The sequence below is a fragment of the Schistocerca americana genome, chromosome 4 (assembly GCF_021461395.2).
Source record: "Schistocerca americana isolate TAMUIC-IGC-003095 chromosome 4, iqSchAmer2.1, whole genome shotgun sequence".
NCBI classification, from domain to species: domain Eukaryota; kingdom Metazoa; phylum Arthropoda; class Insecta; order Orthoptera; family Acrididae; genus Schistocerca; species Schistocerca americana.
In genome coordinates this window covers 96,744,014-97,032,371 of record NC_060122.1, presented here as the reverse complement: position 1 = coordinate 97,032,371, position 288,358 = coordinate 96,744,014, and the positions used below count along the sequence as shown (strand labels likewise).

Here is a 288,358-nt window from a genome sequence, read left to right as displayed (position 1 = left end):
AGCCAGCCAGCCTCCTCTCTGCCACTCCGCTGCTCCTTTGTCCCGTAAACACACTGCTGGCTGCTGCTGGACGCGCCGTGTCTGGTTACCGCTTCGTCCCGCGCCGAGCCACGCATATAAAGCGGAGGGGGGACCGCTAGCGGGCCGGCAACAGAGGGTGACAGGCAGGGGAGAGGGGAAGCCCCATTGTCTGCGCGGCAGGTGCGTTGCTGCCGCGAGGACCTGCGGCCACCGGCGCTCTGCCCGCCGAAAACACACTCCCCAGCGAAGTGCACTCACTCGTGCTCCTCATCAGCACACCCCATCTTCAATAACCTCGAAAATACACTGACAGAAAAAAATCGGAACGTAAAAATATCATTATACAGAATACTGAAGTTACGAGAATACGTTTCTCTATGCAACATACCCGCCAGGTTAGCTGAGAGCGCTAATGCGCTGCTTCCCGGACTCAGATAGGCGCACCGGTCCCGGATCGAATCCGCCCGGCGGATTAACGACGTGGGCCGGTGTGTCGGCCAGCCTGGATGTGGTTTTTAGGCGGTTTTCCACATCCCGCTAGGTGAATACCGGGCTGGTCCCCTCAGTTACACGACTCACAGACATTTGTAACACTTCCGCACTGTTTCATGGTTTACACTAGACACAGACAGCTGGGATACCCTGACTCCATCCTGAGGGGTATGGTGTGGCGGCAGGAAGGGCATCCGGCCACCCCTTTAAATTAACCTTGCCAAATCCGTTGTAACCACGCCGAGCCTGCGTACATTGCAGATCGAATGCGCAAGTGAATGAAAGAAAGAATTTCTCTATGCGACATATTTAAGTGATTTAATTTCAGGGTCAATGGTTAATGTTAGGGCGAGGTAAGACATTGCAGTTGCTGGTGAATGCATTGTGTTATACAGGTGCCAGATGTCAGTTTGTTGGCTGGACTTCGTCGGTCAGTATAGGGTCAGTTAACATATTCTGTGGATCATGCTGGAGTTGTCGTCCAGTGACGTCCCATATGTGCTCCATTGGAGACAGATCTGGTGATTGAACAGGCCAAGGCAAAATGTCGACTCTCCGTAGTATACGTTGGGTTACAACAGCGGTGTGTGGGCGAATGTTATCCTGTTGGAAAACACCTCTGGAATGCTGTTCATGTATGTCTTCACGACAGGTGGAATCACTAGACGTAGAAATTCTCAGGCAGGATGTGTGGGATAACCACGAGAATGCTCCTGCTGTCATACAAAATCGCGCCACAGATCGTAATTCCAGGTATAGGTCCAGTGCGTCCAGCATGCGGTGAGGCTTCTTGTAGGCCCTCAAGTAGCCACTTTCTAACCAACACACTGCCATCACTGGCACCGAGACAGAAACAGCTTTCATTAGAAAACACAACAGACCTTCACCCTGCCCTTTAATGAGCTCTCACTTGACGCCGCCGAAGTCGCAGATGGCATTGGTTTGGGGCCAGTGGTATGTACGCTACAGGGCGTCTGGCTCGGAACTACCCTTGAAGTAACCGATTTGTAATAGTTTGTTGTCTCGCTGTGGTGCCAACTGCTGGTCAGATTCCTGCTTCAGATACTGTATGATGGGACACCCATACACCGATCGCGAGGGTCTTCCTTCTCAGTAGAGACACATGGCCATCCGGAGCCCTGTCTTCTTGCAGTCGTACATTCCCCTGACCACCGCTGCCAGCAGTCATGTACAGTGGCTACATACCTGCCAAGTATTTCTGCAGTATCGCAGAAGGAACATCCAGCTTCTCGAAGATCTATTACACGTCCTCTTTCAGATTTGGTGTGGTGCTCCTAAAGGCTTCTTTTTCTGGCGGGCTTCGGTGGTCGAGCGGTTCTAGGCGCTTCAGTTCGGAACCACGCGACTGCTACAGTCGCAGGTTCGAATCCTGCCTCGGGCATGGATGTGTGGGATGTCCTTAGGTTAGTTAGGTTTATGTAGTTCTAAGTCTGGGGGACTGATGACCTCAGATGTTAAGTCCCATAGTGTTCAGAGCTATTTGAACCATGTGAGCTTCTTTCTCGCTTTAAAGGCATTCTTGAATAACATCAACTCAGTATGTCCAGTCTCAAAGGTAACTAACGCTCCCGACCGTTACAGCGTGTATTTAAAGCAAACCTGATTTGCATCCTCGTAGTGGCACTACTAGCGCCATTCTTATGCGACTGGCGCGGAATGTTTCAGATGTGGAAGCACGCCTACCAACTTTCGGGCAGTGTAATTGAGTCAGGCCGTAACTTACACACCAGACTCAAAGAGCACACAATGACTTCTGATACGACACACCTCCAAAATATGCCATGGTCTCCTATATGAAAGATACAGGACATCTATTTAACAGTGTACAAACCACTCTTAAGACACCATGCATACGAACGAAGTACACAAGCTGTCTCTCTATGAATAACTAGAAATGTACATCCACAGAAACATACTTGGGGAAAATCTACCCACCGACAATAAGGAAACAGTCTAAACCAACTTTTTCGAAAGGTTTTACAAACTACTTACAGCATTTCATATTTTGCAATATCAATGCACAGCAGTTTCTGTACACTCTTCCATTCGTTTCCCAACAACTTCAATCTACAATATACAGAAAAGCCTGAAATTGTCTGAAAAGCTTGTAAGTATTTTACAGCACAGGCAGTGCTGAGAAATAACTGTTAAGAAAAAATTTCGATACGTTGCGCCGTTTCCGAGTTGGTTAGCATTGAAGTCAGCCAATCATCCCGTGGCGCGCGCAGATTCAAGTATTCCACGAGACGGTGTCGCCAAACGTCTTCCTCTTTTGGTTTCTTAAAATCGAACGATAGAGTGATTCAGAAATGAGACTTGGGTCGGTAATAAGGACTAAACGTGGGACAAAGGGTGCACTATCATCTACACTGTAAGAGCAACTGACACCAATCATATTTGGCATGCCTCTTGAATTTGCGAACGCAACTGCCTCATGGGCTAACGTCAATCCTAATTAACTCGTAAAAGGTACAACGTGTCTAATTTTTTTCTTAACAATTATTTTTCAGCACAGCGTACTCTACAACAAGCTTTTTAGACTAAGACCAGCCTGTCCACGTTCATGAGGTGTGTGAGAAAAGTAATGAGACCGCGATCTAGCAACACTTTGTCATTCTGCTTGTGTAGACCAGTGTGTCCATCCCTTCAAGCTGCTCCGACCGAGTTTCAGCTCCGAACAGCGATCAAGTGAAGCTGTGTTTTTGTCGTTTGTTACGAAAATGGAACAGTGGAATTTAGAGCAACGTTATGCTATCATCCTTTGTGTTAAACTTTGGGAATCCACGAGTGTGACCTTTGAAAAGTTAAAACAGGCCTATGAGGAACAATATCCAAGATGGCAGCTTTTTCTCTGGCACAAATCGTTTTTGCAAGGCCGAGAAAACGTTGAAGATGAACCTCGATTCGGAAAACCTTCAACTTCAAACACCGACAAAAGTGTCAAACGTGTGTGCTCTTGGAGATCAGCCAATAAGGATGAAGGGTCATCTGTTACCCTTAAACTCTCTCTCTCAACATCAAATTTTACCCGAGATTGTGGACGTGTGAAAGGTTTGTGCCAAAATGGCGCCGAAAACCTCACAGCTGAACTAAAGAACTGTGTGCATACATTATCTTGACAGGATTGCCAATGACCATGAATGCTTCAGTCGTGTGATCACAGGTGATGAATCATGGATTTTTTTAGTATGATCCTGAGACAATGCGGCGAAATGAGGGTGGTACACTGAGACATCTCCTCGACCAGAAAAAAGCTCAAATGAGGAAATCAGAGATGAATACAACGCTGATTTGCTTTTTTGACAGTAGGGGTATCGTGGATAAAGAATTTGTTCCTCCAGCACAAACTTTGAACCAAGGTTTTCACAGAGATGTCCTTGAATGGCTCAGAAGAAGATTGAATCAAGTGAGACCGGACATTGTAGACAAGTGGGTGTTGCAACATGACAACACCTCGTCACACAACCACTTGCATCACGAAATTTTTGACCTCAAAAGACATCTACGTTGTCCCACAGCCCCCCTGTTTACCTGGTCCGAGTCAAATGGTTCAAATGGCTCTGAGCACTATGGGACTTAAAATCTGAGGTCGTCAGTCCCTTAGAACTTAGAACTACTTAAACCTAACTAACCTAAGGACATAACACACATCCATGCCCGAGGCAGGATTCGAACCTGCGACCGTAGCGGTCGCGCGGTTCCAGACTGAAGCGCCTAGAACCTCTCGGCCACACAGACCGGCTCTGGCCCGAGTCCTGATGACTTTTTTCTCTTCTCGAAATTGACAAATGTCTTAAAAGGACGTCATTTTGGGACTCTGCAGAACAATTAAAAGAATGTGACCGACATGTTAAGGGACCTACCAGTTGAAGCGTTTACGACTCTGCCGGTGTATAGCTGTCGAAGGGAACTACTTAGAAGGAATTAGTATTTTTGTTTGAAACAATAGAAACTTTGAAGCTACGATATACACTCAACCATGATACAGGCATGCGTATGTAAATATAGAGACATGTAAATAGGCAGGCGCTGCGTCGGCAGCGCCTATATAAGACAAGTGTTTGGCACAGTTGTTAGATTGGTTACTACTGCTGCAATGGCAGGTTATCGAAATTTAAGTGAGTTTGAAGGCAGTGTTATAGTCGGCGCACCAGCGATGGGACACAGCATCTCCAAGGTAGCGATGAAGTGGGGATTTTCCTGTACGACCATTCCACGAGTGTACATGAGTATCATAAATCCAGGAAATCCAGTAAAACATCAATTCTCGAACATCGCTGCGGCCGGAAAAAGGTCCTGCAAGAACGGGACGAACGACGATTGAAGAGAACCGTTCAACGTGACCGAAGTTCAGCCCTTCCACAAATTGCTGCAGATTTTAATGTTGGGCCATCAACAAGTGTCAGCGTGCGAAGCATTCAACGAAACAACATCGACATGGGCTTTCGGAGACGAAGGCCCACTCGTGTAATCTTGATGACTGCACGACACGAAGCTTTACGCCTCGCCTGGGCCCGTCAACACCGACATTGGACTGTTGATGATTGGAAACACGTTGCCTGCTCGGACGAGTCTCGTTTCAGATTGTATCGAGCGGATGGCCGTGTATGGATATGGAGACAACCTCATGAATCTATGCACCCTGCGTGTCAGTAGGAGACTGTTCAAGCTGGTGGAGGCTCTGTAATGATGTGGGGCGTGTGCAGTTGGTGTGATATGGGACCCCTGATACGCCTATATACGACTCTGACACGTGACACGTACGGAAGCATCCTATCTGATCACCTGCATCCATTCACGTCCATTGTGCATTCCGACGGACTTGGGCAATTGCAGCAGGGTAATGCGACACGCCACACGTCCAGAATTGCTACACAATGGCTCCAGAAACACTCTTATGTGTTAAAACACTTCCGCTGAACACCAAGCTCTGCCGATATGAACATTATTGAGCATATCTGGGATGCCTTGCAACATAGTGTTCAGAAGAGATCTCCACCCTGTCGTACTCTTACGGATTTGTGGACAGCCCTGCAGGATTCATGGTGTCAGTTCCCTCCAGCACCACTTCAGACATTAGTCGAGTCCATGTCACGCCGTGTTGCGGCACTTCTGCGTGCTCGCAGGGACCCTGCACCATATTAGGCCGGTGTACCAGTTTGTTTGGCTCTTCAGTGTATATCATAGCTGTATTGTGCACATCTCCATGTTCTGTTTTTTAAATACAAGTAAAATATATTTATTTATACACAACCGTCTAATATAATAACTTAATTTTGCACATGTCATATTCTGTTGCAGCCCATTCATATTTTTCAAAATAAAAGAAAAACATATTTATGGATATAATCATTTAATATAATAACTGAATGGTGATTTACAATAACGAATAGTCAAGGTCCAGCATGTGTACATTTCAATTATAAATTAAAGTCTTGTAGCATTTGTACATAAAGTAAGCAAGAATATCTTTGACCTGTATAACGTCTCTGAAGAGACAGTGTGAGCGAAATGTTCAGTGGAGAGTACATTCATCAAATAGCAGTATGCAGACTTTTTTTCGACTTTATTTTCGACTCTATTTTACTCTCACGAGTCCATGTTTTCTTTTGAACTGTAACAGTGTCTCTTCTGAATACACCATTTTATCACCAGCAGAAGACGCAAAACAACCGGCCTTGTACTTAACTGCTGCTATGAAAAGGCGTACACCAGTTATGTAATGAAACAAGTCTCCACTTGAAGCTGCTTGTGTAAGCCATTGAAACGCGTACTGGCGATGTAATAAGTGATTGACGTGGAAAACTGTTTTAGTTGTATTTATCAACTGGCGCAGTCCTCATGTCCCTTAGGGACGAAATATTCAACACAATGTTAATTCGGTCAGTTAGGGTTCCCAACTGTCCGGATATTTCCGGAAACGTCCGGCCAGCATTTTTAAAGAGAAGTCGGACCTTTCGGTAACGAAGTTGCATTTCATCATCTAACGAATTTCAGTGTAGCATAATTGGACTGAATTATAAGCTGCACACGCCTGGCAAAAAACTTTCCAGGACATTCGCTACTAACGATGCAACTGGTTGCAGAAACGTTACATTCATAGTCGACATACATTGTATACGATATCTCGATTAGAGATATTGGAGTTTCTCTAGCACTGTCTCGATATTTTCACGTTCTGAAACAAAATTCTGTCATTTAATTCTGTGAAGTTGCAGTTTTCGTGTGTTATCATGTGTAGAGGTGTTGATTCATTAAGAATTTTGGTAAAGCGCTGTCACTGTGTATGACTACATCCCACTAATTAGATCTATATCGTCTTCTCAGGTAGACAGTAGTGGCAGCAAGAATAGGCAGCGCAAATGATTAGACAAATTAACATTAAAATGCCTATTTTCATAAACGTTTTTGGAACAGTGATCAAAAATTTTTAAAAAATTTTCTTTCAAAAATTCAATCTTGATCACACCATGCATGCTTCAAGAACATAGGTGACCGGTTTCTGTCATATCATATGACCATCATCAGACCCATGGCAACCTTCGAAGATGGTAGGTGGAGCACTCTTCTCAGCTGCTGTGATGTCAACTGGTTGCCATGGGTCTGCTGATGGTCTTGTGATATGACCGAAACTGGTAACCTACGTTCTTGAAGCATGCATGGTGTGATCAAGGCTGAATTTTTGAAAGAAAATTTTTTTAAACGCCTATGCTTTGTATGTGCGTGAAACAACAATGAAGCTAAGTGTCCAGTGTGCGTCCGTTTCGTTAATATGGGTTGTATGGGTGCTATGGAATTGGAAAGACATTTTATCACAGAAAAACATAAACACATACAAAAAAAAAGGGAACGAAGGACTTAGGCAAATTGGTCACAAATCGATATTCATACAGGTATCGACGGAAAATGCAAAACTGAAATTGGCGGCCCATGGTGAAAGGTGGCTACACTGAGCCACAGCGCCAGAGATTGCGCCAAAGAGTTTTATTCCGCCGCCTCCACTGGCAGTTCTTGTCGAGACGTCGTGGTGGAGAGTGCTTGTCGAGATGTGGCAGTAGTCAGTGCTTATCGAGATGTGGTAGTAGTGAGTCGGTGTTGAGATGTTGTAGTAGGGAGTGCTTGTTCCATGTTTTATGCAGTTGTTTGATGGGCTAGACAGCAGATGTTGTTCGAATGGAGATATTGTAATGATCAGAGTGCTTTTCGTCAATATACGAGGCCTGTTCAGAAAGTAAGCTCCGATTGATTGCCAAATTGAAACCACAGTGAACATCAGAAATGTTTTACCTGTAACAATTAGCTACACCTTTCAGCTACTTCTCTACATAGTCGCCGTTCTGACTTAGACTTTTGTCATAGCGTTGTACCAACTTTTCAATAGCCTCATCATAGAAGGCAGCCGCCAGTGCTTTCCGCCAATTCTCCACGCTGGCGTACACCTCGTTGTCTGTGTCAAAATGTTGTCTTCAAAGACAGCGGTTCATGTGACCAGAGATGAAACTCAGGGGGAGACAATTGCGGACTGTATTGTGGGTAATCTCACATTTCCATTTGAAAACGATGCAGGAGCATCTTCATTCCCCTGCAGAATGCGGCTGAGAATTGTCTTGAAGAAGAAACAGCACGACAGTTATGTAATGTTAGCTGCATAGCTTCAGGCGAAATTTCTCACCAGGCCCTCGTACTTGGCGGCAGACACTATTTTCTAGACATCTTTACGCACTCACTGCGAGCTCAGAAATGAGAAGAGCGACGTGATGCTAACTGGGTTTATACTAGAGACACTACCCAACACATCTGTGCAAAGCTTTATCGGATTTTCATAGCCGTTTCCATTTCGCGACCGATCGGAGCTTACTTTCTGAACGCCCCTCGTATCTGAAGGTAAAAAAATTCCCTTTTCTTTTTATTATTTCAATGTCTTAAATAATGCGTCATTACAGGTTCAGTCAACAAAGCATCTGGCTTGTGTTCTTGTATTAGAGTGTAATTCTGGTTTCCTTACGCAATTATAGTATTTCTATTTGTTTTAATTACTTCAGTATAAATGGTATTTAAAATTTCTTGTCTTATTGACGAAGAACCGTGCCAGATGTGTACGTTGAATCACACTTCCACACACAGAACAATTACACTTGTTTTTTTGGTTTCGTAGGTTTTATAGTTGCTGGGGACTTAATTAATTAATTGTGTTAACGGAAGTTTTCTTTCATTCTTTGTTGTTATTCTATGCAGTCAGATTGCGTACTAAAACTAGTCAGGGCCAACCGTTTACGAGACAGCGTAACCGAACAGACAGCTACTAAATCAAAAACTTAAAAAGTATTTTCATTATATATAATTAAGCCCCCATGCAATGGATGAATGTGTGACGCTGCAACTCAATTCCACCGCGCAGCCGCGAGGATAATAAGTAGGCGACGTGTTAATACCAGGGCATAAAAGTCTCTAGGAAGTTTGTGTACTCAGTTGTGCAGTAACTATGTCCCGCTGACAGACCTGTGAACAATGTATGCAGACGTCAACAGTTGAGAGAGGACGTGCAGTTGGGCTGAAAGAAGCCGGTTGGAGGAGTCGGCGAATCGCTCGACAACTGAAGAGGAGGGGATGCCACTATTCGATGATGTTAGCAAGAATGGGTGAACCATGGCCGAACACAACGCCAAGAAGGAAACTGTCGGCCAGAAGAGACGGCAGAACGCGAGAACCGTCAGAGGGGCACCAGAGCTCCAGATGCATCACTTTATCATCGATCCGACGCGCAACTGGTGCTGCAGTGAACACAAGGACCATTAATAGGCGCTCACAGAAAGGAGGGTGAGCCTCTACCATTGACCTCCGTACACCAACAAGAGCGTTTGCAGTGGTGTCTGGCACATTCGGCCTGGAATCTCATTCACTCGAGTAGAATTGTCTTCATTGATGAGTCCCATTTCGCACTGAGCCTCGATGGTCAGCGAAGACGTGTCTAGAGACGCCACGGGCAGCAGTGGGGTACCAACCTGATTGTCGACCGCCGTTCTGCCCGACATCCAGGAGTGCAGATCTGGGATGTCATTTCATTTCATAGCAGGGCCCCTTTGTTTATCATTCGGAGCACCCTTACAGCACGGCGATACGTCGATTATATTCTACGCCCTGTTTTGTTGCCCTTCGTGGCAAAATACCCTGGGCTTACATTTCAGCAAGACAATGCCGGACCGCATGCCGCGAGAGTTTCTTCTGCTTGCCTTCGTGCTTGCCAAACCCCACCTTGAAGGTCACCCAAATAGGGAACGTTTGGAGTATTACGGGTAGGGCCCACAACCAGCTCGGCATTTTGACCTTCTAACGTGCCAATTGGGCAGAATTTGGCACGATATCCCTCACGAGGACATCCAGCGACTCTAACAAACAGTGTCAAGCCAGATAACTGCTTGCGTCAGGGCCAGACGTGGACCAACGCACTATTGACTTGCTCAATTTATGAAAGTCTTTCTCTCGAATAAATATCCAATTTTGTGAAAATGTAGTCATTTGTTTCTCTATACATGTACGTCAGACATACCGAGTTCCATCCCATTCGGATAATTCCATCGTGGTGCATCTATAGTGGGTACAAGGATGATGAGGCCTGATAAGCCACAGAAGCCATACTGGTATTCCAGACAGTTATCAACAACCATTCTTACAGATCAGTGGATTGTATCAGCAAATTAAGTAGCAAGAAACGATTTCCAAAATCTGAAGTTGCACAAAATTTATCTTGTGGAGGAAGTAAAACTAAACCGGGAGTAATTATAAAGAACACCATTCTACCTCACTCTACATACCGGGTGATCAAAAAGTTAGTATAAATTTGAAAACTGAATAAATCACGGAATAATGTAGATAGAGAGGTAAAAATTGACACACATGCTTGGAATGACATGGGGTTTTATCAGAACCAAAAAAAAAAAAAGTTCAAAAAATGTCCGACAGATCGTGTTTCATCTGATCAGAATAGCAATAATTAGCAAAACAAAGTAAGACAAAGCAAAGATGATGTTCTTTACAGGAAATGCTCAATGTGTCCACCATCATTCCTCAACAATAGCTGTAGTCGAGGAATAATGTTGTGAACAGCACTGTAAAGCATGTCCGGAGTTATGGTGAGGCATTGGCGTCGGATGTTGTCTTTCTGCACCCCTAGAGATGTCGGTCGATCACGATACACTTGCGACTTCAGGTAACCCCAAAGCCAATAATCGCATGGACTGAGGTCTGGGGACCTGGGACGCCAAGCATGGCGAAAGTGGCGGCTGACCACACGATCATCACCAAACGAAGCGCGCAAGAGATCTTTCACGCGTCTAGCAACATGGGGTGGAGCGCCATCCTGCATAAACATCGTACGTTCCAGCAGGTGTTTATCAGCCAGGCTGGGGATGATGCGATTCTGTAACATATCGGCGTACCTCTCACCCGTCACGGCAGCAGTTACAAAACCAGAATCACTCATTTCCTCGAAGAAAAAAGGCCCGATAACGGTATATGTGGTAAATCCAACCCATACCGTGACTTCCTCGTCGTGCAGTTCTAGGATTTTTGGTAGCCCAAATTCTGCAGTTGTGGGCGTTGACAGACCCTCGGATCGTCAAATGAGCTTCGTCGGTCCACAACACGTTACTCAACCAATCGTCATCTTCCGCCATCTTTTGAAACGCCCACACCGCATATGCCCTCCGCTTCACTAAATCGCCAGGTAACAGTTCATTATGCCGATGGATTTTGTACGGATAGTATTGGAGGGTACGCCTCAGTGCCAACCAAACAGTAGTGTATGGAATGCCGATGCGACGTGCGACTGCACGAGCGCTGACTTCCCTGTGCATAGACGAACCTGCTACAGTCTCCATTTCTTCCTGAACCGTCTCAGCAGCATTACGCCTTGTGCTCGGTCGGCCACTACGGGGTCTATTGTCTAAACAATGTCCTCGAACTTCAAAATCATTCTCGCCACAGCTGCATTTGTCAACGGACCTTTACCCGTTCGAATCCCCTTCCTATGGTGATAGGATCGTAACGCTGAACTAGCACATTCCCCATTCTGATAATACAGCTTCACTAAAAGCGCCTTTTCAGGTAACGTCAACATGCTGCGACTGCTGGCGCATCTGATTCTCTCTCTCATTACAGCTCCTTTTATACACGATTGTCATGCGCACTCACTGTCGTTTTGCCGTCCAGCGCCATCTGTCGGACATCTTCTGAACTTTGTTTTTCTTTTGGTTCTAATAAAACCCCATGTCATTCCAAGCGTGTGTGTCAATTTTTACCTCTCTATCTACATTATTCCGTGGTTTATTAAGTTTTCAACTTTTCGTGATGAACTTCCAATATTGGCTTCGGTACATGCGCAAGTAATCATGGCTCATAAAAAATGTTCCCAACTGTTGATCAATTACTTTTATTACGAAAGCAGTCGTATCCAAACAAAGGTCCGTAACTTAAAAGTTGTCCGAAGGAAACGTCAGAAAGCACTGCCATCCACTAGAGGTGGAAAAAAAATATGGAATCACCAAAAACACAGCATGTTGCAGGTACTATGTATAACACGGTGTAGGAAACACGTTGGCATTCAGAACGGCTTCCAGGGATGGATAAATACAGGTCCTGTATGGGTTTTAAGGGGATCTTACCCCATATACCAGGGGATCTTATACCATTTCGCTCGACGAAAGATCCGTACCCAAAAACTGGAAAGTTGCACAGGTCACACAAATATTCAAGAAAGGTAGTAGGAGTAATCCACTAAATTACTGGCCCATATCGTTAACGTCGATATGTAGCAGGATTTTGGAACATAGCCTATATTGTGTTCGAACATTATGAATTACCTCGAAGAAAACGGTCAATTGACACACAGTCAACATGGGTTTAGAAAAATCGTTCCTGTGTAACACAACTAGCTCTTTATTCACATGAAGTGTTGAGTGCTATTGACAAGGGATTTCAGATCGATTCCGTATTTCTAGATTCCCGGAAGGCTTTTGACACTGTACCACACAAGCGGCTCGTAGTGAAATTGCGTGCTTATGGAATACCGTCTCAGTTATGTGACTGGATTTGTGATTTCCTGTCAGAGAGGTCACAGTTCGTAGTAACTGACGGAAAGTCACCGAGTAAAACAGAAGTGATTTCTGACGTTCCCCAAGGTAGTGTTATAGGTCCTTTGCTGTTCCTTATCTATATAAACGATATGGGAGACAATCTGAGCATCCGTCTTCGGTTGTTTGCAGATGACGCTGTCGTTTATCGACTAATAGTCATCAGAAGATCAAAACAAACTGCAAAACGATTTAGAAAAAAGTATCTGAATGGTGCGAAAAGTGGCAGTTGACTCTAAATAACGAAAAGTGTGAGGTCATCCACATGAGTGCTGAAAGGAACTTGTTAAACTTCTGTTACACGATAAATCAGTCTAATCTAAAAGCCGTAAATTCAACTAAATACCTAGGTATTACAATTACGAACAACTTAAATTGGAAGGAACACACAGAAAATGTTGTGGGAAAGGTTAACCAAAGACTGCGTTTTACTGGCAGGACACTTAGGAAATGTAACATATCTACTAAGGAGACTGCCCACACCACGCTTGTCCGTCCTCTTTTAGAATACGGCTGATCGGTGTGGGATCCTTACCAGATAGGACTGGAAATGGAAATGAGCGTGTGGCGTCATTGGCCGGGAGGCCCCTCGCGGGGCAGGTCCGGCCGCCATATCGCAGGTCTTATTACATTCGGCGCCACATTGGGCGACCTGCACGCCGGATGGGGATGAAATGATGATGAACACAACACAACACCCAGTCCCTGAGCGGAGAAAATCTCCGACCCAGCCGGGAATCGAACCCGGGCCCAGAGGACGGCAATCCGTCACGCTGACCACTCAGCTACTGGGGCGGACACCAGATAGGACTGACGGAGTACATCGAAAGTGTTCAAAGAAAGGCAGCACGTTTTGTACTATCGCGAAATATGGGAGAGAGTGTCACAGAAATGATACAGAATTTGGGCTGGAAATCGGTAAAAGAAAGGCGTTTTTCGTTGCGACGGAATCTTCTCACGAAATTCCAATCACCAACTTTCTCCTCCGAATGCGAAAATATTTTGTTGACACTGACCTACATAGGGCGGAACGATCACCTCGATAAAATAAGGGAAATTAGAGCTTGTGCGGAAAGATATAGGTGTTCATCCTTTCCGCGCGCTATACGAGATTGGAATAATAGAGAATTGTGAAGTGGTTCGATGAACCCTCTGCCAGGCACTTAAATGTGATTTGCAGAGTATGCATGTAGGTGTAGATGTAGATTCTTCCTGCAAAATATCGGCAGACTCTGGAAACGATGATGGAGGTGGATAGCGGCCATGCACATTTCTCTCCCAAGTAGATCACAGATGCTGAATAATATTGCGATTTGATGATTGTGGTGGCGGGGTCATCCTCGTACCCACAGAACCAGTTCTGGACGATGTGAGCTCCGTGAGCACGGTCCGTGCTGTCTTGCAAGACAGCATCACCATTGGGGAACAAACGTTGTACCATGGAGTGGACCTGATCAGTGAAAATGGTCACGTAAACCTTGGTGGTAACGTAACCTTGCAGAGAAGCCGTGGAATCCATGGAATGCCACGACATGGCTGCCCAAATCCTCACCGAACGCCCGCCATGTTTTACTCTGGGGACGCAAACTCGGCCGAAGTCCGAAACATTGTGAAACAAGTCTCCTCCGACAAAACGGAACGCGAAAAATCCCTTGAAAACTGTACTATGGCACGTAGCCTCTGTTATGCACACCAGTCTTTGCAGGTTATTTCTTCCATTGCCCGATAGGCCAGCGTTTATGGTTTCGCCAACACGTTTTCCTGTTAACGGTATTTGCATCAGTGATGAGTGGTTTCGTAATTCCAGCTGTCCCTGCAATTCCCTGCTTATAGAGCGCCGTTCGTGTTGTTTTGGTGCTGATGGGGTTCGCGAGTGCGACATTCAGTTCTACTGTGACTTTTGCATCTCTCTCCCTGTTATTTTTCGTCACAATCCTTTTCAACGACTGTCTGTTACAATCATTCAGTACACACTTTCGTCTGCATTGTGACTTAGTGGATGATGTTTTTCCTCTTTCCCTGTACGTGGTATTGAGAGTTGGCAATACTCTCTTAGGATTTAAAGGTTGGCTATAGCGCGCATACACAAGCTCTGGAATCTAAGATATTGTTGTCGCGCTTCGCAGCGCACGGATTAACTAGTGACAGTTTTGGAGCCAGTGTAGGAGCCCGCCTGCTGTGGTGCGCACGTGTGTTGGGCGAGGGGACGTCGCCGAGCTGCCGTACTGCCGTGTCCGCCAGCAGCAACACAGGATTTAGTATTTAGTTGTTATTTTTTATAATTTGCAGCGCGCTTATTAATTTAAAGAAAAGGGTTTGTGTATGTGCGTATCAGCAGACGGTAATTTTGTTAATGATAGGAGTTGAATTCTTAAGGGAAACCATTGTTAGATTAATTATTGATTTTTTGTCATTGATTTCTTTTGTAATTGTCAGGGAATTGTTTCACTATGTATTTCAGTCTGTCTCAAGAGTTTGATTAATTTGCAATATTGCTTTAATGCCACTGGAGGGAGATTTACATACGAAGTGATTGTTCAAAGAGCTTCTAGCGTTTTGTTAATTGAATGAGAAACAATCGCTTTCAGAATATAGTTTTTTGTTTGGGTTATCATTTATCGAGTTTAGATTTGACCAAACCCTTTCTCTTGAATTATATGTAGTTGTAGTAAGCAGCAGCAGCCGCAGCGACAGCAGGAGCCGCCATACAGAACATGCATTGCACTCAGCATGAATAATAGGTTTTTTATGTTTTGTTAAATAATGGAATGCAGCAGATCAAGCAGTGGCAGCAGAAAGACCAAGTAAGTTATTTGTTGCGCACAGGACCAGTAAAAAAAGTTTAGGCTATCTCTGTAATAGTAAAGTTAACAAGAGTACAAGCGCGAGATTTTCAGTAGAAAACACGAGATAAGAAGATAGAGCTCGCGACTTTCAGTTAAAATTCTCGCTACGGTGCCTCTTGAAACACCGAACACTTCAGCCGCCTTGGTTATGGACGCAGCCCCCATACGAACACCAACAATTTTCCCACGTTCGAATTCATTTAGCTGTGATACAATGCACTCACAACTAACAGAACACTGTTCAGATCACGAATGACATTGAGGAAATTGCACAGGTGCGGTTCGTGGTTACATACAGCAGCAAAACGTGCAGGCTAGGCTAAAACCTGCGCTTGTGCTGAAGCATTCATATCTCGCCGCTGTTCCAAATTATTACATAACCTCTGTACAATACAGATACTTTGAAAAACCATAAACTTACTATTTCTAAATGCATTACTTTGCTTTTACGGGTTACAACGCAGACGTTAATTTCGCTGGTCTTGCCAGCAGGAGAGAAAAATGTGTATTTTGCTCTCAAAGGACAGCTGAACGAAGGCTAACAGAAGTTTAGGATATCCGGCGCAACTATTATACACTACTGGCCATTAAAATTGCTACACCACGAAGATGACGTGCTACAGACGCGAAATTTAACCGACAGGAAGAAGATGCTGTGATATGCAAATGATTAGCTTTTCAGAGCACTCACACAAGGTTGGCGCCGGTGGCGACACCTACAACGAGCTGACATGAGGAAAGTTTCTAGCTGATTTCTCATACACAAACAGCAGTTGACGGGCGTTGCCTGGTGAAACGTTGTTGTGATGCCTTCTGTAAGGAGGAGAAATGCGTATCATCACGTTTCCGACTTTGTTAAAGGTCGGATTGTAGCCTATCGCGATTGCCGTTTATCGTATCGCGACATTGCTGTTCGTGTTGGTCGAGATCCAATGACTGTTCGCAGAATATGGAATCGGTGTGTTCAGGAGGGTAAGACGGAACGCCGCGCTGGATCCCAACGGCCTCGTATCACTAGCAGTCTAGATGACAGGCATCTTATCCGCATGGCTGTAATGGATCGTGCAGCCACGTCTCGATCCCTGAGTCAACAGATGGGAACGTTTGCAAGACAACAACCATCTGCACGAACAGTTTGACGACGTGTGAAGCAGCACGGACTATGAGCTCGGAGACCATGGCTGCGGTTACCCTTGACGCTGCATCACAGACAGGAACGCTTGCGATGGTGTACTCAACGACGAACCTGGGTGCAAGACTGGCAAAACGTCATTTTTTCGAATGAATCCAGGTCCTGTGTACAGCATCTGGACACAGAAAATGTTCAACTGCTGTCCTGGCCAGCACATTCTCCAGATCTCTCACCAATTGAAAACGTCTGGTCAATGGTGGCCGAGCAACTGGCTCGTCACAAAACGCCAGTCACTACTCTTGATGAACTGTGGGATCGTGTTGAAGCTGCATGGTCAGCTGTACCTGTACACGCCATGCAAATTCTGTTTGACTCAATGCCCAGGCGAATGAAGGCCGTTATTACGGTCAGAGGTGGTTGTTCTGCGTACTGATTTCTAAGGATCTATGCACCCAAATTGCGAGAAAATGTAGTCACATGTCAGTTCTAGTATAATATATTTCTCGAATGAATACCCTTTTATCATCTGCATTTCTTCTTGGTGTAGCAATTGTAACGGCCAGCAGTGTACAATCGATACCTTGCAACACGAATGACTCACTCACTTTGGATATGTAATGTTTTGTTACGAAAGCGTTCAACTGTTTTCGCTGTAACGCACAAATGAACTACAAGATTTCTGCGAATCTGTGGACGTAAATTGCAAGCAGCTACTAAAGCATTCCAGGATCAGGTGGCTACCACTGTATTCGCCAGTAGAAATAATTCTGCAGTCGTACTCAGCATTCAAGTCTTGATTTCCTCTCTCAGGAGACTATACGCCGTGCATTGAGCAATTTCTCACAGTCCATTAGGATGGAAACAGAATTGCGATATTTTAGACGGTTCCGGAAATATCTGAAGTTAACAGCTCGGCTGAACTATGCCCTCTAATTAAAAACAAACTTTTCGTTTCCAGCTACAAGTTCCTTATGTCAGAGGCCAGGCTTTTTCATGTGTGTAACTTTCACCGTACAGATTTGGGAAACGCTGGACAAACTTTGATTGATAGCTCCTAAATTTCCCTTCATATGTCGTGTCTGTGTGTGCTAATATCCGTGCTGCTGTTTATTCGATACTTGTTGTGTGACATGTACATTCGCTCCTTGTACCTGAATGATACAAGCTTAACGAGCAATTTCCTTAGTGAAATAAAACTACGCGAATGAGATATCGCTGTGTATGTCGGAAGGAATCGGCCGCCACGCGAAAAGACGTCATTTCGTGGGCAAACGAGAGCAAGGGCCGTAGAACACCGTCGATGATCGCCATCAGAGAACTGATTGACGCCGGCCGGGGTGGCCGAGCGGTTCTAGGCGCTACAGTATGGAACCGCGCGACCGCTACGGTCGCAGGTTCGAATCCTGCCTCGGGCATGGATGTGTGTGATGTCCTTAGGTTAGTTAGGTTTAAGTAGTTCTAACTTCTAGGGGACTGATGACCAAAGAAGTTAAGTCCCATAGTGCTCAGAGCCATTTGAACCATTTGAACTGATTGACACGCGGGCTGAGGCATTAGACTGGCAACCGGGAGGGAAGGAGTTAACACCCCCGTCATGCAGGCACTGACGTTTCCGCGATTTCCATACATTGCTTACAGCGGGTGCTGAAATGGTTGTTCCGAAAAGAACACGGCTGACTGTCTTGTCCTAGATGTCATGCAACCTACAAGTCGTACTGCGGCTAATTCAATTTATTATTGATTTGGTGTATAAGTTTATAGTATTTTTCCGCAAGTTTAATACACACAACAGAAACTTTAGTCATCAATAATATAGTCACCTTCACTATTTACAACGGTCTGCCAACGCTGGGGTAACTTTTCGATTCCGTGACGGCAGAAATCTCGTGATTTTGAGCCGAAGAACCCATCGAGCCTTGTTCGGAGCACTTTTTCATTCCTTGGAGATTGTTCAAAAGAGAGCGGAAAAGGCGAAAACCTGAGTGTGCCAGATCAGTTCAATAAGGTGGATGCGGAATTACTTCTCAAAACAACTTCGTATAAAGTTTTTTTTAGTCAGTCTAGCAGAATGTGCGCGGGCATTATCGTGCAGTAGCACACCTTCAAGCAGTTTTCCTGGTTTTTGATCTTGGATTTCGTCTGCAAGACCTCTCAGTTGTTGACATTAAATGTCAGAGGAGACGGTTACACCTCGGCGAAGCAATTCGTAGTACGCCAAGCCGTCACCCTTCCTGCAGATGCGTAACGTTATCTTTGTGGAGGCGCGCCGGTCTTCGTACGGGGAGTTGCTGCTTTTGTTCAGACTCAACGATACGTTTCTTCTCATTATGTTAGCATAAAGACGCTACTTCTTGTCACCAGTAACGATTCAGTACAGAAATGGTCAGTGTTATTCACGAGCCAGTTGATGACGAGCAAGCAGAGATGCTCATATGGCCGCCCGCTGATTTTTGTGATTTTTGACTGAGAGCCTGCGGTACCCAAACACCCGATTTTTGAACCTTCCCCATTGCACGAAAATGTCGCGCGATGCTGGAAATGGACACAGTCATCACATTTATCCACTTAGCACTCCATTTACTGTCGTGCACAGCTCCACTCACTATCACCAACGACGACATGACAGTATTGTTGTGGTCTTCAGTCCGGAGACTGGTTTGATGCAGCTCTCCATGCTACTCTATCCTGTGCAAGCTTCTTCATCTCCCAATACCTACTGCAACCTACATCCTTCTAAATTTGCTTACTTTATTCATCTCTTGGTCTCCCTCTACAGTTTTTACTCTCTATGCTGCCCACCAATACTAAATTGGTGATACCTTTATGACTCAGAATAAGTCCTACCAACCGATCCCTTCTTGTAGTTAAGTTGTGCCACAAATTTCTCTTCTCCCCAATTCTATTCAATACCTCCTCAGCCGGCCGCGGTGGTCTAGCGGTTCTAGGCGCTCAGTCCGGAGCCGCGCGACTGCTACGGTCGCAGGTTCGAATCCTGCCTCGGGCATGGATGTGTGTGATGTTCTTAGGTTAGTTAGGTTTAAGTAGTTCTAAGTTCTAGGGGACTGATGACCATAGATGTTAAGCCCCATAGTGCTCAGAGCCATTTGAACCAATACCTCCTCATTAGTTATGTGATCTACCCATCTAATCCAGCATTCTTCTGTAGCACCACATTTCGAAAGCTTCTATTCTCTTCTTGTACAAACTATTTATCGTCCATGTTTCACTTCCATACATGGCTACACTCCATACAAATACTTTTAGAAACGACTTCCTGACACTTAAATCTATACTCGATGTTAACAAATTTCTCTTCTACAGAAACGCTTTCCTTCAATTGCCAGTCTACATTTTATATCGCCTCTACTTCGACCATCATCAGTTATTTTGCTCCCTAAATAGCAAAACTCCTTTACTACTTTAAGTGTCTCATTTCCTAATCTAATTCAATCATAACGCCTATTTTAGCATTTATGACGACCTACTAAGATGACAACTGTTGCGTATGGAGATCCAGGCCGAGGGATGAGAGATGGTGCGCGGTGGAGAAGCCGGAAGACGCGTGCAACGCCTGGCGTCGTTGACGGGGCCCTCCTGTGCGGCCCTCTTGCCCGCGGCGATGGACAGCAGACGACTGAGCGGACCGCGGCACAACACCAAAGTGGCGGGAACCACGGAAGCAGACCGTAGAAGAAAACAAGTTCACACCAGCACCATAGATATATAAATCGCCCTATGCCTGTTAGATCGTATAAAAATGATAATTTTACTGTTTTTTAATCCTGACAAGTACAGATTTTAGCTTTGACATCTACATATTTTAATTAAATATTTTTAATATAAAAAAGATCTACTGAATACAGGATGTGCAAATGGAATGTGACAAATGTACCAGACGCCACCTGTCGGTAATAGTGTTATAATTAATATAAATGACGTGCACTCTGCCAACCAATTTTATGTGACGTAGCATGTGAAAGTTGCTGAATTGGACGGGTTACTCCTGTAACTTAAATATCAGGTACGTTCTGGTACATTTGATGTTGATAAGATAGGATGAAAAACATTTGCTTTCGTGAAATAGTAAATTAGTATAATTATTTTTACAGATCTGAAGATGGTTCTGAATGAACCGAAACCGGTCATATGAATAATAAAAAAATTTGCAATCAAGACGGATTTTAAGTAACATTATAAAATCACTGATTGTGGTTATCCCATAAGACATTATGTCTGTTTTTGCATAATCTAATTCCCTCAGCATCGCCAGACTTATTTCGACTACATTCCATTATCCTCGTTTTGCTTTTGTTGATGTTCATCTTATATCCTCCTTTCAAGACACTGTCCATTCCGTTTAACTGCTCCAAGTCCTTTGCTGTCTCTGTCATCGGTGAACCTCAAAGTTTTTATTTCTTCTCCATGGATTTTAATACCTACTCCGAATTGTTCTTATGTGTCCTTTACAGCTTGAATAACATCGAACATCGGGGAGAGGCTGCAACTCTGTCTCACTCCCTTCCCAACCACTGCTTCCCTTTCATGCCTCTCGACTCTTATAACTACCATCTGGTTTCTGTACAAATTGTAAATAGCCTTTCGCTCCCTGTATTTTACCCCTGCCACCTTTATAATTTGAAAGAGAGTATTCCAGTCAACATTGTCAAAAGATTTTTCAAAGTCTAAAAATGCTAAGTACGTAGGTTTGCCTTTCCTTAATCTTTCTTCTAAAGTGGGTCGTAAGGTTAATATTGCCTCACGTGTTCCAATATTTCTACGGAATCCAAACTGGTCTTTCCCGAGGTCGGCTTCTACCAGTCTGTAAAGAATTCGTATTAGTATTTTGCAGCTGTGACTTATTAAATTGATAGTTCGGTAATTTTCACATCTGTCAATACCTGATTTCTTTGGAATTGGAATTATTATATTCTTCTTGAAGTCTGACGGTATTTCGCCGGTCTCATACATCTTGCCCACCTGATGGTAGAGTTTTGTCAGGACTGGCTGTCCTAAGGGTGTCAGTAGTTCTAATGGAATGTTGTCTACTCCCGGGGCCTTGTTTCGACTCAGGTCTTTCAGTGCTCTGCCTTTCCTTAATCTTTCTTCTTAGGTGAGTCGTAAGGTCAGTATGACAATTGTAAACTCAAATAGCAACAGTGAGCTACAGCTAAAATATGACAGTCGATACATCGTAGCCGGAATACCAACATGCAAAACAAAAACGCTACGAACGCTTGCACCAACCTATTATTAGCCTCGCAAAACACAATATAACTTCCTGCCAACCCGGATTCCGTTACCAGGGCTTTCAACCGCGAGCAGTTACGTAACAATGATCCTCCAAAAGAGGATGAAGGTCAGCAGTCGGACAATATAATGAACTGAAAAAAACCTCGTGATTCTGTAACCTCCCTCTCGCAGTCACTATTAATATACAGCCATCGCTGTATCCAGCGGGTAATTGCAGGTTGCCTATAGGCTTACAGGGGCAACAAAAATGTGATTTTCAATATTTCGTGTAATTTTTGACCGAATTTAAAAATTTCAAATGATATCATGATCTCGTTAAGAGGTGAAATATTACGTCAAAAGTTTAACAGTAATAAGACGAGTATTACACTTAGAAACTGTGGGTTTACCTTGAGACAGCGTAACTGATGGCGCGCAAGTATCTGGACTGAATCGTCCAGTGTTTCATAACCAGAGCATTTAGCGACTTCCAACAAACTTTACACACAATTTCAAACCTTGTCTAAACTTTTTCTCGCTTACATGCTTAAAGTAAAATGTTTAACGCATTAACTCACCTGTAAACTCAGGCGATTGAAGTTCGATTCTTTAAAGAATCATGTTTTTACTGGTATTTTACTGAGCCTCAGCTGAAAGTTTTCTTTACGGCGTTCGGACATGGGTAAACGGTGATTAACACAGCGAACACGCTTCGTACAGACCCTGTTACCTAAAACGGAAACTTGTCTCTTTTCTTTACGAATATTAAAGCCAGCAGGAAGTCACCAGTTCTTCAATGTAAGCAAAAGACTAACTGAAGCGATAACTATTCATACCGTTTACCTCATTTATTGACTTCGTAACACACTTCCTAAGGATGGCTAGAACCTACCATGTTCATATCAGCAGTTAAATTCAGTTCCACTTTCATAGTGAGATTTGGATTTGCTTATTGCTTTTCCAAATAAAATTACCACGTTGTAAAAGTTCGTGGCAATCTTAATAATTGTTCAGGTATAGCCCGCCAAAGAATGCTACTGCTTCAGAATGAGGATACTGATTTGTCCAAGTCTCCATGATTAAACCGAATGATCATTTCTAGTCGCCCTAACACTGGGCGGAAAACTTCCAAGCTCTGTACAAGGTGTCTCGAAAGGTACGCTAGAAGTTCAGTGTATTAAAACACCAAAACTAATTAAGATAGCCACACCAAGTTTGGTTTATGTGACAAACTCATGAAGTTTTGTCTGTGTGTGTGATCCAGTTTGTCATGAGTGAAGCATAATAACAGCGGCTCAAGAAAAGGCTGTGTGTAGAATGGTTTATTCAAACCAATTCGGACAGGCAAGTTCAAACGAATTTCCAAAAACGTTGTTGGAAGCACTATCCTTGCGGACGTCGATACGCCGATGGCACAGATATTTTGTGCAGACAGGAAGCGTTGATGTGAAGCATCATGCTGAACGACGTGGAACAAATGAAGCCGACAAAGGACGGATGCGGTGGGGTTTTCATCGTTCACTGCAGATGTCTCTTCGGAAATTCGGAGGGCGTTGCAGGAGCTATATCCGATCGCGCATCGTGTGCTCTGGAAACGTTTGCAGATGTACCCATACCGACTGCAATTGCTGCAGACATTCAAACCAAACTACAAGTCATAACGTACGAAATTCGCGGCGAACGTTCTTCGCCGTTTAGGGGTGGATGAAAAGTTTCTAAACAATCTAGCATTTTTCGACGAAGCAACATTCCACGTGTGTGGCAAGGTAAGGAAACACAATTATCGAATCTGGGTCACAACCAATCAGCATATTATGACGGAAGAGATACGTGACAACTCAAAACTGAATGGGCGGTATTGTTTGATGAAACTTCCTGGCAGATTATAACTTTACAGAAGCTCTCCTGCTAGTTCTGCAAGGTTCGCAGGAGAGCTTCTGTAAAGTTTGGAAGGTAGGAGACGAGGTACTGGCAGAAGTAAAGCTGTGAGTACCGAGCGTGAGTCGTGCTTCGGTAGCTCAGTTGGTAGAGCACTTGCCCCCGAAAGGCAAAGGTCCCGAGTTCGAGTCTCGGTCGGGCACACAGTTTTAATCTGCCAGGAAGTTTCATATCAGCGCACACTCCGCTGCAGAGTGAAAATCTCATTCTGGTATTGTTTGATGGATGATCGCATTAAGGGACCATTTTTCTTTTGGTCAAGCAAAACAATTCTTCATATGCTGAAGTAGTTTGCGTTACCACAGCTGGTTGACCACTGAGACATAGTTCTTCTCCAATAAGACGATGCACCATCACAATGGGCTCAGAATGTACGAGATGTTCTACAGTCTGCTCATCATAAGTATAATTGTGAACGCAAACGCGATGACTGGACAGGAGGCGTATCACAAGTACGCTGGTGTTGTTACGTTCTTGGAAGTATGTCTTAGTTATGTATTAGATATCTTATTACTAAGTTACGTTAAATGAAACTTTAAGGTATTCTTATGTATTGACAGCTATCAACGTTTACCTTAATCATGTTTTAGTTTTGTAGTTTTTGTTTCAAAAAATGGTTCAAATGGCTCTAAGCACTACGGGACTTAACATCTGTCATCAGTCCCCTAGACTTAGAACTACTTAAACCTAACTAACCTACGGACACCGCAACATTCATGCCCGGGGCAGGATTCGAACCTGCGACTGTAGCAGCAGCGCAGTTCTGAAGCGCCTAGAACCGCTCGGCCACAGCAGCCGGCGGATTAGGAAACGAGATGGTGAAAGTAGTGCAGTTTTGCTATTTGTGCAGAAAAATAACTTCTGAGGCCCAACGTAGAGGATATAAAATGTATACTGGCATGTAACATCAAATACAGACTGAAAAATAAGGTAGTCTTCTCTGAAAATATTTGTCTAGAGTGTAACCATCTACGGATCATAAACAGTTTAAACAACAGAAGCTTTTGAAATGTCCAATAATACAGTTATTTAGGCTTTATTTTTAGGCTACCAGTTTCGACAATACATTATCTTCAGGCCTATACAATGAAGGTTATAACAATGAGTTTTCCGCGATTACATGATTAAGAAGTGATATATTCAGATATATGTTGTGTACATCCTTTTACTATGCCAATTTTGGACCCAGTGTGGACTCTCATTAGAGTTAACATTTCGTGGTATGTACTTCTTACCTCCTGGTTTTTGCGTGTTTGACACAGTTGCGATACAAATTCTCACTGAGTATAACGGAGTACGTACCGTAGTAGATTGCTGATCTGGTACAGTTCATTGATCGCTGGTTACAATCTCGCGCTGTAGATCCTTTTTTCTTTCGTTCAGTTTGAAGTAACTATCTCGAAATTGTAAAATTAATAATCATTTTTTTATGAATAACGTACGTCTTCTTGTTTCTAATTTCATATTTCACACGAAATTCGTGTTTTCATTTCAAATATAAATTTTTAATTATCGATATTTTATGAAAGATTGTTAATAATGGTTGCTTAAATTAAGAAAACATAACAATTTAATTTTTAGGACAAAAATGAAGAACCAGACACTTTATTTTGGGTTATGCCCATACTTTTATACCACAGAAGTAGTCTCACACAAAGCAGAGTGGTAAGTGTCGTAGAACCGCGAAAACAAATACTTTCACAGCATCGAGCACACCAAACAAATGCCACATTATTACATTTTCCGCTGTACCACAACAAAATTAACCCAACAGAACTGAGCTGAAGCAGAGTTAACGGATTTGTCGCGAGAAATAACAAGATTGTTAAGCTTGCAGACTTACTGGAACTAACGGACGCAGCTTTTCACATGTCACTGTAGAACGCTGGTGGGATATACAGCAACATGTCGCAAAAGAAGAGGAATAGAACGGCACGTCATAAAAGAAGAGGAGGAAATGCAGCGCCTGGTTGGCTTCGTGGATTCCGTTGTTGGGGGTTGGGTTGGGTTGACTTGTTGGAAGAGACCAAGCAGCGAGATCAGCGGTCTCATCAGATTAGGGAAGCATGGGGTAGGAAGTCGGCCGGGTCCTTTCAAAGGAGCCGTCCCGGCATTTGCCTGAAGCGATTTAGGGAAATCACGGAAAACCTAAGTCAGGATGGCCGGACGCGGGATTGAACGGGCGTCCTCCCGAATGCGAGCCCAGTGTGCTAACCACTGCGCCATTCCGTTGTTGATCGACTCGTTCTCAACGTAGCAGATTACAGTTCGAGAACTGAAATGTATTTCTCGGACTCGGGCAGTGAAGGAGCTAAGAGCTCACCAGACGACTGTACCTTCAGTGGCTTCAGTATTCAATAGTACGGTGAAATCACTGCAGTATGCTCTTGCATCACACATTCGAAGCTCGCTCAGAAAAAAATATGTAATTTATGTTAGGTGAGAACGAGAGCATTTTATGGCTCTGAGCACTATGGGACTTAACTTCTAAGGTCATCAGTCCCCTAGAACTTAGAACTACTTAAACCTAACTAACCTAAGGACATCACACACATCCATGCCCGAGGCAGGATTCGAACCTGCGAACGTAGCGGTCACGCGGTTCCAGACTGAAGCGCCTTTAACCGCTTGGCCACACCGGCCGGCGAGGGCATTTTATGCTGTCTGTCTGGTCACCTAAGAAGCGTGCGGTAGTGCTGGAGTTTCGCCGAATATTATTTCATTCTCTTCAGAAAGTAAATGACATTCGAAGCTATCTCTTCTTATGTCTGAAGTGCAACGTCTCACACCATTGCAGGTTAGTTGGACCAGTTGGCCGGCCAGTGCTGTTCTCGTCGAATGCTACGGGGAAGCTGTTGTCTCGCATTATCGCTCAGTCTATGTGCATGTAACACAGCGTAAAACGTATCCATCCTTATGATCGTACTTGACTGTACTGGGCACAAACTTGGCTTCCGCCCCACGTAAAACGATATCCAGTGAGATTCAAGCGAACGTGGAAGAATGCATGGTGTAATGTTTACATCAGGTTTATTCTTATGATGACCACAGTGTAGATGTGGTGTTTCCATACCGCTGGATTAGCAAGGGTGGTCCAGTTCCATGGTCTGCTAGGTCGCCTGAGGTTACACCAAAAGACTTCTTTCTAAGGAGGGAGGGGGGGGGGGGGGGTATATCAAGAACAGATTTTACCAAACAGCTGTCAACCACATCGATGATTTAAATAACCGAATCGTTGCTGCCATTGGCACAGTTGATGGGGCTATATTGCGCTGAGTATGGATAGATCTTGAAAATGGACTGGATGTCGTGTGTGCCATCAAAGGCGCACAAGTTGAAAATGATTGAATGGCATAAAAGTTTGGTGGGAGACTGTTTTACATAAGCAAAACATGGGTTCAATATATTAATTAGTTTGGATGCTAAAACAGATAAAAGTAGCGCCGCATCTTTTGAGATGCCCTGTATTTTGTCAAGATCGGCAAACTCTCTACTTTTCTTTATGTGCGACTGTACAGCCCACGAGCATTTCACGGGAAACCTGGCCAACTGCCCTTGATTCACATGGCGCGTAAGCAGTAGCGCTCGGGCATTGTTGAACGAAACAGTTTGACAATGCCTCGTATCGAAAAGGGCGCGCTCGGCACCAAGAGTTCTAGAGAACTAGTGATGCGTATGGGGTACGGCTGTATACTACAGCACTCCTAGCCCGCCCGGTAAGCTGTGCGGTCTAAGGCACGGCTTTCAGGAAGGGAAGGAGCGCCTGGTGAACCGGCCAGTCTGTGGATGGTTTGTAGGCGGTTTTTCATCTGCCTCGGCGAATGCGGGCTGCTTCCTCTTATTCCGCCTCAGTTACACTATGTCGGCGATTGCTGCGAAAACAAGTTCTCCACGTACGCGTACACCACCATTACTCTACCACGCAAACATAGGGGTTACACTTGTCTGGTGTGAGACGTTCCGTGGTGGGGTGGGGGTGGGGGGGGGGGGGGTCCACCGGGGGCCGAACCGCACAGTAACACTGAGTTCGGTGTGGGGCGGTGGAGGGGTGAAGTGGACTGCGGTAGTCGTCGTGGGGTTGTGGACCACTGCGGCTGCGGCGGGGTCGGAGCCTCTCCGTCTTTTCTATGTCTCCGGTTAACATACATACATACAGTATTGCTAACGGTGGAATCTCATACTTTTGCGTTAAGAGGATATAACTTTCATTAGTAAGCATCCAATAGAAATATGGACGCGTCTCTGAAGTGTAATCCTTCATTATTATGGGACACACATAAACAAACACGCTCATACACAGTAATGGCAGCTACATAAGCTATCAAATCTTTGAAAGTAGATAGGTTTTCAAATCTATCTTAGCTTTTCGACCTGACGATAGCCGAAACTTTGAAACGTTTCGCAAAGAAAACAAACTCTGCTGTCGTTCGATAAACATTTGGCCAATGGCAAGGGCTTTCTACCTCTCAATTCTGCTCAGTCGAGTAATTTTTTCCTGAGTTCGTAATGTGAACGGTGAGAAATGCAAGCTATCACGCGTAAACAGTACTAATGACGACTGTTCCGTATATATAGCAAGATGCTTTTTCATCCAACAGATGCGGCTCGAGATTGTGTTATCGAGGTTGTCGGTTGTCTGCCTGGTGAGGTGGTTTATCAGCTGCCTTGCCCTCCCCTGGCACGTTATCGCAGGGTTCACTGCGCTGGACATGTGGGTGAATGTCTAAAGATAGCGGCAGCGGCAAGCGGGGCAGGTAAGTCCCCACCGGCTGGCCTTGACACGGATGAGTGGCGGAGCCGCGGAAACCAAACAAAACACGGCGGCAGCACCTCCAGCAGGTAGCAGGCAGGGCGCACAGTGTGTTCCGGCGAGCGGCTGCCGGGATGCTGCGAGGTGCATCGGCGCTCGCAACACAGGCTGTTCCGCGAGTCGGCAGCCCCTACTGTTAAGTGGCCTGTTCAAAAAAAGAGCCAGGCCTCCCTCGTTCTGAGTCGTTAAAATTCGGTTCACTTCGGTTCAATCGTGTTTTAGCGTCCGGCCGCTGCCAACCTCAGTGATGTAATACTGAACTGTGCGTAGCCATTGTAAAGTGACTGGTGAGCTTCGCTACGTTCCTTAGTGAAGTTTTACACTGCATTATGAGTGACGAAGAGGTTCCTGGCCCATCGCGGGCAACGCCAAATACTCCATCCACTCCTCAGAGAAGAGCAAAGGGTAGCACACCACGGAGTAGAGAAAGAAAAATAATTAGTACTATCGCTAAATGCTGCGAAGAAGAGAGCAAAAATAAAAAATTGCTCCACCCTCTTTCGCAGTCAATAACACGAACAGTTGCTTATACAGAGGTGAGCGTCAGTTCCGTGAAAAGAATGCGTAGATTTTTCTAAAGACAACCGAGGAAAATCACCAGAAACTCCCGGCAAAAAAAAGGTAAATTTCAGTTCAAATTTTTCAGTTCGACATTGGTTTGAATCTGCCTTACCGTTTGTCTGAATTACTGTAGTCGTTTTGTTTGTATGGTGTGAAAGAATTTTTTGTCCTCCAGTAGGCATATAAAATTGAGTCTAAAGCTGTAAATTAGTCATATCAACGCAATTCGCTGTGTAGCTGTACCGAAGGTGACAAGCACGAATCCTGTTGCACCGGCCGGCCGAAATGGCCGTGCGGTTCGAGGCGCTGCAGTCTGGAAGCGCGGGAACGCTACGGTCGTAGGTTCGAATCCTGCCTCGGGCATGGATGTGTGTGATGTCCTTAGGTTAGTTAGGTTTAACTAGTTCTAAGTTCTAGGGGACTAATGACCTCAGAAGTTGAGTCCCATAGTGCTCAGAGCCATTATTTGTTGCACCGCAATTTTTTTTTTAATATTAATAGCAAGGACTGTTATAATCATTTTTACTCATTCAGTTAAATATGACTGCATACTATGACACCAGGGACCATAACCTACTACACTATCAGTACTCTATAAGTGTTTTAAAAAAGTAGATTCTTCACCTGGAAACGTCTCCTTGTTACTTCTAACTACACATTCTTACAGTCTGACTATCTAACCCTTTTTTTGATTCTCTTTTATTTAGGCCAAGACCTACTGGAAAAATCCAGTTGGATAATTTCGACAGGACTGTCGTAAAACAAACAATCGAAGATTTTTATATGGTACAGAAGATTGCTCCCAAACTTCGTCCTGTACAATAGACGATATCATTATTAACAGTGCCGAAACGGACAGTAGCGACGAACATGAAGCACACACATAAGAGGAGTACAATGAAAGTGATTCTGAGTGCTGTATTTGAGGGTACAATACAGCGTAACAATTGTCAATAAATTTTCCAAATTTATTCCTTCTCTTTTTATTGCCACAATGTAAGCGTTTTTTACTAGTTCTATATAATGCCAAATTGTCCAAGAGAATTGTTACGAAATTAGTAGCAATAGGCAGTATCATTCAATATGAAACTTTAGATTTCACTTCATAACGGCCAACCGTCGAAATTGCAACATTGGGTTTTACACATAAATAATTTCACGTATCCTGCAATCTTTTACTATGCCGCTGTCCGCTTTTGCGTCAGTATATGCGCAACATTAACAGTTGCTGCTGCGGCTAATAGATGGCATTGTGTATACCGCTTGGAGCATAACTTTTATGTGGACGCCGGAGTGTTGCCAGCACTGCGTGACGTCAGCGCGACTTATTACCCCGCCAGTATGTTGTGTGCCGGTGGGCGGAGCTTACCTCCTCTATACCCTGCGCCTCCCCTCAGAATTAGCTCTTCTCTTTGTAAACAAGCAGTAGGTGGCCTGTTCCAAAATTCCGGTACATTCGTAATTTCTGGCCGTTGGTGTGCTGGAGCGAAAAGCGGTTGGCATCCCTGAACACACCTGAGTTTAATGTGTAACTGCCGGAAGTTTCATTGTTGTATGTCTGTTAGTTATTGTTGAGTGCTGTAGTGAGTAGAACGTTGTGTCGCACAGTTTACGAATTCGAGACGGCAGAGTTAGAGGAGCAACGCGCCTGCATAAGATTTTTACAGATGCACACCAAACGACGTGTTCGGTGATGAGTGCTTAAGTCGAACCCGGTGTTACGAATCGTTCATGAGGTTTAAAAATGGCCGGACGGAAGTTAAAGATGACCCTCGTCCAGGACGCCCTTCGACGTCTACCGACAACGCTCATGTCAGGAACGTCAACGAAATAGTGCGTGCCAATCGAAGACTGACTGTCCGAGAGATTGCCGAGGAATGTAACATTTAAGTTGGATCGTGTTGACACAGCATCTTCGAATAGATCGTGTTGCCGCCAAGTTCGTACCACGACTCACGAGTCAATACCAGAAAGGGCTTCGCCTCACAACCTGTGAGGAATTTTGGATCGTGCAAATGAGAACGAGATGTTCTTTAAGAGGATCGTAACTGATGAGGAGACGTCGGTCTACGGTTACGATTTTGAGACCAAGGTCTTCACAATGGGTCGGAAAAGGTTTTCCAATACCAACGAAAACTGGTCAGTTCAGGTCAAATGCCAAAGCCATGCTCACAGAGTTATTCGACTTTGAAGGATTAGTCCGTCATGAACTCCTGCCACAAGTACAAACTGTTAATCGATGGTACTATCAGGACGTGTTGCGGCGCCTGCGGGAAAATGTGAGAGCCAGATGTCTGAAATGTGGCGAGACAATTTATGGCTCTTGGGTCACGATAACGCACCCGCACATGCATTGTTCGTGCGTGAGTATTGCACAAAAAAAGGAAATCACTGTGCTGCATCTTCCTCCGTACTCTCCAGACCTGGCCCCTGCGAACGGTTTTTTTTATTTACAAAGTTGAAAACCCTGTTGAAAGGACGAAGATTTGCAACGACAGGCGGGAAAAATGAAAATTCGCAGACGGCGCTTCGCAAGATCCAGCGAGAGGCGTACCACGGAGGGAGCGGTGTCTCAATTGTCTAAAAGAGTATTTCGAAAGAGACTATACACAATAAGTATAAGGTAAGCGTAGAAAAATTTTGTGGATAAAGTTTCGGAATTTTCTGAACAGACCTCATACGAGCAGCCACAGGCAAGTACCCATCCCCGCTCTTCTCCAGGTAGACAACTGACCTTCGACTGTTTCCAAACTCGTAAGAAGTTAAAGAAGTAGACCGACTCGCGACTCGCACGTCCCATTGGATATTTTGGGCTTATGAAGCTCCCATAACTGTGATTCTTTATATTCTGAACTATTTCGTCGAGTACTTCCCCTTTACTTCTGCCGGCAACTTGTCTTTGTATATCATTACTTGACTTCTGTTCATTTATATTTCTGTCACTTTTAGTCTTCTGTCGCTTGTGTTTATAGTTGTGTTGTTCAACCCGAAGACTTGTTTGATGGAGCTCTCCTCGCCAATCTCTCCTATCTCCGAATATCTAATGCAACCTACATTCTTCTAAATCTGCTTACTGTATTCGCCTCTTGATCTCTTTTTAAGATTTTTATTCCCCACAATTACCTCCAGTACTAAATTGGTGACTCCGAATGTTTCCTATTATCTGACCCCTCCTTTTAGTCACGTTGTTTCATAAAGTGCTCGTCTCCCGAATTCTCTTGAGTTCCCCCTCATTAGTTACATCTAATCTTTAGCATTCTTCTATAGTACCACATTTCAAAAACTACTATTCTCTTTTTGTCTAGACTGTTGATCATCCACGTTTTACTTCCATACGTGTCTACACTCCAGATAACTTTAGAAAAGACTTACTAACACTTAAATCTACACTGGAGAGTGAAAGAAACTGGTACACCTGCCTAACACCGAGTAGAGCCCCGGCGAACACGCAAAAGTGCCGCAACACGACGTGGCATGAGCTCGACTAATGTCTGAAGTAGTGCTGGAGGGAACTGACACCATGAATCCTACAGGGCTGTCCAAAAATACGTAAGAGTACGAGAGGGTGGAGATCTCTTCTGAACAGAACGTTACAAGACGTTCCAGATATGCTCAATAATGTTCATGTCTGGGGAGTTTGGTGTCCAGCGGAAGTGTTTAAAGGTCAGAATAGTGTTCCTGGAGCCACACTGTAGCATTTCTGGACTTATTAGACTTATGGGGTGTCCCATTGCCCTGCTGGAATTGCCCAAGTCCGTCAGAATGTCCAACGGACATGAATAGACGCAGGTGATCAGTAGGGCCCGGATTTTTAATTACCTAAAAAACAGTGAAATATGCAAGCATTTATGACCTAAAACTTACATAAAGACGACCTTAAAAATTAAAATATGACTTAATAGAAGTTTATTTAAGGCATTCATGTTTGTTTATTTAATTTTTTATTAATAATAAAGTAATACAAAATTCACTTCTCAAAATATTGTAAGTATAGTTCTTTCATTCTGTAGGGTTTGTGGCTAATTTGCACCTATTTTTTGAATGTCTGAATGTTTTATTTTCTAAACACAAAGTACAGTGAAAAGATCATCTATCGAAACAGTAAAACAATGTTTTTATTTCTACATAGTATTTAAAGCGTTTCACATTATTTAATACCGAATGTCAATCTTCAGTATCTCCAAAGTTGCACTGGATCACAAGGTGCATTTTCAGGTTTTCCATTGTCAAAGATCTACGGTTGCCACTGAGGATAGTTTTGTACCTGGAAAATCTTCTCTCCACTTCACAAGACGTCACTGGAGCGTATTTGAAGGCAGCCAGTTCACTGGAGTTCAGCTTTGTTTCAGTATCTTCAAGTGTTGCGGCATTCCCTGAAAGACTGTCACTAATATTGCACAGTGTAGAATAGCCAGGATTCCGTTGGAGAACACTTTGCAATTTGGTTTTCACTTTGTCAGCCACATGACCACGAACACGACCCAACTCACTCTGCACATGTTGCACAATACTCAGGTCCTCACATAGTTAAGTGCCAACAGCTTCCAGTCGTTTTATGGCTTTTGATATCACTGAAAAATTGGCGTTGATGTATGCTAAGTTTCGAGACAATGTATCTGTAAAAACGTCTTTCACAATTTTGATAGCACTTGATTCATCGCTATCAAGCTCACAGAAGATTGTTTTTATTTGTGTGTAGTTAGTGGAGTAATACTCAGCAGCATTAAGCCAAGAACCCCATCGTGTAAGAACAGATTTAGGTGGGAGAGGCGTTGAAGGTGCTTGTTCCTTGAATTCCTGCACCTGTAGCAGAGCCTTCATATAGATTTTCTTGCCACAGGAAATTAATTTGTCCACGTCAGGGTAATTTGATTGAACCTCTTCGGCAACTCTGTGCAACGCAAGTGGCGTACACCATACTGGGGTAGAGAATCTGAAGCCCTTTGGCTGCTTTAGCCATACATGAAGCACCATCTGCCACAAGCAGAAAAACGTCTCTTTTCACACCATCCAGCCACAGTAACTTCAGAGAGTTGTCAAACAAAATAGCAGTCGTCGAAGTCTATCAAGAGCTTCACACGTTAGTAGGAACATATCTCCAGGGCCATCAACTTTTAGAACACCAACAACAACATTTGCAATATATCGCTCACTAGTATCCGTAGTTTCATCTATCGACAGCTAGATCTTTTGCTGAGCAATAGTAATTCGTATTTTGTTGAGCACATCATTGTAGCATACGGATAAATAGTTCTTTCTCTGTGTAGATTCATCTGGAACTGGATGTGTTGTGTACTTCTCCAAGAATCGTCTGAAGCATGGATTCTTCAGCTTTTCCAATGAGATATTGCAGGACACCATCATCTCACACAAATCCTTGCAGAATGATTGCATGGTTGACGATTGACCTGTCTGTTCAAATAACAGCGTTTGCCTGCTGTTATTTTCAACACTTCGTTGCACACAGCTGCTGTGTTTAGCGGTATTACAGTGTTGTTGCACATTAAAGCGCTTTTCTGCACTAACTTTAACTTCACACAGTTTACAGAATAATATTTTCCCATCAGTACTAAAGACCTTCTCTCCAAATTCTCGAATATATCCTCGCGACTTCACGCTGTCGGAGCACTTTGCTTTAGGCATGTTGAACAAGGCAAAGGCTGTATTCAAACTGGTTACTGGGAACACCTGTGCGACTGCGGGGATTTTTACGGCAGAAGCCGCCTTTGTTGGCTCTGAGAGCATATTGTCGACCCTGCACAACAATGTTTTATGTTGGCGAAACGACTGTTGTGGTACGCCGATTTTCTGCTGCAGTCCTGAAATGGTTCAAATGGCTCTGAGCACTATGGGACTTAACATCTGTGGTCATCAGTCCCCTAGAACTTAGAACTACTTAAACCTAACTAACCTAAGGACATCACACACATCCATGCCCGAGGCAGGATTCGAACCTGCGACCGTAGCAGTCGCGCGGTTCCGGACTGAGCGCCTAGAACCGCGAGACCACCGCGGCCGGCGCTACAGTCCTGAGAAATAAAGCTGTGTACTAATTTATCTGTTTACCTTTCATAATAGCATGTTAAATGTTGTCTCGTGAGCAACGTATTCATTTTCTTATTCGTGTGTCCCGTAAGATACGAGAAAAACGGTATATGCATTTTTGGCAAAAGTTGACGGAAATATGACCTGTTATATTAAAACTTAACCGCAATATGACCTATCACTAAAATTTGTTGAAATATGACTTCATATGCAGAATCAAAATACATTTTTCGACACTAAAACGCGTAGATTTGCGTTTAAATTGTTCTAAAATTCACTCTATAGTTCAGAAAAAAATATGACTTGTCATTAAAATCCGGGCCCTAGTGATCAGACAGGATGCTTATGTACGTGTCACCTGTCAGAGTCGTATGTAGACGTATCAGGGGTCCCATATCACACCAACTGCACACGCCCCACACCATTACAGAGCCTCCACCAGCTTGAACAGTCCCCTGCTCACATGTAGGGTCAATGGATTCATGAGGTTGTCTCCATATCCGTACACATCCATCCCCTCGATACAATTTGAAACGAGACTCGACCAGGCAACATTTTTCCGGTCATCAACAGTCCAATGTCGGTGTTGACAGGCCCAGGCGAGGCGTAAAGCTTAGCGTCATGAAGTAATCGAGGGTGCACGAGTGGGCCTTCAGCTCCCAAACCCCTTTTCGATTACGTTTCGTTGAATGGTTCGCACTCTGACACTTGTTAATGGCCCAGCACTGAAATCGGCAGCAATTTGCGGAAGCGTTGCACTTCTGTCGCCTTGAACGATTCTCTTCAGTCGTCTTTGGTTCCGTTCTTGCAGGATCTTTTATCGGCCGCAGCGATGTCGGAGATTTGATGTTTTACCGGATTTCTAATGTTCACGGTACACTCGTGAAATGGTCGTACAGGAAAATACCCACTTCATCGCTGCCTCGGAGACGCTGCTTCCTATAGCTCGTGTGTCGACTGTAACACTATGTTCAAACTCACTTAAATCTTGATAACCTGACGTTGTAGCAGCAGTAAGCGATCTAACAACTGCGCCAGACAGTATATATATTACTAACATTCGCCAAATATAAATTATTAACATTCGGCAAATACGTTGCCATTTAGAGGGCACTGTACCCTGAAAAACTCTACAGACGCTTAAAGCGTAATGTTAGAAGTTTCAGAAATTCCATAGTTTAGATGCAGCAGGAATATTATAACATCAACAATGAGGATGCGATTCAATCATTGACTGAGCTACACTATTCACATAAAATTGGAAAACCCACTATATCTGGGGTAATTCATCAAGAATGCAAAGTTACTCTGGCTATCGCTTTATCTAGCTAGACATTCGCGTTTATGGAAAAAGACAGTAACGCAAGAATTTTCAGATACTCCGTTCTACAAAAAACTCAGTGGAAAATCTGTGGACGTATCGAAACAAAGACCTTTAGCAGAAAATCGCGAGAATCGCTTCCTTACGTGAGTGTAGGTGATGAAGCACTTGGACTGGTGAAAAACTTGATGAGACCCGAGACGGAATGCAGCTGACGTATGAAAAAATTATACTTCCCTAAAGGCTAACTTTAGTACGCAAAAAAGTTCAGAATAACTTATGGTATAGCGTGTAGTAAGTGGACAATACTACATCGCCCATTAAAAGCGATTGCAGTACTTCGCAACTATGTTCGAATGATAGATGTGGCCGGCCGGAGTGCCCGATGGGTTCTAGGCGCTACAGTCTGGAACCGAGCGACCGCTACGGTCGCAGGTTCGACTCCTGCCTCGGGCATGGATGCGTGTGATGTCCTTAGGTTATTTAGGTTTAAGTAGTTTTAAGTTCTAGGGGACTGATGACCTCAGCAGTTAAGTCCCATAGTGCTCAGAGCCATTTGAACCATTTTGAGAGATGTGTTTGAATACGAAAACATCTCACAAGTATAAATGGACGATCTACTTCAACAGCGAATAACGTTCTGGCTAAAGTTAACAACTATTTTGCTTACATAGATCGACCTGAAAATGCAGATCGTAAGACATGAAGCAAAGTGTACTTGTTTACAGAAAAAAGTTTTTCTCATCCGTATTTTTCCATTGTTCTTAGTCATCTCCCTCACAGAAGATCAAAACCAATTCTTCCGAGGCTCACCGTCTCAAAATTTTGTTTTTATGCATTTCCGATCCTGTATTTCAAAATACTTTTTTTTTCACTTTGTCGATTAGTAGTTCAGTGTCAGTATTCTCGGCTTCAGTTCTACTCATTTTTCGCGACGTCCAGTAAAGAAAAATAACACAAATACATAGAAAATTCGTCTGGTCATCACGGAAACACGCTATCAATTGAACAGCCCAAGGGCGCCACCTATCTTACTAATAGCGCGTCAGTAAGCGTGTGTAAGAGTCTTAGACTTTTTTTTCCGCGAATGCTCGTGTCAGAAACAAACATGTACATGAAGATACATTTTACACAGTTACGATTAAATTACTTTTGACCAAAACTTGGCCGCTTCCAGGGCATTTTCTGCTGCTTGTTGAAGATCATCTTTTGTACAGGAGACTGGGCACAATCGACACCGAATCACGTGCCGAATTGTCTGTTCTTCTTCACAGTCACACCGAATATCATGTGGATCAGTGTATCCCCACCTCGCCAAGTTAACGTTTGATCTTCCAACTCCGGATCTCAGTCTCTTCAGGGACTTCCAAGTTGTCCATTCCACGTCCTGGCCTGGAGGTAAGTCTTCAACAACTCTTTTCCAACCAGGACGAAGGTAGGTCGTAGCCCTCCATAGTAGCAACCTAGCTTTTTCAGCAGTGGTTCTAAGTTCCTTTGATGTCCTAAGGAAACTCTGCCTTAACTTCAGTCTTTGCGAATGCGGTTCATGCCCATATAGGGGACGGTAATTTCCCGTTCCATTGCATTTCTTTCCCTGTTCGCAGCTATCTCTCTTCGAACAGGTGGTGGTGCTATTCCTGCGAGGTGTAAAGCCATTCGACTGGAGTGGATTTCAAGCAGCCTGTTATAATTCTGCAGGTTTCGTTGAACGCTACATCCACCTGTTTGGCATGAGTTGAATTACACCAAAGAGGACAGGTAAACTGCCGCAGAATAGCACAGGGCCATTGCAGATGTTAGGATTGTTTCAGGTTGACTACCCCACTGTGATCCGGCCAGTTTCCTGGTAGAAACTTTAGACTTGCATTCCATGTAGTACTTTTTGAAAGTGAGAGATCTATCAAGACCCTCGACCACACCATTTTCAACTTGCGAGTGGTTTCCTTGTTTCTCAAATGAAAAACACACACTTGGGTCTTTGAAGGATTTGGTTTAAGCTGGTTTGTGTTGTAGTATCTGGATAGATCTTCAAGGGCATTCGTGACGTTGTTCTCCACTGATTCAAAATCTGTGCTCTGGGTCGCTAGAGCGAGGTCGTCAGCATATAAGAAGCCCCCGGTGTTTGGAGCTATAGGTTGGCCGTTCGTGTATATATTACACGGAATTGGAGACAAAACACTTCCTTGCGGGAGGCCATTCTTCTGTAGTCTCCATTGACTACGTTGTCCTTGAAAGTCGACGAAGAACTTGCGATTCTGCAGAAGGGAGGCGATGAGTCTGGTTAGACCTAAATCTTTGGTCAGACTGTAGACCTTGACTAGTAGTAGCTGGTGATTGACCGTATGATACGCCGCTGATAAGTCGACAATTGCCACTCCTGTCACCTTCCGAGCTTCAAAGTCATCTTCTATAAACTGTGTGCTGCGTTAACGTGCGCTCATATGAACGCTTGTAAGTAGCACGTTATATTTACGAACGTTCAATTCGAAAACGCGCCTCAGATTTCTGTCATCTTAAATAAGCCTAAGACGCCCGTTACATTGCGTAACTCAGCTGAGACTCATTCTTAGCTTGCTGGAGCGCGAATGTAGGGCTCATTTGATCTCTCTCTCTCTCTCTCTCTCTCTCTCCCCAAAATCGATGACGCGAGTCCATAGCCACGGGGACAAATAGTTAGGAGCGGTCTTTGGTGTTTCAGTCGCCTGAGTTTAAGATCGGCGCGTAACCACATGGCTTGCTATACATAAGCTGCAATGTCAAAAAATAAATAAATAAATAAATAAAAACCGTTTTTGGGACATGGAATAGTACTACCGACGAAACTTCCTGGCAGATTAAAACTGTGTGCCCGACCGAGACTCGAACTCGGGACCTTTGCCTTTCGCAGGCAAGTGCTCTACCAACTGAGCTACCAAAGCACGACTCACGCCCGGTACTCACAGCTTTACTTCTGCCAGTACCTCGTCTCCTACCTTCCAAACTTTGCAGAAGCTCTCCTGCGAACCATGCAGAACTGCCTATCAGCGCACACTCCGCTGCAGAGTGAAAATCTCATTCTGGAAACATCCCCCAGGCTGTGGCTAAGCCATGTCTCCGCAATATCCTTTCTTTCAGGAGTGTTAGTTCTGCATGGTTCGCAGGAGAGCTTCTGTAAAGTTTGGAAGGTAGGACACGAGATACTGGCAGAAGTAAAGCTGTGAGTAGCGGGCGTCAGTCGTGCTTGGGTAGCTCAGTTGGTAGAGCACTTACCCGAGAAAGGCAAAGGTCCCGAGTTCGAGTCTCGGTCGGGCACACAGTTTTAATCTGCCAGGAAGTTTCATATCAGCGCACACTCCGCTGCAGAGTGAAAATCTCATTCTGAGTACTACCGACGTTTTTGTGCCAAAACCACTCACTGTTCCTTTAATGCAGAACTGGTCATTAAAACAAAATGAAGGTGGCCTGCAACAAACGTCAAAGTGGCATGAAATGGACTATATGCCAGCACAAAGCAGGTAAGAGTGACGTCATATACATGTTCTGTATAATGAAAGATTACGCAGATTTCTTTTCCAGAAATCACATTTGGATGCTTGTTTGCGAGGTTTTGTGCTCTGATGATTTTTAATGTTTATTTTTGAATTTAGAGGATTTCTTGCCAATTGTTTTCTGGTCTGTGAGAGTTTCTTAGTAGCCATATTTTCTGTCTTTATCACAGGTATCATTCCATCATCTGTTTTTCTTTTCCTTGGTGGTGTGAATCGTTTTAGGTTGCTTGATATACTTTGTGTTAAAGTTACTCCATTCATATTATATGTGTGAAGATAAATTTGCAAGGAAGTTATCTGAGTTTAGGATCAGTTTTTGGTGTGTGATGTTTTCAGTTTGGGTTTTTGGACGGACATATTTTTACTAGAAAGAGGTGATGATCCGAGTCTACAATTTCGTTTTTGGACTTTAACATTCACGATTTTTCTTTGGTTCTGCTTGGTGGTCGCCACATTATCAGTTTGAAATTCTCCTTGGTGTTGGTTTGAAGATAACCACGTTCTTTTTACTCTCAGACAGCGCCGGTGAGTGAGTTGACATTACTTTTAGATGACATATTTGGCAAGAGTCCCTTAATCTTTCTCCATTTCTATTTGTCTTTTATGTGCTGGATATATTCTACTATTCTCCAAAATTCGTTATTTTTTTAATTTGTGCACTGAGGTTCAAAAATGGCTCTGAGCGCTATGGCACTTAATATCTGAGGTCATCAGTCCCCTAGAACTTAGAACTACTTAAACCTAACTAACCTAAGGACATCACACACATCCATGCCCGAGGCAGGATTCGAACCTGCGACCGTAGCAGTCGCGCGGTTCCGGACTGAGCGCCTAGAACCGCTCGGCTACAACGGCCGGCTGTGCACTGAGGTCACCCAGCAACAGTTGACGCTATTTATTTCCGCTCGGCATTTAAAAAGGCAAATCTGATATTGTTTTACCTACAATATTTTCTTTAAATTTTGTACATGGCTGGAGCAGCAACCGTAGGATAAAATGTTCTTGTAGAAATAGTGAACCGCCAATCAGTTGCAAAGTGGAAGGTTTATTGAAACCCCTTTACCATGGTTTCAAGTTTTATAAAAACGGCTTCTTCAGAAGGAAATGTTGACAGCCTAAAGAAGTTAACAGTAAAAAATATGTGCAATTATGTCTCGTTACTAATACAAAAAATGGCTCTGAGCACTATGGGACTTAACATGTGAGGTCATCAGTCCCCTAGAACTTAGAACTACTTAAACCTAACTAACCTAAGGACAGCACACACATCCATGCCCGAGGCAGGATTCGAACCTGCGACCGTAGCGTTACGAATACAAAAAAAAAATTATTTGTACTTACTGGACTATATGTTGAGGCAGAGGTACTTTAAAATAGAGCCTAAAGCTGTCAGTCAAATATAAAGTGTCACCTCCACAATAATTAAAACATGGATAACATCGCTGTTTTCATTTGGTATTTTCACTCTCTTGCCAGAAGCTTTCCTTAGCCCAAGCGTTGCGTACGTGACGCTAGTGCACTAGCTGTACGTTGGTGTGGGAATGCCAAATGAAAACAATCATGTTTTGCATGTTTTATTATGTAGGTGAAATGTTATATTTGACGCTTATCGGCTGTTCGGCTATATTTTAACGTTCCTCTGTCACAACATGCAATCTAGTAAGCCACAATAATTTTTTGTATTCGTAACGAACACTGTTAGCTTGTCAGTATTTCCTTCTGAAGAAGAAGTTTTTATAAACGTTGAGAGCATGTTAAAGGGGTTTTAATAAATCTTCCATTTTGCAACTGACTGGCTGTTTTTCTACAAGAAGTAATACAATATTGTTATAGGTATGTCCTGAACTACTATATTCTTTACATATATTCTTCTAAAATTATACAATACTACAAACAGTCATGAGCCATTGTATGGCTGAGTCGGAGAGTCTACGTCCTTCAGTTCACCCTCATAGCCATGCTCTTGAAACACAAGTAAATGGTCAATTGATTGGACTCTACCGTGCCCACATTCAGGGCTGTCTGGTAGTCCTCGTCTGTCCATCTGTTACTTACTTTTTCCAACAATCTGACTGACACAGTTCAAAACTGTCCACAATTTCCTGGCGAGGTTGAATCTATCGATCTTCTTGCAGACGTCGTTCACCAAATTTCGGTTCTTATGTCCACTTACAGCCCATACTTCTTTGCAAACTGTTTCAGAGTCCAAGCCTTGCCTCTCTTCGCCGATTTTCCACAAAGGTGACCTAGATGTAAGTCTGTTTGCAGGTACTAGGTCATGGTGTGTAGGGAGTTCTAGATAAACTAGCATTTTTGTGTGTGTTCTTGTGGCTAACTGTGATGGCTTAATTTGAGGTGGGCTCTATGTCTGCTAGGAGGGAGGGCCAGGCACATGTGGTAGCGCAGTCTTCCAGAGACCATCCGCGTTGCCTTCTTCAGTTGGACGTGTGCATTTCTCATCTAGACTGGCGAACAGTGTTCAGCCACGCTGAAGACAAGCGCTACTGTTCGTGTCCTCAATGTGCCCACGTAGTTCCATTGTTCCCGACAAGATGGCATTACTGGATTTTAGTTTCTGTTTTGCATCTTGCAAATGTCAGCTATGCGTTAAAGTGCGATCTAATTTGATTCCCAAGTATTTGGGCTTATTTTCATGTCTGATGCGATAGCAATTCATAGAGAGTTATACACCACTGGCTATTAAAATTGCTACACCACGAAGATAACGTGCAACAGACGCGAAATTTAATCGACAGGAAGAAAATGCTGTGATATGCAGATGATTAGCTTTTCAGAGCATTAACACAAGGTTGGCGCCGGTGGCGACACCAACAACCTGCTGGCAAGAGGAAAGTTTCCAACCGATTTCTCATACACAAACAGCAGTTGACCGGCGTTGCCTGCTGAAACATTGTAATGCTTCGTGTAAGGAGGAGAAATGCGTACCATGACGTTTCCGCATGGCTGTAACGGATCCTGCAGCCACGTCTCGATCCCTGAGTCAACAGATGGGGACGTTTGCAAGACAACAACAATCTGCACGAACAGTTCGACGACGTTTGCAGCAGCATGGACTATCAGCTCGGAGACCATGGCTACGGTTACCCTTGACGCTGCATCACAGACAGGAGCGCCTGCGATGGTGTACTCGACAACGAACCTGAGTGCACGAATGGCAAAACGTCATTCTTTCGGAAGAATCCAAGTTCTGTTTACAACATCACGATCGTCGCATCCGTGTTTGGCCACATCGCGGTGAACGCACATTGAAAGCGTGTATTCGTCATCGCCATACTGGCATATCACCCGGCGGGATGGTATGGGGTGCCATTTGTTATACGTGTCGGTCGCGTCTTCTTCGCATTGACGGCACTTTGAACAGTGGACGTTACATTTCAGATATGTTACGACCCGTGGCTCTACCCTTCATTCGATCCCTGCGAAACCCTACTTTTCAGCAGGATAATGCACGAGCGCATGTTATAGGTCCTGTACGGGTCTTTCTGGATACAGAAAACGTTCGACTGTTGCCCTGCCCAGCACATTCTCCAGATCTCTCACCAACTAAAAAAGTGTGGTCAATGGTGGCCGAGCAACTGGCTCGTCAGAATACGCCATTCACTACTCTTGATGAACTGTGGTATCGTATTGAAGCTGCATGGGCAGCTGTACCTGTAGACGCTATCCGAGCTCTGTTTGACTCAATACCCAGGCCTATTAAGGCCGTTATTAAGGCCAGAGTTGGTTGTTCTGGGTACTGATTTCTCACGCTCTATGCACCCAAATTGCGTAAAAATGTAATCACATGTCAGTTCTAGTATAATATATTTGTCCAATGAATACCCGTTTATCATCTGCATTTCTTTTTGGTCTAGCAATTTTAATGGCCAGTAGTGTAGTGTATTTCTTACTGCTTCGAGAGATTATCTACTTTTTGTTGCCGCAATTGTGCTGTGAGAACATGTGGATTGATTAATGTACATACTTTGTTTGAGCGAAAAGAGTGAAATTTAGCACTGAAATTATTCTTGATCACAGACACTGTATCTCACTGGAGTTGGATGTCATTGGCGCACCTTTATCCATTCAATAATTTCCTAATTTAAAATGGTTTGTGTTTGTAATTGAAGACTTCGAACCGTACATCTGTTTATTTGACTCTGAATGTGGCCCCTATGTGAGGGATGTTGTAACTCCCCTCCTCCAACCCCTTCCGTACTTTCTATTAGTATTATGTAATAGACGGTCCGGTCACATTAATGTGAACACCGCCTATAATCGACGTCATGTGGCAACACGAATAGTAGAGGGTGTATGAAACGTGTTCGGAGGAGACAGAAAACAGAGCATTCGTCGTCATAATGCGGAAACAGAGCGATTTATCTGACGTCCGAAGGGGCACGATCATCGGCTGTCGGGCTAAGGGTGGAAGCATTTTCGAAACGGCTAAGTTTGCAAACTGTTCACGTGCCGCCGTCGTTAAAAGTACACCGAGTTTGGTAAAATGGTGTTATCCGAAACCGGCACCGAGGCAGCTGTGGTGCACCACGGGCCATGGGTGATAGGGGTGGACAATGGCTGTGGAGACGCGTACGGGCGAATAGGTGTGCGTCTGAAACTTCTCGGCAGATTGAGACTGTGTGCCGGACCGAGACTCGAACTCGGGACCTTTGCCTTTCGCGGGCAAGTGCTCTACCAACTGAGCTACCCAAGCACGACTCACGACCCGTCCTCACAGCTTTACTTCCGCCAGTACCTCGTCTCCTACCTTCCAAACTATACAGAAGCTCTCCTGCAAACCTTGCAGGACTAGCACTCCTGAAAGAAAGGATATTGCGGAGACATGGCTTAGCCACAGTCTGGGCGATGTTTCCAGAATGAGATTTTCACTCTGCAGCGGAGATTGCGCTGATATGGAATTTCCTGGCAGATTAAAACTGTGTGCCGGACCGAGAGTCGAACTCGGGACCTTTGCCTTTCGCGCGCAATTGCTCTACCATCTGCAGGGTGAAAATCAAACTCTGGAAACATCCCCCAGGCTGTGGCTATGCCATGTCTCCGCAGTATTCCTTGTTTTGGGATCGCTAGTCCTGCAACATTCGCAGGAGAGCTTCTGTAAAGTTTGGAAGGTAGGAGACGAGGTACTGGCAGAAGTAAAGCTGTGAGGAAGGGGCGTGAGCCATGCCTGGGTACCTCAGATGGTAGAGCACTTGCCCGCGAAAGGCAAAGGTCCCGAGTTCGAGTCTCGGTTAGGCATACAGTTTTAATCAGCGCACACTCCGCTGCAGTGTGAAAATCTCATTCTAGATATGCGTCTGTTGAGTGAGTGACCGCCCCGATGAACCAGGGGTCTCCTCAACGACGGTTCAGCGCACTCGCCTGCGTATGGGCCTTTGCAGCAGGTGTCTGGTTCAGGCACCCATGCTGACTGCTGATAATGGCGACGAAGGTCGGAATTTGCCCGCCAGTACCCCAGCTGGACGTCCACTGAGCGGTGACAGGCGTCCTTCTCTGATGAACCAGGTTGTATGCTCCATCTGATAGATGACCGTTGGATCGTCGTAAAGGTCCTGGCCGAAGGATGGAGCGTTATGATTTGGGGGATGTTTTCTTGGCATTCCCAGGGTGATCTCATGATTCCGGCGCAATGGATGAACGCAAGTATGCATCTGTACTTGGGCACCATGTCCTTTTCTACACTCATGCTCATATATTAAGGATAATGCTGATACATGGTGAAACAACTCTCTGGTGGGCGGTTTGCGGCTTTAAATCATCTCGGGGTATGACAATGGGTATCCGGACATTTGCCACGCCGGACATTTGCCACGATTTTACCTGCTCCGAGGGTTGGGTCCCTCGTCTCCCCCTCCTCCTCTCCCGCCCACCCAGTTTGCTTTCGAAGTTCCTAACGTGACTATGAGTTTGGACGTTATTACAACGAGCAAGGGCAGGCCTCCAGCTCATTAGAAAGGTTATGCGTATCTTAAACAGAGGGAATCTAAAGAAGGTGTTGTTACATGGATGTGCTTACACCGAAAAGCGGATCATTGCAAGGGAAAGCTGCTTTCGAGGAACGTATTAGAACATCTCTGTGGACCACCTGGCGACGCGGCTCTGAAAGTGAGAAAGCAAATGGAAAGGGCGAAGGTCTCGAGAAGAAACTACACAGTTATCGGAGATATACGCGGATGAAATGGGAAATCTACATAATGAAGTTTATGACTTTGTTACAGTGATGCCTAATTCAGAATCTGTGAAGAGATCCACGCGTCGTCGATGGAGTCAAGCGCGGGGGAACCAACAACTGCCTAAGAACTCTTACATCTACATCTACATGATTACTCTGCAATTCACATTTAAGTGCTTGGCAGAGGGTTCATCGAACCACAATCATACTATCTCCCTACCATTCCACTCCCGAGCAGCGCACGGGAAAAACGAACACCTAAACCTTTCTGTTCGAGCTCTGATTTCTCTTATTTTATTTTGATGATCATTCCTACCTATGTAGGTTGGGCTCAACAAAATATTTTCGCATTCGGAAGAGAAAGTTGGTGACTGAAATTTCGTAAACAGATCTCGCCGCGACGAAAAACGTCTTTCCTTTAATGACTTCCATCCCAAATCGCGTATCATATCTGCCACACTCTCTCCCCTATTACGTGATAACACAAAACGAGCTGCCCTTTTTTGCACCCTTTCGATGTCCTCCGTCAATCCCACGTGGTAAGGATCCCACACCGCGCAGCAATATTCTAACAGAGGACGAACGACTGTAGTGTAATCTGTCTCTTTAGTGGACTTCTTGCATCTTCTGAGTGTCCTGCCAATGAAACGCAATCTTTGGCTCACCTTCCCCACAATATTATCTATGTGGTCTCTCCAACTGAAGTTGTTCGTAATTTTTACACCCAAGTACTTAGTTAATTGACAGCCTTGAGAATTGTACTATTTATCGAGTAATCAAATTCCAACGAATTTCTTTTGGAACTCATGTGGATCACCTCACACTTTTCGTTATTTAGCGTCAACCGCCACCTGCCACATAATACAGCAATCTTTTCTAAATCGCTTTGCAACTGATACTGGTCTTCGGATGACTTTTTTTTGTCATCAGTCTACTGACTGGTTTGATGCGGCCCGCCACAAATTCCTTTCCTGTGCTAACCTCTTCATCTCAGAGTAGCACTTGCAACCTACGTCCTCAATTATTTGCTTGATGTATTCCAATTTCTGTCATCCTCAACAGTTTTTGCCCTCTACAGCTCCCTCTAGTACCATGGAAGTCATTCCCTCATGTCTTAGCAGATGTCCTATCATCCTGTCCCTTCTCCTTATCAGTGTTTTCCACATATTCCTTTCCTCTCCGATTCTGCGTAGAACCTCCTCATTCCTTACCTTATCAGTCCACCTAATTTTCAACATTTGTCTATAGCACCACATCTCAAATGCTTCGATTCTCTTCTGTTTCGGTTTTCCCACAGTCTATGTTTCACAACCATACAATGCTGTACTTCAGACGTACATCCTCAGAAATTTCTTCCTCAAATTAAGGCCGGTATTTGATATTAGTAGACTTCTCTTGGCCAGAAATGCCTTTTTCGCCATAGCGAGTCTGCTTTTGATGTCCTCCTTGCTCCGTCCGTCATTAGTTATTTTACTGCCTAGGTAGCAGAATTCCTTAACTTCATTGACTTCGTGACCATCAATCCTGCTGTTAAGTTTCTCGCTGTTCTCATTTCTACTACTTCTCATTACATTCGTCTTTCTCCGATTCACTTTCAAACCATACTGTGTACTCATCAGACTGTTCATTCCGTTCAGCAGATCATTTAATTCTTCTTCACTTTCACTCAGGATAGCAATGTCATCAGCGAATCGTATCATTGATATCCTTTCACCTTGGATTTTAATTCCACTCCTGAACCTTTCTTTTATTTCCATCATTGCTTCCTCGATGTACAGATTGAAGAGTATGGGCGAAAGGCTACAGCCTTGTCTTACACCCTTCTTAATACGAGCACTCCGTTCTTGATCGTCCACTCTTATTATTCCCTCATGGTTGTTGTACATACTGTATATGACCCGTCTCTCCCTGCCGGCCGCGGTGGTCTCGCGGTTCTAGGCGCGCGGTTGCTACGGTTGCAGGTTCGAATCCTGCCTCGGGCATGGATGTGTGTGATGTCCTTAGGTTAGTTAGGTTTAAGTAGTTCTAAGTTCTAGGGGACTGATGACCACAGCAGTTAAGTCCCATAGTGCTCAGAGCCATTTTGAACAGTCTCTCCCTATAGCTTACCCCTACTTTTTTCAGAATCTCGAACAGCTTGCACCATTTTATATTGTCGAACGCTTTTTCCAGGTCGACAAATCCTATGAAAGTGTCTTGATTTTTCTTTAGCCTTGCTTCCATTATTAGCCGTAACGTCAGAATTGCCTCTCTCGTCCCTTTACTTTTCCTAAAGCCAAACTGATCGTCACCTAGCGCATTCTCAGTTTTCTTTTCCATTCTTCTGTATATTATTCTTGTAAGCAGCGTCGATACATGAGCTGTTAAGCTGATTGTGCGATAATTCTCGCACTTGTCAGCTCTTGCCATCTTCGGAATTGTGTGGATGATGCTTTTCCGAAAGTCAGATGGTATATCGCCAGACTCATATATTCTACACACCAACGTGAATAGTCGTTTTGTTGCCACTTCCCCCAATGATTTTAGAAATTCTGATGGAACGTTATCTATCCCTTCTGCCTTATTTGACCGTAAGTCCTCCAAAGCTCTTTTAAATTCCGATTCTAATACTGGATCCCCTATCTCTTCTAAATCGACTCCTGTTTCTTCTTCTATCACATCAGACAAATCTTCACCCTCATAGAGGCTTTCAATGTATTCTTTCCACCTATCTGCTCTCTCCTCTGCATTTAACAGTGGAATTCCCGTTGCACTCTTAATGTTACCACCGTTGCTTTTAGTGTCACCAAAGGTTGTTTTGACTTTCCTGTATGCTGAGTCTGTCTTTCCGACAACCATATCTTTTTCGATGTCTTCACATTTTTCCTGCAGCCATTTCGTCTTAGCTTCCCTGCACTTCCTATTTATTTCATTCCTCAACGACTTGTATTTCTGTATTCCTGATTTTCCCGGAACATGTTTGTACTTCCTCCTTTCATCAATCAACTGAAGTATTTCTTCTGTTACTCATGGTTTATTCGCAGCTACCTTCTTTGTACCTATGTTTTCCTTCCCAACTTCTGTGATGGCCCTTTTTAGAGATGTCCATTCCTCTTCAACTGTACTGCCTACTGCGCTATTCCTTATTGCTGTATCTATAGCGTTAGAGAACTTCAAACATATCTCGTCATTCCTTAGTACTTCCGTATCCCACTTCTTTGCGTATTGATTCTTCCTGACTAATGTCTTGAACTTCAGCCTACTCTTCATCACTACTATATTGTGATCTGAGTCTATATCTGCTCCTGGGTACGCCTTACAATCCAGTATCTGATTTCGGAATCTCTGTCTGACCATGATGTAATCTAATTGAAATCTTCCCGTATCTCCCGGCCTTTTCCAAGTATACCTCCTCCTCTTGTGATTCTTGAACAGGGTATTCGCTATTACTAGCTGAAACTTGTTACAGAACTCAATTAGTCTTTCTCCTCTTTCATTCCTTGTCCCAAGCCCATATTCTCCTGTAACCTTTTCTTCTACTCCTTCCCCTACAACTGCATTCCTGTCGCCCATGACTATTAGATTTTCGTCCCCCTTTACATACTGCATTACCCTTTCAATATCCTCATACACTTTCTCTATCTGTTCATCTTCAGCTTGCGACGTCGGCATGTATACCTGAACTATCGTTGTCGGTGTTGGTCTGCTGTCGATTCTGATTAGAACAACCCAGTCACTGAACTGTTCACAGTAACACACCCTCTGCCCTACCTTCCTATTCATAACGAATCCTACACCTGTTATACCATTTTCTGCTGCTGTTGATATTACCCTATACTCATCTGACCAGAAATCCTTGTCTTCCTTCCATTTCACTTCACTGGCCCCTGCTATATCTAGATTGAGTCTTTGCATTTCCCTTTTCAGATTTTCTAGTTTCCCTACCACGTTCAAGCTTCTGACATTCAACGCCCCGACTCGTAGAACGTTATCCTTTCGCTGATTATTCAATCTTTTTCTCATGGTAACCTCTCCCTTGGCAGTCCCCTCCCGGAGATCCGAATGGGGGACTACTCCGGAATCTTTTGCCAATGGTGAGATCATCATGACACTTCTTCAATTACAGGCCACATGTCCTGTGGATACACGTTACGTGTCTTTAATGCAGTGGTTTCCATTGCCTTCTGCACCCTTATGTCGTTGATCATTGCTGATTCTTCCGCCTTTAGGGGCAATTTCCCACCCCTAGGACAAGAGAGTGCCCTGAACCTCTATCCGCTCCTCGGCCCTCTTTGACAAGGCCGTTGGCAGAATGAGGCTGACTTCTTATGCCGGAAGTCTTCGGCCGCCAATGCTGATTATTTAGGCAGTGGCGGGGATCGAACCCGGGACCGAAGACGTTTTGATTATGAATCGGAGACGCTACCCCTAGACCACGGATGACCTTACTAGACGGAAAATTGCAGGATCATCTGCGAACAAGCGAAGAGAACTGCTCAGATTGTCACCCAGGTCATTTATATAGATCAGGAACAGCAGAGGTACCAGGACGCTTCCCTGGGGAACACCTGATATCACTTCAGTTTTACTCGACGATTTGCCGTCTATTACTACGAACTGCGACCTTCCTGACAGGTAATCACGAATCCAGTCGCACAACTGAGACGATACCCCATAGGCCCGCAGCTTGATTAGAAGTCGCTCGTGAGGAACAGTGTCTAAAGCTTTCCGGAAATATAGAAATACGGAATCAACTTGAGATCCCCTGTCGATAGCGGCCATTACTTCGTGCGAATAAAGAGCTAGCTGCGTTGCACAAGAACGATGTTTTCAGAAACCATGCTGATTACGTATCAATAAATCGTTCTCTTCGAGGTGACTCATAATGTTCGAATACATTATATGCTCCAAAACCCTACTGCAAACCGACGTCAATGATATAGGTCTGTAGTTCGATGGATTACTCCTACTACCCTTCTTAAACACTGGTGCGACCTGCGCAATTTTCCAATCTGTAGGTACAGATCTATCGGTGAGCGAGCGGTTGTATATGATTGATAAGTAGGGAGTTATTGTATCAGCGTAATCTGAAAGGAACCTAATCGGTATACAATCTGGACCTGAAGACTTTCTCGTATCAAGCGATTTGAGTTGCTTCGCAACCCCTGAGGTATCTACTTCTAAGAAACTCATGCTAGAAGCTGTTCGTGTTTCAAATTCTGGAATATTCCATTCGTCTTCCCTGGTGAAGGAATTTCGGAAAATTGCGTTCAATAACTCCGCTTTAGCGGCACAGTCGTCGGTAACAGTACCATCGGCACTGCGCAGCGAATGTATTGACTGCGTCTTGCCGCTTGTGTACTTTACATACGACCAGAATTCCTTCGGATTTTCTACCAAATTTCGAGACAATGTTTCGTTGTGGAGCCTATTAAAGGTATCTCGCATTGAAGTCTGTGCCAAATTTCGCGCGTCTGTAAATTTTAGCCAATCTTCGGGATTTCGCGTTCTTCTGACGTACCATAGGGGATCAGTTCTATCTCTTACCAATTTATGAGGTGTGAATCTCTCAATTGCTGTTGCTACTATATCTCTGAATTTGAGCCACACCTCGTCTACATTTGCATAGTCAGTTCGGAAGGAATGGAAATTGTCTCTTAGGAAGGGTTCTAGTGACACTTTATCCGCTTTTTTATATAAAATTATTTTGCGTTTGTTTCTGGTGGATTTGAAAGAAACGGTATTGAGCCTAGCTACAACGACCTTGTGATCACTAATCCCTGTATCAGTCATGATGCTCTCTATTATCTCTGGATTGTTTGTGGCTAAGAGGTCAAGTGTGTTTTCGCAACCATTTACAATTCGCGTGGGTTCGTGGACTAACTGCTCGAAATAATTTTCGGAGAAAGCATTTACGACAATCTCGGAAGATGTTTTCTGCCTACCACCGGTTTTGAACAAGTATTTTTGCCAACATATCGAGGGAAGGTTGAAGTCCCCACAACTATAACCGTATGAGTAGGGTATTTACTTGTTACGAGACTTAAATTTTCTCTGAACTGTTCAGCAACTCTACCATCGGAGTCTGTTGGTCGGTAGAAGGAGAAAATTACTAACTTAGTTCGGCTGTTAAGTATAACCTCCACCCATACCAATTCGCACGGAGTATCTACTTCGACTTCACTACAAGATAAACCACTACTGACAGATACAAACACTCCACCACCAATTCTGCCTAATCTATCTTTCCTGAACACCGTCTGAGACTTCGCAAAAATTTCTGCAGAACTTATTTCAGGCTTTAGCCAGCCTTCTGCTCCTATAACGATTTCAGCTTCTGTGCTTTCTATTAGCGCTTGAAGCTCAGGGACTTTCCCAGCACAACTACAACAATTTACAACTACAATTCCGACTGTTCCTTGATCCAAGCACGTCCTGTATTTGCCATGCACCCTTTGAGATTGCAGCCCACCCCGTACATTCCCGAGGCCTTCTAACCTAAAAAAACCGCCCAGTCCACGCCACAAATTGATCTTCATGAAGATCTATTAAAAATGGGAGATGGCAGTAGTTTTCTTCTGGAAGACGATAGATTAGGGGAGAGAATAACGATTTTTAGTGGAAGCAAAGGAAAAGAAAGTTTAAAAACATGTTCTCATTTTTTTATGGATGGAACATTTAAGAGCTGCAGCAAGCAGTTTGCACAGAACCACACCATGCACGTAGACTTAGGAGGCCCGATTAAAGAAACAAACATTCTTCCCACTGTATTCGCACTGCTCCCTAATAAGAAGAAAGACACATATGTTCGTCTGTTTCGTTTGATAAAACAGGCAGCCTCTGAGTGGTGTCCTAAACAAGTAATGGTGGACTTTGAGGCAGCTGCAATATCGGCCATTCGTCAAGTTTTCCCCACAAGTGAAATAAATGGATTCTATTTCTATATGAAGAAGAGTTTATGGAGAAGAACTCGAGTTCTCGGTCTAACTGAGGAGTACCGCCAGAGCGAGGATTTGAGACTTCACGTCAGCATGGGTGCAGCGCTGGCATTTGTAAAATCGGAGGAAGTAAGCAATGGATGGATTGAGTGAGATTCATGCAGAAGCTCCTGATAACGGAAGGTTCTCTGAATTTTTTGTCTACTTTGTGGATAACTGGCTAGAGAATGAGGATATCGCATTAGAAATGTGGGACTGTTACGGAAAAAAGCACCGAACGACGAATGCTGTTGAAGGGTGTCACAACAAAATAAGTAGTATTATGGAAACCCTCACCCTAGAATCAACTATTTGGTGGAGTGCTTGAAAAAGAAAGCAGAGCTGACAAACTGCATGTACATGAAATTGGCTCAAAATGGCTCTGAGCACTATGGGACTCAACTGCTGAGGTCATTAGTCCCCTAGAACTTAGAACTAGTTAAACCTAACTAACCTAAGGACATCACAAACATCCATGCCCGAGGCAGGATTCGAACCTGCGACCGTAGCGGTCTTGCGGTTCCAGACTGCAGCGCCTTTAACCGCACGGCCACTTCGGCCGGCCCATGAAATTGGAAATGAATCTTGAAGGTAAGAAGAGGAAGAAGAAGTACTTGAAGCTGGACGACAGGATAGAGGGAATCGTAAAGAATTATGAAGAGACTGGCAACATTAGACCGTGCTTGAAAGCCATTGCCCATATTCAGGAACTGGACTAAAATACGTTAAAAATAATGTATTAAAAACTATGAAGACCACTGAGTCCTCGCAGATTACTGAGTTAAAATTATTAAAACACTGAAGCAGCATTATCGGAGCTAATATTAAGTTGTAATTGTAAATAGAGTGTACATTAGTTCAGCGTGTTTAGGCTGATTTTACACACGCCAGAATGGTAAATGGTCATCTATCATTTTGACGGTCCAAAGCCTGTGCAAAGTGTGATGGGAATCAGCCTTTAATGTAAAAATTAAAAAGTGTTTCAAGCCTCACAAAAGTATCCCTATTGTTGTCACGTTAAGATAATCCTTTTCTACCTTCCAATATTACGGCCATACTATTAAATAATTGTGAGTTCTAAAATAATTTTCTGAAGCTTCAAAGTCGCAATTATCACCTAAAATATCATGGTTTGTTAAACTGATAGTATACGCTTTTGTAAAAGAAAATGGGAACTGAATCTTTGAATTGCACCTAAAATTGACATCCCAAAACTGATCTGATCCTAAGGTTGACAATTTTGGCACCTCAAATTTTTTTTATTTAAGTATAGCTGCAAACATTTATAGAAGATGTCAATCTACTTAAGTACATTTAGACATATTCCTTTAAAAATTAAAATTTCTTACTAAATTGTTGATTATCATAATACAGGCCAGTAAAAGCAAGGAGCTTACTACTGAAAATTAATTGTTAGTAAAGAACATCACAAACAAATGCATTAGACCTACTTTTCATATACATTAGAGACTTTTTGGAAAGATATTTGATCATTTCCTCTGTCACTGACAGTGTAATTTGAGTTGCTTTGCAACACCAGGGATATCTACTTCTAAATTATGTTTGAAGATGTTCTCATTTCGAATTCTGGAATATTTACTTCGTCTTCTTTGGTGAAGGAATTTCGGAAAATGCATTTAGTAACTCCACTTTAGTGGCACTGTCACCAGTAACATTACCGCCGCTGTCGCGCAGTAAAGGTACTTACTGAGCTTTTCCGCTGGTATACTTACCATGGGACCAGAATCTCTCTGGATTTTCCGCCACATTTCCCGCACCAAATTTCGAGCCTCAGAAAAATTTCTCCAATCTTGGAGATTTTGCGTTCGTCTAAATTATACGTGCTTTTTGCGGTGTTCCTGCAGCAGCTTTCTGTCGTGTTTTGTGTACCATGGGGGAATCAGTTCCGTCTCTTATTAATTTATTTGGTATGAATATTTCGAGTGCTATTGATACTATTTCTTTGAACTTAAGCAACATATGGTCTTCATTTACATAGTTTGGAAGGATTGGAGACTATCTCAGCTGCTTTTATAAGTAGATATATATTTCGCGTTTAGTTTTGGTGAATTTCTTGGTTACGGAAGTGAGCCTCGCTACGACTTAGTGTTCACTAATCCTTGTATCCGTCGTGATGCTCAGGATTATTTGTGGCTAAGAGGTCAAGTATGTTTTCGTAACCATTTACAATTTGAATGGCCTCGTCAACTAACTGTTAAAAATAATTTAAAAAAAAGCATTTAGAACAATTACAGAAGTTGTTTTCTATTTACAGTAGGGTATGAAAATTTATTTTTGTAAACATTCGGAAGGTAGATTGAAGTCACTGCCATTATTGCATGAGTAGGGTACCTATTTGTGATGAGACTCAAGTTTTCTTTGAACTTTTCAGCAACTGTTTAATCCGTGACAGGGTGTCGGTAAAAGGAGCCAGTTAATAATTTATTCCGGTTGTCGAATATAACCTCTGCCCATGCTAAGTCACAGGAACTATCTACTTCAATGCCGATTGTGAGCTTGAACACACATTACATTATTTTTCCTTAAGTTGTCCTTCTTGGTTCTGTTGTAGTGCAGATAATTACAATTACGGCTTTTCCCTCCAGAACCTAGGATGCTTTCTCTGTTACCCTGTCAATACCAGAGCTAAACAATGTATAACAACAACGTACGTTACAAGCGTAGCATTCTGTATTACTTCATTTCCTTATTTCTAACATTTTAAAACTGTACGCTGACAGTAGATGACATGTCAATCATAGATGTTCTTATCTATATTTAGTGAACATGTTTTCAGTTATGTTTTGAACATTGTCCTGCTACACTTTATTAACTAATGTTTTTAGAGAGTAAATTAATATGGAGTATGTCGTTCTTCTTTTCAAACATTCATATACCCATTTATTCTTTCCTTATTGTCTTTTGGGTATGCAGTTGTAGTAATTAAAGTAGGCACAAATGCAGTGATCAAAAATAAATAATTATCGTACATTCGCATGCTCGTTACATCATTCCTTTCTTGTTGCTACCACGGCGATGGACTGTTTCTATCGCAGTCAGTAAGCGTGAAAGGAAGCTACCGTACAGACAGTGGGATCTATATTTATACTTGGCAGAACTAATTACATACTGACAAAATCGTCGGTATTGCTTTCGTTTCCCAAAAGTTATAAATATTTCGATTTCGGAAAAGAAGCTCTGTATTTGACCAAGATGTCGAAGAAGGAGGTCTCTTACGTGCTGGTTGTATCGAGTAAGATGTGGAGACGGCGGTTTGAAAGCGGACAGAGGTAGTGCGGGGAAGGGCGTCCCTTACCCGAGGGATCGCTACTCAAGCTACCTGGCGAAGGGGCAAGTGTGGCAAATGTCCGGCATTCATGACAATGCCGTGCATTTGACCTGCGGTCGTTGCACGGTGGCGCTGGCAGCAGTCCACATACACAGAGGCGTGTTGGTGCATGTCACAGTACGGTGCAGCGAGTAAGTGTGCAAACGTTTTCAGACGTGCTAATGGTGACTGTGTGTTGAAAATGGCTCAAAGAACACATATTGATGACGTTATGAGGGGTAGAATAGTAGGGCGAATGGAGGCTGGTCAAACACAGCAGGTCGCAGCACGGGCCCTCCGTGTGCCACAAAGTGTAATCTCAAGATTGTGGCACCGATTCCAGCAGACAGGAAACGTGTTCAAATGTATGTGAAATCTTATGGGACTTAACTGCTAAGGTTATCAGTCCCTAAGCTTACACACTACTTAACCTAAATTATCCTAAGGACAAACATACACACCCATGCCGGGATCAGCCGCACAGTCCATGACTGCAGCGCCCCAGACCGCTCGGCTAGTTCCGCGCGGCCAGGAAACGTGTGCAGGCGCTACAGTACGGGACGTTCACAGTGTATAACACCACAAGAAGACCGATATCTCACCATCAATGCCCGCAGACGGCCACGGAGTACTGCAGGTAGCTTGCTCGGGGCCTGACAGCAGCCACTGGAACAGTTGTCTCCAGACACACAGTCCGCAGACGACTGAACAGACATGGTTTACTCGCCCGGAGACCTGCAAGGTGCATTCCACTGACCCCTGGTCACAGCAGAGCCCCTAAAGCCTGGTGTCAAGAACACAGTACATGGCCATTGAAACAGTGGTCCCAGGTTATGTTCACGGACGAGTCCAGGTATAGTCTGAACAATGATTCTCGCCGGGTTTTCATGTGGCGTGAACCAGGAACCAGATACCAACCCCTTAATGTCCTTGAAATGGATCTGTCTGGAGGTCATGGTTTGATGGTGTGGGGTGGGATTATGATTGGTGCACGTACACCCCTGCATGTCTTTGACACAGGAACTGTAACAGGTCAGGTGTATCGGGACGTCATTTTGCACCAGTATGTCCGCCTTTTCAGGGGTTGCAGCATGACCCACCTTCCTTCTGATAGATGATAATGCACGGTCCCACCGAGCTACCATCGTGGAGGAGTACCTTGAAACAGAAGATATCAGGTGAATGGAGCGGCCTGCCTATTCTCCAGATCTAAACCCCATCAAGTACGTCTGGGATGCTCTTGGTAGACGTATCGCTGCACGTCTTCAAATCCCAACGACACTTCAGGAGCTCCGACAGGCACTGGTGCAAGAATGGGAGGCTATACCCAGTAGCTGCTCGACCACCTGATCCAGAGTTGTGCGGCCTGTGTACGTGTGCATGGTGACCATATCCCATATTGATGTCGGGGTACATGCGCAGGAAACAGTGGCGTTTGGAGCATGTGTGTTTTGGGACGGCTATCTAAACTTATCACCAATACCGTGGACTTACAGATCTGTGTCGTGTGTGTTCCCTATGTGCCTATGATATTAGCGCCAGTTTTGTGTAGTGCAACGTTGTGTGGCACCACATTCGGCAATTACCGTTAATTTATGAGCACGAGTGTACATACAAATGGTTCAAATGGCTCTCAGCACTATGGGACTTTACTTCTAAGGTCATCAGTCCCCTAGAACTTAGAACTACTTAAACCTAACCAACCTAAGGACATCACACATATCCATGTCCGAGGCAGGATTCGAACCTGCGACCGTAGCGGTCGCGCGGTTCCAGACTGTAGCGCCTAGAACCGCTCGGCCACTCCGGCTGGCAGTGTACATACAGTTTGTTTTCCCTCACCGCAATGGCAACTACCAGCAGGACAATGCAACGCGTCACACGGCTCGCAGCGTGCGTGCGTGGTTCGAAGAGCACAGGGTGAGTTTATCGTACTCCCCTGGTCACCAAACTCGCCGGATTTAAGTTCAATAGAGAATCTGTGATACCGCCTCTATCGGGCTGTTGGCGCCTTGGATCCACAACCGGGGAACCTAGCTTACCTGGCCAGTGCACTGGAGTCTGCATGGTTCCACATCTCTGTCGGTACATCCTGGAACTTCACTGACTCTCTTCTTGAACCTCTCGCAGCAAAAGGTGGTTATTTACGATTTTGGGGGTGGTGGCATTAATGAGACTGGACAGTGTAACAGCCTTAATCATGTTAATTGTGATTAAGCAAGAGTTTGGTGGTAATTGCGCTGCCCAGTAGGAAATGAGAGCTGAAACCTAGCTCACGGTCAGGACAAGAAAGCTGCTATCTGGTTGGCAGTTTAGTGGGACATGACGGGACAGGGGAGCGGAGAGAGTACTGGCGCTTAGCGACGGTAGCAGCATCAGTTTTTCGAACGTTGCTACGTGTGAGTACTTTTGAATCACTAGTTTAATAGATCATGACTGTGAAACAATAACACTTAAACAGTTAAACACTGCACCAGTTACGTATTTACACATGCTTACGATAGCGCATTTCGAGAATTTATTTTCACTGTCAAATGCAGATATTTACATTATTATGTGTGATGAGAATGCGAACACGCTGAGCTACCGTGACGGTAGTCTCGCGACCTTTGACTTTCGCGGGCAAGTGCTCTACCATCTGAGCTACCCAAGCACGACTCACGCCCCGTCCTCACAGTTTTACTTCTGCCAGTACCTCGTCTCCTACCTTCCAAACATTACAGAAGCTCTCTTGCGAAACCTTGCAGGACTAGCACTCCCGAAAGAAAGGTTTGGAAGGTAGGAGACGAGGTACTGGCAGAAGTAAAACTGTGAGGACGGGGCGTGAGTCGTGCTTGGGTAGCTCAAATGGTACAGCACTTGCCCGCGAAAGGCAAAGGTCCCGAGTTCGAGTCTCGGTCCGGCACACAGTTTTAATCTGCCAGAAAGTTTCATTATGTGTGATGTTTCGATGTGCGGAAAAACACTCATGCAAACTTCACACGTAATATTTACGTAGATATTTGCACTCGGCATTGAGAATAAATGCTCGAAACACGTTGTGCCAAGCGCGAAAAAATACGAAACTGGAGCAGTGTTTCATTACTTAAATCATCAGAAAAACATGTTGGCTGTGTTGTCTGGAACACACCGTTTGGAATTTTGAAGTTACCAGAAGCAAAACACAGGGAGGGAAAGTTTGTGTACAACTGTTAGAGAAACCACAAAGAACAATTATACGTTGAGACTTCAGAAAGCAAACTGCAGATGTAAGAAGTAAGGAACATGAGCGACTAACGTCCCGTCGGGTTACACAAGTCGCCCTACGCTGAGATCATTGCGCAACAGTAGTAGTGCATTCTCTGAAGAGAGTACGTGTTCGGATTTCCTGCACATGCAGTTCTGCCATAGTGAGGGTAGAAGTTGCAACGCATCGTGTGAGACTGGAAAAAATGCACCAAAGTCGAAATACGCTTGACAGTACACGATACTGTCGGTATGTAGACCAAACGCAGGCTCGCGCCCAGCTGTGGTGGAACGGTGTCAGTAATACGACCAAGGCCACACGTACGTAGTTGGTGGTAATCCACCAACAGTATCCACATCTTACACCATGCGATTCCACTTTCTTAGAGAAGTATCTGGCTTATTCCTTAGGGGCTTATATATAAAAATCCTGAAAGAATACAGAGTAGATAGGAAGACACTAACCATAATTCAACAACGCTAACAAACGCGACATCTGAAGTGTAGTTCTGTGGAGAGCTCTCAGAACAACTGGAAATCAGGAGTCAGGCAGGGCGACGGCCTCTCACCATTGCTGTTCAACATAGTACTGGACAAAATAGTGAAGGAATGGAAAAAGACACAGAAAGCAGTCCTGTTAGGAAAAGTAATAGTGAAGTGCCTAGCGTTCGCAGACGATTTAGCCATCGTTACGGTGCGAGAAACAGACACAATAAGAGCCATAAAGGAACTACACGAAATCGCAGCCAAGACCGGACTACAGATATCGCACGAGAAAACACAGTTCATGAGCACACAACAACACCCATCACTACACACAAAGTATGGGACAATACACAGAACAGAAAATTTCAAGTACCTAGGAGAAATTATACAGATTCCAGGAAGAACTAAGGTATCTAAGGAAGAGAAAAGAGCGAAACTAGACAAGGCCTACAAATTGACTTGGAATCACTACAATAAGAAAGCTATCTCACGAAAGGCCAAGCTGCGACACTACAAGACGGTGGTGCTACCAGAAGCACTATACGTAGCCGAGACCACAGTAGTACAAGGACAGACACGAATCAAACAGGCAGAGAAGACGGGACGAAAAATACTCAGGAAAATATCCGGGACGACGCAAAAAGACAGGGTATGGATAAAGATGCCAGCTGAAGAACTATAAGAAGACACAGAGAAAATAACAGACCAAATCAGGAAACGGAGACTACAGTTTTACGGACACCTCACCTCAGCGGAATGGCACCTCATAGGACAATGAGACAGATCTTGGAATTGGTTAGCACAAGGAAAAACAACAAATCGGTGAATGAAGTAAGAAATGACATGGAACAACTCAACATCACACAGTAAACAATACAAAAAAACACTACTTAGGAACCTGATCAGATGAAACAAACTACAAGAGACACCACACAACAAACTAACACAATGGACCGAACAGAAACGACAAGAACACTGCCAGAGGATGAAGGAACACTGGGCGAACAGGAAAAAGAGAAGCTGAAGAGGACACAGGGCGTAAAGTGGACCGAAGAACGGAAGCAGAAACACAGCACACGAATGAGGGAAGTTTGGGCAAAACGTAAAGAGTAGGGTGACCAGATGCAGTTGTTTAAAAAGGAGGACAAACAACTTCAAACAGGAGGACAAAGGAAGAAAAAAGAGGACATATCAAATGGGTCAACTGCAGGTGAGGAGAACACGCGTCAGCTTTGGACAAGTCACGTGACTGCCGGGAATTACCGGTAAAACTAGTAGTTAATTGTTACTGGTGGTGATTTCCAGATCAATATATTTTTATTTTAAATTAAAAACATTGATTGTGGTGACAGCGTGGCATCAATTTATAGACATAACATACATACATTCCTTAACAATTATTGATACTTCTCGGATTAACCAATTTTTTGCGGAAGTTTAGGCTTACTTAACAGATAATTGGAAAATGATACACATGAAAATTCTTTTAAATCATATCGGACCATCAACAGACCTTTCACTGATTCAAGGTTTAATCTGTTTTTCTCACCAGTCCACTGTGTGCTGATTAGAGAAAATACTCTTTCGGCATAAGCATTATGCCCTGAAATACTGAAAAAATATTCAGCAAGTTTCAGCAACTGACTTACTGTCACAAAAAAACTTTGCCCATTTTTTACTACAAGATAAAGTCCTAAATTCTGGATCATCATTATTCCTTTTTAGAAATTGCCTGAAATTGCAGAACTGATCAAAACATTTCAAAGGCCTTACATTTCTCCTGCAAACACACAAGGCTTTTCTCAACATCACTGTAGCAAAAATCATTTGTAAGTGACATCCATCTAAAACATGAGAAGTCCTCAAACTTTCAGAGCCATCGTTTCAAATACTCATGGCATGATTGATAAAGTAAAATAGCTTCCTCCATTAAAATTTGACTTCTTTCTCGAAGCCTTCCTCTGTTGCAATTTTCAGGATCTGCTTGACCTCAAGACAAATGAATTTTCCAGTTAATCGGTCTTCAAGCACCTTACACACTGACTATAAAATTTCAATGACATCAACCACAGAGTTGTCCTCCTTTCCTAATTTCAGAATACTTGTACTGAACAAAGACATCAATGAATGCAAATACCATAAGCAAGCTTCACTCAACCTGTTCTCAAAAATTGAAACAAAACCTCTGGTGGTTTGCTTTCAGTAATTAACTTCAACAAATTCAAGGAAATATCGCAACTGTTCTGTTCTAAGTGTGTAAATAGAAAAATAATTATGTATTTTTACAATAACACACTCTAAATGAATAGAAAGACAATCAGCTCCATGCTGAATTGTATTGTGTGAAATGTGAGCTGGACATCCCACTCCAATTAAACGCTCATTTTTCAGATATGTCTTTAATCTGCTGTATATATTATTGCCTTCCTTGCGGTTAATACCACCAAAGTTTGTGTTTGCATTATCACCAGTAAATGACACACACTTATTAACAATACCCAAACGCTGTAAAGTTTCTGTAAAGTACTCAGCAACTGTCTCAGATGTTTCATCTGGAGTAGATTTTAGCTCGATTACTTTTGTTTTTAAACGATCCTGTTCGTAGTCAAAATATTGTATAACAATCGGAAACATTTTTATATTGCCATCCATCAGTAGAGACACCAAAACAAGATATACCACTCAAATCTTCCATTGTTACGGTTGTAGTGACCTATTTCTGACAATCGACCCCTACAAGAGTACAGTGCTTCATAAACATTCCGTGAAGTGTTAATTAACGTGCAGTGATATAGTTATTCTTTGACTTAGCTTTAGTTAGTTATTCTGTGCTGTTCATGACTACATGATTCATTCATGTGTGTAGTGTTAAGTTATTGCTAAATGTATGTGGGAATAAAGGAATTGCTTTCTGCAACACCCACATTTGGTGACTCCCGACGAACTACGTTAACATCCGCGTCGGCTTCAGCGTTTAACGAAGTTCCGCAACGCTCACGTGTGTAACTTCAGCGCCAGCCGCGTCGCGCTTGCTTCAGCACGATAACGACCGATTCGCCAGTCTGAATTCAACCTGAAGCCAGCAGTGCAATTAACAGGGTGACGATAAAACCTCCACCATTCTGGCTACATAATCCTCTGTTGTGGTTTGCCCAGTTAGAAAGCCAGTTCGTCCTCGCACAAACATCGGCGAACGAAACTAAGTACAGCTAAGTGGTTGCAGCACTTACAGAAGATCTAGCATCAGAAGTACAAGATATCCTAGCCGCACCACCGGATACCGATCGTTATGCATCCATTAAAAACGCATTAATAGCGCGTTTGTCACAATCAGAGGCAAAACGGCTAGAGAAGCTACTGCGCACTGAAGAACTCGAAGATCGCACTCCATCACAACTCTTATGACGTTTGCGCACACTGGCAAGTAACACTGTAACTGATGATGTGCTGCGAAATATATGGTTGTCTCGGTTGCCGCCAGATACTCAAAAAGTTCTCACGGTGTGTGCAGGCGTTTTAAACTCACTGGCACAAACGGCCGACAGGTTAACTGAAATGTATCCCACATCCAGTGTCTCAACATTAACGCCACAACAAGAAAATTCGCCCACAGTGACGTTAGTCTCCCTACAATCACAACTGGCAGAGTTGACCGCACAGGTAGCTGCATTACAAACAACGCACATCCGCCAACGGCCACGCCGCCGACGGTCACGAAGTCGCAATCGGTCACCATCACTACAGAACTTATGCTGGTACCACAAGACATTTGGCAATGATGCACGAAAGTGCACGCCACCTTGCAAGTGGAAACACGAAGCAGACACCGTACCAGCGATAACTTCCAGTGCAAACACTCGCCGACTTTTTGTGACAGATCGCGAAACAAAACTACAGTTTCTCGTCGATACAGGCGCAGAAGTGTCCGTATATCCAGCAAACCGCCTGTCACGCCGGAGCTGCGACGATTGTTATCTATACGCCGCCAATGACTCCAAAATTAGAATATACGGTCGAGTAACTTTATTCCTTAACTTGGGGCTACGCCGTGTGTTTGAATGGCAATTTACAGTGGCAGATATATCACAGCCTATTATCGGAGCAGATTTTTTGTCCTTCTACGACTTACTGCCAGATCTGCGACGCCAGCGACTGATAGATTTGACTACTAGTCTGCATACAACAGGAAAAGTCCGTTGTATCACGCCACTAGAGGTACGCACAGTCACAGGCGACTCACCATGTATACGATTACTGAAAGGATACCCCGAGATCACACAGCAATCGCCTACTCTCCCACCAGTCAAGCATACAACCGTCCACCACATTTTGACCACGCCAGGGCCGCCAACTCACGCTCGGCCTAGACGCTTAACAGCCGAAAAGCTAAAAGTGGTAAAGCAGGAATTTCGCAGCATGCTGTCACAAGGTATCTGCAGAGTTTCTTGTAGCAGTTGGGCATCCCCAATTCACATCGTGCCTAAAAAGAAGAATGGATGGCGCCCCTGCGGTGACTATCGCCAACTCAATGCAAGGACCATTCCAGACCAGTACCCAGTTCCACATATAGAAGACTTTTCTGCAAATGTTCACGGCAAGACTATATTTTCTACCATTGATCTAGTTCGAGCTTACTATCAGATCCCTATAGCTGCAGAAGACATTCCTAAAACAGCGGTGACAACACCATTCGGTCTATTTGAATTCACCCGAATGCCATTCGGACTATGTAATGCCGCCCAGACCTTCCAACGTTTTATGGATGAGGTTACAAGAGATTTAGATTTTTGATACGTGTATATAGACGATTTATTGGTGATGTCTGCATCGGAAGAGGAGCACTTACAGCATTTGGCACAAGTGTTTGACCGCCTACGAACACATGGACTAGTAATTAATCCTTCCAAGTGTGTTTTTGGTGAGAAAGAGGTCCACTTTCTAGGATATTTGGTGAATGCACAGGGTATTCGACCGCCACATAGTAAAGTAGAGGCCATAAACAAATACCCCCGCCCTGTCACAGTAAGAGAATTACGACGATTCATTGGAGTAGTGAATTTCTACCAACGCTTCATTCGCAATCGTGCACTGATAACTGCACCATTGAATGAACTACTTAAAGGCTCACCTAAACCTAACCACAGTGTGCATTGGACTATCGAGGCAGACACCGCGTTCCACGCTATAAAAAAAGCTATAGCAGAGGCCGCGCAATTAGCACACCCGGTCGCGCATGCTCCACTCGCTCTCATGGCTGATGCTTCGTCCACTGCCATTGGTGCCGTACTTCAGCAACAAATTGATCAGTTATGGCAGCCCATTGCATTTTATAGTCATAAGTTGTCACCATCTCAGCAACGTTGGGCAACATACGACCGTGAGCTGTACGCAGCTTATGCGGCAGTAAAAAAATTCAGACACGCATTAGAAGGACGACAGTTCACGATTTACACAGATCATAAACCGCTTACCTATGCCTTTAGGGTAAAGCCAGAGAAAGCACCGCCCAGGCAGCTGCGACACTTAGATTATATCAGCCAGTTCCCGCTTACCTATGCCTTTAGGGTAAAGCCAGAGAAAGGACCGCCCAGGCAGCTGCGACACTTAGATTATATCAGCCAGTTCACGACCAGCATTGTGTATGTGGAAGGGAAGCTAAATGTTCCAGCTGATGCACTTTGTCGCATAGAAGCAGTGTCCATAGTAGCATATGACATTGCACAGGTGAAAGCAGTGACAAAGGCCATTGATTACGACGCCCTCGCGCATGCGCAACAATGTGATAGTGAGTTGCGTGATCTATTGCAACAAGAGAAAGGATTGAAGCTACAGCTCGTGACATTTCCTGAAGCAAGCATTGAGTTGTACTGTGACGTAGGAAGAGGAAAGATACGTCCATTTGTGCCACAGCAATTCAGAACATAGGCAATTGCATCAATGCACAATCTGTCACACGCAGGAGTAAGAGCCACACTCAGATTGGTCAAACAAAAATTTGTATGGCCATGTATGCACACAGACTGTAAAACATTTGTGAAGCAATGCTTGGCGTGCCAGAGGAATAAAATCACACAGCACGTCACGGCACCATTAGGCACATTTCTTCCACCAAATCAGCGTTTTTGCAATGTGCATGTTGACATCATCGGCCCACTCTCGACATCGGAAGGCTACAGTTGTTGCCTCACGGTGATTGACAGATTTACTAGGTGGCCTGAGGCATTTCCAATGAAGGACATCACTGCAGAAACTATAGCTCAAACATTTTGTCGTGGTTGGATTGCCCGCTTTGGAGTTCCACTGAGAATTACAACTGATCAAGGACGACAATTTGAAGCCTACATTTTCAAAGCATTGGCTACGTTATTAGGTATGAAACGCATACACACCACGACATACCACCCCGCATCAAATGGCATGGTTAAGCGTCTTCATCGACAATTAAAGGCAGCACTGAGATGTCATGCAACACCGAATTGGACAGAGACACTACCTATCGTACTTTTGGGTCTACGAACGTCATTCAAAAGTGATCTGAAAGCAACAGTAGCAGAACTGGTGTATGGACAAATGTTACGCCTACCTGGAGAATTTCTGCACAGCATGGCAGATGATACAATCACAGCCTCAGAATTCGCCACAAGATTAAGAGAGCATATACGCCAATTGAGACCAACAATGCCCAGAAACCACCTTGGAAGACACTCGTTCGTTTTTGCGGAGCTAGACAAGTGCACGCATGTATTCTTACGCAATGATACTGTGCGTAAACCACTGCAGCCACCATATGACGGACCATAACACCCACGCAGTCAAGGCATGCGGAGCAATCACATTATTTACAATACTTTGAGTTTTTGTTCTGGCTGAGAAAATCTTTTTAGCAGCATCCGAGTCAAAATAAATTGCTTCATTTAATTTTGGCGTAGAATCTATTGAGCTGTAGCTGAAATGATGCCTAACATTATGTAAAGCTAATGCTCCTTCTTCAGCAAGAACTCTGTGGCTTATAGCAGTAATAGATTGTTGTTGCTGAAATAATGTCTCTATCCTAGACACCTAGACATTGAACTGGAAGCCTGAAGGTTTTTTTGTGCTTCTAAGTGACAATGTGATGTTCAAGATCTTGGCCACCTGTACAAGAAATTTAACATTTCAGTGACAAAGCAACATGCATTTCGTTTTATAGCGTTCAGGCAGCCAATAAGATTGCGTGTTTCTGCCAGGAATTAAAACTAGTTGTCAATTGTTACTGATGGTCAGTTGGTGGTTAACTGAGCAATATAAAAAAACTAAAAACATTGATTGTGGTGACAGTGTGGCGTCAATTGTTTCGTTATGTCAACAACACGGAATTGTTTACAAAGCGAAAAACGTAAAACCAATCACCTCCCTTCATTCGACGCACAGCTACCAACATCTACAATTCAAGCAGCAGATGACGACATATAAACTGCACTTTAACTTCAGAATACAAATAAATTGAATGACTATGAAACAATGAAATAAAACCATGACAGTTAATCTGTCGAGTTATTTCTTACCTTCATTGGCCACTAAGACGTACGTTCCAGCTCCACATACCTTATATTCCGCTTCAAATTCATTTCTCCCTTTCTTGGAAGCCGGATATTTGCAGGAGAGGACATCAGAAAATGTACACTTTCGTTCAGGCATAGCCAAATATTTTACGTAACTCACTCGGTTAAAAATTACACTCACAAATCACACTGCACTACAGGAAGCCAAAGCAATGCAAAGCGAAGATACGAAACCAAAATTTTAAATAATCAATATTTGCATTCGCTTATAGGTCGATCAGCGATAACATCGACGATCCTCGCGCCACCTACTAACACCACTTTCGTACGTGTTTATCACGAAGGCTGTGCCAATAGTTAAAGTATTTAAGTAAAGAGCAACAGAACGGGACAAATTGTAAATTTAACTGTATTACGCTCAACTTTGCGAAAAAGCCGGACACTGTAAAAATCCGCCCGGACCCCGGACAAAGGGCTAAAAAGGAGGACATGTCCGGATTAATCCGGACGTCTGGTCACTCTAGTAAAGAGAAAACAACAGGGAAATGGACATGAAGTTTAGTCTAAATGCGCTCTTCAAGTGCATAACACATATATAAAACCGACAATCCTTGTTCAACGTCTTAAAAAATCAGGGACTCAACCCAAAAACACTACGATTAATCGGACAGACATTATCTGATATCGAAAGTTAAATTCATGGGTGAACTCTCTGATGCCATCATGGTCAAAGCTGGATTGCGCCAAGGCGACGGATTATCCCTACTATTATTCAACCTAGACCTGGACAAAGTAATGAAGGAATGGGAAAAAGAACTGAAAACTCAGGGATACTGGAAACGAACACTACTGCGAAGATGCCAGGACGAAGTAAAAATATCAAACCCAGCTTTCGCAGACAAAGGAGCGACAGCAACCAAACAAATATAGGTACTAAAAGAATGAGCAGAAAAAGTTAGGCTGCAAATCTCTTTCGATAAGTCTGAATTTTTCTGCTCAAACCAAACATAACAAAATTAGACACAAAATACGGCAAAATAAACAGAGTTGCACACTTCAAGTATTTATGTGAAGTCCTTAAACATACAGGAGGAGAAAAAATCGCACAGAAGACTCGACTACAAAAAATGAAGAGAGCGTTCGACAAGACACAGCACGTAAGTAATAAAAAATGCATGTCCATTCACACAGAAGTCAGACACTACAACACAGTAATCAAGCCTGAAAGACTGTATGCAAGTGAGACGCTAACACTCCATATGAAAAGTGGCATGGAAAGCATACTGAAGGAAGAAAGGAAAATCGTAGGGAAAATTCTCGGCCTAAAGCTGGTAGAGGAGGGATACAGATTACACTCTAGGAACACTACAGAGAAGATGTCAAAAATAGCAGCAGATGTCAGAAAAGGAAGGTTGAAGTTCTATGGTTACACTATCAGGCTATGACCAAAACGACTCACCAAGAGAATTCTAATTTGTGTACAATCATCAGCGTCAAATCAATAATACCATGGATCGCACAAGCCAAACTGGACCTAGAAGTAGCAAAACTCGATCCAACAGAAACTGAAGACAGAAATGTATACAGGGACAAGATACACAAGTGGTATGTGAGGTCAGAGAATTTTCAAATGTGTGTGAAATCTTATGGGATTTAACTGCTGAGGTTATCAGTCCCTAAGCTTACACACTGCTTAACCTAAATTATCCTAAGGACAGACAGACACACCCATGCCCGAGGGAGGACTCGAACGTCCGCCAGGACCAGCCGCACAGTCCATGACTGCAGCGCCTGAGACCGCTCGGCTAATCCTGCGCGGCTAGATCAGAGAATGAAGTCCCAAAGAAACCAGGGAGAAAGTGGACTGAAGATAGAGACTCCATGGAGAAAAAATGAGAGAATCGTGGAAGATCAGAAAGAACGCTCAAATGAGGCAGAATGCTTTGCGTTATCGTACAGGGTCTCGGCCCAGATAATATATATCCAACCCATCGCACAACCACCACCCTGGAGGAAAATAGGATCTAGCGTACCATTAAATACTCTGTTATATGCTGATGAACAGGTAAATCTACAGGGAACAGAAAATAACTTACAGAGAGCAGTATACAGATTGACCCAAAACATAATGAATTACAACTTAACTAAATCTGCAAATAAGGCAAAGAGGATGGCTTTCAAAGGAACGAATCCAGTCAGATCGAAAATAATAAATGAGAAAATTTTAGAGCAAGTATTACACTTAAGTTATCTAGGATGTGATATTAGTTTTAACTACGACAACAACACTGAGAAGAACGTTAATAAATATTAACAGTTGGTAGAACTTTGGGAAGAAAAACACGAAAAGGACCCCAAATGAAATTCTATAAAGTTATGGCTGCTCCTACTCTTGTAATTGGTTCCCAATCATGGACAGTAATTTAAAACAAAAAATCACTGATGCAAGTAGCAGAGATGAAGTTCATGGTTAGAGGCTATAATAAAATGGATAAAATAAGGAATGAAACAATAAGATCAGATTTAAATATCTTTTCTATTAATGACAAGATAGAAGACAACAGAATTAAACGGAAAGATCATGTAGACAGAATGACGGAAAGCAGAGTGCTAAAAAAGATAAAGAATTATCGGCCTAGAATGACCTAGAATGACCTCATAAGAGATGGATGGTTGGATCGATGGATGATAGAGACCGGGACAGATCTAATGATGATGATTGTGATGAAAGAACGCCTGGGAGAGTGCAGGGGGTAGACACTTTCCAACGATGGGGACGTTCGCCCTGTGGTCCTCGAATGAATCCGTGACCAAGAAGCGGATTTCTGTCGTCGACGAACTGAGCTATTGGTAGAACGCTCCAGTCGTTGATCACAGACACTCGCTGACTGTTGAAAAATAGTGTTGTATGTCTGTATTACTTTCATGTGTAGCACAGCACTCAGTAAAAGTCACTTGGCCTGCCGTAATGATGTGTAACTGACTTCATGAAGTCCCCTCGTAACAATCTAGCGGAATTAAAGGAAAACTGTAATTCAAAACAGAAAGAGACCAGGTTGCAGCCTACCGCTGGTGCAAAGACTTTGGCTTGAAAATGGAACTGTAAAATATTGTTTATGGAAAGCATCACATTTACGACGTCAAGCCTATTATGAGGAAATAATTTAGTTAGCAAGATGAAAATCGTGAGTTGTAGCAGCGGGTGTTTCGATGCTGGGAAAAGAACTGTTTAGTGACGTTAGCAGCCCGGAGCCCTGATGACGCTTACGCTGATGCTAGAGGGGCGTTTTTTTAACGCAGCTTTTATGCGATAAATAACGCAAGAAATATGAACCCAGTGTTGTGTATGACGCAGCTACACGGTAGGGAAATTAACGCACACTGTCGAAGGACAGCCACATTCTCAAGGTCGTACAGCAGACGGATGTGACTGGACCCATTTTCTTGCGTCAGAAGTGTCAAGTGGTAGCGGCTATGCATGCGTTGAATAAGGCCTCTTTCACATATACGGTTCTGATGATGATGTTTGGTGGGTTGGGCGCTCAACTGCGTGGTTATCAGCGCCCGTACAATTATCCAATCTTTGCTCAGTCCAATTTCGCCACTTTCCTGGATGATGATGAAATGATGAGGACAACACAAACACCCAGTCATCTCGAGGCAGGTGAAAATCCCTGACCCCGCCGGGAATCGAACCCGGGACCCCGTGCTCGGGAAGCGAGAACGCTACCGCGAGACCACGAGCGGCGGACTATATACGGTTCTGATCGTGCGGCAAAAAACCGTACGAGTTTCAGCCGTGACTGTGTGGTTTTCACATTGCACTGTTTTTTGACCACTTGTGGATATCTATTGAATTTGTTCAATGTGCGTGTGAAGATAACCGTAAAAGAAGTTTTGCTATGCGGTTGCTTCATCGTCGTTGCTGAGAAAGAGTTAAACATTGCCTTTTGTAGGTGGGCCCATTAACCAGAGAAGAGAGGAAGTGGGTTTATTTTATACACACCATGAAGATTTGAGGAACGACGGCAATAAATTCTTTAACTATATCCAAATGTCTATTATCTTCTTTGACCAATTACATAGAGAACTTAAGGATATGTTACAACGACAAAACATAATTCCGCAATTGCATACAACCTGTTCAAATGCTGGCTATCACTTTAAAGGTAGGTTAATACACGAAAATCAATTCCATATATGTGTACTTATTAATTTGTTTTTACATTTCGATTCCACGCAAATCTAGTGGTAGAAAAGTCAGTATCAATATCAACAGTTGAATCTAAAGATTTTGTAGCAGGACTGACTGTATTGTCACCTTGTGGCGATAGGCTCTCAGCGAAAATGTTGTAGAACTGCGTTGTTGATGGTAAGCCTTCATGACTACTAGTGGTGGACGAGGGGTGTGGTGATGGCACTTTATTTCTTTGTTGCTAAGAACAGCGATCTTGAGAAGTTCGTAATTGTTGAGTCGGAAAAAAAGTCGTGTTTGGGGTAACTGAAGGAGGATGAATCAGAAACCCATGGTAAGTGGACATGGAAGCTGCATTTTCCCTAGGTGAATAAGAATAAGCTTGAAACTGATTATGATAGGGCCTGCGATGTGTGTGATGGGTAAATGAAGGAGGCTGAGCTGTTAATTTCTTTTTCCTTTCGTATATATTCTCTGTAACTTTCATAACTCCCATCTACAACAGCAGATAATCCTGTTCATCAAATTTTTCCAGATGAGGCTTGAGACTAAGTAAAAGTGACATTCTACACCCACACTCCGCAAGCCACCTGACGGTGTGTGGCGGAGGGTACCTTGAGTACTTCTATCGGTTCTCCCTTCTATTCCAGTCTCGTATTGTTCGTGGAAACAAAGATTGTCGGTATGTCTCTCTGTGGGCTCTAATCTCTCTGATTTTATCCTCATGGTCTCTTCGCGAGATATACGTAGGAGGAAGCAATATACTGCTTGACTCCTCGGTGAAGGTATGTTCTCGAAACTTCAACAAAAGCTCATACCGAGATACTTAGCGTCTCTCTTGCAGAGTCTTCCACTGGAGTTTATCTATCATCTACGTAACGCTTTGGCGATTAGTAAATGATCCTGTAACGAAGCGCGCTGCTCTCCGTTGGATCTTCTCTACATCTTCTATCAACCCTATCTGGTACGGATCCCACACCGGTGAGTAGTATTCGAGCAGTGGGCGAACAAGTGTACTGTAACCTACTCCCTTTGTTTTCGGACTGCATTTCCTTAGGATTCTTCCAATTAATCTCAGTCTGGCATTTGCTTTACCAACGATTAATTTTATATGGTCATTCCATTTTAAATCACTCCTAATGCCTACTCCCAGGTAATTTATGGAATTAACTGCTTCCAGTTGCTGACCTGCTATATTGTAGCTAAATGATAAAGGATCTTTATGTCTTCGCAGTACATTACCTTGTTTACATTGAGATTCAATTACCATTCCCTGCATCATGCGTCAATTCGTTGCAGATCCTCCTGCATTTCAGTACAATTTTCCATTGTTACAACCTCTCGATAAATTACATCATCCGCAAAAAGCCTCAGTGAACTTCCGATGTTATACACATTTTGCTGCATCGTTTGTCTTGTTCTAGAGCCTTTAATATTTTCATTTCGATTTCATCAGGTTTTCTTTGTTTTGTGTTTGTATGACGGGCGCGTTTGGATGACAGTTGTGTGGCTGATGTATCAAATGGCTCAAAAAACATTCTCAATATTTTCAGCGCAGACCTGAGATTTTATATCTTCTTCCAGCCTGGCAGCGTGTTCCGATTGAAATCTTTTCTCTGTCTCTCGAGCATCATACAGTTTTTTGTAGAAACTGCAGCTGATCAGAATATGCATACTTTTACACTTTCTTTGATACTGAGCCACTTTTTTTGGTAGCTTCAATTTTTATGTTTGACTTGATAAAGGAGTCTCGTAGACTGGCCCACCTCCGTATTACCTCCTTGCCTGTAACAAAAGAAAAAAAATACTCTGAGAAAAAAAATTTAATTTTGTGCGCAAGAAAGCAAAACTGTAACAAAAAATTTCCTCTGTAAACTAAACGTTATAGGTTTCCTTTTCCTTTCCCTTCAGGTATCTGGCAAGCGGTTTTTTCCTTCACTGGCTTATATTTCCAGTACAGAATTCTACAGCAAGTAAAGTAGTTAATGATGTATGTACAGGAATTTGGTCATCACTGAGGGAAGAACTTATACAAAAAGCGACCAAAGAGGTATGGGAATCAATTGCGGCTGCATCTGAACGTAATGCTTATTTCCTCCACTGCTTTGGAGCGGTGGATGGGAAACATACCATACTACCCCATTTAATAGCTGATCGATGAATTTTAAAGAATGCTTTTCTGTAGTTTTAATGGCTGTATTGAATTACAACTACAGATTCATTTATGCCCACATAGGAAGTTATGGCAAAAACTCTGTCTCTTCAGTGTTCAGACAGTCCAGTTTACGGAAGTCTTTTGTACGTGACAGAGATGGATTTGTAGTTGGGCACACCACATCCATCACTGGTTTGGAAGACTTGCCCCCAAGATGCTAACATAAGAGGAGGACTGACAGCCAACGCCCTAAGGAATACGATTTATACATATTTCACGACACATGCTCGAAACGTGTCATGGCAGTTGTCAAAAATATAAATTAATAAGCTTTATACTTTTAGAATTTATAACATTAAGTAAATGCTGTTTAAAACTTATTTATAACGCATGAAGTTTAGTGCTAAATAAATACTTACAAAACGCATTTTTATCTTCGGCTTCCATGACATCGAAATCTTCCTTCAGTGCAATTCAAACTTCCCGCCACGTCGTCTTTGTAGCAATACGATCTTTATACCCGCCCAGAGTTTTGCCCCGCAGACAAGGTCTTAATTCCACGAAGGTTGTCAAAACTTCAGCATCAGTTTCATCCATTCTTGGACTCTTTACTGTAAACAAGGATAAACACAAATAAATAACAAGACACTGCAACGAACTTGTCGGCGCCGTACGACTCAAAACCGTCCTGTGAGAAAGCATGTATTTAGTGATGTAGGCCACTGATGTCGAACTTGCTGTAAGGCGACGGTCGAGTGTAGTAACAAGACACGGCTGCAATAGGACACGGCAGCGACATTTTACTCTCACCGTATAATGTGAAAGATTTCTTCACACTTACAGCTATACGGTTTTTTGTCGGACGGTCAACACCGTGTAAGTGAAAGAGTCCTAAGCCACTGTTGTGCCGAGTGGGCGGTTCCACGATTGTTGAGAGCTCTCCTACATTCACCTTAGTACACGTGGTTGGCCCGATACTCAACAGTGGAGTTGTTGGCAGTGAAATGCTTACAATGGAAGTTAAAAAGAACAAATTGTTATACGATGTTCGCGACGCAGATCATAAAAATCTTATAAGGAACAAGATGCATGGACAAGTGTATATGAAACAGTTATCGGAGATCGAAGGGGAAATATGGAAGCAGAAGGAGGACATGAAATAGGTCAACCTTTGTAGTATTATTTATTTATAGTTCCTGAAATAGTACATAGCAATAACGATTTCATAAGCACATTAATGCTACCTAGATTCGTTAAATACTAAGTGGCTATCATGAAATGCATTTGACATGTAACTAGTTGAATAATGAAAGCAATATAAACTGTTTTAAAATTGTTAGTTACCTTTCATTTTGTCCAGAAACTAATTCAGTACCAGTATCTATATGTAGTCATTCTGCCACGGAAGTGAACCTTGCCATGAAGTATGCCGCAGAAATTTCTAGTACATTGATTCCCATTGGAATTCCCCTAGTTCTGGGAGTCGGTACACTTTATAAAAAAAGACGTTAGTGTGTCTATGAAGTCGATTCCATCCCGTTTTCTGACCAAGTTGTGTAACAAACAACACGTTTTGATTACAGAATTTGTAAACAGCATGAAAGTTAAGAGGACAGTGAAAAATGCAACTCTAGTTGCTTAGTGTTCTAAATGCACATTCGACAAATCTTCGGACTGTGATGAGCCGATAACGGAATTTTTTTTTCGTGTGTTAAAAGTTTTCATCGATAAGGCAACATTACATTTTGACATAGAGCAAAACCTTCTTCAGCTAGAGAGATGGACGGAGTGAGTTTTGATTCATTTTTTTGGAAATTTGTGGTAAGGTCGTATGGGACCAAACTGCTGAGGTCATTGGTCCCTAAGCTTAAGCTATATTTATTTTAACTTAAACTAACTTACGCTAAGGACGGCACACACACACACACACACACACACACACATATATATATATATATATATATATATATATATATTATATATATATATATATATATATACCCGAGGTAGGACTCGAACCTCCGACGGAGGCAGCCGCGCGGACCGTTTTTAAGACGCTCTGGACCGCGCGGCTACCTCGCGCGGCTTTGGATTCATTCTGAAGTTCAGATGGTTCAAATGGCTCTGAGCACTATGGGACTTTACTTCTGAGGTCACCAGTCCCCTAGAACTTAGAACTACTTAAACCTAACTAACCTAAGGACATCACACATATCCATGTCCGAGGCAGGATTCGAAACTGCTACCGTAGCAGTCGCGCGGTTCCTGACTGTGGCGCCTAGAACCGCTGGGCCACACCAGCCGGCCATTCTGAAGTGGTTGTGGTAAATGTAAATTGGGGCTGCCTGAATGGATTATCTCCCCTATGTAACTACCTTATAGTACATTTGAATCACCATATCTTCAACACGCACCGACGTCAATGTATGCGAAACAATAATCAGCATCCAATGTAGGTCTTATTACTATATACAAGTACGTTTTGTTATTAAAAAGTCGCTTCCACTGTGTGACGGCTGAATTTTTATTTTTCAGCCGTTCTGGTATATTTATGCACTTTCCTTTCCGAGGTCGAGATGCAGTTGCTGGACGTATTCACCCCCACTTGTTTTTTTTTCTGTTTCCGTCTTCTGGCAACCAATAACGAAATAATCGCTTTTGATATTATGCTCAGTTTTGTGGCTGAACTTGTCAGTTATCGACACGCGTACTCCAGTCTGCGTACAATGAACCGAGCTACAGTGGAAGCTACGTTAACAATACTAGGGCTGCCATATCGAGGTGGGACCTTGTCGGGACACACTGATATGGGGCTGTAGAAATGAAACAAAAATTTTATTTACTGTAATTACTTTTTATTTAGAAAACAATTACATGGAACTTGTGGCAGTAGTAGTTTTGGTAGCCACATTTTTCGAAAGGTGTCACCTTTTTTCAGCAAGCCTTTTTTCCCTTTTACATATTTATAAAACTCCTTGCAAGTCAGCTTGTAATTAAACTGCCACTGTAAGATTGATTCCACAGCCCCTGGTAGCAGTCGATTTCTTTCGTCAGTCCACTGGGCCGACATCAGCAAAAATACTCCTCCCACAACTGCGTTGTGTGCGCGTAAAGAAAACAAGTACCCGCATCATTTTAGCAATTGGCATTTGCGATCAGGATTTTCCGTTTCCATGAGAAAGTAAATCCCTTATTTTGCCTTGGTGATCATTCCTCCCTATATAGGTCGGTGTCAACAAAATATTTGCACATTCGGAGGAGAAAGTTGGTGATTGGAATTTCGTGAGAAGATTCCGTCGCAACGAAAAACGCCTTTCTTTTAATGATGTGCAGCCCACATCCTGTATCATTTCTGTGACACTCTCTCCCATATTTCGCGATAATACAATACGTGCTGCCCTTCTTTGAAGTTTTTCGATGTACTCCGTCAGTCCTATCTCGTAAGGATCCCACACCGCGCAGCAGTATTCTAAAAGAGGACGGACATTCGTAGTGTAGGCAGTCTCCTTAGTAGGTCTGTTACATTTTCTAAGTGTCCTGCCAATAAAACGCAGCCTTTGGTTAGCCTTCGCCACAACATTTTCTATGTGTTCCGTCCAATTTAAGTTGTTCGTTACTGTAATACCTAGGTATTTAGTTGAATTTACGGCTTTTAGATGAGACTGATTTATCGTGTAACCGACGTTTAACGAGTTCCTTTTAGCTCTCATGTGGATGACCTCACACTTTTCGTTATTTAGGGTCAACTGCCACTTTTCGCACCATTCAGATATCTTTTCTAAATCGTTTTGCTGTTTGTTTTGGTATTCTGCTGATTTTATTAGTCGATAAACGACAGCGTCATCTGCAAACAACCGAAGACAGCTGCTCAGATTGTATCCAAAATCGTTTGTATAGATATATAGATAAGGAACGCCAGAAATCACTTCTGTTTTATTCTATGACTTTCCGTCAATTACTACGAACTGTGACCTCTCTGACAGGAAATCACAAATCCAGTCACATAACTGAGACGGTATTCCATAAGCACGCAATTTCACTACGAGCCGCTTGTGTGGTACAGTGTTAAAAACCTTCCGGAAATCCAGAAACACGGAATCGATCTGAAATCCCTTGTCAATAGCACTCAACACTTCATGTGAATAAAGAGCTAGTTGTGTTTCACTGGAACGGTGTTTTCTAAACCCATGTTGATTGTGTCAATAGACCGTTTTCTTCGAGGTAATTCATAATGTTCGAACACAATATATGCTCTAAAATCCTGCTGCATATCGACGTTAACGATATGGGCCTGTAATTTAGTGGATTACTCCTACTACCTTTCCTGACTATTGGTGTGACCTGTGCAACTTTCCAGTCTTTGGGTACGAATCTTCCGTCGAGCGAACTGTTGTATATGATTGTTAAGTATGGAGCTAATGCATCAGCATACTCCCAAAGGAACCTAATTGGTATACAGTCTGAGCCAGAAGACTTGCTTTCATTAAGTGATTTAAGTTGCTTCACTACTCCGAGGATATTTACTTCTACGTTACTCATGTTGGCAGCTGTTCTCGATTCGTATTCTGGAATATTTACGTCGTCGTCTTTTGTGAAGGCATTTCGGAAGGCTGTGTTTAGTAACTCTGCTTTGGCAGCACTGTCTTCGATAGTATCTCCATTGCTGTCGTGCAGAGAAGGCATTGCTTGGTTCACATACGACCAGAATCTCTTTGGATTTTCTACCAGGTTTCGAGACAAAGTTTTATTCTGGAAACTGTTATAGGCATCTCGCATTGAAGTCCGCACCAAATTTCGAGCTTCTGTAAAAGTTCGCCAATCTTGGCGATTTCATGCCTGTTTAAATTTGGCATGTTTGTTTCGTTGTTTCTGCAACAGTGTTCTAACCGTTTTGTGTACCATGGAGCATCAGCTCCGTCGTTTGTTAGTTTATGTGGTATAAACCTCTCAATTGCTGCAGATACTATTTCTTTGAATTTAAGCCACATCTGGTCTACACTTATGTTATTAATTTGGAATGAGTGGAGATTGTCTCTCAGGAAGGCGTCAAGTGAATTTTTATCTGTTTTGTTATTAATAAATGTATTTTTCGCTTATTTTTCGAGGATTTGGGGATTACAGTATTCAATCTCGCTACGACAACCCTGTCTTTACTAATCCCTAATTGGTTTTGATTTTTTTTTTTTGTCATCAGTCTACCGACTGGTTTGATGTGGCCCGCCACGAATTCCTTTCCTGTGCTAACCTCTTCATCTCAGAGTAGCACTTGCAACCTACGTCCTCAATTATTTGCTTGACGTATTCCAATCTCTGTCTTCCTCTACAGTTTTTGCCCTCTACAGCTCCCTCTAGTACCATGGAAGTCATTCCCTCCTGTCTTAGCAGATGTCCTATCATCCTGTCCCTTCTCCTTATCAGTGTTTTCCACATATTCCTTTCCTCTCCGATTCTGCGTAGAACCTCCTCATTCCTTACCTTATCAGTCCACCTAATTTTCAACATTTGTCTATAACACCACATCTCAAATGCTTCGATTCTCTTCTGTCCACGCCCGGGTTCCCGGGTTCGATTCCCGGCGGGGTCAGGGATTTTCTCTGCCTCGTGATGGCTGGGTGTTGTGTGATGTCCTTAGGTTAGTTAGGTTTAAGTAGTTCTAAGTTCTAGGGGACTGATGACCATAGATGTTAAGTCCCATAGTGCTCAGAGCCATTTTCTCTTCTGTTCCGGTTTTCCCACAGTCCATGTTTCACTACCATACAATGCTGTACTCCAGACGTACATCATCAAAAATTTCTTCCTCAAATTAAGGCCAGTATTTGATATTAGTAGACTTCTCTTGGCCAGAAATGCCTTTTTTGCCATAGCGAGTCTGCTTTTGATGACCTCCTTGCTCCGTCCGTCATTCGTTATTTTACTGCCTAGGTAGCAGAATTCCTTAACTTCATTGACTTCGTGACCATCAATCCTGATGTTAAGTTTCTCGCTGTTCTCATTTCTACTACTTCTCATTACATTCGTCTTTCTCCGATTCACTTTCAAACCATACTGTGTACTCAGCAGACTGTTCATTCCGTTCAGCAGATCATTTAATTCTTCTTCACTTTCACTCAGGATAGCAATGTCATCAGCGAATCGTATCATTGATATCCTTTCACCTTGCATTTTAATTCCACTCCTGAACCTTTCTTTTATTTCCATCATTGCTTCCTCGATGTACAGATTGAAGAGTAGGGGCGAAAGGCTACAGCCTTGTCTTACACCCTTCTTAATACGAGCACTTCGTTCTTGATCGTCCACTCTTATTATTCCCTCATGGCTGTTGTACATATTGTATATGACCCGTCTCTCCCTATAGCTTACCCCTACTTTTTTCAGAATCTCGAACAGCTTGCAACATTTTATATTGTCGAACGCTTTTTCCAGGTCGGCAAATCCTATGAATGTGTCTTGATTTTTCTTTAGCCTTACTTCCATTATTAGCCGTAACGTCAGAATTGCCTCTCTCGTCCCTTTACTTTCCCTAAAGCCAAACTGATCGTCACCTAGCGCACTCTCAATTTTCTTTTCCATTCTTCTGTATAATATTCTTGTAAGCAGCTTCGATGCATGAGCTGTTAAGCTGATTGTGCGATAATTCTCGCACTTGTCAGCTCTTGCCGCCTTCGGAATTGTGTGGATGATGCTTTTCCGAAAGTCTGATGGTATATCGCCAGACTCATATATTCTGCACACCAACGTGAATAGTCGTTTTGTTGCCACTTCCCCCAATGATTTTAAAAATTCTGATGGAATGTTATCTATCCCTTCTGCCTTATTTGACCGTAAGTCCTCAAAAAGCTCTTTTAAATTCCGATTCTAATACTGGATCCCCTATCTCTTCTAAATCGACTCTTGTTTCTTCTTCTATCACATCAGACAAATCTTCACCCTCATAGAGGCTTTCAATGTATTCTTTCCACCTATCTGCTCTCTCCTCTGCATTTAACAGTGGAATTCCCGTTGCACTCTTAATGTTACCACCGTTGCTTTTAGTGTCGCCAAAGGTTGTTTTGACTTTCCTGTATGCTGAGTCTGTCCTTCCGACAATCATATCTTTTTCGATGTCTTCACATTTTTCCTGCAGCCATTTCGTCTTAGCTTCCCTGCACTTCCTGTTTATTTCATTCCTCAGCGACTTGTATTTCTGTATTCCTGATTTTCCCGGAACATGTTTGTACTTCCTCCTTTCATCAATCAACTGAAGTATTTCTTCTGTTACCCATGGTTTCTTCGCAGCTACCTTCTTTGTACCTTTTAAATTCCTTCCCAACTTCTGTGATGGCCGTTTTTAGAGATGTCCATTCCTCTTCAACTGTACTGCCTACTGCGCTATTCCTTATTGCTGTATCTATAGCGTTAGAGAACTTCAAACGTGTCTCGTCATTCCTTAGTACTTCCGTATCCCACTTCTTTGCGTATTGATACTCGTTATTAACTCAGGATTATTTGTTGCTAAAGGATCAAGTGTGTTTTCACAACCGTTTACTATTCGCATGGGCTCATGAACTAACTCGAAACAATTTTCAGAGAATGTGTTCAGCACAAATTCGGATGATATTTTATGCGTACCTCCGGAATTAAACATGTATTTTCGCCAACATATCGAGGACAAATTAAAGTCACCACCAACTATTATCGTATCAGTAAGGCACGTGTTTGATATGAGACTCAAGTTTTCTTTGAACCTTTCAGGAACTGTATCATCTGAATTGGAAGGTCGGTAAAAGGATCCAATTATTATTTTATTCTGGTTGCCAACAATGACCTCTGCCCATACTAACTCACAGGAAGTAGCTACTTCAATTTCGCGACAAGTTAAACTACTTCTGACAGCAACAAGCACGCCACCCCCAACCGTGTTTAGCCTACCCTTTCGGAACACTGTGATGTTCTTCGCAAAAATTTCGTCTGTCTTCCTTTCATTCAGACATCTTTGAGTGTCGATTAATCTTATTTCAACTATCGAGACTTCATTTTTCTCCATGCTTTTTGAATTTTTTGCAAACAGAGGCAAGTTTGACAGAAGAAACATGAAGTAAATTTTACTAATCTGGCAACTGAAAAAATCTGAAATTATCTTAGGTCGCCTGTCATCGGTGTCAAAAACTTGTTTTAATGGAATCCAAAGCTTGAGAATTCTCTCAACTGCGGGCATTAACGACATGCGTCTTGTCTTTGAGTGAGGTAGAAGAGTCTCATGATTGAAATCAACGTATAAGCAGAACTCTTTCAACTTCTCAGACCTTACCGTGTATATTAAAAAGTAATCAGATATTTTCATGACGACTATTTCAATGTCAATAGTTAAAAAAAAAAAGACTCCGGCAGCGTTTTATTTAGGACTGTGGAGAATATGAGCGGGACATCCAATTCCTTCTACATTTTTCCCTAGTTCTTTAATTTGATAAAACACGTTCCGCTGGCCGCGTCGATGAAGTCCTCCGAAGTTGGTACTGATATTGCCTCCACAAAAAATCGATTAATTTGCAGTTGTCTTGAAATGTCTGGACAAAACTTTGCCGTTGTCTCTGATGTTTCGTTGGTCAGCGAATCAAACTTCAACAACTGCTGTTGCATTCCGTTAATTTCAGTAAAGTATTGAAGAACTAAAGAAACATCTATTCAGCCTTGTCGTTCGATGCGTGTGTGCTCATGCCATTAAATGAAACTTCTTGCAGTTGTTTTATGCTGTTTAGACAGAGTATGGTAAATATATTTTTAACAATCGCTGTTGTTTTGCTCCTTCCTGTAGACTCCTTTGCGGGTACACGATACATTGTGGCAATGAGTTCCACAGTACAGTCAAGACAAGTGAAAGATTAATGATGCTTGACAACTTTGTAAGCTGCTGTTAGTTCTGCAGCAGCAACGAGCAGTTCATCGTGGTTACCTTCTTTAATCATGACTGCAGAAACAGGCTTTGGCGTCGATGCTACCGCGAATCTATTTATATGATTCTTCATACAAATGTGATGCCTCACATCTGCCTTACCTCCGTGATTTGCTGAGATGAAATAGCTACAAATCTCACACAATGCTTCCTGATCCGTACAACCTTTCTTGACTCAAGGCCACCCTTTTGTGTAATCATTCGAAAAGTGACAATTTCTCTTTCCATCCTTACGCATTTTCGTAAGCTGTGATAAGAAGAGCCGGCTTCTGTGGCCGAGCGGTTCTAGGCGCTACAGTCCGGAACCCCGCTGCTGCTACGGTCGCAGGTTCGGATCCTGCCTCGGGCATGGATGTGCGTGATGTCCAGAGGTTAGTTAGGTTTAAGTAGTTCTAAGTTTAGGCGACCGATGACCTCAGATGTTAAGTCCCATAGTGCTTAGAGGCATGAGATCCATTTTTTTTTTTTTTTTTTTTTTTGTGGTATGAAGAGTTAATTAGACAGCAAACAGTCGACAATAATACTTTAGTAATCGAAGTAGATGTCACTCTACACTTCACGCCCTCTATACACGCAGTAAATACTTCAAACATTAGTAACTTGCACTCGTTGTTTACAAAGAATCGTCTTATCAGATCGCTACTCAAATGGGAACTTCCTGATTCTTTCGCGTGGCACTGTTGAAATACACTCCTGGAAATTGAAATAAGAACACCGTGAATTCACTGTCCCAGGAAGGGGAAACTTTATTGACACATTCCTGGGGTCAGATACATCACATGATCACACTGACAGAACCACAGGCACATAGACACAGGCAACAGAGCATGCACAATGTCGGCACTAGTACAGTGTATATCCACCTTTCGCAGCAATGCAGGCTGCTATTCTCCCATGGAGACGATGGTAGAGATGCTGGATGTAGTCCTGTGGAACGGCTTGCCATGCCATTTCCACCTGGCGCCTCAGTTGGACCAGCGTTCGTGCTGGACGTGCAGACCGCGTGAGACGACGCTTCATCCAGTCCCAAACATGCTCAATGGGGGACAGATCCGGAGATCTTGCTGGCCAGGGTAGTTGACTTACACCTTCTAGAGCACGTTGGGTGGCACGGGATACATGCGGACGTGCATTGTCCTGTTGGAACAGCAAGTTCCCTTGCCGGTCTAGGAATGGTAGAACGATGGGTTCGATGACGGTTTGGATGTACCGTGCACTATTCAGTGTCCCCTCTACGATCACCAGTGGTGTACGGCCAGTGTAGGAGATTGCTCCCCACACCATGATGCCGGGTGTTGGCCCTGTGTGCCTCAGTCGTATGCAGTCCTGATTGTGGCGCTCACCTGCACGGCGCCAAATACGCATACGACCATCATTGGCACCAAGGCAGAAGCGACTCTCATCGCTGAAGACGACACGTCTCCATTCGTCCCTCCATTCACGCCTGTCGCGACACCACTGGAGGCGGGCTGCACGATGTTGGGGCGTGAGCGGAAGACGGCCTAACGGTGTGCGGGACCGTAGCCCAGCTTCATGGAGACGGTTGCGAATGGTCCTCGCCGATACCCCAGGAGCAACAGTGTCCCTAATTTGCTGGGAAGTGGCGGTGCGGTCCCCTACGGCACTGCGTAGGATCCTACGGTCTTGGCGTGCATCCGTGCGTCGCTGCGGTCCGGTCCCAGGTCGACGGGCACGTGCACCTTCCGCCGACCACTGGCGACAACATCGATGTACTGTGGAGACCTCACGCCCCACGTGTTGAGCAATTCGGCGGTACGTCCACCCGGCCTCCCGCATGCCCACTATACGCCCTCGCTCAAAGTCCGTCAACTGCACATACGGTTCACGTCCACGCTGTCGCGGCATGCTACCAGTGTTAAAGACTGCGATGGAGGTCCGTATGCCACGGCAAACTGGCTGACACTGACGGCGACGGTGCACAAATGCTGCGCAGCTAGCGCCATTCGACGGCCAACACCGCGGTTCCTGGTGTGTCCGCTGTGCCGTGCGTGTGATCATTGCTTGTACAGCCCTCTCGCAGTGTCCGGAGCAAGTATGGTGGGTCTGACACACCGGTGTCAATGTGTTCTTTTTTCCATTTCCAGGAGTGTAGTTCCAGTCCCGTACTGCTGCAGAAGTCTGGTATTTTATCGAGAGATGGCGCCAGATCAAGAAGGTGCCTGCATCGTCAACGTATGACACCCAACATGCAACGCTATCTGTGAGAAGACCTCGTCACCATAAACTTGTTGACATAAGTAAAGTTGAGGCTGCATTTACATGTTGCGCTATTAGATGGAGTTACTTCCGTACTTGAGCAAAAGTCGTGAGTCTACTTTGCAAACTCGGGACAAAATTGGGTCTTGTCGGGATGTCGTTACAAAAAGGTCCATACCAGTGATGGTCCCGATATGTCGGGTTGCATGGCGACCCTAAAAAATACATCGTGCTGCAGGCGTGCTCCCAAACATGCGTCTTTTACCGCATAAAACATCGCGTTATTTAACGCATGGTGAAGCCAGGTGTTTGCGGCAAGTAAACTTTGCTGTGATTTCTGTAAAATTGTTGCGTTGAAAAACATCTGTGAAGCCTTAGTTTCGTCGGCACACGCGATGTGGCTAGTAGCGTTGATGTCCACGCCGACTGAATGTCCCACGTCGCAAGTTACAGCGCCGCCGGCGAACTGTACGAAACGGCTGAAACTTCTTTTTGGTTTGCAAATAATACAGTTTGTTCACAAAAATGGACGCGCATAGAATTCCTGCGTTAGCTCTATCAAAATGAACATTTCCTTTCGTAACCATATGCTAGTCATATTCTTCTGTCAGTGGTATACAAGGGTCACTCCAAAAGAAATGCACACTATTTTTGTAAAAATACAGTTTTCATTCTGCATGTGTGAAAGTTTTCCAGTGTGTAGATACATCCTTCCCGCTTGTTTTCAAACTTAGTTCAACCTGTTCCCGTGACTGGCACCGTCACAGCATGTCTTCAAGATGGCTGCTACACTTGACGTTCGTCAGAAGCAACGTGCTGTCATAGAATTCCTGTGCTGTGAAAACGAGACAGTGGGAAACAACCACAAGAGGTTGAAAAAGGTGTGTGGAGATGCTGCTGTCGATGGCAGTACAGTTAGTCGGTGGGCAAGCAGGTTACGTGACGGAAGTGGGCACGGCAATATAGAGGATTGTCATCGCAGCGGCAGGCCTCGTACTGCACACACTCCAGACAATGTGCAGAGAGTTAACGAATTGGTGACTGCTGACAGACGCATCACAGTGAACGAATTGTCATGCTACGTTGCGATAGGAGAAGGAATTGTTTGCAGAATACTGGAAGTGTTGGCGTTAAAAAAGGTTTGTGCCAGGTGGGTTCCCAGGATGTTGACAGTGGCTCAGAAAGAAACAAGAAAAACGGTATGCAGCGAACTTTTGGAACATTACGAGAATGGTGCAGATGAATGTCTTAGAAGAATTGTGACAGGTAATGAAACCATCATTTTTCAACAGAGACGAGAGGCAATCAATGGGGTGGCATCACGCAAATTCACCAAAGAAAAGAAAAATTCAAAACCACACCTTCTGATGGAAAAGTTATGGCTACGGTTTTTTTTTCGATTCCGAAGGGCTCCTGCTTGTGGACATCATACCAAGTGGAACCACCATAAATTCTGATGCATATGTGACGACACTGAAGAAACTTCAAGCTCGACTGAGTCGTGTTCGACCACATCGACATAAGCAGGATGTTTTGCTGTTGCATGACAATGCACGGCCATATGTCAGTCAAAAAACCACGGAAGCAATCACAAAACTGGGATGGACAACACTGAAACACCCGCCTTACAGTCTTGACCTGGTTCCATGTGACTATCATCTCTTTGGAAACTGAAAGACTCTCTTCGTTGAACAAGGTTTGAAGATGATGACTCCCTTGTTCACTCTGCCAAACAGTTGCTCCAACAGGTTGGCCCAGAATTTTACCGTGCGGGTATACAGGCGCTGGTTCCAAGGTGGCGTAAGGAAGTTGAGAGGGATGGTAATTATGTGGAGAAATGAAAATATTGTTCCTAAAGGATGTATCTACACACTGTAAAACTTCCAAACATGTAGAATAAAAGATGGATTAAAAAAAATAGTGCATTTTTTTGGAGTGACCCTCGTAAATAAAAACACAGAGCATTTTGCAAAAAAAAAAAAAAAAAAAAAAAAAAAAGTGGTTTTATTCATTTGCGGCGCTTTTCGCCTTATTTAAAGGCATCTTCAGACGGTCGAACTCTGGTAAATGATCATGTCATGAAATGAGGAGTCAAACGTATAAAATTACACCCAGGCAAAAATGCGCCAAGTCCATGTATAAGGCTTAAATACGGACAATGCCGACTGTCACAATTTATACCTGGTTACTGCCTGTCTGTACATTAATATCCGTGAACGTGTAATCAGACAAAAATGAACGGTACGTGTCCATCCAGGAAAGGCGTCAGCTTATAGAAGTTCACCAAATCAAACAAGCAGAGAGTGCACTTATATTTCCGTAACATCGAATATTACAAAAATTATTTGTATTAATTTCATACGAAACTGCGAAGGTAGGTGGGGGGGTTACAGTAGGACACGAACTCGCATCCGATCTGTTGTCGGTCTCGTAGCGCGGTGCCTCAAAAAACTACGCTCCGCTAAAATTCAGCTTCAATCGGCCTCGTTATCTGCACTTTAATCACCGAAATGCTACTGACATTTAATTAGATAATAAATCCTTACAAGAGCGACACGTTGTCGTTGATCTTAAATGAGCCGTTGCCTTCAAACAGTTTACTCTCATTACACCCGTCGTTTTATTACAACAAATCGTACCAGTAACGATTCGTTCTCGAGACATTCAACGCGCTGGTGCTTAGAAACAGCATATATTCACTGCGTGGAACGTATAATATAAAACCAGTCGGATACATACGGCAGCTGAACACTACAGAGTATGGCGTCTTGCTTTCCGCCTGTGACGTAGGGAGCATTCTTGCTTGCTATTGGTTCTACTTTACGTGGCACGTTGCCGAAGTTACGCGGATGCGTGGTCTCTGTTCTTTCGGACACGTACGGAAGAACAGGCAGCAAGCATTCATGTAATTTGAGTGGCTTATCTGGGCAAAGAATCCACTGTGTTCAGTGCGGATGCAGAAATACGTGCGACCTCCTGCGGGAATCTCAGGGAGCGAACATGGAGTATAATGGGCAGGGACTGCGTATAGGTGGCGCTCAGGGAGTGTGTGGGTTAGAGAGCCTATAAAACAAATGTCATTCGTCCATGTTTGTATAGGCCTAATAAATATGTGAAGCAGATACCAGGAAAACAGTCACAAAAGCAATACGAAGAGACCGTAAACAACATGAAGACAAAAAAATTGCAAGTCATAGAAAATGATTTACAGAAAAACAATTCCCGAAATTTCGACAGAGTATTCAAACAAAAATTAACAAAGTACTCTCCTCCATCACTCCAGTTCAAAAATGACCATGGGGAAATTGCTCATACCAACACCGAAAACTGTGAAATTCTTGCAAAATACTTTTCTAAATTACTGAATTGTGAAAAGCCTGCAGAAAAATTTGAGTTCCATCGTACACAACGAAACCCAGACTCAAAGCCACCAAGTTTACAAGAGATTAAAGAGATAATTCAGTCACTGAAAAATAACAAAGCATCAGGAGAAGACCAAATCATCGCAGAATTATGGAAAAATGCAGGAGAAAATCTTATTGCAAAACTCAAAGAAATTATACATGAAATCTGGAAAACTGAAAAAATCCCCACAGATTGGAAGACTGCAATCATACATCCTCTGTACAATAAAGGATGTAAAACAGACCCCAACAACTATCGTGGAATCTGTTTATTGTCAATAACATACAAAATTCTGTCTAGAGCCCTACTAAACCGCGCAGAACCTAAGCTGGATTCAAAACTAGGCGAACCAAGGTGGGTTCAGAAAAGGTCGATCTTGCGTAGAACAAATCCTTAACTTGAAAAACTCAATGAAATATTTACATAGTACTTCAAACAAAAGTTATGTCGTCACGTTTGTCGACTTTAAAAAAGCATATGACAGTATAGATCGAGAATCCCTTTTTGAAGTATTAGCAGAATTTGGACTAGATCAAAAGACAACAAACATCATAAAAGAAACACTCACGGAGACCAAATCCAAAGTAAAATTTATGGGAGAATTGAGCACAGAATTTGAAATAGACACAGGAGTACGACAAGGGGATGTACTGTCCCCAGTGCTCTTCAATTGTGCTCTTGAAAAAGTTGTTAGAGAATGGAAAAAAGCAGGTGCACCAGCACACAGACTGGGACCAAGACATAAGGCCATAGAATTACACTGTTTAGCATTTGCTGATGACATGGCACTGATCGCACAAGACATTACTGATGCACAGAAACAGCTAGAATTATTACAAGAACAGGCAGCTAAAATAGGATTACAAATTTCATTTGAAAAAACAAAATTTATGACTGACGTCAAAGATGCACCTTCTGATCTCAAAATTGGTAATAACTACATCTCTCGAGTAAAAGAATTTAAATATTTAGGTGAATGGATTGCAGAAAATTGTAATGAAAAGAAATCTGTCAGATCAAGAGTCCAGAAAATGGAGACGGCGTTTCAGTTACCAAAAAACATCTACAACAAAAAGAGTCTCTCGTGGGACTGCAAAATACGACAATGCACAGCAGTAATTAGACCCGAAGCTCTCTACGCATCTGAGACACTAAACCTTCAACACAGAACACTAGAAGAGGAATTAGAAGTGAAAGAACGTAAGATAATGAGGAAAATCCTAGGACCAAGAACTAAAGATGGGATACATTATCCAAAGCCCAATGCAGAAATATATAAAAATATCTCCAAAATAACAGACACAATGCGCATGAGAAGAATCCAATTCATGGGGCACTTAGAAAGAATGGACTCAAACAGGTTAACGCACAAAATCCATACATTTAAAGAACAAAACTACAAGAGCGAACTGGTACAAACAGACGGAAAAAGACCTGAGAGAATTAGGGTCTCCAAATCTACATGATAGAAATGAAATCAGAAAAATCACAAACACGCGGGGTTTTGAGGAAAAAGAGAGAAAAACTAACCGACATACATGGTCTACGCAACGAAAGCTAGCCCATTCGTTGTTTATGAAGGAATACTGGGCGAAAAGGAAGGCCAACAAATGTTGATTACGCGTGGTCCTAAGTGATCCATCCGCTAAGAAGAAGAAGAATGTGAAGCAGTGTGTATGTCTGCCGAATTTCAACAGCTGTATTTTATGATGCTATAAAAACATTGACAACTGATTAATGAGAAAAAGAAGTTTCATTTAATGTGTCTCAGAGTACATGATGCTATTTCAGATTTTTCCGTGCGGGTATTTATCAAAAATGGCTCAAATGGCTCTGAGCACTATGGGACTCAACTGCTGAGGTCATTAGTCCCCTAGAACTTAGAACTAGTTAAACCTAACTAACCTAAGGACATCACAAACATCCATGCCCGAGGCAGGATTCGAACCTGCGACCGTAGCGGTCTTGCGGTTCCAGACTGCAGCGCCTTTAACCGCACGGCCACTTTTTTTTTTTTTTTTTTTTTTTTTTTGTAATCTCATTTTGTTCGATTTTGTTCGTGGCTACTGCTCGGGGCGGACGCCGTAAGACATCCGTTGAAGTTCGTTTGTTGATCGATTAACTCAGTTTTTTTTTATTACAGAGGGTAGCTAACCCTCTGACCGAACACGCTGAGCTACCGTGCCGGCTGCCACTTCGGCCGGCGGGTATTTATCGCTGAAATTGGTAAAGTCTTGTCTCTTTCCGTCCCCACATAATGCATACCACAGAAAATCGGAAAAATATCAATACGTAGGTACTCTACTGAAACAGCAGAAAGTAATTCGAAGTAGGCAACTGAGTATCCACACGATAAATACAATTTACAGGAATGTGAGTAGCCAAGACTACAGAGACAAGTGCGAGTCGCCAGTCCGAAGTACGTAGACTTAGTGTTCCATATGCATGTTACAACACATCGTGTAGCATGAATTGTCACTCTAAAACCATTAAAAGTCTAGAAAATAATGTTTAAAAATACCTAGATTAAGCAGGATTTGAACTCACGACCTTTGGAGTGCAAATTCAAAACTTTACCCCTGTGCTAGTATATCACACTATCTAATTAAACTGTATAGTTTGTATAGTGTCGTAGAAGGGACGTATCAGTAAAAATGTTATTCTGTAATTTTTTTAAATTTCGTTTTGTAGGCATTATAAGCACATAGTAAGAAATTGATTGTTCGATACACAAAGACACCAACCGAGCTTTCTAACAGTTTCTTCATTTCTTCGGAAAATGAGCATCATATATCCATGTTCACTTCGGTTTTTGCACCCAACAGCGGAGAAACCTGGCAATCCTCTTGACTGTCCTTAATGATTTTGAATTTCAAATTATCAGTGACGCTCAGTAAATCACTTGAAATAAAAATTTTGCCTCTAAAACTGCTGTGAAGTTCTAAAAGTATCGTCATAGATCCGATCAACAGAGTGACTGTAAGGTAATTTGCGTAAATAGAACCGACAGAGAACATGCAAAAGTCCTTCAATATTACCGTATTAACAACCTGTACATAATTGTGCAATGGAATTGGCGTTCGAAGCGTTGAAGAGAACCAATGGTACAGAATCACACACAGTACTTATTTATACTCGTATCAAGTCGGCGTCAGTTTGGTAAAAACATGGCGTCCTCGGCTCTTAGCCAATCAGCGACGTTATCACTATTGGCCACTCTCTCCCTCTACGCAGGCCCTCTAGTGTGGGTAAGCCGTGAGGCTTGCCGAGATAGTGTCGGTGGCGCAGTGGTTAACTGTACCTGCCTAGTAAGCAGGAGATCACGGGGTCGAATCCCAGTCCGGTATACATTTTTACTCGCCGCCGCTGATTCCGCGTAATGTCCCGATGCAGCTGAGAGCAGGTGTTTCCTTTCCTTGTTCCCCTCTCCACCTTCAATATACATATAATGTTGCCGAAATATTGCACAACTTCTTTTGTTTTGCACGTGATGAAATGACCTCTCAGCGAGAAACAGCAGGAAGTGACGTCACAAAACTCGTGGAGCGCCACGTCACCGTTAGCAAAGTCGTTCCTCATGCCGACAGCTTTAGAACGTGGAGCCTGCGGATGTAAACAGACTAGGGCGTATGGCGAGGCGAGGCGCTTCAGTGGCCAGTGGCCACAATGTGTGCGCGGACCCAGCTGGAGAGCGCAGCCGCGGTCAAGGGCAGCTTCGATGGGTCGGGTGGCGGGGGGAGGGGTCAGTTAGCGGCACCAGCAAGGCACAAAGGCAGCCCCACCTGGCTGGCTGGCCACTGGTCCCGCACCCTACATTGCCGCAGTGGCCGCGTTGCCACACCGCGATCTGAGGCTTCCGGCTCCCATTCATCACAGACAATGCACGACCGCGGGGTCCGAGATTGCTGTTACACCGTGTACTAATCCGCTTTTGCTGGGATGCCGTTGCATTTCGTTTCACGTGAAGTATGTAACAGCCACGAGATAAATTTTAGCTACAGTGCGACGAGAGGAAATTATGCCTCTAACAGTTATAAACGTTACCTATCCGACATATAGAAAAACAGTGAAATAAAACAAAATGATGATAAATACAGACGCAACACGCAAATCAAACTGAGGTCTGTTAAGAAATTGTTATTTGTTAATTATTACTTGAGAATAGAGTTCAAATGGTTCAAATGGGTCTGAGCACTATGGGACTTAACATCTATGGTCATCAGTCCCCTAGAACTTAAGAACTACTTAAACCTAACTAACCTAAGGACATCACACAACACCCAGCCATCACGAGGCAGAGAAAATCCCTGACCTTGCCGGGAATCGAACCCGGGAACCCGGGCAGAATAGAGTTCATTATTATTCTTATAAATACAGTGAATAATTATTTGTAAACTTTATTTCCTCTCACAATAAGCATTATCTGTGTTAATTATTTCTTTCCACTGCAAGGAGCGCAGCAATTGATATAACGATCTGTATCGCATTTTTATCTGTATCAAAGGTTTGCTTGATGAAAATTAGTCTAAATAGTGCAAAATATGAAAGTAAAGTTTAATCGGCATTTATTCATGTACTTATCCTGTTAAAAGGAAATTTGCTGTAACAATAGAAAGTCTGTCAATTGTCTGCCGCCATCTTAACAATTATCTCAGCGACAAAGTAAAATTACGCTACGCAACTCCGCAGACATAAATGCCGAAGGTAACAAAAATGTGTAAAAATAAATGTCACCGGTGGTCCCGAACCCATTTTAATGGAAATAATTCGAATCAGTTCATTCTTTAAAAACAGTGCTCATAGCACGATACATATAACAAACTTTTTCTTGCTGATGTATGGAGCCGAAATTAATTACCCACGAGTTGCGAAAAATACTGTTTCAGGTAACATACGTCAGTGTTGTGCGCGGCTGATATTCGGTGGTTTTAATGATCATTTTGCTGTTTCCATAATAATCAATAGTTGTATGTTGTATGAACTGTGATTTAGTGACACACAGCTTACAGACAACACTTTAACACAACGTTAACTTGGATTTCTTTAGCAACTTGACCAAATCTTTAGCCGGGAGAAAAAATTATTTCGTAATTACTCACTGTAATGAAATAACATTATCATTTTCATTTACAAATTAGTTAAATACCAAACCACTGAATAACAGAGCGCACGCCAAAGTACAATCAAGTACTATGATAAAGATACATTGTTAAGGCACATCGACTGACGTGACAACTACTTTACCGGCGCATTTAACTTGGACCACGTGGCTAAACAATAGTGTCCAACTAACCAGCAGTGATCTGAGCAGCTGCAGTTACGATGTAAAAAGAAATGAGCAGAGAAACAATGTAGCTTAGAACTTAATTTAAAATTTTAAAAATAGTAAAATAGTGTTCGTGAAATGGCCAACAACACAGCTCGCTTCTTAGAGGACCAGACGGAAGGCGTAACTTGCTCTTGTTCTGGACTATCATAGTACTGTAATTAGAAACAACGGTGATGGAAAATCTTAACTTACTACAGTGTAGTACTTCTGCGCGAGACGTGTGCGACACTGGCCGAGTGGCTCTAGGCGCTTCAGTCCGGAACCGCGCGACTGCTGCGGTCGCAGGTTCGAATCCTGCCCCGGGCTTGGATGTGTGTCATGTCCTTAGGTTAGTTAGTTTTAAGTAGCTCTAAGTTCTAGGGGACTGATGACCTGAGATGTTAAGTCCCATAGTGCTCAGAGCCATTTTGAACCATGTGTGCGACGCAAAAGTGTTCTGCAGGGATTTTACGGTATAGCTAACTACTGAAGCCACTGAAGGTACTAACTTACAGTCAGTCGTCTGGTAATCTCTCAGTTCCTTCTGAAGTGTTGGGAGAAGAGCCACCACCGTGTATCTAGAGGAGGCCGTAATGCACGCGTTTAAGCTCACGCAAACTGGCGTGAGGTCTGGAACAGGACAATGTAATTAATATAGCCAATAAGGTACGTTGCTGCTGGAATACTTAACTTTAATCCATAATTGGTGTACATCGCTCTTGACGGTACATGTTTTACAATCTCAATATTAACTGGTAATGGCGCCTTGCTAGGTCGTAGCAAATGACGTAGCTGAAGGCTATGCTAACTATCGTCTCGGCAAATGAGAGCGTATTTGTCAGTGAACCATTCCTAGCAACGTCGGCTGTACAACTGGGGCGAGTGCTAGGACGTCTCTTTAGACCTGCCGTGTGGCGGCGCTCGGTCTGCAATCACTGACAGTGGCGACACGCGGGTCCGACGTATACTAGCGGACCGCGGCCGATTTAAAGGCTACCACCTAGCAAGTATGGTGTCTGGCGGTGACACCACATTCCTCCCCCGCAAATCGGCGTACGCTTGTGTTATAAGGCTTCCGCTCGCCCTGGGGAGGACCCCATGTTGACGTATGCGACGAGGTGGGGAGCCTAACAACAGGCGAGGCTGTGCCACCCGCACCCTGCCATTCGGTCCGAGGGGAGCTAGGAAACGCCTGAAAACCTAGTCCAGGGTGCACGCCAATAGGCGGTGTATGCGCCCGTAGAGAGATAGGAGGGGCCGAAGGGTCGACCTCCATCAGAACGGGGCACCCGACGGGCGAAGACGACATCTGGTCCGGAGCGGGCAAGAAGTCCATGGCGGAGGACAGCTGGTCACGGGTAGCGATCGGCGGCGCGTGACCCAGGGAGGCGCCCGGCGTTTGCAGCGAAGCGTCCACTGCGGGCGTCGCCGGCGGGAGAACAGGCGGCGGCGGCGGCGGCGGCCGGCGGCGACCGGACGGCACCGTCGCTGAAAGCAGACGAAGAGCGGCAGATGCCATGCGACGACAGAGGCGCAGCTGATTGAGATGCCGACGCACCTCACCAGAGGCCCCCAAAACCAGATACATAGCGCGGCCGAGGCAGCGAAGAATGCGCCCTGCGAGCCAACGCCGTGAACCTCGATAGTTGCGATAGTATACAACGTCGCCTGGAACAAAAGCAGGCGTCCGCCGCTGCACAGGAACCTGATGCGGCGGATGTAGCAAAGATATCAAGGTTCGATGAGGACGACCGTGCAACAACTCAGCCGGAGAGCGACCATCTCGGGGCTGAGAGCGATACGAAGACAAAAGAAGCAACAACGCGTCCTCCCGAGAATGCGACTCTTTCAACTTCAACATCAGTGACTTGAAAGTCCGGACCAATCGTTCAGTGGCACCGTTTTACTGAGGCGAAAACGGCGCGGATGTCAGATGTTGAATACCATTGGCCTTGCAGAATGACTGAAATTCTGCGGACATAAATTGTGGGCCATTGTCGGAAACAATAGTCTGTGGAAGACCTTCAATGCAAAAGATAGCAGATAACGTGTGGATGGTGGCAGAGGACGTCGTGGAAGACATCCGGACAACAAAAGGAAAAGTACTGAATGAATCTACCACAACCAACCATCGAGCATTCCAGAATGGCCCAGCAAAATCTATGTTTAAGCGTTGCCAAGGGGAAGTGGCTTTTGGCCATGCAAAGAATTTCCGCGGCGGTGCGGATTGTTGTTCGGCACACGCCATGCAAGAAGAGCACATATTCGTAATCGCAGCATCGATTCCGAACCAAGTACAATGCTGACGAGCAAGTTGTTTCGTTCGCACTATACCCCAATGTCTGTGGTGGAGAAGCCGTAAGAGGATTGTAACGAACGTGGGACCACGACCCTGGACTGATCATTATCAGAACGCAACAACAAAACACCACGTCGAACAAAAAGTCTCTCCTTGTGAGCAAAAAATCGGCGAACCAACGGATCCTCGATCCGTGACTTTGACAAGGGCCATTGCGTAGTAACAAAACGCAAAACGGTAGCAAGGACAGGGTCAGCAGCTGTGGCCGTAGCTACACGACGAAAATCAATCGGAAACGATTCGACCACGTCACCGGTTTCCGCATCAATGAACATGCAAGCAAGTTCGGAAGAATCGAATGCTCTATCCTCAGCAACAGGCAAACGGGACAACGCATCGGCGTTTCCGTGCTTAGCAGTGGACCGATACAAGATCTCGTAGCGGTACTGCGAGAGGAAAATTGACCAGCGAATGAATTTCTGCACTGTACGTGGAGGTACAGGCTTGGTCGGATGAAAAAGCGACGTCAAAGGTTTGTGGTCTGTGATGATGGTAAAGTGACGACCATACAAGAAATCATGAAACTTAGTAACACCAAATACGAGAGCCAAAGCTTCTTTCTCGATCTGTGAATAATTTCTTGTGCAGACGAGAGCAATTTGAACGCAAAGGCAATAGGGCGATCATGCGATCCATCTTTGTGCGCAAGCACAGCACCGATCCCGAAATCCGATGCATCTACCATCAACAAAAGGGGTTTCTGGGGATCGAATGGCGTAAGGCAAGTATTTGAAAGCAACGCCGATTTCAACTGGCGAAAGGAACACCTTTACGGCGTAAGCGATGAAGCGGAGCTGAAATGGAAGCGGCGTGGCGCACATATCTGTTATAGTAATTGATGTTTCCCAGCACACTCTGTAACTGCTTCAAATTCTGCGGCGAAGGCAAGTCTTGTACGGCACGGAGGTGCTCTGGACTCGGATGTATGCCTTGGGCATTGAGTACATGGCCCAGGTAGGATAAGTCCCGAGCAAAAAACACACATTTGTCCTTCCGCAAGCGAAGACCATTTTGTCGCAAGACCTGAAATAACGTTCTGAGATTGGCTAAATGTTCTTCTTCCGTCTTTCCGGAGATCACAGTATCGTCCAGATAGTTTGCTGCAGTAGGGACCGAGGCACAAACAGTTTGCAGATATTGCTGAAACAATGCAGGGGCGGATGCACACCCGAATGGCAGTCTTTTGAATCGATACAAACCAAGATGCGTGTTAACCACCAAAACGCGCTGGGATTCTTCATCCACCGGTAGTTGCAAGTATGCATCCGCGAGGTCCAGCTTCGAAAAATATTTACCCGGGCACAGTTTGTCAAAAAGATCTTCCGGGCGGGGTAAAGGAAAAGTTGCAGTCACTAGTTGGGGATTCACTGTTGCCTTGAAGTCCACACAAAGTCTCAATTTTCTGGAAGGTTTTGGCAAAATTACTAAGGGTTATGCCCAGAGAGAAGCCTGCACACATTCAATCACACCTTGCGATTCCAAATCGTGTAATATTCTTGCGACCTCATCACCCAATGTGTGGGGAACATTGCACGCTCTGAAAAATTTCGGTTGTGCGTTTACTTTCAGTTCCAAATGTGCTTTATAGTTCTTAGTGCAACCAAGGCCCGGTGCAAAAATGTCTGCAAACTCTTCACATAGATGAGAAACACTAGCTGAAGGCACAGTCTGGTTCACTGATAGGACCTGATTTACTATAGACAAGTTAAACAACTGAAATAAATCTAAACCAAACAAGTTCACTGCAGAAGAAGAACGAAGTACGTAAAATGACACAAGTTTTGTTTGTCCCTTGTATGTTGCAAGAAGGCTGCACTGTCCTAACACAGGGATAGCTTGTCTGGAATAACTATTTAACGTAACATTTGTGGCACGCAACGGAGGTGTGCCCAGTTGTTTGTACGTGTCTTTATTGATCAATGAAACCGCAGCTCCGGTATCGATTTGGAATGGTATCACGGTGCCATGAATGTCCAAATCTACAAAAAGTGTATTGTCCTGCTGACGACAAGAGCGACTGTCTCGTGCAACATGAACAGACACTGGTACAGACTCACTTGCGACTTGACGCGATTTCCGGCGATGTCGACGCAGACTATTTGTGCGACGAACACAGTCACTGTTAGAAAGATGGGGACTGGGCAGAGTGGAATTAACTACAAGAATTTCCAGGGGCGAAGGTTCACGAGCCTGAGTATTCGTGGTTCGATTCCGATTCCGGCGCGAAGCAAAGGGCCTGGAATGGTTGCGAGTGTCTGATCTGCGCTTTTTCTGGCAAACACTCTGAACATGACCTTTTTTATTACAGGAAAAGCAAATAGCTTGGCGTGACGGGCAATTCTCACGCGAATGTCTAGTAGGACATCGCGGGCATGATTTTAGCACTGCATTTGCTTGCTTGCACGGCACACGTAGCGGAGAGCTTGGCGGCAGCTGCGCGGATGGGCGCGAGGGCTGTTTACTGTTCCGTGCAGCTCGCCTGGCGGGCCACGTGACACACGGCTGGCGAAGTTTCAAATGATTCCTGAGCAAAGTCAAGTGTGTCCTGCCTATCCAAGATGTCCATCACTTGTTGAAGGGAGGGATTGACTAGTTTCAAAATCTGTTCCCTTATACGAACATCAGAAACGTTCTGTGCAATTGCATCATGTACCATAGTATCGGAATAAGGGAGTCCACATCACACTCAAAAGCACAATCCCTAGTAAGGCCTTGCAAAGTTGCAACCCACTCCCGATTAGTTTGACCGGCCGTAAGTTTTGTACGAAAGAACGTATACCTTTTTGCAACTACATTGACTGATTCTTTGAAATATGCATCTAATGCAGACAAAACTTCGTCGTAGGACAGAGTTGCTACGTCGCGTCGGGCAAATAATTTCACTATCACTCGGTACGTCTGGACCCCTACACACGATAATAAGAAAGGCTGCCGCTCGTTACCTTGAATTCTGTAGGCGGCGAGATGGAATCCAAATTGGCGTGACCACTCCGTCCAGCTTTCCAGTGCCGTATCAAAAGGACGAAAAGGTGGCGCAACAGCATGTTGTGGCTGCGGTAGCGGTGGAGCGGCGGCGGCCGCACCGTTTTGCATTGCACGTTGACCCTGGACGAGCTGTCCAAGGGCATCCAATAAGGCCTGCGGCTGCTGATTCTGGAAGCGATAAAATTCGGACAGTACATCTGGAGATTGTGGCGAAGCCATGACACATGTAAATTAGTGCAATGTAAAGGAGAAGACCGTTTTTACACTCGTCGCCATATGAAGTGTTGGCAGAAGAGCCAACACCGTGTAGCTAGAGGAGGCCGAAATGCACGCGTTTTAGCTCACGCAAACTGGCGTGAGGTCTGGAACAGGACAATGTAATTAATATAGCCAATAAGGTACGCTGTTGCTGGAATACTTAACTTTAATCCATAATTGGTGTACATCGCTCTTGACGGTACATGTTTTACAATTTCAATATTAGCCGGTAATGGCGCCTTGCTAGGTCGTAGCAAATGACGTAGCTGAAGGCTATGCTAACTATCGTCTCGGCAAATGAGAGCGTATTTGTCAGTGAACCATTCCTGGCAGCGTCGGCTGTACAACTGGGGCGAGTGCTAGGACGTCTCTCTAGACCTGCCGTGTGGCGGCGCTCGGTCTGCAATCACTGACAGTGGCGACACGCGGGTCCGACGTGTACTAGCGGACCGCGGCCGATTTAAAGGCTACCACCTAGCAAGTGTGGTGTCTGGCGGTGACACCACACCTTCCATATACGAATCAGAGAAAAGCATTTCGGTACTGAAACTGTCATCTGCTACACTGATAACTGATCGATCAACAACAGAATGCACGAATCCAACCAAACGCGACATTTACTCCTTTTATGAGGTGCCGTTATGTATTCCGCCAGCGTTCGACAGTGACGCGAGCCAAAGCTTTGTACTTCAGCTCCAGACCGTCTGGCAGCTTTAATGTGTTGTTACTTCTCGCTACAAATCCCTTAACTTAGCTCCAAGTCAGTACCGTTGGGTTCATGTTGCAGGGGTACGGTGGCAACCGCACAAACGTAGCTTTTTTAATCGTGTGCTCAATGCTGTGAAAATTAATGTTCTCCATGTTTCCACCAGGCTTATCACTCTGGCTCGTGTGAGACCACATCTATACTATGAAACGCTGGACACAGTCCAAATAAAGAGTATTCGGTTTTCATTTTTGTCCTAAAATTTAATTTGTAATGTTTTCTTAATATTAATTGTAGTAAATGCAGTTCCTCAGATAGGTTTAAAAGTGATTTTCTCTGAAAGTGTTGAAAACGCTAAGAACGAACTGTTTCTCGCCACTTTTTGACGGTCTTCCGTGCGCGTGTTTCACTACGGAACAGGAAGCAGCTCAGAAATTATCGCATTAACAACGCGACAATCAGACCACAACAGTATAGAGACTGCGAGTGGACACGATTTTTGAAATAAAAATTGCTTCGCTGCAATATGATTAGGAAAAACGTTGATGGTAGTCGAACATTAGAATATCTTAAAGTTTCAGTTACCTTAAGAAATGCACTCCGTCTTCAGGCCACGAGTGGCGCACCGGGAACATCCAACCGCCGTGTCATCCTCAGAGGAGGATGCGGATAGAAGGGGGGGGTGTGGTCAGCACAACGCTCTCTCGGTCGTTATGATGGTATTCTTGACCGAATCCGCTACTATTCTGTCGAGGAGCTCCTCAACTGGCATCACGAGGCTGAGTGCACCCCGGAAAATGGCAACAGCGCATGGCGGCTGGGTGGTCACCCATCCAAGTGCCGGCCACGCCCAACAGCGCTTAACTTCGGGGATCTCATGGTAACCAGTGTATCCACTGCGGCAAGGCCGTTGCCCCTTACCTTCACAAAGTAATGAGATATTTGAAACATAAGCAGGAGCCACTTCCACCAGTTTACATGTCGTACGGCTGCTGACCAATCATCGCAGTTGTGTTTGTTTATATCAGGTTTATTCTTATGGTGAACAAAGTCTACAGAGGAGGTTCAGTGACGAGGAGCGATAGCAACGCGATACTTCTTTCATTTACATGGCGGGAGTTGCTGCCCAACTAAGGAGTTCTACAATCGAGCCCCTCCTCACACTCAAATATATGCCCGTTACAGTATAAAATATACACTACTGTCATTAAAATGGACACTCGTTGCTCTGAAGAGTTGTGCAGAAGTCACTCCCATCGTGCGCTGATTATGCCGTGTGAGTATTGGCTATGATTACAATACCACATAACATTCAAATGTCATGCATTTTGCCGGCCGGTGTGGCCGTGCGGTTCTAGGCGCTTCAGTCTGGAACCACGTGACCGCTACGGTCGCAGGTTCGAATCCTACCTCCGCCATGGATGTATGTGCTGTCCTTAGGTTAGTTAGGTTTAAGTAGTTCTAAGTTCTAGGGGACTGATGACCACAGATGTTAAGTCCCATAGTGCTCAGAGCCATTTGAACCATTTTTTGTCATGCATTTTGAGCAGCTTCCTCCCCTAGAATCTGACTATCAGAATAAAAAATTACATATAATTCACATCCACAATGTGTTTTATTGATTTCTCGGAAGAAGGGATTGCGTTTAAAGTTCCCATTTCCTGGTGTTCGTCTTACCGGCACTACACAATCTTATCAGTTCTAGCGTGGATCTGCAATTTTTGGTCACATTGCTAAACCATTAACTCAGATGCGGACTTTCGTCTCTTAAATTCTCTGATGTGTCTGGTGTTGTTCACGTCTGTATGACTTATTTCCTACCGTGCAGGGTTAGTTGGTAAACGTATGAGAAGAATGGTTCTTAAACTGATACATTATGCAATTTATTGACTTTAATTTGAAATTAATGGCTTCTGATATACAGTTTAACATTGAATGTTAAAGACTCGAAGTGCACTCTGACTTCAAAGTAAATGAAACACTCACAAAAAAACCATCTGACTATATAGCTACAAGGGCAGCTGTCAGTGTGAAGTCAGTTCCGGCGAGATCGTGCACCAGCACTCTCACCTGAAGATGGCGGCCAGTTGGACCGCGGAAATATTGTGTCATGAAGACGTTATGATCCGGCTGCATACCCGAGAAGAATATTATCAATTATTACGCCGGGAAAGCCTTCGTAGTCACATCATCAAAAGCCTCTACGGAGAGGAGATGGTCGAACTTGTGAAGAAGTTTGATAAACTTCGTAAGAAGAAAGGCAAGTTGCTGAGTGCTCTCGCCTTTTTGCTGAGATGCCGCGATGGAAGAGTAATACCTAAGTTCGCTAGATTTGTACATTGTATTGATACGAAAACGGCCGACGACATCAAGAAGCGTGCCAGTTTCGCCTTAGTCAAGGAGCGCATTCGCTTCACTCTAAGACAACTGGATCTCATATCCAAGGATTTACTTTTCGTGCACTTGGAGTTATCGTCACTGCTGTCGGATGCATCATGGGAATGGTTCGATAGTTCTTCTTGGGCACTATCAGACTGGACGCATAGGAGCGCCGTCAGGAAGCAGTCTTCGAAGTTTCAACGGCTTTGTTCTCAACCCATGATATCTGATGACGACACAAGTCGACGGACAGTGATTAACCTCACGAGTAAAGAACTGGACGACGCCACGCTGTCAGTGTTGGAGAAAGGCCTGAATTTTGCCCCTACACCGAGGAACGTGCCTATCACCGAATTCATCTGCGCAGTCGAACAAGCAGTGTCGAGCTTTTCGCAGGACCAAGCTGAAGATATTAGGCAAGAGGTCGCACATACACTGCGGCGGGCGCCGCCTCCACGGAGTAACGTCTCCTCTCTCGAAAGGGCAGCCGTCCGGTCCATTAGAGAATACGAACATCTGATAGTTCTACCAGCGGACAAAGGCAACGCTACGGTTCTTCTGTCACGTGACGACTATCTGGGAAAGATGGTTCTCTTACTTGAGGATTCAGCATACAGAACATTGCAGGACGACCCAACTGAACGGATAAAACGGAAGACGCTTTCACTGCTGAAGAAGAGTTCTTTACCTGACGACATTATCAAAAAACTTCGTCCTGGTGCTGCTGTGCCACCGAGATTATACGGTCTACCCAAGATTCGTAAGAAAGGAGTCCCGCTTCGTCCGATCGTGAGTAATTTGGGTGCTCCTACCTACAATCTAGCCAAGTATTTAGCATCTGTTCTTGGCCCTCACGTCGGTAAATGCGAACATCACATTCCCAATTCTTGGTGTTTATTCAGAGATTGAAGTCCTTGTCTCTTAGTCCCTGGGATTTGCTTGTGAGCTTTGATGTCGTGTCGCTTTTTACCCGGGTTCCTCTGGAAGAATCCTTGCAACTAATTGGTGAGAAACTGGATGAGGAAACAACCAGGCTTTGTCGCCACGTTCTGACAGACATCGACGTACTTTTTATTCAATGACAAATATTTTGAACAGACTGACGGAGTGGCTATGGGGAGCCCATTGTCCCCAATAGTCGCCAATCTTTTTATAGAAGATTTTGAGGACATGGCGCTGAAGACGGCGTCCTTAAAACCAACCTGTTTCTGGAGGTACGTTGACGATACGTCTATGGTGTGGCCTCATGGGAGAGAAGCTCTTGACCGTCTTTTAGATCATTTTAATTCCCTGCATCCTAGCATCAAGGTTACCATGGAGGTGGAAAGTGATGGAAAGCTTCCGTTTCTGGATGTTCTGGTGTACAGAAAGGATGATGGGACACTGGGACACAGTGTTTATCGAAAGCCTACGCACACGGACCGTTACCTGCATGCTTCTAGCTGTCATCCATCGTTCCAGCGTACAGGGGTCCTGTGTACGTTGGCGAGAAGAGCTTATGCGATTTCACACGGAGAAAGCATGACAAGAATTGGACCATCTTAAGGTTGTGTTCAAGCAGAATGGCTATACAGATAAACAGATCCGTCGTGCTTTCCAGTTTGGACCTTCGCCTGAACCACCAGAAGATACCTGAAAATCGGTGGCTTTTCTGCCTTTTGCTGGGAGCATTTCCTCGAAGATAATTAGAATTCTGAAAAGATATATCAAAAGTATTTTTCGTCCGCCAGCCAAGATTTGAGCGCTTCGTGGCTCTGTTAAGGATGACTTGGGCTTGAGGAAGCCCGGTGTGTACAAGATCCCTTGCCACTGTGGGAAGACTCATATTGGTCAGACAATCCAGACCATTCAGGACCGATGTGTTGAGCGCCGCCGGCACACACACAGCGGCTTCAACATGAGAAATCTGCAGTGGCGGAGCACTCTCTTACCGAGGGACTCAGAATGCTATATGACGAGACACAAATGGTTGCCCCTGCATCTCGCTATTGGGACTGTGTTTTAAAAGAATCCATAGAGATTCGTTTATCTGACAATCTTATTAATAGAGCCAAGGGTTATCTTTTAAGTAAGACTTGGGACCCGGTGTTCTGACATTAAAAAACAACGGTTGTTTCGATCGTCGGAATAAAATTTTTTAAATTTTTTTAAATTTTTGACAGCGGTATCTCGATTTCGCCTGTTCCCACCACTGGCGGCGCGGTATGTATACTGCGCTAGAGGGCAGTTACGGCACCTTCTCGCGCACGCGTTGTGGGTCTTCTGCGGCCTATATAGGGGCTGCCGCTTGCGCTGGGAAGTCAGTTCCGGCGAGATCGTGCACCAGCACTCTCACCTGAAGATGGCGACCAGTTGGACCGCGGAAATATTGTGTCATGAAGACGTTATGATCCGGCTGCATACCCGAGAAGAATATTATCAGTGTGAAAACAGTTGGACACAAATGAAACTAATGCGCTACTCAGAGATGAAAATGCATGTGACGAACTGCAGTTGAATTCAAGTCATTAGCAGATGAAAGTCTGAATCTGGATTGTAAACTAGAATAAGTGACGCTTATTTAGCGCTGCTCGTCCAGTGAAACTGCCTAATTGCTGCTGGTCCGTCTCACCTCGTTATCTGTTGAGAAACAGAAGCGTCAGATGGCTGCAAGTTGTGAAGAGTTAGGCCACCTGATGTGACCGTACTGTATCTCGCAAGGGCTGCGGAGGATGACGAGCTAAGGCAGGTGTTGCGAAGCGGTGCTCCTCGGACGAGGTCAGCAGTAACAGTCCTTCTCGACGGCGACAGTAGTGACCTTTCTAAAGTTCTGAGTTGCAGCTTTTCGGTTCGGTTTACGGCAGGCGAAGTGCTTCGTATGTTTTTTTTTTTTTGGGGGGGGGGGGGGGTGAGGGGTGGGTCGACTTAAGCGAATCAGAATTGCAGAATTGTTACTTCTATAAACTACTTTACTACTTTGTGGTTAATCACGTGTTTCTGTGGCAACGGAAATGTCCTCTCGACCCCCTCTTCGTGGTCTCCAGCCAGGAGCGGAGTTCGTTCCAAGTTCTAACATCTACTTTTCTCCCTACTGCCAGTCTTCTGTCTCCCGTATCTCCATCAATCTACCCCACAGCTTGTTGCTGTTAATGAATGGGAAGTGGAAAAAACTGATTTCGGGTGCTTTTTCAGGTGGCTAAAAGTGTAATAAATCTTATGTTTTGGTGTCAGCCTCCTGTCTCAAGAAGAGTCGACTGTATAAGTGAGAGTTTTCAGGCTTGGGCATTTCCTTACAGTAAATTGGGGAAGCCAGCTTTGCTTTCGATCAAAGCGGTCCCGCTAATCTTTCGGGGTGCACATAGTGTCGGAAGGTACTGGAATGGCCCAGGGGATATTAGCACCCACGGCCGCACAGTCAAGCTATAATTTTCGACATTAATTTTTTAACGTTTGTGGCTTTACAGCCACCATAGCAATTTGAAGCTCTTTGAGAACAGTTGAGAAGGCAAGACGGTGTAAAGTGGTGTGAGGTACCGGTGAGGGATGGTTTATTCGCTAAATTGTGGTCGTTCCCCGCGATTGGCTGCTGCGTTCGGAAGTAGAGCGCCAAAGCGATAAACTTCTGTTAATGTTAGAAAAACTGAACAGAACTTACTTGCATTTAATGTAAAAGCATGCCAGTAGCTATCATTGCATCATTTCTAACGTGTTGATTACGAGCAGAATAATGAACTGCCAACCGATAAGGCAGACGAAGCACTTCGGAAATCTTCGGGTCACGCCGAACTTGGATGGCAGGCGAAGTGTTTCGGCTGTAAGATCGTAACTCGGTCGGCTGTCTGGGGTCAGACGTCTGCGGCAGTCGGCACTGTTTAATAACTTAATTGGCAATTTGTACATGCAATTGGGAACTAGTCTGATAGTAATTACGCAAGCCCGCAGTTCATTTTGTTGTTTATTCTCTGTGAACGTGTTAAGAATGGAAATTATGTGCGATTCATGAAGTGCACTGTAATTGTGCGGTTTTTCGTGTTCTGCTAATAAATAGCAAATGGCATCGCTTAAAGGAAGCAATTCAAAATTTAATTATTTGTAGTATACCAGTTTCTCGCTTACAGTGTATTATAGCCTAAAGGTAATACACGGCATACGTGCTGTTTTCTCCACAGGGGGGGCCAACAACTGTAGAAGAGAGCAAGTTAGAGAACATTATTCAGAACTTATGCATCCAACTCACTACGGTGGAAGCAACAAGCTACCTCGCGTGTACTACAGAGTTGGTACAAGTGAGATCACTGACACGTCCTGTGTGGTAACAGTAGTTACCAAGGAAATTTTCGAGGGAAGGGATTTATCACGTGTAAATCTCTTTCGCTATATTCCTCCCTCTTTCACTTGCCATAAATCCATACTACTACTACTACTACTACTACTACTACTACTACTACTACTACTACTACTACTACTACTACTACTACTAATTACAACTTCAAGTGAAATAAATGATTAATACTGTATACTGTAACAATTCCCATCAAGAGAGATTGCTCGTCACTAGTCTCAATTTCGTTTAGCTTCGTAACACTGAGGCGGAATAATACTGACATTCTGAGTGACATACGTGGAGCTACTATTAGGAAAAATCTCCACAGTATGTATCTGCATTGCGAAATCTAACTTTATGGTTTCCTTGTAATATTACTGTCTAAATCTGTAGTTGCCGTAATTCTAAATGCAACGGAATGTGGTCCCCGTTTACACATAGTTGTGTTGCGTGCGAAGTACGAAGTTAATCCGGAAAGTAAGGTTACAAGAATTTTTTTGAAGTACAAAAAATGAATTTAATGATGTTTATATCCATTGTAGTATAAGCCTATTTTTTCACATAATCAGCATTTACCTCAATCCATTTTCCCATCCGTGGGACAAGCTTTGAGTCCTGTGTCACAGTCATCTCCCGCCGCATTTTTCAGCCAGTTCTTTACTTCGATTTTCACGTCGTCGTCGTCGTCGTCAGGAATGTGTTTTCCATGAAGGCGTTCCTTCATTTTAGTGAACAGACGATGGTCACTAGGTGTGAGATCGGCGATGTGGGAGATCGTTTAAAACATGTTAAAAAGTGAAATTCCTCCAGCTGCATTAAGGTGTTGGTTTTATTGGCGACTAGTTTCGATGTTGTTACATCATCTTCAGGTCCACACTTGTTAACAGCAACTGTATGTGTCCAACACTAGTAGTCAGTGGTGAGATAGGCCGTACGCATGGAACACGCCTATCTCACCACTGACTGCTAATGTTAGACACACGCGGTTGCTGTCAAGTATGGGCCTGATGATGTAACAACATCGAAACTAGTTGCCAATGAAACCAACACCTTAACACAGCTGGAGGAATTTCGTCATTTTTTAACATACACTCCTGGAAATGGAAAAAAGAACACATTGACACCGGTGTGTCAGACCCACCATACTTGCTCCGGACACTGCGAGAGGGCTGTACAAGCAATGATCACACGCACGGCACAGTGGACATACCAGGAACCGCGGTGTTGGCCGTCGAATGGCGCTAGCTGCGCAGCATTTGTGCACCGTCGCCGTCAGTGTCAGCCAGTTTGCCGTGGCATACGGAGCTTCATCGCAGTCTTTAACACTGGTAGCATGCCGCGACAGCGTGGACGTGAACCGTATGTGCAGTTGACGGACTTTGAGCGACGGCATATAGTGGGCATTCGGGAGGCCGGGTGGACGTACCGCCGAATTGCTCAACACGTGGGGCATGAGGTCTCCACAGTACATCGATGTTGTCGCCAGTGGTCGGCGGAAGGTGCACGTGCCCGTCGACCTGGGACCGGACCGCAGCGACGCACGGATGCACGCCAAGACCGTAGGATCCTACGCAGTGCCGTAGGGGACCGCACCGCCACTTCCCAGCAAATTAGGGACACTGTTGCTCCTGGGGTATCGGCGAGGACCATTCGCAACCGTCTCCATGAAGCTGGGCTACGGTCCCGCACACCGTTAGGCCGTCTTCCGCTCACGCCCCAACATCGTGCAGCCCGCCTCCAGTGGTGTCGCGACAGGCGTGAATGGAGGGACGAATGGAGACGTGTCGTCTTCAGCGACGAGAGTCGCTTCTGCCTTGGTGCCAATGATGGTCGTATGCGTGTTTGGCGCCGTGCAGGTGAGCGCCACAATCAGGACTGCATACGACCGAGGCACACAGGGCCAACACCCGGCATCATGGTGTGGGGAGCGATCTCCTACATTGGCGTACACCACTGGTGATCGTTGAGGGGACACTGAATCGTGCACGGTACATCCAAACCGTCATCGAACCCATCGTTCTACCATTCCTAGACCGGCAAGGGAACTTGCTGTTCCAACAGGACAATGCACGTCCGCATGTATCCCGTGCCACCCAACGTGCACTAGAAGGTGTAAGTCAACTACCCTGGCCAGCAAGATCTCCGGATCTGTCCCCCATTGAGCATGTTTGGGACTGGATGAAGCGTCGTCTCACGCAGTCTGCACGTCCAGCACGAACGCTGGTCCAACTGAGGCGCCAGGTGGAAATGGCATGGCAAGCCGTTCCACAGGACTACATCCAGCATCTCTACGATCGTCTCCATGGGAGAATAGCAGCCTGCATTGCTGCGAAAGGTGGATATACACTGTACTAGTGCCGACATTGTGCATGCTCTGTTGCCTGTGTCTATGTGCCTGTGATTCTGTCAGTGTGATCATGTGATGTATCTGACCCCAGGAATGTGTCAATAAAGTTTCCCCTTCCTGGGACAATGAATTCACGGTGTTCGTATTTCAATTTCCAGGAGTGTATGTCATACTAGCTGACGTCCCAAGTCGTCCATTTCAATTATGGATTTACGAAGATCGTTTAAAACGTCCCAACCAAACGAAGTCAAGTCTTAGGTTGCATGATCGGAATGCTGACGCGTTTTGTGATGGACAACTCCGGTTGTCAGCATCCCGCGACGTTTGTTTTGCATTGCTCCCCGAAGTTTCTTCATTGTGTCTCAATATTTTGCAGATTTATTGTTTCAAATCTTTCCAAAAACTCTACGAGCAGAACCATTTTCTGTCCCAAAACACTGACACCAAGGTTTCCGTCGCTGTTTGCCAAGCTTTTAATTTTTTGGCTAGAGAATGAGGATGCGCCATTGCATTGTTTGTCGTTTGCTCTGGAATATGGTTATAAGCCCAACATTTATCTCCTGCCACTATGGAGTTGAGGAAAGCGTTGCCTTCAGTCTCAAAACGGTCAAGAAATTCGCGACGCATTCGGGAGGACGACAGTTCAAACCAGCGTCTGACCATCCCGATTTAGATTTTCCGTGATTTCCCTAAATCGCTTCAGGCAAATGCTGGAACTGTTCCTTTGAAAGGGCACAACCGACTTCCTTCCTCATCCTTTACTAATCCGTTGATACTGATGACCTCACTGTTTGGCAACCAACCAAATTCGCGAGCGGAACTGACTTCATTTTATGTGCTTCGGTAAGTATCTTGGCAACCATCGCGCACACAGTTTGCGATAATTTAATCTATCAGTTACCATTTCATGAACAACAGTTCGTGAAATGTTTGGACGGACTGCATGCAGGTCGTCAATTGTCGAACGGCGATCAGAGAGCAGATGTTCAATTTTTTGCACCACATCAGTTGCAAGAGACGGACTTCGTCATCTGTCTTCATCGTGAATTTCTGTCCTTCCAGAATTTGAATTACATACCCATTTCGTCACATGCTTCCTTGACATTAGGTACATCTCCTCTATAAAGAAACAATTTCGCGATGAATCGCACCGGCGTTCCTGCGCTTAGGACAACAGTGAGTCGTTAACGAACTCAACCACGCGGTATGTGCCCGTCCGCGAGAATACTGTGCCGCTACCCAAGGCACACACGCTGCTGCATCACTAGACGTCACAGTTCCACGTTCCAGTACACAGCGGAGCGTGGAATGAAGAATCTGCCATGTCCGATTTGGAGAGGAACATGGCCAATGAGGTGCGACATCGTTCTACAGTTTGCTCAAACTACGTTTACTCTCAGTGCAGTAATTGATGGGAGCGACCGTTACTGGGAAATGCTTTTATTGTCGCTCCCATCAACCACCCCGCTGAGTGTCAACTTAGTTTGCACGAATACTACATCACAAGCAGAACATAGCAGCCGCCATATTGTGTGGCGTTAAACATGGTAGCTGGTGGGTGTCCTGAGTACATGCTATGAATATAAGCTGTTTCAAAGCATCAGCAAATTACTCACTTGCAAACGCGTCTTTTTAGCTATGGCTTGCTACGAAGTGTCAGGGAAAAACATACCGGTAGGTAACGGCTTTCTGGAGTTGATGTTTTTAGTGTTGAAATGTTTGTGCTACGAAAGTACACCATTTCGATGCTGCAGCACAATCTTTCTAAACCGTGTCCTTTTAATACAACTTACCAAATTAAATATCAAACAATGACATTTGTAGATACTGTCTTTCAGATAGTGTGTAATATCCGGAGACGCAGTTGCTGTGCCGAAGCTGTGGTGCAGAGAGGTAGCAGGTTCGTTTTCTGAAGTATTCTGGATTATTCTTATTCATGTAGAAGTATTTTCATAAACATGTTTATAATAAATGAATTTGCTGCAATTCTTGCTGGAAAAGCCAATGACTGGAATGTTTCCCCAGAAATCTTAACACAACTGCCAGTCAGTCCGAAAATAAACAAGTTACACACTGGAAGGTTTTGCTATTACGAAACTTTCTGTAAAATATATATATATATATATATATATATATATATATATATATATATATATATATACCTTTCTGCGTGGCCAAATAGAGAGTGAGCAAACTGGTAACTGTGGGAACAGATTGAGCTGTGAAGGAGTTAAGACTAAGTTCGAACTGCTGCAGGTTTTTTTGTGGTTTTAGGGCGCACAACTACAATGGTCATTAGCGCCCAGACTAAGTTAGGAATGCACTGCGAGGCACAAGGTTAAAACAGCAACTAAAAGGGACAACACTATAAAAGACGTATTAACAGGCATAGGATTAAAAAAACAGCGTAATCAAATGTCAGACAGGTTTGTCAAATGGATAAAACGAGGAACGCGAGCAGCTGCTCCTGGGTCATCCGCTAAAATTGCATCCAGACTACATGGCAGGCCAACAACAACACGCAGTTTAATAAAATTCGGACAGGACGTTAAAATGTGGCGTACCGTCAGCAATTGCCCACATGGGCAGAACGGCGCCAGTGCAGCCATCAGCGAGTTGCTGCAGGATTTGTCAGGAGACAGCACACCACGAGTAAGTGCCGATTTAATTTCCTGCTGCTTTCTTCGAGCGTCCTGCGCAACCCTGGAAAGAAATTTCGGTACAGCAGTTTTGAGCCAGGTAAGTCCGTTTCGTTGTAATTTTCGAGGCAGACGACTACATAGTCCTTTGTGGGTACAATGCTGGTCGCTACGGCATTCTGACGCCCTTCATCTGTCAATGGTAATTCATGTTCCAGCTATTGTAGGTTGGCACTACGATCATTAGCAGTACTGACAAGACAGTGGAATTAGAAGCGAAATATAAATTTAAATTCGTTAACTTTTGCTGCATATATCTACATTTAACCGTCTTCAGTAGTAATGTCTTCAGTAGTGTCTTTTTGCGAATAAGTTTTTTTAACAGTGTTAGTTCCTTTGAGGAAGTTATGTGCTTGATCAGGTCCAGAGGTACAGTGGTTGAGTTTCACTGCTCACTTAGCACTACGACGACTGTGTTGCTGTGTGTATCTGCCCTTACCTATGTTCTCATAAGCCACTAACTGCTAACACTTAGTGCCAAGCTGTCAATGACGTGCTTCATTTCCTGTTAACATTTTAAGCTCACTGCAAAAATTTTTAGAACTACAAATTAAGAAATAATTTATTCTGTCAACTATAACCAAAAACACTGATTTAACAAGGAGTTTGACCAACGTTTGACGAAACTTCCTGGCAGGAGAGCTTCTGTAAAGTTTGGAAGGTAGGAGACGAGGTACTGGCAGAAGTAAAGCTGTGAGCACGGGGCGTGAGTCGTGCTTGGGTAGCTCAGTTGGTAGAGCACTTGCCTGCGAAAGGCAAAGGTCCCGAGTTCGAGTCTTGGTCCGGCACAGAGATTTAACCTACCAGGAAGTTTCATATCAGCGCACACTCCGCTGCAGTGAGAAAATCTCATTCTGACAACGTTGGATGTTCTCCAATGGTATAAATAATAAAGTCGAAATTTGTCATTTTATTACATCACTGCCTAAAACAACAAAATCTGTAGTACATAATATTTTTGTTTAGTGCATAACAAGTTATTTTGTACTCTGGCGAATGCTATCGAATAAATGTTGTTAAGATGCTCATATGATGTTAAAGGAATAAAATGTGTCATTTAAGAATGGCTATTCATTAAGGCTCCATTCCCTTGTCCTGATCACCCTTTCATTACGACATGTCTGAAGCTATAGCAGTAGAGTCTGCCATTGTCACACTGTTCAGGAAGAACACTTTCAGCTGCTACAGAGTGTATCCAAGCGATTAAGTTGAATATTTCTGAAATGTGATAGAAGGCACTTTCGAAGAAATGCGATTGACACTGTCTGCTGCCAAACAAGATTCGGGGAGTGAAGTAGTGATGCAATGTGGCAGATCAGAAGAACACAGAAGCGATGTTTTATGCTTTTATTTCAACTGGACACATTCTCATGCAGGCTGGCAGTGTTATCTGTGCGACTTGGGTGAATTCAGTCTGGAAGATTCACAGACACACAGTACATCTTTTTAGCAATTTAAAACAATCGACAGAAAGAAACGTTTTTGCAAATTCTTTGTTCCAGCAGAGTTCACCAATGAAACCGCAACTGGGTTTAAAAATTCAATGTCATTCGTTTTGAGCTACTCACAGAATTGCTAGGGATTATCAGCTTTCTTCCTCATAGAAGGATAAATGGTACGTGTAGGGAGGATGGCTAATCACTGGCAGGTGGAGAGGCTGCACTCCAAGAGGCACTTGTCCTTTTTGCTGTCGTACAAAGTCTCGCCCCAAACTCTTCGTTCCCGGGCGTTTCGGACGTGCTGGCACCCACCTTCTGCTCTACGTGTGCCTCCCCTGGCAGTGCAGAGTGGCACAATGCAGCCAGCGGCCTCTACTCCGTGTCTCGGTCCTCCGCCGCCATCGCCGCCGCCGTCGCCGCGTCGGCAGAGTAGCAGCGCACGACGTCGGCCACGGCGGCCGCATTGTAGCGCAGCGCGCACGTCAGCGGCGTCAGGCCCTCCGCGTCCACCGCGTCCGCGCGGGCGCCGCGGCGCAGCAGCTCCAGCACGGCGGGGGCGCCGGCGCGCGTCGCGGCCACGTGCGCCGCGGTGCGCCCGAAGTGGTCGGCGCGCTGGCGGAAGCCGGCCAGGCGCACCAGCGCCGCCGCCGTCTGCTCGTCGTCGGCGAGCAGCGCCCACGTGAGCGCGTCGCGGCCCGCGGCGTCGGCCGCCCACGCGGGGCAGCCCGCCCCCAGCAGCCGCGCCGCCGCCCCCGGCATCCCGGCGCGAGCCGCCCAGTGCAGCGGCGTCAGCCCCGCCGCGTCGGCGGCCGGCTCCAGGCAGCACGGCGCCTCCAGCAGCAGCGCCGCCGTGGACTCGTTGCGCGCCTCCAGCGCCCGCATCAGCGGCGTCATGCCTCTCTCGTCGCGGGGCCACCTAGGTGCAGACGCGGGCGATTAAGGGGACATTGTACGTGGAATTCGTTGAAACTTGACATTTTTCTCTTTTCTACTCCACAATGTACTTTGGACTTTCCTGAACATTTTGGTTGTGAGTGTGTGGGTTTTATTTTTATCAAGTTGCTCAATTGGTTGATCCAACAAGTACCCTTTAGCTCCTGCAAGAAAGTTTCCACCTCACACTACTACAGAAGTCAGACAGACACTCCTAATGTACAAACAAGAACTGCTTGTAAAACATTCAGCAACAAATATCTTCTGGAGTCGTCTGCTGTAAGCGAAAGACACACAAATATTCTATATATTCTTACGTAACTAATGGGATACTTGTGTACAGGAGCATTGCTAGTTAGTGTAAGAAAAACATTAAACGAACGAAAAATAATTATTACAAAAAATTGTAAGAAATCAAGTTATATTTTTTCTTATAAAATAACAAATTTTCCAGCTTCTTTTCGGAACAGTAGATTGTAAATTAATAGCATTCTTATCCATAAGAGGCAAAGTATGTAAAGGTTCTTTTCTCTCTTTTCTTTAAGAATGTTATTTATTCGGCAGAATGGCTGAGAGCCCTGCCTACACAAGTTTAATAACTTTTATAGGTACGGTCAAGGCTGTAGCGTGAGAAATGTAGTGGAGTGTACTGTTATGGACGACAGATGGGGCTCGCTTATGCTGTAGCGCACAATACCGTGAGCTGCGACGACTGCTACCCGCGTCGCTCGCTGCTGACAAATACCACAACTATCTTTTTCTATGTAGATTGACCTTCGCCAGTCAAACTCTCCCTACGCTTTGATGAAGTCAAGGACTCCTATCCGCCCCTAGGCTAACTATTGGCGTGGTACACCAGTCAGATAACCGGTCCACCTCTTTGCCACTCAGTACTCGCTCGTAGGCGTTTAACTAGTACTCTGTCCGTGTTCACACTGTACAATAAGTGTGGCAGCCAACACAGTTAACACCACTTAACCGCAGGCGACTCAATGTAGTGTCCCTCTGAATCGCTAACGACAGAGGTGCTCTCCCAGTCAAGTACTGAGTAGAGTGTTCCTGGCTCTCTGCGTACACATATGAGCACACTCACTCTCGTTACGTGTTCCTGCTCCAAGAGCGACAATGGAACGGACCCTTTTTCTGGAAAAAGTTGCAAGGGTATACCATTCGCTGTCTTCCCTCACTCCTCTGGCTATTTGCGTCAGAAATATTCTGCCAATAAGCGTTGCTCTTTTAAATGGGAGAATGACGTTTCGTTTAAGTCTACCAATGCAGAAATATGTAGCATATCCATTAGGTGTATACTGTCCTGTGAGCTGCATAACTACACAGTCTGTCCATTAAAAATGGATCTTCTGGATGCTCCCACACAATGTCGTGAAATTTGCTTTTAAGTCTAACACGGGGGTAGTTATACCTTTGCTCTGGCAAAAGCTGTCCTCTTGCGATTTGCTTATTAGATTTGCATATGGCTTCCATGGATTCATACAAAATTGACTACCTGATCGAGTTTGGTCTAGAATGAAGCTTCTTTATGTGCAGAATACGATTGTGAGGACGCAATATGTAAGAAATGAAGGTCAAGAAACCACGCAACATTACATGGTATATAACGCATTAAAAATCAGAAAATTGTGAGTCTTCAAATAATATTTTGAATGTTGACCTATGTCAAATTTCGTGGCTACGCATATACTGCCACAGTTGAGCAGTCATATCTTGGGAACTACACAGCCTAGAAGGCTGTGAATTGCTTTGTTTTGTGCCTACTGCTACGTCTCAGAAGCTGGCATTATGAATAAACCTGAAAACCAAGCTAGGTAACGATACTGTGATGGCAAGCCAATAAAATGTGCTGGAAGACTAAGGGCCAAAGTAATTGATGAATTGCAGCAATATTATGGGAAGGCGATTAGATATAACTGACAATTTAGAGAAGAAGAAAAGAACTGTGTGGAGCACTTTGTTTCATCGAATATTAACCGATCAAAGGCCATGTCATGCTTTGTGTCCACCTGCGAACACCTGGTGTAAATATAGGCAAGCTGAATTTTCTAGCACCCTGCATGAATTTACACAAACATTCTCTTCCTTTCCCAGTAATGGAGGCAATCAAACCTATTTACAGAGATTTGGCAAATCCTGAGCTACAAAAGAAGTGTTTACATGGAAAGACCCAGAATGTGAACGAGTCCTTCAATAATGTTGTGTGGTGCTGTGAAAATTTATTTGTTGTCCTTATGACAAGTTAGGCGTGTCTGATGCTGTAATAACTTAATCGTTGGGACTTTGAGAGACTTAAGGTTCTGGAGAAGTTAAGGGTAACATTTGGACAGAACACAGCTGAAGGACTGCGGGAACTGGATGAGCTTCGTGTACTTGGAGAGTTAGCTGCTCAGCAAATGACAAAAGAAGCAAGAAACAAAAGAAGCAAGAAAGAAAAGGAGGCAAGCACTGGGCTGTTGTGCCACTGAAGAAGACAGACTATGGGCCAGGGCAACTCTAGTGCATAAAAGATGCAGAAATGTAAGTCTGTATAAGAATATGAAATAAAGTTTTAAACCTCAATATCTCTGAACGACATGTTTTGCAATAAATGACACTTTTTCTAAAAAAGTACTGATGGTTAGAGACATGAAGTAGAATACTTAAAATCTCTTGAGTTTTGTTTTTATGTACATTTACAAAATTGTCAAAAATTGGGTGTTTTAAAAAGATAACATGTCCCACAACACAATTTTAGTAATAATTCTAGTTCCATGTAACTAGAAACGTGCATTCAACAATTACAGAAAATTTTAAGTTGGTGTGTTAAAATGTTTACAAGATAATAGGTCATAAAATTCGATAATTTAACATTGGCGGCATAGGTCATACAATGCCCCATTAACTGCACTTGGCAACAGTTGCTCTATCAAAATACAGGGACTAGACAAAAATGTCTACACCGCGAAATACGCACGCTTGTATATAAATGCAGATGCTCGTGAAGACTGCACGTTTCCTGTTACTTGATCATAAACAGCACGTCTGCTACGTCGTCAGTACCTTGAAAGTGCCAGTCAGGGTCGGAACAGTGTTCTGACTAGTTGTCGGTTGGTGCTTTAGCGTGCGAAACTGCTAAGTTCAGTACTAAATGAAAACCTGATACGAAAAAGGCAAAAACCCAATCAAGCAACTTTAAAAGAGGAGCAGCTAAGGACCAAACATCCCTAGAGAAAATTTCTCAAAACACCATTGAGACGGCGGAGGTCCGCACGGTGAAGGTTGGGGGGGGGGGGGGGGGGGGGGAGCTGGGCGGGCGGAGAGGACATCAGATTTGCTTCGCCATGACGCTGCAGCCAATAAAACTTGAGACGCGATCGACAGAACGGATGTCATCTGCTAAAACATCTGACAAAGGAGATGGCAAATATAGATGTGAACTCGAACAGTTAAAGAATAGGCACTGTATCATAGTGGTCACCATCAAGAGCTGAGAGCAGTAGGCATGGAGTGGGTCAGCGTCGCCGATTAATGTATGGCGGTGACTAAAACGACATTGTACTACACGCACCTGGGCCGAGAGGACGTCAATCACACTACTGGGAGAGGTTTAATGTCCAGGAGTGTTTCCCTGGAGGGAAGACCATTACGCACTCCAAAGTGATACTACATGCTGACAGCGACACGAAGGTCATCCGAGGGAATAGAATGACTGGCAGGCCGAGGAAGGAGAGCTTCAGCCATTGTAGCAGTATCAGCAGCATCGTTCCCTAGGATACCGATATGACCGAGAGTGCACAGTAACATTGGCTTCCCCCCAGCAAGTAAGTGGGGGCATTTTTTGATCCATTGTACTATAGGGAGACAGTACAGTGCGCAAAGGCTCTGAAGAGCGCAGAGAATCTGAGCAGGTAATTTGGAAGCCTGTGTTGCTGGATGTACTGGCTGGCCTGACAAACTGTGTGGAGTTCCATGGTCAAATTCGAGCACCGGTCAAGAAGCAGACATCGAAAACGATCAAGTACAAAGGCACACCCGAAACCACGGTCTGTCTTGGAACCATCGGTGCGGACGAAAACAGCCTCCAAGATGCGTGTGGAAGGTGATAAACACTGCCATACACCAGACAAGGAGTAGTATCCTTAGGAAGCGAATGAGTCCGAAATGAACACACCTTGGCACGAAGCGAGGGTTGTGAGGAGCTTACACCCATGGGGGAACGTGGCAGCAAATGAAGGCGAACTCTGGGAGGCAACAGAAGACAGGCACAGGCACAGCCCGTACTCACTGTCTATGGAATCTTAAAAAAAAAAGATGGAGCATGCAATGGAAGCCCAGGCACAGAAGATGATCCACCTAACGACTGAGCAGAATTTTCCGCCAGTAGGACAACGTCAAGTCAGAAGCTTCAGCCTAAAACTTCAACAGAACTATTATAAAAGGTACCTGTGGCTAAATGTATGCTGCAATGGTGGATGCTGTTGAGACAACTTAAGATGGATATGTGGATGAATATGCGAGGGCTATCCACAAAGTACATTACGTTTTCGTTTGTGTGTGTTAGGGGCGGGGCTACCGCGGCCATCTTTGTGTCATGGCATTCCGCCGCTCAGTCGGCATCCTGCCGTCCTAGTGAGAGGTTCGTGCTGTACTCCGTTGAGTCACTGTGACAGTTTGAAATGTCAGCGTTAATTGAAAATGCCGCGAAGTGTGAAGTGCGTGCTGTAATAAGGTTTCAGACTGCAAAAAACTGCACACCGATAGAAATCTATCGGCAGCTTTGTGAAGTACATGGGGACAACAATCACTGAAGGTGGAGTGCGTCAATGGGTCATAAAATTTAAAAATGGCCGAACTAACGTTCACGGCGAAGTGGAAGACCCAGCATAGTGACTGCCGAACTCGTCGAAAAAGTCGATGCCGCGGTCCGTGAAAACCGTAATTTCACAATAACGGAACACTGAGTTTCCCACAAATTTCACGAAGTTTGTTGCATGAAATCATTACCGAAAAGCTTCGTTACCACAAGTTTTGTGCAAGATGGATACCAAAAATCTTGACAGAGATTCACAAAAATCAGCGAATGGCTGCAGCGTTAACGTTTTTGGACGCTTACGAGAAAGATGGCGACTCATTACTCGATCGCATCGTTACTGGTGACGAAACATGGGTTAAGCATGTTAACTGCGAGACAAAATTGCAGTCAATGCAGTGGGGGCGCACAAATTGACCCCAAAAACCCAAGAAATGCATGCAGACAGTGTCGGCAAGGAAGGTGATGGCGATTGTCTTTTGGGACAGAAAAGGTGCGATTTTTGTGGATTTCCTGGAAAGAGGCACTACAATAAACTCTCAAAGGTATTGCCAAACACTGCACAACCTCAGAAGAGCAATACAAAACAAGTGCAGGGGAAAGTTGGGCTCAAAGATCTTGTTGATTCACGACAACGACTGGGCCCACACGGCAAATGCCACTCGTGAAGTTCTCGAATCTTAAGTGGGAGTTGTTTCCTCATCTGCCGTACAGTCCCGAACTGGCACCGAGCGACTTCCACTTATTCCCTGCAATGAAGAAGTGGTTGGCTATGCAGCGTTTTGATGACGACGCACAGCTTCAAGAAGAGGTAACCACGTGGTTGAAGGCGCAGGCGGCCGAATTTTACGACGAAGGAATTTCCAAGCTCGTCCATCGCTACGATAAGTGCCTTAATTTAAATGGCAACTGTGTAGAAAAGTAGTATTTAAGTGTGGCTTTCATCAGTACACAATAAAAAAATTTCCAATACTTTATTTTTAATTCCAAAACGTAATATACTTTGTGGATAGCCCTCGTACAATACATCCATAATCCAGTTTTGAACAAGGTGATGAGATGATGAACTGCAGAGCAATGCCTACAGAACCCACACTGGGCGTTAGTGAGGAGACAGACCCTAGCCACCACACCAGCCATCATAATCTTACATTTTATCACCTTGCAGACGCTACTGATGAGGGAAACTAGGAGGTAGCTGGAATGAAGATGTTTGTCCTTGCCAGACTTAGATAAGGAAATGAGAACAGCCTTACGCCAGCAACTGGAAAGTGTGTCATCCGTTCAAATGAGATATGTATGGAGGAGAAAATGTAGCCCTCAGGAGGTAGGTGATGCAACATCAGAATGTGAAGGTGTCCAGTCCTGGAGCAGATGACTGGGATGATGAGAGTGCATGTTTAACCTCCCTCAAAGTAAAAGCAATATTTCAACATTAATTCTGGGACGAGAACGTTATAGTCCTTGCCTCTGTCGGCCATGTCACAGAGAGGAAGGCAGGATGGTAGTGGTTAGAACTCTAAATGCCTGCAAAATATTGGCCAAAGGTATTTTATATACGAAGAGGGTCTACAATGGAATTCACTACTATCAGACCAGGAATTCAGGAATGAACCAGTTCCTGAAAGCCGACAAATTACCCGAAACGACAGAAGCGTAAAATTGTTAAAAGAGGTTTGAAAAGAAAGACTTTTTGCTATCCCTGAAAACACGGTGACATTGCACGTAGCTATTTATAACAAACAGTTCGTCAGCATGGGATGGCATTTAAAAAATGCCGAGAGCTCGTCTCCACGTGCAGATTGTGGCATGGCATGCCTCAGTCCACCAGTGAAACATTCCATGGCAGTAGGGGTAACACTAAGGTCAACAGTGCAGCAGAAATAGTGTTCATCGATAGAGGGCAATGAGGAGTGGAACTGCCAGTCAGCTTTGGAATGCTGCCAGGTGGTTGGATGTACAGATGGGATAGGCGTTAGATACAGGGGAAATGGTCACTGGAATGTTTGTTGGAGACAAAACACGACTCTAGACAATGAGCAAGCTGATCAGAGCAGATCGAAATGTCTAAGTGGGAAAAAGGAATGGGTGGAATTGGAAATAAATGTGGGTGTGCCCACGTTGAAACAGATTAGATTGAGCTGGTTGACATCTACTAGGAGAGAGCCTCTCTACCAGGGGGAGGGGGGGGGTGGAGAGGCCCAAAGGAGATGGTGGGCATTGAAGTCGCCAAGATGCAAAAAGGGAGGATTTTTAGCAATAAGCTGCAAAATGTCTGCCCTGATGACAGACATTGCAAAGAGAATGTGAAACCATGAAGGGAAAGACAGCAACAGCTTGAATCTGGGTGTGCAAGGAAATGGTGTGACTAGATGTGTTTAATGAGCAATGCGATTCCCCATGTACTGGAGTCCCCCACCCAGTGGAAGATTAAAACAGACAGAAGTGTGGGAGATGAAAGTGACCATGAAGGCATAATTTTGTTCCCTAGAGGCAAAACAACTGGTCGGTACGATCACAAGAGGAGCTGTTACTCAACCCTATTGGATTTGATGCCATAAATATTCCATTGGAGAATAACTGTATCCACTGATAGACAGGAGACTGGTGAAATAAGGAGGCAGTCACGGCAGTGACTGCTGAGTGCCAGAATTCGAACGTGCGAAACGACCAACTTCAGAGGCTGGAGGCTCCTGGTCAATGGACTGTGATTGGCAGTGCATCACAGTGAAACAGAGGTTGGTCGGAATAGGGTATCGCGTGTTGACGCGACTGATGAATGCTGAGGAGATCATTTGCCAGTTACTGCTTAGAACCTTGGCGTTTGTCAGGTGCAGACCCAGGCATTGGCTGGCTAGATGTGCACAGTCATTGCGGGATTTTGGATTTCTGTGCTTCGGTTTGCGAGCATGCGATTTCGCTGGCGCAGGCGAAGTTTTGTTAGTGCGGTGTGCTCTCGGTGTGAAGATGAAGGTGTGACCTTTGAGCTGAACAATTTCAAAACTATGGCACTAAATGTGAAGTCAAGTATGCACAACCATGTCCTCCATAGGTCGGGGTGTAACGAGGATTCCACTAATTGCTGGAGGTGGTGTACAAGACTTCCAGCTAGCTAAACATTTGAGCAATGTGAGCAGGAAACTTTTCCTTCACGCAAATCTCCAACAGCTCTCTCACAACCACTGGAGGAAGCAGCATAAAAGAGCAAATGACGAAAAAATTACAATTGTGTTTGTGGCTAATTTTGGCGCCGAGGATTTAAGGTTAACTAAGGGGCTGTTCGCTGACATGGATATCCTGGAGGGGGACCAATTGGACACTCCCTAATGAGCGTACCTGCCGCAGGTTATGCTTTTGGCTGCATTTTCGAAAGATTTACTACTGTGGTTGTAGCACTGACATTTATGGCAACACCTAGGATTTGGGATCTATGTTCTGAAAGTCTTAACTTCGTAGTCAGCCTTAATTTTTGGTAGAAGTACCTCACAAATGTAAGAAATAGGTTGCAGGTTGACCCTAATCCTTTATCAACCCTTTTCTCGAGACTGAACTGCAGTCAGTCACTATCTGGTCAGTGAGATGGGCTGTTATTTCAGCCTGTCATTCCATCAAGCAGCCCAATGTATATGACACCGTAGAAGGAATTTAGAGTTTTGTGTGCGCCTCTACTTTTACAAGACAGCTGTGGAGACTTCTTGTGTTCCGGCATAATGACAAGCGGCGGCACGACGAAGAACGGACGAGCAAATAAGGCTTTGAAATGTCAGCTAATAGTACACTGACTAGAACGACAGCAAGATAGGAGCGGCCTCTACACGAAGCTAATATACGCGTGGCGCCGCCAAGCTGCGGCCGGAGTAGACGGCGAGACAATAAGGAAAAGACGCTATATCAATGAACTGTTTTGCTTGTATTTAAATTTAATGTACCGAAGGACATTGATTATTTGCTTGTCGCCGTTTGCCTGTGACATCTTCGTGAATACGCGAAGTTATGTATTACCAATTTAACTTACTGTAATAAACTCCATTAATACTATTTGCTCGTATTGTCTAGCGATCCGAGAAAGCAGCTTCCTAGGCACCCTATATTAGCCAAGTGGGAAGGATACTACATGTTCCATTAAGCAGTTTGAAAAACAAGGCCCCATTATGCAACCAGGAGCAGGACTTCATTGGACCGGCAATGGCGTCTACACCCTTCTAATTAACAAATGGATTAACTGTAATGAAACTGTGACTATCTTCTGTGTGTGACACCACGAGGTATTGGGGACAGCCAGGAGAGGCGTCGATTCTTTCATGTCAACCGGTTTACGTTTTTGAGATTAATCATCATGGATTAACTCCCCACGACTGCCAGCTTCTCTGATGGCGCGCACCTTTCTGCTTGGGCCCCCTCTCCGGGCGGTGGGGGTCAGGCTCACCTGCCTTAGGTGACTGTCCACACCTTAGGACACAACTTCCGGACTCCAGACAGAGGGACCAATCGACATAGAGGAAGGTACCATCTCAGGCGGTCACCCCTCCCTGGTCCTGGCCTTTACCAGGGGTCATGTACAAATCCTAACTGTCGACCTGGGGCTGGGGATTAAGCATTACTCAGTCACCTTTTACCCGTCAAACGTGTGGGCTGGTCTTTAGGAACGCACAGGGAGGAAGATGAAAGGAAAGAGATACCTCTAACGCGAAAATGGAGGAAGTGTAAGACAAATATAGGGAAAGAAAGATGGGTGGACAGGACAGATCCACACAGTTTTACCAAGAATTGTTTCCCAAAGGAGCCATACAACTCAATCCCCAAGGGATGGGAAAATGGGAGGATAGACATGCAGCACAGAAAGGGAAGTAACGCTGCAAAATCTGGGGCCAATGGTAGCCAAGCATGTACTCACCAAAGAGTGGTGAACCCCTGATGAGGAGATAAGTGGGGGGGGGGGGGGCAGAGGGCACATTAGGGAGCTGCTTGGCGTACGATGTTCACAGATGGTCAGTGTTTATGAGCTTGAAATCAGGTTGGGAAGCTGCAGAAAAAGCTTTGGAAGACAGGAATGAAAATAGAAACCGACTCCACGTGCCTAGGAGGATATGGGGAAGAAAGTATAGACTGATAGACAAAACTTATCAGCTTTCAATACATAGGGTGAAGAGCATCTAGTGACAGCAATTCGTTTTTGGCAATATTCCATGAAGGGTGACAGACACATATGATTAACGAAATTCGTTATCAGTGCATCATGCTGGTGACACTGTACTTAACGTACCATGCAAATTTTACTATGGGGTGACGGCACCAAAATCCTTCTGACAGGAAGATGGGAAGTTTTATTTCAGACAATCTCCTTTATTTCTACTCCATGTGCGACACCAGTTGTGTGTGTGTGTGTGTGTGTGTGTGTGTGTGTGTGTGTGTGTGTGTGTGTGTGTGTGTGTGTGTGTGTGTTTTAAATAGAATGTAATGCGTCACAGTGGCAGAGGAAGTAAAGAACAGTACAGGTGGGAACAACTGTTTGGTTTTTCAACTGATAACGAAATTTTCCCCCACCCAAAAACTGTTACTCCGAGCTCGACAACGACGAGTCTTGCGTGAGGAAGACTTCAGACTTTCTAAAATCTCTCTCTTCCATCCGAATTACTTCAGGAGTGCCGGAGGTTTTTTGATTCGGGAGATGACAAAACAAAGGATAGGTAAAGATGTAACCACTGGCGCGCCCGAATTCTAACGGAAATCGCGCCCCACCACTCTGCAGATCCTGTTTTGGAATGGAGACATGCAAGGAGGAAAAAAATACTTGTGTTCCTCATGGCTCTCGATTGGTGTTTCGAATCCACCAGTCATCTTGTCCCTCAACCTGCAGCCAAGCGCCATTCTGGAAAAACTGAAGGCGAAGAGAGAGAGAGAGAGAGAGAGAGAGAGAGAGAGAGAGACGCAGATTTGTATGCCTTCTGAGCACCGGATGTTTGAAAATCTACCTAGTTTTTTCTCCTCCTTTGGATGCGAAAGTAACATTTGCGAAGGGGTGGGTATGGCAGACGAGAGGTGTAGATTCAAATGAAGATTGAAACATTTACGTCGTATGGGAAAGACTATAATTGATCACTTTCAAATTTAACGAGTTTTGCTTTCCCCACTCTTAAAGACCGCAGAATAACCTGACTTGCGCAAGTGATTAACAGTAGCCGAGTGCACGGAGTGTGAAGCAACAACAGACTGCCGACAGGTGGCCAAGCCAGCCGACACTGCCTGGAGTGACGGCAGTGGGTGCGCGTGCCCCTTTACTAGTGGATGGAGTTTTCCTTAGCTCTCCGGAAACTGGTATTTAGGTCATGTTAGGTTGTGTTCTGTCTTCTCGTGTTTGCTCACTTGTCTTAAATCTGATAGGATTGGCGTTCTAAAGGGTCTTCAATGATGGTGGCTTCACCAAAAGCATCAGCATTATGTCTGTTCCCGATACACTGTATTCTTTGTTTGCTGTTACCAGTACACCATTCTTGGTGCCGCCATTTCCCCCCTCCTACACCTGTGTAACGACCTTGTCATTTCCTTGCCACATGAGAGTAATCCCACATGTTTGCACAATTAATATACTAGAGAGACTACAACTTGCTGTTTAGCACTTCACTTCACTAGTCATTCAGTGTCCATGATCTTGTACTGGAGTTTTTCATAATTTGTCTACTACTTAACCATGTCTTATGAAATGCAGACCATTTTTGATGCTAAAGCAACCAGACATTGTCCTCCTAGCCATCTCCTGCCCTCTGCACGCAAGAAGTTTCCGTTGTTCAAGAAGTTTATGGTTACTACCTTGGGCACCATTGAATCACCCAGCCTAGTTTCTGAAGTGGCAGAGAAGGAAGCTGGGCTGGAGGTGCATACAGCAGTTAATATTCTATTTAGCCTATTCCTTAGGCAACTGTTTTACACCCATTAGATGTTACACGTAATTACTTCGAGTTTAATTTCCTATTAGGACTAATGTTTAGGGAAGAGCGTCGAGTGCAGATAGGTTGGATGAACTGGAAGTTTTCGTTCGCTGTGTTATGTGACAGGAGAATGATCATTAAAAGTCAAGAAACTGCGTGTACCAGCAGTGAGAAATGCAATGCTGTATGGTTCCAGGATGGGCACCAACTAAAGGACGTTGTAGGGCAGTGGAAGTGGGTGAGGTCAGAATGCTAAGAATGCTTTATGGCGTCACCAGAGCCAATAATATCAGAATAACGGGATAATAGAGTCCAAGGCATAGTTTTCAAACAGTTAAGAGAGAAGACTGCAACGATACGAACACGTCACGACGATGGACCACACCTTTATTGGCAACAGAACGGTAGAAATGATAGTGGAAAGCAACTGACTGGGTGATAGACAAAACCGATGGACTTGACAGACTGGGAAGGAAGTGTGGCACTAAGTAAAATGAACTCTGGGTGGGGTTGGTTGGTTTAAAAGAGGGGGGAAGGGACCAAACAGAGGTCATCGGTCCCTTTTACTGAAGGAAACAATGCCACAAGGGTGACACGAAGACAATGAGACTTACAACACAAAACAGAATGAAAGGAAAAGCCACATCGACTGAAGGGCAACAAAAAATGGACGAAACAGGACAACAAAACCACAAAGAAGCAAGAAACAGGAGGTTCCAACAATAAAGCAGGTTACCTTGGCTGTCCGACCTTGACGATAAAAAGGAAAAACCAGCCACTCTCCAACACACTAAAACCTCCACCCTGAAAGCACTAGGGTGGAGGACACACGGACAAAGGACATGTGCTAAAACTTGAGCAAATGATAAAACTCACCCTCACGAATGAAACTTAAAACTAAAGCTGCTGTTGAGACATCGTCACCCAACACTGAAGGTAATGCACTGGGAAAGTTAAAAGTCCGCCGCAGAATGGCTGAAAGTTAGCAGCCCAGCAAGAGATGGATGACCATCATTCATGAGCCACAACGAAAACAAGGTGCGTCATCACGATGGAGGACGTAACCACGCGTCAACCACATATTGCCAATACGGAGCTGACAGAACCATAGAGTCCCTGTGAGAGGCATGCACAAAGGTCTTCCACGCACTCACAGTTTCCTTAATGTAATGCAGTTTGTTGTGCATACTGAGGTTATGCCAGTCTGCCTCCCAAAGCCACAAAACCTTGTGGCGTAATGCTGAATGCAGGTCAGTTTCGGAGAAGCCAATCTCCATAAGCGGTTTCTGCATAGCCTGTTTGGCCAGCCAGTAAGCAAGTTCGTTGCCTGGGATTCTGACATGACCTGGGATCCAAACAAACACTATTGAACGAGTGGACTGTTCCAGTGCGTAGATGGACTCCTGGATGGCCGTTACCAAAGGATGATCAGAGTAGCACTGGCTTGTAGGCTGCTCAAGGAGTCAGTACACAGGAGAAATGATTGGCCTGGACATGAGCATATGTGCTCGAGAACACGAGATATGGCCGCCAGCTCTGCAGTGGAAACACTGCAGCTATCTGGCAAGGAGTGCTGTTCTATGTCCTCCATGAACACAGACAAAGCCAACGTGACCAACAGCTATCGAGCCATAGTGTAAACCAATTCACGGTGCCGGTACATGTCGAGGATCGAGAGGAAGTGAAAGCCGAGAGTCACAGGGTTAACTGAGTCCTTAGGGCCATGTGAAAGGCCTAGGTGAAGCCACGGCCTAGGTGTACAACATGGTGGTGTTCGTGAATGAACCTCACATGTAGGTGGTAAAGGCAAGTACTCCAGTTCTGAGAGAAGGGATCGCACATGCACTGCAATTTTAAGCTCTGACCTGGGCCACCGAGGAGAGATGAATCCCCGTGGACAGGAAAAAGGAAATGGTAATTCAGATACGCAGGAGAACTACAGACGTGTGCAACACAAATGGAGAGCCATTGCACACACTGAACCTGCAATGGTGGGACTCCGGATTCCGCCATTACACTGGTCACTGGACTCTTCCTAAAAGTTTCTGTTGCCAGGCGAACACCGAAGTTCGGCACTGGGAAGAGTACGCATTACTGAGGGTGGCGCCAAATCATAAGCCACACTCCAACAGTCAAGGTGGGATTGAACAGGGGCTCTGCAGAGCTGCAACAGCGTGGAGCGGTCTGCACCACAGTTGGTGTTTTTCAGGCAGTGGAGGGCATTAAGGTGCTGCCAGCACTTCCACTTAAGCCTATGCAGGCCAGGAAGCCACTTCCATCTGGCATCAATAAACAGTCCTAAGAACCGATATGTCTCCACTACATTGAATAGATCGTCATGAAGGTAAAGTTCTGGAAGAATGGTACGACTTTGCAGCTGAAAATCGGAAACCGTGGGCTAGAGCCCATGACTGCGCCTTGTTGATGGCTCCCTGTAGGCGCCACTCAGTAAGACTGGTGGAGCAGTACGAAATGCAGAAGTTGTCTGCACACAGAGAAGGTGAGGTGGATGGCCCTACAGCTGCTGCTAGACCATTAATGGCCACTAAAAATAGAGATACATTCAATACATACCCCAGAGGGACCCCATTCTCCTGGATATGGGGCGAACTATGGGAGCCTACGATTTGGACACGGAAAGTATAAAGCAACAGGAAATTGTGGATAAAAATCAGGAGTGGGCCTCCGAGAACCCACTCGTATAATGTGGCAAGGATATGATGTCACTGGTCGTGTATAATGCTTTTTGTAAATAAAAAAGACGGCAACCAGTTGTTGGCATATGGAAAAGGCTGTTTGGATGGAAACTAGATTATCTGTGGTAGAGCGACCCTGGCGGACGCCACCCTGACATGGAGCCAGTAGGCCATGTGAATCCAGATTCAAACAACTGCTGACACACCATACATTCTAGCAGCTTACAAAGAACGTTTGTGAGGCTGAGGGGCTGATAGCTATCTACATCAAGTGGGTTTTTACTGGATTTAAGCACCAGAATGATCGTGCTTTCCCGCCATTGTGATGGCAAGACGCCATCGCACCAGATCCGATTGAAGATGATAGGAGATGTCGCTTGTATTCGGATGAAAGATGTTTAATCATCTGACTGTGGATCCGATCTGGCCCAGGAGCTGTGTCAGGGCAATGTGCAAGGGCACTGAGGAGCTCCCACCCAGTAAATGAGGCATTATAGTGTTCACTGTGGCGTGTAGCGAACAAGAGGACTTCCATCTGCCATTTGGGGGTGCAAAAGGCCTGTGGGTATGCGCCCAGCAATCGCATTTGCATCGGTGGATAACACACCATTGAGACCTGTTGGGGTCTGGTACCCAAAAGACGTTTGATCTTCGCCCCAACTTGGTAAGGTGACATGGCACCCAATGGTCGAGATGTATCTCTACCAACACTCTTGCTTCCGTGTTTTTATAAGCTGGTGAACACAGGCACGGAGCCACTCCAAGGCTATGAGGTGCTCCAGGGAAGGATGCCGCTTATGCCTCTGTAGAGCTTGCTGACACTCCTTAATTGCCTCAGTGACTTCCGTCAACCACCAAGTGACTGCCTTTTGCCTGGGGCACCCTAAAGAGCAAGAGATCGCGTTTTACGCCGCAGTAGCGATTGTTGTCACCTGCTCAACCATTACATCCATGTTAGGGTGTGGGGGAGAGTCAATGGTGACTACAGAGATGAATGTTTCCCAATCTGCCTTGTTTAAAGCAAACTGGGACAGGCGTCCATGTGCCTGACGCCAGGACAGTGACAGGATAATGGGGATGTGGTCACTACCACACAGGTAGTCATGTGCTCTCCAGTGGATAGATGGGAGAAGTCCTGGTCTGCAGATGGATAAATCAATGCTCGAGTAAGTACTGTGAGTCACACTGAAATGTGTGGCAGCCCCAGTATTTAAGAGGCAGAGGTCGAACAAACGAAGTTTAGACATCTCTGCCATGGCCAGAGAGCACAGTGCCACCCCATAAGGGGTTATGGGCATTAAAATGTCCCAGAAGTAGGAAAGGTTTAGAGAGATGATCAATCAGTGCAGCTAGTATATTCAGGGATACTGCGTCATCTGGAGTAAGATATATAATGCAGTCCGTTATTTCCTGCATCGTCGTCATTCTGACAGCCACAGCTTTAAGAGAGGTTTGAAGGGGCACAGTTTCACTTGTGACTGAATTTAGGACATAAATGCGAATTCCACATGACACTATTATAGTCGCTACAGCTGCTGTAGTATTCCTTATAACCATGGAGGGCAGGGGTATGCATTGCCAGGTACCAGGTTTCCTGCAGGGCAATGCAGGAAACTTAACTGCTGTAGCTCAGTCAGGCAGTGGAAAAAGCTGCCCCAGTTCCACTATATGACGTCATCGTGAGACTGGGAAGGCATGGAACATTGAATGAGGCAGTTTACGCCTCACGGTCACATGCAGTCACTGACTTTCTGCTTGAGCAGTTTATATCCATTGTGTCTGAGGGTCTGGTGAGATCTAGGTTCTCATTGGACACTAGAATCTCCATCTTATCCCAGACACACTGCTAGTGGTCAGTGGAGGAGTGGGGCAGGTGTAGCCTTCTGGTTCTGAGAGCTGACTGGAACTCATGGAACTGATGTGGCTACAACAGTTCACGTAGTGTTGGAGTATGAGGTGGTCATAGCCACAGGATGTAGGCGCTCATATTGTCTCTTAGCTTCAGTGTAGGTCAGCCTGTTAAAGGTCTTCTATTGCAGGATTTTCCTCTTTCTGTAAAATCATGCAGTCTGCAAGCAAGGTGAATGATGGTCTCTGCAGTTGAAACAGATGGGAGGTGGGGCACATGGCTTATTGGGCTGTGATGGATGGCTACAAATTCGACATGTGACGCTGGAAGTACAGTGGGAAAACATATGGCCGTACTTCCAGCTCTTAAAGCACTGCATTGGGGGGAGAGATATATGGCTTGACATCACAGCAGTCGACCATCACTTTGACCTTCATGGGTAAGGCGAAGGCACCGGTGGCAACCTGATTATCCCTCGCCACACTAAATTGACTCTCAGCTCTTTGACTGCAAAAGAAGGTACCTGTCTGAGATACTACCCTGGATTATATTTAACCTCCTATGTGGCCTGATGGTAACAGAAAGATACCCAACTGGTTACAAGCGAGTTAAGTCTGACTGGGTAGAGAATGCTGTTTTATGAAGACTGATCCAGATCGCATTTTGGATGAGGCCTCCACCTCCCCAAATGTGTCCTCTAAATGCTCTACAAAGAACTGTGGCTTCATCGAAACAAATGAGTCCCCATCAGTTCTCATACATACGGGTGCCACCTGGCAGGATAGTCACTGCTGGGAGTCCCAATGCCCCAGAGAGATGGGCATCTACTCCTTGGAATACATGGGGGGTATATGGCACAGGCATCAGCAGAGTGATCCCTGTGTTGTCAGTGGGCTACAACCAATAGGGTACATAGCGGCCTCACTAATACAGACTGACTACCATCCTGGATATGTAGTGCAAAGAAGTCCATGGTCATCATCTGCACAAAAAGCAACACTGCATAGTGCATGTTTGAAAACGCACGCAGGAAGGGGTCCTCGCCCAAGAGATGGAGAATGAGCTGGAGTGCAGTGCGATGACGAAAATGTGGGCTGAAGATCTCTAAGCATGATGGACACTACGCACCATGTAAGGCGCACTTTCTCAATTGGCTCACTCTTTGGGAAAATTTTGAAAAATGGAGGTCAAACCCTAGAGGGCGATTCCTTTTAGTCGCCTCTTACGACAGGCAGGAATACCTCGGGCCTATTCTAATACCCGGACCGCAGGGGGGGGGGTGGACACTAGGCAAGAATGTCAATCCCACACGACTGCAAAACGAAGAATTAATAGACATAATTGTTCTCGTAATTAAGTTTACTAGTGGTGCTTTGAAGTCCTGCCAGATTCTATGTGGTATTACATAACTCTAAAGCCAGTTAAACATGTAGGGACACAAAGGTCCCAGTCCATACAGTTTGCGTTTCCTACACTGGATGTCTGCAGAGCCTGCACGCCATTACAAAGCCTATAAATCGGCATCAGATGTAAGTAAATATCTGTACTGCAAATGGCTGCTTTGGGTGTGACAGAACGCTGCAAGATTATGCAATTAAAAGTAAGGTTCATCTGTGAACTGAGGTGTCAGTTCGTATGTAGTTACCTTTATGAATACTAATTTTAAATGTAAGGAAATTTGTCAGTACAGTAGCCTTTCAATATTCAGTTTTAACGTAAAATATAGTGGACTTAGCAGCCCTATCAGATCCAGGGCGGTGACTTCTAAAACTGAGGCTACATTGACCTTTGGTCACTTTGCATTGATATCTACAGCTTTCCTTACCTTCAGGGCCTTTTGTAAGTAAAAACGTCCTTACTGAGGACAATCGCACTACATTTTATAGAAAATAGAAATAATGCACGACTTAGAACATTAGAGAACTCCTATTGTTTTGTTTCACGTTATGGCTACCTACGTCTTCGACGAAAAAATTCGTCCTCAACTAGGAAATTTCCCAGATGATTTTGTACAGCATATTATGTAGTGATAACAGAAGATGAAATGATACATAGTACTCTGCAGAATAATAATGCAGAAGCTCTTCAGGCATGTGCTAGTACTTCACAGAATATTACAGAACCTGAATTAAGTGCAAAAGAGGAAGGGGGCAGATAATGAAATGTACAAACTTATCCCTTTGGGTGTGTGCTAGTACTGTAGTTCACAGAATATGGATGGACAGTCGTGCAGTTCACTTTCTTTCAAGTTATTATGGAAATAAGGTATGCAGTGTGTTCAGAACACAGAAAGATGGAACAAAGATTGGTGTGGTGGCACAGTTTTAGAAAATGATGATGAACAATTGGTTGAGGTACATAAAGCTGAAATTGTGTGGTCTTTATGAAAGATATAAAAAAGTATCGATACAGACTGTTTTATGCAGTGATGGAAACGATCCTCCTGAATTTCATACTGTGACATAAAACACTTCCTGTGCGATTTCAAACATAGAACTACACTGACTACTCACACTTTGAAAGTGAATGTCCAAAATACTGGGAAGGCCCAAAAAGGATCAAAGTTCTCAACTATAAGTAGACAAAAGACAGGATTTTCGTTACCAGACTGTACGTTTCCAGAATAAAGGATTTTTCTAGCTACTAGCTAACTTAACTCGAGAGGCAGATGTGAACTTCGCTGATCTACGAAGTTGGAGTCTAGACGTTAATGGAAGTGCTGAGAGCGAAATTTTTGTGTGTGAAATAAATTTTTCTAAGTATCACCAGAAGTCCATTAATGTAATTCGCATGTGCAGTTCAGGATTTACAAGACCTCTGCATATTTTATGAATTGTAATGACTTTGTATCATTGTTTTGAATAAAATGATTACTAATTCGGTAAGAGTTCAACTGATGGTGGTTGTTTTCAGTCTGCAGAGTGGTTTGATACAGCTCATGCTACTCGACCCGAAGGACTACTTCCTACACTGTTCTGAATCTGCTTACTGTATTCGTCTCTTGGTCTCTTCCTACTATTTTTACTTCCCATACTTCTGTCCAATAATACTGCCAGGTAAATGGGTGACACCTTGATGTCCCGGAGTGTCCTATCAACTGGTCTTTTCTTTGAGTGAAGTTGCATCATAAATTTCATTTCTCCCCTATTCTATTCAGTACCTCATTAGTTACACAACATACCCATCTAATCTTCAGCATTATTCTGCAGCACCACATTTCAAAAGAAATGAATGTAACTATCCTCTGTCTGGAGTGTGGGACTACCGCTGGTCAATTTTTAATAATACAATACCAATCGCCATTATGTAAGTTTTAGTTTTAGGCTACCAGTTTCAATAACACAATGTTATCTTCAGGCCTATACAATGGTTAGAACAGAGCAATAAGTACATATTAAAATACAGAGCATATTGTCTAAAAGTTGCAAGTGTTAACATATTAATTTACATAATTAAAAGAACTCACTATTAATTAAAATTACATGATACAACATAATATGTATTAACAAATCATTCATGCATACTGTGATACCATCAGTAACCTTAAAGAAGTATTCATAAATCAGAAGTGTCAAAGGAATGCAACTATCAGTCCTGTATATCCATTGTAAATATATGTGGTTATACTCTACTTGTTTTTATCAAAAAGTAAAAAGGGACCACTAATCATATGTAAAGTAGGTATCAAGATCATATCAGGTTAAGTAAAGGGGGTACACTATAAGCAATTGTACTCAATAGCTGTGCTCAATGGTTGCTTGACAATAACTTACAAGGAGGAACTAAAAGAACACTTGAGGATGATTAAGCAAAAATAAAAATATGAAAGTAAAAATATGAAAGTAAAAAATAAGTTAAAATGTGTCCACCCATGTAATAGGACCATGGATACCACACCGAAAAGTGGATATTGTGTATGTTAACCTTTTCAAAAAGCACATTTTTCGACAATAACACAAGGTTTTCATGTTTTTAATTGTAAGAACACTATTTGGAAGATGGGAAAGCAACATCAGTTATTCCTAACATACTTCTGCAGAGTATCTATGGAACGAAGATAACAGTAGTCTCATTAAATGAAGCTGTGAAAATAAATATACTATTTGACCAAGTTACTACAGATTTTAAATATCGAATAGTGTTTAACCAAACCAGACGTTGACTGTTCCATATAGATTGTAGCTGACACGCAAAAACCAGGAGGTAAGACGTACATAACATGAAATGTTAAATGAGTGTCCACATTGGGTACAAAATTGGCATAGTAAAAAGATGTACACATAATATATTATGTGAATATATCATTTCTTAATCATGTAATCACGGAAAAGTCATTGTTCTAACCTTCATTGTATAGATCTGAAGATAATGTTCTGTCTAAACTGGTAACCTAAAAATAAAATGTAAATAATTGGCATTGTATTATTGGGCATTTCAGAAGCTTCTGTTGTTTAAACCGTTTATGATCCATAGATGGTTACACTCTAGACTAATACCTTCAGAGAACACTGCTTAATTTTTCAGTCTGTATTTGACGTTAAATCCCAGTCTACATTTTATATCTTCTACGTTTGGCCTCAGTTTTCTGCACAAATAGCAAAACTATACTACTTTCAACATCTCTTTTCCTAATCCACCGTCAGCTGTGGCCGAGCTGTTCTAAGCGCTTCAGTCCAGAACTGCACTGCTGCTACAGTCGCAGTTTCGAATCCTGCCTTGGGCATGGATGTGTGTGATGTCCTTAGGTTATTTAGCTTTAAGTAGTTCTAAGTCTAGGAGACTGACATCCTCATGTTATGTCCCATAGTGCTCAGAACCATTTGAAAGATTTTTCCCCAAATCCAATTTCCTGACTGTCACCAGATGTAATTGGACAACACTTAATTATCCTTATTTTGCTTTTGTTGATGTTAATTTTAACTCCTCTCAAGCCACTATTCCATTCCATTCAACTGCTCTTTTAAGTCCTTTGATGACTGACAGAATTACGAAGTCATCAGCAAACCTCAGTTTTTATTCTTGCTCCTTGGACGAATTCCTACTTTGGTTTCCTTCAACGCTTGTTCAACTTACAGAGTGAATAAAGTCAGGAATAGGCTACAACCCTGTCTCACTCCCTTAAAAACTGAACTCCAATTGTGTATTTTACAATTACTGTAATTAAAAGGGTTAAATAATGGAAGATGCCAAGTGTACACCGCCCACCGCCGGCGCCTACCTGGGCGGCCCGAGGCGCAGCAGGTGCTCCACGATGTCCGGCGCGCCGTTGGCGGCCGCCCAGTGCAGCTCCGTGCTGCCGGTGTCGTCTACGCGCGGCGTGTAGGCCGCCGCAGGCAGCATCATCCTCGCCGCCTCCAGCCGCGACCGCCGCAGCGCGCAGTTCAGCGCCGTGCGGCCGAGGCCGTCCGCGGCGCCTGCCGCGGCGGCCGCCCCGTGCGCCGACAGCAGCAGCTTCAGCGCGCCGGTGGCGCCCGCGGCCGCCGCCACGTGCAGGGCCGTCTGCCCCGCCGCGTCGGTGGCCGCGGCGTCGGCCCCAGCGCCCAGTAGGGCGCCGCACTGCGCCGCGTCGTCCCACCTGGCCGCCTTCATCAGCGGCGTCTGGCCGTCCAGGTCGCGGCAGTCGACCTGAGCGCCCGCCTCCACCAGCAGCCGAGTCGCTGACAACTTGCGCGTCACTGCCGCATAGTGCAGAGCCGTGAAGCCGTTCCTGTCTACTGCCTGTAGGTCCAGTCCCGTAGCACAGCGCCTGCCTAGGACTAGCAGGCTCCCGAGGATAGCCTCGTTGCCCACACCGACCGCCCAGTGCAGGGAGGTTTTGCCGCTGGCACCGCAGTCGTTTGGGCCGTCCTCCGACTCTACGAACCGGCGAATCGTCTCGCGGTCGTCGATAGCCGCGGCAGCTATGAGCGGGGGTGCGTGCTGCGCCATTCCTGCCGGAACGGCCTCCATGAGCGAGGCAATAGCCGCCTCCACTTTCGCCTCTCTGGCATCCAGAGCCCCACAGTCCGAGGGAAATGGCAGTGTCTCCACGCATCCGATCATCATCGCCACAGTATGTCTGCTGCAGCTGTAACAGTGTGGTCGCACTATAAATTCCATTTACTTCGCACTCGACCCATCATTTATAAAACTAATTTTTTATTTGAGAAACCAAAAACGCTGAATATTCTCCAGGCTCTACAATCTAAATCGTGCCAGTAGCTCCTTAACACCTGCAATTCTTCCAATTTCTGAATTTTTAAGAACTTGTACACAGCTTGAGCAGCTACCATAGAGTGGTTTGTTGGTTCAGGACATAAAGGGACCAAACCACAGAGTCATCACTGTTTCTCCTGATGCTACTAAGGTTCAAGGTACAAAAACACTAACACCACACCTAAAAAGGAAACCAGTTGAATGAACAAAAAACAGGAAAAACATACATCACAAGGAAAAGTAGAAGAAAGTATTAAAACCATAGATCAGAAGGTCTGGGCTGGCTCATCACAATAATAAAAAGGGGATGAGCCAGCCACTATGCAACACATTAAAATGTCCATCCACACAAGACAAGGTGTGATGAACACACGTAGGGAAAAGAAGACCACCAAGACAAACACTTGCAAAGAAAGTGCGACAGAGCTATGTAAGGTGGCAATGGCCTTGCACCTTACACGAGTCCATTTAACGTGACACTATAGGTTTTGTTGGAGTAATACTCCAAATTACGGTGTAGGAAGTCTATGTGGAAACGCATCGGGACGCGAAAATTCCGCGATATTGTAATTGTAAGATTTTGCGGAAAGGCAGTACACGAGACAGAGCTCGGCTACATCCCCATCTAGCCGCTGAAGGCCACAGCCTGACGGTATGAATGGTGAACTGGGGGATTTCTGTAATCCGTTCAGAGAGGCCACAGCGTCCACCAACCTCTGAGGGAAGTGCTGCTGCAGGTGTTCAAGTGTTTACCAAAACAGAGCAGTGGAGTGGAGTTGAGTGGATAGCTGGATGGGCTTTCCTGTGCATGCTCTCGCCTATGTCCCACTAATGTTATGCCTTCGAGTAACTCAAGTGGGGCAGGCCAGGAGTTCCAAATAAACTTTCAATGCAAGAATCTGTGTTCGCTACGACAGGGCATCTTGAGTGGTCTCTTGGGAGAAAACTTCCAGTAAACGTGTTATTGCCCACAGCTGTGGTTCTTCCCAGCCGGCGAGGGCGGAGTTTGCTTGTGAAATTTTGTAGAAATAAAAGAATTGTGGAAAAGAGTTCTATTCCCAGGCCATACATTGGTCAGCACTGGCAAACTCTGTATTTTGAGAGCTTCTAGTGATGTGATTCGCTCGGTAAAAGGTGAAGAGCGATCTTGCTGGACTCTCTGTCGAGGTCTTCCATTCTGGGGTCTTGTACTGAGAGAGGACATTAGCCAAGTCGTCTCCCATCTTGGTCTTTCGTTCTGAGTGGACGTTAGCCGTGGCAGCTCTTTGGTGCCAGTAAGATCATTGCAAATAGAGAAGTTTATGGACAGCGGTCTGCTGTCCAAGTAGTGTAGGACTGTACTTTCGGAGACGCCACACGCCAAGCGCATAACCACGCCACCGCCGTCGGAGACCGCTGCTGCAACAGGAACATTATGGTGACATGGCTCCCGCTACAGCCTGTGTTAGGAGTAACGTTAAATAGTTAGATCACGTGCAATTGCTGTTTCCACAGAGGTTTCACAGTACTTTGGGGTGTAGTGGTTCTTCGTATTTTACGTTTTGTGTCGATGTCAGTCGGTCAGCCAAGTTATAAGAGATCGCGTTTTGGACTAATTTTAACACAGTTCACTGCCAATGTCAGGAGGATAATTTGTAAATTGTTCATTGTGTTTTATTCAGCAATGATCTGAAGGTTCTAATAAAATTGTGATTCAGTAGAGCCTTTACTTTCAGCAGTTGATCCTGAATACACCCTTTTACTTTATTTTATTTTTGTGTATGTGTGATGTCATTCAACACTAAGTGTTCGTGATCGTTCATGTTTGGAAGTAAAAACTGGTGTGATGCTACCACTGCAGATTAATTTGGGGTGACAGGGCCACATTTAAATCTAGCGTTATCCATTTTTGCGTACAGTTCCACTCCCAATTTCTCTGCAAGTTGTTTGTCAGGGGAGAACATGCGCAAAAATCGGACAAGCAATGGGTGAGGTGTTACAGTTAAAATGGAGGGAGGGTGGCAGCCTCAAAAAGAAGGCTAAATGCCCAACCTTAGATGGTATTATAAAAACTCCTCATGAATAAAATGTAAAACTAAATTTGCTGTTGCGACATTGTCGCCCAACACCAAATGTAGGGTGCTGGGAAGGTTAAAAGACCACCGTTGAGCGGCGGAAAGTGGGCAGTCCAGCAAGATGTGGATGATAGTCATGTGAGCCACAGTGACACCGATGGGTCCTTGCATCGGAGGAGAAAGCCATGACTTAGCCACATATGGCCAATAGGGAGCCAGCAGATAACAGTCCCTGCAAGAGGTCTGCGTGGGTCTTTCACACATTCGTATACTCTTTAAGGGCACGCAGTATGTTGTGCGTACTGAGATTATGCCATTCCGTCTCCCAAAGCTCAAAAACATTACAACTATATAATGACTGCAGGTCAGTTACAGCAATGCCCATCTCTAGAAGCTGTTTCTGTGTAGCCTGTTTGGCCAGCCTGTCAGGAAGTTCGTTTCCTGGGATTCTGACATGGCCTGGGGTCCACACTAACACTGCAGAACGACTGGACCGTTCCAGGGCATAGATTGGCTCCTGGATGATCGCTACCAAAGGATGGCAGGGGTAGCACTGGTAGATAGCCTGTAGGCTGCTCAAAGAGTAACTACATAGAAGAAACGACTCATCAGGGCATGAGTGGATGTGCTCAGTAGCACAAGATGTAGCCAACAGCTCTGCAGTGGAAACACTGCAGCCATATGGCAGAGAGTGCTGTTCAATATGTCCTCCATGAACATACGCAAAGCCAAAGTGACCATCAGCAATTGAGCCGTCAGTGTTAACCACTTCACAATCCCAGTACATGCCAAGAATCGATCCATACGTGAATGGACCTCGAGTATAGGTGGTAAAGGTAAGGACTCCACTTCAGATGAGACCTGATGCAAACTGCAATCTGTAGCCCTGAACTGGGCCTCCGATGCAGGAGATGAACTGCCATGGATAGGAAAAGGCAACAGTAATTCAGATGCACAGGAGAATTACGAATGTGTACAATGTAATTGGTGAGCAGTTGTGCATGCCTAACTTTCAATGGAGGGACTCCAGCTTCCACGAGGACGCTGGTCTCTGGACTCATCCTAAAAGCTCCTGTTGCCAATCTAACGCCACAGTTGTGCAATGGGTCGAGTAAACGCAATACTGAGGGCGCCACCGAACCATAAACCGGACTCCCATAGTCAAGGTGGCATTGAACTAGGCTTCTGTAGAGCTGCAGCAGCGTAGAGCGATCTGCACCCCATTTGGTGTTGCTCAGGCATTGGAGGGCATTGAAGTGCTGCCAGCACTTCTGCTTCAGCTGCTGAAGATGAGGACGCCACATCATTTGGTCGTAGAAAACCAGTCGTAAGTATCGATATGATGACCCCATGACGGCACATTGTGGATGGTGCGACTTGGCAACACTAGTACTGGAGGAGCAGTACGAAAGGCAGAAGTCTTATGTTTACAGATAAGGTGAGACCTACAGCCCGATCATGGTTTCTACCACAGAAACAATCGTTCTAGTGACCTGCCCAAGTACCACAACGATGGTACTATGTGGGTGAGATTTAACAGTGACAGCAGAGGTGAAAGCTTTCCAGTCTGCCCTGTCTAAAGCCCATCTTGGTAGACGTCTGGGACAGTGGCGCTGGGGGAGTGACACCAAGATGGGAAAGTGACCACTATCACTAGTCATCATGGGCTGTCCAGTGGACAGATGGGAGAAGTTATTGGACTGCAGAGGGATAAACCAATGGCCAAGTGAGTGTCATGAGCCACACTGAAGTGTGTGGGGCCTCTAGTATTTAAGAGGCAGAGGTCGAGTTGAGAGTTTCGACATCTCTGCCTCAGCCAGTAAGCACAGTGCCACCCCACAAGGGGTTATGGGCGTCAAGATCTGCCAAAAGTAGGAAAGGTTTAGGGAGTTGATCAGTGCAGCCAATGTGTTCAGGGGTACTACACCATTTGGATGAAGATATACATTGCAGACAGTTATTTCCTGTGTCGTCCATATTCCGACAGCCACAGCTTCAAGAGGGGTTTGAAAGGGCACAGATTTACTGCATACTGAGTCCAGGACAGAGAAACTCCACCTGACACTATTAAGGTCGCTACAGGTCTTGTAATATCCCTACAGCCATGAAGGGCAGGGGTTCACATTGCTGGGAACCAGGTTTCCTGGAGCACAATGCAGGAAGCAGGTGTAAAACTTAACAGTCGCAGTAGTTCACCCAGGTGGTGGAAAAAACGCAGCAACTCCACCAGAGGATGAAATTATCATGAGGCTGGGTTGGTTGGTTGGTTGTTTGAGGTTAAAGGGACCAAACAGCAAGGTCATCAGTCCCTTGTTTCAAATAGACTCCATTCTGCTAACGGGACATCTCAGTATAGTCAGAAAAATAAAACGGATAAAGGGGAAACGTAAAAGGGCAGTCACGTTGTCATTAGTAAAAACAAATGAGGGAAGTTGGCAAGAGAACGAACCCAACACTATGCTGAAACAGCATAGGCAAGACCACCTGTGACGTAAAAGGTACAACTGCTATAATGCAGAAAGTACGTATGGGAATAGAAAAACTAACCAAGCCTTAAAAAGAAGGGGTAAAAACAGAGTAAAAGGGAAAGAAAAGAGGATTCCGGTCAGGGAGGTGAATCGGGAATCTCTGAACACTGCCTACAGTGGGAGACACCCAAACACTCACCGCCCTGCCCCAACACCAGAGGGAGATTAAAAACTTTAAAACTGAGAATAAAAACCACTCTCCCGGAGGAAACCTAGAACCAGAGAGACCATCCGGGAATCGTCAGCCAACATCAAAGGTAAAGTGTGGGGGAGTCTGTACTTAGCACGCAGAGCCAAAAGAAGGGGGCATTCAACCAAAATGTGGGCCACTGACTGGAAGGCTCCACAACCACATAGCGGGGGTGGCTCATCACGCAAAAGGAAACCATGGGTCAGCCTGGTATGGCCAATGCGGAGACGACACAGTGTGGTCGAGTCCTTGCGGGAGAGGCTAAAGGAAGAACGCCATGGGCCTGTATTCACCTTAATGGCACGAAGTTTATTAGACAGTGGAGTAGCCTCCCAAGAATTGGCCCATGACTGTGCAAAGTGGGATTTGATGTGAAGCCGTAAATCCGCTGCAGGAGGGGTTACAGAAAACGGGGGGGTAAGTAACTGCTCCCCCAGCCAAACGATCAGCGAGCTCATTACCCGGGATACCCACATGGCCCGGGACCCATAGGAAGTCAATGGAACAAGCAGCACGGTGAAGATCAGCGAGATGGTCATGGATGGCAGAGACCAAGGGATGGCGCGAAAAACACCGGTCAATAGCAAGAAGGCCACTCATCGAGTCCGTACATAACAAAACGCGGTTGTGTTGGGATTGTTTAATAAAGGTAAGGGCCCGGGAAATTGCCATCAATTCCGCAGTAAACACCCCACATGAGGGTGGCAGTAGATGATTTTCCGTTCCAACAAAGGACGTGAAGGCATACCCAACATGATCAGCAGATTTAGAACCATCAGTGTAAAAAACAACAGCATCCCGAAACTCCCATAAAATTTGGCGGAAAAAGGAACGGAACACCACCGGGGGGGATGGAATCTTTCGGACCGCGGCGGAGGTCCATCCGAATTCGAGGCCGAGGAACTAACCAAGGAGGGGTGGAGGGGAGGGAGCGAGGAAGACAGGACAAAGAAGGAAGCCGAAAATCACGGGTAAGAGACGCAAGGCGCAGCCCAACCGGTAAACCCGCCCGAGGGCGGGAGTCAGGCAGGCGACGTCCATGGTCTGGGAATAGGATAGAATAGGAAGGATGAGCGGGAGAAGAACGGATAGTAAGGGCATAAGACACCAGAAGCTGGGAAAGGGGTATGGAGGGGAAAGGAGGGGAAGGGAAAGGAAATGCAGCCCGGGAGAGAAAGAAGGCTGCAATGGCTCGGGGCCCCGTGCTCGCCACGCACGTATCCACGAAAGAGTTGTGGACCCCCTGGGGGGATGAGGCTGGGAAGACAGGTAGCATGCAAGGAGGTATGTTACACCTCAGGGTCACTGCTGCCACCGATTGAGTAGTTTTATCTATTCCTATTGTGGATGAGGCATCAGTGAGATTCAGGTCCTCAATGGACCTTATCTCTACCTCATTCACAGGTGCAGAATTGGCAGGGAGTGATGGTGTTGGGGCCACTGGAGGGTCCTTTTTCTTAGCATACTTCTTTGTTTGCTTGTCCCTTCTCTTCTCTTCTCTTCACAGGCTTACTGGGATGAATTCTCTGAAGTAGCTTCAGGTATGGAGGAAGACTTTGCCCAGCAGCTTTTGGCTTCTTTAGCTACTGGCGAGTGTCTGCTGTGGCATTAGTGGAGACATTGGGGGAGTGTGTCCCAAACGACCCCTTCTGCATGAGGAGCTGGAGGAGGCTGTTGCTTATCAGGCTGGGGGAGGGGGGGGGCTTGCTTCCAAAGTAGGTGCTTTGGGAGGAACAGAAGTAGCTTCTCCCTCTAACACCAAACGGAAGACGTAATCTGGAGGCCCAAAGGGCTCACTGGTCGTGGCATTGAGTTTGGTATGACTGGTACTTGTGATGGCGCTGGTAATTTAGCTGCAGCTTATGTGTACATCAAGCAAACTGTGTGTAACTCAAATTTACATCTAGCCTCTTTGTAAGTCAACAAGTCCAGGGTCTTATTCCAATATTTTCCACTCTTTTTCGAATAATGTGCAGTCTGGCGAGCAGGAGGAGTGCTGCTGCCCGCACTTGATACAAGTGGGAGGAGGTTCACAGGGAGTATCTGGATGCAGTGGAAGTATCTGGATGCAGTGGATGTCCACAGTTTCGACATGTGGCGTTGGAAGTGCAGCAGGAAGAAATGTGCCCGAACTTCCACACTTTAAGCACCGCATAGGGGATGGACATATGGTTTGATGTCACAGTGGTAAACCATCACCTTGACCTTTTCAGGCAATGAATCACCCCCAAAGGCCAATCTTAAGGCACTGTTAGCAACGATGTCGTCTTTAGGTCCCCTGTAAAAGCGCCAGATGAAATGAACACCCCGCCATTCTAGTTTGGCGTGGAGCTCGTCATCAGACTGCAAGAGGTGGTCACGATGGAAAATAATCCCTGGACCATGTTGAGACTTATGGGGAGTGACAGAAACAGGAATATCACCCAGCCAGTCACAAGCGAGTAAATCTTGGGATTGGGCTGTGGATGCTGTCTGAATCAAGACTGCACTGTTTCTCATCTTTGACAGCAATGTCACTTCCCCAATATTATCCTCAAATGTTCAACAACAAAATTGAGGCTTCATATGTAGAAACGAGTCCTTGTCCATTCTGCTACAGACTAAATACAGAGGCGAACATGGCTCTTCTTTCTGCAGCCCTTCGTTCATCCCACTGTGTAGCAATGGAGGGAAACGATTTTGGGTCATATCTGTCAGCATTGTACTACATCTTGCCCTTCTTAGAGACTGCTGGCACTGAACGGTCGCTGCTTCATTGCAGGTCGTCCACCCAATACCACCCACTCCGATCAGGGGCTCTCCCCACAGGCACCACCCATCCACAGCAAAGGCCACCTGGCGTAAGGGCTGTTGTCAGGAGTCCTGATGCCCCAGGAAGACAGGCATCTACTCCTCAGCATACGTGGAGAGTTTACAGCTTGGGCAGCAGCAGTGTGATCCCTGTCTTATGAGGGGGCTACCACCAAATAGGTACATTACAGCCCCACCGCAATGGACTGGCTAGTTTTTTTGGTTTTGATTTGGTTTTTAGGGCGCAAAACTGCTATGGTCATTAGCACCCAGTCTGTGACTTAGGAAACAGTAAAAAACCGAAAATGGAAACCAGCAGCAATGGGAACGAAAGTCATAAAATTGGAGAATCTAAAAGCAGAAGGAAGGCTTAAAAATCCACTACAGAAAGTGGTTGGTAGTCCCCAAAAAAAGCTTCAAATGACTGACGTCATTTCACTGGCACAAACTTGAGAACACGGTCGGCTGAGCGCGTGTCATCTGCTAAAATCGACGATATATCAGGCGATAGCTGTAGACGGGAGCGTAACGGATTAAAATAGGGGCACTCAATTAAAAGGTGTCTTACCGTCCACAGCTGAGAGCAGTGGGGACAGAGTGGAGGAGGATCGCCGCTTAAAAGATGTCTATGGCTAAAAAGACAGTGCCCTATCCGGAGTCTAGTTAAAATTACCTCCTCCCGACGACACGTTCGGGAGGAAGAGGTCCAAGCACAAGGAAGAGCTTTCACGTCCCGCAATTTATTATGGGTAAGTGTCGACCAATGCGTGTGCCATAAATGAACAACACGTCGACATAAAACGCTCCGTAGATCGGCGAAGGGAATCGATTGAATAGCTGGCCGAGGAAGAGAGACTGCAGCCTTGGCTGCAATATCGGCCGCCTCATTTCCAGATACCAACGTGTCCCGGGAGCCAGAGGAACGCCACTGAGACGCCCCCAGGTGGAGCAAGCGCAGACAGTCCTGAATCCGGTGGACCAGAGGGTGCACAGGATAAAGAGCTTGGAGACTGAGGAGAGAGCTGAGAGAATCTGAGCAGATAACGTACTGTATCCGCTGATGGCGGCGGACGTAGTGGACAGCCTGGAGAACAGCGTAAAGCACCACAGTATAAACCGAACACTGGTCAGGAAGCCGAAAGTGATTTGGGGTGTCGCCAACAATATAGGCACTCCCTACACCTAACGATGTTTTCGAGCCGTCGGTGTAAATAAATGTGGCGTCCGTCATTTGTGCACAGAGCAGCAAATGCCCGACGATAAACAAGTGAAGGGGTACCATCCTTGGGAAATCGACAAAGGTCACGGAGCAGGCAGATCCGGGGATGGAGCCAAGGTGGTGCTGTACAAGTTGTCAAGAAGGTTTTAGGAAAGCGGAAGGAAAGAGAATGGAGCAGTTGACGGAAGCAGATTCCTGGTGGTAGTAGGGAGGAGGGGCGGCCTGCATACCCTACATCAAAGGAGGCGTAGAAAAAAATGTCATGGGCTGGATTAGCAGGCAGGGAAGACAGATGGCTAACATAACGACTCAGGACAGCTCGCCGATTGGACAGCGGAGGTTCAGCAGTCTCAGCATAAAGGCTTTCCACAGGGCTGGTGTAAAAAGCTCCAGACACTAAACGTAATCCACGGTGGTGGATAGAGTCGAGACACCGAAGAATAGACGGCCGAGCAGAGGAGTAGACTATGGAAGCATAGTCCAATTTCGAGCGCACTAAGACGCTATAGAGGCGGAGAAGGACCGCTTGGTCCTCTCCCCAGGAGGTACCATTCAGGACACGGAGGGTGTTGAGGGATCGCAGACTGCGAGCCGAAAGATAGGAAACGTGGGAGGACCAGCACAGTTTTCTGTCAAACATAAGACCCAAGAATTTAGTGACGTCTGAAAACGGAAGGTTGACAGGACCTAGATGTAAGGAGGGCGGAAGAAACTCCTTACGTCGCCAAAAATTAAAACAAACGGTCTTACTGGGAGAAATATGGAACAGGTATCGTATGCTCTCTCCAGATCAAAAAATATTGCTACTGTTTGGCCTTTCCGGAGAAAATTGTTCATGATATAAGTGGAGAGAGCAACAAGATGGTCAACTGCAGAACGATGCTTTCGGAAAACGCATTGGACAGGTGTTAAAAGACTGAGGGATTCCAGCCACCACGCTAAACTGTAATTCACCATACGCTCCAAAACCTTACAGACATTACTCGTGAGAGAAATGGGGCGATAGCTAGAGGGGAGATGTTTGTCCTTTCCAGGTTTCGGAACAGGAACGACGATAGCTTCCCGCCATCGTGTGGGAAAAGTACTGTCGGTCCAAATTCGATTATAAAGGCAAAGGAGGTAACGCAGACTATGGGTTGATAAATGCAGCAACATTTGGACGTGGATACCATCCGGTCCTGGGGCGGAGGAGCGAGAAGAAGAGAGTGCATGTTGGAGTTCCCACATGGAGAAGACAGTATTGTAGCTTTCGCGATTTTGAGAGGAGAAAACAAGAGGTCGCACTTCCGCTGCACGTTTCTTCGGGAGAAACGCTGGCGGGTAATTTGAAGAGCTCGAAATCTCAGCAAAGTGCTGACCCAACGAGTTAGAAATTGCGATGGGGTCCACTAATGTATCATGCGCGACAGTGAGCCCAGAGACCGGGGAGAAACTAGGCGCGCCTGAGAACCGTCGAAGCCGACTCCAAACTTCCGAGGAGGGAGTGAAGGTGTTAAATGAGCTAATGAAGAATTTCCAGCTTGCCTTCTTGCTATCGTGGATGACACGACGGCATCGCGCACGGAACTGCTTATAGCGGATACAGTTGGCCAAAGTAGGATGGTGGCGGAAAACGCGGAGAGCACGTCGCCGCTCACGTATTGCATCACGGCATGCCTCGTTCCACCAAGGAACTGGGGGACGCCGGGGCAATTCGGAGGTGCGTGGTATTGAACGTTCCGCAGCTGTAAGAATAACGTCGGTAATGTGTGACCTCATCGTCGACGCTAGGAAAGTGACGGTCATCGAATGTCGCTAGAGACGAAAAAATGTCCAATCAGCTTGGGCAAACTTCCAGCGTCGCGGGCGCATATATGGCAGTTGAGGCTGTAGTCTAAGGACACACGGAAAGTGGTCACTCGAGTGTGTATCATCAAGGGCGAACCATTCGAAGCGCCGAGCTAGCAGAACAGTACCGACCGCAGGGTCCAAATGAGATAAATTTGTCGTGGAGGCAGACAAAAATGTAGGGACCCCAGTGTTGAGGCAAACTAGATACGCTTGGTGGAAGACGTCTAGCAATAATGAGCCACGTGGACAAGGGTGTGGAGATCCCCAAAGCGGGTGGTGGGCATTGAAGTCCCCAACCAGCAATTGGGGGGGGGGGGTGGAAGCTGACCAAGAAGATGAAGGAGATCAGTTCGTGCCATTGGTGTGGACGATGGAATGTGTATAGTACGAAGAGAGAACATATATCCAGAAAGGGAAAGACGGACGGCGACAGCTTGGAAGTAAGTGTTTAAATGGATTGGGTGATAATGGAGAGTTTCATGGAGAAGAATCATGAGTTCTCCATGTGCTGGAGTGCCTTCAACAGAGGGGAGATCATATCGGATGGACTGAAAATGAGGGAGAACAAAGCGGTCATGGGGACGCAGCTTTGTTTCCTGAAGACAGAAGATGACCGGCGAGTAGGATCGTAAGAGGATCGACAGTTCATCCCGATTGGCTCGAATACCGCGGATATTCCAGTGGATAATGGACATAGGGTGAACAGAAAATGGAGGAATGTGACCAAGGTTGCTGTCAACAACTGCTCAGAGGCTTGCGACCGACAGCATGGAATGGCATTCAGCCGAAGGCAGAAGATCCTGATTCATAGGTTGTTCAGGAGCAGCTCCTGCCACCAGCGATCGGCCGGTTGATCGGCCGCCAGCAGTGCGCCTCGGCGACACACAAGACGGCCGATGGCCATTTCCGCCAGGTGGTGCTGTAGATGGGACACGCTTTGGCAGTGAAGGAGAGGAACTGAGTTTCTTTGTAGCCTTCTTGGAAGTATGATGTTTAGATGGAGGAACTGAGGGTTGGGAAGTTGCGGTACGTATAAAATCTTCACGAGTATGCTCTTTTTTCGAAGTCTTGGTGTCTGACTTTTGGGCTCGAGATTTAGCAGAACCCGACGAAGGGTGAGCCAGAGAGTGGGCAGGCGAAAGTGGTGAGGTTGAACGGGCGATCTTTGCGCTGGCCGATCTGACGACCGTGGCACTAAAGGTGAGGTCGCAAGTCTGCGTGGCTGCCTCCTTTGTTGGCCTAGGAGAAGCAAGGACAGTGCTGTATTTTCCTGTCTGAGGCACAGTGGGCTGTCGACTGGCGAATAACTTTCGAGCAGCAAAGGTTGACACCTTTTCCTTCACTCTTATTTCCTGGATCAGCTTTTCATCCTTAAAAACGGGGCAATCTCCAGAGGAAGCAGCGTGGTCACCCATACAGTTGATGCAGCGAGGGGATGGAGGTGGACAAGCACCCTCATGGGCATTCTTACCACACGTAACACATTTGGCCGTATTGGAACAGGACTGGCTGGTGTGATTGAACCGCCGACACCGATAGCAACGCATAGGTTTGGGACGTAAGGGCGAACGGAAATTCTCATAGGCTGCTTTGATTTTCGATGGGAGTTGAACTTTGTCAAATGTCAAGAAGACAGCGTGGGTTGGAATGATGATCGTGTCAACCGTTTTCATAACTCTGAACAGCCGTTACGCCCTGGTCAGACAGGTAGTGCTGAATTTCTTCGTCAGACAATCCATCGAGGGAGCGTGTATAAACGACTCCACGCGAGGAATTTAAAGTGCGGTGCACTTCAACCCGGACAGGGAAGGTGTGGAGCAGAGAAGTACGCAGCAATTTTTGAGCCTGGAGGGCACTGTGTGTTTCTAACAACAGGGTGCCATTCCGTAATCGAACAACACTTTACAGGACCGGCAATTTCGTCGACACCTTTCTGAATAATGAAAGGGTTGACCGTGGAGAAGTCGTGACCTTCGTCAGACCGAGAAACAACAAGGAACTGTGGCAACGATGGAAGAACTGACTGTGGCTGAGACTCTGTGAACTTACACTTGTGAGCAGACATAGTGGAAGGTGAGGAAACCATTGCGGAAGAATCCCCCATGATTACCGGCGTCTCCGATGGCGCGCTCCTCCCTTGTGGGGGCCCTTTCTGAGGGCACTCCCGCCTTAGGTGATTGTTCACACCTCAGGTCACACCTCCCGACAAACGGACGGAGGGACCAATCGGCACTTTCGGAAGGTATCAGCTCGGGTAATCACCCCTCCCTGGGCCTGGCCGTTACCAGATGGTCTACCCGGGGCGGGGAATTACGCGTTACCCCGTCACCGGCTACGCATGGAAATGCGTGGGTCGGCCTTCAGACACGCACAGGGAGGAAAAAAGAGAAAGGGAAAGGGAAAGAAGAGAGGTCTCAAACGCCGCAGCGGAGAAGAGGGCAAAGAGAAGAGGAAAGGAAAAGAGAAGGACAGGGGAAGGACGAAGGCTTTCAAGTGTAGAAAGCAAGGAATTTGTAACAGTTTCGAGCGTCCGTCTCCAGACATAGGCACAAACCATACTCCCAGAGGGGGAGAAAGGGAAGGAAAGAGCCAGAGGTGAGGGGGGGGGCGAAGATGGGGTACAGGGAAGGATGCGGAAAGGGAGGGTATGCAGCCCGGAAAGGAAGGAGGGCCACATTAGCTCGGGGTGCTCGCTACGCACGTGTCCACAAAAGAGTTGTGGACCCCCTGGGGGGACTGGCTACTGTGTTTGATATTGGGCTCAGAGAAATCAAGTACTGCCATGGGGGCGAAAGAGGGCAGGGGACAACAGTAGAAGGTAACAACTGGGAAGTGTCCTCAGCCAAATTATTGAATTGCAGGTGAAGATAGAAAGCTATGACGAGAGGTTCAGGAGATCGAATCTAAGGGCACTATGGATAACTCATGAACCAATTAAGGCGTCCTTCCCCATAAGGTCCGCACTTCTGTAGAATTTGGGAAGAGCAGGTCAAACCATTAAATGGGACCTGAAATTATATGGTCAAAAAGTGAGGTACTCCTTTTAGTCGCCTCTTACGACAGGCAGGGATCCGTCTGGCCTATTTTAACTCCCAGACCAGCAGGGAGACAGCAACCATAAAACGAAATCATCTTGTAGAAACAGTAAACAGCCAAACAGTTGTAAATTTGAATGATCGTTAAACCCCTTTACTCTGGTTTCAACGTTTATAAAGTCGTTTTCAGAAGAATTTAGACAACTGGATTACATGCTGTGGCGAAGGTACGTTTAAATATAGCCTAAAGTCTTCTGTCTAATACAAAATGTCTCCTCCAAAACCAAACATGCACAGCATGGTGGTTGTAATATATTTCCTCACCAGTTGACACCCTATGGGATAGTGTATCACGATGCCATAAGGCACCTTTATGATCGTTTGCATACGAGAATACATACCTGCATTGCTGCCATCGGGGGTACACACTACTGATGTGACTGTTTGGGTATCAGTTCCTTTGACATGTGATTGACTTCGTCTCAGTTCGTTACAGACTCAATCATGAACTATCGATCACATCGCTTGCCAATAAAATGGCCTTGTTGTGGGTGTTACGTTTTTATTCTGACAATGTAGTGTGTGCTCACAGGCATCCACACAGAGGGAGGTCCCACCTGGAATCTGGGTACAATCTTTCTATTTTAAGTCTGCAACCTTTTGAGCCCATTGTCACTCAAAGTTAAGAGAATAATGAGCATGAAGGATTTGTGTTGACAAGTATTGGCTCCAAGAGTGAGCAAGTGACAGCTTTCCCTGACCTGTTACATTAATGTTGGTTGGTTTAAAAGAGGGGGCAGGAGGAGGAAGGGACCAAACTGTGACGCCATTGGTCCCTTTTCCCAGTCAAATAATTACACAAGGGAAAGAAAAAAAAGAGGCATACAGTACAATAACAGGAGAAAGAAGAACCAGAAGAATGACAGGACAACCAACACTGCTATGGACAAAACATGAAAAGGAAACCAAAGAGGCAAGAAACAGGTAGAAGGGGTGATACCAAGACAACAAATGATCGTGGCTGGCCGGCCACAAGAATAAAAAGGAAAAGCCACCTATTCTGCGACACAATAAAACACCCACCCTAAAGGCATTACAGTGGAGAACACAAAGGGACAAAGGACATGAGCAAAAACTTATATAGAATGAAAACCCACTGTCACGTATAAAACTTGAAACTTAACTAGACTAGACAATAAGGCGTTGTCATCTAAAATTAACTGCAGCAAGTACAGTAACTTAAGAGTGTCACAAGGCAAAGACGACCAGCTCAACAAGATATGGGCCACTGTCAGCGGGGCACCACACCGACACTGAGGTGGGTCGTCATGGCACAGGAGGTCCCTGCACGAGGCCTGAGTGCATCTTCCACACATTCGCAGTCTCCTTAATGGCACACAGTTTGTTGTGCATACTGCAGTTATGCTATTCCATCTATCAAAGCCACAAAACCCTGCAGCATAGTACTGAACGCAGGTCAGGTCAGTTGCACAGAAGCCTATCTCTGTGTAGTGTGTTTGGCCAGCAAGTTCGTTTCCTAGGATTCAGATATGACTTGGGGTCCACACAAACCACTGAACGACTGGACTGTTCCATGGCAGAGATGGACTCCTGGATGGTCGCTACCAAAGGATGAAAAGGTTAGCACTGGTCGATAGCTTGTAGGCTGCTCAATGAGTCAGTACACAGAAGAAACGACACCTCAGGGCATGAACGGATGTGCTCAAGAGCACCAGATATAGCCACCAGCTCTGCAGTCAAAACACTGCAGCGATCAGGCAAGGTATGCTGTTTAATATGTCCTTGTTAGACCTACAGGAATCCGACGTGAGCATCAGCCATCAAGCTGTTGGTGTAAGCCACTTCATGGCCGGGGTACATGTCAAGAATCGAGAGGAAGTGTCAGCAGAGAGCCGCAGGGTTAACCGAGTCCTTAGGGCCATATGATAGGGCCAGGGGAAGCTGCAGCCTAGGTGCATACCATGGAGGTATACGTGAATGAACCTCTAGTACAGATGGTAAATACAAGGACGCCAGTTCGGAAACAAGGGATCGGAAATGAACTGCAATTGGAAGCCCTGACCTGGGCCTCCAATGCGGGAGATGAACCACTGTGGGTGGGAAAAGGAGACCGATTCGGATGCACAGGAGAAGTACGTGTACATCATAACTAGCGAACAGTTGTGTGTGCCTAACCTGCAATGGAGCAACTCCAGCCTCCACATGGATGCTGGTCACCACACTCGTCCTAAAAGCTGTCACTAGGCCAACGCCACAGTGGTGCACTGGGTCAAGTAAACGCAACGCTGAGAGCATCGCCGAACCATAAACCAGACTTCATAGTCAAGGTGGGATTGAACAAGGGCTCTGTAGAGCTGCAGCAGCTTAGAGCTATCTGCACCCCAGTTGGTGTTGCTCAGGCAGCAGAGGACATTGAGGTGCTGCCAGCACTTCCACATAAACTGATGAAGATTAGAAAGCCAAGTCAATCGAGCATCGAAAATCAGTTCTAAGAATCGATATGTCTGCACTACAGTGAGTGGATCGTCATTAAGGTAAAGTTCTGGTTCTGGATGAACGGTACTACGCCGACAGAAGTGCATAACACGACTTTACTGCCAAAAACTGGAAGCAGTGGGCTAGAGCCCATGACTGCGCCTTGTGGATGGCTCCCTATAGACGGCGCTCAGCAACACCTATAGTGGTGGAGCAGTACGATATGCAGAAGTAATCCACAAACAGAAAAGGTGAGAGACTGCCCTACTGCTGCTAGATCATTAACGACCACTAAAAGTAGACAGAGCCCTGCGGTACTTCATTCTCCTGCATATGGGAGGAACTATGTGCGGCACCAACTTTGACACAAAGCACGGAGCGACAGTAAATCTTGGACAGAAATCGGCAGCAGGCCTTTGACAGCCCACTTGCACAGTGCGGCCAGGTAGTGTCATATGCTTTCCGTAAATAAAAAAGACAGCAACCAGGTGAGCTGTGGTAAAAAAAGCTGTTTTGAAGAGCGCACCGCAGCATGTAGTGTGAGGCAGTTGCCCTCCGTTTCTGGTGGTGGCGCCGCTGTGACAGTCACAGCTTTGGTGTTTCCCTCTGGTGGAAAAGGGGAAAAAGGAAAGGTTGTAGTCTGCTCGAGTTTGCTCAGGCAATGGTCGTTGGTGGTTGGATCGATCGGTTGGTTGGTCGGTCGCGCACTGAGACAAGAGGACTTGTCCGTCTTGAGAGTCGGTGCATGTGAGGTCGCCATGTGAGTCCAGTGAGCTGGGGCGTATAGCGAGGGGTAGTGACGTCGCAGTCGACACGAGAGCAACAGGAGTCAACCCACGACATCAGTCTGGCCGGTGCGAGCTGCGACGCTGTGACACAGGAGATTGGCGCGCCTTCCTGTGTCCGTTGAAGTGGCTGGCAGCTGACGGTTCGGGAGAGCGATTTGGGGGTGCTGCGCCAGGTCTTCTCGAGAAATCGCAGTTTATTAGAAGTAAAGTGATTGGTGATAGGTGTTTGATTTACTCTTGTTAAATTCTACTTGTTTTCTTGGTGAGGTCACCAGCCGTTTTGCTTTGGGGTCGTCCCACCATTCTTTTCCGTTTGCCCACCCACGGGAAGGTGGTTGTTTATAAATTGGGTGGTCTGTTTTTACCTTGTGGAGTAGGGGCGGGTTAGAGCAGCCTGTGGTTCGGGTGTTCGGTAATCTCCCTATCAATCTACCATACGTTAGTAGCTGCCTCTGTCATGTTTGTCAGATTCCGTGAGTTAATGAATTTATTGCTTGGAGTGTAGCAGCCTAATACCTGAAATATGTTTTGATCTTTGGAAACTGATATTATTGCCTATGATGTTGAGAGGCGGTATCTGTAGTGTAGATCTTAACTATTGTTTGGCCAACCTTGTAGAATTTTATATAAGATTGCATTTTATGGGCTTTTATTTAAATGATCATTTTAGTATATAAAGTTGCCACCCTTTCTCCGTAAGACTTTTCTTAGAAGTTAAAATCAAGTTGCACCTTTGGTGGCAAGGCTAATATTTTAAGTGTTAGTGTTTTGTACCATTTCCATCCCTCCTACAGGGGGGTGCATAGTTTGTGTGATTGTGTAAATTGGTAAAACTCTTAGTTTAAAGTTATGTGATGTGTTGCAGATTCGCACCAGTCTAGTCTTTCAGAGGCGGTTGTGAGCGGTCGTAACTATGGCCATGTCAAAAGGGAGTGGCAAGGTTCTCTGCCCGAAAGCGCATACAGTCAAAACCTGTTTCTTCTGCCTCTGAATAAATTGTAACTTTGGTATTTAGAGGTGCTTTCTGATTATAATTTTAAATGTTTCCTTTAAAAAATGCTTTTAGGCACTATTAAAGTGAATAAAATTCCCATTTGTTAAAAGGAATTTGGTTATGATTTCATCAGTTACTCCCTGGCAACTACCACCATGCTTACATTGTGTGATTAAATGTGTTGATGCTCTTGATGAACTGCTAGTAAATAAAATAAATTCTTAAGAATATTCTTTGAAAATAAATCACCAGTCACCATGTGTACCAGGTGTTGGCATCTGGAAAATGCTGTTCGGATGGCAGACTCGAGGGAAACTGGATTATCAGTGGTAGAGCGATCCTGGATGAAGCCACCCTGACGGACCCAGTAGGCCACGTGATTCCAGGATCCAACCCAACTGCTGGCATACGTTCCAGCAGCTTACAAAGAACGTTGGCTGAAGGGCCGGTAGCTATCCATATCAAGCTGATTTTTACCAGGTTTGAGCACTGGAATGATGCTCTCCCGCCATTGCAATGGGAAGATGCCATCGTACCAGATCTCGTTGAAGATTACCAGGAGATGTCTTTAGTCAGACGAGATTTTTAATCGTCTGACTGTGGAAACAATCTGGTCCAGGAACTGTCGCAGCCATGGGAAATGACACTGAAGAGCTCCCACTCTGTAAATGGGGCATTATAGGATTCAATGTGTAGTGAACGAAAGGACTTTTCTTTCAATCCGCCGTTAGGTAATGCTTGGTGGTAGTTCTCAGACGCAGAGGCTCGAGCATAATGCTTAGCGAAGTGCTCAGCAATCGCGTTTGTGTCAGTAGATAACACGTCATTGATGTTAATGCCATGGACACCTGTTGGGGTCTGGGACCCAAAAGGACGTTTAGCTTTGTCCAGACTTGGGAAGGTGACATACGACATCCAATGGTCAGAACGTATCTCTACCAACACTACTGCTTCTGTGTTTTGATGAGCTGGCCAACGCAGGCACGGAGCCATTTAAAGACTGTGAGGTACTCCAGGGAAAGGTGCCACGTATGCTACTGTAGAGCTCGCCGACGCTCTAATTGCTACAGTGACATCTGGCGACCATCAAGGGACTGTCTTTCAGTGGGGGCTCCCTAAAGAGCGAGGGATCATGTTTCGTGCCACAGAAACGATTGTTGTTGTCAGCTGCTCAACCATCGCATCAGTATTACTGTGTGGGGGAGATTCAGTGGTGACAGCAAATGTGAAGGTTTCCTGGCCCTCCTTGTTTAAAGCTCATCTGGGCAGGCATCCTTGGGCCTGATGCCAGGGCAGTGACAGGAAGATGGGGAAGTGGTCACTACCACACAAGTCATGTGCTCTCCAGTGGATAGATGGGAGGAGTCCTGGGGGGCAAATTGGTATATCAATGGCCAAATAGCTACCGTGAGTCACATTGAAATGTGTTAAGAGGCAGAGGTCGAACTGAGACAGTGAAGTTTCATCTCTGCTTCGGCCAGTAAGCATAGTGCCACCCCACAAGGTGTTATGGGCATTAAAATATCCCAAAAGTAGGGAAGGTTTAGGGAGTTGATCAATCAGTTGTTAATATATTGAGGGGTACTGCACCATCTGGAGGAAGATATACATTGCAGACTTATTTCCTGTGTCGTCGTCATTGTGACAGCCACAGCTTCAAGAGGGGTTTGAAGGGGCACAGTTTCACTACAGAATGAGTATAGGACATAAATGCAAACTACACCTGACACTATTACAGTCGCTATAATTTCTGTAGTGTTCCTTATAGCCATGGACGGCAGGGATCCGCATTGCTGGGAACCAGGTATCCTGGAGGACAATGCAGAAGGCAGGAGTAAAGCTTAACAGTTGCAGTAGCTCAGTGGAATAAACCGCCACAATTCCCCTGAAGGATGATATCATGAGACTGGGAAGGCATGGAACATTCTATAAGGCAGTTAACACCTCAGGGTCACCTGCTGCCACCAACGTTTTGCCTGAGCAATCTATATCCCTTGTGTCCAAGGGTCCAGCGAGATCTAGGTTTTCAGCAGATGCCAGAATCTCCACCTAATCCGCAGACACAAAGCTTGTAGGTAGCGGTGGTGTGGTTACCACCACAATTCCCTTGAGACCATTTTGGATATCTCTCGCTGCTCCTTGGGTTTCCCTGGCTGGAAGAACTTCACTGATTCAGTCTGCAGGACTAAGAATGAGCGTTAAGCCCTACGACTAGTTGTTTTTGGCTTCTTCAGCCACTGGAGGGTGTCCTCTTTCCCACTAGCAGAAACCTGGGAAGGGAGTGACCCGAGAGACCCCCTCATAGCGAGAGGACTAAGAAGACTTGTGCATCTGCAGCTCAGAAGTATGGACCGAAATACCCAGTGGGGGGCATGTTCTCTCACTGAGTAGGTGGTGCTAAGACAATGTCATACGTACAGGACATAGGCATTCAAATTTCCTCTTAGCCTCAGCGTAGATCAGCCGGTCCAAGGTCGTTTACTCTATGGGTTTCCTTTATGGAGAATCCTGCAGTCAGGCGAGCAAGACGAATCGTACTGTCCACAGTTGACAGATGGGAGGCAGGGCATATTGAGTATTGGGATTTGATGGGCATCCAGTCTCGACATGTGATGCTGGAAGTACAGCAGCAAGACATATGGCCAAACTTCCAGCATTTGAAGCACAACATAGGAGAGGGATATAGTTCATCAATCACAATGGCCAGCTGCTGTGGTGGAGCTGTTCTAGGCGCTTCAATTTGGAAACGCACTGCTGCTACAGTCACAGGTTCTAATTCTGCCTAAGGCATGGATGTGTGTGATGTCCTTAGATTAGTTAGATTTAAGTAGTTCTAGGTCCAGGGGACTGATAACCTCAGATGTTAAGTCCCATAGTGCTTAGAGCCATTTGAACCAGTTGAACTTCAGTGATAGACCATCACCTTCACCCCAGGTGATGTATCACCCTTGAAGGCAAAGATAAAGGCACCGGTGGCAACCTTTTTTTTTTTTTTTTTTTTTTTTTTTTTTGTTTGTGGTTTTAGGGCGCAAAACTTCTATGGTCATTAGCGCCCAGCCCGTGACGTAGAAAACAGGAAAAAAACGAAATTTAAAATCAGCAGCAATGGAAACAAAGTCAGAAAATTTGAGAAACTAAAGGCAGAAGGAATGCTTAAAAGTCCACTATAGAAAGGGGTTGGTTGTCCCCAAAAAAAAAAGGTTCAAATGACTGACGTCATTTCACTGTCACTAATAAACTGTAGCACGCGGTCAGCTGAGCGCGTGTCATCTGCTAAAATCAACGATAGATCAGGCGATAGCTGTAGACGGGAGCGTAACGGATTAAAATAGGGGCATTCAATTAAAAGGTGTCTGACCGTCCACAGCTGAGAGCAGTGGGGACAGAGTGGGGGAGGATCACCGCTTAAAAGATGTCGATGACTAAAAAGACAGTGCCCTATCCGCAGTCTAGCTAAAATTACCTCCTCCCGACGACGCGTTCGGGAGGAAGAGGTCCAAGCGCAAGGAACGGCTTTCACTTCCCGCAATTTATTGTGGGGAAGTGTTGACCAATGCGCATGCCATAAATGAGTAACTTGGCGACATAAACCGCTCCGTAGATCGCTAAACGGAAGAGACTGAAGAGCTGGCCGAGGAAGAGAAACTGCAGCCTTGGCCGCTATATCGGCCGCCTCATTTCCACAGATACCAGCGTGTCCCGGGAGCCAGAGGAACGCCACTGAGACGCCCCCCAGGTGGAGCAAGCGCAGACAGTCCTGAATCCGGTGGACCAGAGGGTGCACAGGGTAAAGAGATTGGAGACTTAGGAGAGAGCTGAGAGAATCTGAGCAGATTACGTACTGTATCCGCTGATGGCGGCGGATGTAGTGGACAGCCTGGAGAACAGCGTAAAGCTCCGCAGTATAAACCGAACACTGGTCGGGAAGCCGAAAGTGATTTGGGGTGTCGCCAACAATATAGGCACTCCCTACACCTAACGATGTTTTCGAGCCATCGGTGTAAATAAATGTGGCTTCCGTCATTTGTGCACATAGAGCAGCAAATGCCCGACGGTAAACAAGTGTAGGGGTACCATCCTTGGGAAATTGACATAGGTCTCTGAGCAAGTCGATCCGGGGACGGTGCCAAGGCGGTGCTGTACCCCAAGTTGTCAAGAAGGTTTTAGGAAAGCGGAAGGAAAGAGAATGGAGCAGTTGACGGAAGCGGACTCCCGGGGGTAGTAGGGAGGAGGAGCGGCCTGCATACCCGACATCAAAGGAGGCGTCGAAAAAAAGGTTATGGGCTGGATTAGCAGGCATGGAAGACAGATGGCTAGCATAACGACTCAGAAGGACTGCCCGCCGATTGGACAGCGGAGGTTCAGCAGTCTCAGCATAAAGGCTTTCCACAGGGCTGGTGTAAAAAGCTCCAGACACTAAACGTAATCCACGGTGGTGGATAGAGTCGAGACGCCGAAGAATAGACGGCCGAGCAGAGGAGTAGACTATGCTTCCATAATCCAATTTCGAGCGCACTAAGGCGCGATAGAGGCGGAGAAGGACCACCCGGTCCGCTCCCCAAGAGGTACCATTCAGGACACGGAGGGTGTTAAGGGAACGCAGACAGCGAGCCGAAAGATAGGAAACGTGGGAGGACCAGCACAGTTTTCTGTCAAACATAAGACCCAAGAATTTAACGACGTCGGAAAACGGAAGGTTGACAGGACCTAGATGTAAGGAGGGCGGAAGAAACTCCTTACGTCGCCAAAAATTAACACAAACGGTCTTACTGGGTGAGAAACGGAAGCCGGTTTCGATGCTCCACGAGTGGAGGCGATCGAGACATCCTTGAAGACGTCTTTCAAGAAGGCTGGTCCTTTGAGAACTGTAGTAGATCGCAAAATCGTCCACAAAGAGGGAGCCCGAGACATCAGGAAGGAGACAATCCATAATTGGATTAATGGCGATGGCAAACAGTACAACACTCAGCACGGAGCCCTGGGGTACCCCGTTTTCTTGGGAGAAGGTACGGGAGAGAGTAGTGTTCACCCGCACCCTAAATGTGCGCTCTGCCATAAATTCGCGAAGAAAAAGGGGCAGCCGGCCTCGAAAGCCCCAAGAGAACAGTGTGCGGAGGATGCCTGTCCTCCAACAGGTATCGTACGCTCTCTCCAGATCAAAAAATATTGCTACCGTTTGGCGTTTCCGGAGAAAATTGTTCATGATATAAGTGGAGAGAGCAACAAGATGGTCAACAGCAGAACGATGCTTTCGGAATCCGCATTGGGCTGGTGTTAAAAGACTGCGGGACTCCAGCCACCAAGCTAAACGGTAATTCACCATACGCTCCAAAACCTTACAGACACTACTCGTGAGAGAAATGGGGCGATAGCTAGAGGGGAGATGTTTGTCCTTTCCAGGTTTCGGAACGGGAACGACAATAGCTTCCCGCCATCGCCTGGGAAAGGTACTGTCGGTCCAAATTCGATTATAAAGGCGAAGGAGGTGACGCAGGCTATGGGTTGATAAATGCAGCAACATTTGGACATGGATACCATCCGGTCCTGGGGCGGAGGAGCGAGAAGTAGAGAGTGCATGTTGGAGTTCGCGCATGGAGAAAACAGTATTGTAGCTTTCGCGATTTTGAGAGGAGAAAGCAAGATGTCGCACTTCCGCTGCACGTTTCTGCGGGAGAAACGCTGGCGGGTAATTTGAAGAGCTCGAAATCTCAGCAAAGTGCTGACCCAATGAGTTAGAAATTGCGACGGGGTCCACTAAGGTATCATGCGCGACAGTGAGCCCAGAGACCGGGGAGAAACTAGGCGCGCCTGAGAACCGTCGAAGCCAACTCCAAACTTCCGAGGAGGGAGTGAAGTTGTTAAATGAGCTAGTAAAGAATTTCCAGCTTGCCTTCTTGCTATCGCGGATGACGCGACGGCATCGCGCACGGAGCTGCTTATATCGGATACAGTTGGACAAAGTTGGATGGTGACGGAAAATGCGAAGAGCACGTCGCCGCTCACATATTGCGTCACGGCAGGCCTCGTTCCACCACGGAACTGGAGGGCGCCGGGGCAATTCGGAGGTGCGTGGTATTGAACGTTCCGCAGCTGTGAGAATAACGTCGGTAAAATGTGTGACCTCATCGTCGACGCTGGGAAAGCGACGGTCATCGAATGTCGCCAGAGACGAAAAAAGTGTCCAATCGGCTTGGGCAAACTTCCAGCGTCGCGAGCGCATATATGGCAGTTGAGGCTGCAGTCGAAGAACACATGGAAAGTGGTCACTCGAGTGTGTATCATCAAGGGCGAACCATTCGAAGCGCCGAGCTAGCGGAACAGTACCGACCGCAAGGTCCAAATGGGATAAATTTGCCGTGGAGGCAGACAAAAATGTAGGGACCCCAGTGTTGAGGCAGACTAGATCCGCTTGGTGGAAGACGTCTAGCAATAGTGAGCCACGTGGACAAGGATGTGGAGATCCCCAAAGCGGGTGGTGGGCATTGAAGTCCCCAACCAGCAAATAGGGGGGTGGAAGCTGATCAAGAAGATGAAGGAGATCAGCTCGTGCCATTGGTGTAGACGATGGAATGTATACCGTACAAAGAGAGAACGTGTATCCAGAAAGGGAAAGACGGACGGCGACAGCTTGGAAGGAAGTGTTTAAGGGGATTGGGTGATAATGGAGAGTATCATGGAGCAGAATCGTGAGTCCTCCATGGGCTGGAGTGCCTTCAACTGAGGGGAGGTCATATCGGACGGACTGAAAATGAGGGAGAACAAAGCGGTCATGGGGACGCAGCTTTGTTTCCTGAAGACAGAAGATGACCGGCGAGTAGGATCGTAAGAGGATCGACAATTCCTCCCGATTTGCGCGAATGCCGCGGATATTCCAGTGGATAATGGACATAGGGTGAACAGAAAATGGAGGAACGGCACCAAGGGTGCTGTCAACTCAACGACTGCTCAGAGCTTGCGACCGACAGCATGGAATGGCATTCAGTCGAAGGCAGAAGATCCTGATCCATAGGTTGGTCAGGAGCAGCTCCTGCCACCAACGATCGGCCAGTTGACCGGCCACCAACAGTGCGCCTCGGCGACACAGAAGATGGCCGAGGGCGATTTCCGCCAGGTGGTGCTGTAGATGGGACACGCCTTGGCGGAGAAGGAGAGGAACTGTGTTTCTTCGTAGCCTTCTTGGAGGTATGTTTAGATGAAGGAGGAACCGATGGTTGTGAAGTTGCAGTACGTAAAAACTCTTCACGAGAATGCTCTTTTTTTGTAGACTTGGCGTCTGACTTTTGGGCTCGAGATTTAGCAGAACCCGACGAAGGGTGAGCCATAGAGTGGGCAGACGAAAGAGGTGAGGTTGAACGGGCGATCTTTGCGCTGGCCGATCTGACGACCGTGGTACTAAATGTGAGGTCGCAAGTCTGCGTGGCCGCCTCCTTTGTTGGCCGAGGAGAAGCAAGGACAGCGCTGTATTTTCCTTTCTGAGGCACGGTGGGCTGTCGACTCGCGAGTAACTTTCGAGCAGCAAAGGTCGACACCTTTTCCTTCACTCTTATTTCCTGGATCAGCTTTTCGTCCTTAAAAACAGGGCAATCTCGAGAGGAAGCAGCGTGGTCACCCATACAGTTGATGCAGCGAGGGGATGGAGGTGGACAAGCACCCTCATGGGCATCCCTGCCACACGTAACACATTTGGCCGGATTGGAACAGGACTGGCTGGTGTGATTGAACCGCTGACATCGATAGCAACGCGTAGGGTTTGGGACATACGGGCGAACGGAAATTATCTCATAGCCTGCTTTGATTTTTGATGGGAGTTGAACTTTGTCAAAAGTCAAGAAGACAGTGCGGGTTGGAATGATGTTCGAGTCAACCCTTTTCATAACCCGATGAACAGCGGTGACGCCCTGGTCAGACAGGTAGTGCTGAATTTCTTCGTCAGACAATCCATCGAGGGAGCGTGTATAAACGACTCCACGCGAGGAATTTAAGGTACGGTGCGGTTCCACCCGGACAGGGAAGGTGTGGAGCAGAGAAGTACGCAGCAATTTTTGAGCCTGGAGGGCACTGTGTGTTTCTAACAACAGGGTACCATTCCGTAATCTGGAACAAGACTTTACAGGACCCGCAATTGCGTCGACACCTTTCTGAATAATGAAAGGGTTGACCGTGGAAAAGTCGTGACCTTCGTCAGACCGAGAAACAACAAGGAACTGTGGCAACGATGGAAGAACCGTCTGTGGCTGAGACTCAGTTAACTTACGTTTGTGAGCAGACATAGTGGAAGGTGAGGAAACCATTGCGGAAGAATCCCCCATGATTACCGGCGTCTCCGATGGCGCGCTCCTCCCTTGTGGGGGCCCTCACCGAGGGCACACCCGCCTTAGGTGATTGTTCACACCTCAGGTCACACCTCCCGACATACGGACGGAGGGACCAATCGGCACTTTCGGAAGGTATCAGCTCGGGTAATCACCCCTCCCTGGGCCTGGCCTTTACCAGGGGGTACGTACGTGTCCTACCTGTCTACCCGGGGCGGGGAATTACGCGTTACCCCGTCACCGGCTACGCATGGAAGTGCGTGGGTCGGCCTTCAGACACGCACAGGGAGGAAGAAAGAGAAAGGGAAAGGAAAGAAGAGGGGGTCTCAAACGCCGCAGCGGAGGAAAGGGTAAAGAGAAGAGGTAAGGAAAGGAGAAGGACAAAGGAAGGAAGAAGACAGACAAGCAAGGAAGAAGAAGAATGCGGTACATTTACAAGCGTCCGTCTCCGGACGTAGGCGCAAACCATGCTCCCAGAGGGGGAGAAAGTAAAGGAAAGAGCAAGAGGTGAGGGGGGGTGAAGACAGGGGATGGGGAAGGATGCGGAAAGGGAAGGTATGCAGCCCGGAAAGGAAGGAAGGCCACATTAGCTCGGGGCCCCGTGCTCGCTACGCACGTATCCACAAAAGAGATGTGGATCCCCTGGGGGGCCGGTGGCAACCTGATCACCCCTGTCCCCAGTGGACCCACCACACTAAATGGACACTTCGCCACACTAAACTGGTGTGCAGCTCAATGTCTGACTGAAAAAGAAGGTCCCTGTCAAATATGATACCCTGGACCATATTTAAGTTCTTATAGGGCGTGATGGAAACAAACACCCCCAGCTTGTCACAGGCGACTAGTGCCAGAGACTTGACAGGGGATGCTGTCTTTTCAGGACCGACTGTGACTGCATTTTTAACAAGCCCCCACCTCCTCAAACTTGTCCTCTAAATGCTCCACAAAATACTTATGTTTCATTGACAAAGATTCATCAACTCTCATAGATACCAGGTACCAGGGTGAATAAGTTTTGCTGCCAGCCTGGAGTCCCTCCGATGGTGTGGACGAGTGGGGAGGATGGACGATTTGGGGGCTTCATTTTAGCATTGAAGTTAGATCTTGACCGCTTAGAGACTGGTGGTGTGACAACCAGTAAGAGATGACTTACTGTGCTTCATGGAGTGTCAATCGCTCTGATGCCACTCCAACCAAGATCCCTCCCCAGAGACTCCACCCAGCCACAGCAAAAGCCACCTGGCAGGATGGCCATTGCTGGGAGTCCTGATGCCCAGGGTAATGGGCATCCACTGATTGGCGTATGTGGGGAGTTAATGGCACAGGCATCACCAGAGCAATCCCTGTGTTGTCATGCGGCTGCAATCAACAGGGTACACGGCGGCCCACAACAGAATGGCTACTGTGCTCGAAATCAGGTGCAAATGAACTAAGAAGTCCATCATCGACAGTGCAGGAAGTGATACTGCACTGAGGATGGAGGAAATGCACTAGGAGGGTGACCTCAGCAAACGGCTGGAGAATGAAGTGGAAATCCGCATCGACGAACGATGCGAGAGTTATCAGCACATGATGGGCACTATGCACCATGTAAGGCACACTTCCGCAATTTGCTCGCTCTTTGGAAAAATTGGACGTCAACCCTACAGGGGACCATCATATAATGGCCCAAATGTGTGATTCCTTTTAGTTGCCTCTTACAACAGGCAGGAATAACTAGGGCCTATTCTAACCCCAGGACACCCCTAAATGTGTGGGACAGGAGGCATAAAAAATTAAGCTTCCGCATACATATAGTCTTTAGGTGGCGATTGGGGGCAGCCCAGCAAATGGGATTGTGCTACAACATTGAGAAGCTGATTGCCTGAAGTTCTGGATTGGGGTGTACTGTCAGCAAAAGGTTGATTACAGGGCTCAACGTGGTGCAGGACGAAACAGGGGGGGGGGGGGGTGGCATCTGTTCAACTTTGCGTCTGCCAGAGAAACAGAGGGGTAGGTAGAAGATGATGCAGTCACAAAGTTTGTATCAAGGTGTTCTACTAGGACCAATGGATCAGTGCACAGAGCACCTTTGAGGCTTAGACCCTCAGGAGTTGTCTGTTGCCGGTAGTGCAGAAGGCTACAGAGTTCTGACCAAACCAGCGATGAAGAGGTATACGTTCTCAGGGAGGAAACAGTGCTCCCAGCATTATTCTTTACTCCACTTAATAAACTAAGGAGCCTTAGCACAGAGAGACTTAAAAGTGAGGAGGTTGGTCTGTGAAGTGTGTCTAATAGCCACAGCGTCCTTCCGTGGTCCTTGACAGTGGCTGCAACATCTTTGGTCCTCCACAGTACTGGCAAACGACGAGGGGGTATCTGTGGGTACAGGGACAGCAGTGCCAGCTGAATGAAGAAGACCGTAGAGATGCCTTGCATGACTACTACAATGGAATTCGAGGTGTTAAAGTGGACAGCAGACATATGTGAAGGCGAATTGGCCATGCAAAATGCAAAACATGGGGGCCTGTCTGCCTGGCAGCAGCAGGGGAACGATAGTGTCACTGGAACGTGGTCACTGTCACAAAGGTCATCATGAGATGACCAATGTAGGGAAGCTACAAGGGCAGGGGACGATTGTCAGATCGATAGCAGGGAAGGTGCCATGAGTGGCACTGAATTTGGTAGGGAACCATCATTTAGCAGACAAATCGAGGTCAGTGATAAGTTGGAGTCCACAAGGAGGAGAAATGGGGTGGGAGGTGCTGGATTAAGGTAGACAGTGCAACAAGTGGCTTACCTGGAGAGAGGTAGACATTGCTAATGGTGATTGCCAGAGTCCTTAGCACTCTAACCTTTATCTCTTCCAAAGTGGTATGTAAGGGATCCAGTCACTAATGACATCAGAGCGAACCAAAGTGCAGACCCACCAGATGCTACCATGGGGCCAGCATGATTCTGACAATGCCTGATAACCATGAAAAGCTGGAGAGTGGTTATATCAGAAATGAGTTTCTTGAACGAGACATAATGCAGAATAAAAGACAAGATGTTGCATTTCCGGTAGGTGACTATAGTATCTGTTGCAATTCCACTGGGTGATCATGTGGCTTTAGTCCAAGGTAGACATGAAGCCAAGGAGGTCAGTTCACTTTGTTAGAAGTTGTCACTGACAAGACTCAGGTTGAGAGGTGGGAAATGGCACCTCCGGGGGTGCCTTGTCTTTGGATTTATGTTTTTGTTCTCTTTCTCATGTGGAGAAGGGCAGGGCACAGGGAGAGTACAGGCTTCTGCAAGATTGGGAACCGAAAGAGCGGGCGACCTTTGGGCTCACAGATGGTGCACCTCATGGCCGAGTGGTGGTAAGTCTTCTGGCCTGAGAGATGCCGGGGAGAGAGGTCCTGGGAGGAAGCCCAATCCCTGGCAGATACCAAAGAAGGGGGCACTTCTTCGGCTGGCGAGGGGAGTGGCTCTCTGACAGAAGGTTGTGGGAACTGCAGGTGAGGGGGGAGAGGAGAGTGGAATGAGGCTGCGTTAAGGACGAGGGATAGTGATTCGTTTGTGGAGCACTCAACTGCATGGTTGTCAGCTCCTGTATGAAGCCCTAAGGACGAAGGAGGAAAGGATGCAACAGAGGCAAAAATTACTCCCTGGACCATATTCAGACATTGGTGAGGAATGAGACACCAGGACATTGTCAAGACGATCACAGGCACCAGGAGCTGCGGATTGGGTTGCAGAAGAAGCTTTGATTAACAGGGAGCCTGACTGCATCTTGCTAACAGACTCCATCAAACTTTTCCTCGATATTTTCCACGAAAAACAACGGCTTTGTGACCGTGAATGTGTCCCCATACGTCCTAGTACAAACGAGGCAATGTGGAAAGCGTTTCAACCCAAGACAGCGAGCCTGGCCGCCCCCCTATGGTGTAGCTATGGAAGGGAAGGTTTCTGGGTCATGCAAAGCACCATTCAAGGATCCTTCACCATTCAAAGAGAAGGCCAGATTTTTGCAGCTTGATACGCATCATGTGCCAAGCATCCACCCTGATACCACCCACTCCAACCAGGTGCTCTCCCCATGGGCGCCACCCAGCCACAGCAAGGGCTGTCTGGCACTGCGGCCGTTGCCAGGTGTTCCGATGCTCCAAGAAGATGAGCAACAACTCCTTGGCATACGTGGGGAGGAAACAACTCAGGTATCAATAGTGTTATCCTGTTTCAGGGGTTTAGCCATATGGGTACACAACAGCCCCACCACACAGAGTGGCTACACGTTCTTGTGACCTAGCAGGGTGGAAGTGGGCTACAGTGGGGTAGGGAGAGGGGGAGGAAAGTGGAGAGGAAACCACACCGTAGATGCTAGGGAGAGAGTCCTTCCTAATACGGCTCACACTAAAAAGAGGAAGTTTGAAGTGAAGGTCAGACCTCAAGTGGGGACCTAAACGCCAGAACGGTGAAAACAGGCAAAAGAATATTGTAACCAATACAGGAAACCAGGTGGATAGCCAGGTCGACATAAATCAGACACCGAGAGAGGGGAAGGGTGTGGCAATGGGGGAGGAGAGGGGATAGGGAGGGAGGGCAGGGTGAAGGAAATGCAGCCAGGGAATGAGCAATGGGCCGCAATAGCTTGGGGCCCTGTGTGTGACATGCACGAACTCACGAGATAGCCGTGAGCCCCCTGGGGGTGTGTAAAAGCACTCTTGAAACAGAGCCTGAAGAGATTTAAATCTACCAGCTTTGAACTTGAAGTTGGCCAAATATTTAACTCAGAATCGCAACAAAACTAAGTTTACGAGCTGGAAAGCCCGTTCCGACACCAAAGTCACTGCTCATGGCACGTTCGTGAAAAGTAAAATCACAAAATTATAAACAATAAAAATGGCACGAATGCTTTTGAAATTTAGTCAAATCTTAACACTGCTGAAAGACATATGCAAAAGGAAACAAGCTCATTCGCGACCTCAAATGTCACAGTCTGACGAGTTGCAGAACGTTAACGTAAATAGTTCTAGTACGAAGTTACTGCAGGCTTCAAATTGAAAATCCCCTTTGTGTCTAGTTCAAGGACCAATGATAAAACATACTTCGTTCTTCACGATAAAGGATGACAGCCAAAAACAGTTGCAGGATAAAAATTTATTAAAATTTCTTGACCAAGGTTTCGGTACATATAAATATACCTTCATCAGAAGTAAAAAATCTGAAATTACATCATGTAATGGAGATTAATAAAACAATTATGCCAAAGGCGTCGTCAATAATTGAGACATCTCCATTTGTACAACATGACTATGGGCACAGGGTCAAAGCTTTCACACTCTTGTCTCTATAGTTCATAGGCGAAGTAATGGTGCTAAACTGTTCACTTTGACCCTGTGCCCATAGTCATGTTGTACAAATGGAGATGTCTCAATTATTGACGACGCCTTTGGCATAATTGTTTTATTAATCTCCATTACATGATGTAATTTCATATTTTTTGCTTCTGATGAAGGTGTATTTATATGTACCGAAACCTAGGTCAAGAAATTTTAATAAATTTTTATCATGCAACTGTTTTTGGCTGTCATCCTTTATCGTGAAGAAATTCAACAGTTGCTGTTGCAGCCATGTTTAAAATCTTGAAATACTTCATTCTGATTGATCAGAGGCAATAGTAATGTTGGACGCCACATCTCGGCCACATTTCACGAAATACAACATTCAAACAAGTGAAATTACTTAGTAACATCACTGCACAGACATATGCCGAAGCACAACCCCAAAAGACACCTTCAGATAAGCATAACAGAAAACTAATTAAAAAGTTAGCATACAGTAGTGAACGGAAAGAAAATAATTTTGATTCTTGACTCGTTACTATAGAAATAGTTTCTGAAGAAGTTTTATGAAGTTAACAACGAAATTTCGTCGAAATTATTGTAACTGCTTTGAGAGTACGGAGAAGAGCTTCCTGGCGACGTGAAACTACTAAGTTGCTTACGTGTGCGTCACGAATGACGTCGGTCGGCGTCGGCAGCTACGTAGCTAAATTTTAGCAGATCCATCAATGCTGCCGTTATGTCCCCTTCCAGCGTGTTTAATCGATTTGGCGGGATAATGTACCTCCGTCAACTCCCGCTGGATACGGGCTGGTCGCAAGCAATTACTATTGTAACTAAGTTCGTATACGAACGATATTTTTACCACAGTACATAGATATTAACGCCAGATTCAAAGACTGAACAAACTCATGCCAACTCACGGATTATGAAATTCCACTTTGCCACACTTTTCTCATTCGCGGAATTACTGTGTTCCGAATAATTTTTACACACATATAACTCTTTGTAGGCACCGTCTTAACGCGCGTTGCCTGAACTAGCTATCAAAGTCTTAATTTTTACGACTCATATAGTCTCCGCATTTCATTTTACCTATTGCATTTCGTGAAGTTACTACAAATATTTCCTTATTAAAAATGTTGCATACAAAGAATCAAACAAGTTTTTAAATATGTAATGGAGGAAATGGATAGTTATACTTTATACTACCAGTAAAGAGCAAAGCACAAACTAGCAAAATTTGTGTGATGGTCTAACTGCAGTTAACTCCGACGACAAGCGCCATTTGCTCTGAAGCGTGACCTTTGCAAATAGCTGCAACTTTTAACTTCGGTTTTTACTGGGATGGTCTCTTGGAGTCGAGTGACTCCTGATCATATTTTGTCCTTCACATTTCTTCCTCCCCGCAAAGGACTAGCAACTTATCACAGCGACTGATCGCAAGCAATACTGCTGTGAGGGGTCGCTCTCTACTTCGGCACACAAGCCACTTGCAAACCAATTGTAACCGATATTGCAAACGCTATGTCGAGAAATTCTACGGAGAAAGTATGTTTAGCTGCAGTGGAAGTTTCTGATTATCTCCACGTATAGCGGTGAAAAATTGAAAACTAGTATTTTAATTTATTAAAATTCTTTTGAAACGCTTTTCTTGGGAAGTACTTGCTACTTTACAAACTATAAAACAGTTTTCACTCACGCCAAGTCTTGTGTACATCTTTTAAGTGTGCTAATACAATTCGTTTTCGTTAATTAGTCCTCTGTTCCTCCATTAGTCATACAACTGGTGCTGCGAACTGTGTGTATAGCAATTTTGTCAATAGCAGCACTGCTGGTTACCATAACTGGTAAAATGAGTAACGAAGATTTGGATTATATCAATGACAAGGGGGCTTTAATGTAGCTGTACGCTAGATTTGCCCTGAAGATTTAAATTAAAATGGCCACTTAATATTACAATATGACATTCTATTTAGAAATTAAACACCTTAATAAGACATGTTTCAGATGGGGCCCAGTGTATTGTGGCTGCTGCTACTACCAGCTTACCATGAGGTCTACAGCGTAAGCTTCAAGATGCTGATTACTGAGAAAACATAGGATGTATTTTGTATTACTTCGTGACAAAGAGCATCTCTAGCCTCAACGGAACTTCTCAGAGTGGTTCCGGATCCACGATTATGAATTATGTGAAGTTATTATACGTGGACAAAGCGAAACTAAAAACTATGCATTGTTGCTTAGAAAAACCAGCAGCAGCCAAGAAGCCACACTTCTGTACATCACATGTAATTCATCAAACTGCGTGACAATTCCAAGCGATCACCGATCCCTGTGATTAGCAAATTTCCCCACACAGACTGATAGCACGACCTGGCGACAAATCGCTGCTATCTGTCGCTTGTGTGTGGGGCTCTTAAAACTAGTGTTAGCACGTTGTTTACCAATGATCAAAGGTGCGATTTTCCTGGCTGTGGCCGTCAGTATTTTATTTTGCTACAATCTCGCCTTTATGCAGCTTGATACACTTGAAGTAGCATATGGTACAAAAGTGGAGTGAGGTACAAGGGACAGATGGTACAGTACGTACCAGTCCCGTGGGAGAGTCCGCCAGTTGTACTGAACTTACTCCAGATTGGTCAGGACATTCGATTGCTGGGCGCCAAAGCGCTTAACTTTTCAATTATTTATACACTTTTCATTGCATGTAACCCAGTTTTTATTATGACAATCTCAATGTTACCCTATGAGTCTATTATTTTTGTTTATTAAATTTCACTAGTTTTGCGAAACGTACTAGTAACGATATTACAACCGAAGTGCTTCGGACACCTTCGGGTCGCTTTGGCGCGCCTGGGACGATTATGTTTGGCTTCTGAGGCGCTCAACTGCGCGGCCATCAGCGCCCGGGCGCTCCTGGGAGGCAAAGTACTTGGGCAGTCGGCTGCGCTAGTCAGACTATTTCGGGCGTTCTGAAGGGACGGGCATGTACTCTGTATGGGAAGTGCACAGAAAAGTTACCGTACAATTAAGGAAGCTATGTCGAGTGTTCTAAAACGCTGTAAAATGTGTAAATATTTAGATAATAACCAAACATGTTATATTAATGAGAAGTGTCGGCTACCATCATTGTCAGTACTACAGATCTTGCCCTCTGTAGATACAGGGACTAACCTGGGCAAATGGCATCCCATAAAAAGGACAATCACAGGTTCAAGTTAAGAGTAGTAGCCTCCGCCGAAGATCCACGACCGACGAGCTGTCTTCTGCGCTGGGGGACAACTTTAAAAGACGACAGCTTGGGGTAAGGAACGGTTAGAGACATATGCAATCTCTCCAGCTTCTACATCGGACTTCCAATGATACGCGCAATTTATAAAGGACGCGGACTGAATGTGACTGTGCGTTTCTGCCACATTTTTTCGCCCACATTACATTTTTATTTTAACTCGTACTTGCTGTCAGTAGGACAAGGCTATTCAGTAGCAGCAAGGTAGGGGAGAGTTCCGTGCGTTTTGTGCAGCAGATGGTTTCAGAGCACGGGAATGCGCCCGCTACCATGTTTGAGTACCTCACTGCCGGGAATCACATACTGTACGTGGCGCGAATCAGTGCATTGTTTTTAGTTAATATTTATTACTTAAACACTGCTATGCTCCTGCGGCCGTACTGTCAACATTAGTTGCTCTGATCGAAGTTTAATAATTGTATGAAGTCGTTGAGTAAAAGCGTAAATGAGAAGAACATTTTAACCTCCTCGTTAATGCTGGAAGGCGATGGACCAGTCAAAACAGCGCTCTGAAGGAGCAGGCGCAAGACTGCTACTGTAACTCACTGCACGTCTTCCATGCGTCAGGAATGCGAAGCGGAATGCGATGCCGATCATTATTCGTTGCAGCTAACAATGCCTTGGGAAACTATGTTTAACAACTCACTGGAAGTTTCACATCAGTATAGACAAATGCAACATGCGCTGTGGACTGTATAGTGTAACGAGTTACCAAAATCATTTCTCGTGCTGAACAGTGTCTTGGAGAAGGGTCTTGCGAAGTTTTTGAACCTCTTAACACTGAATCAGACTGTCCTGTTGTGATGCTCTCAGACAGCTTCCGCTTTAGACTTACCTGCATTTATTTGTTACAAGTAAACGTTAATGAATAAAGATCAAGTGGTGATCTATGATTCCACAACTTCATTTCGTAACACTGGGTTTTCTTCCATACTCTGAATTCACTTTATTACAGGTGGTTGGTTGCACGTCGAGTCCTGCGCCTGTACGGAGAAGCCAATCGGGACGAGATTTAAGAGAGAACTTCAGAAGTCACGCGGTAAGCAAACCTACACCAGTGATTTAAGGAAACTGGAAAGACATACCCTCAGAAACTATAGTACTGACAGAACCTGGCATTTCTGCCTGCAAGTGAGTAGGGCATTTTATGAAACCCATCGCGTATCGGATAGATAGGCGAACATTATAATAATCCACTGTCGTTATTTTAATTTTTTTGAAAGCGTTAGGCAAAGATTGTTGAAGTCTGCCTAACTGAAGTCATCTTCACTGCAGTTCATGGCCCCTTTCACACAGCGCTCGGTGCTTATTCGTGTAGGACAGGTGGGTGGGGGGGGGGGGGGGGGGCCGGCAGACAGTATTACCATGAACACTCCACATACCGCTTACTTCACTGGTAATTTTGTCCTGCCACTGACACTTCACTATCAATCGTGTTGGCTCCTAATGCAGATACATGTTACTTCTGCTTTTAAGCTAGCGTGTAATGTAGATATTGGTTTAGTTCTGAATATCAAAGAGGGGCAGAGCGAAGCAGTTTATGAGTGTGTACCTGCTATTCCCTACGCAGCCGCTGTCGCCCATGTATGTTGTAACGACTCCAGCCATTAAGTTCCATGCAGAATGAGGAACCCATTGAGATGATGCTAACTACTCAAAGGAATTGCTATTACAACTTCAGTGTTACTCTATTTTTTAACAAATATTCGATGCCACGTCACGCCTTAAATTTACGTTCTTCACATGCAGGTTTAGATACATACAACCTACAGCTGACAGTTTTATTTCAGCCTGCAATGAACGAGTTTGGGCATTATTTTACTTGTCAGTGAAACTAGCTCGTGTCTAGGAAGGGAACGTTACTTTTCTCTGTACCTCCACATGGCATCCTGTATTTATTGTCGGCTTCGGTTAAGTCAGGATTTCGGGTAGCAAAAAACTTTTACAGCTTTAAGCGGGAAATGGCAGACCCATATAGCACCAAGTTAACTTTAAGGTGCCAGACATTCACTAAACTAGAAAATATTCCAGGGCATCCGCGCATCTAATAATTCAACTGCAACTGCTCCTTGGGTTCTCACGGAAACCGAAAAATCCCTCAATTCTACATTATTGGGCGAGCCCTGAGCCTAGGCATCGACTTCATTGACTTATCTATGTATGGTCCTAGAAATAGATTTGTTACAGGCAGTCTTAGAGGTCGGTGGTACAAGCAGATTAACACTTACGGACGAAAATTCAGCTCGCGTAAATCCGTATCTTCCAATTTTCGAACCACGTCATTACAAAACAAGGGCAGAATTTATTTGAACTGAGAGACCATGTGGAATAAAACCTACCCAACAGGCTCATTGAAAAAATCTCTATCGACATTTTCACAGCTCGTCTAAAAACAAAATTAGCATTCAAAACAGTGTAAATGGTATCTTCTAGTAGGCTAACCGTGAGCTTCCTTCCTATGCAAATATAAGGTGTCCACTCGTCCTGTCAAGTATTTCCAAACTGTCCTGTTCCGAACATTTTTTGGGGTTGCTCAAATACCCCACTTTTTGTGATTCCGGACACATTGTAATACCACTGTTTCAAATTGTATTGCACCGTATGCAGTTCAGCAGGTTTTAAATAAAGTGGAAGTGCTCGATTCATCTCTATACCGATCGATGTCTCATCACCTGGATCTGAAGTTGGGTCCTCTTGTCAGGCATTGTCATCCTGAAAATAACGTAACGGTAAAAGTGCTCGAATTGGTTAATTTATCAGGAGAAATTTCAAATTTAGTTCATAATTACGTGCTGGAGATTTTGAAGAAAGATAAGTGACGGAAAGGTCATTACAGTTTCTGCAGACAACAGCAACACAAATTTTCTTTCTACAAACTGCAACAGAAGATCATCATCTAGGTGTTGGCTGCCCTGTGCGTACAGTCTACACTTTATATTAAAGTGGCTCACATTTTTTATCCACCGACTGCCAATTGCAAACAATATACATATATCTTCAGTCACTTTTTCAGTTTCCTGAAATTTAATACGAACCTGTGCTTTTGCACCAGAAGACAAAATTGCTATACCTGCTACCAGCATTGGAAACAATGAGATATTTCCTGCTTTGAAATCTTATTTCCCTCCATAAGTGTCCTGTTACTAAATGTTTCTTATACTGTCTACTTTACATTTTTCTTCCTAGCCAGCTAAAACCTTTCTTCACAACAATTGCATGTACTGCGAAACTACAGTGGTGGCAGTTTATCAATAAATACACTGTTTGGCACATTACAATAAATACATTTGTTTTACATGGCCAACTGATAAAGCAGGAAGGGTGAAATTACCATCTAAGAATTTCATAGCTAAGCTGTCAGCAATGACTTACATTGAGTATACTGACAAATAGTGTATCATTTCTCACGTTTTACAACAGTAGGATGGGCCATCTTTGAAAAAGAGCAGCTACAATGAAAGGATATTCAAGACTTGTGCTTTTGTTGAAAAGCATGGTACTACATTTTCCTGTTTAAGACTTATGAATTTTCATGTGTACAGAAATCCTGAAAGGAAATACTGAAAGCGTTAGTGAAAAACGATGTAAAATGTTGGCCTAGTGAACTTTAATAGTAAAAGCATTAACATGAAAAAACATTCATTTCGTGTGAGTCTGCCTTGCAATTGCTGGGTCAATTACTGCTGTGGAACGTGTGAACGCTGGTCAGATGAAAAAAGAGAATGGAAGTTCAGTGGTCGTTGCCAAAACACTGACGATGTCTAAAAGAAAATTAACTTCCTGATAAAATACATAAAAGTGAAAAGTACGGTGCCAGTACAGCAGAATAATTCTGAAGTCATCTACGCTATGCTAACGCAAGTATTTAGCTATAACACTGCTAGAGACTACGGCAAGTGTGCGGAGTCTCACAAATTAACAATTCAGCACAGAAACATTTAGCATAAAAAGATGAGGCCCTACACGCAGAATGAATAACAGAATAACTAAAGTCTTTGACTTGGGAAAGAATTAGAGATCCAAAGTCACGTGGCGAAGTGGGAAGAGAGCGAAACAATTTCAAATCCTTTCTAAACTCTCATGTTTTACGTCGAATGTTTAATAAACAATGATTTTTAAAGTAATCCCAAGTCTGGAGCTGTTTTATACAGGGAGTTAGATTCCTTAAAGACTCGTGGTTTATTGGTTGTTCCAACAACGTAAAACATTTACACATCTGAGGTTCTGGAAGTGTATACATTCTTAGAGGATAAGAGCTAGGCTAATAGGGTAAGTAACTCAGCATAACAGAGCATGTTTGAAGGAAGGTGCTTCCAATACCAGAGCAACAAAAAAAGACATCCAAATACAAATTCAATGGATAACAGAAGAGAAATTACATAATTACCTCCAATGATTGACAAGTTTTCACATTATCAGCTTTACAGAGTGTCTGAACTGCCTATAGGCACTTCATGCGGAACAGTGCGTCCGACCTTTACCGGTTTGACTGTTTTATGGTAAAGCGATAGGAATAAGCTTAACATATTGCCTGGAAGCAGCGGGAAATTTGAAGAAACGACTCCAATTTCTTAATTTCAAATGAAAACGTGGGGGAAAAAGTGGCACCGTTGTGAAGACGTCTCAATGATCAATTTTTTTTTATAGACAAACTTTAGTCTTTTGCTTCGTTTCGACGACTTCAGAAAACAAAGGTACCACAACATGCCTCCCAGCGAAACCGAGTGGGGTTTGTTGTCGCAGCTTACTGATTGCTGCTTGATCGAACACACATCCAGATGACGTGCTTAAATTACGTGACAAATTATATAAAATTCGTGCCACCACAACAAACATGTTTTGCTGTAGATCTTTAACGCCTATTACTGCTGTATTTTTAAATACGTGTACTCCGTGGTTATTTTTCCCTACAGGAGTCTACACAACTGCAGCACATCAGCTTCTGCACTGGGTGTTTGTGTATCTCTTGTTACCTTCCACCCTCATGGTGAGCTGTCAACACAGCTCTCCAGATCTCTGGCACTGCACCTACCGTTAACAACAGACTCCAAACTGATCTTTCCCGAGGTCGGCTTTTACCAGTTTTTACATTCGTCTGTAAAGTATTCGTGCCAGTATTTTGCAGCCGTGACTTATTAAACTGCTAGTTCGGTAACTTTCACATCTGTCGACACCTGCTTTCTTTGGGATCGGAATTATTATATTCTTGAAGTCTGAGGGGATTTCGCCTGCCTCATACTTCTTGCTCACCAGATGGTAGAGTTTTGTCAGGGCTGGCTATCAGTAGTTCTAATGGAATGTTGTCCACTCCCAGGGCCTTGTTTCGACTTAGATGTTTCAGTGCTGTCACATTCTTCACGCTTATCTCCCATTTCATCATGTTGTCCTCTCGTTTCCATAATAACGTCGCCCTTGTATAGACCTTCTATATACTCCTTTCACCTTTCTGCTTTCACTTCTTCCCTTAGGACTGGTTTTACCTCTGAGTCCTTGATATTCATACAGGTGGTTCTCTCTTCTCCAAATGTGTAGGCAGTATTTATCTTCCCCTGGTGACGCATGCTTTTACATCCTTACATTTTTCCTCTAGCCATCCTTGATTATCCATTTCGCACTTCCTGTCTATCTCATTTTCGAAACTTTTATTCCTTTTCGCCTCCGTTTACAGCATTTTTATATTTTCTCCTTCAGTTAAATGCAGTAGATCTTTTGTTACCCATGGATTTCTACTAGCCCTCGTGTCTCTACCTTCTTGTTACTCTGCTGCCTTTACTATTTCATCTCTCAAAGCTACCCCTTCTTTTACTGTTTCTCTTTCCCCTGTTCTTGTCAATTCCCTAATGCTCTCTGAAACACTACAACCTCTGATTCTTTCAGTTTATCCAGGTCCCATCTCCTTAAATTCCTGTCTTTTTGCAGTTTCTTCAGTGTTAGTCTACAGTTCATAACTAATTAATTGTGGTCAGAGTCCACATCTACACCTGGAAATGGCTTACAATTTAAAATCTGGTTCATAATCTGTCGTGCCATTACATAACCTGAAACCTTCCAGTGTCTCCAGGTCTATTCCAGGTATCCAACCTTCTTTCATGATTCTTAAACGAAGTGTTAGGTATGATTAAGATACGCTCTGTGCAAAATTTTAGCAGGCGGCTTCCTCTCATTCCTTAGCCTCAGTCCATATGCACCCACTACTTTCCTTCTCATCCTTTTCCTACTATCGAATTCCAGTCGCCCATGACAAATTGTCTCCTTTAACTATCTGAATTATTTATTTTATCGCATCATACATTTCTTCAATCTCTTCATTTGCAGAGCTAGTTGGCATATAAACTCGTACTACTGTGGTATGCCTGGGCTTCGTGTATATCGGCTATAATAATGCGTTCACTATGCTGTTCGTAGTAGCTTATCCGCGCTCCGTATTTATAGCCCTGTATTTACCTGACTAGAAGTCTTGTTCCTCCTGCCACCAAACTTCACTAATTCCCACTATAACCTATCCATTTTCCTTTTTAAATTTCCTAACCTACCTACACGATTAAGGGATCGGCCATTCCACGCTGTGATACGTAGAACGCTTGTTATCCGAAGTGGGACCTGTTTTACCTCCGGAATATTTTATCCAAGACGATGCCATTAACCATACAGGAAAGCTGCACGTTTTCGCGAAAAACTACGACTAGTTTCCCCTTGCTTTCAGCAGTTGAGTACCAGCACACTAAGGCCGTTTTGGTTGATACTACCCGATTCGTTCTGCGACGGCTTCGTACTATAGCCTGATATCGGATTAGCTCTCAACTGTAGCAACGTAAGTCACAACTCGTTTGATCTTTTTACAGTGACTTAACGATAGCCGTGCTGATTTGGGACGGGGAACCGTACAGCGAAGGGAAGGATGGGGAAGGAAGTCGGCCGTGCCCTTTCAAAGGAGCTACACCCGCATTTGCATGAAGCGATTTTGGAGAAATCACAGGAAACCTAAATCAGGATGGCCGGACGCGGGTTTGAACCGTCGTCCTCCCGAATGCAAGTCCCGTGTGCTAACCACTGCGCCACCAAGCTCGGTGATAGCCATGTCAAACTGCATCTAACAAGGGAACCTCCCCATCGCACCCCCCTCAGATTTAGTTATAAGTTGGCACAGTGGATAGGTCTTGAAAAACTGAACAGAGATCAATCGAGAAAACAGGAAGAAGTTGTGTGGAACTGTGAAAAAAATTAGTAAAATATACAAACTGAGTAGTCCATACGAAGATAAGTAACAAAGGAGAATGGGAGTCTAGGAGCGCCTTGGCCCCGTGGTTAGCGAGAGCAGCTGCGGAATGAGAGGTCCTAAGTTCAAGTCCTCCCTCGAGTAAAGAGTTTAATTTTTTATTTTCAGTTTATGTGACAAACTCTTATGTTTTCGTCACTTTTTGGGAGTGATTATCACATCCACAAGAAAATCTAAATCGGGCAACGTAGAAGAATCTTGTTACCCATTCGCTAAGTGTACAAGTTAGATGGGTCGACAACATATTCCTGTCATGTGACGCACATGCCGTCACCAGTGTCGTATAGAATATATCAGATGTGTTTTCCTGTGGAGGAATCGGTTGACCTATGACCTTGCGATCAAATGTTTTCGCTTCCCATTGAAGAGGCACGTCCTTTCGTCTACTAATCACACGGTTTTGCGGTGCGGTCGCAAAACAGACACTAAACTTATTACAGTGAACAGAGACGTCAATGAACGAACGGACAGATCATAACTTTGCGAAAATAAAGAAAGTAAAATTTTCAGTCGAGGGAAGATTTGAACCAAGGACCTCTCGATCCGCAGCTACTCACTCTAACCACGGGACCACGGCGCTCCTTAACTCACATGATCCATTATGTTGCCTATCTTCCTCAAGGACTACTCAGTTTGTGTATTTTACTAATTTTTTCATAGTTCCACACAACTTCTTCCTGTATTCTCGACTGATCTGTGTTCAGTTTATCAAGGCCTATCCACTGTGCCAACTTATAACTAAATCTGAGGGGGGGTGCGATGGGGAGGTTCCCTTGTAAGTAAGTGTAGGAGCTGACTGACCCTTGTCTCAGATGAATCTTGCTGTTCAGCCTCACAACAGTATCAGATGGTAGTGTCATGTTACATCCTTTTATCATCTTGTCAGTGTCTGGTACTGTGTGCTTCGGATGGCGCTATCACCACGAGTCACCGAGCGTTCTGTGAATATAAAAGCTCCGAAGATAGCATAAAGCGCTGAAACATTTATTTTTGAAAGATAAAAATTGTCTTCAGTTTTATTTATGAAAAAATAAGACCTAGAATGTCCCAGAGAGAATAGTGAAGGTCAGCTAGCTACAGTGTTTAAGAGGCTAAAGACTGAGGGTATTTAGTGAAACTGCCTGCCCGGTAACTATCTTCTCTTGGCCTTGCGCAAATTTACTCTTTGTATCATGCAAAAGCTACCCTTTACATTCATACAAACTTTTTATGAAGCATTTGAGAAGACTAATCATTTCGAGGCCTGTTTACATTTGTTAAAATTGAACGTTTCATTTTCAGTCTATTCTTCATGAAAATTAATATTGCAGAGTCGTGTATTGTTATGTGGAACAGCTTGGAGGCCCTAACAAGAGCAATGCGGACATTCTATTGATTAAGATGAATTAACGGAAATGTTAAGTAAGCGTAGTGGGTCACTAACGTGTCCTGTCCAATTATGTCTTTCTGGCGATAAGGAGGTCAAAAGCGTTTAATCCAAGACACGTCAGCACTTATCAGTTACGCTACCTAACAGTATGGAAACTATAGCATAGTCACGTATTAAAACTAAATTATCGGTTCCCCCAATCGTATAAGAGTTTTGGGCTGATCTGTCCCTGTTGTACATCCCTTCAAATATTAAAAACGTGAGAATTTTCGACCACAGTGTCTAAACACATTTTCACCAGGAATCCAAGTATAAGAACGGAAAGTGGACTGTATAAAACCACTCATATCTAAACTACTACCTTGCAACCTATCCCACAAATGAGTTAACCTTAATTTTTTTTAAAAATTTGTTACATTCACTCTATGCCACCTCTCAAACTGCCACCTTCCATACTAGAACAGTTCAGATCCCCTATCCGACCAGAGAAATTTATGTTTCCTGTGGTTTCTCTAGATCTTTTGAAGATAAATACCGTGATCGGTCCTTTGAGAAAAGGTGCGCCTTTTCTTCCCCGTCCGAGCTTCTGATGTGCCTCTAACGACCGTGTCCAACGGGCGTCTTGCCACCTTAATCCAGACCCCAGCCTGTGCAGGAGACCACCTTCAACAGTCGTCAAGGAAAAGCGCCGACGGTGATGTTAGTCAAGGCAGAGACTCCGTTAATCTTCAGCCCTAGGCGTCAAACGAATTACATAGGAGGTAAAAATATTCAATATCCAGAACAAATCAACTTTCCTCAATTGATCAGCTATCCCCACTTCTGTTACATTCAGCTATCGCAAAGAGGGAAGATTAATATTTGGCTTTCCGTGGACGAGATCATAGCCCGAACACAAGCTCTGAATAGGCAGGTATGCCCAAGATTACCCTGAGCTCCTGTTTAGGGAAATCACGGAAAGCTGTATGTGGATGACCAGACGATGATAACAGCTGCTATGCAGTTACAATATTATGTTAGAGAACAAATATTTTTTTGCCGTTTCTGAAGAGAGATCGGGCTACGCAATTCCAGTCACGCGCGTTGAATGCAACAGTGAAGTCACGGGACAAACGTTTCTTGAAACACTCTACACAAAAAGATTTTTCGTCTCGTGTACTTATGGCCAATCTGACTGCACAGTTATTTCGATCGATTGCGCTGACAAAGTACCCCCCACTGAATTAAAGGACGACAACAAAGAAATCACTTCAGTGCGTGAATAACCCGAGTAAAGGAATTTTGTTTCGTAACCCGCGAAACTACCGCAGTTAAACTTCTAATGAGTGCTTTCCCTGTGAATAGTTTCCGAATTAGTATGTCATAATGCACGGAGGTCTCTTAGTTTTCGACTTCCGTAAACTCTGTCTCCAAAATGCTAGCTTTTAATATTACCTATGCAGCTACGTACGTCCTCTGACTTGGTCACGCCGGTCACTGGGGCGACACACGGCGTAATACTGCACGGGCACGAAGCCACAGCACACGCCACCGGCACAGCACGCCTATCAACAGCTATCGCTGGAAACTTCGGCTCATGTCCGTCAGATGGCGAATCCATAGCGGCTACGAGCTGTTTCGTTCATCTTTCTGCAATTATTGATCTCTTTTGCAGTATTACTTTTTGCTCTTTGCATAATGTATAGGTCTTCAATTTAGGGCATTATGGTGGAAACTTTTATTACACATAATGAATGTCAGTCATGAAACGTACGTTTAAAGGGTCCTACACTCCCATCGACCGACCGACCGACAAATTGGACATGTGTAGGCGCATTTTGACCGATCGACCAACGGACATTCCATGTCGGGATGTCAGGCAGATGGGGCAACCCGACAGCCGCCCCCTCCTCCCACCCCCCCTTCCCAACCCCCCCCCCCTCCCCCCCCGCACCCCCTATTCCATCCAATAAAGTGTGCCACAAAAATTCGTCCTCCGTCACTGCGCGTGCAATTAAATGCTGTTCTAATATGTATATGGTAGACTGCAAGGCGGACTAAACGGAGTTTCGGGAGAAATTTAAAGAATGCAGATGTTTGAGGTACGTCATCCGGGGAATATGACAATATAGATGCAAGAAATGAAGCACTTTTTTAACGAATCCATAATGGTTTGCCGGCCGGAGTGGCCGAGCGGTTCTAGGCGCTACAGTCTGGAGCCGCGCGACCGCTACGGTCGCAGGTTCGAATCCTGCCTCGGGCATGGATGTGTATGATGTCCTTAGGTTAGTTAGGTTTAAGTAGTTCTGAGGTCTAGGGGACTGATGACCTCAGAAGTTAAGTCCCATACTGCTCAGAGCCATTTGAACCATAATGGTTTCATGTGGCACATAAAGAGAATAATAGTCCGTCGACCTGTAATTCTGATTCAAATGACTCTGAGCACTATGGGACTTAACTTCTGCGGTCATCAGTCCCCTAGAACCTAGAACTACTTAAACTTAACTAACCTAAGGACATCACACACATCCATGCCCGAGGCAGGATCGAACCTGCGACCGTAGCGGTCGCGCGGTTGCAGACTGTAGCGCCGAGAACCGCTCGGCCACCCCGGCCGGCTATACTTCTGGTGTTGTGTTTTATTTCCAATACTTATCGGAAATTAAATCTAAAAACCGAAATAAGTGAAAAAAAAGTTCAGGCTATATGCAAATCCCCTGCTATGAAGAGGAAAGTGTAGGATTTTCTTTTAGAATTTTAACAGGTGCTAAATGCACCGCTTCTCACGTATCTGTTGTTGTATTTATTAGTTAGTATGTGCCACCACCATGTGTAGTCTTTCTTCTTCGAATTTGAAATGAGTTTTTTTGAGTTACAGATAAATTTTTATGCTATGGTACATACATATATAAATTAATAATGTTGAAATGAACCTTTCTGTTTTATTTATTTTGCTGTGCTATGATATATTTCCTCAAGCAAGCACAAATTACGTTGCAGGTTTCAGAAATCATTTTAGTTAATATTTGTGGGGATGCAACAACACTGAATTTGAGGTCCCTTTAGCTACTGTCAGTGGTGAGGAATCATAATGTAGCTAACAGCCTCGCCTCGTAGCTTACAGCCTGTCTCATGACTTTTCTTTATTGCTAAGAATGGTTTGATGGTGTTCAGCAGCTCCGAAATGCATCATTCATCTATCCTTAGATAATTACGAAAATCATCGGCTTACGGCTCCTTAGGTAACAGAGCGTGGGTGAGAATTTCTTTTCTTGCATTAGCCACTTCTGTGCCGACAGCTTTCTCTCGGCATTGTTGGGCATTCTTACACGGAAACCAGCCAAGACAAACCACTGTTTTTGTTTCTCTGTAAAACCAAGCAGAATCTCGTGGAACAAAAATTCGATGGACTTAAACAACTCAGAGCTGCAGCGCGGCGCTGTAACCGCCGATTGCAGTCGGTCGGGACGTGTGTGGGCTGCCACGGAATTGGTCGGTCGGTCGATCGTCCGGCAAAGTGGTGCGTGTGTAGGGGCCTTAAAAATGGGCGATGAACTTTGTTTCTCACTCAGACTTCGAGGAGTAATGAAATTTGTAAGCTTTCTGGAATGAGACCACTCAACGGAGGGAAAAACTGTCTGACGTCTTTGAGCCAGAACTTGCGCTAGAGTGCTTCACGAAATACACGCTTTTGCTTTACAGTGTAGAAGCTGAACTATATCAACTGATACATAAAGGCAAAAGATTGTTATGCTTATTGTATGGGGTTCCAATATGAACACTGTTAGTTGCAATCTGAGTTTGACTCCGTTAAAGCACAGCCTCTGGGGGAATTACTCTCATCACAATCGTCCATTTGACTGCGCTCTCCTTTTCCTGCCACTTATAAAAATCTCAGCTCCACCTTTAATCCACAACAATTAAACCACGATTACTAATACGTTAGCTATGTCTATTTGTTCCCTTCTGAATTAACTTTTCAGAATTTCCACTTCCCTCTGCCCCTCCACGATCAGGTGGAGAGTCACCTCCGTATACCAGCAAGCCGTCGCAGATGTACGGTTTGATCAATTATGATGTGGCATTGAAGGGCATCTTGCAGTGATGTCAGTGCAGCAGCTTTACGCTAAAAATGCCAGAGACATGAACACTGACGGCTTGTATGGTTTACTTCCAATTTACATTCTAGGTTATTATTTCACAAATACAGAAATAGGCATTGATTTCTTTGGCCAATTTATTATTTTAGCTGATACGAACGGCATTTATTTGGAGGAAAACGCTACACTTTCTACAGCAAATGAAGACATTATTACTTATCCTGTTTTTATTCTCCCAGTTCTTCGAGGTACAAAAATGCTGGCCCAATCAACCATAGAACAGGTGTGAGCAGGGCCAGTGTTCGAGTTGTGGATGACAACGATTAAGTTTCCAGAATCCACAAAACATACTCTTTCACGCATCTTACCGAACTTTATTAGACATTAGTAAACAGGATTGCTGTTGTTTTAGATAAAACTGTTGCGTAACTTGTATATGTTGAGTAAATGTGTATTTCATTCTTGAGGTGCGGATTTTGCTCGACGGTTTGAAAAGTCAGTTTATCATAATAATATAGGAATGAAAAAAGAACATCTAGACTATTAACAAAAATCAGCCTTAATAGTAGATACGAGATACGAAACTAGCCTTGATATACACAGGAAGCTGATACCCAATTTTTTTTCTTAACAGGATGTCACCGCGTCGCAAATAATTTAAAAATAAGATATTGATGTGTTTTTCAGTTGGATGGCTGGTCTGATGCATATCTTAACACTTGGCTATTCTGTGCAACGTTCTCCATCTGCGCATATCTTTTGCAACCTACATCAATTTGAACTTGCTTACTGTACTCAAGATACGGTCTCCAACATAAATTATGCCGCCCACACTTCCTTCCATTATGAAACTGGGTATTTCTTGATACGCCATGATATGTATTATCACCCGGTTCCATCTTATACTCAAACTGCATCATAAATATCTTGGTTTGCCAGTTCGATTCAACAGCTCCTCATCAATTATTCGATGTAGTCATTTTGATCCTGAGCATTCTTCAATAGAAAAAGCTTCTGATCTTTTCTTGTCTCCGCTGTTTATTGTCCGTGTCCATCCTGCGGTCATAGACAGTTAGTCTGCTGCCCAAAATGCAGAATTCATCTACTACTCTTAGTGTGTCATTTCCTCATCTTCTTGTATCAGATCACCTGACCTAATACAACCACATTCCATTAACCTCGTTTCACTTTTGTGATATTAGCCTTATACCTTTCCACCGATTTTTCAACTCAACTGCCGCCTCTAACAGAATTACAATGTTATCGTCAAACCTCAGAGTTTTCATTCTTCTCCCTGAACTTGAACTGCCTCTCCAAATTTCTCCCTGGTTTCTTTTACTGCGTGCTCAATGGAAAAATGGAATGACACCGAGGAGCGGCTACAACGCTGTCTCTCTCCCTTCTCAACTGCTGGTTTCCTTTGACGTCCTGGCGCTTTTGTTAACTGCCGTTTGGTTTCTGTAAAAGTTGTAGGTAATTTTTATCTTTGTATTTTATTCCTGCTACCTTAAAAATTTCGAGGAATGTGTTTCAAGTAATACTGTCAGAAGCTTTCTGTAAATCTACAGATACTATAAATATGCGTTTGCCTTTCTTATTCTCAAGGTCAATACTGCCTCCCGTATTCTATGTTTCTCTAGAACCATAACTGATCTTCACCGAACTCAGCATCTATCAGTTTTTACATTCTTTTGTAAATAGCATGTGTAAGTATAAAGTGATGGTTCGGTAATATTCACACCTGTTGGCATACACCTTCCGTGGAAAATGAATTACTGTATTCTTCTTATAGTCTACATCTACATCTACATTTATACTCGGCAAGCCACCCAACGGTGTGTGGCGGAGGGCACTTTACGTGCCACTGTCATTACCTCCCTTTTCTGTTCCAGCCGCGTATGGTTCGCGGGAGGAACGACTGCCGGAAAGCCTCCGTCCGCCCTCGAATATCTCTAATTTTACATTCGTGATCTCCTCGGGAGGTATAAGTAGGGGGAAGCAAAATATTCGATACCTCTTCCAGAAACACACCCTCTCGAAACCTGGACAGTAAGCTACACCGCGATGCAGAGCGCCTCTATTGCAGAGTCTGCCACTTGAGTTTGCTAAACATCTCCGTAACGCTATCACGCCTACCAAATAACCATGTGACGAAACGCGCCGCTCTTCTTTGGATCTTCTCTATCTCCTCCGTCAACCCGATCTGGTACGGATCCCACACTGATGAGCAATACTCAAGTATAGGTCGAACGAGTGTTTTGTAAGCCACCTCCTTTGCTGATGGACTACATTTTCTAAGGACTCTCCCAACGAATCTCAACCAGGTACCCGCCTTACCAACAATTAATTTTATATGATCATTCCACTTCAAATCGTTCCGCACGCATACTCCCAGATATTTTACAGAAGTAACTGCTACCAGTGTTGGTTCCGCTATCATATAATCATAGAATAAAGGATCATTCTTTCTATGTATTTGCAATACATTACGTTTGTGTATGTTAAGGATCAGTTGCCACTCCCTGCACCAAGTGCCTATCCGATGCAGATTTTCCTGCATTTCGCTGCAATTTTCTAATGCTGCAACTTCTCTGTATACTACAGCATCACCCGCGAAAAGCCGCATGCAACTTCCGACACTATCTACTAAGTCATTTATATATATTGTGAAAAGCAATGGTCCCATAACACTCCCCTGTGGCACGCCAGAGGTTACTTTAACGTCTGTAGACGTCTCTCCATTGATAACAACATGCTGTGTTCTGTTTGCTAAAAACTCTTCAATCCAGCCACACAGCTGGTCTGATATTCCGTAGGCTCTTACTTTGTTTATCAGGCGACAGTGCGGAACTGTATCGAACGCCTTCCGGAAGTCAAGGAAAATGGCATCTAACTGGGAGCCTGTATCTAATATTTTCTGGGTCTCATGAACAAATAAAGCGAATTGGGTCTCACACGATCGCTGTTTCCGGAATCCATGTTGATTCCTACAGAGTAGATTCTGGGTTTGCAGAAACGACATGATAGTCGAGCAGAAAACATGTTCTAAAATTCTACAACAGTTCGACGTCAGAGATATAGGTCTATAGTTTCGCGCATCTGCTCGACGACCCTTCTTGAAGACTGGGACTACCTGCGCTCTTTTCCAATCATTTGGAACCTTCTGTTCCTTTAGAGACTTGCGGTACACGGCTGTTAGAAGGGGGGCAAGTTCTTTCGCTTACTCTGTGTAGAATCGAATTGGTATCCCGTCAGGTCCAGTGGACTTTCCTCTGTTGAGTGATTCCAGTTGAGTAGTCTGAGGGTATTTCGTCTGCCTCATAGAGCTTACATATCACGAGCAATAATTTTGGAGCGACTGGCTCTCGCAAGGATCTCAATAACTCTGAGAAAATTCGATCACAGTACCAGTGCCAGTATGCATATGAATGTCTGAGAGTTTTGTATGCTAACACACCCACGGTATTAGTAACTTTGTTGGACCACCATGTTTCACACTCCAACTGCCCTGTAGCTTAATATGAAATGTAAGAATCCGTTGAATGGACACAATACAAAAAGTGATCCTGCAGTCAAAACTGAGAAAAGGAACGCTGTAGCTCCCAATAAATACTTTGTTAGTTATAGAGTAATGAATAAATGGAGAGCATGCACAACAGGAAATTCTGAGGTCATTAGGTCAGAATGTGTGAGTGCATATCTATTTCACGTATTGACCAGGTTGCATGCATACCAAGAAAACAATTGCACACTGTGGCTATCGAACCCACAACTTCTCACCAACCATATGTGAGCTTGGTGAACGACAATGACGAATATGATGACGATGACAGACTATGGGAAGATATAAGAACCAGCGAAGCAGAATCTGGAGAGACTCAGTGCATACAATGCAAAGCAATTACGGATGAAGGTCTGAAATTCGGTATTTTCAACCTGTGGACGTACTGTTCAGTCCGTGGACGGACTCGGAAACTAAGGAAATGAAATCGGGAGATCGAAGAATAGCTTCATCACAAGAGTGAGTAAAGGGAATCCGGTGCTGCTATTTATGAATATGGAAGATAGGCAACGACTTTCATATGGAGAAGTGTACAGTGATGGCAGATAGGCAGCTCATGCTATTCACTCTGTTTCAAGGGGAGTAATTTTGATTTAAGTCATCTATCATATCGAAAAGACAAGTCTCAAAACTCAAAGAAAAACATGAGGCATGAATACTTAATGTTCATAGATCATCAAGCCCAGTTCAAGAAGAGATAACAATCTTATCACATCCAGTGTCAGGTTACATGGCTGGTACCAGGTTACACACTTGGACGTCTTGGTCCCCTCCACCTCTCCTCTCCCTGGGGAACCAACAGGAATTGATCAAGGTCACCCAGGGAACACCTCACAGCCCTTAGGCATCTTCGTTAGTTACATTCAAGGACATGACATAACTTGATAATGATCATGTGATATAAAATTGATGGGAAACCCCTTCCAATCTTTCGCAGCCAGTGGGAGTAGGCAATAAAATGGTGGAAACCCAATGGAGCAATGGAAATCGACCTCTCTCATCCCTCCTGTTATTATACTGTGAATCCAGCAGTCTGAGCTTTCATCATCAAAGGTCTGTTCTTTGTACTGACAGGATGATGAAGTGCCAGCAGTATCAGCAGCAGGGACCAGCCAATACCCGCAGCAGAAGGGCAATAAGGCTGTTAGATCTGAAAGTAAGTATCTAATGTTAATAATAATATAACTGTAGCTATAGTTATTAACAAATATGTATTCAAATATATACTTATGGTTCGTTATTGTTCTAGCAGCGCAGCGCGTCCCTGAATCGGAGGTAGCGGAATTGTTCGGTGGGAACACACACGTACTGGCACAGCAGCAGCCCACAGATGGGCTCCCTGACTTATCAGACCTGGTGTCGGGCAACTGTACTGTACCACTACACCAGGCTCCGCTGCAGCTGCAGCAACATCTGCCACATCTCGCAGAACTGCAGGGAAGTCCACCATCAAGGGTACTCCTGTTAACCATCACGTATAGTGTTACTGTGTGTGGATCCAGACAAGTAAATTTGGGCCTGAATCTGGCTAATGATTTTGCTATGGTAACTGAAGCTGAAAAGATGCAATGAGTTGATCTCAAAGTTCAATATTCATGGTACAAATGGGAATATATGAACACCATGATGGGATGTATAAAGAACAAGATGATGGACGAGTATGATCGTTCCCACACATCGACTGACAATCAAGATGATGGACGAGTATGTGCACAGTGGTGGAACTGCACCTGTGACTTCACATAACTAGCCCTGTTAGTAGCAGATATAACCCCACCTCAATAAGATAAGAAATTGAGAAAAAAAATTTAATAGTCTTAAGAATTATGATTTTTAATGTGAAGGAACTCAGTGGTAACACTGTCGCTACTCAGAAGTTCATGTTCTGGGGAATTCCGATCGAACACACAAACGGCAGCTGTTTGCGTAGATTGATATCGATATAGTTTTTATATGCTTTCCGTTATGTTATATTATGTTGTTAAGGTCAGTAGCAGTGATTTTAATAGTTAGTGCCTCCAGTGACGTCAACACACTAACGGAAAAATGCAATTACATATCTTACACTGTCTAGTAATAGCAAAGATTGAAACCCAGAAACTAATCGAAATTAATCTGAAATTATTTTGTATAAATACATTTGTAACAGGTAGCGTTCTAGAACTGTTCCTACAAAAGAAATAATTTGATTTTGGTACTCGTAACCTTTTAGGGTAGCCAGGAATCACTACTACCAATCCACACATCAGACCACTCTTTAACAAAAAAAAAAAAGTCACAGACCTTAAATCCACTCACTTCTCTATTGTGCTTTTAGTAAAATCACATAAAAGGTTGATATATTTTGCTACGTTCTTCTTTATGCACATCTCCCTCACAAAAAATCCAGTGTATCAAATGTATGAATTTTGACAGTCTTTCTTATTTTCTGTACTTTGCAATAGATAACTCACTGTTACACCCTTTTAAACATATAGCCCTAATTATTTTTATGATTTAAACGATCTTGAAGTGAAAATTCTTTAACTTTTAAATACTTTGGATGACCTACTTTGCGTTCATTTGTCACTCAAAAATCTCTGACTTTCACAGTTCTTTTCTACTTGTAATATTCCACAGTTTAAGGTCTCACCTGTTTTTTATCAGAATGAATGATTTCTCTGAAATAGCAATTATTAGTAACTTCATGCTAAATGAGAATGTGAGGACTAGGTTTTGACTTTTAAACAAACTAACGTTTTATTTCCTTCTCTTTATCAATTACGCACAGAGACAAACGCCAAGAAGTGTGCTGCCATCACTTTTTTAATCAATTTAAAACACAAATTGCAAAATTGTCAGCCATCTCAACTTCTCTCTATCAACTACGCACAGAGAAAAACACCAAGAAGTGATCGAGTGACAAACAAAACGAAATCCGCACTCTAAGCGAAATGAACAACCAAACAAAATCCTGGGTGCTGCGATCGCCTTTTTTAATCAATTGAAAACACAAATGGCAAAATTCTCAGCCATCTTTTCGAGGCCACATTACTAGTATAGCAGTATTACTTCTGGCGTACATAACGACCTTTTCAAATCTGGTGTCAGGTTACACATCTGCTGTCAGGTTATACATTTGGTTGGCTTATATTCAAGGTTACCTTCACTCCCTCCTCCCTCCCCACCCCCAGGAAACCAGTGGGAATTGATTAAAGTCAGCCAGCAGAATCCTCAATCAGTCATAGGTAATTGTGTGATGGTGGCCATGAGACTAAAAAATTGTGGGAAACCCCTCCCTACGTCTCTCAGCCAATGAGAACGCAATGAAATGGTGGGAAGCCCAAAGGGCCACTGGGGATGAAGCACTGCTCCTCCTCCTCCTCGTCCCGCTTATCAGCTTTTATAACTGGGGCACTTGGTTAGGAGGGATTCACTCTGGAGCTGGGCAGCATAGGGAGCGGATCGGGATGTGTCTGTTTGTTAGTAACAAATTACATTGAGTCACATCATCGTTGTAGTAGCACTCCATCCCCATCCTGATCCTTTTTATCTGGGGCACCTGAAAGAAGACCGGGTGGAGAGGCTGTAGGCTGTGTCTATTTGTTTATAACATAATACCTTAAATCACATCCCTTGAGGTCTGTTTGATAACAATGCAGTTGTCTTGAGTAACACAGGTGCAGGTGGACGCTATGCAACGCCAGAAAATCAGCCAGAAGTACCAAAATACACACCACTGGCCATTAAAATTGCTACACCAAGAAGAAATGCAGATGATAAATGGGTATTGATTGGACACATATATTATACTAGAGCTGACGTTTACAGGTACAGCTGCCCATGCAGCTTCAACACGATACCACAGTTCATCAAGAGTAGTGACTGGCGTATTATGATGAGCCAGTTGCTCGGCCACCATTGACCAGACGTTTTCAGTTGGTGAGAGATCTGGAGAATGTGCTGGAGAATGTGCTGGCCAGGGCAGCAGTCGAACATTTTCTGTATCCAGAAAGGCCCGTACAGGACCTGCAACATGCGGTCCTGCATTATCCTGCTGAAATGTAGGGTTTCGCAGGGATCGAATGAAGGATAGAGCCACGAATCGTAACACGTCTGAAATGTAACGTACACTGTTCAAAGTGCCGTCAATACGAACAAGAGGTGACCGAGATGTGTAAGGAATGGCATCCCATACCATCACGCCGGGTGATACGCCAGTATGGCGATGACGAATACACGCTTCCAATGTGCGTTCACCGCGATGTCGCCAAACACGGATGCGACCATCATGATGCTGTAAACAGAACCTGGATTCATCCGAAAAAATGACGTTTTGCCATTCGTGTACCCAGGATCGTTGTCGAGTACACCATCGCAGGCGCTCCTGTCTGTGATGCAGCGTCAAGGGTAACCGCAGCCATGGTCTCCAAGCTGATAGTCCATGATGCTGCAAACGTCGTCGAACTGTTGGTGCAGATGGTTGTTGTCTCGCAAACGTCCCCATCTGTTGACTCAGGGATCGAGACGTGGCTGCACGATCCGTTACAGCCATGCGGATAAGATGCCTGTCATCTCGACTGCTAGTGATACGAGGCCGTTGGGATCCAGCACGGCGTTCCGTATTACCCTCCTGAAGCCACCGATTTCATATTCTGCTAACAGTCATTGGATCTCGACCATCGCGAGCAGCAATGTCGCGATACGATAAACCGCAATCGCGATAGGCTACAATCCGACCTTTATCAAAGTCGAAAACGTGATGGTACGCATTTCTCCTCCTTACACGGGGCAATACAACAACGTTTCACCAGGCAACGACAGTCAACTGCTGTTTGTGTATGAGAAATCGGTTGGAAACTTTCCTCATGTCAGCACGTTGTAGGTGTCGCCACCAGCGCCAACATTGTGTGAATGCTCTGAAAAGCTAATCATTTGCATGTGACAGCATCTTCTTGCTGTCGGTTAAATTTCGCGACTGTAGCACTTCACCTTCATGGTATAGCAATTTTAAAGGTCAGTAGTCTATCCTTACTACGGGTATCCACCCAAGTGTAATACAGGCAACGGCAGTGTGTGTGTGTTATCCAGGAATGCTGACAGTGTGTGGCGTCACCCGAGTGGTGGTTCGTGATGCAACTCCCTCTGTCGCCCATGACTCCAGTCCTAGTGGCCAGCTTTGGCCTGGCTACAAGTGTGGTAGCTTGCCTTCCACCCCCACCCCCCTCTCCACTGCTGTCCAGTAGGCGGTGGGTAGGTGACATTACCTACTGCTCCACGACGATGGTGGGCTAGCTGCTGCCCAGGCCGGTGCGGTGCAGGGCTGGCAACACGGTAGCAGCTCCAGCTACCGTGGTTTCAGGGCGGACTGCCCTATCGCAGAGTCCAGCTGTGGTCGACAAACATGATTCTGCCACCGTATCATGACAGACGGTATCTTGGACCACTACCACTCATTTCCATTGGTATCCCACTAGTAAGCAGAGTGAGGAAAAAACGACTACCTACATAACTCCGTAAGAGCCCTAAGTTCTCTCGTCTTATTTTCGAGGTCCTTGGGCGCAATGTACGTTGGCGGCAGTAGAATCGTTCTTCAATCAGCTTCGAAGATGCATCCTTCTACACTTTTCCAGTTTCACGCAACGTTTTACAAAAATTCTAAAAATTCTGAACACACTGTAATGTTGTTGCTTTAATTTGCTATGAAAGCGGTGCTGATAGACAATAAAAGCGGGTTAAAAGCTGTGAGCTGTCTGGGAAAGTTAACCTTGCATTACTGAGCGACTGTTTCACCAGGTATCCAGTCTAGCTTACCAAATTCCCAGCCAGACTAACATTAATTATAATCTTTTAATATTCATACGACGACTGGTGATATATATATATATATATATATATATATATATATATATAAAAGAGAATTTAAATAAAAAGAAATAAATCAATTTATATTTGGAAATCTATTTTAACATTGATCATTGAAATTTCAGCATATTAAACTTGATTCTGGTGCCTTATTTAGGATTGTGAAAATGTGAGTTTGTAATCTTACGGAACACATCAAATAGGGGCCAAGATTGGGAGACTACATACAACACTGCATTCATAAAATAACACACGAAGAACGTTGAAACATATCCAAGAGGAAATTAACCACAACCAACCGATTCAGTTTTCACCCAAATAAGTTATGTTCGTAGCGCAATCCTGTCCGTCATGAAATTACCACACACTGGTATACTAAATTCATACTAACTCTCTGTGAAATCTTCCCGTAAAGAATAGCTGAGGGCTACTTTGATGATTACACCACATGCTTCACGTGGTCAACTTGGTTTACACAAAGAGTGTAACTCCACAATAATTTTGATAGTTAAAATAAGTTAGATCAAAGAGCAATTTACAAAAGAAAAACCTCGAACTGGTTACTATCGTCTTACTATTAACCTGATGGGTGAAACAATTGTATAAGCACGTGGTACTGGTCTCACAAAGTACAGCCCACGTGGGTTGAACGTAAAGAAAAGTTGCTATATTGAAAATTATTGTCAAGACGAGACGCTATAATCTCATGCACATTCGCATTTAAGATTGATGATCTTAGTTAGAGTTACTGATCAACTCGTGGTTCCACTTTACTCACAAAGTAGTGACAAAGCAACTACCGGAAGATATTCTGAACTTCACACTCGAAATACACTGCGTTGCAATTTTAGAGCTAAACCTGAAATAAAGGTGATTAAATTTTCAGTTAGGCTGAACTTAAGAAATCCATTGTCCTACGGACTTAGCAGACACGCGCTTAGCCGGAGATCTTACAACATCAGGCGCTCGCCGCGGACAGACTGACCTGGGCTCCTACCTGAGGGGTGGCTCACAAATACAAACGGAAGTGATCAGAGAGGCAGCTTCCTATACCAACATGACAAGGGACGGACAGGACCATACTAAGAACAGAAACCTCTTTGCTTCTAGAAAGCGTAGCTACCTGTCCCGACGTTGGTCCTACTGTTCTCTAGCAGACAGGCTTGTCTGCTACCATCCAGCATGCAACTAGAAATACATTTGCTCATTCATTCTTTCACACAGAAGGGAAGGGGATGACAGTATCTTATCATACACAGTATACAGGGTGATTCAAAAAGAATACCACAACTTTAGGAATTTAAAACTCTGCAAGGACAGAAGGCAGAGCTAAGCACTATCTGTCGGCGAATTAAGGGAGCTATAAAGTTTCATATAGTTGTACATTTGTTCGCTTGAGCCGCTGTTGACTAGGCGTCAGCGTCAGTTGATGCTAAGATGGCGACCGCTCAACAGAAAGCTTTTTGTGTTATTGAGTACGGCAGAGTGAATCGACGACAGTTGTTCAGCGTGCATTTCGAACGAAGTATGATGTTAAACCACCTGATAGGTGGTGTATTAAACGTTGGTATAAACAGTTTACGTCAACTACCCGAGGCGATGGATCGGCCGCCAGGCAGCCCGTGACAGAGCACTTCATCACTGGCCTCCAAGAAGCCCTGATCTTACCCCCTGCGATTTTTTCTTATGGGGGTATGTTAAGGATATGGTGTTTCGGCCACCTCTCCCAGCCACCATTGATGATTTGAAACGAGAAATAACAGCAGCTATCCAAACTGTTACGCCTGATATGCTACAGAGAGTGTGGAACGAGTTGGAGTATCGGGTTGATATTGCTCGAGTGTCTGGAGGGGGCCATATTGAACATCTCTGAACTTGTTTTTGAGTGAAAAAAAACCTTTTTAAATACTCTTTGTAATGATGTATAACAGAAGGTTATATTATGTTTCTTTCATTAAATACACATTTTTAAAGTTGTGGTATTATTTTTGAATCACCCTGTATACAAGAAAGCGGATGTAGGTTCCGTATGAGACTGTGTGACATGAATTACATATAAACTGTGTTTTAAAGTGTAGTAGTGTGACAGATCGTTCTTGTTTATGTGTAAAAGTAACACGTTTCACTGCTCAGTCTCCTCCCAGATAGTCAGAAACACCACAGTAAATTTAGAAGAGGAATTTATGTCGTAAATGACAACAGATTTAAGAAATTAACATGAAAGGAATCCAACAGAGACCTTTCAACACACCCACTGGCAGTTGCCATGGCCTGATATTGGGGCCTCTAATTCCAAACTACCAATTATTTACTGAACATATTTTGGTCTCGTTTGGAGTTTGATTAAGAGACCAGCGAACCTCGAAGCTTTCGACATTTGGAGGCCCCCATGACGAGAGGTCAACCCCGCCGGCCTCCCGTCACTCGCCACTGCAGGGGTTGTCTCTCTACGTCTACGTCTACATCATACTCCGCAAACACCTAATGGTATGTGGCGGAGGGTACTTTCGGTACGATTATTGATCCCTCCAACCCTGTTCCACTCGCAAATATTGCGTGGGAAGAATGATTGTCGGTAAGCCTCTGTATTATGTCCATTATAATTATCCGGGCTGTTATGTCGTGGTCGGTTGGTGAATTTTGTCTCAATTCCCCAAGCCTCTGTATTGGCTCTAATTTTCGAATTTTCTTCTCGTGATCAATACGCGAAATGTATGTGGGGTTAAGTAATATGTTGTCCGACTCCCCCTGAAAAGTGCTGTCCCTAAATTTCAATAGTAACTCTCTCCGTGATGCACAACGTCTCTCTTGTAACGTCTGACAGTGGAGTTTGTTTAGCATCTCCGTAACGCTCTCTCACCAGCTAAAGTACCCCGTGACGAAACACGCCGCTCTTCGTTGGATCTTCTTCTAGACCAGTCCTACCTGATAGGGATCGCAGATACTCAAGAATCGGGCAAACAAGCACCTTATAAGCCACTTCTTTCGTAGATGAGCTACATTTCCTTAAGATTCTTCCGATGAATCTGAGTCTGGTGTCTGCTTTCCCACTATCTGTTTTATGTGGTAATTCCACTTAAGGTCGCTCTGGATAGTTACGCCTAGGTGTTTTACGACAGAGGCTGTCTCCAGCTGTTTGTCGTCAATAGTGTAGCTGTACAGTAGTGAATTTCTTTTCCTATGTTTGCGCCGTATGCTACATTTATTTACGTTCAGGGTCAACTGCCAGAGCCTGCACCATTCATCAATTCTCTGCAGATCGTTCTGCAAATTCTTACTATCTTCTGGCGTTGCTACTTTGGTACAGACAACTGCACCATCTGCGAATAGCCTTAATGAGGATCCGACGCTTTCTACTAGATCATTTATATATATTGTAAACAACAGCGGTCCTGTCACACTTCCCTGAGGTGCCCCGGGTATTACCTTTACGTCTGTCGATTTTGTTCCGTTAAGAGCGACGTGTTGAGTTCTGTCCGCAAGAAAGTCTTGAATCCAATCGCAGGTCTACTCCGATACTGCGTATGCTCGTGTTTTCTTCATTAAACGCCAATGCGGGACGGTGTCAAGTGCCATACTGAAGTCGAGGAACACGGCTTCAGTCTGAACGCCGTTGTCCACTGCGCTGTGGACCTCACGGAGGAACAGAGCGAGCTTAGTTTCGCAGGATCTCTGTTTGCGGAATCCATGTTGATTTTTATAGAGGAGATGTTCATTTTCCAAGAACGTCATAATTCCTGAGCGTAAAAGATGTTCCACAACACTACAACAGACTGACGTCAAAGATATAGGTCTATAATTGTGTGGATCTATCTTATGGTCTTTCTTAAAAACGAGAATGACCTGCGCTTTTTTGCAGTCTTTAGGTACCTCCCGTTGCTCAAGCGGTCTACAATAAATTACTGCTAGAAGGGGAGTAAGTTCTTTCGCATAATCTTCGTAGAATCTTATAGGTACCTCATCTGATCCTGACGCCTTTCCACTACTGAGCGATTGTAGCTGCTTTTCAGATCCGCGATTGGTTATCTCAATATCGGCCATTTGGACGTCTGCACGACGATTCAAAGGAGGGACAGTGTTACGATATTCCGCGGTGAAACAACTTCGGAAGACTGAATTCAGTATTTCGGCTTTCTCTCTTTTATCTTCCGTTTCGGTGCCAGTGTGGTCGCTGAGAGAATGAATAGACGATCTTGAGCCACTTACTGATTTTACATACGACCAAAACCTCTTAGTGTTTTTACTCAGGTCGGTTGACAACGTCTTACTTTCAAAATCACCGAACGCTTCTCTCATTGCTCTCCTTACGATCATTTTCGCTGCGTTCAGCTTTCGTTTGTCAGCTAGGTTTTTACTTCTCTTGAATCTGAGATGAATTGCTCTTTGTTTAAGTGGCAGTTTTCTCACATGGCTATTAAACCAAGGTGGATCTTTCCCATCCTTTAAAACTTTACTCGGAACATACTTGTGTAGGGCATATTGAACGATGGCTTTGAATTTTTTCCATTTGTTACCCACATCTTCTTCCTCAACACCGTATATTTGATGCTGACTGCGAAGGTATTCTGAAATTTGTATCCAGTCATCCTTGCTGAGCAAATACATCTTCCAACCTTTCTCAATATTCCTTGTAGGACACGTTGTCATAGATGCTGTCACAGCCTTATGAACACAGATACCTTCCTCTACTTTAACTGATTCGATAAGTTCAGGTCTGTTTGTTGCTAGGACGTCTAAGACGTTACTCTCTCGAGCTGTTTCTCGATCTGTTCAAGGCAATTTTCGGACAAAACATCCAGAACAATGCCACACGAATCCCTCTCTCTGTCACCAGTTTTGATGGTATAACACTCGCAATGGTAATTTAAGTCACCCCCTATTACAACGGCATGATCAGAAAAATTACTAATGATATTCTGCAAATTCTGTCTGAAGCGCTTTACAACTACAGAAGATCCTCACCCAGGTGCCAGCACGTTGCAGTGTATGATCATACCACTGGGCCATCCGGACGTAGTGGTTGTAGCAACTTCATGGACTACCCCAGCACGCCTCCCCTCAGACTCAAATTCTCAACTTATCCACACACAACTGATGCAGCGCCTCTTGCCCATTATCCTCATTACTTGCGGCGTTTCGCCGATTCCCGTTAAGAGTTGGTGTGCATTCACACTGAAGAGATCACTGGTTGTCCTCACCTTAATTATGGACACCTGGTGTCTGTTCCTTCAGACATGTCCGAAGAGACATATTTTGATCGGGCAGCCATTATGAATAAGACACAAAGGAATTACAGATGTGAAGAACACACAACAGCCCATCCGCCGTTGGCGCACACTTAAGACACCAGCGATAAAACACCTAATATAGGTGAATCACTAAAAATTTTGCGTAAGTACAGAAAGGTAAAAATCATGGATTCGTGAAAGAAGTTGAAAATTACTTCCATGTAAAAGACCACTCAGACAGAGTTTCAAGTGAACAAAAAGACCTACGAAACTGAAAATTTCTAGATAACTCTTTAACAGTTCTACGAGGATGCACTCTGGAACTGCTGTACTCGTTACGAAATATAACTAATGCGAAAGATAAAGCAAGTTTTAGTTGATTCTCGTACTTCTCAGTACTATTTCATTAGAGTATTGTGATCGATTTTATGAGTAAGGTCTTTGTAACAACTGTTCAAAAATGATGTGCTCCCACAATAACACAACAAATCCAGAATGAGATTTTCTCTTTAGCGGAGTGTGCGCTGATATGAAACTTCCTGGCACACAGTTTTTAACTTGGAAGAGCACTTGCCCGCGAAAGGCAGAGGTGCCGAGCTCGAGTCTCGGTCCGGCACACAGTTTTAATCTGCCAGGGAGCTTCAACACAACAAATATTTACAAGTTATTTTCAAGAACTTACATACAATCATATTTAGATCATTGACGAACAATAATCACATATAATTTAGAACGAAGACATATATAGCTTAATCAACAAATTTCTGTAAAATAATTACGATCTTTCTAGTGTAAGCACGATAAATACATAGACCTTATATATAAGAGCACTGCAACAACTGCTCAAAAGTAACATGCTCCTAAAATATCGAAAACCTATTTATAATTTATTTTGTGACAATTACATGCAGTCATAGGACCAATGGTGTACATTTCACAATATACCATTACAGAATAATCCATAAAGTTAGTTATAATCTACCTAGTATATCTTGAGATATGATTTGTTCCTACGTTAAAATCATAAGTGATACTAAAACTTCCAATGTATAATGATCCTGTTTCAGACACTTGACAAAGGCTTAAGGCCGAAACTGTACAATCGTAATCAAATAAAGAGAATAGCAGCTGAAGGCATCATGAAATTATAAAAAAAAGATAAATACATATTTTGTTTCCAGAATGAGATTTTCGCTCTGCAGCGGAGTGTGCGCTGATATGAAACTTCCTGGCAGATTAAAACTGTGTTCCCGACCGAGACTCGAACTCGGGACCTTTGCCTTGCGCGGGCAAGTCTACCTTTGGCACAGCTGCTTGGATTAAGAACTTACGAGTATTAACAATTTTCCAAACTTACGTCTTACAGAGGTTTGTTCCCTGTAACGCTGCCGCGCTGGGTAGCCGCGCGGTCCATGCCGCCTCACCACGTTTCTCGCGGCTCCCCCCGTCGGAGGTTCGAGTCCTCCTTCGGGCATGGGAGTGTGTGTTGTCCATAGCGTAAGTTACTTTAAGTTAGATTAAGTATTGTGTAGGCTTAGGGACCGATGACCTAAGCAGTTTGGTCCCATAAATTTCCACAAATTTCCAAGTTTCCTGTAACACTACGAAGAGGAAACAGAATGATTAGGTCGCAATTTGGAAAAATAATTATGGTCAGTAGTCATAACCATCACAATACAGAATGGAAGACACGAATGTAAAGAGGTTAAAAGACAAAACGAGTGTGAAAATACCCACGAAAGAAAAGAGTACACCTATTTAACTTAGAGTAACGATATATATCCTTTGTGCCTTGTTCATTTATTTTGATTATACTCAAATGGGTAATTAATTTGTCTTAAAGGTGTTTGCTCACTGATAAAAGGAAGGCTGGACCATTAGACGTAATATTACATAAGAAACCAATCGCACGAGCAATCATTTGAACATTGGCTACGCAGTGAATGTGCCAACAGCCTTACCGCAGTGGATACACCGGTTCCCGTGAGATCTCCGAAGTTAAGCGCTGTCTGGCGTGGTCGGCACTTGGATGGGTGACCATCCAGGCCGCCATGCGCTGTTGCCATTTGTCGGGGTACACTCAGCCTCGTGATGTTAATTGAGGAGCTATTCGACCGAATAGTAGCGGCTTTCGTCAAGAATACCATCATAACGTCTGGGAGAAAGGTGTGCTAACCCCACGCCCCTGCTATCTGCATCCTCCACTGAAGATGACATGGCGGTCGGATGGTCCCGGTAGGCCTGAAGACGGAGTGCTACGCAGCGAATGGACCAAATGATTCTAATCACGGTATATCACGAGCATCATTTGTTTCCTTTCACTGACTAACTTTTTCCACTGTGTCATTTATGAGGGGGGGAGCTGTTATTCAACTAGCAGGGTAAAACTGCTAGCACTGTAGGTGGTGGGTAGTTAGTCTGTTTAACAATAACACTATTAATAATCTTACATGCTGTGTGAGAATACCATATTAATGTTAACATGTGCACATGTTATGCACGCTCATGTTCAGGAAAAACAGAACACCTTGAACGACTAGAGACAGGACGTACATATTCACAGGACATGTACGTTAGTATTTTCTGCAGAAGCGATTACCATTTCAGTCACCTCGGTCCAGCACGTGTTTTGTTGCCTAGTAGGCACAGTGTCCGCCATAGGCCTGATAACTTGTCCCAAGTGTGATGGCATTGACACATGTGTGTAAGGCGCAAATGGCGTCCTGTGGTGTTGACAGTCGACATCCATGCTGCATTCACCTGGTTCCAAAGTTCCCCTGTGGTGGTTGATACTGGATCACAGCGCTGCATCTGTCGTTTCACCACATCCCACACATTTTCGACTGACATCACGTCTGGTGATCTGTCAGGCCAGGGCAAAAGGCTGATATCCTGTGACACCAAGAAGGCACTTGATGGTGCAGCAACATGTGGTCGTGCATTTCCTTGTTGAAAAATGGCGACTGGAGTGTTGTGCGGCAAGGGTATGGTTACAGGTCGCAGGATGTTGTTCATGTGGGTCGCGCTGGTCATAGTGCTCTGGACACGCACCAACTGTAATTTGTGGTTGTACCCAATACCACCCCACACCAAACGGCCTCGAGCTGGCGCTGTATGTCTTGCGTGTACGCAGTCACTGTGATGTCGCTCCTCCTGTCTGTGGCGAACCAAAATGCAGCCTTCAGTTTCAAACAAACAGAACCTGGATTCGTCCGAAATCACTATCTGACGCCATACCTGCCCCAGTGACGTCATTCCATACACCACTAGCATGTTTCTGTACATCCGTCAAAGGTAGGTGGAGATGTGGACGATATGCACATAACCCATGCCATAATAAGCGACTACAGACTATCACGCTGATGTGTACGATGTGTTACACCGTTCCACTGTCGTACCAGAGCTGAGGAGGATGCAGATGTGTCCCGCAGTGCCATTCGTCTGAGGTGTCGATCTTCTCGGGGGATGGCTGGGTGGTGCGACATGAGCCATCTCGTTGTGTTTTATGGCCTTCCGTGAACCATTCTGCACACACCCGCTGTGCTATCAAAACACATCATACCACACTAGCAACCCGGATGGATGCATCACATTCTCTCATGGCAATAATGAGCCCTCTTTGGACTCACTGATCTGACGGTACAGTTCGCGCTTACGTCTGGTGGCATCCTGCATGTCTGCTCAAGATACACTGGTCCATCACCGTCGGTTTATAGAGACAGTGGGAGCCGCAGCCACATTTTACAGGTAGATGGGGTTGCGCCACGAAATCGATGTTGACCTTGAACCCGCGGACCGACATGGTACAAATGCTAATAATTTCCTCAGAACATACTAATGTACGTGTCCTGTGAATATGAACGCCTATCTCTAACTGTTCAAGGCGTTCTGTTTTTTTTCTGAACATGAGTGTATAATTAAGCTCTATGGCATAGGTTTAGTGCTTAATATTAGGTGTGGTAATGTTGCATTTTTGTTTACCCCAAGGGCACTGTCAACAGTAACTATGCGAGTCCAGTTCTGTCTAGTTCGCGACTTTCTACGTTAGTAATCTGCAGAGATGTGCGGACGAGGGAGCCCAAATGAGAGCAAGGGTTGTAAGGTGTCAGGCAAATCCAACACCTTCCATGAAAACCCTGACATGATAAGCAAATCCAGTAGCATGTCACATAGCTCCGAATAAATCGTGACATTAAATTAACAAAACTAATACGAGTAACGAGTGAGCAAATGGAATATCACAGACTAACACAAGAATGCCTAAATGCAAGTCATACCTTCCCCCCATGAGACAGACGCAGTTCCGAGGGGAGAAACGAGAAGCCGAGAGCAGAACCGTGTTAAGCGAGAAGGCCCTACGATAAGGGACGGACACCCACGTCGCCAGCTAACCGCTACGACTACACCACCCGCAAGTTATTAGCGTGAGACTTTTTCGCGTCTCTGTTACGTTAGGACCACCCCCCAGCCCATGTTAAAAGATAGAGCCCTCCAGAAGAACAGTATAGATCTTACGATAACGCTAAAAGGACCACACCAGCTGCAAGTTTTAGCGTGAGACTTTTTCACGTCTCTGTTACGTTGCAAACTTTAAGCCAGCCGCGGTGTTCTAGCGTTCTAGGCGCTCAGTCCGGAACCGCGCGGCTGCTACGGTTGCAGGTTCGAATCCTGCCTCGGGCATGGATGTGTGTGATATCCGTAGGTTAGTTAGGTTTAAGTAGTTCTAAGTTCTAGGGGACTGATGACCACAGATGTTAAGTCCCATAGTTCTAAGAGCCATTTAAACCATTTTTTTGCAAACTTTAAAAACATTGCCCCACCACGAAAAGTATAACGTTTCTCATTGGATAGACAGAATTTTTTGTAGGTGGAGCTTAAGGTTAACATTGAGACCCTGATTGGTCAGATGAAAACACAGCCAGATAGTTTTTTTTAAACCAACTTCGGTAAATTGTAGTAATGAGAAGTTAGGGGAGTTGCTTCCGAGAGGGCGAGCTGGACGGAGCTGCGCCGGCCGCCGCCCCCTGACGAACACTGACAGGGTAATGAACGCACGCGATGCCACATTTTTGAGCGCATAAGGCTTCACTCAGAACTGCAGAAGTCTCATCTGTTACACCCCTTTTTGCGTAATACTAGAGTCGATCGTCAATTAAAGCTCATGGTGTTCACATTTGCCACTTGAAGTAAAAATCAGAAACGCAATGATTTTTCTGTTATATAATTACTGAGAGCCACATCAGCCACTGTAATTTACGACAAATTAGATAAGTAATTAAAGATAATTGAATGTCACTGCAGACCATTTTGATAGTTTTCTCTTTTGTGAAACTTAATTTAAACCTAGATTATAGATGTGATATGGCATAGGTCATCCTTCGATCCATTGTAGAACTTGGAAACCCATTCAGGGAATATTCGTTCACATTTTTGTTGAACGCAGTTGGTTTTTACCATCCTGTATTAAAACATTTCCTTTTATCAATAGTGCAGTTTCTAAACAATGTTTTGTGAGTAGAATAAAATTTCCAATGGTAAACTTAACTGCTTTTTCGACGTTTTTTTACCAGCTAACTACAAATAGTAAAGCCTTGAACCCCTTCCACTAAATTTAGTTAGTATTAAGATTCTTTTACAGGGAGTGCAGTGGAGCTGACGCTGAAATCATTTGGTTATATCATCGCTAGTCTCACTGAACTCTTCTGAATTCTACATGTCATGTGTGGTCTGGCGTCTCCTTACCAGCAACAGGTCCCAGGTTCAAACTAGTCAATTCCCTGAAAAACACGCTCAGAGCGTCGTTGCGCGAAAGTGGTAGGGAGACACAATATAGAACAAACAGACACCAAGCAGAATGTTTAGAGGGTGGGTTGCGCTAGGGCTGCACTAGTAACCAGGCTGCGGCTGTGTGTGTGTGGCGACTGTGCTAATGTGGGTCGTGTATCCTGTGACAGACAAAGGAAGGGACTCTTTCCCTTCCTGCTCCCAGGTATGGTTCCCAGGTATGCTAGAGCCACGAGAGCCAGTGACATGTTCAGTGAGATGCGCTCATCATCCAGAAAAGATGTTAACGCTGTTGGGTTGATGGGGAGAGAGTCAGACAGATAATCCATGCCTCCCTGTCTGTGCTGCCAAGAATAGAGTGGCTTGATGTACTGAATGGCAACATGATGCTGGAAATGTACCCCTTCTTTCTCCCCAGGGGAGCACACAATCAGCCAGCCTTGCAGGCCTGTGCTTCTGATGTTACACACATCCACGTTTCCGTCACCAAGAGACCACACTCGCGTGTCACAATCAGATCAGCAAACTCCACTGCATTCCACACCTTTATATAAGAGTGCACGTGTTGTGGACCCTGCTGCAATTAGTTTATCTGGTTTTTGCTCTTGCATAAGCCTTCAGCAACTCTCTGCTTCAGTACAAACGAATTGACACCACAAGACCACCCTGCCTCATTGGTTCGTTGTTTCATTTGGGGGAGGAGACCAAACAGTTAAGTCATCAGTCCAATCGGATTAGGGAGGGATGGAGAAGGAAGTCAGCCGTTACCCTTCAAAGCAACCATTTCGGTGTTTGCCTGAAGAGATTTTAGGGGAATCACGGAAAACACAAATTAGGATGACAGGACGCGTGTTTGAACCATCTTCCCCCCGAATGCGAATCCGGGGATCATTGGCCACCTCGTTCGGTCATCCTGGTGTCATAAGCACCGCACACTCTCCACTGGTGCTCCACACCCCGTGTGCAGACACACCCACTACACCACGCCCACGTCGTGATCCACGTGCAGTGACCCGTGCCCTAATATGCAGCCGTGTGACAGTGACACGCCCCTCTGTCTGTCGTGTGACGCTCTCGAAAGGAAGATGTAGGTCAGAGTATACACTCATTGTCGACATGGGCAAAGCTCTTCACTGTTGTACAGGATTACGTCTTCTTAGCAACTCGTTGCCCACTATGGTAATTTTTTGGTTCATTCCATAGACATCCAACCTTATTGTCTAGCACACGAGTGAAGTGGTTGTCCATACACATGTTTTATATTTCACAATATGGTAAAGTGTCAAGTCGCTGCCACATATCTTTCACTGCTCAGATTTTATTGAACGTTAGTACGTTCTCCAAGGAAGTTCCACAAGTAAAATACATTTTTGTAGACTCAAAAAATGGTCCAAAAGGCTCTGAGCACTATGGGACTTAACTTCTAAGGTCGTCAGTCCCCTAGGACATCACATACATCCATGCCCGGGGCAGGATTCGAACCTGAGACCGTAGCGGTCGCGCGGTTCCAGACTGTAGCGCCTAGAACATCTCGGCCACCCCGGCTGGCCTTTTGTAGACTGTTTCCCTTCTACATCTCACCTGCGAAGTACTACCCCGACTTCATAGCGCCTGTTATCAAAACCTCAAAACAACCGCAGAAAGTCAAGGTGCTGGCTGCTTCTCACTGTTTTACCACAGTACACAAATGCCGAAGTTATTCTGACTTTCAGAATGGCTCATTCTACAACTTTTACGTATCAGCTTGTACCTTTAACAATTTTTATAATACAATTATGTTTTCGTTTGAGAACTAGAAATGGAGACAGGCGATAAATTTGAGACGTGCCTTCACATCAGCACGATGTAAATCAAGTGTCTGATAAGAAACGGGGAATTTCGCTGTGGAATCAGCGATGAAGAGAATACGTGGTAAATGTTAGTGGAAGCAGAATGACAGGGCACGGGTTAAGTCACCAGGAAAAAAATTCCTCGATACTAGAGCAAGCAGTAGAGAGCAAAAGCTGTACGGTGGGTCCGAATTGGGTGTGTGCATCACATAACTATAAACTTTAGTGTAGGTGAAGAGCTTGGCAGAGCGGTAGAAGTTGTAGTGGTCTGCAGCAAATCGTTCAGAAGACGGGAGGAAGAAACTCCTCATTAGAGGGCTATGCATATATAGTTGTTGATGTGGCCTTCAGTAAGTGATTGTTCCTGAGTTTGGGTTCTGCTAGTTTTTCCGCACTTCTATAAATAATTCGTGTCAGTATTTTTCAACCATCATTTATTAGACCGATAATTCGATGATATTATCATCTCTAAGCAACTGTCACCTTAGCAATTTGAATTATTACGTTCTTCTTGACGTCTGAGGGTATTTAGCCAACATTATATATCTTGCGTACTATGTGAAATAGTTTTGTCGTGGTATTTTCTCCCAACGATCTCAATGATTTCGAGGGATTATCGTCTACTCCAAATGCCTTGTTTCGGCTTATGTGGTCCAGTGCTATGTCGAACTCTTCTCACAATATCATATCTCTCACATCGTCACAATTCGTCTCCCCTTTGTGTAATATTGTCTTCTGGTTCATTTCCGTTGTATAGCACTTCTACATATTCCTTCCAACGTTCGATTTTCCCTCTTTTTGCGTAGTACTGGCTTGCTGTCTGAGCTCTTGAGCTTTTCTTTTCTCCAAGGTCTCCTCAATGTTCTTGTAGGCGGTATATTTCCCATAGTCATGAATGCTCCCACAACTTAGTTTTCCTTGCCCTTCCCATTTAGCCATTTTGGATTTTCTGTCAGTCCCAATTTTTAGAAGAGTAAGTTCTGTTTTGTCTGCTTTATTTCACGCATTTTTATATTTTCTCCTTTCGTAAATTAAATTCAGTATCTTTTTTGGTATCCAAGGATATTCTTTATTGTCACTACACTACTATCAGTGTTAAGCCCTTCAGCAATAATTCCTAACCAAAGGGAGTTACTTCCTACAGAATGTTACATTCAGATAACAGGACTATAGATAGATAAACAATTTACGTGCCGCCTAACATGGGGCGCGTGTGTAGTGTGTTGGTCACTGAGGTGTCGAGGCAGTGAACACGCATTATAGCGAAGAATAAGTATGGGTTATAGTGACACAATAAAGGGCTGCCGATGAGTTGTGTCTGGCAAATGAACTTCTCACTTTGCAGTACACTTAACTCAGAAACACACCTACTGGAAAGTAGGGCTGTCCAAACAGTTATGGTGTTCAATTCGTAGTTACTGAACCTGAAAATTAGCTCTGACCCTTATTTACAGGAATGTGAATAACACTCATCGGCGTACTCGTTCGGCCAATTCGTCGGCCGGCTGTCGTCTGTGTGGCTTTGAAACGTAAAGTACTGGACGCTCCAGAAACAGTTTTGAAGCAGAAACACTGGTCTTCCTGCCGCCAGCTTGAGATGTGACAACATCCCAGAATATGTTTGACAACACTGGAACTGTCCATTTACTTCCTGGAGTGGCAGCGAATTATCGTACTATATTCACTTGATTTTTCTCGTAATTTTGATAAAGTATTCTGAACAATTCTCACTTACGCAGTGACACAGGAAATTTAGTGTTCTGGAGTACAGGAAGTTCGTTCCAAGTAGAAACTGCAACTGATATAATCTTCTACGTTGAAAATTTTCCATCTTAGCCGTCACTGGAGTAAAGAGGGAGCAATGTTTAGTACTAGAGATGGGCAAACTGAAACAAGTAACTGTTTCGAAACAAATGAAACAGTACAATGTAATGTTTCGATACGCTGTTTCGAAACAGTGAAACAGTTTGTGTTTTGTAATTTAATAAACCTACACATTTTATCATCTTGAATGTCTACTGTATAAGTATGTCCATATAAACACGAATGAGGTGCGAGAGCGCTAATCATATCGCAGAAAATATGAAACTATCACTTAGGCGTCTTCGCAGTTTCGTATTTCATGCAGCAAATGCGCTGCTTTCGTGTCGTGTGACTTTCATACTTTTCAGTTGGCTGAGGACAGCCATAGCTGAAGACAGAAGAACCACCACGAACGGAACTGGAGGTGGGAGCAAACTGCAGAAACAACGGATATGCTACTGGGATTCCCACATTCCGTCAGTATGGGTAATATACCCATCCTGCTAATTTCCATGCACACAAAGGGAATCATTGTGGATAATAGGCACAGTGACTATAGCCTTACAAATAATGCCAAATAATTCGAATAAATAACAAAATATAACAGAAAAAAAATTTTGTCTTTCAAGGTGTTTCGAACCGTTACTATAAATTCACCATGCTTCCCAGCCCTTCCCGTTCACCATTACACTATCAGTGATATGTCAAACAGATTGCTTGCAACTATACCTACATCAAATTTGTATATGTGTCCAATAACTGTCACTCTACGCCTTTTTTTTTTATTCACAATGTTGTAGGCTTACTTGCGTTTCTTAATATGATTACTGTACATGAACAGAGAAGCGTATGTTATAAAAAAAGTGTAATTTAACTGAATGATTTTCACATATTTATTATTTTGAATGTGAATAGTATGCGTTGTTTTATGGTTTGGTTAGTGTTTATAAAGCAGATGTTACGCCATTTCGGGATAGGACAGTCAGCTAGAAACGAAGCTTTATTTTCGGATATCTTAAGCTTCATGCTATTGCTTGTCAAAAAGATTTCGACACTCTTGAAAGTGTTTCACGAAGTGGTATATTGTGTTTCAGTACCTGTGCCGAGCCCGAATCTCGTCCGACACAGAGCGGAATGAAACATCACTGTTTCGATACAATTAGTCCGTTCCAAGCACAGGTGGACTTAAACAGCCTTATTTTGAAACAACGATACAGTTTCTGTGTCTGGCTCGAGATCGAATCTGGTCCGGTTATCCGAGACAGGGGCGGAATGAAACAGTTCCACGTATCGATACACTGTATCGAAACCTAGAAACAGTGGCCAAGTCTATTTAGTACATTTGTCTGCTAGCTGAGTGGTAGCCGGCATGGCAGCTCATCATGTTCGGCCATGGGTCTGGCCACTATCTGCAATAATAATAGTAAAAAAAGAAGATGGAATAAGCGAGGTGTCATGCGACATCCGCACGGAACTGTTAAGGAATAATGATGAAAAACAGATAAATAAAATTTAAAAAAAACGTAAAGTGCCTGCCTTTCGAAGGAAAGATTGCGTTATCCGTCTGTTCCAGTAACACTGAAGTCAAGATTCTTACTTCTTTTGTGAAAAAGCCAATCTCAGGCAGATGATAATTAGCAAGGAAATCTTAAGAAGACTTCTGCTTGATACGTTTACCGGCTACCTTGATTCTGTAGATCTATAGGTGGAAACCTTGCGGAGTTCCAAACTTGTTAACGCCTATTTTTTCTGCCTCTGCTCACATAATTTTAAGTTTCTTGTGAATACACAATTGCATTGACTAAACTGTGGCACTCAATAATTTGTCACCTGGATTTCGTTGTGCGTCTGCCATTGTTGCTACATTTTCACACTTTCGTAGGGTAGTCCTGTAACGCTACTGCAAGGGGTTGTGGACTGCACGCATACACAGACCGTTCTGAGACCAAACGTATGTACAATGTTGCTAATTCATGAAGATTTTGGCATGCTCCTCTTATGGATATTTCGTTTCATTCAAAAGAGTTTCGTCATAAAATTAGCGTATGTTGTAATTCATTTGTACTAGAACAGTATTATCAGCATTATAATCTCTCATGTCTAGGTAAGTCTGCCAGCGTTCATGTGGGTTTTCAACTTCAAGCCCGTACAGAGCTGTTAATTTGAAGTTGAAAATGTCGTCAAACCACGCCCGACGCCCGTTACCTTGATGGTCGCTCCATAGGCAGCGCAACAGGAAAACATTCGAGTGTGCAACATAGCAGAGTTGTGGCGGGCGTTATCGTGCAGTAGCAACGCCTTCTGCAGTCTTCTTGATCTTTCGCTTTTAGCATACAGAGACCGTCAGGCGTCTCAATTGTTGACAACAAACGCTATTGGAAGTAACTGGCAGAAACAACTCTTTCATTGCTCCAGGAGATGCATATCATCCAGTACCTTCATTCAATGGATTCAGAATGAAGGCATCATGTCTTTTCACCAGTAAGGACATTTGATAGGTGTTCTGGATGAGACAGATGGTAAAATTTAAGAAAAATGATTTGGATGAGAGTACGCAGTATCCTGCGGTCTTGTTTGTGAACTCCAGTGAGTGAAATCACCATCTTGTCTTTCTGTTTTATGTTCACCTTGTTACCCTAAGCTGCTTGAGACATATGTTGGAATGGTCCCTATGAAAAGGACATGACCAGTTTTCTTCTCCAACCTTCCTGTCCCATCTCCAATGAGCTCTTGGTCCTAGAGACGCTAGATCCTAACATTTACACTTTCAGATTTTCTATGAGCTATGAAACATATCCGTTGGATATGAGGAATAAATCACATCAAACCGATCATCCTTGAAACAGCAAAATGTTACGCGGAGCTTCCACCGCCTAATGCTCTCCACCTGCATTCCTTATCAATATCTACAGTTGACTAAATATCACAGATGTTACACTTTTCTCATGTGGCGTTTGTTTTTCTAGCCCTTTAACAACACTCTTCATAATCAACAAATGTGCGCCATACAGTTTATCACCGCAAGTGAAACACTAGAACCTTAAATAAAAACATTGGCCCTGAGCGAGCATGACTGGAGATCTGAATGTTCCATAAAAACTTAATTGTGTATATAGACAGATAATCCGTCGTAGGAATTGAGAATCTCGACGATTTTGGACTGCTATCGTCATGGTTACTAACAAGAAATCTGCAACGGGAATTCCAAGCCTTTCAAGAACGTTTTAATTTTAAGTTCGAAGCCGGATAACAAAAAATAAATATATTTTTCGTGTTCTATAATTACAAAGTAAGTCTTCTGATTTTCTCCTTCACGAGAAGTACACTGTAGGTTTTAATGAGTGAGTTCTCCAGTATCAAAATATGTGACAGAAATGGCCATAACTTTTGATTGCATGGACTTAGAAGCTTCAATGTTTCATACGACGAAGGGACCGTAGACCTTAAAATGTGATAGTATTGGGACAAGGGTGGTTCCACGACAAAGTACTGTTATCCAAGATGGCGGCGATGACGTCACCCAAGATGCCTGATTTTGGTGGGAAGTTTGAATTTATGAGGGAAAATAGGTCATTGTGCTACCTCCACTAACCTAACTCCCCTTTCCCACCCCCACCCCCCCCCAGAAAATGGCAGGAAGTTCAAATTCCATCAGGACAATGCAACCTCTGGTAACCTAAGAAAATGGTGCGACAGAAAGGTCACTTGGGCTACCTCCACTAACCTAAGTCACCTGACCACCACCTCTTCCTAAGGATTGGCGCCAAGTTTGAATGTTGGTGGTAAAGAAAGGTCACTTGGGCTATCTCGTCTAACCTAAGAAAATGGCGCGAAACAAAGGGCAATTGGGCTACCTCTACTAACCAAAGTCTCCTGACTGCCACCTTCTCCTATGGATTGGCAGGCATAGGACTCGACCTGTACTGGACATAAGTCTTTATTTTCAGTCTTTATTTAAACAATTAGTGGCAGTACCACTATCCAGTGTGTTCACCACGAGATCTGAACTAAAGCTGACCTAGTACACAATAGTGCCACCAGAGGACACTCTCCTCCGTGATATAATAAAAGATGGCTGTTGTGATATCAGCTGATGATTTGAGTACAGTTATCCAAGATGGCGGGAAATAGTGTGTTCACCATGAGGTCTGGACCTAGTACACAGTACCACCACTAGAGAGTGCTGTTGTCCATTCATTGATGTAATCCAAGATGGTGGGAGGAAATGGCGGGAAACAGTGTGGTTGTTATGGGGTCTGGAGTCCAACTGACTTAGTACACAGTACCGCCACCAGAGGGCGCTGTCGTCCATTCCGTAATGTAACACAAGATGAATGTCTGGGGTGGGGGGAAAATGGTGGGAAAACGAATCTGCCTGTGCTGGACATACGTCTTTATTTTGCAGGCGGTGTCCCCACAACGAGATCTCAACTCCAACTGACCTAGTACACAGTACTGCCACCAGAGGGTGCTGTCATCCCTCCTGTGACGTAATCCAAGGGGAAAATGGCGCGAAAATGACTCAGACAGCGCTGGGCTGCTAGAGAAAGTAAGAAAGAAGTGTACTTTATTTATTTTGCAACAATTTATTCAGGGAAGGATTTTAAGAGATAGTATATTTATCACACTGATACAAAACACATGCTCTGACATGCTGAGGGTCATGCCACACAGCCCACAGACCTGTAAACTACTCCTAAATAACACTCCGCAGACACATAAGCAACCCCTAAATTACCAAGATAATTTCAGCACAGGCATGCAAACTCCTCTTAATTCTTGCACTACACCGACATGTAGACACGCTCAGTACTCGTAAACTGTCCATTAGCGCATAGCACAGGCTACAGACCTGTTCGCAAAATAATGAAACAGACAGATGCAGGCACTGCCCGCCGCCCCCTGTCTACTGGACCTCACACGCTCCCAGAAATCAAGATGCACCAACAGCTCCCACGAAGTGGCACTGCCACCAGATGCCAACAAACCCGAAACTTAAGCTAGCTGGAGTGTGCTCTAGACCACTGAGTAACTTACACCATCTGCAAAGACCATTACATGAGAACTCGAAACAAATAGAGGAAATAGATATTATAGCAGTCTTCTCGTGGTTGATTTCAGATTAAATCGGTAACGGTGCTGCAGGGCGGGTTGCTCAATGATAGTGTGATGAGGCTCTTTCATTCTCTAATTTTACCCTAAGACAGCGAGAATGCTCTGTGACTTCCATACGCAGAGAGATAGATCGTAAATTAAGCACTATACTCGAGGTGTTGAAAATATGTAGATGTATGATATACTTTGATGGTGTATGGTCCATCTTTGCAACCATGACACCATGCAATGCGGTACAGGTAAGCTGAACAACATGCCAAATGGACTCCTCAGGATTGGCATCACATTCTCTTCACCAATGAGTGTGGCATTGCTTTCAACCACACAATCGTCAGAGACGTGTTTGGAGGCAATCCGGGGAGGCGGGGGCGGGGGAGGGACAGAGTGAGGGGGAGAGGGAGAGGAGGAACTTATATTCGCTCAACTCCGAGGTTTCCAGCAGACTTTGATCCTAATACACTCCTTTTTGATGTACAACATACGGTATCACTTGTGTGACGTTTATTTACAAGTATGTTAATGTTGTGACGATTGACCACACCGTTCCAGTAATATTACGAATTAGACATTTCACAGTAGAACGTCTTTCTTGAAATAAAACTTGAAGCTACGATATATTGCCGTTCCACAAGTGAACCACTTTTATGCACAAGTATATGACGATCGCTAGCTACCCTCCAATGCAAATATCGCTGAACTATGTATATTGTCGAAATCCTACCCCCATTAGAATTAAATACTGTCTGCCCGAGAAGTAAATAAGTATTGCCCAAATCAAGAAACCTACTGGTGTAAAAGTAATGAAAAATTATGTTTTAAATAATTGTTTCTACAAATTAAAAACATTAGAGTATGAAAATAGTCATAGAACATCTGAAAACGCTTCAGTTATTATAGTGTTACAGGAGTGTAAGTATACTATCGACGAAAGAGTTGCTTGGAGAGGGGAGTGATGAGATTGGGGGCGGGGATGTAGGATGCAGTCGGCTCAGACGAATACTAGCAGCACATTAAAAACATTTAGAAACGAATGAACTATAGAATACGCTGTCATCGCATACTCCTTCCACAGTCCACAAACCCCTGCGCGTCGTTCCGTATTGGGACTGATTTTCGTAACTGAGTAGCGCCCTGATGACCAGATTGGGTGATAGTTTGCCATTTGGGCTACTAATGATAGAATTTTGACCAAATTTTTTAAAGAAATGTAACCATCGCTGTTGGGCAATATTTTTGTCGATGAACACGATATTTTGGCAATACAGGGAAATCCTAATATATTTTTATGCCGTGATTTTAATTTAATGTTATTTGTAGCTATGTTACCACTCCACTGCCCTGTGAAATACTGAAATAGTGCAACCCCAAAGTTCTGCCAGTCTCCAAATAACTATTTCAGCTAACATTGTACTGCTACAGATAGGAAATTAGGCTATTGTAGCAGCGTGTTTCCTAATTCTTAACTTACCATAACACTACTTCCTCTTTGTTCTTCATTTTTGTTACAAACTTACCAGTAGTTAGAAACTACCACAAAGTAGAACAAAATCCATAAACGGCAGCTCTTATATTAAATTCAACTTCAAATAAGAAGTGAACTGATTAAAAAGAAAAAAAACGCAGTGAGCTCAAGTAAAGCCAACAATGTGCAGTAGTTGGTCTCCGATAAAGTGTGGATGGGCGATAGCTGAGAGTCCTGTCATTATATCGGTAATACACATTTATCGATGGCCTTTGTTGACAATCTGAAGTGCTTATACCTTTTCCATCGTGTGCTTGAAAATCAAATACTTTTCAATTTCAGCATACATCAACTAGGTCATGTATGATTTCAAACGGGGTCTGGATTCCCTGGACACCCCCTCCCCCCTCCGGCTACGTACTGGCGCTGTTGCACCTTATAGAGGGTACATGGTGATTATAAACTTTCACCACTCGAGCCAGTGTAGTTGGAAAACTATTTACTGTATGGGTACCAAACTTCATCAGTGTGATCTTCAGACTGTGTGCTGCAGGATTTACATTGTTAATAGTGATAGTGTCATGACTTGCCGTTAGTTGCTAGCAATGATAATGGTGCGGCGATGTCACAAGCATCAGAGGACATTTCAGTTTCAGTCTGTCACCATGGGTCTGGACATGGTAAGAAGGGCTTTACTCATAAAGCTATTTTATTGAAACATCAATAGTGCTGCTGTTCTTTGGAGTATAGCTGAATTAAAGGAATATGGTGTGGTCGTCTTTCTGCTCTGGGGTTGAACAACCCTATTCGAAAATTCGAATTAACTGGTGATTTACTATTTGCTCCTTGGAGAGGCTGACAGCAACTGCACGACACGTTGATGAAGTTACTGTGGCCGTAGATGAGAATGCTGGACACAATGTGTGGTCTTTGGGCAGTGCCCGAGCTGTGTCACTACAGCTGAACATTCCATGGTGCATTATCTGGAAAGTGCTGCGAACAACTGTGAAATGGTATCTCTAGTGAAGTTCCAGGCTGTCATTGATGCAGATCGTCGTCCATTGAGAATTGTTTACAACCTGGAAGGTAAACACAGCATGCATTTAACAAATGTTACCGTGTCACATGGAAATTAAAATGTGTTGTTTCTACCAAGTTTCGCTGTCCTACATTCACTCGTTTTTCACAGAGGTCCTCTTAAGCAACAGAAGTTTAGTTGTATTACCCTGTAGATTGACGCACATGAGTTAAAAATTTACTAGCTAAATGGTTTTTTTTTTATAAAATTCATTTTTTATTGTATTTCTCTATACAATGGTTACTCTGATTGTGGACCTGTGATGCCAGAGGTAACAATTTTGTTTGCTTGTGAGCTGCTCACAGGCACTGTATTCTAGCACTATAATTCTTGAAAACAGTGATACGGATGTAACGTTGTCAAAGTCACGAGTCATTGTAGATAGGAATGGTATTAGATAAGTTTAACAAGCAGTTGAGAGAGTAGTAGTAGTAGTAGTAGTAGTAGTAGCAGCAGCAGCAGCAGCAGTTCCCCCTGGGAAAACTCATCTTGAAAGGTGTATACAGCATGTTGTAGAATAGATGTATGTAGTCAGCACTTTGTATGATTGTGATGATAGAGAATAGGAGTAGTGTTGGTTAACCTCACCTTTGTCCTTCACCAATATTTCACATTGCACACTGTGAGGCACTACTTTAAGTACTTTGTCTTTCTCATACGAGTCATACTTCTGTAGGAAAGATGGTTAAGACTGAGATTGTGATCTGCTCCTTATGTAAAACAATAATGGAGACTGGTGTAGAAATGATTGTACCTAAAATGGATACGTATTTTCTAAAATGTAGTAGGAATGATTGTCTGTAGAACTGTTATGACAGTTGTGATGTTGCTGGGAGAATGAAACTAGTGTTAGCAGTCGAGATGGACTTACAGAAGCCCTCCTTGCTGCCGTCGCTGCCTCAGTTACAGACAGCTGCGCTGAGGTGCCATCCCTTCTTCTGGCGACACCAGCCCATTTGTCAGAGGGGACGCATCACACTAAATATGGCACTGAGAGTCACTGAGACCTGCCTTGCTACTGTCATGAACATCATGCCAGGTACGCTGATAGCTGAGCAGCTGGGCCTACCTGCTCTGAGGGGATGTCAAGGCTCAAGTGTTCACCTACCTAAGTGATGTAGAAGGAAGGCGACACACCCCTCACAGTTCTTGGAGAAAGTTAGCTCAAAGACACACTGACCCCTGCATGGGGCTATCATGCAGGGTGGCGCCAACGTCCTCACACAACCACTGCCTGTTGCAGGTGCCATGATCTCCAATAGCAGTCTGTCATTAAAAGAAAATAGACTATCTGCATGTTTGTCTGGTATCATGCAATACCATGGTGCGCCATTTGCCTGCACACATATCACGAAGCCGTATGGACTGAGCACAAACTCCCAACGCGTTCATTATCTTATAAGACGAGACAGACAAGTTGGCATATTTCCCACTACCAACTGATTTTACCTGTGACATCTCATGCACTATATCGAGCTGGAACACACCTACTGCATGTCAACCTCACGCTACATGACTCCCTAATGAGACAGACCCCTGGACACACACTCCAAATGATTGGTCCTGTGATAGAGAACCTAGTGTACTACCCATGCAACAAGAGGCGATAAAATGTAGCGACGTGCTGAAGGCATCCCTGTAGATCTATGAATCAGTCGAAGGGGAGTGGGGAGTGGCGACTGGGACTGCCACTGGAAAACATTATCTCGTCAATGAGAAATGTTAATGCAATTTCCCTTCTCAGTAGCACCTCCGAGTGTTTTGGACGCATGTTGTTCTCCATGAATGCCCTAGAACATGACCTGTGATCTTGTGCTATGTGCCTAGTAATGAGTGAAATGAAAGTGTTCACAACTGCAACTGCCAAAATGACTTTTCTTTTGGCAGTAAACCACTATATTTTGTGTGTATGGCAGTGAAGGCTCACATTTATTTGATCAATGCACTATTGGTAAACAAATATTGATATTTAATTATTAATGATGATTGTTTAGTGTTGACTTTTATCTAATAATGTTCTTAGGATGTTTTTTATACTGTTTATTTTGTTAACTACATTATTGGAACTACTACTCCAGCGTGATCCTCTTTTGAAATACAGTATGTGATCACAAGTATCCGGACACCCCCAAAGACAATACGTTTTTCATATTAGGTGCATTGTGCTACCACCTGCTGGCAAGTAATCCATATCAACGCCCTTGGTAGTCATTAGAGAGAACAGAATTCGGCGCTCTGCGGAATTCAAGGGCTTCGAACGTGGTCAGATGACAGGTTGTCACTTGTGTCATATGTCTGTACGCGAGATTTCCACACTCCTAAACATCCCTAGGTCCACTGTTTCCGATGTGATAGTGAATTGGAAACGTACAGGGACATGTACAGCACAAAAGCGCACAGGCAGACCTCGTCTGTTGACTGACAGAGACCGCCGACAGTTGGAGAGGGTCGTAATGTGTAATAGGCAGACATCTATCCAGACCATCACACAGTAATTCCAAACTGCGTCAGGATCCACTGCAAGTACTATGATAAATAGGCGGGAGGTGAGAAAACTTTGATTCCATGGTCGAGCGCCTGCTCATAAGCCATACATCACGCCAGTAAATCCCCAACGACACCTCGCTCGGTGTAAGGAGCGTAAACATGGGACAGATTGAACAGTGGAAAAACATTTTGCCGAGTGACGAATCACGATACACAATGTGGCGATCCGATGGCAGGGTGTGAGTATTGCGAATGCCCGGTGAACGTCATCTGTTAGAGTGTGTAGTGCCGACAGTAAAATTCGGAGGCGGTGGTGGTATGGTCGTGTTTTTCAAATTGGTTCAAATGGCTCTGAGCACTATGGGACTTAACATCTATGGTCATCAGTCGCCTAGAACTTAGAACTACTTAAACCTAACTAACCTAAGGACAGCACACAACACCCAGTCATCACGAGGCAGAGAAAATCCCTGACCCCGCCGGGAATCGAACCCGGGAACCCGGGCGTGGGAAGCGAGAACGCTACCGCACGACCACGAGCTGCGGACGTGTTTTTCATGGAGGGGGCTTGCACACCATGTTTTGCGTGGCACTATCACAGTACAGTTTTTAAGTACCTTCTCGTTTCCCACTGTTGAAGAGCAATTCGGGGATGGTGATTGCATCTTTGAACACGATCGAGTACTTGTTGATAATACATGGGCTGTGGCGGAGTGGTTACACGACAATAACATCCCTATAAAGGACTGGCCTGAACAGAGTTCTTACCTGAATCGTATATAACACGTTTGGGATGTTTTTGACAGCTGACTTCGTGCCAGGCCTCACCGACCGACATCGATACCTCTCCTGAGTGCAGCACTCCGTGAAGAATGGGCTGCCATTCCCCAAGAAAGTTTCCAGCACCTGATTGAACGTGTGCCTGCGAGAGTGGAAGCTGTCATCGAGGTAAGGGTGGGCCAACACCATATTGAATTCCAGCATTACCGAAGGAGGGGCCACGAACTTATGAATCATTTTCAGCCAGGTGTCCGGATATTTTTGATCACGCAGCGTATGTATTAGATGTCAAGTTATTGTTACCTATCAGCGATAATTTGTGTGTATAAACAAGTAGATCTTTTTGATTGTATTTGAAATGATCCAAAGAGAATTTATGTTTCTGTACGTTAACGATATTCCTTCCATAACAGAGACGGATTGTTTTTAGAACCTTGTTGGTACCCGAATGCTAAATCAGTGTACAGATTTTATCACGTTGTGTTCCATCTATTGCAATATTAATAAGAATTCCTGAATTTGATCAGTTACGTTAGTTAGATGACGTTTGAAGGACATTTACCGAATTTTATCCAAATGTTATAAACGTGGTTGAAGTATAAAAATCTTACAAATTACAAATACAAAATATTCACAACACAGACTGCTGCACACATCATGATGCGAGATTCAGCACCAGACCAGCCTATAGCATCACGCGCAAGACTGGCGGATATACAACATCAGGCATAAGGCTCAGATGTGGCCACCGGGACAACCTCATGGCGTTCAGTGTGTTAAACTGAGGTTACAGTCAACTACATGTGCGTCACTACAAACGAACAATACCGTTATCCATTTTCTAAACATTATTTATTTATGTGGTACGTTTTTATGCGACCAAACTGCTGAGGTCCTTATACACTACTTAATCTTACCCCCCCCCCCCCACACGCACACATACACGCACACACACACAAGGGAGGACTCGAACTGGGGGAGGGAGAGCCTCGCGAACCGTGGCAAGGCGCCCGAGACCGTGTGGCTACTCCGAGTGGCAAACATTATTTAGTTATAATTTTAATGGCCACATTGCCTGTGTTGATGAAATAACTGAATTTATTAACGTCCTTCAAGCATGCATGCGTCACTGAAGGAGATTGTAACGAAATAAATGCAGTTACTGCATCAAAACAGACACTGTCGCCATCAATAATAAATCACACCTGTGGGGGGGGGGGGGGCTAAAATGACGATACAAACAAACAACAATGGTCTCCCAATGCTTAGTCTCACGAAAGTGAGAGCCTTTGGGTTGCGACTGGTGACATGTGAAAGTTTGCACCAGTAGTGATCTTGACAAATGGGAAATCCAGGTTAGAGTCCCAATCTGGTACCAATTTTCATTTATCACAAGTAGCTGATGCGAATACACTGAGAGAAAATAATCACAGCACCAATGAGTAATGAAATTTCTGGAATAAATTTGTATAGGTAACATACTTAGGTGATTAACTTTGCAAGATCACAGGTTAATGTAAGCGAGAGATAAGCCATTGCAAATATGAAATGCTCGTACATTAAATACCGGCGTTAGCTCTGGAATGTTGGAAGCAAGCATCCAAACGTGCATGCATTATGCTGTACAGGTGTCGCTTGTCAGTTTATGGATGGAGTTCTGTGCCTGTTGCCCTTGGTCGGTCAATGGAGGGACATTTAATGCTGTTTGTGGATGACGTTGAAGTTGTCGTCCGACCATGTCATATATGTACTCGATTGGAGGCAACATGTCGACAATCTGTAGAGCACATGCTGCGTCAATATAGAGGTATGTTTGCGAGCGCTATCCTGTTGGAAAATACTCCTGGAATGTTGTTCATAAACGGCCGCACAAAAGGTGGGGATCACCAGACTGACGTACAAATTTTCAGTCGCGCTGCTTGGAATGACCACGGGAATGCTCCTGCTGTCCTACGAAAATGTATCCCAGAGCATAACTCCAAGTGTAGGTCCTGTGTGTCTAGCATGCAGAGAAGTTCTTTACAGACCCTGACCCGTCCCATTCAACACACGGCTATCACTGGTGCCGAGACAGAACCAGATGTTTCAGAAATCAGTTAGTGAAAAGACAAGTTCTCTTCAGGTATCTTCTTTGGTTGTGGATTCAGTTATCTCAGAGTGTGATAGTGTAACTCGTGGATGTACTGAACCCATTCTATGTCAGCTTGGTTATATGAAGAACTCATCTGTGAACAAATGTGAGGACGATATGGGAGATCACAAACACTAAAATCATTCGTATGCTTTTATTTGAGCCCGACACACTTGCATGCAGCTTGGTACAGGTATCTGCACGACTTAATGAATTCAGTCTAACAGATTCACAGATGTAGATAGAAGGTAGGTATTTTAATACATATTTTTAGTAATTTAAAATGACAGATGGGAGGAAAGTTAAAACATTTTGCAAGTTGTTGCAGTAGATTTGTCCAATAGAGCAGCAACTTCTTTATTACCTGTGTATTCAATTTGTCTAGTCGTCTGTTTTAAATTACTCATGGAATCACTAGCAATTTTCAATTTTCTTTTCCATAAATAAAACAAATGGTGCATGGTGGGAGGAATAGACAGCTGACCAATTGTTTAAGCAGAGCTGCAGAGGATGCATTCTGGAAGGTGCTTGTCCTTTATTTGTCCCTTGCCACTTTTAACATGCTGACACCTATCTTCTAGCTTGTCACCGGCACCAAAAGTTCCTTCCCTGGCAGCGCAGGTCTGTCGGCACGACGCAGCCCGCACTACTCCGTGTGGTGCAGCGGCTCCTCCTCGGCCGAGTAGCAGCGCAGGACGTCGACGACGGCGTCCGCCTTGTAGTAGACGGCGCACGCCAGCGGGGTCCAGCCCAGGAAGTCCCTGACGTCGGTGTCGGCGCCGTGCTGCAGCAGGTTGAGCGCGATGGCGGCGTGGCCGCGCGTCGCAGCCAGGTGCAGCGCCGTCTTGCCGAAGTTGTCGGCGCGCTGACGGAAGCCGTCGTGGCCGAGCACGGCCGCCACCGTCTCCTCGTCGTCGCTGAGCAGCGCCAGCATGAGCGCGTCGCGGCCCTTGTGGTCGGGCGCCCACGCCGAGCCGCCCTCCTCCAGCAGGCGCTTGAGCAGCCGCGGCAGGCCGGCGCGCGCTGCCCAGTGCAGCGCCGTCATGCCCACGCGGTCGGCGGCCCGCTTGTGGCGGCTCGGCGCGTCCAGCAGCAGCGTGGCCGTCGCCTCGTTACGGGCCTGCAGGGCCCGCAGCAGAGGCGTCATGCCCGCTATGTCTTGGTGCCACCTGCACGTCGGGATGGGTGACACTACTACTAATCACAATTACTCTGGTCATAGGTTATAGATATACCTATATTTCTTTCATGTCAATTTTCCATAATCTACACTGATGAGCCAAAAACTGGTACACCTGCCTAATAGCGTGTAGGGCTCCTGCGAGCTCTCAGAACTGCCCCAACACGACGTGGCACGGACTCGACTAGAGTCTGAAGTAGTGCTGGAGGGAACTGACACCACGAATCTTGCCGGGCTGTCCGTAAATTGGAGTACGAGCAGGTGGAGATCTCTTCTGAACAGCAGGTTGCTGGGCATCCCAGATATGCTCAATAATGTTCACATCTGGGAGCTTGGTGGCCAGCAGAAGTGTTTAAACTGCGAAGAGTTTTCTTGGAGCCACTCTGTAGCAATTCTGGATGCATCGGTGTCGCACTGTCCTGCTGCAATTGCCCGAGTGTCGGAATGCACAGTGGGTATAAATGGATGTAAGTGATCAGACAGGACGCTTAAGTACGTGTCACCCATCAAAGTCGTATCTAGACGTACCATGGGTCCCGTATCACTCCAACTGCACGCGCCCCACGCCATTACAGTACCTCCACCAGCTTGAACAGCCCCTGCTGGCATGCAGGGTCCACGGATTCACGAGGTGGTCTCTATATCCCTACACGTCCATCCACTCGATACAATTTGAAACGAGACTTGTCCAGCCAGGCAACATGTTTCCAGTCATGAACAGTCCAGTGTTGGTGTCACCTGGCCCAGGCGAGACGTAAAACTGTCGTGCAGTCAGCAACGGCACTCCAGGGGGCCTTCGGCTCCAAAGGCCCATATCCACGTTTCGTTGAACGTGTCGCACGCTGACACTTGTTGGTGGCTCAGCGTTGAAATCTACAGCAATTTGCGGAAGGGTTGCACTTCTGCCACGCTGAATGATTCTCTTTAGTCGTTGTTGGTCTTGTTCTCGCGCGATCTTCTACCGACTACAGCTATGTCGGAGATGTGAAGTTTTACCAGATTCCCGATATTCACGGTACACACTTGAAGTGGTCGTATGGGAGAATCCCCAGTTCATCACTACGTCGAAGATGCTGTGCCCCATCGCTAGTGCGCCGACTACAACACCACGTTGAAACTCAAATCCTGATAGCAGCCTTGTAGCAGCACTAACCGATCTAACTGCGCCAGACACTTGTTGTCTTATACAGCCATGCCGACTGCAGCGCCGTATTCTGCCTGTTTACACCATCTCTATATTTAAATACAGATGCCTATACCAGTTTCTTTGGCACTTCAGTGTATTATTATACTTACAGAAAGTATTTCGATTTTTCATTTTTGTTTCAAAGGAGAAGTCGACCTCTCTATAGCTCGATTACAGAAACAAGTTTCACTGTCCCCATGTATTCTTCGTGCATGACTGGCCCAAGTTTGAACATTTGACTGTGTTCTCTTTACAGTTGTGCTATCATTGGCAATCTAAAGATAATCTTCTTAAAAAGTGTGACGAAATGCTGTGTTGTCTGTCAGTTCAGAAATAGATTACGTAAGAAGTGAGTTCTTATATGAGCATGTTTGAGCTTTCATCAGACCTCGCTAATTCTGCCTCAGTTCACATCATAGCCGCCAATCGGTACGAGGTGCACGAACCTGTGAGCTGTCAGCACTGCATGGAAACAAGAAAATTCCTCTTTCATGTTTCCTCGCCAGTCCTCCAAGACTGAGTTGAAAATTATATAAATCAGCGTTGCACAGTTCACCTCTCATGTGAGTTTTGTGCTTGTAAACGTATTCATTGCAATACCTATCCTAAAAAGAACTTTTCTAGCTTTGCTATGAAATATTAAATAGATATGTTTCTGCTAAAAATAAGAGGTAGTTAAGTACTTCATAAAAACCGAACAATCATCGTCTGTTACAAAAAAGACAAATATAAGCATGGTATTATCGCTATATTTTTTGTAGAACAAATCTTTTTACCACACAATAATTGTAAGTAAGTGTTTTTTTACATGTAAAATGAAGACATAACAATAAATTCAATCACTTATTGGAGAAGGAATTCTATACAGTTATTATAGATCTAGAAAACGCTTATGACAGTGTACTACAGCAGCTAATCTGGAACTCTAGAAGACAAATGTCACAAACATATCTTGCTCAGGACACTTATAATTGTGCCAGAATGCCAGTAAGAGATGGTGGAGGGCAACGGATTACATACCACCTAAGGCAACGCTGCATGAAGCGTCACTGTAGAGCCCATATATTTTGAGATTGATCACTAGAATGTTAAAAAAAGGTATTGGTCAACAGGTTCTTCATTGTACGATGTTTGCAGATGTTATAGCGTCTACAAGCTGGAAAGTATGGAGAACAGTACTGGAAGACAGAGGGATGAATATAAAAATAAAACAGTACACATGCATTGAAGGACAAGGAGGAGAAACAACACAGCAGCAGGACAACTCTTGACAAGAGTCAATAACTTTGATTATTTAGGATCAATAGTGTCTAGTGATGGCAATTCAGATATAGCAGTAGCCCATAGTATGTAGCCTAGATAGGTTAGATGAACTGCAAAACAGTGCCAGGTGCATGTGCAATAAAAGACCAAACCTAAAAATTACAGGAACTGTGTTCAATTCAGTAGTGAAATATGCAATGCTGTATAGTCCCAAGACATGGGCATTAACTAAGGGACTTTGTAAGATAATTGATATGCCTGGGATCAAAGTGATAAGAAGAATGTGGCATCAACAGAGTCAAAAGTATCAGAAGAGTGAGAGTAACAAGCAGTGCTAATGGGTCAGAATTGTCAAAGAAGAATCAAGGTAAAAGACTGGAACAATATGGACACGTCACGAGAAGACGCGACACGTTTGTTAGCAAGATAATGGTAGAAATGGTAGTGGAATGTGACAGAGGAAGAGGAAGATAGAGAAGAAGATGGACTGACTGTGTATGTGAGAATACTATGGAATGGATGGAGATGTTTGTATGGGTGCAGGACAGCATAGTCCTCAGCGCCCGCACGAAAACATTGTCGGTAAAATACATAAAACAAGAAGATACGAGGGCAGTTCAATAAGTAATGCAACACATTTTTTTTCTGAAACAGGGGTTGTTTTATTCAGCATTGAAATACACCAGGTTATTCCCCAATATTTTAGCTACACAACACTATTTTTCAACGTAATCTGCATTCAATGCTACGGCCTTACGCCACCTTGAAATGAGGGCCTGTATGCCTGCACGGTACCATTCCACTGGTCGATGTCGGAGCCAACGTCGTACTGCATCAATAACTTCTTCATCATCCGCCTAGTGCCTCCCACGGATTGCGTCCTTCATTGGGCCAAACATATGGAAATCCGACGGTGCGAGATCGGGGCTGTAGGGTGCATGAGGAAGAACAGTCCACTGAAGTTTTGTGAGCTCCTCTCTGGTGCGAAGACTTGTGTGAGGTCTTGCGTTGTCATGAAGAAGGAGAAGTTCGTTCAGATTTTTGTGCCTACAAACACGCTGAAGTCGTTTCTTCAATTTCTGAAGAGTAGCACAATACACTTCACTTCAGAGTTGATCGTTTGACCATGGGGAAGGACATCGAACAGAATAACCCCTTCAGCGTCCCAGAAGACTGTAACCATGACTTGACCGGCTGAGGGTATGGCTTTAAACTTTTTCTTGGTAGGGGAGTGGGTGTGGCGCCACTCCATTTATTGCCGTTTTGTTTCAGGTTCGAAGTGATGAACCCATGTTTCATCGCCTGAAACAATCTTTGAGAAGAAACTGTCACCCTCAGCCACATGACGAGCAAGCAATTCCGCACAGATGGTTCTCCTTTGCTCTTTATGGTGTTCGGTTAGACAACGAGGGACCCAGTGGGAACAAACCTTTGAATATCCCAACTGGTGAACAATTGTGACAGCACTACCAACAGAGATGTCAAGTTGAGCACTGAGTTGTTTGATGGTGATCCGTCGATCATCTCGAACGAGTGTGTTCGCACGCTCCGCCATTGCAGGAGTCACAGCTGTGCACGGCCGGCAAACACGCGGGAGATCAGACAGTCTTGCTTGACCTTGCGGCGATGATGACACACGCTTTGCCCAACGACTCACCATGCTTTTGTCCACTGCCAGATCATCGTAGACATTCTGCAAGCGCCTATGAACGTCTGAGATGCCCTGGTTTTCCGCCAAAAGAAACTCGATCACTGCCCGTTGTTTGCAACGCACATCCGTTACAGACGCCATTTTAACAGCTCCATACAGCGCTGCCACCTGTCGGAAGTCAATAAAACTATACGAGACGAAGCGGGAATGTTTGAAAATATTCCACAAGAAATTTCCGGTTTTTTCAACCAAAATTGGCCGAGAAAAAAAATGTGTTGCATTACTTATTGAACTGCTCTCGTAAAACAACACGGAAAACAAAGGTAACAAAAATTAGCAAACTATATGCATAATCGCGCAGAAGCACGGAATGAAGTTCTGTGTCGATATTAAAACATTAACTACAGCGGATGAAAGTGACATAGGGAGCTGAAAAAACAGAGGAGATGGATGTGGCTGTGGAAGAAAAGAGGAGGAGCCAGTCATTTGACAACACACTCAACCTGTAGCCTAAAAGTTTAGGTCAGAGCCCAGACACATCATAAAACTTTAAAACCTAAAACTGAAATATTTTCTTCTGCCCTTGCATCACGGTATAAAATGTACTGTGCTAAAATATTGCAGATAGAGATGTGCACACCACAAGGATTACAAAATGGGGGCTACTCTCGCCGGACTAAAAAACTATGTGTGTCCAAGTCTAAGACGCGTGAGGGTCACTTCATCCTACGTGAACAACTGGCTGGAGGAACGCCTCAGTCGAATAGTTGACTTCACCAACTGCAGCTTATTGTCTGCCACCGCCAGCCATTCGTCATGCCACAACTGCATGCTCTTCCTGTGTAGTGCAGAAATGACAGCCTGCAAGGGAATAGGATTCTGTGCCACGTCGTGTCCTCTGCAGGCCTCCTTGGCAGCCGTACCACCTTTGGAGCAAGTACAGTAGGTTATATATATAAGCTGTACCAACTCCTCAGTAGGATACAGATTGTGTAACAAGTGTAAGGCACTAAGGGAATCTGTGCACAGGAGAAACCGTTTGCCCTGAACATGACGCATCTGCGAAAATGGTATAATCGTCAGGAAGGCTAATCCTGGTAACCTGGTCAGGTCACACTAGAGAGCAGCCAAGGGAATCCCCTTATTCGGAGCCATCAGTGTGATCTTCTGTGAGGCCATGATGAACATCTAAAATGATAAAAAACAAAGACTGGAACGTAAAATCTGCCGTACTATCTTTCTTAAAATTAGTGAAGTCTAAAGTAAGTCTGGGTCACTGGAAGAGCCAAGGTGGAAATCTGCTCCAACCTCGACGTATAACACTAAGACCAGCAGCAACTGTCTCTACAAGGCAATCCTGTGAACCAATCCCATAGGGTATTGTTTGTTGTTGCTTCTTATGAAAAACCGTGGCCTTGGAAACCAAGCAACGATATGGTGTGCAGGTGTAATTGGTGTCAACAGTGTTTTATGCGCCTGTCGCCTAATGTGAAATGGTGGTTCACCAGCCTCTGCACAGAACCTGAGTATGGAGGTTGTTCTGAATGACCCAGTGGCCAAACGAATCCTTTCATTTTGTACCACGTCCAAGATTTTCAAATAAGAGGGTCTCTCAGACCCATACACTGTGCACCCATAATCGAGCCACGACCACACAAAGGCCCTGTAAAACCAGAGCAGACAATTCCTGTCTGCTGCCCATGTATTATGGCTAAGATATTTTAAAATACTTAGTCTTATGTGAGCGTTTCTTCAGGTTCTTAAGATGTGGTAACCACGTAAGCTTAGAGTAAAATACGAGGCCGAGTAACCTCATTGTGTCTTTAAAAGTAAGGACAGTGTCCGTCATCCTCAACTCAGGAATGTTTGAAATGGAACGAGAATGATTAAAATGATCACACACAGACTTCTCGGTAGAAAACTTAAAACCACTCTTCTGCGCCCATTCATCCAAACGTCGAAGAGTTAGTTGCAACTGACGTTGTTGTTGTGAGGCTTGAAGAAGAGCAAAACACAGAAGTCATCCACAAACAAAGAACACTGGACAGAACTTTACACTATGGACTATTAATAGCTATGGCAAAGACAGTCACTATTAATAGCTATGGCAAAGACAGTCACCCTTAAAACGCTACCTTGAGGGACACATTTCTCCTGGTCAAAGCGATCAGACAGGACGCCACCGACGCGGCATCTAAAATATCGTGGAGTGAGGAAGGACTCAATAAAAATGGGAAGACAACCACAAAGACCCCATTCGCGAAGCTGCTCCAGGACAACATGCCTCCAAATGGCATCATAAGCGTTCCCAATGTCAAAAAATACACCTGGAAGGTGATGCCAGTGCAGGAAGACCTGTTGTATAACCGCCTCCAGTAGGGTCAGGTCATCAAATGTGGAGCGATACCTTCTGAACCCACAAGGAAAGTGACTAAGAAGTCGCCTGGATTCTAAGACAAGGCAGTGGTTGACCATCTGCTCCAAGGTCTTTCCCACACAGATAGTGAGGGCAACACTACGGTAACTACTCGAGAATGTACGGTATTTGCCTCACGCCACGAGTTGGGAAAGTGACATGACGTCCAAATGGCATTAAAAAGTGCGAGAAGGATATCTCTGTTCCGTCTTGTGAGGTGCCACAGCATTCTGTAATGGATTTTGTAATGACCAGGGGATGTATCACGAGCAGCACACAATGCGGAATCCGGTTCCCACATGGATAATGTGCAGTTGTAATTGTCAGCAGAGGTAGACAGGAAGTCCAGACTACACCTTTAGCAAACACTGTATGGCGCTGGAAACCTGGATCCTGACTGGCAGTTGCAGTAACAGTGACAAAATAGGCCGCCATAGTCTGTGCAATGTCCCATGGATTAGTTTGGAGAGCGCTGTTTCCCATTTCTGCAGCCACAGGGCACCTCCCAGCTCTCCAACAAATTCTCCTGATGGTCTCGCATACAACAGAGATATCTGTGGATCGATTAACGGTGTTCAGAAACTGTTGCCACGATCTCTTATTGCTCTCTCGAATAATCTGGTGACACTTTGCCCTCGCCACCCGAAAGGTCACAAGATTATCTGCAGTTGGCTGACACTTGAACCTATGCAGAGCTGCACACCTAGTCCTGATTGCAGAGTGGCATTCATCACTCCACCAAGGGTCTGGTTGCCTCCTCTGCTGTACCATGGACTGTGGAATGGATGTTGCAGCTTCGTGGTGGATCATTTCAGTAATATGATCCACCTATGCTTCGACATTGGCAAATATCCAAACTGGGTCAACTGACTAGAAAGTGCCCAATCTGCTCTAACGTGTACCCATCGCTGTGGTTTCCATTCAGGTTCCACTCCTAGCAGGCGAATTCAGATTGGGGACTGATCGCTTATGTGCAAATCATCGACCACCTCCGATTGAGTAGTGTGAGTAAGAGCTGGAGAGAAAAGTGAGAGATCAATGGCAGAGGACGACCCATTTGCTGTGCAGAAATGTGTGTTCCGTCCCGCATATAGCAAGTGTGTGCATGACGACATGAGAAGCCTCTCAATTGCTCTACCACTGGCGAAGGTACTCGTAGTGCTCCAAAGCAGACTGTGTTCATTAAAATCACCACAGAGGATGAAGGGGCGGGGGAGCTGTGTAATAAGGTCGGTTAGGGCCTCCTCATTGAGCCCATCATGGCAACTGCTTGTAAAGTCCGTGTAAGGGAGAGGTGAGGAGTGACAGTTGGTACTGACGAAAATACCTACACCTCCTCTAGCTCTCTGTCCACTCAGTTCATTCTTTTTGTGTAGGTCATAATCTCGTAGCTCAGGGGTGTACGATTGATGGAAATTAGTCTCCTGGAGACACAACCACAGTGGTCTACCCTGAGGTAAGAGAGAGTTCCTGCACATGTGCCCTGAACCCGTGCAAGTTCCACAATAGGATGGGAGCCATTTCATCAATGTGGTTTTAATTTACCCCTATCTTTGCACTGCAGAGGAGAAGCACTTGCAGAGCGAGGGGGAATGAAGGAGGTGCCTGGATTCAAGGCATCTAACTCCATGATGTCCTCCTTGTCAGTCAGGCAGGAAAGAATGACATCTGATGGTGCTCGGGACAGCTGATCCGAAAACTGTGAACCTTTCCTGCACCGTGTCCCTCGGTGGACAAGGAGCAAAGTGGGCATTGAGAGGCACTTTGCTTTTCTTGTGCCTTCTGGAGCCTCACTGCAGTACTACAGTTTGTCTTTGCTGGTGCTGCTGCCTGGATTGCTCTGTCCTAACTATTTTCCTGGGTATGTACATGTGCAAGTACAAAAGCTTGTGGATACATGCACACTAGATGTCGTCTGTATCTAAGTGACCACCTTGGGAATAGGTTTCTGCACTATGGAAAAATATGATGTGGCGAACAAAGGGGTTTTCGTCGCCTTATATTCTTTTTTTGGATTTAACCTAGGGGATCCACTTGGTCACTTACTTCCTGTATTTTGCGTTCCTCAGCGAAAACTCAGGGCAGTCTTGGCTCCAGAAAGGGTGGTTCCCAGAGCAGTTGATGCGTATTTCTGGAGATGGGCAGTCAGTCCCAGCTTCATGAGCGTCTTTTCCGCAGTTCCCGTGGATCGCTTCACCTCCACAATTCGTGATTGTATGACCGAAATGCTGGCATTTATATCAGCGCATGGCGTTTGGAATGTAAGGCCGAACATAAGGCAAAGGAATCCTTCTATATGTTCAGGCAGCATCAGACAATTGAATGTGACTATGAAAGTGGTAGACTTAAGTTGCTCCATTATTGGGACAGTAGTTCTATTCTTAGTTATAGCAACTGCATTTATAGGATACATTTTACCTTGAGGTTAAATATCATTTTGAGGTGCGTCAGTAATTACTAATTTATTATCAGCAATTCCATACTTAGGAACAGATTTAGTTCAATGGAGGTGCGCATGTTCTTTTGCTACGCCTTTTTCCTACATTTGTAGCAGGGTCGACGTGGTTACAATCGGATATGGCATGGTTAGTGTGAACGGGTGGCCAGATGCCGTTCTTGCCACCAACCTCTACCCCTGGGACAGAAGCAGTATACCCCAGCTGCTGCATCTAGTGTAATTCATGAAATAGTGTGAACGTGTTTCAAATGTCTTCCAGTCGTGTAACTGAGGCGGGACGTCGGGACCAGGCTGGTATTCACCTAGGGAGATGTGGAAAACCGCCTAGAAACCACATCCAGGCTGGCCGGCACACCGACCCTCATCGTTAATCCGCCAGGCGGATTCGATGTGGGGCCGGCGCGCCTACCCAAGTCCAGGAAGCAGCGCATTAACGCTCTCGGCTAACCTGGCGAGGTGAAGTGTGCATCTCAACAATCATATCATATTCACCACGTTCCTGCGATTTCTGAAGAAGTTCCACCTGATTTGACCTGTCAGTTTCGACCAACAATAAGGCATTACGCAGTCATTTTATAGATTTTAAGGTCCCAGCTAGGTCTTCCAAACCCTTAAGGATATAGAAAGAGAACACTTCCTCAAATGTTCCCACTTTACTCTTTGTTACCAGAAACATCGTTATTCCCGACTCCATGAGCCCTGTTACTGAAGTCCAAAATATTCTTATTACCAGGAGGAGTAGCCCCCCCTCGTTCTTTTGGATGAATGGGTGTGGATACTATGAGGCAGTAGACCGTATCCCTGGGAGGCGATGATTTCGAGGGTCCCATATTGTTCCCACGACTAGCTAGGGCAATAAGGGTCCACTCAGACAGAGCCCCACGTGCATGAGGAAGCCTTATACAACTGACAAGGGAACCTCCCCATTGCACCCCCCTCAGATTTAGTAATAAGTTGGCACAGTGGATAGGCCTTGAAAAATTGAACACAGATCAATCGAGAAAACAGGAAGAAGTTGTGTGGAACTATGAAAAAAATAAGCAAAATATACAAACTGAGTAGTCCATGCGCAAGATAGGCAACATCAAGAATAGTCTAAGTTCAGGAGTGCCGTGGTCCTGTGGCTAGCGTGAGCAGCTGTGGAACGAGAGATCCTTGGTTCAAATCTTCCCTCTAGTGAAACGTTTACTTTCTTTATTTTCGCAAAGTTATGATCTGTCTGTTCGTTCATTAACGTCTCTGTTCACTGCAATAAGTTTAGTGTGTGTTTAGTGACCGCACCGCAAAGCCATGCGATTAGTAGATGAAAGGATGTACCTCTCCAATGGGAATCGAAAACGTTTGATCGCTAGGTCATAGATCAACTGATTCCTCCACAGAAAAACACGTCTGATATATTGTATACGACACTGGTGACGGCATGTGCGTCACATGACAGGAATTGTTGTTGACCCACCTAACTTGTAGAGTTGGTGAATGGGTAAAAAGATTCTTCTACCTTGCCCAATTTAGGTTTTCTTGTGGATGTGATAATCACTCCCAAAAAAGTGATGACAACATAAGAGTTTGTCACATAAACTGCAACAAATGAATGCAACTGTTTCACAGTCTCACAGTTTTCCCTGTGCTCTACCAAAACATATGTTTTTAACGTTTTCAAATTTTTCTGTGTGTAGACCGTCAAATCCTGCATATGTCCAAGCAAATCTGAGCATGTCCTGGGATTGTGGAGAGTGAAGTTGATTATGTCTGAGTGCTTGAACTTTGATAATTGACACACGGTCACGTAAACAATACTGCTCTGTGTACCTGTGCAGCTTCGCAAAATAATTGTCTGAAAATAAAAAATTAAACTTTTCACACGAGGGAAGACTTGAACCAAGGATCTCTCGTTCCGCAGCTGCTCACGCTAACCACGGGACCACGGCGCTCCTGAGGTCACATTATCCTTGATGTTACCTATCTTGCGCATGGACTACTCAGTTAGTATATTTTGCTTATTTTTTTCATAGTTCGACACAACTTCTTCCTGTTTTTTCGATTGATCTGTGTTCAGTTTTTCAAGGCCTATCCACTGTGCCAACTTATAACTAAATCTGAGGGGGTGCGATGGAGAGGTTCCCTTGTGAGGTGCAGCTTGTCCCCAGAGGTTACCCACTGAAGACTGTTCCACCTCAACAGCTACGCACCCTATCTGCGAGCAGCAGATCTTGAGATAGAGAATATTTTCTTATGGAGGTTTATTTTGTCCTCGCGATCTGGCTGGTCAAACCAAAAACCCCTTTCCCTGTGACACACAATGTTCCACCGACATGCCACAGTGATCGCTGAAGCATGCCCAAGACCTTAGTACTGGTGGCACTTACCAATCCCCAGCTCAAGAACCCCGTTGTCGCCAAGTTCGTAAGCAGAATATGAATGCTGAGCTCCCGAGGGCGATACGATGGAGAAACGTTTGAGGGAAAGAAGTATGGTTCTGTGGAAAATGGGTTTCCAAGGACAAGGACCGCCACACAACTGGGAAAAGAACAAAGTACCGGGTGACCAAAAAGTCAGTATAAATTTGAACATTTAATAAACCGCGGAATAATGCAGATAGAGAGGTAAAAATTGACACACATGCTTGGAATGACATGGGGTTTTATTAGAACAAAAAAAGTTCACAAAAAGTCCGACAGATGGCGCTGGACAGCAAAACGTCAGTGACTGTGCATGACAATCGTGTATCAAAGGAGCTGTAATGAGAGAGAGAATCAGATGCGCCAGCACTCGCAGCATGTTGATGTTACCTGAAAGGCGCTTTTAGTGAAGCTGTATTATCAGAATGGCGAAAGTGCTAGTTCAGCGTTGCGATCCTATCGCCATAGGAAGGGGATTCGAATGGGCAAAGGTCTGTTGACAAATGCAGGTGTGGCGAGAATGATTTCGAAGTTCGAAGCCACTCGTCGTTTAGACGATAGACCACGTAGTGGCCGACCGAGCACAAGGCGTAATGCTGCTGAGACAGTTCAGGAAGAAATGGAGACTGTAGCGGGTTCGTCTATGCACGGGGAAGTCAGCGCTCGTGCAGTCGCACGTCGCACCGGCATTCCATACACTACTGTTTGGTTGGCACTGAGGCGTACTCTCCGAAGCTATCCGTACAAAATCCATCGGCATCATGAACTGTTACCTGGCGATTTAGTGAAGCGGAGGGCATTTGCGGTGTGGGCGTTTCAAAAGATGGCGGAAGATGACGATTGGTTGAGTAACGTGTTGTAGACCGATGAAGCTCATTTCACGCTGCGAGGGTCTGTCAACACCCACAACTGCAGAATTTGGGCTACCGAAAATCCTAGAACTGTCGTGGAAACTCCATTGCACGACGAGAAAGTCACGGTATGGGTAGGATTCACCACATCTACCGTTATCGGAACTTTTTTCTTCGAGGAAATGCGTGATTCTGGTTTTGTAACTGCTACCGTGACGGGTGAGAGGTACGTCGACATGTTACAGAATTGCATCATCCCCAGCCTGACTGATAAACACCTGCTGTAATGTACAATGTGTATGCAGGATGGCGCTCCACCCCATATTGCTAGACGCGTGTAAGATCTCTTGCGCGCGTCGTTTGGTGACGATCGTGTGCTCAGCTGCCACTTTCGTCATGCCTCGCCTCCCAGATCCCCAGACCTCGGTCCGTGCGATTATTGGCTTTGGGGTTACGTGAAGTCGCAAGCGTAACGTGATCGACCGACATCTCTATGGATGCTGAAAGACGACATCTGACATCAATGCCTCACCATAACTCCGGACATGCTTCACAGTGCTGTTCACAACACTATTCCTTGACTACAGCTTTTGTTGTGCAATGACGGTGGACATATTGAGGATTTCCTGTAAAGAACATCATCTTTGCTTTGTATTACTTTGTTATGCTAATTATTGCTATTCTGATCAGATGAAGCGCCGTCTGTCGGACATTTTTTGAACTTTTGCATTTTTTTGGTTCTAATAAAACCCCATGTCATTCCAAGCACGTGTGTCAATTTGTACCTCTCTCTATCTACATTATTCCGTGATTTATTCAGTTTTCAAATTTATACTGACTTTTGGCACACCTGGTAGATACGATTGAATGGTTTGAATAGTGCAATAGGGCAAGAAATTGACTCTTGGATTATAATCGCCCGTCCCTACCTCGGCGGCCCGAAGCTGAGCAGGCGCTCCACAATATCCGCCGTGCCGTTGGCCGCCGCCCAGTGCAGCTCGGTGCGGCCGGTGTTGTCCACGCGCGGGGTGTAGGCGGCCGTGGGCAGCAGCAGCCGCGCCGCGTCCAGCCGCGAGTGCCGCAGCGCGTAGTTGAGCGCCGTGCGGCCCGCCTTGTCGGCCGCGTCCGCCTTCGCGCCGCGCTCCAGTAGCAGCCGCACAATGTCGGCGGTGCCCGCGGCCGCCGCTAGCTGGAGCGCCGTCCTGCCGGCTCTGTCGGCGACGGCCGCGGCGGCCCCCGCCGCCAGCAGCGCGTGGCACTGCGCCACGTCGTCCCACCTGGCCGCCTTCATCAGCGGCGTCTGGCCGTCGATGTCGCGGCAGTCGACGGTGGCCCCCGCCTGCAGCAGCAGGTGCGTCGCGAACGAGTTGCGCGTCACCGCCGCGTAGTGCAGCGGCGTGAAGCCGTTCACGTCGGCCGCGTCCAGCTGCAGCCGCGGGCCGCCCACGCCGCCACTGCACCTGCCGAAGGCCAGCAGGCTCTGCAAGACCGCCCCCTCCTCCACGAGGACGGCCCAGTGCAGGGGCGTCTTGCCGCCGGCGTCGGGGACGTTCGGGCCGTCCTCCGACTCCACGAGCCGGCGCATCGCCTCGCGGTCGTCCGTCGTGACGGCACGTACCAGCGGCGGCGCGTGCTCCATCAGCGGTGCCGGGACGGAGTCCGTCGCCGACCTGATAGCCGCCACCAGTGCTGCCAACGCCTCAGCCAGAGCCTCGCTGCTCGAGGAGACCGGCGGCTCCCCACTGGACGGAACCGTCACCAGGGAACCCATGTTGCCACTGCAATAGTGCAGCTGTCCTTCAGACTTCTCCAGCTTCTCAGAAGGAAACCTAGGATTTCTAAGCTAATTTATTCAAACTACTGTAAATTTTGGAAACTAGAAATACCAACGGATATTCACATGGCTAGATGAGTATAATCACTTCACTATTCCTTTAAACAAGTACTTTTCTTCCAATTTCTGAACTGCTTTCTGCTCTTCATAGCACAGGGATGAGAACAGAACACCTGGGGGTGACGTTGTCTACACAAGACTGTATCGTGTTTCATAAGCATTTTCAGATAGGCAACTATTTCAGCAGTTTAACTGGTTGACTAATGGGCATGAACAATGTAAACCTACTAACACATGAACTGTATTCATTGTTCCTAATATGGACAACGATCAGCTATATAATGGAACGACAATAAAATTTTGTGCAAGACCTGTACTCTAACCCGAATTTTCTGCTTATCATTTACTTTCAATTAAAATGTTTCCCTGTAACAGAATGCACATAATGGATATACAATTGCAGGCTGTAGACATATGGTTTACAACCTGGAAGTTTGGATCTGGCTATGATACATGTTCACATAGCCTTACAGCAAGGCGACTGCTCATTCTAAGTGGAAAATCCAGGTTGTGTCCCAACCTGGCACAAAGTTTCTTTGTCATTCCATTATATGGCTGATACTTGTCCCTATTCGCAACTGAAAATACATTTCATGTATTTCTTAACAGCTGTAGCCGCCACAGTGCCTGTTCCAGCAGACATGGATGCATGTCTGAAGGAACATTGCATTGTACTTCTGAACAACCCAAGCTCTACAGTATCATATAAGCCTACTAAATCGCTTAGCCTCTTCAGATCCGTGATACTTAAGAAATATTATCCCTCATATACTCCACTGATGCGTAGATAGTAAACCTCCAATTCTTTAAAGAATGTGTAAGGTGGCAGCTTGAATGAATGTTAATTATGCACCTTACACGAGAATTTGTACATCATAAAAAGTAGATGGATATGTCACATGACATACTTCGGTGATAGTGAGCAGATTTGCCTATCAAAATGTACAGTATGCAATGCAAAAAGGTATGACACTCCATTCGACAGTATTAACACACCGAATCCCAATTCTTCATGTAAATGAGCAAAAGGTGAAAAAAGTTGGAAGAAACGCTTTAGTTTCGGACAGACTCGAGTTGCACAGCCACAGCTCACACACAACGAAAGGTTTCTAACAGGGTTCAGTGACCTGTGGCAAAGGAGACAATGAACTGCACCAAGCAATACATCAAAGGGGTCAGGTAATGGCCCACAGCTGCCAGCAATGGAGAAATTCTTTAGAAAACTGTGTTGGGGAATTTCCAGATGGATACAAAGAGGCTGAAGACAGTTAAGAAAGAGTCACATTTACTGATCACATAAAAGTGCTCTCGTGATGTATGCATGAGGAACGGGAACAAAATGTCTGATTGGCTGCAATAAACAAGGAATAGAAGTGGGGAGAGTTCGAGTTTAAAGGTATGCACTTTGCGATTGGCAGGGGTAGTTTCCACAAGATGAAAGGAACGCTCCCATTGGTCTGAAATGGTCGTGATGCGAAGCACGAAAAGACACAGGTGGGAGTCGGGGCGGGGGGAGTGCAGTTATTGTTACGAAAGACAGAATCCCAAAAGCTTTGGGGGATTTTCCTCTGAGCCAACGTCAAGTGTAGAACAGGGCGCATCACTCACTGTAAGACGCCAAAGAGAGGAATTTTGTGTGAACACTGCGTTCACTTTGGCTGACATTCAGCTAGAAATTAGCTGAAGATTCGCTGAGCTCCAATAGCGGAGAAACGAAACAGCCACGTAGTTAATTGTTCTTGCGAGAACCGAGAGGGTGTTGAAGTATAAACGCTGCTCCATCTATGCACATGTATATCGCCGTATTTTCCAGACTAGGGATGAGTGCATGTTTTCGCGCCTAACGAGAAACATAGGGCAGTTTCAGGTGATAAAATTAGTAAAGGTTTTGATTAGCTTTTTATAGGATTTTCAGAGGGCGAGAGCAGCCATGCAGCCAATAACACATCGTAGCTAAAGGTAAATGCCGCTGGCAGAAGCATAAAATGATTGGATCACCAGGTTGCATCCACTGTGAACATGAGCAACCTTGAGTAATCTTTTGCATATCTTGTCACAAAAACTAACCATTCTCTGTAGATTTAATTCTCATCCTAAATGGTACCAAACAGAGCCGTAATTGGATGAATTGACGTAAAATTGACCACCTCAGTGCTTCCCTCTCTAGACGTACGAAAAATCCTTTAGAGAACCTTCTATTTAAATTTGATATTGTTGTGTTCAATATTATTTCTGCTAACCAGAACGTAATACATAATATTAGAAACTGTCATGTCACAATCTATGTAAACCAGTGTGCTTCATAGACAACAATACAGAAATTAAATTTTGTACAGCTAAACGTTAATGTGCTCTGTCGTAGAATAAGGGTCTACTCCTAACCCCAGTAATTTATTCTAGTGGCGCTAACACACTCACAGGGTGGTTATGCTGTTGTCTGACGAATGTGAGAAGGAGTGGAGTGTCAGAAATCCATCTCATACACAAATGGGCTTCAAACTTTGGATTGCAAATGGATTAGTATGTTAAACATTTGATGTTAAACAAGAAAAAATTTAGGAACGGTTAGAAATTATGTTTCGAAGTTTGTTGGAACATGTTAAGTGCTCCTTATGAAATACTAGTTGAGTACTGTCTGGGTACCTTGCGCTCAGTTTTAAACAAAAACTTAGTGTTTCACAGATCTCAATGTTTATATAATATTTCCTGAACAATGTGCCGTACAGTGAATTTTGCAGGTACATTTAGTTGCATGTGTGGACACTTGCTGCGAGTGTTGCAAATAGAGTTAGTAGTAAGTAAGAAAGTGTAAGTAAGACTGAAACATCATGCCTGATGCAGTAGTTTTATAGCATGAACAGCAAAAATGTAGTAAGCAATGAACTTTTTCCTTCCATCATCTTTGTAGAGGGTGGCAGTGTGAGAAATTGTAAAGGTTTGAAATTGTGAAAAGTTTGTTGCATGTCACTAAGTGGTCTCATTCTCAAATACTTGATGAATGAAATCTAGGTATTTGTAAATGGTTGTTATGCTACCTCTACATGCACGTTTTCTAGCTAATATCTGTCTTACTGCGCTAAATGTTTAAAATAAAATTATACCTCTGCATGAGCAGAAGATGACAGCATTTCAAGCTTTTAAAGTCAGTGAACAATTACATTAAATCATGAAAATTTAATTTCTGTTACCCTAGAAAAATATCAGATAGGCAACCTGCAACATACTATCAACCACAAGCCAGATTAGCTGCATGTAATGTAGATTATACTGTGTGTGTATTAACCTCTAAATGTTTGTGCATAAAGTTAAAAGGATTATGTGGAAATTACAGCCTATGTATAGTTCTTAAGATGGTGAATTTGCGCAAAACTTCATTCTGACTAACACTGTCTGAATGGAGTAGTAGGTTCGTTGTAATTTACATTTGATAGCTTGTATCTTCTTGGATATAGGTTAAAAGCCTACAACTTAATCTATGTGAAGAGGTCGAACAGAAACAATCCATAAATTCAATATTCATTCACAAACACATTTATGGGATGGATGTATTAATGAATGATCAAAACTTGTAATAATTATCTCTATCTAAATTTGCATGAAGATTAAATGGAAAAGAGTGTCTCACCTTTCAGTTAAATGACTTCTTTTCCACGTAAAAATTTAGTCTCTCCAAATGTTCAACGATAACTGACAGCTATTTAATACTGTAACTATGGATCGGAACAGCCACTTTAAGTTATTGACTGAAAACGTAGATGTCCACAAATTCATTACTATTCTTTCTGAATTCCGCAAGCGCGAAATAAAATTGACCTACACTGCCAGTGCTGCGAATTATGCTCTGCAGACATGCTGGCCCCTTTGTGAAGATAGAGTCGCCAGCACCTTTGCAAGACATGGCTGCCTTACTGTGTTACTACGCCAAGTCAATCAGAACACCAAGGCGTCCCAACCTAAATTCGATGCAGACTCTCATGTTGTACCAGAATGTGCCTCTCTTGCAACACTTATACCCTCCGTATGCCTTGCTATGAAAACGTGCCAGACGCCAATCGCAAAATTACGAACCACTGCGGTCCAGTCACGCGAGTTTCCTCCAGCCGAGAATCCTGCCAAGAATAATGCGTTCCTTCCAACCTCCAATGAGATGAAACTCTCCCCTACTAACAAAAACATTCATTTCAATGTTGCAACCTGATGTCACACATCTTGACGCCAACTGCATGTTCGCCCACCAATGTTCATAGCCTCGTAACTGGGTTTGAGAAATTCAGTGAGGACCATTATGAGACCAAAATGTTTCCTGTGTCCTGAGCTTCCTACAAACGGCAGATATTAATCTTAAAAAGAAGTTGGGAAACGTACCTGACTCTTGCACAGGGTGCCATACCTTCGTCCTTGGCCAGACCATAGCCACAAGGAATAGTGTGGGAGGACGAAGCTTGCCGCCCCCTGCAGGTTCCGGGCTGACCTCGCTTCCAAGAACCTTACACTGCCCAGACCGCAATACATGTCCAACCGTCACCTGACCAGTTTGGGTCAAGCATTTCCTGTTGCTGTCTCAAGTCGACTGCTTGCACATTCACATGCACCCCAGAATCATTTGAATACATTAAAAACCATCAACAACTTGATAAAGAGACACGAAAATGATACAATGCACCCCACTGCCAGTCATGTTTTATGATACAAATAGCTTTTTATACCGTTTTACCTGTTATCAGCCTCGGAAAGATAAATATACTCTAGCTAGCTGTTACCCATTGCCTCACTCGCATAGCAGTAGTTTTGTTATGAGGAGTCAGTTGGATGGATGATTATAGGAACCAAACTAATAGGCCATCAGTCCCTTTTTCCTCTAACAGACAGGTCTAATACGACTAGATCAGAGATAGCCTACTGCACAAAACCCAGGAGAAGAAAACCCCAAGTTCTACCAAATGTTAATGAAGCTGAGATAAGGGACAAAAAGGAGAAAGGGAGATAAAGAAAGGCAGGCAGACAGGCAAACTACTCCATCTACAGAGCATCCAGAAGCTTCTGAAAGTAGAGTGAAATGAGGAGAAATACATTCCCCAGCCCCCACCACTTACCAGATGTACTCCATTCAGAGATTGCCGTGGAAGGATTAGCAACACGGACAGGGCAAGAGCAGTACAGAGAGACAAAAGATGAACAAGTCTAACAGACCATATGAGTGGGGGAAGAAGAGTAAAAGATCAGGTAGCGCGAGAAATGGGGTGCGTGCAACTGCTCGTACTACTACTTGGCCTCTTGGTAATTTACTTTGCCCGAAGTGCTTTCGGCAGTTGACACACATGGAGCATTCACATGTACTTCTCGTACATAATCTCTTCTCTAACTCAAAGACATGCCTGAACTTCATAACGTTAAACACCACATGGAAAAGGGGAGGGACACACACACAGTTTCACATGCATTGGTATACCATCACCTTGATATTTTCAGGCAATGAATCACCTTCAGAGGCCAAGATGAATGCACTGGTAGCAACCCCAGTGTCCTTTGACCCCCTATGTACATGACTGACAAAGTGTACATCCTGCCACTCCAAGTTGGTGTGTAGCTGATCAGACTGTAAGAGGAGGTCTCTATGGAAAATGACGCTCTGGAACCATATAAGGACTTTTATGATGATAACCACCACCAGTGTCACCTAGCTTGTTTCATCTGAGCAGTACCCATGATGGGTCAAAGGATGCTGTCTTGATCAAAACTGATCAATTCTTCATGTTAGATATGGCCACAACTTCCCTAATCTTGTCTAAGGTCTCCACAAAGAATGAGGGCTTTGTGGCCAGGAAGGAATACCCATCAGTCCTTGTGTAAACTATGTATTGAGGGGGGGGGGGGGCTATTTCCCTGCTTGCCACTTAGCCCTTCTGGAGATTTTTGAACATTGGCGGCAGGTAAAACGAACAATGAGGACCATGTTTTTGTTCAATGAAAAGTTGTAGTAAATGCTGGAAATGGAAACTCTAGTTCCAATCAAACCTGGTCCAAGCAGGGTTTACACCAAGAAAAGGGATATTTTAAGCGTAAGCTTGCTGCACAGACAGCAAGTAACGCTGAAAGGGCTGGGGCCCATGGTAGCCAAGCATAAACTCACAAAGGAGTTGTGAGCCCCCTGGGAGGGTGCAAAATTCTTGTCATTTCTCAATTTTTTTCAGTTAAAGTAGCGCCAGTGACAACTGTTTAGTCTGTTCGTTGCTTTCAATGTGCATGTCATGTCTGGATACATAATTTATGCGAGAATTGCCTGAAGTATACTAATATTAATATTTTATGTATTATAACCTAAAACAGCAAGTTACAAAATTATTTACACAATGCCGTTCTAAACTGCAGGATTATCTTGGTATCTGAATTAAAGAATAGAAATTCTGGGAACGATAAACTGTAATTAATTATCCAAACATCTGTAAGTGCTAGATATTAGGAATCTATTACCCTAACTTGTAAAGTGGGTGCATAAATTGTATTGCTCTTAGAAACTATGTCTCTGAGGTTTAAGATATCTTCTAATCTAAGGAAAATTCCGTATTTTACTTCTATCGTTACTTGTAGGCATTGCAATATGATTTTTTCCTCTTTTCTCTAACCCTGCACACTTTGAATGACTTCATATTTTGCATTTCATGCAGGATGTTCCTTTCTTTCACTCGATCTTCTTCGCACAACTCTGTCTCCAAAACACTTCCTTTTGACAGCTGGAGTGTAGTTCTAGATTTCTTATGTTTCGTTTTACACTGTGCGTGCCTCAGCTCACAGGCTCCTTGGCCAGATCTTTGAAGTTTTGTTTCGAGCTTACATCATTTCTCTCGGATTCGGTGATATTTCATAGATGGACACTTTCAGCACACTTGCTCGCCGTAGCTTTTTCTCCATTTTCAAGCATGAGAAATTCATAAAGAAAACCCCTAAGACGAAGGAAATTGCGGTGGTACCCACACCACCACTACCTACAAGCTCTGTGTCTGAGGATGGGGTGGAGATTTTGTCGTCTGCTGAGGACCTAGATCTCGTCAGACCCTCAGACACAATGGATACAGAATTCTCAGGCAATAAGTCGGTGGCAGCAGGTGACTCTTAGGTGTAAACTATCTCATTGAATGTTCCATGCCTTCCCAGTCTCACTGTGACATCATCCTCCAGTGGAATTGTGGCACTTTTTTCCACTGCCTGGCTGAGCTAAAGCAACTGTTAAGCTTTACACCAGCTATCTGTGTTGCCCTCCAGGAAACCTGGTTCCCAACAATGTGGGCCCCTGCCTTCCGTGGCTATACAGGATATTAAAGGAACTGTAGTGACTATAAGCAAGTTTCAGGTAGAGTTTGCGTTTATGTCCTAAACTCCGTCTGTAGTGACACTGTGCCCCTTCAAACACCTCTTGAAGCTGTGGCTGTCAGAAAAACGACGACACAGGAAATAACTGTTTGCAATGTATCTCATCCTCCAGATAGTGCAGTACCTCTGAATGTACTGGCTGCACTGATTGATCAACTCCTCAAACCTTTCCTACTTTTGGGAGATTTTAACGCTCATAACCCCTTATGGGGTTGCACTGTGCTTACTACCAGAGGCAAAGATGTCGAAACTTAACTGTTTCAGTTCGTCCTCTGCCTCTTAAATATTGGGGCCGCCATGCATATCAGTGCGGCTCATGGTAGTTACTTGGCCACTGATTTATCAATTTGCAGCCCATCTATCCACTGCAGAGCACATGACGACCTGTGTGGTAGTGATCACTTACCCATCTTCCTGTCACTGCCCCAGCGTTAGGCCCATGGACGTCTGCCCAGATGGGCTTTAAACAAGGCAAACTGGGAAACTTTCACCTCTGCTGTCACCATTGAATCTCCCCCACACAGTAACATCGATATGATGGTTGAGCAAGTGACAACAATTGTTTCTGCGGCAGAAAATGAAATCCCTCCCTCTTTGAGGTGCCTGAGGAGTAAGGCAGTCCCTTGGTGGTCGCTGGAAGTCGCTGAAGCAATTAAAGAGCATCGGCGAACTCTACAGCGGCATAAGCGGCACCCTTCCCTGGAGCACCTCAGCCTTTAAACGGCTCTGTGCCCGCGTTCGCCAACTTATCAAACGATGGAAGCAGGAGTGTTGGTAAAGATATGTCTCGACTATTGGGTGCCATACGTCAGCTTCCCAAGTCTGGACAAAGATCAAACGTCTTTGCGGGTACCAGACACCAACAGGTGTTTCTGGTGTTACCATAAGTGGCGTTTTATCTACCGACACAAACGCGATTGCCGAGCACTTTCCTCAAGCCTCTGCGTCGGGGAATTATCCCCCAGCTTTTCGCACTCTCAAACGGCGGCCGGAAGGGAACGTCCTCTCATTCACTACACGCCACAGTGAATCCTACAACGACCTATTTACAGACTGGGAGCTCCTCAGTGCCGTTGCACATTGCTCCAACACAGCTCCTGGGCCTGATCGCATCCACAGCCAGATGATTAAACATCTCTCATCTGAATACAAGCGACATCTCCTCGTCCTCTTCAACCGGGTCTGGTGCGATGGCGTCTTTACATCGCAATGGAGGGAGAGCACCATCATTCCGGTCCTTAAACCTGGTAATAACCCACTTTATGTGGATAGCTATCTTCCCATGAGCCTCACCAATGTTCTTTGTAAGCTGCTGGAACGTATGGTATGTCGGTGGTTGGGTTGGGTTGGGTGCTGGAGTCATGTGGCCTACTGGCTCCATGTCAGGGTGGCTTCCGCGAGGGTCACTCTACCACTTGTAATCTCGTGACCATCGAGTCTGCCATCCGAACAGCCTTTTCCAGACAGCAACATCTGTTTGCCATCTTTTTTGACTTACGTAAAGCATACGAAACCACCTGGAGATGTTATATCCTTGCCATATTGTAGGAGTTTGGTCTCTGGGGACCACTCCCGATTTTTATCCAAAACTTCCTGTCGCTCCGTAGTCTAGTAGCAGCAGTTGGGCCCTCCGTCTCACCTCTGTATGCAGACGACTTCTGCATTTTGTACTGCTACTCCAGTACTATTGTTGCTGAGTGTTGCCTACAGGGAGCTATCCACAAGGCACAGTCATGGGCTCTAGGCCACAGCTTCAAGTTTTCAGCTCCAAAGTCGTGTGTTGTGCACTTTTGTAGGTGTCGTACCACTCACTGTACTGGAGTCATATAGATTGTTGTTTTCGATGCTCGATTGACTTCCTCATCTTCGTCAGCTTAAGCGCAAGTGCTGGCAGCACCTCAATGCCGTATGTTGCCTGAAAACCACCAATTGGGGTGCAGATCGCTCTACGCTTATGTACCTCTACAGAACCCTTGTCCAGTTCCACATTGACTATGGGAGTGTGGTTTATGGTTCGGCAGCGCCATCAGCGTTGCATTTACTCGACTCTGTGCACCACTGTGGGGTTCGACTAGCGACAGGAGCATTTAGGACGAGTCTGGTGACCATCGTACTGGTGGAGGTTGAGGTCCCTCCATTGCAGATCAGACGTGCACAACTGCTCGCCAGTTATGTTGCACACATTCGTAGTTCTCCTCAGCATCCGAATTATCGTTTCCTTTTCCCGCCTACTGCAGTCCACCCCCTGCATTAGTGGCCCAGGCTGGGACTAACGATTGTCGTTCGCGTGCGGTCCCTTCTGTCCGAACTGGAGTCCTTCCCTTCACCATCTCTACTTGCGGTCCGATCACGTACGCCTCCGTGGTGTACACCTCGGCTGCAGCTTTGTCTTGATCTTTCACGTGGCCCTAAGGACTCCGTTAACCCTGTGACTCTTTGCTGTCACTTTCTCTCGAGTCTTGATGTGTTCCAGGGCTCTGACGCGGCTTACACCGTCGGCTCGATGGCTGATGGTCACGTTGTCTTTGGGTATGCTCACGGAGGACATACTGAACAGCACTCCTTGCCAGATGTTTTCACTGCCGAGCTGGCGGCCAAATCTCGTGCTCTTGAGCACATCCGCACATGTTCTGGCGCGTCATTTCTGCTGTGTACTGACTCATTGAGCAGCCTACAAGCTATCGAGCAGTGCTACCATCGCCATCCGCTGGCAGCGTCCATCCAGGAGTCCTTCTATACCCTGGAATGGTCCCATCATTCAGTGGTGTTTGTGTGGACCCCAGAACACGTTGGAATCCCAGACAACGAAGCTGCCGACAGTCTGGCCAAACAGGCGACTCGGAAACTGCTTCTGGAGATGGCCATCTCCGATGCTGACCTGCGTTCTGTCTTACACTGCAGGGTTTCCGGCTTTGGGAGATGGAATGGCATAACAGTACAAACAACAAACTGCAATCATTAAGGAGACGATGAATGTGTGGAACTCTTCCATGTGGTACTCTCTCAGGAAATCAGTTGTCTGCTGCTGGCTCAGCATTAACCATACATGGCTAACACATGGTCACCTACTCTGTCACAAGGACCCATCTCTTTGTTGCTATGGCTCCAAAATGACAATTGTCCACCTCTTGCTTGACTGCCCACTTTTAGCCACTCTTCGGCGGACTTTTAACTTTCCCAGCACCCTGCCTTCGGTGTTGCGTGACGATGCCTCAGCATCAGCTTTAGTTTTAAGTTTTAGCCATTACAGTTTGTTTTATACTACTATGTAGGGTTTAGCGCACGTCCTTTGTCCCTTTGTGTCCTCCACCCTAGTGCTTTTAGGGTGGAAGTTTTAATGTGTTGCAGAGTGTCTGGCTTCTCCTTTTTATTCTTGTAGTCAGCCAGCCACTGTAATTTGCTTTCTTGTTTTACTTTCTGTTTCTAGCATGTCTGTTGTTTTCTTGTCCTCTTTTGTTCCTTTTAGGGTTCATTCCCTCTCCTCGTTCTTGTGGTTTTTCCTTTCTTTCCGTTTTGTGTTATATGTCTCGTCCGTTTCATTCTCACACTTGTGGCATTATTTTATTAGGAAGAAGGCACCTACAGGGAGGTTTAGTCTTCTGGCTCTGAGAGATGACTGGGGTTGGAGGAGCTGATGGTGCCAGAACTGTTGTACTGGCGGCATAAGACGATGTCTTACACACAGGATGCTGGCGTTCAAATTTTCTCTTAGCCTCAGTGTAGGTCAGTCGGTACAGGCTCTTGTGTTCCATTATTTTCATTTCTTTCTGGAGATTCTTGCAGTCTGACGAGCAAGGCGAGTTGTGCTCTCCACAGTTGACACAGATGGGAGGCGGGGCACGTGGAGTATTGTGATGCGATGGGCATCCGCAATCTCGACATGTGATGCTGGAAGTACAACAGGAAGACATATGGCCGAACTTCCAGGACTTAAAGCAGCGAATTGTGGGAGGGATATAGGGCTTTACATCACAGTGGTAGACCATCACCTTGACCTTGTCGGGCAATATATCACCCACGAAGGCCAAGTTGAAGGCACTGGTGGCAACCTGATTATCCCTCCGACCCCAGTGGACATGCTGGACGAAATGTACACCTTGCTGTTCTAAATTGGCGCTCTCCAAAAGAAGGTCCCTGTGAAGTATGATACCCTGGACCATATTTAAGCTCTTACAGGACGTGATGGTTACAGAAACATCACCAGCTTGTCACAAGTGAGTAACGCCCATGAGTGGGCAGAGGATGCTGTTTTGATCAAGACTGACCCAGATCTCATTTTTGACAAGCCCTCCACCTCCCCAAACTGGTCCTCTAAATGCTCAACAAAAAACTGAGGCTCATTGTCATGAAAGATTCCGATTGGCCCTCGAACCTACAAGGTATCGGGGCAAATAAGATCTGCTGCCATCCTTAGCCTGACGTTCCTCCCATCATGTGGCCAGGGAGGAATTGAATTGAGCTCGTGAACACTTAGAGACTGCTGGTGTTTCACAACCAGCAAGAGATGATGGACTACACTTCATCGCGTGTCATCCGCCCTGATGCCACCAACTCCAACCAGGGGCCCTCCCCATGGGCGCCAGCCACCTGCAGCAAAGGCCACCTGACAGGATGGCCATTGTCAGGAGTCCTGATGCCCAGGGAGATGGGCATCGATGCCTTGGCATATGTGGGGAGTTAACGGTGCAGACATCAGCAGAACGATCCCTGTGTGATCAGGGGGCTACAACCAACAGGGTATATGGGGGCCCCACCCCAATGGACTGGCTACCGTTCTGGATATTGGGTGAAAAGAAGTCGATGGTCATCGTTGACATAGAAAGTGACACTGCATAGTGCTTGGTGGAAAACGCACTGAGAAACGTGTCCTCGCCCAAGAGATGGAAAATGGGCAGTACTGCAATGCGATGATGAGAAAGTGCGCTAAAGATCTCAATCCATGATGGACACAATGCATCATGTAAGGCGCCTTTCCCCAATTGGCTCGCTCTTCAGGAAAGTTTTGGAGAATGGAGGTGAAACCCTACATGGGACCATCATATAAAGACCGAAACATGTGGAACTCCTTTTAGTCGCCTCATGGGACAGAGGAATACCTCTGTCCTATTTTTACTCCTGGACCTGCAGGGGGACATAATTTGTAAGTGCTTCCAGAAGACACACTTAAGAAACCCTATCAGAGAAAATAGCAGAACGACCAAGGACATTCTCTTGCTGGGACCCATCTGTATAAACAAAGATCAAAATGTGGTACATACTTAAAATGGACGAAAAAGTTGTAAAAACAATCTGTAGTACAAATTTTCTTGCACTGTGCCAAGCTTAAATCCACTTTGGGTCTCTGAAGACGCTGAGGCGGCAATGCGTTCCATCCCTGGCTGTGTATTTTGATGCCTGATAGATCCAGGACCATCCATAGCATCTATCCCAAATGGCCTGATTGCATGGGGCTGATATTCCTGAAAAGCCATTGAAAGGTGGGTGGGACCACTGAACTAAATGTCAATGACATAGGTGATGCTGAGATTTTCAGCGCCTGTCGAGTCAAAAGGCCGAATCCAGAATGGTTGTTTGGCAGCCTCTACACACAGACTTGGTATTGGGCTGGTCCGAAAGGTTCCAGTCGATATCCAAATGTCCTCATGGTGGACAGCATTTAACATCTTGAGGTAGGATGGACAGACCTATCCATAGACCACACTTCTATAATCTAAACGTGATCGAACAAATGCCCTACAGAAGTGCAGGAGGCAGGACCTGTCAGCTCTCCACGTTTCTAGGTTAAGGAATTTCAAAACTGAGTCAAATAATAAACCCATAACGCTCACACTTTCTTGAAAACTTAAAATATTGTTCCTCCCCCCCCCCCCCCCCTGTGGGCACTGGTTGGTTAAAACTTCCGAGCACCGTTAAAACTGACACATGTAGTCTTCTTGGGTTGTCCTGGCCCAGTTTCCAGCCTCCTAATGGTCAGCTGTAGCTGCCTCAACGTCGTCATAAGATCAGAAGAAGAGTAGAATATTGCAAAGTAATCAATAACAAAGAGCGTTTGTCAGGACTCCTGACTGTGGAGGAAATACCACTGATAGCGATGGCAAACGATGTGACACTGAGGACACTGCCCTGGGGGCCACATTCTCCTGAACATAGCACAGCATCGCCAACGCGACATTGGAAACGCCAGTCCTAGAGAAAGGATTGGATAAGAAGCAGCTGGCGGCGACGTAGTCCCCATTCATGAAGTTGGCGAAGGATGTTGTACCTCCAGGTAGTGTCATCTGCTTTTTCGAGGTCAAAAAACACACAAACCAAATGGTTTCTGTGTATGGAGCACTCCTGTATCGCCACCTCCAGTACAAGTTGTCACAGGTGAAAGAGTAGCGCCTGAAACCGCACTAGGAGAGGCTCAGGTGACCTCACGATTCGAGCACCCAGACGAGGCGGCGGTTGACCATGTGTCCAATAGTCTTACCCATACAACTAGTAAGGACGACACTCAGGTAACTGTTAGGTGTGCTACAGTCCTTTCCTGGTTTCCAGAAGAGAATAGAGGACACAGATCACGAAGCATCGCGCAATGGATGTCATAGGGTCCTGGAGTAGTGTCTCTGCCTGCAGACAAAGCCGATTCCAGTTCCCACATGGAGAACGGAAGGTTGTAGACTTCCTCATAATGCGAGAAGAAATTTAGCTTCCTCATGTCTACAGCTTTACTGAACACCTGAAAAGCGCGAGCTGGATGACGTAGTAACAGTAAAGAAATGTTCATCTAAAACCTGAGCCCTGTCTTCTGGCATGTCCACCAAGGCTGCAGTACTTTACAAGGCCATAAGGGGGCGTGTACTACCCTTGCCTGAGATCCGTCTTATTGATTCCCAAACTTTCGCAGTGGAAGTGGGTCGATTAATGGAAGTCGTGAATTCCATCCAGGAAGCCCTCTTCTGTTCTATTATCACTCGCCTCGCATATGCTCTCGCAGGTATGAAGAGTGTTTGCAGTTGGACAGTGAAGTTCCATAGAGCTGTTTGCCTGGCCCTGACTGCCAATCGTCAGTCATCATTCCACCAAGGGTGCAGGCCGTCTTCTGAGGTGGTTTCTAGACCTTGGGATGGATTCTGCAACAGGCCGTTTGATCTCATAAGTGATATGGGCTACCGCCTCCTGTGCACGATCCTGTCGACTATACTGTAACCAATGTACCCTTTGTATCATCCACCTGCGTTGTCTCCTGTTGGCCACCGTCCTAATCGGCAAACAGATCCACACTGGTAAGTGGTCACTAGAATGTAAATCTGGAGCCAATTCCCATTGAACTGAGTCTGTAACAGCTGAGGAAAGAAAACAAAGGTCAATGGCTGAAAAAGAGCCTAAGGCTGTGGAAAAGTGTGTCATCTGACCCACGTTCAGACGGCAGATATCATCCAACCCCTGGATCTAGTGGTAGCCGAGCCCTACAGCTCATTATGTGCATTGAATTCCCCCACAAGGAGGAATCGGCGTGGGAGTACCCGGAAGATTTCTCCCAGAGAGTCTGCATCGAAAGCACCGTTAGGGGGAAGGTAATATTAAAGGGTGCGACTGCTTTCACAGCAATTGCTGGCACTGTTATGGTAAGAGGGACAGGAGATTAGTGGCATCTGCCATCAATGAAAACAGCCACTCCACCTTTAGTCCTGTCTCCAGTAGTATCATCCTTCCTGTATTATGATCCATTTCTTGCAAGCAGATGAAGAACATTTTATCCTGGACCAGTAGCTGCAATTCCATCAAATGTGACCGATATCCATTCAAATTCCACTGCAACACAGAAGCCCCTGTGGAAGCCACTGGTTAGCGATGGTTGTTCCCTTCTTTCCCCCTCAGAGGCGGTGATTTACCAGAGAGGTCAGGAGGAACGTTAGCTGGTTCCTTGCTCTCCTGTTCCTCTGATTGGAAGTCCATATCCTCAAGTCTGCAAGAGCATAGTCCTCATCAGAAAGGGAGAGAGCTCACCGATCAGAAGGTTTAACTACCGCTTTCTTGGACTTTGAACTACTTTTCGAAGTACTTTTTTTTAGTGATGGGAGGAGGTGGTTGCCTGGGTTCTGGGGATGGCGTAGTTGGCTTCTGATGTTGGGTAGTGGTAGGTGGCTTAGGTGGTAAGCCTATTGCTGATGACTTCCAAACGACTTCAGTGTCAAGTGGCGCGTTTTCCCCCCACAGGTACATCGACAAGTGCATGTGGTCGTACTTTAATCTGTGGACTGAATTTGTGTGGAGGCACCACACTTAGCGATTGCCGTCTTAAGGCCTGATGCAAAAAAGTAGCAACCTCTGTGATTGCAGAGCTTTGAAAGCTTTTTTAGCTTCACCATAACGTATGTGTCTACTGACTTTCAGCTCCTGAATTTTGCTTTCCTCGTTGTAAACCTCACACTTTCTGCTTTACACTGGGTGATCCCCAGAGCAGTTTACACATTTCGAACGAAGTGTACAAGAATTGCCAGAGTCATGAGCTGAGCCTCCACAATTACCACTCATAGCCTTCCCATGACATCATATAGTGGTTTCGCCAAATCTCTGACATTTGTAGCATCGCAATGGATTAGGAAGAAATGGGCGAACATTGAGAAAGATATAGCCTGCAAGGATATGGTCTGGTAATTCCGGAGTACTAAATGTGAGAAGAAATGTTGCCGATTTTTCCAATTTGCCATTTGCTCTCCTCATATAGTTCTGCACTTCCGCGACGCCCATATTATCTATTCTTAACAGAACTCCACAGGGTCCACCTCAATCACATCGGAGCAGGTAACCACATCCTTACTAAAGTTAAGGGTGGTATGCAACCGAGACTCGACTGGGTAGTCATCTAAGGCCTTAGATCTCAGGAGCTTTGATATTTTGGTTGAATTAGCAGTTTCGTCTAGAAGTGCTCCATTACAAGGACATTTGAGACATTTTAGAGTCCCCATCAATTCCTTCCAACGCCTTGTGAATATAGAAAGGCATACTTTCTCAAACGTCCCCTGTTCACTTTATTACAATAAAGTGTTATGGCACACTAATACCCTGTTGCTTTGATTCTGAGATTTCATTTTGGGAGGACTGACCAAGCGAGCTCTCTCTGATTGGGTGTAGGTACTACCTGATGGTACACCTGTCCCGTCAGATGTAGTAGTCTGACGAGACCATCTCATAGGGATCCCATGAGACACTAGGGAAACAACAGTCGACCCAGGCAGAGCTCTTATACACCTCAGGGGCCGTAGGTGCCCCAGAGGTTGCCTGCTAGAGACTATTTTACCTCAGCAGCCATTCAGCTCATCAACATGCAGTATACCTTGTGGATGGTTTTTTTTTATTTTTTTGTAGAGGTGTGTGCCTTCCTCGTGGTCCAGGCAGTGAAGGCAAGACCCCCATTTTCCAAAACACACAAACATTCCACTGCCGTGCTGCACAGTGATCACTGAAGCAAGCCCAGAGCTAACAGTGGCAGAAGACTTGTATCGCTTACCAGTCCCCAGCTCAGGAACCCCAGAGTCGCCAAGCCCATACTCAGCCAACGAATGCTGAGCCCCTGAGAGGTCCCAGTTGACAGAAGGAAAGACAGCTCAAAAGAGAGAATTTTGAGAAGGTCCATAAAATATGCCATAGAGACAATGGAGGTCCTGAACTAAAGATTAAATGTCCTTCGCCATATTGCTAAGATGTATAAAAAGTAAAACGTGATCGACAGTCCATGCATTGTTCGCTAAAACGACCGATAAATCAGACAGCAAACATAAATGAGAACATAAGTGATTTAAAAAATGGCATTCCGTCAGGAAACTGCGAACCGCCGAAGGTTCAGGGCAATGAGCACAAAGTGGAGGAGGGTCACCTCTTAACAAATGGCGATGGTTGGAAAGACAGTGCCCAATACGCAACCTCAGTAAAATGATCTCGCAGTAAGAGGGCCAAGAAGAGGTCGTCCAAGCCTCTGGGAAAGGTTTAGTTCCCCTAGAGCTTGTTCCCGTGAAGGAAAGGCCAGTATTGATGCCACCTGTTGACAGACGGAAACACAGAGATCAGAGGGAGTGGAAGAGCTAGCGGGCTGATGTTTGAGAATCGCAGCACTGGCAGCAGCGTAAGTGGCCTCATTCCCCACCAGGCCGACGTGACCAGACCCCACAAAAACACCACAGATGCTCCATCAGGAGTGAGCAAGTGACAGCTTTCCTGGACCCATTGCACTAACAGATGGACAGCACACAGAGGCTTTGAAAGGCGTTGAGAGTGTGTGACCAGAGGACGAAATTGAAAAGCTTGTTTCGGCGGATGTATTGCGTGGCTTTATACAGACAGGACAAAGAACTCCACTGGAAATACCGAGCAGTTTTCCAGAAGCTGGTACTGAAAATCGTCGGTGCCATTGAAAATGGCACACCCGACACCACAGTCAGTCCGACAGCCACCAGTGTACACATAGGTACTATCACGAAGTTCCATGCGAAGGTCAAGAAATTTATGGCAGTAGAGCGAGGCTAGAGTTGTCCTTAGGAAGCGAATGAAGTCCAAGATGAACACATGCTGCTGCATAAAGACAAGATAGTAATGGGCTCACACCCATCAGGAAAGTGGCAGGTAGTATGAAGTTAAGCTGATGGAGCAATAGCAAGAAGCAAACTCCAGGAGGTAACAGAAGACGGACACGCCCCATACTGGTGTTCAAAGGAGTTATCGAAGGAGGAGGCACAGGATGGGTAGCTATGCAAGGCAGACAAATGGCATGCGTGCCCACTGAGGAGAACAACATGATGATATGACATCAGTAGTTCGACAACTTCTGCGTACAGATACTCAACTGGGATAGCGTAAAAGGCGTCAGTGGCCAAAAGGAGCAGATACATAAACGAAACACCAGTAGTCTAGTTTTTAACAGAGACGGACCAGTAAAAACTGTAGGAGGGTAGTCTGATCTGCTCCCCAGAAGTACCGCTGAGGACACGTAGGAGATTGACGAAACATGCACAGTGGGTGGCCAGGCAGGGGCCACAGACGTTTCGTAGCTTTAATGAACGGAAGAGCAACAGGCCCAAGATGTAAAGACACTGGAGAAACTGTGCCGCCAGAAATTCACACAAACGGTTTTGTCAGTGGAAAATCGAAAGCCATTGTCGATGCTCCACGAGTAAAGACGATCAATACAAAGCTGAAGACGCCACTCAAGGTGAACAGCAATATAGGGCAAAATCGTGAACGAAAATGGAGCCGAAGACGCCTGGCAGAAGAGAGGCCATAATAGGGTTAACGGATGGTAAAGAGGACGACGCTCAGAACGGAACCCAGAGGCACACCGTTTTCATGGATAAAAGTGTCCGACAAGGCACAACCGACATATACACTACTGGCCATTAAAATTCCTACACCAAGAAGAAATGCAGATGATGAACGGGTGTTCATTGGACGAATATATTATACTAGAACTGACATGTGATTACATTTTCACGCAATTTGGGTGCATAGATCCTGAGAAATCAGTACCCAGAACAAACACGTCTGGTCGTAATAACGGCCTTGATACGCCTGGGCATTGAGGCAAACAGAGCTTGGATGACGTGTACAGGTACAGCTGCCCACGTAGCTTCAACACGATACCACAGTTCATCAAGAGTAGTGACCGGCGTATTGTGACGAGCCAGTTGCTTGGCCTCCATCCACCATTGACCAGACGTTTTCAATTGGTGAGAGATCTGTAGAGTGTGCTGGCCAGGGTAGCAGTCGAACATTTTCTGTATCCAGAAAGGCCCATACAGGACCTGCAACATGCGGTCGTGCATTATCCTGCTCAAATGTAGGGTTTCGCAGGGATTGAATGAAGGGTAGAGCCACGGGTCGTAACACATGTGAAATGTAACGTCCACTGTTCAAAGTGCCGCCATTGCGAACAAAGTGCCGCCATTGCGAACAAAGTGCCGCCATTGCGAACAAAGTGCCGCCATTGCGAACAAAGTGCCGCCATTGCGAACAAAGTGCCGCCATTGCGAACAAAGTGCCGCCATTGCGAACAAAGTGCCGCCATTGCGAACAAAGTGCCGCCATTGCGAACAAAGTGCCGCCATTGCGAACAAAGTGCCGCCATTGCGAACAAAGTGCCGCCATTGCGAACAAAGTGCCGCCATTGCGAACAAAGTGCCGCCATTGCGAACAAAGTGCCGCCATTGCGAACAAAGTGCCGCCATTGCGAACAAAGTGCCGCCATTGCGAACAAAGTGCCGCCATTGCGAACAAAGTGCCGCCATTGCGAACAAAGTGCCGCCATTGCGAACAAAGTGCCGCCATTGCGAACAAAGTGCCGCCATTGCGAACAAAGTGCCGCCATTGCGAACAAAGTGCCGCCATTGCGAACAAAGTGCCGCCATTGCGAACAAAGTGCCGCCATTGCGAACAAAGTGCCGCCATTGCGAACAAAGTGCCGCCATTGCGAACAAAGTGCCGCCATTGCGAACAAAGTGCCGCCATTGCGAACAAAGTGCCGCCATTGCGAACAAAGTGCCGCCATTGCGAACAAAGTGCCGCCATTGCGAACAAAGTGCCGCCATTGCGAACAAAGTTCCGCCATTGCGAACAAAGTGACCGAGACGTGTAACTAATGACACCCCATATCATCACGCCAGGCAGTACGGCGATGACGAATACACGCTTCCAACGTGCGTTCACTGCGATGTCGCCAAACACGGATGCGACCGTCATGATGCTGTAAACACAACCTGGATTCGACCGAAAAAATGACGTTTTGCCATTCGTGCACCCAGGTTCGTCGGTGACTACACCATCGCAGGCGCTCCTGTCTGTCATGCAGCGTCAAGGATAATCGCAGCCGTGGTCTCCGAGCTGATAGTCCATGCTGCTGCAAACGTCGTCTAACTGTTCGTGCAGATGGTTGTCGTCTTGCAAACGTTCCCATCTGTTGACTCAGGGATCGAGACGTGGCTGCACGATCCGTTACAGCCATGCGGATAAGATGCCTGTCATATCAACTGCTAGCGATACGAGGCCGTTGGGATCCAGTATGGCGTTCCGTATTACCCTCCTGAACCCACCGATTCCATATTCTGCTAACAGTCATTGCATCTCGACCAACGCGAGCAGCAATGTCGCGATATGATAAACCACAATCGCGATAGGCTACAATCCGACCTTTATCAAAGTCGAAAACGTGATGGTACGCATTTCTCCTCCTCACACGAGGCATCACAACGTTTCACCAGGCAACGCCGGTCAACTGCTGTTTGTGTATGAGAAATCGGTTCGGAAGTTTCCTCATGTCAGCACGTTGTAGGTGTCGTCATCGGCGCCAACCTTGTGTGAATGCTCTGAAAAGCTGATCACTTGCATATCACAGCATCTTCTTCCTGTCGGTTAAATTTCACGTCTGTAGCCCGTCATCTTCATGGTGTAGCAATTTTAATGGCCAGTAGTGTATCTTGAAAACTCTTTCAAAAACTCCTGAAGGAAACAGGGCATGCTTCATCGGAAGCCTCACGTGTAGAGTGCACGGTGGATACCAGTCGTCCAGCACTCTGGGATTTCCACAGAAAACCATTGATGCCATTGGTTGACAAAGTGACGAGATGGTCAACTGCAGAACAACGCGTTCGAAATTCACACTGTGCAGTGGTTAGTAAATTGCGAGACTCAGTCCATCATACCAGCCAGGAATGAATCATACACTCCATCATCTTGCAAACATAGCTGATGGGAGAAAAGATGCAGTAGCTAGAAGGAAGATGTTTGTGCTGAAACGTCTCTGTGGAGTCGTTTCATAGACGCTTGTCTCACTCGGTTCTGTGCATCCTATTCTGTCCACCGTCTGATTGCGGTTTCATTTACTAGTTCTCCCAGAAAGATTGAGCAGTCAAAGTAAGGCTTATTAAATGATATCTTTATTTTTTTCTGTGTTCCATACGAAATCATGACCTGTATTTATTACGTTTTTTCCTTCATCCTACCCTGTATGTGCGTAAATATGACAGTGTTTTTATGAGTAGTTTCGGATTTCTTTTGTGGGGAACGCTGAGTTGGTTGTAGTCTGCTAGGAGCAGGTGATAGTTGCTTCTCGTTTGGAGGGTAGTACAGGATGACCAACTTAGGATCCCAATACCTGGACGGAGAGGTTTACTCCTTTTAGTCAGGTTGGTTTGTTTGTTTGTCTGTGTCTGTCAAGTTGGTCGTGGAAGTCTACCCCTCTGGTAGCTTCCGTTGCACCGGCAGTTAGGCGAAGCTCGGGGGAGAAAGGACACACTACAGCTAGCGGTGGGTAAGTACAGTTCGTAGCTGCTAAAGAGGGTTTTCTGCCTTGCCAAGTTAATTTTATTTCGTGACGGCAAAATTATTCTGCTATTGCACCATTAAAATCTCTTACAATTGCGCCTGCTTTAATGTCCAATTTCTGAACAGTTAACTCATAATCAAGTTTACCACGTGCTGAAGTTTGACCGTTCGTAAGCTGCAGGCGCGGATTCTATGTCGCATATCTACTGTGTAAGTAGGCTGTTCATGTTTTCTCTATGTAAGTAGGCTGTTTAGGTTTTTTTTATTGGTAACGCCACCTCTGTATGAAAATCACTGGCTGTGCTGTGTGCAGTCTGTGGCTGCTTTGCATTGTTGTAATACTCGCCATTGTAGTGTTAGGCAGCTGGCTGTGAACAGCGCGTAGCGTTGCGCAGTTGGAGGTGAGCCGCCAGCAGTGGTGGATGTGGGGAGAGAGATGGCGGAGTTTTGTAATTTGTCATGAACTGCTATATTTATATATGATGATATCAAGGTAAATACATTGTTTGTTCTCTATTAATATCTTTCATTTGCTAACTATCCCTATCAGTAGTTAGTGCCTTCCATAGTTTGAATCTTTTATTTAGCTGGCAGTAGTGGCGCTCGCTGTATTGCAGTAGCTTGAGCAGCGAAGATTTTTGTGAGGTAAGTGATTTGTGAAAAGTATAGTTTAATGTTAGTCAGGGCCATTCTTTTGTAGGGAATTTTGAAAGTCAGATTGCGTTGCGCTAATAAAATATTGTGTGTCAGGTTAAACACAGTCTCGTGTATAATTGTTCAAAGGGGAAGTTTCAACTGTACAAACATTGCGAATCGGATAAACCTCTTTCCAAGCTAGTGGATGAGCATAATGGTGATAGGTATCTCTCTGAACTATTTCTGTCGTGGGTATGTAAATGGAATGATTGAATTATTGTGTTCCACATCCCTTTTGTGTTTTTTTTACTTTTAATTGCGCTATTCTACCATTTTTTGGCGAATTATTTAGTTAAATTTTCATGTGTATTCATAGGACGTGCATCAAATTCAGTAATGAAATAAATGTGCTACGTGAAAGATAAACTATGCGTACTTTATCTTTCTCATTGATGCCAGTTTTCAAATTAATTTTCTATTCCCTGATTTTTTAAATTAATCTGCTTGCTTCTAATGAACAAAAATGGGAGGAAAAATCAATTTAATTGAACAAGCTCATTGATATACGACATACAACGCTGTTCATCTTGTTAGTGTCTTTAAAGAAATTGCAGTCTTATAACGAAATTCTTAATTTAATTGAACTGATAATTTCCAGTTCGGTCTTTTCTTTATTGTTAGGAAGGGCTTGGGCTGGTGGCGACCCTTTAATTTTTAAATTTATAACTGTCCATGTGAGGTGGCTTAACCAGAAATTGCGCACAAGGGTTATACCTCCACTATTCTTGGTACATAACGTATGTCGAGCCTTGGCTAGGATCTGTTTGCAGTTCTACATACATACTTTACAGTGTTTACTGGGCTTGGGTATGGGAATGACAGTGGCGTCACGCAAGCCTCTGGGAAATGTGCTCTCTGTCCAGATGCGATTGTGCATATGAAGGAGAAAGTGCTTGCCTGCAAGACAAAGATTCTGCAACATCTGAATGTGAACATCGTCTGGCCCTAGGCGAAGAGGATCGGCATGAATTGAGTGCGTGGTCTAGTTCCCTCATAGTAAAGGTGGCACTCTAAAATTCACGATTCTGAGAGAAGAAGGGTATCGTTCGAGCCGTCTCCACTAGTTTCCGATGGAGGAATGTGGGGTAATAGTGGGTGGAGCTCGAAATCTCCGTAAAATAATGGCCCAAGTTGTTGGATATAGCAACAGAGTGCACATGACAATCTGCTACGGTCAGACCGGAAATTGGGGAATGGGTATTGGTCCCAGAGAGCCGTCAGAGATTGGCCCATACGATGGAAGGGAGAGAGAGGAACTGTTAAAAGAATTAGTGAATGAAATCTAGTTAGTTTTTTGCTATCCCACAGAACGCGACGGCACGGTCCACGCAACTGTTTATAATGAATGCTGTTTGCCATCGTAGGATAATGAGTGGAGAGAACGACTACGTGCATGAATTGCGTCGCGGCACGCCTCGGTCCACCAAGGGACTGGGAAACGGCGCGATAAAGAGGAAGTGTTGTTCTTAAAACGTCGTCAAGGAGGAGTAAAGCCTGCAGCCAGCCTCAGAAGGCTGATGAAATGAAATGAAGTCCCATGCTTCTTTACAGAGAGTAGGGGAACGGTGCGAGAGACCCGCACCGCCTTACTAGGCAAGGTCCTAATGGAGGTGGTTTGCCGTTGCCTTCCTCCGACCGTAATGGGTATGAATGATGATGATGAAGACGACACAACAACACCCAGTCATCTCGAGGCAGGAAAAATCCCTGACCCCGCCTGGAATCGAACCCGGGACCCAGTGCTCGGGAAGCGAGAACGCTACCGCGAGACCACGAGGGCGGACTCAGAAGGCTACCAACTGGGTTTACATGTAGGTGGGATAGGAGTCAGCAAACGGATAGCAAATGGGAAATGGCCTCTCGAGTATGTGTCTGACAGAGAATATATGAGCAGACTCCATCCAACACCCTGTCATAGGTAGCATGATTCTTAAAACAACCCCAGTATCTAGAGGCCATGATGGAGCCAAGGAAGCAGGTTACGCCATAAGGTCACCAGCTGCCACTAACTGAGGAGATATGGAACCAATACATCTGAAGTTCTGGGATCCCTTGTGTTGAGTGAACTGGGTCCTCAGAGGCCGCCCAGTTTCCACCTGGGCAACAGGAGTGGAACATGCAGATCTGGTGGCGTAGGCGCCAACGGAATTTCCTTCTTAGGAGACTATTTTATCTTTTCTCTCCTTAGAGGATTTCGATGAATGCAAAGACTTCTCTGAATCAGGTATGGATGATGATCGCAAAGCCCTGCGACCAGCAGCCTATGACTCCTTCAACCACTGGCCAGTGTCCGGCTGTAGAGCGTCTGAAATCTTTGAAGAAAATGTTCTCAGGGACCCCCCTCCCTGGAGATAGAAGTTGATTTGGCTCTGACAGAGGTGAGGACCAGTGTTCCTGGTGGGTGGGAAGTCAACAATCCTGAAGTAGGTGTGGGGAATGTGGCAAGAGCCCCCCCCCTCCCCCCCCCCCCAACTATCACGGGGCAGGCATGGGTGAGCGCCCACACTAAGCGGTTTAACAGGCAGGAGTACCATCTTCAAAATAGGCAACATTATCATAGCTGTAGCATATGACACTGTTATACGTGCTGGGTGCAACTGTTCATATTTCTTCTTGGTCTCTTCATTAGCTAGTTTGTACGAAGTATTGTATTCTTGTATTTTCTTCCCTCTGGAAAGTAGTGCAATTTGGTAAGCAGGGAGAATGTTGCTTTCCACAGCTGACGTAGACTGGGGAGGGGCACAAGTAGTGTTCACATGCAGACTCCGCAGCAGCTACCTGGCCAGTAATATGTTGCTCGGAGTCACTGTGTCCCAGTCACAATTGGCACATACTCCTTGACATACATGGGGAGTTTTCAGCTTACTGCGAGTCCCGAGTGGTCGGGAGGCTACCACTATGATGGTACTTGACGACCCCCTCGCCTCCCCCCCCCCCTCCACACACACACACACAAAATCAGCTGACTACCAAGAAGGGTTTAGGAGGATTACCACATTTAAGGGAAGGGAAGGATGTAGAAGTGGGAACTTGAGTCCCAGTCATGAACCAGGTCTAAGCAGGGTCTATATCAGTGAAACCATCCGATGGAGAGGCAGAGGGGGAAAGTGATAGTGGCAGTATAAGCCTGCAGAAGCTGAGGCTCTGTGGTAGCCAAGCACGTTATCACAAAAGAATTGAGACCTACGGAGGGGAAGGGTGTCAGCTAACACACAGGATTGACCACTTCTATATTACATGGTTTTCCTAGCACTTGCAATAAACATGTAAGTGAAGTTAAGTGAAAGTCGTAAACTGTTCAATAAATAACTACACATGTATGAAAATATGTGACGTATTCATGCTGTATCCATTTGCTGTGTAGTTGGAGAATACAATGTACCGGCAAACATTTGCGTAAAGACGGAGATAAAAGGCGTCAGAAGTCAAACAGAATATGTACAGATGGGCGACTTTCTGGGATGATATCTACTGTGCAATGCTATCATCTAATATCGTTTCTTGAGATAGCATGAAGCGTTTAAAAATGGGTAATTCGGAGGTTCATTGTGAAAATGGCTACTCACTGTGAAATATTAACTTCTGTAGTTTTAAATATAATGAAAATATTGTTGTGTCATTGGATGCGGCTGATTTTTATGAGATCACAAATAGATTCGGATATGTTTAATACTCGACTGTACATTACTGTAGAAACCCAAAGAGGTGTAAGAAGCTATCTTTCAGTTTCTCTCTAAGCCTGCCATTGCTAGTCATTGTGCATTCCGGTAAGCAAGGCAACTGTCGTCGAAATTACCAGCGTTGGGATTCTCCGCACGTCTGGCCCTTTGTTGACGCCCCTGCACCTGCCCTGCAGGGGCGGCCACGTCGCGCCCTAGGCCCCAGGTCCCCTACAAGCAAATTCGCCTTACGTACCTCCTACTAACCCAAGGCGGACAAATCGCTCGCCTACATCCGCGTGACGTTAAGGTGGGTATAGCTGTCAACCACTACTTCGCCACTAGTTGCGTGTAACCAGTGGCCGGTCGAAGATGCTACGAAAACCGTAAAGAATGATTATCGGCGACCGCCGCAGGAAATAAATTTGAAACGAAAAATCTCACCTGTTACGTCATTATTGCCGCAATTTTCCAACAGCGCCTAGGATGCTTGTCAACCGAACTTTATCACTGAACCTCATAGTTATTCAGGGATAGGTTGGCATAAACGTTTGTTACTTATAAGAAAATATTGGAGGGTTATTAACTACTGTTGGATGTGATTCAGTTGTTACTTTTGATTGAATGGATGAGCAGCGCGAGGGGTTACCTGAAGATTTTTTGGTGATGCTCTGCTGAATTTAATTATGACGATGATTAGTTCGCGAGTTATATTTCATTTATTCTGTGGGAGTTTATTATTCCTTGACCTTTGAGAATTTTTCTCTCGCGTTGTTAGAATAGAAAGGTCTTACAATTAACTTGCAGTAACTTGTCAAAGTAAACGTGAAGTCACGGCCTTAGCAAAAATCTTTTATGTACAGGGGATTATATTTTTGTAGTTTAGCCCCTGGTTTGTCTGGGTTCCCCCCGAGGCCGCAATTAAAGCTATTACCTCACTTGTTCCAAGTTAAATGGGACGGTGCACAGAACAATTCCCGAGGAAACTAAGTTCGCCTGATAAGAGAATCGCCACACTGTTCATTGTCGAACGCCTGTGTACGGTCCCAAGGAGGGATTTTTGTTGCATGCGACCGTGCAGGTCGCTAGTACGACACGGAAATCCAAGTCGTCTAAATCTCAAACCATTTAACTACACCAGAAGTTTAGAGGAAGTGGGAGGCTCACTGAAAAGATCACACGCAGTATCACGTTAAAAACAGCCTGTGTAAAAACAAAACTAACGTTTAAAACCGTATGTGATGAATCTTATAGTACTCTCATCCATAGGGAACTTTCTTCCTGGAGGATCTAATATACTGTATGTGGAAATCTGATCCTAAGCTTTACTGCTAACCCAGATATTTAGTATTAACACCTCTAGACACTTCGACAGATATATCAGGTCTTAAACTCGTAAAGTGACAATAACACTACAAACCAAGGCAGTATATAGTATGAGGGCATTCAACGCCCTTTCGGTCAGGAGAATAGCCAGACGGGGTGTTGCGAGTTTTGAACGCTTTTGCAGATTGGGTAAAACTATAATCAAAAACATTAGCAACAGCTGCAGTCCTACAATGCAAAGGTACGCAACAAACAAACGTGGTACTTGCAGGAAGCCAGAAAACGTCACACTACAATGTAGCGAGACACGGGAATTGTTTCAAAGCTTACAGCAAAATGTAGAACATCTGCAGTCTCAGACAGTTATGTAAGTCATCATCTTAGACGAAAAGAGATGCTAATATGTTAACTAATTCACAAAATCATAACATCATTAATTTTAAGAAAGAGTGTGAATAGAGCAACGACAGAAAAGGGCGAATATAATCCCATTGGGTGCCGTTAGTGAAACTACTGAAGCATCTCAAATGATTGTGTTTGACGGTCAACAACGCAGGTGAAGCACGTGTCGCGCTGGACTGTGCAGCTTCCTAATAGACTAGGCATCAGTGCAGGTTGTTTACGAGTAGTGCACACTTTGTATTTGCATTCAGAGACCGAGGTCGGCGTGCAGTGAAAGACCTAACAGAGTTCCAAAGACGACAGATTGTGAGGGCCCGATTAGCTGGAGCATCAGTAACCAATACAGCCAACCTTATGAACGTTTCAAGAGCAACTGTTTCAACAGTCATGACAGCCTACAGAAAACATGGAAAGACATCACCGTGTAAACTTAATAGTGGACCCTAATCAAAACTAAACGACAGAGATCATCGTATGCTAACACGAATGGTGTCAAAACAACACAAAACTACGGCGGCTAAAGTGACTGCAGAGCTCAATAGCCATCTTCGTTACCCAGTATTTATACACTGTCCGCCGAGAACACAGAAAAGCGAATATTCATGGACTACCCGCTATAACGAAACCATTAGTGACTACAACCAACGCAAAGAAGCGTAAAATATGGTGTCAGGAGCATAAATCCTGGATGACTGATAAGTGCAAAGACGTCATATGGTCCGACGAGTTAACGTTTTCGTTATTTCCAACGTCGGGCCGGGTTATCTCTGGAGAACGCGAAAAGAAGCCTACAATCCTGATTGCTTTATCCCAAGCGTTATGCTTGGAGGTGGAAGTGTGAGGGTGTGGGCAGCTGTATCATGGTATTCCGTTGGTCCCATCATTACTCGCAAACAGCGTGCTACAGCCGATGACTATGTGAACATTTCAGGTGATCAGGTGCACCCCATTATTCAAATGTCGTTCCCAACAATTATGCCATATTTCAGGACGATAATGCACCCATTCACACAGCCAGGACAGGCTGGAACAGGCAAGTGAACTGCAACGTCTTCCCTGCCCAGTACAGTCCACGGACCCGAACATTATCAGACCCTTGTGGGCGGTATTGGAGCGCAGACTCCCTCGCCACTACAGGAGTTTTTTTTATGGGACTTAACTGCTAAGGTCATCAGTCCCTAAGCTTACACACTACTTAACCTAAATTATCCTAAGGACAAACATACACCCATGCCCGAGGGAGGACTCGAACCTCCGCCTGGACTAGCCGCACAGTCCATGACTGCAGCGCCATAAACCACTCGCCACTACAGGAGTTAGAAGAGGTCCTGATCGAAGAGTGGCATAACATTACACTGGAGACTGTACAATCATGGGGGTCCAACCTTTTATTAATAAACCATTCCCAAGTAAGTACAAGCGTTCACATTGTCTTGCCTGTCCCCTGTATATTAGCAACTATAAAAGTGAACCTTACATTGCATGGGAGCAACTGGAAATGTGAGATTACGACTTCAATTCAAAATTAAAAATAAAAAGATGGGGGAAAACAGTACCATTGAAAAGTGTTCCAATAGTGACCTTTTCTCTATAAACTTTAGCGTTTTCGATGATTTCACCAGAAAACTGACTAAGCATCGCAACCTGCGTGAGTCTTAACTTATGAGATGGAAACTGGTTTCGCAGATTACCGACTGCTGCTTGTCCGAACACATTCTATATACCGATTACGAGCTTTAATTGCTTGACTATATAAAATTCGTGCCACCATAACAACTTTATTTTTCTGCAGTTAGTGCACATTTATTATTACTGTTCTTTTCAATACACTGAGCATTCCGTGATTACTTTCCCAACAGCATTTTACACAGCTGCATCAAACCAATGATACGAAACACGTGGGTCTGCTACTGTGGGTATTTGCGTAGTTCGCGTTATACTCCACCCTCATGGTATCAACACTGCACCTGTTATTAACTATTAGCCAGAGCTGCCAAGTATGTCTCTCATAATTCTACACGAAGACCAAAATCACAATTCCGAAAGACAGGCCGGATTTGCGAGAATGGTTGATCAACTGTATGAGTTCTCACGCTGATAGTGATCTCTATTAAGTTTGGAGATTAAACCTCACAAAACAGGCATGTCCCACTTTCCATTATTTTCTGGCAAGCAACCTAAGTCTGCTCAAATCTACAATGTCTTCCTACTAGAACCTGACATCGGACTGGCGTTCAGCTTTTACAACGTAAGGCGCATATGCAACGCTGTTTCATAGACATTTTTATAACGTGGTGCCTAAGCGAGAGCCACGTCAAGTTACATCTAAATGACAGTGAAGATGAATCTGGTGAAAATTTCCGCCTTACCAGTTTCACAAAACGGCAAAGGAGTGTGTGGTGACGTCACTGGCTAAAGAGGAGTCACAGTATCACGATCTTCAAATATGCGTTTGAAATTAAATGCACAGCAGCGCAATAATACACAAATTCAAAATCTAAAACGTATTTCCTTCCTTCAGTTCAGATATCCTTTTATCTCAGACTGAATTGTCGGAAAGAAGGGGAGATTGGTATTTGCCGTCCAGTGGACTACCTGAACTCAGAGGAATGACGAAATTTGTCCTGGGATTCGCCTTAATTCGATTCAGTAAAACCACGGGAAGCTGTTATCTGGATGGCCCGACAGTGACTTAGCCACTGCTGTGCAGTTATCAGTTTGTTTCGCTAGCAGAGGAGTCTCTAACGTCACAGGATAAATATTTTGAAGACCACTCATCTTTAAACATAGGTTTTGCATCGAGTGAACGTATGGCCAGTTTCACTCCACAATTATTTCGATCGCTTGCTTAGATGACGCATTAAAAGCCTAAGCCCACCACCAGAAGCAGAGTTCCTAAAACCGCTTTTCCGAAACTCGCTCATCGAAGACGTAGGACATACTCCAAAATTCGAATCAAGAACAGCTGCCAACGTAGCTTAGAAACAGTTATCCTCGGGGTAGCGAAGCAACTTCACTTAATGAAATTACGTCTTCCGCTCGAGATTACACGCCAGTTAGGCTCCTTCCACAGTATGATGAAATAGCTCCATACTTTGTGGTCGTGCGAAACCCTCGCTTGATGAAAGATCCGCACCTAAAGACTGGAAAGTTGCATACGTCACACAATACACTACAAAGGAAACAGAAGTAATACATTAAATTACATATCGGTATCACTGAGGTCGATGCAGCAGGGTTTTGCAACACTGTGTTCGAACATAATAAATTATAAATAAGAAATTGAATTAGTGACTGAATTCGACAGGGGGGGTTTCAAACTGATTCCATATTTCTAGATTTTAGAAGGCTTTTGACACAGTTCCTCGCAACTGGTTTCCAATCAAATAGCATGCAAATGGAGTATGGATGGTATTACGCTATCAAATTTTATTGATAAAAGTGGTTTGTCAAACCTATTTGACGTAGTGTAATCGGAAATTTTTGTTAAGTGATACCCTTCGTCAGATTTATTTGGCCAAATCTAGCCTTAGATTTCATCCAAGAAAGCGATCGTCTTCTGTTTACCGCAAGTGGTTCAAATGGCTCTGAGCACTATGCGACTTAACTTCTGAGGTCATCAGTCGCCTAGAACTTAGAACTAATTAAACCTAACTAACCTAAGGACATCACACACATCCATGCCCGAGGCAGGATTCGAACCTGTGACCGTAGCGGTCGCTCGGTTCCAGACTGTAGCGCCTAGAACCGCACGGCCACTCCGGCCGGCTTACCGCAAGTGGCTGGCATGTATAAATGCACTGCGAAACTATTGTATTGTCTGTATAGAGTGGAGAAGCAGCACATTCAAAATGCAAAGGAGGTCGTATTTCGGACCTTACTGTGCCACTACAAATATGGAAAGACGTTTTGCAATCTGGGATGAAAACACGTTTCCTGTATTAGGCAGGGAGATGGAAACCCACTATTTCTTCGAACCTAATTGGAATAGTCCGCATTGACATTTGTATAAAAAGTCAAACTAGAAAAAAGTAAGGCAAGATCAATGTCACCAATGATATTTCTTTGTTCACTGAAAAAGGATTTAAAGAACTGTTGTTTTTCAATGGCGGAGAATTAGCACAATACGATTCATTGATGATACAGCAGAGGTAGCTGGAATTGAATAAGAATTGAGTTTTGTGCTAAAGGTAATGTAATATGTGCTGGTTCTTCACAGGCGGGCATACTAGAGGACTAAAAGTTGCAGCTGGGAAACAAACTTGACAGATACACACAAGGCATAGGACAAGACCAAAATTTCTTCTATAACAGTAAATAACAGCTAATAGCCAAGAATGTAAAAATCGTGCCTAGTTTTGAATGTATTAAAATGAGTCAAACCCGTTAATAAATTCGCGAAACGAACTACAATCGCGTAAGGCATCAGAAAGTGCTTGGCTAGCACGCGGATATACTAGCAATCAGTTCCTTTCAAACTGACCGGGTCACAATCCTTTTCTCATGTTAGACGCCTTTCGATGATACGATTACGACTCAGTTACTGTGAACTGTATACATTACACTGCGCTCGTTTTATTGTTATTTGCGAACTTTAACAGGCGGGGGGGGGGGGGGGTACGTTTGTTTAATTATAGATCGTAATTGTGTTTAAAAACTCACTGCGTCGTTTAGTTCCTCTGAACTATGAAAATAACGGGGTTAAAAATAGTAGTTTCTCAGTTGATATGATGCGGTTCTTCTGTTACCACATGCCAGTCATTTTGAAGAGACTATAACGAAATATTTAAAGACATAATACTCCTTTTGCGCCACACGAAAGACCTTTATCAAAGAAATATGAATATCCGATGAGATTTCTTTGGTAAAGAATTTTGGTAAGAGTAATATCTGTCTACGATCTCAGTTGTACGACTGGATTCGTGATTTCCAGTCAGAAAGGTCACAGGCCGTAGTACTTGCCGGAAAGTCGTGGTGTGAAACAGTAGTGAACCTCTGCCGCTCCCGAAGGAAGTGTTACAGGCCATCTGTGTTTCCTAATCAGAAGATGAATTGCAAAATGATTTGGACAAAATTTCATGTATAAGAGGCGAAAAGTGACAATGGAATCTACATAATGAAAAGTGTGAAGTCACCCACATGTGTACTACGACTCAAATTTCGGTTACATGACAAATTACAGATCCAAAAGCTGCCATTTCAACTGAATTTTTGGGAATAATTACGAAAAACAGACTGGAATGACCATAAAGATAATTTTGTGGGGCGTTGTTTTGGCAGACCACTTAGAAGATACAACAGCCCGCCTACACTACGCTTGTCCGTACTATTCTGGATTATTGCTGGACGGTGTATGATCCTTAACAGATAGGATTGACGGAGGAGATCGAAAAAGCTCTAAGAACTACATCTAATTTTCTATTATCGTGAAATATGGGAGTGTGTGTCACAGCTATGATATGCGAGTTGGGCTGGCAATCATTGAAACAACGACGTCTTCATTGCGGCTAAATCTTTCCACGAAATTTCAGTCATGTCTGAATGCGAGAATATCTGTTGACTTCTACGTACATGGGGCGAAATAACTAGTGTGATATAATCATAATCAGAACTCGCACGGAGTGTTTGTTATTCATACGTGTCATTCGCGACTGTAACCGTAAGGAAATTGTCTGAAGGCGGTTCGATGAACTCTGCCATGCACTTAAGTGTGAATTGCAGAATGGAAATAGATGTAGAACGGCTGGCAACATGTTTAGCGCAGCATTCAACACGGGAATTATTGTACTTAAGTGGTGTCCGGATATAAAGAAATGTTAAACACGAGTCGTCGGTTTTGACCAGTGACGTAGGAAACTTTGAACAAACGCCGTCAACAATATAGAGACTATAAGGTGATATTAGAGATTGTTTCAAAAAGACTAGGCTACAGATCAGTCCACCACTGCTAGGGTTTTTTTTCCCCCCGATCATTACATTCATTTACTTCAACTTTACAACCTAACCTTCGGCTAAGCTACCGAGCAGTCTGTTACCACGACCACCTTTTCCTTGTTTTCCTTTCTTTCATATTCGTTGGCTTCCCCAACTCAGCAAAACTGTGAATACATGCACGGAAAGGTGACGTGACAGCAGCCATTACCATTACGTCACTGGCCAAAGCATGACCAACGACCTGGCAGTTTAGTCCCCTCCCCCAAAATCAAACCAGCCGTCCAAAAGCGACGAATCTAATCGAACATTCCTCTCGACACACCTTGCCCAACTACTGTTGACTTTCTGTATCGTTACGTGAAATTACTTCGTGCTTTCCTGCCGAGCACGGTAGAGACTGCAAAATACGGATATGTTGTGCCGCTGCAGGGGCGTTGCACGTCCCGCACCTATGGTATTTAACAAGACATACTGCAGGCTTCGCCGTTACCTTTGCAGGTCCTCTGCGACGCCACGGTCAAACCGACGACAAACGGCGCAACACGGTACAGTCACAAGGCGACAGCAAGCAGCCCCCCGCCGGCACAACACGGCTATCACCAGTTATCGCTGGAAACTTTGGCCCATCTCCGTCAGATGGCGCGTCCACGGCGTTCACAAAGTGTTTAGTTTCTCTTTCGGCAATTACTTGTCTCGATTGGAGGGTTACTTTATGCTCTTAACAGCATGTATAGGTATTTCAGTTAGGGCATTATGGTTGAAATATTTATTGCGGATAAGAAATGTCAGACAGGAAAGGTATGTTGAAAAAATTGTTGGTGAACTTTATTTTTCAGATTTAACAGCTATAGGCACCCACACACGCAACAAATTACCGGACGAACGACTGACCAATTTCACGGGAGCCTACATCCGACCGACCAACCGACCAATTTCATGGCAGCCTACACACGTCCGGACCGACTAAACACAGCGATGACATCGCCGCCCTGTTGTTGAGATTTGTTTACCTTTGAGTTCAGAGAGTTTATGTTCGACGAGTTACCGCTTGGTGTTAGAAACAAAAACAGGAATGTGCCTTGCCTGTTTTAGAGGCAAGAAAAAAAAAGAAGGCCGAGTGTAAGCTGTGGGCAAAGAAGTGGCTAATGCAAGGAAAGAAATTAGCCACGTTCTGTTATTTAAGCTGCTGGAAGGCGATGATTTTCGTAATTATCTAAGAATGGGCGAATCGTGCATTTCGGAGTTGGTGAACATTATCAAACCATTCTTAACGAAAAAGAATGCGGTCGTGAGAAGCTGTAAGTTGCGAGGAGATGCTGTTAGCTTCATTACGATTTCTAGCCATTGGCAGAAGTTAAGATAACCTCAGATTCAGTGCAGTTTTATCCCTACAATTCTTAGCTACAGTAATTCCTTAAATCTGCGACGACATTATAGTTGACTGAGGAAACATCATGGCACAGCAAAATAAATAAAACAAAAGACGTTTGTACAAACGTTATTAATTTACGTATGTACGTAGCATAAAAGGTGGCCTGTAAGATTAAGAAACTCGTATCGTATTTGAAGAAGAGAGACTACACATGGTGTACATCATCTAATAAATGGAACAACAGGTACTTAAGAAATGAACATTTAGCAACTGTTAGAACTGAAAAAAAGGAGGCCCCCACACTTTGCTCTTCATACCAACCAGAGGACTTCGATATACGTTGAAAGTCCTTGAGGCCGGCCGCTGTGGTTGAGCGGTTCTAGGCGTTACAGTCCGGAACCGCGCTGCTGCTACAGTCGCAGGTTCGAATTCTGCCTCGGGCATGGATGTCCTTACGTTAGTTAGGTTTAAGTAGTTCTAAGACTAGGGGACTGATGACCTAAGATGTTACGTCCCATGGTGCTTAGAGCCATTTGAACCATTTTGAAGTCCTTGACACTTACGACAATAGGCAAGTATATTTTATGAATGTCCATTGAATCTTGATATTTCGGTCTTTAGATTTCATTTCCGATAAGTATCGGAAATAAAACCTAAAAGAAGAGATACCGAAGGTAGATGGACTTTTATCCTCTCTATGTGCCACACGAAACTGTATTGCTATACTCCTCGCAAGACGTGTCTCCATGGTCTTTAAATTTCTGAAGAAACTCTGTCCCTAAGGTTTCGTCCGCTTCGCACCCTGTCATGTGTATTATAAAAGCATATTGTAATCCTATGCACTGTGACAAAAGACGATCTGTTGTTAGGCGGTTGACAGACAGCGCTACACATGGCACAGTTGGTTGGGTGGAGTATTGGGTGGTTCGGCTAACATCCCGCCAAACATCCTTACAAGGAAATTTGGTTGGTCGGTCGGTCGGTCAAAACACATACATACGTAAATTTGACGGTCGGTCGGTCGTTTAGTCGTGCACTCAAAGGTGCGTTTCACTCGTGCGCCTTGTGGCTAGTCGCCGTTCAAATGGCTCTAAGCACTAAGGGACTTAACATCTGAGGTCATCAGTCCGCTAGATTTAGAACTACTTAAACCTAACTAACCTAAGGACATCACGCATGTCCATGCCCGAGGCAGGATTTGAACCTACAACAGTAGCAGCAGCGCGGTTCCGGACTGAAGCGCCTAGAACCGCTTGGCCACAGCGGCCGGTGCCTAGTTGCCGTGCGGCTAACACACACAATACAGCCATCTGTCCAGTCTTTCCAAAACACAGGATAATGCCTCCCTAGACTGTTGTAATTGAGAGAAGAGCAGCGCGGGTAATGTTTGATGAGGTACGAGTTGGATAAGGCTCGGTGATCATCTGCTGATTGATAGAGGCTTCAGCGTGATCCATTTCATCCTATTCGTGCTTAGTAAACTACGCTTTAACATTTCTTTTCAATTTCTAATAACACACACCAGTCATTGGTTGCTACAGCTGCTAGTATACCGATATTTAAACGTTTTGAACCCATAGATGTTAAATTGTACGTTGAAGTGAAAAGAATTAAAGCGCTAGGTGGAACTCGTAGCCTCTCATCTACAATATCTGCAGTGGCAGCAGAATTTTTTGGGATGGCTCGTATGTTGGCAACCAGTACTGGCCTGTACCATGTGGAGTAGGACCACCTGCACACCTCTGCAAATCAGGGAGGGGTTGGGTGTATTCATCACTGAGTGTACAGACAACAGTACATCACTGTCCTGCTACAGCACGCTGACCAGGTGCGCTACAGGATCCCATAATGTCAGTGCTAAAGCTTCTCCTGACACATCAGATGTCACTGCAGGCCCCTACAAGCTGGTGGCCATTGCTGCTGCTGCTCTAGACACGTCAGAGATCCCCGCTGAACAAAGAAAAAGAAGAAGCAATAAGCATCGGCACAGACAAGGAAAATGGAATTGAACAAACAAAAAAATGTAACTGCAGTGAAGCTAAATGTATCTGTGTTTATACTTGCTTTTACAGTTCTTCCTTTTCTGCTGCTGTGGTGTGCCACACAATCTCCACTGCTGCTGGTGACTCCTCATGGTTCTTTTCCTTCCAGAGACTGACTGAGACTTGCCAGCTACCACATCTGCCCTATATTCCCAGCCTAGTGGTTACATGACCAGATGTAGTGTTCCTGCACTCCTGTTGGTCCCCACTAGTTGTCAGGTGGTGGTGGAGGGGTTGGCAAAACCTGTTTCGAGAGACCTCTTGTCGTAGTTTTGTGAACTTCTTCACTCGATTTGGGTTGTTGCACAAATTCGTCTCTTAGTCATACTTACAGGGCATTTCAAAGAAGATATACAGTTGCAGCACGAGGAGTAAGCTCTATGAATTGCGAAATGCATGTTCACCGCATCCTGCTGCATTACCAGTATTTGATGAAAAGTATTCTTCTTACGCCCATCCATTAGCTTTTCTTTTCAATCCTCGTGTAGGGAGCTATGGACGCAGTCCTCAACTGCATGCCTGCACGTAGTACACTTATTAAAATCATCCCTGCTCGTCACCAGCATCTCCTCAACTGTACACATGGATGCTTGCGCCAGAGCAGAAGAGCACCTCGCCTCTTGTGTTACAGAAGACTGATTGAACTTTTCTTGAATGGTCTACAGTTCCAGCATAATCATTTATCAGCATACATTGCTCAGCTTCATCCTGCTGCATCTTCATTATTTCATGAAATGTATTCGTCTTCTTCATATGTTTGTCCAACATCATCGCTTTCCAAGAAATGGACACAAGTCTTACCTGCATGATTACAGATAATACACATGTTAAACTCTTCCTTGTCTGACATAGATATCTCGTCCACCAAACACATTGTGCAAAATAAAGACTTACGCCCATCCTACCCAGCAGCTCAGCTCGGACTGAAGATCCCTCGCAAGCGGAATAGGAGAGGAGGAGTGGGGTAAGTGGGAGGAGTTGGGGGGGGGGGGGGGCGGGGTAGGTAGGGAGGACCAAAAGCGCCCTCTGGTGGTGATGTTGTGAACTAGGTCAGTTAGTTTCCGAACCTCAAGATGAACCCACAAAATTTGATATTCCTGCCAATAAATTTGAATTTCCCGCCGTTTCCAGGGGTGAAGGTGGTGGTGGGGAGGGGAGGGAAGGGAAGAGAGGTAGCGCAATTGCTCTGTTTTCCTACTAAACTTTTTATTTCCTGGCATTTTTTCTGCGTGGTGTTTGTGGGAAACCGTGTGATGTCATCAGGGGCTGGGAGTAATTAATTGATCAATGAGTAATTAATCTGATATCAATTTGATATCAAAAGTGCGTTCATAGCCCTGTTGTCCTACTGCTGTTGTTGACTATGGACCTGGCTGCAGTGGTGTTTGAGGGTGAAGCGAGTACATTATCGATGAACTAGGCTGGTGTATGAATGCATCATAATTGCATGAGGTCACAGAGCAGATGCAGGTGCAAGTCCATATCTGCTTAGGGCCTTCATCTCACCTGCAAAGAAAGAAAAAAATATGACAAGTATCATGCATAACTAAATAAATTATATTTGCAGGCCTCTATAGTTGTATGAGGAGCTGGCATGAAGAAGTGTGTGTCAATACTAGGATTCAACTGAACTTGCATATGAGGTGCTCATACACTCGGCCCCCTTTTATCTACCATATTAACTTATGCGCAATGGAGAAATGAACGCTAAGATAATTTAAACAGGTTTTTCTTCTTAGTACATAAGTGTATCAGCCCATATCACATAAAAATATACACAACGATTACTAGTTTCAGCGAAATTCAATCGCCATTTTCAGATGATTTGTACTGAAAAAATTTTTACAGGACCGATCAGTTTCGGCGACTTGACTGTTGTGCATTGTATTCTCCTGTTGTATAACGAGAGAAGAAATTATGGAATATCATGTCTACAAGTTGTGTCCAATTAATGTGAACAGTCGATGAAATGGACTGGACCTGTAAAAACTTTTTCTTTACAAATGATCTGAAGGCGGTGATTTAGTTTCGGTGAAACTGGTAATTATTGTGTATTTTTATGCGATCTGGGCTAATAAACTTATGGAAATGAGCGTTACGGGGCAGGTCCGGCGGCCTTGGAGCAGGTCTTATTACATTCGGCGCCACATTGGGCGACCTGCGCGCCGGATGGGGATGAAATGATGGTCAAGACAACAAAACACCCAGTTCCTGAGCGGAGAAAATCCCCGACTAAGCCAGGAATCGAACCCGGGCCCGAAGGACGGTAATCCATCACGCTGACCACTCAGCTATCGGGGCGAACTCATAAACTTATGCAATAAGGAGAACAATCGTCGTTAGATTCTAGGATCACCTTTAATACAGCTGACGATTCAGGCAGTCAAGCTAAGAGAACTAATAAAGTGACCCTGTAGAAGAGTTGTAAATAGGGTTACACACATGCTATAATTCAATAAGCGACTAATCAGTCTCTATACTCAATTGTTATAATGGGCAGGAAATGAAATTTGTCGTCTGATTACTAAACGATAAACAATTTATTTTATGTAATATCAATGTAAATATGTGAACCACTGAACAATGATTTAATAGAATGAGGGCACAAAATAATGGTGTTGAGAATAAGTACTTGGCAAATTTTGAAAGGGGGCAACTGCTCTGAAGTAATGAATACGGTAATCTATTATGAATGTGTCAACCAACAGAGATAATGTAAACTCTGACTGTGCGACAGAATGCCGATCACAAATGAGAACACCACACGTAAAATTGTGGGTACTGCAGCGCCAACACGAGATCATATGCTGCTAAGGGCGTCAAAGAAGAATTACAGATCCCTGTTAGCCCAGTGCTGAAAATAAGCTACTACCAAGATCTCAGGCAGTGTGTAGATAGCAAACAGCAGTCGGATAGAGTAGCCGCTCACCTTACTGCTGGTCTCTCTGATAATCGAGGACCGCGGATAAAACGCTTTGAGATAAAGTCTGGAAAGAATCTAAACTTATATCCGCATCACCGAGACAGCCTTACTTCTAAGTCTGGCAAGAGTATCTCCAGGAGGAGACATTATCGATACATCTATTCTCCCTGGCGGTCCAGTCGAGACTCCCACTATCTCATGCATGATGCACCGACACTGAAAACTAATGTTTCGCAACCACACCACACTCGAATGTTTCCAATCGTAGGAGGCTGTGTTCAGAGTACTCCGCAAAGACCCACCAAGCTGGATAGCAACATTTTGGACACATCGTGTCCGTTGCGGCCAATTTTCAGTAGGGCCCTCTGACATCACATCGCGTCTTATTGAGTTGTCTAGACAACTCCCTGCATTTCGCGCGACGCTTGAAACCAGCCGTGAAAACCGTCGCCAAAAACGAACAAACTACCGCCCGGACGCTAGGCGCTGGTGTATCGGGCGTCCCATGTCTCAGATGTCAGATTCTGGGACCCACTGAAAACAGTATTAACCCCTGGCGTCGGTCAAACGAAGTCAGACGGCAAACATCAATAAAACGTTAATACTGGCTCCAGAAAGTTGCTCTCGCAGTAGCTTTATGCTTAATACAATGGCCAAGAGCCGTAGCAGTTCGGCCACCGTACGTAGCCGCCACACGCTATTGTCCACTCTCCCCCCCCCCCTCCTCCCCCATAGTCACAGGAAAACCGGCCCGACCCGGCCACACGTTTTTCTGACACACTCAACACAAGTGGCCCTCGTCCAGCCCCATCTCACCCACACAATGCCAGAAGAGCAAGCAATGTCCCAAAGCCGCTTCAAGCATCATGAATAAGGATCAGGGTCCTCATTACTGGTTTCATTTACAACAATGACATTTCTCTGGCTATTCCACTGAGACAGGTCAACAAAGTGATACCAGATCAAAGAAAATTGAGACAAATGAGAGGCCATAAGAGGCTTGTAACCTCTCAGTAGTTGTACTCAAGTTCTAAACTGGTGCCACCTAAACAAGTCCACGAGCCTCACATCACATTGTTGTTTTCAGTTATAGCTTTTAGTATCGCATCCTGCCAATTTATCGCAATCTAATACTCGAGTGCATTTAAAAGCGAAGGTCCGTGGTGCCTGGGAGATGGTCCAGGGCATGGCTACATTCGCAAATCTCCTGGCCTCATCACCCCATGCCATAGTGATGGTGGGGGATAGGACTGTGATGGTGTTTGCAGGCTTGATTACAAACCAAGCTGGGGTGATGAATGCATCACCATCTCGTTGCATCGTGGAATAATAGTTACAGTTGGAGGCATCACGCCGAGTCCATTCACATCCATCACACCTGCATGAGAAATGAAGCTATAACAAGCACACATGAACAAGGGGAAAAAAATCACCTTAAATACACACCTGTAAGATCACTGAAGTCAAATTGAGGTCCTGTGTTAGTCTCTGAAGAACCATCATTTCCATTATTACGCTTCGTCTCTGCTGATTCTGTTGGCACTGTTCATTTTGCTTCTAGCAAATCTCAGATTGGAATGACTTCTTACACCAAAAAGACTCGTCTTTATAATCGAAAACCACATTTCTTTGCTTATTTAATCCAGTAGGAAACGAGTGTTGTTATCTGTAATCATGTGGCTGTAGGCTGGATGACACCTGCTTATGGCTGTGCACAGGCAACACTATCCTACACTGCTTCCGGTGGTGTTATTACATATAGGATTAAATTTCGTTGCAAGTGCACACACTGGTCCTTTATGTGGATGGAACAGTGCACACACTGGTCCATTATGTGGATGGAACATCCTCTGTTGAAAGAAAAGAATGATTTGCCAGTGCTTTGAGAATTGCAACATGTGATGTTTGGTATGTGCAGAATGCTATCCACACACCAGGCATCTCTGTTAGCTCTGTTCAAAGAATGCCACACATAATATAGTAAATTATTGTTTTGTATGGCCGTGTTGTCCGTAGTTGCTTTACAATTCTTGATGGTTTTTTCGTTCTGTCGTTGCAACTGCAAAAAAAAACATGTTTTTTCACCAGACGCATTTCACTTTATTGAGGTAAAGCAACATCAGTGCTCTGTAAATAAGTTATTTACATTTTGTTTTGCTTTAAGATCGAAAAACAGTTCGTAATAGTATGTTGGTTTTACTTACGATGATTTACGCTTGATTTTTTGCCTACATCGGGCCGTCTGCTAGCACATCGTTGATATTTTTCTTCTTTAGGCAGTGATAGTTGTAGTCTAATTTTTAGTTGTTCTGTACAACTATGCATTTTCATTTTTTACACAGCACACTTTTTCGCACACCACTGTTTTCTGTTTGTTTTTATACTTCTAAGTACGTATTGTGTTTTGTGTTTTGTAATGTTTCCAACATAACATTGCCACTAGTTTATCTTTGATCTATACTCTTTTCTTAGTTTATTGTATGTGTGTAATTCTATTTAATTATGTTGCTGTGTATTTATATACTATGTAAGAGTAGTGAAGGAATAGTGATGGAGATTTTTTTTTTTGGTTGAGGAAGAGAGAAGCCTAGATGAGTATATGAGTGTATAGTAGTGTGATGGAGTGTGACATGGAGGAGAAGGTGAGAAGCAATAAGTGAAATGAAATTGGGAGGGGGGAGCTGGGTGGGAGTTTGAGAGAGGTGAAGGATGGAAAAGACTCGTTTCTTTTTCATGTAATTTCATCAATTATTTTATATAGAGTCTGGTTTCCAATATTTATTTGGTCATTGAGCAACTGTTTATTTTGTGTTAATGCTTTGTGCATGTGAAAATTTTCTAAGAGAGGGAGGAGGTGTCTGTCTTTACTGATTCTTATGTGTTCATATCTTTTCAGTATAGCTTGGTCTATGGTGTTCTTGTTTCAGATGATCTGCAAATGTTGAATGGTTTGTACCATATTTAAATGCTCAGAGGTGTTCTTTATATCTTGTGCCGAATGTACTGCTAGTCATTCCAATGTATGTGTTTTCACATTCTCTGCAACTGAGCCAATAGATACCAGATTGTTGGCAGCTTTCTGGTTTTGATTTCAGTTTTGGGATGTGCTTTATTGAGTTGTTTGTTTTGTAAAAAAAGTTTGTGCCTTGTTTTTTGAATCTGTTACCATTTTTATGTGTAATTTTGTAGTGGTTGGTAATTGTATGCCATTTTTTTTGTAGTCATGCAGCTTGTGTATGTTGGAGTGGTTTGGTTAGTTTTTGTCATTATTTGTGTCTTTATTTTTCTGTTTAGTTTGTCTTTGTGTCCATTTTTAACGATATTTCTTTTATAATGTCTAGCTCTTCCTGGTAATTAGATGTGTTTAGGGAAATTCTGTTCGTTTTTTTTTTTTTTTTACACAAATCTGTTTGCAGCCTGTATGTGAATCTGTGGGTGGTTTGAGGTTGCATTTAAGATAGTGTCACTTGCGAATTTTCTGTATATGTCAAATGTGTGTTTGTTATTTTCTTTTCTTATGCTTATGTCTAGAAAGTTGAGTGAGTTTTCTTGTTCTTCTTTTGCTGTGAACTTTATGTTTTTGTGTACAGTATTTATGTCTTTGTGTAGCTGCTGTACTCTATTTTCAGGTAATATAGTGATGCACCTTTTTCACACATTTGCTAGCAGAGAAGTCGTTGATGTAAGTATCAGGTATCAATTGGAGTCTGGTAGCTATCAGGCTACGCATCCCTCCCAGAATGACAATAGTAATAATAATAATAACAATGGAAGGTAGTGAAAATAATTTGTACAATTGCAGTGAGGACCCACAGGAGCTTTGCAGAATGTCTAGTAGCATCAGGCAACCACTCACTATCCCACAGAACCTGCCGATACTCCTATTAACCTAAGACATTAAAGTATATGATAAAAGCTGAATAATTTTTTTCCAATTGCACTCTGTGAAGAGCGTTTATAAATCATTCTGCGGTATTTTTTACGAGCACATCAACAGCACAAGTCAGAATAATTGATTTGCACATTAAATAAGTACGAGTATAGACCACTAGATAATACGTTGCGTTAGATCACCACAAGTCAAACACACTTTAGTTCATTATTCGTATTGGCAGCAGAAATACATCTGAGTAAAGGCTCTAGATGGCAGCGCTTTCAGTCATTCCCTCTAAGTGTGGATGTAATTACACTCTATGATGTATGTGTGTGTGTGTGTGTGTGTGTGTGTGTGTGTGTGTGTGTGTGCTGCCATGTTGATAGCCCAGAGCCATGGGTATGGTGGATGTGATTTTTTTCAGTTTGCGTGGCGCTACTCTAAACACATACTAATGAAGGAAATTCACATTAAATTCTCTGAGGCCCTTTTTATATCAAGAGTGTAATTGCTTATTTAAAGAATAATAATACGTGACAATGAAACATTAAACATTAAAACTATATGATGGTGACAGGAGCTAGCAGGCTGGTAGATGGAGTTATCGAACAACCCTGATGAATCAGCAGTGTCAGGTTGTGGTGTACATAGTTCCGTGTAGTCAGCACGTACACAACTTTCCCACTAGAGCATACTCCGCTAAGCACAACAGTGCAGGCGCAGCACTCGTCCGTCTCCGCACTACGAGATGGCACTGCCATAGAGACGGACCAAATTCTGCTTCCGCTGATCCGCGTATTAATTTGTAAGGCAGCCAATGAGATTGCTGCTTACGTAGAACCTTTTCTCCTCGCGGATCACACTCGTGCAGTGATACATGAACGTGTGAGGTATTATAACGAGTGTACAGACATCTGATTAGTCAGTCTGCATCAGTCTGTACCAGTCTGCATTTGTCTGTACCAGTCTATAGTCAAGTTTCAGTCTGCGCCTAATAAGATTATCATCTTCCTGTACATAGCCATGAAGATCAATGTATAGACACTTTTGTCAAGTATCAGAGGTATGTGGGAATAAGATTAACGTACCAATACCAAGGGAACTTCAGATTGTCAATTGTGAATAGCATCCAGAACCAAGTTAAGTAATTTTTATGCTGGTTATTATTTTAATAAATGTGTGTGAAAATTAATCATGTTCTTTTTAATGTTGGTCACCGTCAATCTGCTACTCTAAGTGTGCAAGTGGCATTTCTATCATCTGACCTAATGGCGGAAGATAAACACACCACGATAAGACCACGATACTTATTGCTGACACTCGTCTACTTCGTTAGAGCGACAAGTCAAATAATCTGATGGTGTGTGTACTGAAGGTCTTACACTACACACACCACACAAGTATAGATTTTCACACAGCACCAGTGAGATACGGGCAGTATCTGTAGTGAGTGCTTCACTGACTGTCTCTCTCCAACAAGCTTTCAGTTAACTACATATGTTCGAAAGCAGTAAATTTCCAACAACAGATACTGCCAGAGAGAACAATCGAAATGTTTTTTAAAAAGTTAGACAAATGCTGAGCAATAGCATTAGGTGCTACTCTAAGTCATGTAGATAAAATGTATGCCATCTATGATCAGTAAACTTCTCGTGATTTCATCTATTCTAATTCATCCTGCTGTCCATGTGTATCGCTTTCCAATCCTAGAATCATACCACTTTACAATGCATCCAAATATTTTTATGATTCCAGATACATTTGGTATGCAACTCTCATGTATTGGGAGAGAATACCACAGCATTAAGAATCCAAATATGAAGAACTACCGTTTCCTCACACACACACACACACACACACACACACACACACAGAGCTAGTGGGTGTATGACAATCCAAATATTTTTATGATTCCAGATACATTTGGTATGCAACTCTCATGTATTGGGAGAGAATACCACAGCATTAAGAATCCAAATATGAAGAACTACCGTTTCCTCACACACACACACACACACACACACACACACACAGAGCTAGTGGGTGTATGACAGTTTCGTCTTGTCAGCATGTGTCTCTTGAATGCACCATCTTTCCACTATTAAAACATATATAGTGTCAGTCCCTCTGTTACATCTACACTGAGGTGACAAAAGTCATGGGATAATACCGTCTCAGACCTCCTTTTTCTCAACATAGTGCAGCAACTCGATGTGGAATGGATGCAGCAAGTCGATGGAAGTTCCCAATAGAAATACTGAGCCTTGATGCCTCTGTGGCTGTCCACGATTGGGAAAGTGTTGTCAGTGCAGGATTTTGTGCACGAACTGGCCTCTCGATTATGTCCCATAGATATTCGATCGAATTCATAATGGGCGATTTGGATGGCCAAACCAGATGCTTGTTGACAACTTGGGTCCATGGCTTTGTGGGATTTGCGCCACGTTTGAACCCTACCACCAGCTCTTACCAAATGAAATTGGGACTCATACGACCAGGCCACGGTTATTCAGTCTTCTTGAGTCCAACTGATATGATCAAGAGCCCAGAAGAGGCGCTGCAGGTGATGTCGTACTTTCAGCAGACGCACTCGCATCCTATGTCTTCTGCCAAAACCCACTACCGCCAAATTTCGCCGCACTGTCCTAATGGATGTAGTCATCATACGTTCCCCATTGATTTCTGAAGTTATTTCACGCAGTGTTTCTTGGCTGTTAGCACTGGCAGCTCTACGCAAACCCTGCTCCTCTCGGTCGTTAAGTGAATTCCTTCGGCCACTACGTTGTCTGTGGCGAGGGGTAATGCCTAAAATTTGGTATTCTCGGCACACTCTTGACTCTGTGGGCCTTGGAATATTGAATTACTTAATGATTTCCGAAATGGAACGTCCTATGCGCCTAGCTCCAACAGCCGTTCTGTATTCGAAGTCTGTTAATTTCATCATGCGGCCGTAATCACGTCGGAAACCTTTCCACATGAGTCACCTGCGTGCAAATGACAGCTCTGACAGTGCACTGCCCTTTGATACCTTGTGTACGCAATATTACTGTCACCTGTACATACGTATGTGCATATCCCTATCCTATGACTTTTGTCACTTCACTGACTGTTTACATTAAAGACCTAAAGCCCCTTTCTACTGATTAATCCATCTGTATAATGCTTTCTTTTTATTTCTAAGCGTCTGTGTGACATCACATCTACTCCTTCCTTTCTATGAATGACAAACTCCATATAATTTTTTCCAGGGTCGTGTGAGCTCTCTCAGCCTTCAATGCAGATCTCTCACTCATTTCAAGGACAGATGGTGCTGAGATCATAGCAGTTCTCTTCCTTGGTAAAAAACTTAACTTTCTAAGAAAGTACACAAGAGAACTCCAGCCATTTTGACCTCCGCTCTGTATAAACACAGATATCCTGTATGGCCATGTTGTGTCTGGATTTTACAGTATTATTGACATTCTTTACAGTTTTCCTATTCTTCTCGTATATTTCCATATTTTGTATGTAAATGTACAAGTGAATACTTGCTCCCATTGCGTACATTTCCAGGTGTGGGTTGCTACTTTTTTCCATCCAGCTCTGGTGCACAGTCCCAACACGCCAGATTATCTATAAAATACACTTCTTTCAAATTTCCACAGATGTAACACTAGATGCCAAAGCCACTCACCCAACACTAACACAGACGCACATATGTGGATTGCTGTGGGGACTGAAGATTGATGCTAACATTTTGCAAACACATGCATAGCTGAGTTATACTACTTTGTGTGTTGGCGCCCCATGGGGCCCTTACCCTTCCTCGAAGACCTACTGTGTGTGGATCCATTTCTGAACACTACCCTGGATCACACATGAATGGATCCATACTGAACATTATTCTGGAATATTCTGCAGTTGGGTCCACCTCGAACATTATGGGAGATGTGTGTTGTGAATCCATCATCAGCAACATATCATACCTATCCTGAGTGGATACAACTTTTGGGCACTCATGTGAACCACCTGTAGATAGAGTATATTGACTGTGGAACTCATTGGGTTATTTCTGTTGTGTACTTGAAAAAAATTAGCTGTGTCTTCGTGACTTCACTCACATACCCATTTGGCACATCTATTGCACACATTATCCCCTCTCTCTCTTTGTGTCCACCCCTTCCTCATCTCATCTCCCTGTCCATCTCAACCTCTCATCTCCTTCCATATTATCTCATCTCTTTGCTCATCTCCTTCTGATTGCCTCCTCATCTGCCATCTCTCCCTGCCAATCCCCTCCTCCAACCTCTCTAAGTGTCTGGCTCCACCTTCCCCCTCACTCCTTGTTCATATACTTTTCCCCCTTCTCTCTGTTGACCTTTTTCTTCCTCCATCTCTCTGGAAACCTTGTCCTCCTACATCTACCTCCACATCTCCTCCTCTCCACTCTCTCTCTCTCTCTGTCACCTTCCCTCTCTTTGTTCACCTCCTCCATCCCAACATATTTTCCCCCATCTATACATATTCCTCTTCCCTGTCCATATCCTTCATCCCCCTTCCTGCCCATTATCCTCTCACGCCAACCACATGGCTCCTACATCTTCCCCTCCTCCTCATTATACATCTGTTACTTCAACTTTCTTTGTCCGTCCGCTCCTTGCCACTCTCTCTGTCCATTTCCTCTGCCCCCTTCTCTCTGTGCATGTCCTCCTCAGACTCTCTCTGTTCATATCCCCTTCCTCTCTCTCTTTCTCCATCTCCTATTCCCCTATTTCTCTGTTCACCTGATCCTCACCTTCATATCCATCTCTTCCTGCTCTTCTTTCTCTGTCCATACCCTCCTGCCCTCTCTTGCTATCCATCCCCTCCTGTTAATCCCCTCACTCTGTCCCAACACTCCTTTGTCCCTTTCTCCCTATCCATCCCTTCATTCCCAATCCTCCTTATCCATCCTCTCCTGTCCCCTCTTCCTGTTCATCTCGTTCTGTCTTCCTCTTGTTATCCATCCCCTCAACCCATCCCTTTTCTTATCCACCTCTGCTGCCTTCTCTGTATCCACCCCCGCAGATACCTATCTCAACATTCTCCCACCCACAGTCATCCACATGTGTTGCCCTGCAAAGACTGTTGATAAAGTAGCCTATACTAATCCCACAACATGCCTGTCATTTTAATTAGAACTGACTGCTAACATACTTTATTTTTATTTTGAAAGGTAACCAGTTTCGATATGTGTGAGATCATCTTCAGAAGATGGCTCTTGGAGACAGTGGCATGGAGCAGGTACCACTCTGGGAAAGCATGAAGTTGATCTTCAGACCTTCCCATGCCAGATTTCTAATTACAATTTTTAATAGTTCTCTTCAAACACGTTACTTCCATGAACAATGTTTCAAAAAATTTTATGTGCACATTGAGGGCTTTAAAACAGTTTTTTCCACCTGAACCATAGGCTGACCTGTAAAGCAGGTCGATAAAACAGATTGATACTAATCCCATGCAATATATTTGTCATGCATTGCAGCCTATATGGCAGGGGCTGAAAAAAAATATTTTTTTCTGTATCTTTGCTCCTACTGGTGCTATGAGGTTAAAAACCCAACAGTGCTGATACTTGTGAAGTTTTCTGTTTGTGTAGCAAATTCAGTTGACATTGATCCAGGCATCTGGGAGAAGATGCCAGACATATATACATATATAGACCAGCCTCTTCCATGTGGTTTCGAGCACGTATGGATTCAACACATACATTGCACTCAATTTCCCCAGGTATGGGTTTGACATGTGTACTGCACACATATCATCCTCCCTCCTTGCTGTGTTCACCTCTTCCTCCTCCCCATCTCTCTGTCCATCACATTATCCCACTTCTGTCTGTCACAACCCTCACTGTTTCTTCATCTGTCTTTCTCTCTTTTTATCCATCTCCTTCATCCCCTATCTCCACATCTGTCTTCTTCTCCTCACTTTCAGTATCACTCCATCTCCTCCTCCTGTCATCTCTTTCTTTCTCCCCCTCTTTCCACTCCTTCATCCATCTCCTCCTACCCCCCCCCCCCCCCGCCCCTGTCCATCTCAACCTTCCCACACCTGTGCCCTTTGTCACTGTCTATCACATTCTCCCACTTCTGTCTGTCCCAACCCTCACTGCTGCAAAATAGGTCGATAAACCAGGCCAATAGTACTCCCTCAACATGCCTGTCATGCTGGGCAGACTACAGGTCATAGTTTGAAAAAAAAAAGAAAAACCTATTGTTGCCCCTGATGCATATGCTGCCCTGCTCAACAGTCATGTTGGTTTACATAGTATTGGCCTGCTTTATCGTTGTGTTCTGCAGGAACTATACAGGTAATTGAGCACAGCTGAGCAGTGAGAGGGTGAGAGGCCATGGGTGATAAGAGAGGGGAGTATGATGTCAGCAAAGAAAGGAGAAGTAGGAGGTGGGTGAAGAGATATAGGAAGAAGACTTGGATAGAGAGAGTGTGAGGATGAGAAGGACAGAGAGAGAGGTCCAAAGAGGGGACAGACAGAGGCGAAGGAAGGCAGGTGGAAGGTATAGTGGAGTAGTGGGCATGAAGGAAGAGGGGGAGGAGGAGAAGGACAGGGAATGAGGGAGTAGTATATGGTCAGAGGGAGGTGGAGGAAGGTATAGTCAGAGAAAGGGCACTGAGGGGATGGACAAAGAGAGGAAGGAGGAGGTCCTGGAGAGACAGAGAGATTGGGGAGGAGGAGATGAAGATGTATATTTAGGAGGAGGATGTTGTCATAGAGACAGAGGGAGAAAGAGATGAAGAGAGAGAAGAGGGAGGAGCATATGGACAAGGAATGAAGGAGGAGGTGGTGATGGACAGTTAGAGAGTGTGGAGGAGACAGGCAGAGAGATAGGGGAAGAGGAAATGGGCAGAGAGAGAGGGAGGACAAGTAGATGGACAGAGAGGGCAGAACGAAATGGACAGGTAGAAGCGGAGGATGAGGTGGGCAGAGAGATAGAGTAAGGAGGAGGTGGACACAGAGAGATTGAGTAGGTGATGTGTGCAGTATAGGTATCAAATGTGTACATGAGCGAAGCTAAAGTTACATATCAGCACACACTTTGCTGCAGAGTGAAAAATTCGTTCCAGTTGGTACTTAGTTTGAACAGTCTTTTTCTTTTGAAAAACGTGGCACATACAGTACCTGGTAGGAATGATAATACTTTATTGTCCACATAGAAATTCTCAGATTGTATGAAATTTCTCAAGTTTCTTGGGAAATGGAAAAGATTGGATCTTGTTGACATCTTTCTTTAATCTGACGTGGTGTGGATCCCATACATTCAAGCAGTACTCAAGAATAGGCCACACCAGCATCCTTTACGTAATGATGAAATGTAGCATGTTTCCCTGCTATTTAAGTAATATTCCATAAAGTAAATGGCATGTCATCGTTGGTATATTAAGGAACTACAGACTCTGTACTGGAATGAGGAAACATTTTGATTGTTAAACTTACTCTAAATTCATGGTGTGATGAGATTCAGGCTGTGGTGAAAATATTTAAAATCAACTGCCTTTGTTCCCACAATTACTGACACAGGAATGAAAGAACAGATGTTTCAGAACCCTTACATAAGCATTACAAGAGTATTGTTCATCATTGTCCAAAAAA

General features: G+C 44.7%; 1 protein-coding gene and 1 non-coding gene across 2 annotated transcripts; one reads left to right on the top strand and one right to left on the bottom strand.

Moving 5' to 3' along the window:
* Positions 1 to 23,875: 23,875 nt before the first annotated feature.
* On the top strand, positions 23,876 to 23,950 carry Trnas-cga. The gene has a single exon. It is a non-coding gene; the product is annotated as a tRNA-Ser (tRNA).
* An 89,903-nt stretch (positions 23,951 to 113,853) lies between these two features.
* LOC124613278 (serine/threonine-protein phosphatase 6 regulatory ankyrin repeat subunit C-like) lies at positions 113,854 to 236,717 on the bottom strand. Its single transcript, XM_047141972.1, has 4 exons — positions 235,876 to 236,717; positions 222,193 to 222,711; positions 135,905 to 136,753; positions 113,854 to 114,397 (listed from the first exon to the last, which is right to left on the bottom strand). The coding sequence occupies exons 1-4, from the start codon at positions 236,715 to 236,717 to the stop codon at positions 113,854 to 113,856; spliced, it is 2,754 nt and encodes a 917-aa protein (XP_046997928.1).
* Positions 236,718 to 288,358: the final 51,641 nt, after the last annotated feature.

What these genes read in the sequence shown, in the direction of transcription:
- LOC124613278 (XM_047141972.1), bottom strand. Translation starts at nt 236,717, where the DNA reads ATGGGTTCCCTGGTGACGGTTCCGTCCAGTGGGGAGCCGCCGGTCTCC. An exon ending in CTCAGCTTCGGGCCGCCGAG is followed by an intron (nt 222,712 to 235,875) that starts GTAGGGACGGGC and finishes CCCGACGTGCAG; the next exon opens with GTGGCACCAAGACATAGCGG. An exon ending in CTGCGCCTCGGGCCGCCCAG is followed by an intron (nt 114,398 to 135,904) that starts GTAGGCGCCGGC and finishes GTCTGCACCTAG; the next exon opens with GTGGCCCCGCGACGAGAGAG.